This window comes from Crassostrea angulata, chromosome 6 (genome assembly GCF_025612915.1).
Source record: "Crassostrea angulata isolate pt1a10 chromosome 6, ASM2561291v2, whole genome shotgun sequence".
NCBI classification, from domain to species: domain Eukaryota; kingdom Metazoa; phylum Mollusca; class Bivalvia; order Ostreida; family Ostreidae; genus Magallana; species Magallana angulata.
In genome coordinates, this window is record NC_069116.1 from 21,843,861 (window position 1) to 22,132,218 (window position 288,358).

A 288,358-nucleotide genomic window follows, 5' to 3' on the forward strand; every position below is an offset into this window, starting at 1 on the left:
TCATTTTTTGTTGCCCACTGATCCCCTAAATAAAAAAAAATTCTGGAACCTGATCACACTTCAAAATGACACCCCCAATCATATTCAAGAAGATCATTTGGCTACTGCAAAAAAATGTTGACGTTTTTGAAACCAGTTTTTGAAATCAATTTTCAGCCATTAAATGACCATCAGGACAAAATTAAAATTTCCGAAACCTTATTGCGCATCTATAGGATATCCTTAAACATATTCCAAGAGATGATTTGTCTACTGTTAAAAATGAGGAGGAGTCGAGGAAGAATGTTTTTTGTGAAAAACGTCCTTTTTTTTACCAATTATTTGACCCCCAGGACTACCAGAGAATTTTTGAAACCTTTTTACAAAACAACATGACACCCCAAATCAAACTCCAAGAGTTCAGTTTGCTGGTTTATAAGATGTAAGAGCAGTATGAGAAAGTAAAACGTGACAGACGGACGGAACAGGGTAACAACAATATAACCGAACTGTCTTTAGAAAGTGCGGGTATTATAATTAGGAAAATAATAAGCATTGCCATATCTATCAATCTATTTGACTACCGCTGGTTCCCCTAAAAAGATTCAACACATCTTAACTGGGAAATGAATTGATCAGTCAATATTTGTGTTTGGTTCAATCGTCATCAGACATAGGACAGAAGGAAGATGGACGCGTGTCTCCTCTGCTGGAATCCATGGTCTCCGTCACTGGACCCCGCCCGCTGTCCGGCCAAACAGTAAGGAGAGAGCATGGAAGCAGACCTGTGACTCGCCTACCCTCTGGGATCGAGATCGGTGTAAATGACCCTATGACACTTTCTGGATTACGACTTTGGACCATACGTTTTCCTCTGTCTTAAACATCTCTACTACTGCGAAGGATTTTTCACAGTCTTGGATGATTGTAACGTCTTTGACCTTTTCCTTTGTAGTGATGCGAAGATCACGCTAATTATTGACGATTTATCTATAGCACTCACCCCCACCCCGATTTATCGATATAAAGCACTCACCCCCATCCCGATTTATCGATATATGGCACTCACCCCCACCCCGATTTATCGATAATCACCCTACCTTGGTATGTACTGTATATCCTTAGTTGAGACACATTAAAACTTTTACTCACTATTGCTGTTTAGAAAATGTTGGTGTACTTTGATGATTATTGGCATTTGTAAAAATTAATTTTTAAAGTTGTTTATTTCTCTGTGATATCTTAATGTTTTGATTCAAATATATCTGAAGGACATTTTACATATCTTGTTTCTCTGGCAGCAGCTTGTATTATGACATATTCATTGTTTTCCTCTACCATATACACCCTGTAGGGATTGAATGCTATTTCCTTCGCATTGGTCAGTGACATATCAGTATCTGAATAGGAATCAGTGTCATCAACAGTCACCATTAAGTTAACACTAATCCCAGCAGTATTCAACTCCTCGATCTTGTGTTTCAGTTCAGAATTCTCAGATGTCGGCCATTTCCCATTTGTAAATAAATAACAGATTTTTCTAGCTTCCGGTCTACCTCCGGATGATGGTGACGTAAAAAGTTCTTCCATTTTCAATAAACCTACACGTATTGAAGTGTTTCCTTGTCTATTATCGACGGTAGTGGTAAATATTTTGGCTTTCATATCTTGGTCTGAGATATGAGAAAAATTAAACTTAATTTGCGAATAACTGCTAAACGTAAGCATGGCTACTTTGATATCTGTGTGTGCCATATCAAAAGAATCGACAAGCTTATCGACAAATTTTAGAGAATGGAGAGAGCTTCCTTTCAGTGGACTTGAGTCCTCCGATGTGTCGAACAAAATAATGACATCAGTCAAAGAAGTACTGTTGCAATCTGAAAAATTGTAACAATATAATTTTTAATTTGTCTTAAAAACCGATTAATACTTTACAAGAACGCATATTCATCAAGAAACACTCAATAGTCTTTATAAAAGATTTTTAAAATCTTAACTCGTCGTATTAACTTAAAACAAGACGCCCATGGACCAGGAAAAGACCTATTTATTTTCTCTCCTAATGGTGAGCTCCCACTGACTTAGAGTTTGCACACATCACTTGAACTTGAAATGTTTCGAACCATTTCGTATGTATTTTGATTTTATCAATTTCTTTCTCGTTCCCTGTTTTTGATGAATTTTGTATGCATTGCAATTCCATTTCGAATCAGATCCTAGTATATGTGTAACCACTCAGTGGCCACAAAAATGCAGCTATAAAAATGTTGAAAAAATGTTTAAAACCTGCTTGGCTCTATATTCATTTCTTATAAAGTAGGCGCAATGGTTTTCGAATGCATTCTTTATATTTTATAAAACAAAATTTCACATCTTAACTCTGATGGTCATACATGCATTAGAACTTGACACAATTAATTTCGTATGAGCATAATTTAATCAGTATATCTTTCATTTTAGTTTGCTTTTTAAGTTGATTTAAAGTTTTCAAAAGATGTGCATCTTATCTATATTGGAAAACTATGTTAAAAAAATAATTGTTCTATTGTAGTTTTTTCTTTATATTCCTGCAGTAAAGTTTGCATCTCTTTAATCTATTGTTAAGGACAACTAGAATCCACACTATTATTGCATCAAGAAGTTTTGTTGTAAATTATTTAATTACTCCTAGTCAAGTGGTGAAAGAATATTCTTAAACTTTAAATATTGTACATTGTACGAGATATCCCATTTACAAGAACAAGGCGATTCCTGTGTATAATTTGATTTCCTTCACCACATAAAGATCGTTTGTACTAAGTTCGGTTTTGTAAATTATAAATTATTGTTTTTTTGAGAATTAAAATGTGACAAAGGGTCAGATATATAGAGAGAGGGTCAATAGACAGTCGATATAAGGCTATAGCCTAAATATGCAACACAGACGAGCCGATGAACGGAAGACAAAATGTGTTCAGAAATGCTCCCTGGCACCTTAATCCAGATGAACTAGAACTGGTTAAACATAACAAACTGGTGACTATATATACCTGTACATCCATAGTCAGCTGCATCCTTTAACATGGCCAACAGCAAATCGTTGTTGTCTGGAGAGAACGATAGAGATGTATCTGTAGGGAGTTGTACTAGTTCCTCGTGTGCAATGTCCTCGCCGATACCCACAGCGTAGATTTTGAAATGAGGATTTGTGTTTCTGAGAATCTGGGCAGTGTGGATTGCTTGATTACGATCTGTGGACAGTCCGTTTGTCACAAGTATGACGTAATGACTGATGTTTGAAAGCAGACGTGCGCCATTTGCTGGGTTCAGTATTTTCTAAAAGAGTTTCAAAATATTTGGAATCTTTTATCTTCTAAGGACAATGTCATGCTTATGTAAAATACATTTTTCATTTACTTATAAATAAAATCCCAAGTGACTTCATATGTATTTTATAAATTATTACATTTACACCTTAATAACATACTCTTAGGAAATTGAAAAATACGTAATATTAAAAGAGCCAAAGAAAAATATGAAAAAAATATATATATTCTTCTAAAAAATGCAAATACCAAGAGTACGATAACTATAGGTTAAGCATCTTTCAAAAGCTAGGATCATAGATAATTGTTTTCATCTACTTTTATTTTTGTACCCTCACCCTACCCCTGCTTTATGTCTAATATTTTTCTCTATTCCTTCCCTCCTCCCTATGGTTGAATTGAATTGAAATCAAATGCTGGTAACACACTTTGTTATGCATGTTTTATGTTTGTGTCTATGCAAATGAGCATGTTTCTACATGTATGTGTATGTATAAGAATATAAGAGCAAGATTATTTTATATTAAGCCTTTGAATTTCTTTTTTAATAGTATGGTCCAATCACGCAATTTCTAACCCCCCCCCCCCCCCTAATCCCCTCGCCCCCATTATATACCCCCAAAAATATCATTTTTCATTACAATGATAAAATTATAGTTCTGATAATGTTCACTTGTGTATATATGTATGTATCTTTATATGATACTAGAGATATGTATTGATCAAATTTGTTTTAAGTTTATAAGTCTTATATCAATTTTATCTGTTCTTTCTTTCGTGTTAGGTGTATTTAATTAAAAAAAAGAAAGCCAAAGACATATAAACTTGTTTCGACAAAAAATGTTCACCTCTTCGGGTTTTATTGTCACGGCTCAAACTCATGAAGACCAAAGATACCGGTATTTAAAGTCAGAAATTCATTAAGTTTTTTAAATACTTACAGAACAAATAGGAACTTGTGTTTGAAATGAAATACTATAGTAGTTGATTATGACAAAGTAAAATGCTTTGTATAAATTCTAATTTCAGCCAAACACTGCTCTCTAATCAAAGAGTCAGGTGTAAGGTAGGCTTTTAAAATATTTACTGACCTGTGACGCATATTGAAGAGCATCTGAAGTTTTGGTCGGACCACTTTCAGATTCTATCAAACTCAGAGCGTTTAGAAGACTTGAGTTACTTTGAAAGGTCGTGAAATTAAAAATCGTTTTGGGGCGTAGGGAAAATGAAACTAGAGAAACTTGGAAGTCATTCGGTCCAATTGGAATTTGTTTAACAAATTCCGTCATAAAGTCAACTGATTGGTTGATAGCTTCCTTTTGACTGAATGACGTATCAATCAAGAACATAACGTCAGCAGGACCAGGTCTACAATCTGAAGTAAATGAAACAATTCAATGTCAGTAAAGCATCATTGCAATACAATACATATACCAGTTAGTCGTGTCTAGAGTTACCATACTGAAGTGCGGCTATTACAAATTACAAATACAATTTGTTGTATCCGATAAATTTATAAAACGTCAAAGAAAAGGGGATGTGTAACTAACTTTACTGAAAGTGTAAAATCATTATTAGAGTGTTCACTGTTACAGTGTTTTACTGGAATGGAATGTAATGTCTATCCTATTTCAATTACAGATACTTTATGGAAATCATAACGGACACTGCAGTGTTCAGTTCATCATTATCATAAAATTATCAGTAATGTTCAATACGTTTTACTAAGTAGGATTCTATTTCTATTTCAGACAATAAATCATGGAGCCAACCTCTTTCACAGTGGACCCCTTCAAATCTCTCACTGCACACACAGATGTAGCTATTGATTCTGTCCTCGATACAGTCATTTCCGTACATACAAGGGGTGCTAGCACATTCATCGATATCTGAAAAATGTTGCAAACCGTACATACTAGATATATGAAAAATGTTGCAAATTATACGAATATACTTCAAAATATTTAGTTTCATTCCATTGTGATTTTAGCGCTTACTTTATTTCAATGAAAAAACTTTCGATTTTTATTTGACTCAATGTGATTGATAATTTCGCTGATTCATGCGGCCAATATTTTCAAATGACATTTCTAGTTGTCTCACCTATTTCACAATTGGTTCCTGTCCAACCATGTACTTCAAAATATTCAGTTTAATTCTAATGTGATTTTGTGCTAAAGTTAGCCTTATCCAAACCTCTCTATTGTTATCTGTCTAAATATGCCATTATCAGATTTCTTATTGAAATACGTTTACACGCATATAAAGAAACCCTTCCTTCAAAAAATTGCTTCAGTTGTTTGTCTTTACCAGAGTACCTTCTAGTTGTCTCACCTATTTCACAATTGGTTCCCGTCCAACCAGGTAAACAGGTACAGGTGTACTGATTGTTTCCATTGTGGCAAGTGCCTCCATTTTGACAGGGGTTGCTGTCACATTCATTTATGTCTAAAATATCAACACCAAATTTGATAATTTTTCTTCGCTCGAAGAAAAAGATTAAATAACAATTGTTAGATTATTACAGCAAAATAAATTTCACCGATAATTAAGATTTTCTCACCAACACAATTATGCCTAAAATGGGCGGGGCACGGGGTGGTCAACACACAGTGCTGGCCGGGGGAGCACGGTGTGGATAAAGTAGCACATCTGTGTTCCCTAGTAAACTCCTGCTGTTCCTATTTAAAAAGACATTCTTTAGAGATAACAGCAAATTTGCACTGAAAATAAATTCAAAGATACGAGTCAAGGTAAAATCCCAATAGTAATAGTCGATAATATTGCAGACCATTTAATAGATGCACGTGCACTGTTCTGTTTTGTTTCCTATATTTTTTTGTAAGTATAGTTTACTTTATGTTAATTTTTCTAAGAAGTTTCGAGATCAATCTCCTTTGCGGTGTCAGAGATTTGTACTGATTTATTTTGTAAGAGTTTACTCTGGCATATGTTTAATTTAGGAGATCTAGAAATTATTCAGATAGGTGCGAGAATTCATTTATAGCTTTTGTAATACAACAATCGATATCTGAAGTTTGATAAACTATCGCTATATTGACTTCTGTATGCATTCTAAAAAGTGCAATTCATGATTGACTTAATAAATTTATCATGTGTAGAAGTAGAAGTAAGAAAGTAAAGACCTTGGCCACAAATACGAATCAAGGAACCATAAGCCGTGCATGTAGGTTTGTTATAATGAAGGTAATCGAGGATTGATACACGGAAGCTTACAAATATCCAAAATCTATAAATAAGAAAAAGTGTTATAAGACCATTAAAAAATAGCTAGCCTGATGCGGTACATATATTAAGTAATTAAGATTCATGAGTGCTAAAATGCTTATTTATAAGTGTTGGTTAACATGTTCACCCCTCCCCAAACCAACGACTGTGTTCATCTGTGGCACGGGAGGGTCTGGACAGATCATCTGACCTTCAGATGACTAATATGGGAGTCGCATTCTACATATAGTATGACAGTGTGACTGACAACGCTAGTCTGACGAACCAAAAGGAATGTATCGCATTGATAGAGTTATGTTGATGCTTGTAGTCTAAGTAACTGGCCACCATTCACAGTCTCCATCAATGCTCCAAAATCCTCTTATCATTCTGTAGAAAATGTTGTCTATTTGCCTTTGCAAGTCTTTCTACACCTACCTGGCAATATGGAATGTGCTGTTCACACCAAGACTCGTAGCCGGGATGCAGGTACGTGCAATACTCAGGCTTGGGAGACGCGTTTATTTCCAAACTCCTTATGTGTCTATTATATAAGAAGGATTTTGCCTTGTTCTCGGATATTTCCGGAAGATACAGTGAATGTTGATGTCCTCCATGGCACGTTACTGTAAACCAAACAAATATATGTCGAGCTGAAAATCTCATTTAGTCTTTCTGCCAGATCGAGTTCATCCGAGCATTTTTTTGTTTCCTTTGCAATCAATGTTATTCTCAAATAGTTAAGGCATCATCGAATACTTGAAAACTTTGCAAAATTGTTTTTCTTTGGGAAAATTAAAAGACTCATAAATAGCTTGAACCTTAATGAATAAAAGAATTGGTTATTTGTATAATAGGTAGGTTAGATATTTATAAATCACTTGAATTTTTAGAAAAATGCGTACCTGAAAGAATGAAGCTTCCACATATAACCAAAACCAACATTTTTAAACCTTATCTGTAGCCACCTGTAAAAATTCCTTCCTTGCTTATCTTCTTAACCAGGAAGTTTTGGAGATTCGGAAATATACGGGTTGAAAGAAACCAATCACTTACTTTCAGATAAGACGGTGATCGATTTAATGCAATTCAACATGGCTATAAATATTTACACAGAGTTTTGTAAAATCACATTCAGTTATGATCCGAGCTGACAAAGATAAGTCAGTTTTGGCCCCGCCATTTCTTCCTTTTTTAAAAGGTAGTCAAGCATTGGCGGCGAATTAGACCAATTACAAAGAAAAATTTTATAAAACGTCTATCTTTGTCATTACTTGTGCTTCCATTTTTGGGAGTTGATTTTAATCAACTCTCCTATGCACTTACTCGGGCAAAGCGAAAGTGAAACAGTGTTTGGACCTTAGCACAAATCAATACCGCCGACAACACTTAGTTCTTGAAAATAATCGATAAATTCTGAAGCATTGTTTTTCAAGAAAATTTATTTATTAATACCATGAAAATAGTAAGATTTTAAATTGTACAGACAGTTTAGATATTTTTTAAAGTCGTATGTATTCCTACGCTAGAGTTCAATGTAGTCTCGTTCAACCAGACGCTTGGCTGTCTCCGTTAATATCCGACAAAACAGTCTCTCTTGCTTGTCGGAGATAAACGAGACAGCCGAGCGTTTGGTTGAACAAGACAAGAACTTGCATGGATCTTGCATGGATCCATACAATTTCTCAGAAATATTTCGATTACTTATACTACTTGCCATGCAAAATCACATATCGTTGATTTTGAATAAATGATAATCGATAAAATCAACTCCCGTCAGTATTTCAGTACTTTGATTTGTTATGATTTCATTCAAATTCATGTTCATTTTAATGAGCAACAAATTAATTTTAAGTATTGTTTTTAATTTTTAATGAATTATGTTAAATACTGAAATCTGATTGGTTTAGACGCAGTTGGTAATCCGTTCTATTACCCTCAGCGTTAGCAACACACTTGGCAACGGGTAACACTGTATAAATAGTGCATGTTTGGGAGGGTAACAGTTGAAATCGACACCCCGAGAAAACCATTGTTAACCGACGAGAAGCGGAGGTTGACAATGGTTTTCGAGAGGTGTCGATTTCAACTGTTATCCTCCCAAACAGGCACTATTTATTTTATTAATCTGTCGATTAGAGAGAACAAGCCTTTTAATTGCTAAGTAGTCAAGAACAATGTAAACATATAGAACCACTTTAACAAGACTTTCAGTAGGACGTAGCTATCTATTTCTTGCGTCAAAACAAGTAAAAGATGACGCTGTTTTCAAGCGAAATATACACCGATTGCGTAGTCTTTGCTCAAATGCCAGATAAATCTTGTTGATTTCAAAGAGCCATGGCTGAGTGGCGAGCAATGATAGAGACAGCCTACGTCACATTGCTGCCTGCTTAACACAACTACCCAAAGTTCAAGCTCTTGTTAAAATGTTTCTAATATCAAATCGCAAACACTCTTCCAAGTTACTTAGCACATCAAACACATTAACAAACTGACAAGGACAGATCTTCATGCTATGGTTTACAGATGTATAATACATGTATAGATTATCGTCGTTAACTATAGTTTTCTGCCCGTAAACTATTTTACAACCGTGAAACCTAGTATATCGACTGTGAAACTATTATTAACTCATTTTTTGTGAATTTGGTGTGCCATAAATAACATCAGTAATTACTTTCACTATTTTTCATATGTGTTAATTGAAATATTTTAAGTAGGCCGTCTTTAGTTTTCATTGAGCATGTTTTTGTGCATTCTATAGAATAATTCAGTGGATTAGGCTTGGGGCGAATTACATAGTAAAGTAATGCATTACATTACCATTACTTCTTGAATTTGGGCATTAAATTACCATTACTTTATTTTCTTGAAGTAATGCATTACATTACCATTACTTTTTTAAAAATTAAGTCAATAATAAGTTTTTAAAAAGTAAAGCTAAATAAAGAGTATATGCAAATATTTCAATTATAAAACAGAATTTAACATATCTACATGTTCATGGTCACCATCAGGTTTAATTTAATGACTAATTCAAGATTACTGTTACACTTTATGATCATCAAAGTTTCAAAGGTTTCAGCTTTTAACTGCATCCTGTACATTTGAAAATCTTTCTAACTGTCTTGAATAAACACTCTACAGGAGCAGTGGAAGCTGGAACTGAAGGTTACTGTTTGGCAATCTTTATCTTAGGATATATTAATTAAAGGGACTTGGACACGATTTGAGATCAAAATTTCTATTTTTATTTTTTATGTAGAAAATGGTGCATTTTAAATGATTGACCAAAATATTGAATGTTAAAATCAAGTTACAAGCAAGAAACAGAGGTAAGAATTGATTGTTACGTAAACAAAGCTGGAGTCTTATAGTTGTTTTAAAAAAATGTAATGTAGAGAATTGCCATTTCTTAGACAAAGTGACACGTAAAAAACAATTTAAACTAATTCAGTATCTTCATAAATACTATTATCACAAAAGAAAGTGAAATTTGATTGAAACTTACACCATTACAACACATATGTAAAAAATCATAATATTCGAGCTTTGTTTACAAAACAGAAATTATGAACTCCGTATCTTGCTTATAACTTGATATTTGACTTTCAAATTTGGACTTAGCATTATCATCCTCTATATTTATCATTATAAACATTGAAATTTAAAAAAATAAAATTTGAAAATTTTAAGTCAAATCGTGTCCAAGTCCCATTAAGTGTTCGGGCAATTATAAATAGAAAATCACGCGATTCTTGTATTTCATATCAGTCCAAACTAAAGAGAGATTATTTTCAAATGGGTTATAATATTAGAAGTGATTTTTATGCTTACAGAGACCATGGTTGGACAGTGCATTTATTTATTTTTTTAAAGATACATGTCTGTCCTCTGTTCTATTTGAACACATCCAAGAGAAGGGGGGGGGGGGTGTTTGGCACTTCTTAAAACAATAGGTTGTTTTGATACTTAGATTATATCATGAGGGCGTTGTGTGTTGTTGACACATTCTCAACAGTAAAGAATTGAATGCACAACTAATTGGAGTAAACTTTCCAAATGATTTCAAACTCTTTACAACAACACTCTTTAAAATGTCATTGAATTGTGTTGTTCTAGCTAGTAATAATGAAAATTTAAGAATGGATTTTAAAAAAATAATTATACAATTTAAGTATTTTTATCTCATTTTTTGTTTTTAAACGGTTTTTACCGTTGTGCGGTAGGGGAGCATTGCCATTGCGCTTTTATGACGTAATAATAAAATGAAGCTTTGTAGGAGTACGTTATAAGAAATAACATAAAAGAAAAAGTAAAAATTGTACACCGTTGAAATTTTATACAAAGAATTGAGCTATCCTTGGGGACATTTAATCTTATTTTTTTAATAAATCCATTTTACCAATCTTCATTCTTAATGCTTCAAATATATAGCAAAATTACGTGCATTTTAATATCTTGAAATTGCCCACACCTAAAACAAGAGGTTAGAATTTAGTATTTTTTACATATAAGGTAGGAAATGATATTATCAATCATATATAACATTTTGAGAAAAAAAGCTGTTGTAGTATTTTTTTAATCTGCTTCGAAGTGCGGAAAATGAGAGTTTCCTATATATTCTTATAGTAAATGTACCTCTATTTAGAGATGGTCCCTAAAAAGAACCAGACGGTCGATTTTCTTGAAACTTTGCAAAGTAACTAGAATTGGTTTAAATGACATATTGTTAAAAAATTGTAGTTTTTCCGCAAATAAACCAAAATCGGTCCCCTTAAATTGTAAATTTAAATACATTATAAACAATTAAACACCCAAGTTTTACTCTTGGGTGACAGTCAATTAAGTTTTTGTGATGTAAGCGAGTTACAGAGCTTACAATTCTTTGCTATGTAAACAAAGCTTTTGTTTGCATTCTATATGTTGAAGTGAAAAATCTAGTTTTAGACCTAAAATGGATGTGTTAAACTTAAGGGACTTTTTATTTAGGCTTAAAACGAATGACAAATTAGATTAAAAAAGATTTTTTTTTACTATTAAAACAATACAGTCATGTTTTTCAATCTTTTAATTTTTTTCTTCATTTTCAACCAAAATATTTCTAGACATGCAAACGAGATCATAATCCAAAATATTTTACAAATGTAATGGTAAAATTGAGACTTTAAAATTGTATTAGAACGAAAAAGTCGCTTTCTTAAATTCCACAATTTACAAATCTTAATTGAATTGCACAATTTATAATAAAAAAAACTATCACAAAAATATTGAAAAAGCGTAACAAAGCTAATGAAATGACAACATCTGAAGGTTGAGTAAGGACTTGTACATGCATTCTTTTACCTACAGTTTAACAATGGAGACACTACAATGTCTTTATAACACCACATGAAAAACCAGATACTAGTAACTAAACATGGCAACATATGATCTGAATCTAGGTAATAATCCAGAAATCTTGAACGCTGTGTGACATCTATTTCAAATAGAGTCATAGCATGCAAAGTAACCACAAAAGCTCTAAAGTAGCATATAATGTTCAACATAGAGCAATGGGCAGTGAATCTGAATGAAACTAAGAAGCTATGAATATCATCACAATAATAGCTAATCCTTAAACATAGTGAAAAAAGATGCTGGGCCCTGAAGCAGGTGTTGAGCTATTTGGAACATCGTCATCACTGGTGTCCTTGCAGAAGATTCAATGCTCTCCAAGCTGGGTAATAAATTGATCAGTCAACACTTGTGTTTGGTTCAATCGTCGTCAGACAGTGTCTCGTATTGTGCGGACAGAAGGAGGGTGGGCTCGTGCCCCCTCTGCTGGAACCCATGGTCTCCATCACTGGACCCCACCTGTTGCCCGGCCCCAGAGTATGGAGAAGGCATTGAGGCAGAGGAGGTGCTTGTAGGGATGTTAGATGCAGACGTTGGCATTTCGGAGCTAGAGTGTGGGTGTGTGGTGGTGTCTAGAAGAGGGAAGTGTGACTCGCCTACCCTCGGGGATCGAGATCGGTGTGTAAATGACCCTACGGCACTGTCTGGTGTACGACTTTGAGCCATGCGTTCTCCTCCGTCTTGAACATCCGTACTACTGCGAGGGCTGTTCTCACTGTCTTTGGATGACCTTGAAGATTTTGACCTGTCCCTTTGGGGTGATGCGGAGGTTACGTCAGCTACCGATGAACTATCTATAGCACCCCCTGATTCATCAATGATCATTCTGTCTGAGTGTGTACTGTCTATGCTTGGATGAGACACATTAGAACTTTCATCCACTTCTGATGTATCGTGTTTGGATGAGCGTCTCATGAAGCGACTGTCAATGTTTTGATCTGGTCGCATGTAAGACTGAGCTTCTGAGCTCTGGGCTTCGCTATGGTCCATTCCAAATCTTGAGTCTGAACTTTGGACTTGCGAGTCACCTCCTCGTTCTGTACGACTGTCAGAACTATCAACTATTCCACGGCGAGGGCTTCTGGTTGTACTTGACAGAGCCATGTAGCTTCCTTTCACCACAGGGTCATCATCCGGACTATCTGGGAAGTCGTATTCAGATCGTGGACCTTTCTTGTCTGTTGTGGTAGATGCCCTCTGAACTTCAGACATAGATGATGGTAACGATTTTGGCTGGGAGTATTTGCTCTGAGCATCATCAGGCCCATACTTGACTCTTCCACGTGCAAACATGCGTTTCTTAGCATGTGCCGCTGACATCTGAGATACAGGTTGGGAAGAAGTGCTGGAGCTATCACTCACTTCATCACTTGAACTAAGGTGTTTGTTGTTTGGGTCCTGATATTGCAGCTGCTCATTGGAGGAAGTACTTGAAGGAAAAGTCTCATGCTGGTGTTGCTGTAAAGACGCCATGCTGTCTCCATGTTGCTGTGAGTGCATCTCTCTCTGTTGATTATCCCAGCCCCTCTGCTGGGTGGACTCTGGCTCTGCCTGTTGGTGGTGACCCCCTGTCATTGGAGAGATGGAACGATTGATTCCTACACTGGAACTCTGTAGGTGACTGGGTCCTGATTGCTGTGCCATTTTCTGTTGAAGGCTTCTCTGATGCATGGCAGACGCACCAGATTGTGCCTTGGGATCGTACTCATCCCGGAGGACTTCAGCAATCTTGTTCTTGACGTAGTCCAGCGGGGACAGGCTGCCCAGCTGGCTGTTGTCAGGCTTGGAGCTGGAGGCCACTTCTGACACTTGTGGGGAGGAGACAGAACACTCCGCTTGGTGGCCACCTGCAGAGCAAAGAAGCAAGATGTGTCAGGAATGAATGAGATGACTGCCTCAGTAAAAATTCAATTATCTATGACAAATTACAAGATATCAAATATGAACCAATTTTGGTTTTTTAAATATAAATAACTTAAAATTTCAACAACAATTCCTCAAATGGTAGGACCAGATGTATGCTGTGAAGGGGAGCTGAATGAACACATATAAATCATTAGAAGCACCCAAACAACCAATAGTTCAAGCAGCGATGTCAATTTTAGTGAGAACATAAATCTTGAAGAATTAAAGAACTACAATAGAGGTACCATAAGGGTAGGTGTTTTTAAAAAAAGATCTTAAAGAATTTATAAAAATATTCTATTTACTTTGATGCTAATTTGGTTAAATAAAAAATTAATCATCAGATAAAAAGCCCATTCTCAATTTGTTTTGATTCAATGTTTTATCCAAACCATGGAGATTTCAGGAATTTTTATAAAATTTTACATACATGTATTTAGAACCACTCTAACAAGAGCTTGGACTTTCAGGATGTAATTACTGTAAAAACAGAAATATTCGTTGAGGATTAAATTTCGTTATTTTCGTTGGCAGTATCAATCAACGAAATTGAATCCATGACTAATTTTTAAACCAAGTATTAATGCATACAAAGATAATACGATATGACGAAATTAAATGCCAACGAAATCTTATTTTGTTTAAAAACAACGAAATTTTGACCCAACGAAAATATGTGTTTCTACAGTATCTATTTCTTACATCAAAACACATTAAAAATGACACAGGATTCAAGTAAAATATGCATAGATTGCATAGTCTTGGCTCAAATGCCAGATAAATCTTTTTGATTTCAAAGAGCCATGGCTGAGTGGCCAACAATAAAATAGACAGGTCTACGTCACATGGCTGACACAACAACACAATGTCCAAGCTCCTGTTAAAATGGTTGTAGCAAACACTATGATCAAAGGAAAAAAATTATAAACTGTCTTAAAAACAGTATACAAATCAGGAAATAGAGATATATGTTTCATTCCTGGAGATTTTTTTAATGATTAGTAAATAAACCCAAAGCAAATTCTTAACCTTATGGTACCTCATGTTCAGAAATTCTTAAAACATACCAGCAGTGTTGGGTCTAGACAAGAGACTGGAAATATGTTGGTGATTTGCGGCTACACTTGAGGAAATGTTCAGTGAACCAGATCGTGAGCGAGGCGAGGGAGGGGGAGAAGTCGTGGCAGGCAGTGCCTCGCTACTCTCTGGGGCTCCTAGGGGAGCAAAACGACACAAATACAAAATACAATCACAAGCATGCAAGACATTCAACAGTAGAAAGGACTGACAAATTTAACAATTGACATGCTTTAGAACAATATTGAACATTTCTAATTACAGGTAGATAAAATACAGATAAATTAAGTTTAGATCTAAGGTAAATGTGTAAACATGGATTTAAAAAGAAAAATGAAAAACACTTTTAAACAAAAATAAAGAAAGAGAGATTGCAAAAATGTTCCTCTAAAATTTCACAATAGCAAAGGTTTCGAAACCAGGTACATCACTGAAACAACAAGTGCATGCTACACTTTTTTTGGGGACTAGTACAGTTGTACATGTAATATGAAAACTTAATCCAATTATTTCCAAGCCCCAATATTTGACAGAAGATCTCTCACCTGCGGGGGACACTGGTTCAGTGCCACTACAGATGAGTGGGGAGCGGGATTGGTCCGGCTGTTGACCCCTATCCCCTTCTCCCGTGTGAGAGGTCATGCTGTCCGGGTACATTTCTCCAGATCCAGATGAACTTCTGGATCCCATATTACTGGTGTCCTGCTACAGAGAAAATTTTCTATTATTAAAGTGTTCGACACAATTTACAACTTTAATACACTCGAATATCTTTTGAAATATAGACCAAACATGTCCTATATTTTAATAACACAAAGATAGTAACATGACTATCAGGGTGTTAAAATAAAACCTTTCCTCTTAAATTAACAATGTTTAATCATGAGTATCAATTAAAACTAGAGGTACTGTGAGCAAACTCACAATTGATACCCCCGGCTAAGAGAAAAATCATAACGCGTGTATTTTTGCTATTATAGAAAATATTGGATGAATCTATTTCACTGACCATTTTCTATAAATAACAACTGCTCTATTTTTTAAAACTGTTTATGCTAATAGGAGTAAACAAACCAATTTCTATCCTTTAATTCCATTTTATTTTAAGTTAACTGTTAATGCATGAGGACATTTGCATCCTTCCTTTAACAACCATGACTCAAATCAAACTCGAATCAAACGAAATCCACATGTCAAGCAGACATTTAATATTTAAACATTTTGAGTTATTGGTATACTGAGCCCGATTTTTTCCGAATTTTTTTTTCACACATTTTTTTTCAAAATAAAAATTTCATCGGGGCAGGCAATTTTCAGAGAAACGGGGATGAAAATCTAAAAATAATTTTAAGTGGCCTGAGAAGAGCAAGCTTTGTGTCAAATTTTAGCTTCTAATATTTCCATTAATACAAGAAATGACACAGACAAAATTTAGCATTTTCGAAACATTAATCTTAAACTTCCTCAATTGACCTTGGGTCAAGGTCATGACACACCCTTACGTCATAAGCAATATTTGTGTGAAGTAAAAACATTCAATGCTTCTCCATAAGGAAGATATGGACCGGACACGAATTTTGCATTTTTTCTGCCAGTGACCTTGATCTTGCACAAATGACCTTGGGTCAAGGTCATGACACACCCTTAGGTCATAAGCAATCTTTGTGTGAAGTAAGAACTTCCAATGTCAATGTTTCTCTATCAGAAAGATATGGACCGGACACGAATTTTGCATTTTTTCAGCCAGTGACCTTGACCTTGCCCGAATGACCTTAGGTCATGGTCATGACACACCCTTAGGTCATAAGCAATCTTTGTGTGAAGTAAGAACTTCCAATGTTTCTCCATAAAAAAGATATGGACCGGACACAAATTTTGCATTTTTTTCTGCCAGTGACCTTGACCTTGCCCTAATGACCTTGGGTCAAGGTCATGACACACCCTTACGTCATAAGCAATCTTTGTGTGAAGTAAGAACTTCCAATGTTTCTCAATAAGAAAGATATGGACCGGACACAAATTTTACATTTTTTCTGCCAGTGACCTTGACCTTACCCGAATGACCTTGGGTCAAGGTCATGACACACCCTTAGGTCATAAGCAATCTTTGTGTGAAGTCAGAACTTCCAATGTTTCTCCATAAGAAAGATATGGACCGGACACGATTGCACAGACAGACGGACGGACGGACAGACGGACGGACGGACGGACAAGGTGATTCCTATATACCCCCCCAAACTTTGTTTGCGGGGGGTATAATAAAGAATTTTTTTTCTGTACATACATGCATGTGGGCTTTCTTCCATTTGTGGCCATGGACAGAGGGTACAAATCCTGCTCCTGTAGAGAAGCTTCGGGGGCGAGAGTCAGTGGACTGGGACACCCCATCAGTCTGACTCTGGGACATCAGGGGTTTCCCTGGGGACGACTGGTCAGGCACTGCAGTGACTGGGGTTCCCGAATTACTGACAGAGGCTAAAATAAAATAAATATAATGAGGTAAAGTCTTTTCATATGCTATCAGTTCGATGGGTTCTACACCCACGTTTTTCTTTTACTTAAGCTTTATTATTCATAAAACAGTTTATTGATCCCTTAAACCTATTTTTTGTACATATAATGGTTAAACAATTACAATTATTGATAACAATATCCTGCTGCATTACTCATTTTGTTTACAACCCCCATCAGACAGTCTTCAAACAACATGCAAGTTATAATTGAAGTGGAGGTGTGTGAAATCTATTTAAACTTTATTCATAATTATTCAAGCTAACATGCTGTAGGAGGTGTCAGACACTTATTGTGTAGGTTTTTATGAGTAATCAATGCCTTTTTATGTTTTATAATAGGATGAAATGAATTAAAACTTTAAACTATCAAAAACTTTCTTCCTACAAAATGCCTGAACTTACGAGAGTCTTCTGGGCTGCCATTAATCTGACTGAGAACGTTGTTTTTGAGGGAGGGCTTGCCGTTGCCATAATCCATCATTATGATGGAGGTGATGTGTTCCCCCAGGGTCATGTTATTCTTCTGTTCAGCACTTGATCCTTCAGATTTGGGAGTCTGGGCGTCCATGCTGGATGTTGTTGGACTATTGTCACTGTCTGATACCTGTCCTGATCCACTCTGTTCAAAATTACATGAAGTGCAATACTGCAATTACCAGTTTACTATATTTATCCCCGAATAGAATACTGCAAGGCATTTTAGAGGAACATCTATTTTGTTGAATACCAGTGTAAAAATTTAAAATCCTGGAATATCTAGTTTTTCCTTTGAAGATAACATTAATACAGAGCTTTGGTTCAGCTGCATAGGGTTACATCTTTAAAAAGGTTCTCTTTTATACCAATTTAAACATGAAATACGTGAACTATGCATTTCACATTACCTGAGGAGTGCTTGGCATAGGAGAAGACTGAGCAGGCCTCTGCTGAGATTCATGCACCCATCTCTTCTTCCCATGCATGGCTGGTGGTGACTTTTGGTCAGGCTGCAAAGAATGTGGTCCTGCTTGTGGAGCCGAGTCTGGTGGCTCCTGTTTGGGACGAGAAGCAGAGGAGACCATAGAGTTCATAGGAGATGTCTCTGTTTTGGAAGTCGCTGTCTCTTCTGTAGAACTATTTATCTGATGAATAATAATAGCATCAATCAGATTGGCAGCGGTTAAGGAAGACTGTCTCTCACTGCCTGAGCGGTTTGTTCCACTTTGATCTTGGGCAAAGACTTTGAAGAACTCTGCTGGAGTTGAGATGTTCTGTTGCCTGTATCCTGGGGAAGATCGGTTTGATGTGGATCTGCTGGAATCTGTTTCGGTTTTGTGAAGCCTCTCCTCTTGTTTGGGGGACTCCATTATCTCTCTTCTGATCTGCTCTTCCAAATTGAAAGCCTTGACTTTGTTTGCATTCTCCCTTTCTTGTTGTTCTTGTTTTTCTTGCATCTGTCTTCTGTTGTACTCCTGTTGCTGTGCTGCAAGTGTAGCAGCTGGTATGCTTGTTCTTTGCTGTTGTTGCTGCTGCTGTCTTTGTAACATTGAGTCATATCTTGGGGAGCTTGCACCCTGCCCACCTCTCATACCCTCGTTTGGGTACTCTGGGCGATCATTCACAGTGATGACACTGGGACGGCCTGTCCCATGGGTTATGCTTGGTCGATCATGAGGAACTTGACCAGGAACTGGTCCAGCCATTCCCTGTTTAGGCCATCCAATAGGTTTCTCCTCATGTGGTGGAGCATTATGTGATGGGTGTGGTGACAATCTCCTATCTTGTGGCATGGAAGGTTGAAGATACACCAACCCCTGGCTACTTTGAGGATAGCCTGGCATCATGGATCCTGGGTATGCTCCTGGCTTTCCCTCTTTTCCTCTAGGTGAGGATTGGCTCTCTTGTTTTCTGCTGTGAGGTCCTCCCATCTGCCTAGAAGTTTCAAAGTCACATCTGATTGTTTGTCTGGTGCTGTTCTCTGACTGGTAAGGATATGGCATTCCTGGCTGGGGATATTGCTGTGGTCTGGTCATGTGTTGCTCCATCATCATTCTCTGTTGCTCCCATTGTAACTGCTGCATCCTTGGCCCCTCCATTCCACCTGGAGGCCCTCGGTTCCCCATATCTCTATTGACAGGTGTGCCACTAGTTATTGAGCCACTAGGCATCCTTGGCTGTACAGGTCTGTGAATAGCCTCCTGACGCTGTGCCATACTTGCTACCTGATTTGGATTCAAACTCTGAGCCATAGTTCTCACAGGAGTACCCTGAGTTATTGATCCTGAAGGTGAATGCATAACTGAACCTGGAGGCATGAGCATGGAGGGATGGCCACTTGATGGAGGGGATTTTGTGTTCAGCTTGGGGGAAGGTCCCTTGTTATTGATTAATGGCGGGGGTGGAGGAATGGTTTGCCTAGGTTGTCCACGGCCATGGGGGTCCATTACTGTGGGCATTCCAGGGTATGGGGATGTACTTGGTGGGATGTGCCTATTAATGGCTGGTGATATTGCCTGTCTGTCATGCTGGAAGGAAGGCTGTGGGGACTTCTGCTCCACAGATGGAGGTCTGTTAGTTAGTGGCAGAGCCTCATTGTGATAATATCCACTTGGTTTTTGAGAGTGAGCAGGTGGAGGACCAGAAGACCTAGGCAACGGATCCTCTGCAGGTCTTCTATATTCAAACTGAGGCTGGCTTCCAAAATCCCTGGGATTTCCCCTGTAACCTTGGGGGGCTTTAGACAGGTCCTGAGGAAGATCTCTGTCCCTGCTGTCAGGTACCTCCCTCTCCATTCTGCCCACAGGCATGTGATAGGGAGAAACTGAGTGCCGCCCACCATACTCTGGCTTCTCTTTCCTTAGATCCTGAACATTGTACTGATTCATTCCAGGAATCATTGGTTGACCTCTATAAACTGGCTCTGAGGATGCAGGCCCTACAAATATGAAATATGTACAGATGAATGATACAAAAAAGAGATATTGTATTTGTGTCACATATCTTTGATAACAGTCTACTGGTATACATAAAAATATAATGCATGTATTTACGTTTTTCAGGGGGTCTCTCTGTAGGTCGATCCGACTGAACCAGATTCCTCTCTATCGCTGAATGAATGAGGTCACGGACACAGGACATTCTCTTGGCATCATTCTGACTGTTCTTGTTGCCTGGCACAATTGGTGACATGCTCCTACTCAGATGGCCTTGGTTGACAAATCCTGGCTCTGACATAGCACTAGAAGGTCTGTGTTGATTATTCTCTCCTTGATACATCATACTATATAAGGTGTTCCTGCCCTGCTGTTGGTTTTGTGACATCTGTCTACCTGAGAAATCCAGCACTGAGGAGTTTGCCTGTCCCATTCCTTGCTGTACCTCCCTAATGTCACGACTTGATGGACGAGATGGGCGATTGTGGTCCATCTCCAGGGCAGGACTTGAGCCCACCATACTGGGCACTGGGCTCTGCCTGATGGGTGATGGATGGGCATGTGGAGCACTCTTCATCTGTAAACCAGGGCTTGTGGAAGGCCGGGGTTGATTCGGTACACCTAACTGGGCACCTTGAATCACCTGCTGTACGTGAGTCTGACTTGCTTGAGGAGGTTGCAGTGGAAAGTTACCAAAACCTGGATGCTGCATCGGTAACTTAGAGGCAGGGATTCCAGATGTTCTAGGACTAAATGAGTCTCTTGGCTCACCTAATGAATGACAATGAATATTACATCATTGAATATAATCCAATAAAAATTATGAAGCGATATCTACACTGTAAAATCGTGCAGACAATTTGCTCAATAGAAATGAATTTCTTCATATCACAATAATCCATGACCTTTTTACATACAAACAAGAATAACAGTTGCAACAAATGACTTTTATGGTATGGACCATTGTTTATTTATTTTTTGGTTGATAAAATAAGTAGTTATCTAACAAGACAGCTTTCATGTACATTATCATTAAGTGTGAAATAAACTGAATACAGTAGAGACAGGACTCACTCTGCTGTTCCCTGTGGGTGTGGCTGTCTGAGGGATGGGCTTCATCAGCACTCATTGTGGCACTGCTGTCATTGTCCACACTGCGGAGGCTGCCCTGGGAGGCACTCAGAGGCTTGTTAGAGGTCAGGTTCTGGGGGAATCCCACTGGGGCAGTGCTCTGGTGATCCGGTAGTTCAGGCACGGTGTTCCCTTCTTGTTTGTCCTCTTTCATTGGACCTTTAAAAAACATTTTATTAGAAACCTATGCATTGTATTAAGAGAACTACTTGACTATACAAGTATAACATAGGACCAAACTGCAATTGTAAACTTTAACATTCCACTACAGCCAAGTGCACTTTAACATTCTGCTACAGCTATGTACACACATGTACCACATGCATGCTTGTTCCCTAAAACAGTATGTTATATTTCTGTATTATTTTAATACTTACAAGTACATTACAAATTTTTTTTTATCCCTTTTTAACCTATCTCATCTTTTGTGGAAAATGCCTATGAGCATAAGACACCATATCTCATTTGATGAGGTATTGCAGCTTTACATAAACAGAATCAAAACACTTTTCTTTAAAGTAAATACCTTCCTCCATCCTTTGAGCAGTGGGGCTAGGAGCACTGGTTGTGTCAGAGTCATTATCCTCATCATTGTCCTCCATTCCTGAGGACATGTCCTCCACATCTGAGGTCGCTGTAACCGTGGAAGCAATACTCTCACACACAGAGGTGGTCCTTTTGTCTACTTCTTGGGAATTTAAAACCTGTTGGGAATTTATCAAGAACTAAACACATGCATAACATATGAGAGAGAGAGAGAGAGAGATCGAGAGAGAGAGAGAGAGAGAGAGCGCACAAGAGTGTTACATTTGCACACATTATCTCATGGTTTATTAGAATCTTTAGTATTTAAAAAATTGCATAAAAGACTTGCAATTGTAATGCATATATTGGTAATATATCCTATAGTCAATACAAACAACGGAAACAACTCAATGTCGAACCTTTTCTTTGGCATGTTCCTGAACAATCTGCTCCAGATTCAGTTTCTTCTTGTAGTTAAAGTAGAAATTTTTGCACTGTGCCTCTGTCTTAGTAGGTACCATGCTTGCTATGGCTGCCCAGTCTCTGCCATGAAGCCTCAGTCCTAGGTCAGAGAAGGAGATTTATTGTAACTTAAGATTTTTTCAAAATGTTAATTTACACATTTAATCTCCTTTATAAAACTTTTTTATGCTGAGATATCACTTGTTAGATGCATTAATTAAAAATAATCATGTACAAACATATCATATTGAAAGAATACAGGAAAAAATTAAAATGGAATTGTCACAAAAAATCTTATTTCATTTCTTTTGTTTCCATGAATACCCAGTAATTTTAGCTCACCTTGTTTTGCTATCTCCATTTCCTCTTCAGTCCAACGAGATGTCTCTACACTCTCTGTAAAATAAATATTATTTCTTTTTATATGAAATTTGTAAAAAAAAAAAAAAAAAAATATATATATATTTAATTTGGCAACAAAAATTAAAAACAAACAATTTTTTTTTTTGGATCATTTTGTTTTCCATTCCATTAGCTTTTTCATGCGTGTCACAATGAGATTTATTTAATTTAAAATTATGCAAATTCTTTTAAAACTTTATAAACAAAGGGTTAACTTCACAACACAGGAATATTAGAGGAAGTGTGCCAGGTGCTCTATGACATACTTAGAATACCTGTGGTGTCTGTGGTCTCGGGGGCCATCGGTGCCACCTGGTCCCCGGCCCCAGATCCCGTCCCCAGTCTCCTCGCTATCCGGTTAAAACAGGCAGAGCAGCACTTTGTAATGTCATCAGTAAGCTCTGAAACAATCGTAATTTGGATAATTAATCTAAATGTCATATAAACAAACTGTTCATTGTCCTAAAATTCCATACAGCTCACAGATAATTTGTGGACATGACACAACAATTTAGATCGGTTCAGTATTGTCAACTTAAAATATTTTTCTCAATTTTCTTTCTTGTTTACTTTTGGCAAGACTAAATGAAACTATATGGCAATATTAGGACAATGTTACTGAGAAAAAGATGCTATAAATGATATTAAACAAGCTTAAGTAGGATGGGAATTGCATCCTTATCCACATTTTCTCTACTTTATCCTTTCTCCAATTCGAAGTGAAATATAAAGTGAATTGTTTACTTACGAAGTTCCTTGATGATTGGGTCTTTAGCCTCAGCTGATAACTCTGACCATTTAGGGGGCAGGGGTCGGAGTCGCTTGACCTTCCTCTTTGGAGTTTTACATAAAGGTACTGGGCATCTGTTAACACATTTACAAAAACATAACAATACCAGACATAATTACAGCATCTAAAGTCATCCCTTTTCATGTAAATGCATTGAATTTAAAGCAGCAAAGTCCATAAGAACTGTAATTAGCTCCATCTTACTGTGTGTATCTGCGCCTCACAGATTTACAGCGACAACTGCTGCACACTCTCATGTCAGGCTTCAGGTTTTCTTCCTTCATACCATACAGGTCACAATTACTTTGTGTCAAAGGTCGACTCAGACCATAGTGCTCTAGATGCACATCGCAGATCGCACAGTTATGGGCACCCCCTGAAAAATATGAATCAATTTTGTCAGGACATCTTTAAGGTATTCACAATCAAATTTAACACAGCAATCTGAATTGAAATTTTAATAAACACAATATCAGCACACCCTATGGGCGACCTTTCACAAAATCCTTCAATTCTAAGAAAAGAATGGACGAAAATTAAATAGTTTGAGTTATCACTCTTATCACACAGGTGTTGATCCTCAAGTACAATACTCTCTGACTCTCAACTTACCATCCCCTTCACTCCCTGCAGTGACTGCTGCCATTGCCTCGTTGTCATCTGATGAGAATTCTTCCTCTTTGATCTTGAGGTCTGCCTCACTTGAGGAGGAGGCTTGTGCACAGTTATCTGAGGTTTCCATTGCCTGCTCTGAGGTGGCTGAGGAGACTACCTCATCTTCACCACCAGCACCTCGCTCCTTGTTAGAGTCATCCTGAAGGCGTGAGGATGCTTGCTGCTACAATTCAAATCAAGCAATTATGACAAAAATGCATAGAACATTCATCTCTGTAAACATTAACTTTATACACTTAAAACACTAAAAAAGACTATTCAATCAAACAAATGGATAGTCTTTAGAATATATTCTAGAGATTTCTAAAACAACCTCTGTTTTTAATTGAGCACTTCAAAATTCCCTTGATAACATCATTATACTTTTAGTGGTTCTCTGGTAACTTTTATTAGATAGCATGTTAAAACCTAAATAGGTCCTACCTGAGGCTTCTTCCACTTCTGTTTTCGTACTGTCTGTTTACGTAGAAGCTGTTTGTAATTTTCTGTTTTCTTGGTTTGATAGTAGTACTGGACACAGTCTGCTACACTCTGTCAACACAAATTCCTTCATGAAATATCTTTTTAACCAAATTTAAAATAAAAAAGACAACAAAGAACCACCCACTTCAAAATATATTTAACTTTAAATTACCTTTCTCTCCAGAAACTGAGCAATGTAAGAGAAGTTTTTGGGATGCTGTAAATATTTCTCCTTGAAGATGTTCTTTTCCTGTGGTGTCCACACATTTATAAACTTTCTCTCCTCATCCTCAGCCATTGGATCTTCTACACGCCCATTATTGTTTGTGTATCGTAATTTACGTTGCCGAGCATCCAACATCATAGGGGGCACCACTGCATAGCTCCTCATCTTTTTGTCTTCCTCCTGAAAATACCATTTTCGGTGTGTTGTTACTGAATATATAAATATTGTTGCTAAATGTACAAATGATGTTACTGAATATACAGAACGTTGTTATTGAGTTCACATGTTTTTTCTGAATGTACAATTGCTGTACATTCTATGACTGTACAAATGCGGTTACCAAATACAGTATATTTATATTTTAACTATATATGTGCAAATCTTGTTGCTGAAAGTACAAATGTTTCTAATATGATTGTACAAATGATGTTAATGACTGTTTAAATGTTGTAACTGAATACGTACAAATGTTGTTACTGAATATGTTCACGTTGTCATTGATTATATGTATGTTGCCATTGAATGTACAAATATTGTTACTGGATATAAAAATGTTAGCGCTTAATATACAAATGTTGTCAATGAATATACATTCAAGAGTGTATCACTGAATACACAAATATACATGTACGGTCAAACTTTTTATTTCCAGGAAAACAAAAACACCCCTCAAATGACTCACACTAATATTGGTACCAATATACATGTACAATTGATCTCAAAGAGCATTGTTTTTAAGTTACCTGATTTGGTTTCATCATTAGTTTTGTGAAAACAATTTTTTTGCTGATTACTTTGTTGAATTGATCCATAAAATCAAATGATGAATCTTACTAATTCAAGAAAACTGATCCCCACAAATACTACTGAGACCCCAGCACTAACCTCTTGTTCATGAAGTCCATCCATAATCTGCTCCAGCTCGGCCTCACTCCTTGCATACACCCCATTGTTCCCAGCTCGAGTCCCAGCCCTGCAAGCATCAACACACTTATAGCATTCAAGCTTTGAAACCCAAAAGTTCTTGTTGAAACCAAGTCCTTGAAACAGGACATGGCTAGAACAAGTGACAACAAAATACAGGTGCTTGCTTTATTTATATGATTAACCTGGAAAACCTCTCTTTATCCTCCCTGTTCTTCTTGATCTCTGGGAATACCTTCTCAAAGTACTCCCTTGTTTTGGCATCTTTGGCTCTGTAAAATCAAGCAGTTCTATAGATTTTGACATTTTTATGACAAAAATTAAGATCAAATTTACAGAACTACACATTCTTAATGTCCCTCTTTTTTTTCTTTCTTGCTCAATATATTCACACTTACTTTCTTTTAGCATTGTTCTCGATTCTTTCGATCTTTTTCAACCAAACTTGCATCAACTGATCATATCTTTCAGTTAGATACCTCTCCTAAATGTGAATAAAACAATTGGTCTAAGTAAAATGGAAATGACATGTATAAGATACCATCCAATACACTTAATTGTATTATTTTGCAGCAGCATTTGATATTCATAGCAATCAAAGGACTTATTCAACTCAATTTATATGTTAATTTCAAATAATACAGTACAAGTTTTAATAGGAATCCTTATTTCATCTCATATTAATGTATTAATAAGCAAAATCTTTCCACCATCACAAAATCTATTTATCACTGTAAAATTAATTATCTTTAACTCCTCACCCTTATTCTCTTCTCCTGCTGTCTCTTTTTGAAATGCAGAAGGAGCCGAGGTTTGAACTCAGCATACCTTTAAAGAAAAAAAACAGACCTCATTAAATCTTTAGCTTATTCAGTTTTGGCATAATTATCATAAAAACATCATGGAAGAAACACTGTTCTCCTGTTCTCTTTCTCTTCAAGATTACTTGGAAATTCAAATTAAAAAGAAAAATCTTCCAGTTCACAAATCAAGAAACAGGAAGCCCAGCAGTGAGGCCTATTCATTATTTCTCCAATTACAACAGACCAGTGCCTTTGTCAAGTCTTACTTTCTTTTGTTCTCATGGTAAACAGTGGTGTCTGAGGGCTGGTTATACAGAGGCTACAAAATCAATATTGCATTCATTAGAGCAGCAAATGCAAGAAATGTGTTGCAAATTAGTATTTTTGTCACTACTAAACTGATGCACATATCGCCTTACCAATTTAACACATACCAGATCTATCTTCGGCCCTAGTTTAGCAAACATGTTGTGTGCTTCCTCAGCTTTTTTCTGCAATATATATGAATGATATTATAATACAACATATGATACGAATAAAATTGCTTTTTTAATTCCATTTCTGGACTCCCACAACACTTAATAACATACATGTAATTAAGATAAAAACTCTTTATTACATGTATTACAATCCTGGAAAGTCAAATATTAATCCAATCAACATTTTTTATTTTCATTTTACTTGAATAAATCTCATTTTTGTTTCTTTTTATCTCTAGTTGAAGGAAGGGAAGCAGTGTCCTTTTATTTCACTGTACAGGACATGAATTTCAATTGATTTTCCCCATTTGAGATGGTCTTATTTTTCATCCTCATTACTCTGGTTAAGTAGTTTCTATGGCAGTGTGTGGGTGATTATAGAATAGTGCCAGTATTTTACAAAGCTACAGAAAGCCTACAAGAATTGAATTTCTAACTGTCAGATCAACTTACGAATACAACCCCGTTTTTTAATCATCCCTTTACAACTTTGGACCTCTTTCTACTAAAGTCATCACATACACATGTAGCATGGTCAACAAAGATTAAATATACCTGATTTATAATGCATACCTGGGAAAACTATCATCAGAGAGGCAAAATAGCAGGTATTTCATGTCAATTAAGAGAAAAATACTGTTTTCAAAAGAATTTCTGTAGAGATGTATCCTGTTTGAGACATACCGTATGTAGGTAATTTGAGTTTTGCTTGGATTGAATTAAGTGAGAGGCATGCCCTGATTTAGTCAAGATGATATGAGGTATACTCTAGATCGAGTCAATGAAGAATCGTACCCTGTTCTCAGCATAAATGATTTGAGCTATGCTCTGATGTTTGGTCTCCGTGACAACAATATCCTTTACTTTCTGTTTCTCTTCTGGTGGTTTACATTTCTCTAACTCTAGCTGCTCCTGTAAACAAACAAGCTTGCTCAAAGCAAATAGTTATAATCAAAATACTGAACAATCACCTATACCTGTCAAACAAAATCAAAACTATTGCAAATAATATCTACAATACCCATACTGTAAGAAAAGAATATCAGAATTTTACTGAGCATTAGAGCGTAGCAGGCCAATTTGCACTGAACACTGAATGCATTTCTTTTACAGCATTCATAATGTGCGAGTGTAGCTTAACAACAGAAGTAAATAATTATTGTAAGTAAAGAAGAGCCTGAATTACCTGTTTCTTTTTGAGTTTCTGAATGTCTTTGTCCACCTTGCTGATCTCTCTATCCACTTTACTGATGGCCTGAAGAAGCTGATCCTTGGAGGAGGGACTGGTCTCATCGGGAGGGAGGGTGGGCGATATTGCCTCCACTTGCGGATTGTAGGTTGGTTCCTGACAGAAAGGTTAAGATCCACATTACAAAGTAACTTCATATGTGAACAACTGATCCAAAGGACTATATGCAGGTTTATGCAATATCTTGCCCACAAAATTAAAAGTTTTATTAAGAACTTTAAAAAATAAGGTGGAAGATAGTTGAAAAATACTGGTAAGTTGTAAGAGGTTATCAGCACAGTAACATCATAAAGTAGAAATGACGACATGAAGATTTGCTTATTTTGATAGATTGATGTATTATAGCAAAATATGGGCGTTTCCAATGGTTTTTCAACTGGAAAGTGATAGGCATGTTCTGTGTAATGATTTATAAAGGTTTATTTTTTACGATACAATTTAGAAATTGGTTAAATTCGATATTATGTTAGATATTCGACCATTCAAAATATAGTCCTATATTATCTTGTCATGACTGCCAACTTAATAAAGAAATATGGAAACAGTTTGCAAACCTTTTTTACGTCTATCTGCAGGGGCTGTAACTCTGGTCTTTCCATCCCCAGGCGGGGGCGTTTGGGGGTGTGAGGACCAGTGGAGGCTTGGTTGACCTGGCTTGTACTGGGACCTGGATCTCCACCCCCTTGGGATACCTGAATATTTCCCATTGTGTCCTGAGCGTATCCAGCATAAGCTTCCCTACTTCTGTAATCATATACATGTATCAATTAACAACATTTCTTGAGAGTTCTTGATTTTACTGATGATATATATTATATCATCAATATATTAATATGATTGATGAAATGAATAATTATAAATGTAATAAATCAATGCATACCGGTATGATATTAATAATAAACACAAGAAATTATAAGCCAAACTTTATTAAGGTTTGACATAAATTAATATTATGAAAATAGTTTGACAAGAAATTCATTCACATATATCTATACTCATCCCAAATTACAATACTGGTACCGGTACATGTATATGCTTCACTCATATCTATATTGAATTCATAATGAAAACTCCATGCAGACCTAACCGATTTTCTAAATGTCAGAATCATTATTCTCCAGTGATAAGGCTACATGAAAACAGGCCAGGAAAGGAATCTAGCAGATCTGACAAGTCAGGCCAATAAAGCTGACAACTGCATGTGCTATTTTATTTCCAGACACTCAGCTGCCCAGACCAGAAATTGTAAATATAAAAACCAGGGCCAAAAGATACAATTCAATCTAAACCAGTGACCTAGATCCTTGAAGAACAAGCATAGCCCATATTTTTTTTTTATCATAAGGCATCTATTTTTTTTCAAATTCAGGTATACACATGCAACACTCAAATATTCAAACTACAAAGATATCAAGATAATTAGAGGAAATACTGGGGTAAGAAAAAAACAAATATATAATTTAGATCAATTACCTCAGTAAATGGATCATGCACACTGAGAACACATGCAGTCTATACTTTATTTGAACTGAACCTGATAAATTCGTCACAGGTCAAACACTAGAGTACATGTTGTACACTATTCATACCCTAGAATATAAGTTAGTTGCCCGACATACCAACTTAAGGCAACTTTCAACTTAATCTTAATCTCCATGTTTTAGATTTAACATTTCATTCCTAATTTTGACCTCTACTATCACTTCCTTTTAATGTCCTGATCTGACCTACATTTGAAGTCTCCAGGTACTCCCATAAATTTAAAGAATTATAATGAAAAAATGAAAAATAGTATTTACATAAAATCAAATCAAGGAGTCAGCTTTCTTTGGAGCAATATCCAATTTCCAACTGGGAGATAAACCAAAGAGAAATTTGATAGTTAGTATAGCTTATCAGGTTCACAGAGAGTTCAATTCTTCCTTTTCTCTCCTCACCAATAATTATATCACAAATATTAAAGGTGAAATATGATATGCACCAAAATAAAACTGGAAAAGGATAATACTGCAATGATCCTACTCTTCATTCACGGACATTAGTATTACATGCATACTTAATTCACATTTAGGTACCAGTATTGTAAACCCACATATTAACATTTTTCAGTGTCATTGCCTGTGATAACACTACGTATCAATTTTGTACTATACAATCCGATAAATTCAAATGACGTATAATTGGGGTGCGAGCGGGGTTTGCTTATTTATATTCAATTAATTAATCACACAATTGCTGAAAATTATATATTAAATATAAGTAATAAGGAATCATTCTTTAAATATTATGAGGTGCTTTGGGCTTTATTAGATTTGTTCACACCAAACCAAAATAATTGCCTCATAATACTCAAAAAATGATTCCTTATTCCTTAAATAAAATATTTCTTTTCAAAGCTGATCACAAAACAGATTAAAAATGACAGGGGAAAAAAATCTGTAATGATTGACAAATGCAAGGACTTCAGTACAATACACATGTAGAAAGATATGAGATACCAAGAGCAAAACCTGACCAAAATCCCTCGCCAGGAAAAATTCCTTGACGTCAAAGGTTCTTGTTGACTTTCGCAGTCAAATAGGCTACCATGAAATGCAGTGTTACCTAAACATGCTTGTATCATATAATGAAGGTTTTACCTGTATCTGTCTATATTGGCTCTGTGTGCCTGGTAGTCATGGAGCAGGGTGGGGCGTCGGTGGGGAATCAGGTGGTACTCCTCTCTGTAGCGGTCCCTGCCCGCCTGGTCAGCCGATCCCTGTAAAATACAGAGACATCCAGCATATTACAACCAGGCAAAGAATAAGCAGATTACTGCTATAAGAGAATTCATGACTCAAACGTAGTCGAATTCATATCATTTTAAGATTGTTATTATTGTACATGTAATATGTTGATTTGATGTTCTGAAAGGGAAAGATTCATCAATAAAGCTACATATTTTTTTCCCCCCATCAATTCACTGCTTCACAATCTTCATAGTTCTACTTTGTAACATCAGAATGATAACAAACAATTTCAAATTTTATCATCAGACTCAGCAGCAAGGAAAATAAATAGTATTCATTTGCCAAGAAAATACCTTTCATACAAAGTTTGATATACCTGAAATAATCTAGCAAGCACTGATCATCTTATCTTGTACTTTATGAACTACTTAACCAAGACAAATCTAGGATCAAAGCATCAAAACTGGCATATTTTCAATTGATATTGTTTTGTGCATGTCTCGTATCAAAAATGAAAAAAAAAGTTTCTCCTGAAATAACAACACAGAAAGTTTGTAATATCATGTTTTTATGTTTGAAGTCTAAAATTTTGTTTGTTTGTTCTGATGCGCCCCTTGTGGAGACACAGTGCCTTGAACTTGAAGCATGTTTTCAAATCAATACACAGCACACTCAGTGAACTGTCAGATCTTTATTCAGAAATTGACCATACTAAGAATCTGCTTTTAATGACAAGCCACAAGTTATAAAAACAAATTAAGATCTCAGTGCTTAGGTACCATACTGTAACCCAATTCTTTTATACCGATATTCTTTTACCAAACAGTCTACACTATCACACCATGCCACATCAGTATTTTTCTTTGTTATAATATATCCCCTCTTTAAGCTACTTTTCATGACTGTCACAATATTACAAGACATCTGATCAAAACACAACGCGGTTCTTTCCTTAATGTTTCCTCTCCCTACATGCACTCCTATAATGTTGTGTATGCAGCCACAGCCATCATTTACATAATTTTCTCATTACCCCCCTGACCAAGTGGATCACACTGTGATAAGGGCCTCCCTTTCCTGACCTGTACATTCTTGTCTGACACACTTTCAGTACAAGAGTCCTATTTATTAAATGTCCTGCACTAAGTCTGTCCCACCTATTGCTTACATATTGACCATTTAATACCCAACTTGTTATCCAGTTCAAATTTTGCTGGTCATTGTTTTTAGTCACCTATTTTTTTCTCCATACCTCATTTATTTATTTGACCAAAAATAATAGAGATATCTCCTTTTATGACTGAGTGTTGATTTATACAATGCAACATTTGAATACTTCAAGACAAGTAAAACATCCACAATGAAGTCTTAATGAAAAAATCAACCCTTGACAGAAGGAAAGTAAAATAATGAATTCCTTAAATTTGACTAAGTCACCTATACAGCCTTCATGTACTGGTTTAATGACCAAATCATCACAATAAATGGGGGGGGGGGGGCACATATGATCTCAAAATCACAGGAACATATCATGCCTGAATGAACTATGAATCTGAAAACACAACAAGAAACAGTACAAATAGGTCACAGAGTGAAAACCTGCCCAGGTGACCTACATAATTCTGTTGCATAATAATTCAAACAAATAACTTGCTTATTACAAGAGACTGAAAATGAAAAGATCAAACATACACTGACCTGTGTGGTGGGAGATATGGGGCAGACTCTAGGAGTGACTTGTGTACACAAAATGAGACTGTGTGTTGTTTCTAAGTATAGTGTGTAACCTTCACCTTGCCTTTATGTAGTTTTGATTAGGGCAAGAGGTAGTGTGCCTGCTCTATATTTCTTCATGAGCAATGCATGACCTACATGGGTCAGTCTGTACAGAGAGGGTAAAGCCAGTCAATCAAACCAGGTCATAGATCACAAAGCATGATGAGTGGTCACTGGTTTATATGGCACATGTTTACAAGAAATCAGAATTAGATTTATTTTAACAGTATTTTTTAAAAAGTTCAAAGATTGAGCAAGAAAAGTTAGCACTGTTACAGGGTAAAAATGTAAACATTTCTCAGGGATTTTTTAAATGCATTATATTTGTTAAGTGTTATCAAAATGATACCTGAATCTTGTACATGTATATTATACAAAATTTAATGGTGTATTTAATATATATGTGTACTGAAAGACTCAATATCTCATTAATCTTTGACAAAATTATTTATACCCTAACTATAAGCATATAACCTTTTTTCCTTAAAGCACCCAAAATTTTCAAAACAAATATATTTGATACTTTTAAAATGCAGGAATATATGCAGCTTTTGATGGATCTTCCTCAACATCTTTTCCCCCTTTTAATATACATAACACCAAAAACTATGCCACAAATTGACTTGTAAAATTGGACATGAGGAAAAGGAAGTAAATAGGATAAATAATTTCCTTGTAATGGATCTAATTAAGGTTTTTTTTTTCCATCTTCGAACAAATATGTTCAGTAAATGACCAGTCTCTAGCGACAGTGAAAAGCAGATAAAGATTGAGTCCCTAACATGCAGTGTTTCCATAGCAAAGCTCTAGTTATTTCTCGTTAAAAGTTGGAGACAGCAAATTTCTCTGCCAGTTTGATTTATTAAGAAGCTAGGAATGCAATTATACCAACTTAATTAACAGCTGACCATAACAAAGCAACATATAGCTTATCCTTTTGCATGCCAGCTGACCAATTTTTAATGATATTGGACCTCAAACAAGAAATTTAACAATAAAAAAAAAAGAACTCCATCACACTGGATAGCTATTTGCTGCAATGTGGATGATATTTGAATAAAACAAATAGGATTTACTGAATTAAGATCTTAATTCTATATTTTTATACCAGGGTATTACATACTTGAATTTTCTCAAGGGACTGCACTCATCTCAGAAGTGACCACTTTGATAATCATATTTACAGAAATCTCAGTTTTAGTGGTATTACCATATCCCTGTAGGGAATAGATGAATCATGGAATCTGTATTTGGGGTACCATTTTATCCCTATCAAATGCTTTGGGAGCTTAGAAATTACAAAAGAGGGGCACTTTTATTTAGCATCCATGTAGTTTTATCTTGTGTGCCATTTTGTCTTAGAAGCATTTTTAAATAAAACATGCCCTTGAACATGCAAGGGCATGCAACAGTCATTGGAAAACTTTTCTATAAAGTAAAGCATCCTTCTCCGAGGATTGGAAACAACTGAAGGAAGTGGGCCAGTTTACTTGCTATAAACATCAATTCTTCAACACAAAGAGGTAACCTTGACCATAGTGGGGCATAAAACTCACTATCACAATTGTCTAGTAATGATGGGTTCGTCTATACAAAAACAACATTCAATCCTTGTTGCAAGCTTAATAAGCACATCACAAACATTCATTCTTATTATTGCAGTTCTTACAGGATTCACAAACCATGATCTAATGAAAATTTGATGTGTTGATTCACACCATCTGATTTTAATTAATTAAAGACTGGAAATAACAATTTGAAAATAAAAGCTGTTGCTCTTTTATGTATTTTCTACCCAATGTAACAAAGTATATTTATCATGTATGCCTATATAACATGCTATTATGCAACTCACAGGACTTATAGTATCATTGTAATACTATCATGTTCAAACTTTGCCAAAAGGGACATTGCAATTATTGTATATAATTCATGTATCAGTAAGTACATATATCAGCATATATATTTAACAAGATTGAATGTATTATGCATGAATGCCTGTTTCCCATAGATAATACCCAGTTACTGGCGGTAAGTATTCTACAGTCCTTACCTGGTATTCCTGCCTGTACATAGGATAAACAGAGGCAGTCACCGGGACCCCAGGGTAGGCCCTGTGGCTCTGGGGATCCTGGGCATATGGATATCCAGGTCTCTGCTGTACAGGGCTCTGGGGGCGAGGTCTCTTGTACGGGGAGGGCACATCATGGGGGTTTCCTGGTGGCCCTCTAAAATAATAAGAACATGCACATGTAACAAGGGAAATCTTGTAATTTAATGCATGGATTGTGCATACTGCATAATTCTACAAGTTTACATAATGTAGAATTAAAAGTACACTGAAGTAAAAAAAGTTTTCTTTTGGGAGCTATAGGTATAATACTACGTCCCCTCACCCCACCCCCGATTAGAAATCTGGGAATTAGGCTTTTTCTTTTTTTTTGCTTGTCAAGATTTCTGATTAGTGTAGGTCCCTCTCCGACTTTCAATTCAGACCTTCAAAATTCAGTGTTTAATAAACATACTTCTAATCCACACTTACTCTTAAACATACATGTTCTAATACTAAAACTCTCTATATAAATATATCAAAAGTCAATAAACAGGTGCTTACAAACCAGGGCAGCAATGTAATGATGCTGCGTAAAGTCTTATCTACCCAGTCAATCAAGCATTATTTCAGACCCTTTAATCATCCAATAGGTCTCTAAATATGTGATTTTAATATAATCACATTATATTTTTGGGATGATGATTTACAACAGTTTTGAGTGTTTATAGCACAACATTTCAATTTGCTAATATCAATTATCACCATATTCAGTTGACTTTAATAAAATGACTGATAATTACACATGCTATAAGACAGTAATGGTTAACCAGTTCCTTATCCGTGATCAGCATGCATTTTTTACAGAAAGGATCTCATATTTCATTCCAGAAATGACTCTAATATTTCACGATATCATTTCAGAATGCAATAGATGCCATTTTGTATGCCATTTCAAACTGAATACTTTTTAGGCAAAATCAAAAGTCCACTTTTTAATGCTCTCATTGGCAGCCTTGAATTTAATAAATTCAATTGTATACAAGTCAAACAAATGAAATATTAAAGGTTAAGAATTCAAAACAGATTACCATAAGGATTTGTGCATTCTATTTACATCCATGAAGTACTGTGGTTTCATCAATATTCGTTGAATACCAAATTTCGTGGATTTTGTTGTTAAGTTGATCCCCAAAATTTAATGTTTATTGAAGTGCACTATCTATTAACATTTTGTATTGATAGGTTCATTGGCCACAAATTTACATATCCTTGAAACTGTGTTATTTACTTTATCCACGAAAATTGATACCCTTGAATATTAATGAAACCACAGTATTTATTTTCCTTCATCAAATTGTGTTCAAGCTGCTACTGACAAAACGGAATCACAATTGAACCAGTTTGAACTTAGTTCACATATGTATGGATGTGCATTCCTGAATTTTTTTATAACTGCCAACAGACATTAATGTAAACCAATGTTATTGTGCATGTACTGTAGATTCCTAATTATAAGCAAGGAATTAATATCCGTGTAAAATCGCGGGAAGCACATCTCGCAAATTTTAAATCTAACTTGCTTATATTTTTTGGACTGATGTAAACTTAATAAAATTATGATAAAAATTCAGCATTCACGATTTTATATTCCCACGATTTGATGCAAAACGGTTGAAACGCGAAAATAAGTGTCGCATAAAATAAGGAATCTACAGTATTTTATTTCAAAATCCATCATGACTTTTAGCTACATTAAAAATAAAAATAGTTGTAGTAATTTTAATACATGCCTATAACGAAGTACCAGTGACTGGCGTGTTTGCTTCGTTATAAGCGTAATTCGTTATATCTGTCAAGTACATGTAATAAAGTCACAGGGAATGAAAATCACTTTACTGTAAGCGTCAATTCATTATAAGTGTGTTCATTACATCTGTGTTTTTCTGTAAGTATACATGTATAAGGAAAAACATTCTTCCTTCTTGGTATTGTACTGATAATGAGTGATTGACAAAAAAAATATATTTATTAATAGTACTTTACATAATATGACTTATTAAGGAGAGATTTAAAGGGAGATGTAATTTTTCTGCAATGCTTGCTGTCTTCATAGTCACATGAATCACCAAAGATTTTGTGTTTTTTGTGTCATGATTTTTTGACAGACCATGTCTGAAAAGTGTATTAAAAAATATACAATGTACTCAATTTTAATAGTAACATGGTATACTATTTTTTGAACCAGTACATGTATTTTAAATTTTCCTGATAATTGGAAAGTATATACCATATTTTACGAGCTCTGTAGTACATGTATTGTATTTGCAGTATCATAGAAAAAGCACTAACTTGTACTTTTAGGTAGATTATCAACAACTCTGTTCTGGACATGAATATGACAAGAAAGAATGACTTCCACAACAAAGCCATCAATTATTTCCCCCAATATATTCTCTACCATCAATATAATGCTTCACTGTGCATGGTTTCAGTGAAAAGTGACTAGATGTCAATGCCAAATAAGCAATAATATTAGAAATGTCAAAGCCAGGAAGTAATATGCAGCTCCAAACAGGACTGAATCCCTGCAAATTATAAGCTATCCATCAGATAAATTGATTATCTGTGTTACTATTTCAATGCCAGCCTATGCTATTAAATGTTCTTTCTCTGTAGATGTCCTTCACAATAATTACTCTGCTTGATTTATTTTAGAATGTTCATTTTTATTTTAAATCCACTAAAGATACAGAGTTTTTAAGACGGTTCTCCATATAATCTATGTACCAGTACATATGTGCAGCAATGTGTAAATTCCACATAGCTTAAAATAATACATGTACCAAGTATTTGTCATAACAATTCTTAATAGTTTAATAATGTGATATACTTAATTTATCAGTAAACTGTACCATAATTAAAATACAAAACTTCATAATAAAGCTAACCATTAATTTTTGTAAGAAAAATACAACATGAAGTTCTACAGACCTAAACCTTCTCCAAAATGCAGTGGCATGGAGAGCATTCTGAAAAACTTGAGCATTCCATTGTTGCTGCTGTGAAAGTTGCACATGAGCAGAGGCAGTGTTTAGTTGCTGCCCACCAGACTGTGCTGTCAAGGCAGGCGCAACGTGCAGTGATTGCACCATGTGCTGCTGCTGCTGCTGTACCTGAGGATGCTGCATTGGCTGCATGGGAAACTCGGAATTGTTGAACATGACCAAGTTTTATGTCCCCAATAAATGTCTCAATTTGTTCTAATCACAGAAATCTTGAGCGATTATTTTGGCAAACCAATTGGTAATAAAAGTACCATTTAAACTATAAAAGCCTAAAATCAAATTCATCTACTCACAGACTAGAAGGAGGCACCATTAGTCAGTGTCATAAAACATGCAACAAGAAAGAAGGAACAGTAATTAAAACACAGAGGTACTGTTGTTTCTCGATGTATCAATAATGGTCTTTTGGTTAGGATGGCACAGTTGAAATAAGGCACCTCACACTTTTGGCAAAACATGATCACAAAGCACCAAAGAAGATCCAACACTAGCGGCCTCTGGCCATATAAAACACATTTAGTAAGAGTTAAATGCCTTTGCACAAAGACCACAGAGCACAAGTACTATCGTATTGTCTGTTTGTCACTAAAGTACTCCTTCCTGTGACAATGCCAGAGTTGCCTGCAGCCCAAGATCATCCCTGCAGCCAGTGATTCCTATATGGAGAGATAGAGCCAAGAACAATGCTGCCCATGGCTTCAGTAAGTTCTTGTGGCAAAGCAGCATCAATATTTCTTTAGAAAAAAATATACAATTCAATGAGATGTGTGCTATTGAACTTTCCAGGCAAATAAACCCGCATTCACTACTGTCAACTCCAAGTCGATTAAATTTCAAAGAAACAACCTAAAAATCCTTTCATCTTTTTTTTCTTAATTCTGTCACATATTTTTTTTTAACTCAAAAAGAACTAGAAACCTAAGATATAAGAATCAGTCATTAGTGTTGTATCTCCAATATCAGATTGTATAACCACTGGTAATCCTGTTGAGAGTTATTGATTGCAATGACCATTCCAAATTAAAAACCTGACTGTCATTTGCAGACTTTACCAGTGCTGTACATGAATAAACGGCAGCTTCCTCATTTTATTCTGGAAATTTGATTATTTTTCTTCTTTTGCCTTGTTTTTTACAGCTTGTCTTTTACGGGTTTCTGCATTGGTTCCAAGAGCAGAACATTCAATCATGTACCACTTCTCTGCATCTCACATGACTCATATTCAGAGGCCAAAAACCTTTTCATGGATACACAATAGCACCATATTTAACATCCATCAGGTGAGAAAGTCTAATATTCTTGCTGTACATGAACTCTCTATTAGAACTCTGCTATTGTCACCAAAGCTTCAATTTCCATCTGCTCCTGACACATGATGTATTTTCACACAGATTTCAATGAAATTTCTTTACATAATTGAATTTTTTTTCATTACCCAGACTGTACATGCAACACATCTTGTACATAGATTTGATCACTTCACTACATGTGCTGTTTAAGTCTTGAATGTCACACAACACACTAATCAGGCGCTAGACAAAATGATGCCTTTTACAGTGTTATTGCTCATAAGAAGCATGATGATTAAAAACAAGCCTATATAGTAAAGCATGCTAAATGTGCCTAATTAGATTTGTCTATCCTGAGGTTTCAGTGAAAAAGTCAGCATCAGGAGTGGTATTGTCTGATCAATAGTTTTCATTAATGAGCAATTAACAGCCATGAAAAGTGGTAATAAACAGCTGCAGATGGGTGCTGACATTTAAACATCAGTGTGAAATAATAAACACTACTGAAATCAGAACCCAGTATTGGATATTATGTAAAAACATGTATTTATTGCTAAATGTCTTTTCTTGACATATTGAGATGATAAAGTTCAATACCAAGATCAATTTACACAAATGCGGTTAAGCCTTCCCAACTCAATGAGACTAAAAATATTTTTGATACATGTATATCCAAGAATTCAAAATGCAGAAATTAAAATGCACAGGTTTCAACACTAACCCTGGACTGACAACCATTATAAATGGATAGACCGTTGGTCATTAAATCAAATTCATAAAAAATTATTTTTTTTCACTTTTTTTTTTATTCACTTACCCAAAAGAACAATTTCAAATCCACATGCTGCATACTGCAGATCTTGCATTTAAACTTGATGCAGTTTTTTTTAGGAATGAAATGTGACCATTTCTTTAATTAACAAAGAGGCCCACGGGATTTAAACTTAAATCCATAACTTCTTTGACGGTTGACCTCACTTTTATTATTTGATGTTTGCAAACTTCAATTCATAAAGGAGACGGGGCAAGAGTTGGAGGAATACTTAAGGAACTCAAGTGACCAAAAAATACATGTCCACTATATGGCTATATTTGTCACACCCCCCCCCCCCCCCAAAAATAACCCCTGCCACATGGGCAGTGAATTTCACAATATTTAAGAAGAGGACATTATGGACATATTATAATAACAATGCATTTAGTTTAACTTTACCACCACTGCCTTTGAAAGCACAGAAGAAAATATTTTAAAATCAATATATTTTCACTACATGGCCATTTTGGACCTACCAAAGGTGCCTGAACCCCTGAATCAGGGATCATGATTTCACAATTTTAAGGTAGAGAGCTTCATGGACATCATCAAAATGCATGCATTTAGTTTTATTTCCCACTACTGTGGAAGTGGAGAAGAAGATTTACTAAGATTTCATATATTTTCACTATATGGCTATATCATCCTAACCTCAGGGCCTAAACCCCTGACCAAGAGGCCACAAATTTATAGTTTATGCAGAAAGTTTCATGGACATTATAATCATGCATTAAGTTTTTTCTCAAATATCTGTAGGATTAGAGATATTTTCGAAGTTTTAATACATTTTCACTATATAACCATATTGGCTCCACCCTAGGGTCTTGTTGTCTGATCCAGGGGCCATGAATTTCATGGTACAGGGCTTCATTGACATAATAACAATGCATTTCATTTTCTTTTTCACATGTGTGGGAAAAGAAAAGAAAAGAAATTTGCCTTTTTTGCATACTTGCCCCCCCCCCCCCATCCATGAGGCTCTGGGGCCACAAGGTCAAAAGTTTCACAATTAAGATTCCTTTTATCCTAATGATGCTTAAATCCAAAACATGGCAGCAACTGGCTTTGCAGTTTTCAAGAAGTTACAAATGTATAGGTAATTGTTAACAGACGTACAGCACAAAATGTCATTCATTACAATAAATAAATAAAAGTATGTGGAGACTAATAGATAAGCAAAGGGAGATAAACCAAACTATTCAAAGATATTTTTCTGATTGAGTAATTTTGATTGACTGTGCTACTAATAAAATCTAGAAAAAGTGTCTGTCTGATCAACAAGAGGCCCACAGGCCTTGACGGTCACCTGAGTACTATAGCCCTTACATTGACATTTCAGAGAGTTTCTTGTTTGTATTTTAAGCTTCATTTTTAAGTCTAAACCCTAAACTGAGACTCTTCTGACAATTAAAATTACCCTGCTTTTAAAAGTTGATGATTGAAAAACATTCATACATGAAAATGTGGAGGGGGGTTCAAGAGTCGAAGGAATGTCGGATTATCTACACCTTAGATCCAGGGGCCAAAAATAGTAAATTTTGGTAAAAATAGACGTTCACGCCTTTAATAGCTATTAATCTTAAATAAAATTCATACTTTTATTTATAATGCACACAAAATGCTTACAGCTTATTTCTACAAGTATACAATGCACAGGATATTCAAGTATTAATATTTCTTAAAATACAAGACGTATTTAATTCAACATTGCTAAATGACATGTAGTTTTCAAGATGAAGTTCAAATTGTAATTTAGAAAACATACAACAAATACAGTTAAAATTCGGTATCTCGAACTTGATTGAGTAAAAACTTCGAGATATCCGAGGGTTCGAGATATCGAAGTTAATGGAAGTTGGTCTTTAATGTTTCTAGACAAGCAAATGCACATATTTTTTCTATACATGTATACACACATGTATTTAGTCATTTATGTTATCGTAATTCATAGTGTATAATAAAACACTCAAAGATTTAATGTGTTTTATTTCATTTGTATAAACCTGAAATGTTCTTAAATTATCTTGAAAAGCAATACTTTTTAAAAGAAGACTTGCCGTTGTCTTTGTTTGTCTGCAATTCTTAAAACCGGATATACATTACTCTCGGTAAATTGATCAACCAATTACGGTAAAAAGAACAAAAACGGAAAACTAAAATCAACATTACTTATGCCTTCTCGACTTCTGTTATAGCCTTGAATTTTGTTTTAATGGTAAGCACCATTGCCAGATCATCTAACTGTCTCCCGGGATTAAGACCGGGTCCTTCGTTAGATTGTTTATCAGAGATGATGGGTACGGAGAACTGAGTCTCTAGTGTAAATTCATATAACTCAAGAAGTATTTAATTAATTTCTTGATTTCTTTTTCACTCTTATGTCTTTACAAAATAATCATTCCAAGTTATGTCTACCAGCAAGGCATGTGTGAATAGAAAATTCAGACTAGTTGCACATTCATTCAACAGATTTTTTTGGCGTCAGTAATTCGGACCAGTAATGCATTGTTTTAATCGTCCAAGTAGTTCCCTGTAATCATGGCAATTTTTATCACTCACACTCTCACGAGAACCAGCAAGACAATAAAAACAATAGCGATGTATACGACATACAATCAATGTTACCTCTAAAGTTCACCTCAGTACACTCAATCAAAAATAATCGAGTGACGTCACAAAGCTTTACACATTGATCCCATAGATTTTTTCGGCGTCAGTAAATTTTGACCCACAATTCATAGTACCAACGGTTTCCAACCTCACGTTCTCACGATAGTCAAAGTAAAACTTTTAAGAAGTAATTTTAAGAACATCATGCTTTTTAAATAAGTAAATGAAAAGTATACTTCGCGTGCTTTTATTTCTCAGGGGAGCTTTAAAGAGTCAGAAGACACTTAGCCAACGTGAACTTTGACGTCACAATAAGGGGAAATTACCCTAACTGAAGCTATTGTAAATCTGCTGAAAATCCTTTCAAAATCTTGCAAAGCTAAAGATTGAGGACATTTTTTCAGATAAACAGTTGTAACTTGCACTCATTTGAATGAATGCTAACATTTATATTATTCACTATAATTACGGTATGTTAATTTCCAGGAATGTACACGTCGCATCGTTTTTTTAAAGGGGGATGGGTGGGTGGATGGCAGCCTCATCCAAAAAATCTTTACAAGCAAAAAGAAAAAAAGGATAATTCTCAAAATCATGAAACTTCTAATCCTTCAGCTCTATGGTTTCTATATTTTCACTTCCATTTATCACATGCTCCCAATCCCAAGGTTGGGGTGGTGGGGGAACTCCATGTTCTTTGCATTTGTATAATATGACAAGCAAATTTTTTGTAAGCGTAAAAAAAAAAAAAAGAGGAGGGGGCAACTCCATGATAAGTCGATTTTCTATGTGTAAATTGAAAAAAAAATAGTTTAACAAGGTGGGGGGGGGGGGGGGGGGCTCTATGATAAGTCAATTTTTGTATGTAAGTTTAAGAAAAAATGTCTACTGCAAAAAGGGGGATGAACTGACCTACGTTACAATCACTATAAAAGAGGAAATAGTGCAATGAACATTTATATTAAAATCTTTATTATTCAACAACATTGTATCTGAGATTGAATTATTGTTCTGCTTATAAATAAATAAATAACAAATCTTAATTATAAACTAGGAATAATGTAGTAAATTTACTGAAAAAATAGGTTTATGCAATCAAATTTATTTACGTTGTTAATTTTATTTTTATTGATTTATCATAATTCATTGTTTGATCACATGCTGCGCTCGCCCCAACGGTCGCACCGTAAAACATATTATATTCCGAGTGCAGCAAGAGGCAGGCAAAGCAAACACATATATATATATATGTATATAAGAAAATCTGTGAAAAATAAAAGTTGTATCAGGGGTACTGAGGGCTTAAAAATTTTCTTCCACCTTATGGAGGCCGCCATATTGGCCACCATTTTGTTTGACAAAGTTAACTCATTCATTAAATGGCTGGCACTTTTCGACGTTTATTGTCCTTAACTCTGTTAAAAATTTTCCATGGTTTCAATTGAAAGTAATTCAAATGAAAATAATTGACTATGCAAACCAGATAAGTTTCAACAGTGGTTCAATCAGGAAATAAGACTAGTTTCATGCATGTCTTATCAAAATTATTACTGTAGATGGAAAATAAATATATTAACGTCAAGGAACCAATAATTTAATTACTGAGTAAAGTATTAAAAGAAAACATTATCAACTTATGAAATGGATAAGCATTGAAAAATGAAATAAAAAATTCTTGAAATGACTTTTCTTTGGCTATTTCCAAAGACAAAACTTTTATGTTTTTCGTATGAAACTTGACTTTATAGTTTAACTTTGGCTTATAATTTTGAGTAGGCAGGTGGTTCCTACTTTCTACATTTCAAACCATAAAAATCTGCACTCTGCCCAACGTTACATCGTTAACATATTATCTATAAACAGTGAAGTGAAATATCAAATAATTTCTTATAGCATTTTTATCTATAAATGAAGTTTTTAGTAAACAGACGTACTTAAAAAAGTCCTGCTCAAGCACGGACGTATATATTAACTGGATAGGCAATTCTCACAAGTCTTACCAAAATCATGCTGTGCGTGATTTCGTTGGTCATTTTTAACTTCATATATCTATGATGTCACCAGATATATTGTTATAAAATCTTTAAAAAAAACTATCTAAAAATTATTCTAGAATTATTTGTACTTTGTGACCCTAATCTTATCATGTTTACAACAGAATTTTTAAAACCCCAAGAACTGTTTTTGTCCCATTTCTGTCCATTAAGTAAAAATGTAAAATGCACTAGATACATCAACAGGCTTTGGTTTCTATCTTTACGTGTAAATTATAGCGAGCACAGCTCGCCGGCGCGCAGCGCCGGCGAGCGAAGCGAGCTCTAAGAACCAGTGTGCGCGGGAAAAAGAACGAGCTAAACCTACAGTTCATCAAACAAATTTTTTTGTCTACGTCCCATAATGCTCTCTAATGTTTTCACCCGTGGTGCTATGCCAAAAATGGCCGACTTTTAACTCGTAATTTACAGTGACTTAAAGTTTGAAGACACATTTTGAGTACCGCATATGCTTTGGCGAGACTCAAAAGATTTGTTACATGCTTCCATACCTCCGTAATGAGTCGAGAAACGTAAACAAAGACGAACAAAGTCATGGATGACGTCACAGTGCACTCGCGCTATATTTCCCGCGATAAATTTAGAGGTGGATCAAACATCTGTAATGCGTGTACTAGCTATTTCAGTACAGACTGCGATACCTGCCTCATTGACGTATGATTTGTTTTTAATTTTTTTTGATATAGAGATTTTATGTATATATATTAGCAAGAGCCATACTTTACTGTCATATCGATCCATTTTTAAGCTAATTGTGCATGAATGAGTAGGGAGGAAATAAACAATAGGGCATTTTGAAATAAATCAAAAAGGAATAAAATAAAAAATAAACAGTTAAAAAAATTATGTAGATATGGGATATAGTCAGACCATTAAATTTAAAAGTGGGAAATTACACACCTACAAACAGGTACCGGGCTCTCTCTCTCTCTCTCTCTCTCTCTCTCTCTCTCTCTCTCTCTCTCTCTCTCTCTCTCTGGGAAGTGGGTTGCGCTGTATGTATCGTAACCATTAAAATTAGTACCTTTGGCATACTTATTGTAGAGCAATATACTCTCTCAAAAATTCTTTGACGTTCGTTGATACCTAAATAAAACTATAAGTTGACAATGATGCAAGGTATGTGTATAATTCTTGCTGCGCTCGCCAGAACGGTAGCACCGTAAAACATATTACTAAACACATCAACATGCTTTGGTTTCTTTCATGGTCACAGAATTTGAATATTTATACATATGCACAATAACAAAATCCACGCGTTAAGAACTACAGAAATAATCTCAAAACTATTAAGTAACGAAACTCAATTGCCAGTATATCACTGAATATGAAATGTATATTTAAATATTCATTGAAATGAATGCACCTTTGTTAATGTTTTCTAAATATAATATTGCATATTTAATTTTCACACCTTCTAGATAATTTATGCAGTGTGAGAATTTTGATGATATTGCTTTTGTGCTGAATATTACCTCTCATTTGGAGGACGTCCTGACATTTTTTTTTCGATATTTTATGTCGCCATTTTTCTTTCCGGAAGTAGTATCTCTAAATGAAAAACCCGTAAGTAAATTATCAAAATCCGGATTACGAGAAAAGGGTAGCAGAGTGGATCGTCACCCTTGGCTAGCGAAGATGGTGACAATGGTGACTATGCATTTAAAAACTACAGCAACAAATGATACCAATGTTCATTGTATATTTTATTTTATTTCATTTAAGAATATCTATGAAAACCATTATTTATTATTTCCATAGGGTACGTTTTCTCTTGGAGAAAACGTACCCGGGTACGTTTTCTCCTGGAGAAAACGTACCCTATAAATTGGGTACGTTTTCTCCTGGGTACGTTTTCTCCTGGGTACGTTTTCTCCAGCATTCTTAAAAAATGCATGAAAATTTAATTCAAATAGATACATTTCATTCCACAGGTATTGTCAAATTACAAGTGGATTACACAAGTCCAAAGCAAGCTGTTGGTCTGAATATCAGGGTTTGGTTTGTCTATAACGGCTTCACTGTTACAGTAGATGCTTACAATTGATGACATGTATGTCTTTGTTCATTATCACATCCTGTGTGTGTGCCTGTGTGTGTGGACATGTATGCATTTATCGTCAGGTGCTCTAGCACTATAGAAAGTCTATATGGATTCGTCTATATGGCCCAACATGCAATTTTCTCCCTACAAGGCTACACTTAAGCATTCTTCCAGTATCGCCAATAAAAAGGAGTACACTTTGCATTTCTTGAACCACCATCATCATTGCAATTCCTACAAATCATAACTGTTGTGTTCATTTTTAAGCTCCCACCTTCCACTGTCAGTGATTGGCAAATTACTCTTAAGAACATTTTATTCCTTTCTGTTTTGAATAAAAATCCTTTTTGCCAAAGTTCATTTTTAAAGTTGCTTGGTCCTATTTTGTACGCCTTTAAATGATGGTTCTGCTATTTAGTATCTATTATATAATATCGGCAATAGATATTGCAATAGTTATCTCAGACAACTAAGCCATATTTTAATGAATATTAAATGATAAACAAATACTTTTTATAAAACAAACGACTTAAAAAGGTATCGCATTATATCGCCTTATATTGAAATTCGCCCAACGTTGGGGCAGGGATGATTGTATAACGATTTTGACATCACTTTAAACAGTCTCAATTTGAGTAATAATCTTGAATATCAAAAATAAACCTGTGAACATTTTGTTCACCATTTTTTCTGAAGTTCGTATTGTTTACAATTAGTGCATAACATGTGAGTTGAATAAATTCGAACATTCTAAGGACGAAATCAAATGGTTTTCTTTCCTAAACCTTCCCATGATGCATTTTGGTTTAGTTTTTTGTAAGACATAAAAGACATTATTTTTATTTAAGTTGAATATGTCCAACTTTGAAAGCAGACCGGTTCTGCAAGTGTAAATGGGCGAAAGTTTAAAACTTTTTCAGATAATTGGTTTGTATGAAACATTATTTGATACTGTTATACATGTAGCAAGAAAAAATCCTGACCATGCAGCTTTAAAAATTTCATAAACCCAGGAGCTTCCAGTCCCCCCCCCCGAGATTCATTTTTTCCTTTGAAACCACATGGAGATTTTTGCCTCACCTCCCTTCCTTGAAAATGAGAATTGTGCAATTTTTCATACTCAGTCTGGCAATTTAGTGTGAACCTTGTTTCAAAATCACAGTTTTATTTTCAATTAAAACACAAGAAAACTGTTTTTTCATCCAAATATTTAATGGCAGGGAAAAAAAATGATTTGTTCACTTTCAAAGGATTTCAGATTAAATTAATGTCTACAGAGATGATGAGGTTCTATGCTATCCTTTCAATGAGGTCATTCCTGCTCGCATAATTTCATCCACCAGTAAAAGATTTGTGGCAATAACAGTACTGTAAAACAAAAACAAACATGAAAATATTGTTGCAAAATGCAAATAAAGATTAATAATATATTTTCATTATACCAACCTTTTCCAAAGTCAATACAAAGATATTTAACTACCCACGGTAGAAATACATAAAATTTAATCAATTCAATGGGTATTTCATGTCATTCAATGATAAAGTAAGCAATGAAAAATTCAAAATTCTTTTGCATTGTATATTTTAAAGAGCTAACCAAGAGTGAAGAAGTTGTCTTTTGACCCGAAAGTTGTCTAGAATTCCTACATCCATTGGTAAAATAGCTTCCCCTGCAAAAAAAATACAATTGAATGGTTACAAAATACCAAAAACATACCCATAACATAAATGTCACCAATTGAAGACATCTACTGTAACAATATTTCTTTATGCTATATACATGTACTAATGTTTTCATACACTTAAAACTTATATAGTGAAGTCTTAAAAACAAACCTGTTTTGATATCCAGACCAACAGCTTGCTTTGGACTTGTGTATTCCTCTTGTAATTTGACAATAGATTCCTGGGCATCTAGACCTGAATTATGTGCCAAGGTCTTTATGATAACTAGCAGAGCATCAGCATATGCCTGGACACCTGAAATGAGAGAAAACATTACAATACGTTCATTGAAGTATAGATGCTTTCATTATCTAGTAAATTCAGTAGGTGTGCCTACCTAGTCTAGCTCTGCCCTTCACTTCATTTTTGTACTTCATCAGTTCCTGGTAGGCAGCTATCTCAAATGCTCCAGCGCCGGGCAGTACACAATCTATAAATTACATGGTGTGTTTTGCTAATATAATCATTTTTTGGGGAAGAAATATTTTGCTTGCATTTTAGCTATAAAGTATGGGCAAGGTAAAACTCGTTTTTTCCACTATTACTTACTGTCCTCAATGGCATTTTTGACAGCCCTAAGGCCATCCCTGATAGCATCCTTGATCTGGGTCACAGTGTGCTTGTTGGGGCCTTTCACCAACAGAGTGACTGACAATGGGTTCTTGCATTGCTCAATAAAAGTATACTTATCTTCTCCCTGTAAAACAAGAACAATTTATTTTCAATAGTTGCATAATTAACTCTATTTGTAGATTACGAACTATGAAAACAGGATTAAAATGGAAAAGAAAGAAGCTGCTTAAAATGTGATATCTTACCAGAACACTTTCATAGATGAGACCAGCATATCCCAGACACTCAGGGGTTAGGTCATCTACCGAGTTCATTGCTGTTCCTCCACAGGCTAGAGTTAATCTGTGTGATGATATAAAACTTAAATATTACCATCCCCTAGAAATCTCTTCTCCACATAACCTTTAACTTAAACTTTAGTCTTCACAGATGCTATGGTTTGAATTCTTCACAATACCGTAATATCATTATTTGTGGAGACTTTTCCATTCAAAACATACCTCTCCATATTTCTCCTCTTTGCTCTTCTAAGTCCAACAATTCCTTCTTTAGCCAACATGTCCAAAGACATAGGATCAATGCCCTGAAACAGAACATGTACATTACTGTCTGCTCTGTTTGACAGTAAAAATAATGTTTACTGATACTTCTTTTTCTCTATACAGAGAGAGAGAGAGAGAGAGAGAGAGAGAGATATTTTCCTACCTTCTGGTTGATAACATAGAAGCTCTTGTTGTTGCCTTCACAGACTTGCTTCTTCAGGGCTATGATTTTCCTCACACGTTCATCAATGAATTCTCTCTCAGCCTGAACCAGCTTCTCTCTTTCTGCAGCACTCTTATAGAAAAATCCAGAGTTGACTTCACTGAAAAAAATATACATTCATAATTTCCATGTCACTTTTTGAGAACATTGAATTCTAAAGAAAATATTTATAAAAGTCTGCATTGAGCTAAATGATAAACATACACATGTATTCAAGCTAGTGGCGCTACTCATAATCTTGAGCTAAGCATGACAGTTTTTAAATACCCTGTAACCAAATAAAAATGCTGAACCTTCACTCATTCCCTACGTACATTTAATGACAAGAAATTTAAGGTTTAGTTTCTTAGCACTGCTGTCACATTAATTATTTTATTGCCATATTGCAAAGGGATATAACTCATTTTGTTGGACGGTTAAAAAAATCCTATCATTTTCTTTTTCCTCTCTCTCTACTTAATATCCAAGATTGTTATTTGACCAGTCTCATCTTCTAACTGCAGTAAATTTCAATATCTCAAATTAAATCTGGCACTGCTATCATAGCATTCCACCAGCAGGTCCCTTATTATTATACTTACGTTTTCTCATACTCCAATGAGACATTACAAGTGAGAATGTAACAATTCTCGGATCTCTTCTTCATGTCAGGATGCCGGGCTCCATGATCCATCACAATTCCCTTCACCAATCTGTCAAATATTAATTCAAAAAATTTCTTAGTAAATCTGTGAAAGTGACTGAATTTAAATTATTTCAGCTGAATAGTTACTTTGTTGGCTTACACTGTGTCCATGTCAGTCTTGTGCATCATCTCCATGATTTCCACCATGTGCAGATCAACTGGGTCATTACCTCGTTTGATGGCCAATACTGCATCAACAACTTCCTTTAATATTCAAAGATGTACTTATCAGCAAATTTAGAAGCAAATAAATTATCATGCATGAACATTCAAAGGAACATTAAATGTCATCTGACTATAAAAAATGCATGTGTCCTGTTAGTAATTTGTATGCATGCACAAGATTAAATAAACATAATTTGTAGCCTTGCACTGCTTTGAAATATAGAAGGGTGCACATACTAACTTATTTTTATGCCCCTGCCTTTTCATGAAAGATTTTCCTTTTAACTACCATGTATTATCACTAGTGGATATATTTGTAGAGTTTCAATAACCTACCTCGGTCAGCAGATCAGCTAGTTCAGTGTGAACCTTCGTCCTGAGAGACGTCCTGGCCACCTGTATAAGGGTGTCTCTGTCTATCTCCCGAGACACTTTACACTCCTCCAAAACCTGTATGTACATCACAGACATCAGATTTCAATACAAACTCCCCATATAAAGGAAATAATAGTAACAGTCAACAAAACGTGAATGTGCAGTTAACATCTTACCTCTAGAGCCTTTGCCTTTGCCAAGTCAAACCCTTCTGTAATTAAGCGAGGATGAAGTCCCTGAAAAATACAAAACAAAATATATGAATCAAAACCAAATAATTTGGTACATGAGGAACATATACAATACATACAGAATAAAAATAAAGAAAAATCGTCAGAGTTATACATAGAGTCAGGAAAAAGATAGTAAAAATGGATGTATAACAGAATTCATACTTATATAACGCTTTGGTAAGAAGGATGCCTGAACTTTCAATCCTCCTTACAAAGTATTTAATATTTCAAACTTAAAATTCAAAATGGGCACTATTTTTTAATACCTCTGAGATATACAGATCTGCCTGCTTCAACAGCTCTCCAATAATCAAAACATTTGATGTTGTTCCATCTCCTGTGATATCGTCCTGTGCTGTGGCTACACGGGCAATCAGAGATGCTGTTGGATGCTGGATTTGCTGATAAACAACAGAATATCCATAAATTAAGTACATTAAACTCTAATCAATATAGTACCATAAGTTAGTTCATACTTGACAGTATATACCCATTACATAATGCTTGTAACTCTTTAACATATTTCCATATTTCAAATTTCAGGCACCAACAAATGTCACTCATGAGGCTCTCTGAAGTATACATACCATTTCATCAAGAAGAACATTCCCATCCTTTGTCAGTTTGATGTCACCTGATCCAGACACCAACCTATAACATATAATATTCTCAAAATAAGAAACATTAAAAAATAAGAGCATTAACAAGTCTATGCTCAAAAAAAGATTTTATAACAGGACACATTTAGTAAACCTACATGTTTAAGTGAGCCATAAAATGTAAGTTTTTTCTATGTGAAATGCTGTAGCTCTATGGCATTTCAACCAAAACTTCACCATAGAGTTACAAATTACCTCTGAGTTTTTGCCACAATGTTAAGAAAGAGATTTTTTGTCAGAAAAATGATACACAAAGGGAAAAAAGAATGACTCCTACTTGGTAGTTACCAAAAAGGAGTCAAACCATCAAATGGTGGGTTTAGATCGAGAGTCATCATTTTTACATATTTACATTCGTGTATATTTCCCATTATGTTTGCATTGGAAATCTGCGACATTCAATTTTCTATGAATACACTTTGCTTATTTATACGCCGAGAGCACAGATACAAACATCTTCATGTGTTTTGAGCATATTTATTTTTGCAAAATTAAATAAAACTTTCAATCTTACATGACCAATTTGATATGTACTTTTGAAAAACAATCATTAATATCTACTCCTTAATGAAAAAGATTTTTCCCCACAAAGTTTCTGGCACTACATTATTTGACACGGAAGCTAACTAAATAACATGTTAATATGGCTGTTCCATGTATGTTTCAAATCCCTGACTAAGAGCGCAAATAATGGCTATATAGCAGTCTTCACGACAATTTTTTTTCAGCACATGCCGTTTGGGCATGTAAACCCATCATTTTAACGCAGCCCATTCAAATTTTTACATCCTGAACTCAAAATTCTAATATTTACCGATACATGTATGGTGCAACCAAAATAAATAAAGAAATAAAGGTTTTATATCAATTTCATCATCGTTGGTCATCTCGTAATTTAGCAAACATATATACAATAGGTTTAACTAAGGCCTAACAAAAAAATATGTTTGTTTACGGTTTCCCGACCGACCCTATATTTAATCGCCGACCCTAATTGTTTTTATCCATCGTTAGAAATCCGGAAGTCACACGTGGGTACGTTTAACTTTTATATTCATCTTAATCTGTCAAGCGTTTGAAATCGAAATCGAAAGTGAAAAAAAAACATGGTGACAATATCTACGTCCACATGTTCTCTGCAGTTTGAAGAATGCGCACACATAAAGCAAATGCAGTTAATATCGGCATTTATCCAGGTGTTCGATCGATAACATGGGGGAAATGAAAAGGTTCCCGATTTTGAAGTACGAGGCAAACAACATGGAGGCAGGATAGTTTTGACCACAGGAGTCGGCGATTTTATCAATTTCTTGAAAATAAATGAGAAACTGGCAAAATCCTACCAGTGAGCTTCGTGAGCGTAGCAAGCGAAGCGACAGGATGGCAACGAGTTTTCTAGATTTTCTTTATTTCGATATCCAACCGATATTATACACCAGACATCCGTAGTGTTATTTTATCAATTTCTTGAATTTATTTCCCTAAAATTATCCTCAAAAATCATTTTAAATCCATTTTTGCACATCTCTATCATGGCCATGCTTGTGATGTGCAATATCATGTTTTTTAAAAAAAATAATGGGTGTCTGTTTTGTATAAAAACTTAGCATATCGAGACATTTTCAAGGAACATTCTGCATAAAAATATATAGTCTGTTGCTCTATTGATACTATTAGCAGGTCAGGCGCAAATCGAAAATTAATCTTCAGGGGAGATATCTACTTAGCATGTTAATTGTTGCAACAGCAGACATAAACTATTTTTTTGTATTGTCTTATTTATTTCTAGAACACATTTTATCCACCAATTAATGAAGATAAAGTTTAAAATCAATAAACCTCTAGATTTTATATTTGATTACAAGTACCTAGATTCTATAAAATAGACTATAAATACGAGGCACGATTTTTACTTCGAAACTGAAAGGGTCAAATAAAACCACGTGGTCAAAAATTTAAATGACAATAACATTCACAGGGGTGCATGTGGCAAACAAAAGTAAGCATGACACAATGGCAAAACAGTTTTGTATTATCAGTTTGCGAGGGTTGGTCGGAAATTATTGAGACATTTACTCTTATTCTTTTAGGAAAAGAGATTTACCTTTGAAATTTCACCAAAATGTAAACCAGAATAAAGTTTATCAATGTAAAAAGTTTCTTTTCCATGGCATGAATAGATCATTTTTGGTAAGTGGATCAACGTGCCTGCGTCCGGTGACCCAACACAACCGCAAACTTTTCGCAACGTCACTTTAACGCTTCTCATTGCTCCTGTGTTTAAACACCTTACAAACGACCGGAAATAAGAATTATTTTTTATTTCTCATCTTTTGTTTTGATTTCAAGATGTCATCATTTACATATTCTCTCATTCTTGATTTTTATTTTGTGTTCTGTTTACCCTAAAATCAAATTACTGTGAATGTCTCCTGCAGTCATTTTGTTTTTATTTTAGAACTGTTGACAACAGTTAGTGTGTAAACAGTACTGGATATTTAGTCTATTTGTCTTAATTCTAGTCAAACAATCAGTGAAAAAATATGATGAACTGAAGCTCTGTATCCCTGGTTATCGTATAGTTTTGGTTTAAGGAATTGCGTGGCCTTAAAGGTCTTCTTCTGAGATTTCCACAAGTTTGATGTATATTCGATGTGCCGTCTTGAGGTCAAAATTCAATGTAATGTCGTTGTCATATTTTCTATTGCTTGGTAAATATGTTTGTACCAAATCCATATTTTACCTCGAAAATTAGTGAAACTTAATCAAAAGTTAGTCGCAAAATATAGCAAAACATATTTAACATGAACATATTTAATTTGATTTCTTTTATCATTAACTGTAATTCTACGGACACTTTGAAATGGGATGTTTTTTAGTTTTTAGTTTTTTAGTTTTTTAGTCTCCGAGATTATGCCTGCGCCAGGTACCCCGTTTTTCTACCGTCGTAAACAAAATATTTAATTAACTTTCAATATTACTTTGTTTAATTATTTGTTTGGAATTACTCAATGTTTATGCTAATTTTCGTAAAACTTTGTCACTTAGAAAGGGATATATTCGAGTTGTCTCAAAAATTTCATGTATGTGACGTTTCTGAAGTTGTGTAAAAAAAAAATAAATAATAAAATAAAAAAATAATCCTACCTACCGACCCTATTTTTTTTCAGCATGTAACAGTAAACAAACATATTTTTTTGTTTGGCCTAAACACTTCAATGATTACGATTGACGCTTATTTGACAAGTCGTACCGAGAATGCACAAAGCAAGTTACGCGAATAACTTGGGTATGATGGAAGAAATGGCAAGTAAACATATTGTACATTGACAGAAAATTTACACATGCCCTCCGGGCATGTAATTTGGCAATTTTTCATGCCCGCCTGCAAATTTACCAGGCCCCGGGCATCGGACTCCTGGGTTATTTCGAAGACTGTATAGTGGCGATACACAATATTTCATACCAATAGACATCAGTTTGAAAATATAAATATAAGCATTGAATGCTAATTTTTGGATGTCATCAGTCGTATGACACACCAAGCGGTGCAGACAAATTATCATACTGCAGTATTCAATTTGTTTTCACCGCTTGGTGTGTCATAGGACCGACAACATCCAAAAATAAGCATTCAATGCTTACATTAAAACTAACTGCACCACTTCAATTTACATGACTGGTAATGGTGTAAATGAATATTAGATACAAGTTAAATTACAATATCTGTAGTAAATTGTCAAAGGAATATTTTGAAATAGAATATATTCACAGAACGTGTTCAGAAATATTAAGATTAATCAGTCCAAAACTTGATAAATCTTTTGCAGATTTATATTGCATTTTTCAATATATATTTGATCAGTGCTTACTATCTATCAAGATATATTAAGTAGTCTGGTATTCTTTACACAATTGCACTGAGAAATATAGTTTTAACTAGACACAATTTCGTTGCGAGCAACAAATAGGTCTTCAGTTTGATTATGAATAAATGATAGGGTTAAATCAAAATGTTGACATTTGGTACGAGTTACTATATCAACTTCCTTTTAAACTAATTTTTGGACCTACATTGCAATGTTAAGATTTTCGGGAAAAGGTCATTTTAAAACTGCAATATCTCTGCAATGTGTTGTCCGATTTTTTAGTCTTTAGTTTTGAATTCAGTACAAAAATGTCTACAAATTGAATATGCTTTAAAAATCAAAATATCAATCTTTTGTATAGGGTACTGTAAAACGATAAAATATGGCGCACTACAAATGTAAGCGCCTTTGGCGCAACTGCCTCTGAGCGCTAAAATTAATAGTGCGCCACCAATTTTCCAAATGTATTAAATTTCTTTAAGTTGCAAAACAATAACGTCAGTCCATTTTTAAGGCTATATATACAAGTGTTCATTTAACGTAGCTCGCGGGTTTGCTGACGTCACAATAGGAATCGACGTTAAGAGTTGACCGTCATAGTAAACTCATAATTTTATTTTAAAATGACAAATGAGATATTTAGAAGTATAAAAGAAAATATTTTAAAAAGCTTATATGCGGTTTATGACTGTTTATATAAAGATTTATAATATCAAGTGCTATAAATTTAAAGATGTCACATACATTGTCACATTTTGTTCTATAAAGATAAAGAATGAGTGTGCGTTAGAACTCTTCCATTTAAAGTCATGTTTTAAAATAAAATGTTTGCATTAACTTCGCTTTTTTTTTTTACAATTATAACTTCCGTAATCTGTACTACCAATTAAATTCTTAAATTTCTTTTGGCTTGAGATAACTGTTTTATTCGATTACTTACTTATAATGTCAGTAGTTGCCTGGCATTTTATTTTTGCATTGATTGACTCAGAGTTTCATTAAAACAAAAATAGCAATTTTCTGTATCTTTACAGCCTTACATTAATTGCATTTTTAAATAACATTCACAATAATGTCTAATAAGCATTAACATGTTCTAAAATGTGTTAAATAGCTAGTCTTGTCAATAAATGCATTTCAATTTTGGTGTTCTAAGAAGTAAGGAAATGATGACGTCAGGCTAACGTCGTAATGAAAATATAAGGTTTTGAGAAATCTTTTAAATCTTTATAGTTTTTTTGCCAAAAATTGGCCGAGAACACATACTGATATTTTTTTATGAATTGATTCATAATTATCTCCTCTGTTTTTGTGTTGAGTATGATTAATTTCGTCTGAATTGTTTAAAAGTTTGGAGCATAGTTTTGTAATGCGTTTCTCGGTTAAAATGTGCATTTTACTATATATTTCATTGAAATGGCGTTGCTTGATTTTATCAATGACACTGTATTTGAAACACGATAACATTATTACCGGGCAGACGAATCTTAAATAAATTTTAGAAATAAAACTATAAAACCTATGGATCGCGTGGACAAATTTTCAAGGTAGGTTTTCTCACAAGCAGGTAAACCCGCGAGCTACCTTAAATATCAGATGCTGTCGGTTCTGTTTGTTTAAACAATTACACAGGTAAACGGTATGGTTTATCGGGTATAAGTGCCTAAACATGGATTAATTAATTCAGTTTTAATTGCTTTTTAATATCTCTCATTAGCACCTTGAAAATTGGGCTTCTCCCGATGCCACAACCATTTAGCGCCTCGAGGTGAAAATGTGATTAAGAGTGGCGATCGTTAACGCTGACAATGCATGAATGATCATAATTTCTTTGATATCTGATTTGTGGATATAAAGATAACAAGACGATACCTATTTTTTGTGTTTTTTTAATGTAAATTACTGTGAAAAAGATTCTCTCATGGTGATCGACACTCATGGTAAATGTAGCTTTCGATTTAACTTTTAGTTTCGGGACTCTTCTAGTGTTATCCAAGTCGACACGTTAATTTCAAAGTCCGATAACTCAAATTTGTTTACCATCAAAAATTACACATCATCGCCAATAAATGTTTTCATATCTATCTACTGACGATTTACCAAAAAGTAAGTGTATTGTTCTCAATAACAGTTTACGAAATAGAAATCAAAGTCGTTGCGTTCAGGTGCTTGAGTGAACATAGAAATAAATTTTGGGCGTGATCGTTTATCAAACAACATTTTTTTGTATTCTTTTTTAAAGAAAAGATGCATGCGCTAAAATATAATTGCGCTAATGTACTGGCACTTGCGTTTGCGCTAAAATACGTATGCGCCAAATTTTCTCGTTTTACAGTAACCCATTTTATCTATTCTTGTTTACTGTGGGAGGCACTGTAGCTCTCTGGTCGTCCATCTGAATTTTCACAGACCAGTTACTGAGGGTTGAGCCCAGTCTGCTAGCAGTAAACTATACAATCTTGTATACCTCAATACAAAGATTAGTAAACTCTATTTAAATAAGAAGACGAAGATATTAAACAGTAAGCAATTGAGATGTTGTCATAAGACAAAAAGTCATAATTTAAGAAAAAGTATAACAGAAAAGTATGAAAGCTAAATAACATGATTAGTAACGGAAATAACAAATCACAACATGAGCAAACCACGTGTTCTGGAACGTTCGGTTTCCATTTGTATTTACAACACTTACATTTTAAGGGTCCCCTTTGGTCCAAGATTTGATTTTAAGACATCTTGAAGACCTTTAGCAGCGCTTATGTTCACAGCAAGCGCCTGCGAAGCCCTAGCAACTTCAGCTTTAGGATTGAGTGTCTTGATAGCCGACATGACTTTGCTTGTTTCCTGTACAGTAACTTCCCTTGCTAGATCGGAAGACGGCGCTGTATGCCATGGGAGAAGTTATTATTTGATAAAAATGACTTGCAGATTTGGCGTATTATAAAGCGATTTGCAAAAGACAATGGAATATGTTAAATATATCTCCACTAAGAATATTATTTTTTAACCACATCTTAACCTACCCCCTCCCACCGATGGTTTGACGTGCGATTTGGGTGCAATGACTACTCCCTACGGAGATGAACGAAATTAGTCGATTTTTACCGAACAATTTTCACATTCATTGGTGACGTCAACCACAGGGGCACCGTGTCTTTAATCAAGTGATAAATGATGATTGCAACAGATCGGTAGGGGATCGGAGACGGATTCAGAAACTAAAGAGTAAGGTAAAGGTTATGCTGCATCTTTAAAGGTTTTTTTTTTCGTAAGTCCATTGACGTTCACAGTTTAATTATAGTCTGTACTGTAGTGGTCAATGGTGTGGCCTTGGTTGTGTAATATACTGACCTGCGTACAGTGGTGTACTGTATGTACACTATTCACGCTGAAATACAGATGCCACCTAAGGGCCGTTGACCACTACACGGGGACGTTTTGCTTATTTGATATTGATACCGGTTACTTTCTGGTAAATTTATCCTGCATTCTAGTTATTGAACTTTGACACTGCCTGACCTTACATAAGTAAACAGGTAAAAGTGTTACCTTGATAAAGGAAATAAAGTTTATTCAGTCTTATTATATCATTGTTTTATATACAAGTTATAAACAAGCTCAGTTTGTGATATTAGAATGTATTGATCAGATGGTCTCATGCATGCACACATGATTGCATGATTTAAATTATTACGTCATATTTGATTTGATCAGAGACATAAATAACACAGAGATTGGCAACTGGTCGAAATCTCGAGAAATCCTGCGGTCCCTATTGTAAAGTGTTCCCAGTTTAAATCAGTATATCTTTCTTATAAACAATTATATCGAAATATAAACAGCTAAAACCTATTGCCAAAACATTCAAAATATTATATTTTCAAGAGTTTAAACAATATTAAAAGAGGAGTTTTAAGAGGCAGTTGGCTACCCGTGTTTTATAGCTGGAATATATATTTCTATATATTAATCTTATTTTTCAATTTTTTGTTTCAAAAATGTCTATAACATATGCACACTTTTCATTAAAACAAATTATACTTTTGGTTTAAGATCATTATTGCAGTTCACTAAAATGAAGTTCTCAAAGTAAGGTTGGTCCCGTACCATTTTTCAACAACAAAACACACTAATGCCGGAGTTGCCAATCTCTGTTATTTATGTCACTGATTTGATAAAATAATGAATTTATTTTGAAGTTACTTGTTACTTTAGGCTTTCTGATAAAATTCAAACCTTTCAGTTTTTTGTTTATATTTATATACTCAACACTAAATTTGAGTGTCTTAAAGAGCCAACTTACTATAAATATCTATATATATCATATCTTAAAGGCTAAAAAGGTGTATTGATTGAGTATTTTATCTTTGAGTTGATGGAAAATCATATGAACTTAAAATCAAAGGGTTGGGATTGATTTGAAGCAATATGAACTCTAGTTTATTACCACAAAATCACACTACAATCCTTGTCAGTACAAGGCAATATGACTCATTACAGCTAGGCTTTTAACTTTCTTTGACACACTTTTAATAAGGATATAACAAAAGACATTGTTTTGAAAAATACTAAAGATGACTGAAAGAAAAAGAGAGAAAGGTCATCATTGGGGATAAATTTCAAGAATGATGTTTTATGTCTAATGAATCTCAGAATTTTTGGGTTTTGCTATTTCTAAATTTATTGGATTTAAAAACAAAGAAATCACAAACAATACTAAATTGTTAAATAGATTATGTTCACAGGGTGTAATGCATAGCTGTGTTTGTGATGACCTGATAAACGGACAATTATCCTTTTATGATTGGTGGAATCAGATAAAATAAAGGGAGACATCTGGAACATTATCTGAAATTTCTGTTTAAAATGCAGTGAGTTAATCATTGCATTGGGCCAAAATAAAATTTATGTTTGGAATTGCCTCCTGCCTTGTTGAAATACTCTATGCTGATAAAATTTTATTAGCAAAAAATAAAGAACTTTCTTTTTGTCACCGTACAATGTTTACTATTAAAAAAAAAAATTTCTTACCTATGTTAATGAGCTCAATGGGTTTTTGTAATCTTTCACTATTTTTAATAAAGAGGCAGTTGAAAATTTAATTCAGTTGTTTCTGTAAGGAATTTACAGTAACTGAACTCTTCACATCAAATTCTAAGCATTGTGTAAATGGTATCACTATTAGCAATCCTTTCTAAACTGTTATTTACAGAATTTTAATTTTATGGGGTACTTTTTGTGTAAAACTTGTTCTATTTGTTATATATACGAAAGCTGGCTCTAATAAAAGTTTTTAGGTTAAACAATGCTCATAATCTTTGCAGTGTTTGATAACTCTAAAAAATACTATAAACAGAAAAAATAGATTGATCAACATTTAATTGATAATTTTGCTCCATAAATAACAAAATTAGGTCTTCAATTCCTGTTACTACTTGGAAGTTTAATATCATTTGATTTATTTTCTGGTAGTTTAATATCAATTTACTAGAATTTTAGATTAAGTTTAATAAACTTTATGCAATGTTATGATACGCTTTCAAGGAAACAACAAACTCAAGTGCAGGATTTCTGTATTTTCTCTAAATTTTTATAAAGATATATGTTGAGTCTGCAAAACAAGATTTTATTTTGTTAACAGTGTGGGTGGGGGAAATTGGTATTTTCATTTCAAACTTCAATTGTATTTTTCATATTGTGGGTGAAGGAATTTATCAGGTACTTTTTCAAGCACGTGTACATACTTTATACATCTTGAAATAAGTACATGTAGGATATTCAACACATGTTTTAGGGCGTTTTTTTTTTTAAATCTGGGGGATTTCAACAACGTAATAAACTATTTGTAATAAGCTGATGACGGATGAGGATATTTTATATAATATGTAATTGATACGAAAAATCGGCTAGAAATAAGTGACAAAAAAAATCTGTCGTAAGATAGTTAAGATGTGACCTAATAATCAAATCATCTACTAGTAATACCTTTATTGGCTATGTTATAAGATCAAAATTACCAGGAATGAGAGCCATGGAGCACTGGGTCCTTTTGATAAATGACATCACTGTATTGCAGTGATGTATACATAGAATGTACAGGAATCTGGGGGTTACAGAAGGAAGTTGCTGTGTTTACCCTATTGTCTAACTGAACTAAAGTAAAGCGATAAATGTCCGTGCTTTTCTGTGTACTGCTTTGTTAACCATAAAGTAATGTTTGTCTATTCAAAGAAGAAAAACACAGGATGTGAATTAAATCTCTGTATGAAAAAGCTGTTTCACTTACTTCTTCATTTTTTACAAGACAAAACTTATTTCCTGAATTTAAGTGGATTTACATAAGAACATATTTTAAAGTGGGAAAAAGAGATGGAAATTTCATTAAAATTCATTTAGTAAAAAAGCAGAGGGAATTGATTTGCTGAAGGCCCAATTGATATATCATTATCCAAAGACGGAAAACTCAGTAATTATTTTCTTACTAATTGTTTATTATAAACATCCTGTTAATTTCTGATATCCACTCTCTGAAATCAGAAATTTGCCTTTCTTTTTTTTAGAATACCCCAAACACCAAGGTATAGGTAATTGACTATCCTGGCTGCAGTTGAATAACTGACCACTGAGGACACCATACACCTGAGTCATGAGTTCTGACAATCCAGCCTCGGAGGTACCTGTGGAGGAGGAAGGTCTCTTCTCCGCCCTTGACTTCTTCATTCTGTCTATCCTGGCAGGCATGGCTGTCTACTGGTACTTTTTCAAGAACAAGAAGCAAGAACAGCCCACCTTTAAGAAGCTCACAGTTCAGTAAGTCATTTTGTCTTTTACCATGCTCTACCCCACACAAATATCTTTTTGTGCCTTGACGATGGGGGGGGGGGGTGGTCATTGATTTTTGTCACTCAGACTGTGTATATGTGGAGAATTTCCATATGTACCTTGGTCAATTATTTCTTAACTACGAATGTATACAAGAGTAAGAGTTAAGATGAAAAGTCAAGTTGTTTGATGTCATAGGATTTCTTGAGAATTGGGGGAGATAGTTTTTCGTTTGCTGAAAAATGGCTACAATTTGTACCTAAATCAATTTGTATCTCTTTTCAGTCAATTTGTTATTGCTAAGAGAAATCTGCGTAATAGCAAGTTCTTCCACATACTTGTAATCTTACTATGAAACTTTAATATCCATATGCCTGTGATCTTGTGGAGAAATGGTCTTTGAACTGAATGAACTCGCATTAGAAAATTGCCAGAGTTTCACTGAAGTGCATTAGAAAACTAGAGTGGGAGTTAATTGGAACCAGCGTGTACTTTTACCTAATACTTGAATGAGAAGTAAATCTAATAATACTCATTGTTCCTTAGCTGTCTGGCTATGAACTTTCTTTCAACACTGGTTCCCAATAAAAGCAAATAATTGAAGCAATTCAACAGTTTTTGTCCTGTAAAGAGGCTGAAATAGACACAGACCTATATGATTAATTTAAACATTTTTGGATGAAAAATGTATAGGTGATTCTAGGCAGAGAATTATGTCGATATTCTTGGTATTTTATGTTAGCATGCAATCTGAGAATTCAAATCCAATTGTTAATCAATAGAATTCCTGATTTACTGGGTGTTGATCTGATGGAGACTTCCCTGCAGATATGATCCAGTAAATGAACACATTCTGTCACAACTTCCTTTTCATAAAGTGCTTGTATGTGATACGATTCAGATTATGTGAAGGAAAAATCAATAGCCTATCATCATATTATTATGTTTAAGTCAAAAATAATATCTTCATTAGAGAGTTTTGTGCTATAGAAAACATTTTCTCTCTCTTATATTCTGGAGGGTTGGTTTTTTGGGGGAGGGGGGGGGTTAAATATTACTTATTAGGTTTGTTACTGACTGTGTACAGAAATTTGTGGGGTCTGTAAAGTCCATAGAAGGCGAGGCAGAGCCGAGTAACAAACCTAATAAGTGTTTTGTTTTGTTGAGGACCTAAGTTTGATATGTAAACAAACAAAAGATAATACATAACATTAAAATTCATAGCTTAATTCTCTAATTTTTTACCTTCCTCATCAGTCGTCTGTGCAAACCTGGATGCCATATTGTACGATCATAATATTACGTCACGGGCAAAGGGGGGTCACTCTAAATATTTTGGGGCTTAAAAATTAAAGGTATGGTTGAACGTTTGTGTACAAAATCAGCTCAAATAACGTTACATCTGCCATGTTGCTGTATAAATTTTGACGCTCGCCTTGTAAAGAAATTTATAAGGCTATCACGTGACACTATTCATTCAATGACGTCGAGACATTCTAGTCCGAGGCAAAACAAAATGAAATAAGGAGCTCTTAATGATTTATAATCACTATTGTTATACCCCTGTAAAACAGTTACTATATAACTCTATAGGAAAAAAAGTCCAGCATTTTGACTGTTGGACTGGAACTGTTAGATTGGAACTGTTAAAATTGACTGTTAAAAAAGACTGTTGACCGATGACGTCACATTCCGCGAAAACGTGTTATTGATTAGAAGGGGTATAACAAAACAGTTGTTGACTGTGTCTCGGGCAACAGTTGATCTGTCGGACCGGCTCGCAAACTGTTGCCCGCGGCCTTCGGCCTTGGGCAACAGTTTGCGAGCCGGTCCGACAGATCAACTGTTGCCCTCGACCCCAGTCAACAACTGTATACTGTGATCCAGATCAAAAGTGAAAAACCTGGAGGTTCAGAGAGCAAGATCTAAAAACGATAAGTGCATTCCTTGACTTGATACCAGTACATTAGCTCTCAAATCATTGTAGTATTCTGATGTATGAACTGGCTTTAATCTCCCATTAGTTATAAATCTGCTTTTGTTTGATTTTAGACCTGTTCAAGGGCGAATGAGTGATCCCAGTTTCATCAACAAAATGAAATCCTCTGTAAGTGTATGGCTGTAATAACGTGTTTGATTTTTGAGTACTCATAACTGCTACGTACATTTTTAGAGACCATTATGTTTATCATCATTATGATCATTATGGAATTGGTAAAACAATTTCTTTTCTTTCTTCAGGGGAGAAATGTTATTGTTTTTTACGGATCACAAACTGGAACAGCAGAAGAGTTTGCTGGTCGCTTAGCAAAAGATGCTCAGGGGTACGGAATGAAAGGCATGGTAGCCGACCCAGAGGAGTGTGAAATGGTAATGTCTACACTAATGCTGGGTTATTGTACATCATTCTAATTCAAAGTAGTAGTGTCTATGTTCACGCAGAGCAACTTTAATCCAATCTGAATTACAGTACTTAAAGAAGAGTTTAGTTCGTAAATGAACAAATCTTGTATTTTAATTCACTTGTTGAATTTATGTTGGTGATAGACTTATTAAATTCATCTCTTGCAATTTGAACTTTTTCTGCAGGATAATCTGAGTAATTTGCCAGAGATAGAGAATTCCCTGGCTATATTTTGTATGGCTACATATGGAGAGGGTGATCCCACTGACAATGCCCAGGAGTTTTATAACTGGCTGCAGAATGGAGAATCGGATCTAACAGGGGTTAAATTTGCTGTAAGTACAAGTAAAAGTATCCTAAACCAGATAAAGAGGATGGTATAACTGAGTATCAAAAGTAAGGAAGTTTTCAGTTCATCAATACCTTGAATACATAAACCATCACGATGACTTCTTGAAATGAATTGGAATTCCCAATCCCTCTATATCTGGAATTTTCTTTGACCAGTCAAAGTTGATATGATATTTGGCTGTATCTAGATTTTAGCACTTTTAGCATATTTGTAAGAAGGAAATTTTTGCTTTGGCAGGTGTTCGGTTTAGGAAACAAGACTTATGAACATTACAATGCTATGGGTATCTATGTAGACAAAAGACTAGAGGAACTGGGAGGAGAAAGGATCTTTGAGTTAGGACTAGGCGATGATGATGCAAAGTAAGTACCGGGGTATACTGATGTATATGCTTTGTTTGTCCCATTGTTGGTGTATTTTGCTAACGGTGCTTCCATTTCTTACGGGTTATTTATCATCAAGTAGTTGTAACTTCTTAGATTTTCAAGTCACATTATAAAACAGGTTTTCTGCTGTAATGACATAACATAAGCCATAATGTTTCTCACTGGTTGTTTATCATTAAGTAGTTCTAATATATATGATAAGTCAAGCCACATTTCATAACAGGTCTTTTCCTGTTATGACATTAAAGACCCTATTAGCCGCAAACTAGGAAAGGTAACTGGCCTTGGCTGTCAGAGCAGATTTATAATGGTGTGTCTTTAAGGCTCTATAAACCCACAGTTTATTCCAATTTTCAATAGAAGACCACAAAACATTAACTTTTCAAATATTAAAATGATGATAGGGGTACTATAGGTATTTTTACAGAATTTTTAAATGTTTTTTCGTGTTTTTGTAAAATAATTTTTAAAAAGTTAACTATTAACAAATTGAGAAAAAAGTGTTGTCATATGATGGATATTTCTTTCGGACACCTAAAAATAAATATAATACTTCTTAACATTCAAAAATGTTATTATTGCAATTTTTTTAGTATTTCCCCAAAACATAATATTTCATATTTTCTTACTCTTTTGACAAATCATCTAAAAAAGCTGCTTGATGTTATAAGAAATGTATTTTAATAACTGTGACATAAAAAATTTGAATAAAAATCATTGCAAATACACACAAAAAATATTTTAAATTTTATTTGGTATGAAAGTTCCTCAGGTAAGAGTTATCGTTCCTAAGTTCCAAGGCCCAAACATCTTGGGGACTTTTCATTTCTGAGTTGAAGAAAATTTCCTAAATATCATGATGAAATGATAAATACATACATATTTCATTATAGGCCTATATAAGTGAATTTATTCGCTTTAATGCAAAACTAAGTCAAATAAAAGGGAAAATTAACTAATAACTAATAGGGTTTATGTTTTCCAACCTGAGAGAAATTCAAAGCCACCCTTCCAGTTTCCTTATGGTGGTTAGGAATATCTGTCAATATTGATGTGGGTTAAAGTATATTATAATTGAAATACTTTCACTGGTTTAGAATTTTCTTTCACAGTATTCAACCAAAAAACATGTTTCAGAAAATTTTGGAAAGTTTTTATTGTCCTCAACGGGATTCGAACTCATGACCTACAGGTTTGAAGTGAACCCGCTAACCCAAAGCGCTAAGTTGTAAGATATCGAAAATCGAAAAGAAACTATTTAGAAAATTTTACTTGATTTTATTGTTTATTTCGGTAAATAATACGACACAACGTGAAGGTAACACATTGCTTGTAAGTTATGATTTTTCCAATTAACTAATTAAATCTAAGAAGGTAACACATTGCTTGTAAGTTATGATTTTTCCAATTAACTAATTAAATCTAAGACTATTCATTTAACAAATTATAAAAAGAGCGGTCCCCGTACAATTCGCCTCAGTTTAAATCAGCCAAAACCAGAATTGCATGCTTCCAGATTTACTTTTTTGCGTACTGCGTCATCAAAAAGTGGTGTATAGAGCCACCTTAAATAGGTCAGACACATGCTTGCAATGATTTTTGGCATCTTGATGTTATTTTCTCAAACTTTTCTTTTAGTATCAGTGTGAAGATTAACCTTGGTTTATATCCAATAGTATGTAATTTTTCAAAACCCTCAAAATTTTTGTCCCATAGATCCAGTCTTGTAGCCTTCAGTGAATAATAACAGGTTGTTTGTCATCATATTGTGATTATAATATTATTTGCAAGTATCTGGCCAGTGATTAAGTATGTCCAGTGATTGCCTTCTTAACCATACATTAACTAGATGGATTTTATTTACAGCATAGAGGAAGACTTTATAACTTGGAGAGAAAAGTTCTGGCCAACTATTTGCGAGCACTTTGGAGTGAAAGCGACTGGAGACCAAGTCAGGTATTTGAACTTGTTCACCTGATAAAGATTTGTATGTACATGTTAGTAAGACTTTCTCTCTACATGATACGTTTTGTTGGTTTCAGCATTCGCCAGTATAGCCTCACAGTACACGATGACCTGTTAGCAGAGAAATGCTACAAGGGAGAAATAGCCAGACTAGGATCATTTGGAAACCAGAAACCGTAAGTTTGGTTCTTGAATTCCTGTGACAACTGATGCTGTGTTCTACAAATTCTATATCATACTGGTTATTTTGATAATTTGTTTTCAGACCCTTTGATGCTAAAAATCCTTTCTTGGCTCCTGTGAATGTAAACAGAGAACTACACAAGGGTGGAGACAGATCATGTATGCATATTGAGTTTGACATCACTGGATCAAAGATCAGGTAATACCCAGTATTACAAATCCTTTCATCATGATGTACAGTATTAAAAGTCCATGTATCTATTTTATTAATGGATAAGCCATTTATTTTTCTTCTAATTTTGTCATGTTTTATATTCATATACATATACAATGTACTGGTTTATATGGAGACAACTTTGCAGATTTGTACTTTCTTTTCCACTGCAATACTATGCGGTGATTATAGGAAAAAAAATTTTGCATCAATAAATCAGGTCTTTGTTGCTGCAAAAATCTGGCATTGCTGAGAGTGCTTTGTTTGGTTCTGTAGGTATGAGGCAGGGGACCATGTGGCTGTGTACCCAGTCAATGACTCGGAACTGGTGGACCTGATCGGAAAGAGACTGGAAGTGGACCTGGATCAAATGTTTACCCTCACTAATCTGGATGGTGGGTGCAGATACCTGAATGTTATAACACTCACTTTAAAGGATTTCAAATCTCTCACTTTGATAAAGGATGCAATGTACCAATAATGGATAATACCTAGTGAAAGAATGTTACATGTACATTTTTTTGCAAGTTTCTTTTAGTGCAATAGCTTAACAGGGAGCAATAAGCAGGGGAAAAAATTTATACAGACCTACTTTTTATTTGATAAGTACACATATAGGTATATCAGCGGTGATAAGTAATGGACAAAATATTTGATAAACGTTTATGGTAATTTTACAGAGGAGGCCAGTAAGAAGCACCCCTTCCCATGCCCCACCACCTACCGCACTGCCTTCTCCCACTACCTCGATATCACAAGCACACCCAGGACCCACATTCTGAGGGAGCTTGCGGAGTACGCCCAGGACCAAAAAGATAAAGATTTCCTCCTCAAGCTGACCTCTTCAACTCCAGAGGGCAAGGTAACCAGTGCGAAATTTTTAACCAACGGTTTACTTAAAAAGTACTGTAACATTATTCTAGGAAAGAAATAGGATTGAATGAATGATACAGCCTTACTTTGTCCTCTCCCAACAATACCTACAGTGGTCTTGATTTGAACAATGAGACCCAATGGACATTTACTCTTTGACAAACATCACATGTTCTTCACTTTTCACGTAATTGTATATTCGGTGTACAAAAAGTGTTTGAAATATAGCAAATAAACTATTTAGATTTTGTATTCATGTACAATATCTCATTAACACAACTTGCTAAATATTAAAAATTTGTAAGAGAGCTTGAGATGCATTATACATGTAACTGTAAGATAATATGTGTGAAATATTTCTTGCAGACTCTGTATAGTGATTGGGTGGTTAAAGACAGAAGAAACATCACTGCTATCCTTGAGGATCTACCGTCAGTGAAACCGCCCATAGATCATTTGTGTGAACTGTTACCAAGGTTACAGGCTAGATACTATTCCATTTCTTCATCTCCAAAGGTACGTACATTGAAGGGTGATGCGATGTCATAGCTTTACCCTTTCTTCTTGTGCTTGATATACGTGAATTTAAAGTATTTTATGGAGTTTTTGTTATTGAACTTTTGATAACTCAGATTATTCACAAGAAGTCTGTTTACTAGTATATACACGTACATTGAATAAGTGTTTTAAAAAACCACTGAATTGTATTGTTCTTGATTTACTTAATGGAAAACAAAAAACTACAGTTAGTTGCTACAGATGAAGGCTTTTAACAAATCAATTAAATTTCTTTTTTGTCTGTATTGTTTCTTGCTATTTTGTTACTGTATTAAAAAATATCTTTTCTTCTTTATTTAGGTCAATCCTACGAGTATTCACATAACAGCTGTTGTTGTCAATTACAAAACAAAGACAAACCGTACCATGAAAGGTGTGGCCACCAATTGGTTAGCATTCAAAAGACCAACAAACGGACTGAAGCCAAAGGTGCCCATCTACGTTAGGAAATCTCAGTTCCGTCTTCCATTCAAAGCCAACACACCAGTCATAATGATCGGTCCAGGAACAGGGTTAGCTCCCTTCAGAGGATTTATACAAGAAAGGAACTTCTTGAAGAAAGAAGGTAACAATAAAAGACCTTTACAAGTAAAATTATTCATAAATGATTTTGACTTGTTTTTCAACAATAACTTGAACATTTTGGTTTTTCAGGCAAGCCAGTTGGAGACACAGTGCTGTACTTTGGATGTAGACACAAGAACCAAGACTACCTCTATGAGGATGAAATTGAGGAGTATGTCAAGGATGGCACCCTCACCCACCTCCACTTAGCCTTCTCCAGGGATGGACCAGAAAAGTTGTATGTGCAACATCTCCTCAGGCAGAATATGGAGGAGACGTGGAAAATGTTAGAAAAGGGTGGCCATATATACGTGTGTGGGTAAGGATCATTCAGTATATTTGTATGGACTGTTATAGTTGCTTTATCACAGGCAATAAGCTTTGCTTCATTTTGAGATAGTTACAGTTTTGGTTGTATGCCCTTTTTGGTGGCTTTAATTTTTAGTGTACAATATACATGTATGGTACATTTTCTCTAATAGAAGTAGGAAACAAAATGAGGCACCTACTTTAGGTAAATTTGTAGGTCTTATTTTTTGGGTTTTTTTTCTTTTACTAGGGATGCTCGCAATATGGCAAGAGATGTTCATGAGACATTAGAGAAAATTATCACCGAATGTGGGAATATGGACAAAGAGAAAGCAACTAATTATGTGAAACAGATGCAGAACAAGGGACGCTACTCTTGCGATGTGTGGAGCTGAAGAAGGTCTTTTTATGTATATCAAAAGATTTGGGCTATCATAATAATATATTTGTATTGGCTGTGTTCCCTTACTGAAAAATAGATTGTTATAATTCATGTTTGAGAGACAATAGTAAAAATTGGAGAGATTTTTTTCAAACAATCTGATTGGGGGGAGGGGGGGGGTGTTAAAAGTGAAAATAACTACCAAATCAAGGTTTGATTTTAAAAGGAGGGTGAAGACCTATTTAAAAAAATTGTGTGTTTAGGGTAACACTGATGAAAAAAATAGGTTAGGTAGGTAAGGATTTTTTTTTATTTTATCATATTTTTTTCTGCATGAATCCTAAGAATGTTTGTTTGTGTCATATTTAATAATGGGTTTTTAATAGAAATAATATAAAAATCACAATTGGATAAAAAAGACATCAAAAAATTGTAGGATTGGGGCATTTTTTAGGTTAGGTCGGGTTACCCTAAACACACAACTTTTTTTTTTAGGCCTGAGTGATACAATTAATATTCATGTGAATCGGTCATTAAATTTATCAATATGTCAATAATTGTATCAACAGTATTTTTCATATACATAAAATATATTGGAGCCTGTGTTTTGATGATGTTTATTAGAATTACATGAGCATGTGTTTTACCTGCCAGTCTAAAGGGCTTTCATCTTAATTAGTTTTCTTTAAAAAAGCAATTATCATACTCTTTAGATTGCATTTGTATACATGTATTAACTTTTGAAGAAAAACTTTTCTTTTTTCTTCCCCTTGTGATTTTTAAGGTCTTCATTAAGATCTTTACAGTCAATATCCAGCCATTCAATGAAATAATTGATTTGAATTTTTTTTTGAGATGAAGCAATTTATATCAAGACTTTATTTGTACCATCTACCAGAATTAACTGTTGTACCATCTACCAGAATTAACTTAGCGGTTGTGACATAGAAGATTTTCACCTGATTCACTATTGGCTGTACAAGTATTTTTTTTTTAAAAAAAGATGAATAAATATTCATGGCTTTTACATGCATTTGATTATGATGTTAAGTAACAAGTTTGTTTAATGTGCAAAGGTAATAATAAAATGATAAAAATTGATTGCTTCAGCTAAGTTCATTCTATGATATGTCCTCAATTAATTTGTACATATTTTGTACTTAAGAATGCATGAAAGATGAATGTAAATGGTATATATGAACATTAATAAGACATTTTTATACAAATCTATTGATTTTTATAAATACATCTTTTGCACTCTTGTTGCATACATGTATGTGTGTATTCTTAAGAAAAACTCTTGTAGATATAGATATAGAATTGCAATTAATGTTGTTTATTGATAGAATCTTGCATAGCTTTATTTACATATACAGCATGTTTTTTTTATAGGGAGAGCACCTATCATTAATCAAGATGTGATTTTTTTAATTGTTTACATTTCATTTGTCTGATGTTCGATTGTTATTTTATCTCTCTTTAGAGGTTTATCTATAGGGCACCAGCAATCTATATAAGTTTCACATATGGAGTTTGCTAATTCAAACATTGGTTTAATGAGGCAATTAATGGTGTCTACACATGTACAGTGTTCTGCCTTGGTACTATATGATCTTTTAATATAGACGTTGATGACAATGAAATACATGTATTTTGCTGGGTTAAAGATAGGCCATGTGAGTATTGCATCTGTACAAGTACACGTACTTGTAAACCAAAGTTATGAAATTGAATTAGAATTAGTATCAATATTTGTAGAACTTGTATTTATCTACTGGTAGTTATTTTCTATAATTGTCCAACTACAATGTAAGTTTAATGAAAACTGAAAAAATTTTATCATATGAAAACAAATTTTAACTTTTTATGAATATTCCTGTTATTTAAGTTTTTAATTCAGCTATATTGTATTTAAACTGATATGCTTTGAATTACATGTATAAATTGTCTATTTATGTATTTGATTGCGCTCTGTTCTGTTTTAGTAGTTTTTGGATAAGATCACTTATGGCATCAGTTTCGCTTATATAAAAGGAACCATTAAGGTATAGGAAACTGAGATTGTGATAAAAAAAAAAAGGGCAGATTAAAGTTTTTGAAAAAAAAAATACATGTAAGCAGATTATGTTAAATAATTGGATTGTGATCAGTAAGTTGTCACTATTTCAGCACAGACCATTCTAATTTAAGGCAACTGGTGAAGGCTTAGTGAAATTGGGTCATTTCTAAAATGAAAGTGGTGGAAGATGACGTTTAAACCGGAATACGAGTTTTTAACTCGCAGAAAGCAACTTTCTATATTGTTATTGCATTGAAACAGGAAATTCTTTATAAAATGCACTCTTCCTAAAAAATAAAAAAAGCATTCACTGTACAACTCATGTGTAAATACTGATTATCCTTATTTCTAAGATCACAAGAATACCACATTCTACGAATTTTCTTTTCTTATCTACATGTGTAGTAGTTTATCCCGCGTTTCAACCTCGAACCCCTGTTTCGTATAACGTGAAGACAATAGTGGATTTTTGTCATAGGCCTCAAAGACCATAAACTGAGATTACCAAATAACATTTCTGGCGGATATTGAAATTATTCAAATGATATATAAATTCAAGAATTTTACAAAAGTATACTCATAAAGAGCCGTTCTTGAATAAGTGAGTGATAGGCAATTGATATATACCTGTATTACTTTTTTGGGGTCTGTACAACTTTTGCAATATTGCAGGTCAAAAGGCCACCGTCCATGGGTCTTTTATTTATCGTGTGAAAACCCATAACTTTTAGATTAAAAAAAACACACAGTACAGTTGGATTTCGCGGGAGGTGTTGGGGAAGCTGTGAATATTTTGCTAATTTTTTAATAGCTTAATTAGTGTTCAACGGGGAAAATCAACAGCAAAATATTTAATATATCATCCCTGTAGCCATTAATTCTAAAAGACAAAAAAAATTTAAATCGCAAAACCTATTTTTGAAACCTCCTGCACTATTTATATGGTTTCTAGACAATACGCAGTAAAAGAAGTGAAAAATAAATTGGAAACAAAACGCCAAAATTTGCATCTGCACAAAAACCTAGCTATAGTGTAATTATTTGAAATTTTCATTAATTATTTAGATTTTAGAGCAAAGTGGTCGAATAAACACGATAAACAACATACGTTCTATAATTGATATCACAAAACAAATTGATTCACAACTTTTCGATTAAAAAAATATTATCCAGAACGAATTAACACGCGCAGTCATCATCTTATCTTGTCTAAACTGTCTGTACATGTACTGATAAAGTCTGGGACTGTACTAGTGACGGGGCTGACTGTGGGTGATTATCGTGATATACCAGTACTAAGGAATTGGAACAAGTCGACAGACCATGAAAGGCCTCCTTCTCTTGGCGATTTCCTGCTTTGTAGGAATTCAGTGGTAAGACCCGTTAAGGTTGTTTGGGACACCTCCATGTTGTGACGTACTATTTATCGAAATAAACAATTTAATCAAATGTAATTTTATAGTTTCTTCCCCGTAATTGTTACCTAACAGCGTAACGCAGTGGGTTCACTACTAATATGTTAGTCATGAGTTCAAATCCCGCTGGGTATTTTAAAATTTGAACCCTTCCCCAAAATTTTAAAACGTATTTTTTGGTGATATGTTGTAATATTTGAAAATTCTAAACTGGTGAAAGTTTTTAAATCATAATGAACTTTGATCAACGTCGATATTGACAGATGTCCCATACCACCTTGATTATAAGATACACAGAAATAAGAGCACAGTTCTTTTCGAAATGATTTTATTCACTATTTTCAATTTAAAAAAAAATACATTTGATTTTTCAGTTAGAAACAGTCTGTTTAACTTGGTTATTGAATGGAAAATACATAATGTCTATGTATTACTGAGTAACACATTTATAACTGTCATGTGAATAGCAACAGTCCACATGGTGGGAACCCCCACGGAGGTCAGCTGTTGATTTGGGAGCTGACCGATAAACTCTGGACCCTGGGGGACCTCGACCACAACGGATTCCTTACCCTTGCAGAGCTTGAGAAAGAATTCATCACCAACTTTGATCACGACGGTAAGGTCACTAAATAATAGACATCGGTTTCTGTAGGATAACAATATTTTACGGGTTTTTTTTTTTTAGGTCGGAAATGATTGATACATGCGCGGATCCAGAATTTTTTCCGGGGGGGGGGTTATTGTGTTTGCCCGGGGGGGGGGGGGGGGTTCCAATGCCTATTTTTGGTAATATAAATTTAAATTTTCAAGGGGGGGAATGTCCGGACCTTTTATCATAAGCTTTATGTATACTAGTTCTATAAATGGGTTATTTGTCTACAGAAAGCAGTACATCTCAGACCGATCATACACTTTTTTTTACGAAATACTATACAGGTATATAGTAGTGGAAACCTTGAATAATACAAGTAAAAACATATAACAAGCTGTCACTGGATAGTTTCGTTCTAATATTTGGGACGTTTTATTTTAAATTCTAAATTCTTTCTATTTCAAATGGTACATTTGTACGTATATTGTAGCTAGATATGCGCCATTGCCCGCTGAAATTTAGAGCATTTATTTGAATATAGAAATGGATACATTTCTTGATTAAATCTACTGACCTTTCCGATATATTTCATTTATCAAATAAAATATACAACATGACTAAAGTAGTTATGTTGTATATTTTATTTGATAAAATGAAATATATCAAAATAACATATACAATGAGACTAAAGTATTCATGTTGTACATATGTTTATTTGATTAAATGAAATATATCGGAATAACATATACAATATGACTGAAGTATTCATGCTGTACATATGTTTATTTGATAAAATGAAATGTATCGGAAAGGACACTACAATACTGAGTAACAAATTGAATTTCAAAATTAACATTCTGTATAACGTCTGACTTTCTTCCAGGGAGTGGTTGCGTCGTGAGTCACGAGTTCGTCCACCAATGGCAGCACAATTACCTGGACACCCATCAAGCCTCCGTGCACGTGTTCGAACATTTCGACATGAACAGAAATGGCGCCATCTGTCATGATGATATTGCAGCCCTCTTTACTGCTACAGACCATACCAGTAAGTTGATTTTCTTTAACAAGATGGTTGCTATTTAATTTGTTAAATGATATCACAGAATATCTGTCGCCAAAAAGGGAACGTTGGATTAAGATTTTAACAATGCATATTATGTACATTTAGTTTCCAATTACAGATATGGCATATCTCAAAATCTAAATCTTACAATCTGGCACTTTTTCATGGTTAATCTCATGTAAAAATTATTTCTATAAGATGTGGAATATTGAATCCAATATAGGGTTTTCAAGAATGATAATTTACAATTACCTCATTGCTGTTTATTTCAGAGGATAACCTCTTGGAGAAAGACGAATTTGATAATTTGTTGCTCTTTGTAAGTATAAATCATCTAGACTATAAATTAATATAGAACACAACAAAAAGATATAATGTATATATTATCAAATATTTATTTAATTGTTTCAGATATATGGACAAATGCCACTTCCATAGGAACATTTTATGACATTTTGTAATAAATAATCATTATGGCATAACATTGTATTAAACTATTTTAATCATTTATCGATAATTATTCATTTATGACTTCAAGTGCCAATTTGGTTACACCTACACATTATAACTGCAATATGTTATACTGTACTGTACACATCTTCCCTCACACGTGACAAATAACAGCCTGGTTAATTTGTTCTGTTTCACCTCAAAATAACTTAACAATAGATATGTTTTGAATTCAATTATTATACAGTAAACATAGGGTTAAATCCTATAACTTATACGTTTTTGTATACGATTATTGAAAAAATAATTGAAGAGCATTATCCTAAGTTACTTCAACTTCTATTCAATATAGAAACTGAACCGTATTCAACAGTGAATGTGTCACCGCGTATGTTGAGGCATGCATTGAAACATACTATTAAAGGATTTAAGGCTAGTAGGCTGGCGACCTAACGCAATTTTACTCAACTATGGTGATGCAAGATTCACAACTAGCCGAAACATCAATATCATTTTCACCATTTCCCGGAGATTTCTTATTGAAGTTCTTCCATTTTTCACAAAATTTCCGTGTCATTTCTTCAGCATATCTTTCCCGATTCACCGCTTGCTCCATGTAAACTTCAGAGGGTATCCTTGAAAATTGATTGTTCCCGACATGAACTGGTCGGGATCCCGGGATATCAGGAACAACCAATAGATGCTTGTCCTGTCGTCTGTGCATTGGTCGCTGCAGCCAAGTTTTCCTGCGGAAAGGCCCTTCCAGCACGATTGTCTCCCCTTTATCGGTGTCGGTTACTGTAATGGCGGGAACAGACGACTTGACGGCTTTTTCATAGATTTTAGAAACTGTGTACCATGTAGCATTTATGATGGACGCCACCAAAGCGCCGATTGTTGCAGTAAATTCATGTTCTTCGGCGCTTGTTTCTGAAACCACCATAGCGACGATGCCAAATGCAGTGAAGAAAACTAGATAAGCAAAGACAAACGCTAAGGAGTGCCAGGATAAAATTCCCATAATAACGGGACTATTCATTCGATAAATGATCATCATTAATTAATTAATTAATTAAAAATTTGATGCAAGCTGAACACTCTTGAGCACGAATCAATTTTTTATGAATACAAAACTAATTTGATATTAGAACACATAGAAATCACGTATGTTTTGTAATTCTACATGTAACAAACTATGTACACTAGAAACTGTCTAAAACATTAACTTTAGCTTCAATTTCCCAGAGGCAGATGTTATCTATAGATATATTGGTCTAGATGATAACCACGAAATATTGTACCGGTTTCTCGAATTGGTTTAAATTTTAAACTTGAAGAATATTTGCACTAAAATGTACTCACATCCCCCAAAATGCAGAAAGAGTTGAAGTCTATGCCATTCACTCATGCATTCATAAATAACACCCGTTGGGAAATCTTTGAGCAACAAAGTCAGTTGCATCGCTGTTGCCAAACCAAAGGCAACAATGATTAATTCAAAAGCATATTCTGAAAGAAAAGCACAACTATAGCTCTTCATCCGACAAAAATAGCTAAAACCTATTGACGTGTTTACCTATTCACTAAAAGTTTAATCTTACCGTGAGCAAAGTTATTTTGATTGAAAGTTTGGCGGTGAACAAGAATGACAATTTCCATAGACAAGAAGTACATGGCAAAGGCTTCCATAATAACCCGGAAATTACGCCTTGATTCTACCGTTGTTGTGACGTAAAAATGAGTGAAATGATGTCCATGGTGCTTATGTTCCATGTTAGACATAAAATTTAATTGTTTCTTTTAACTGACCGGGTGTGCACATCCGGTAAACGCTTGATAAGGGATTGAAATAACATATGTACATTTAATAACTACTTTTCCTATTACCGGAAGTTAGCAGTGTATTTTTGCCACAAAACATGTTAAAGGAGAAGTTAGAAGTACACGTGTCATTTATCATTGAACGAAACTGAAAAGATGTTGCAATCAAGAGAACCGAGACAGCATGCCAATAGGTCTAGATACGTTGTTTATGCACATAAAAAACACCGTTACCTACTAGAGACAACATAAAGCGAACATATTCACACTCTTCACATTTATTTCTCGCTTGCAACAAGTTTTCAACATGAAAACTATACAAAAATCATTTTTACTCTTTGTCAATTTGAAAGTAAAAGTGGGATGTATCACAGTTAACGCTGTTCATTTCCGGTCTGCTATGATGTTTTGCACGTTCCCATTGGTTCTCCCATCCGAACCTTCTGGTCGTTGTTGACGTTGAATTTAAAGTTCTCGGGGGCCTCAAATATCAGTACAACGGTAGACCCGAGATTGAATTCGCCAAACATTTCACCCTTCTCCACGTGAATGGGGTTTTCTCGGAAGTCCTTATCGAAGTACACACCAGGGGTATAGCGGGTGTCAGGGTGGTGTTTCACGTTTGTCATCACTTCCTGCAGCATAAAAAAAACAACAGTAATAAAGACAATTTCATGAAAACTTTCCTTGATTTTTGATGTTTATATCCACAATAACTTATCAACTATCGAACTTGAAGCGAAAAAACACACGCTAAACTGCATAGGTATGCCCGGAGTAAAACGGCACAGATCATATGTAGGTATAAATGATATTGAAATAGTCAAAGATTCAAAGATTAGGACATTTTTACCTGGTCGCAGTAGATTTTGATTGAGCCCACGTTAGTGGCACCTACAGCTGTATAAGAGAAGAAGCCGTGTTCCCAGTTGCCCATGTACGCCACGCGTTCGTTCAGAACAAAGAGTCCGTGGATCCAGCGCGCTATTCCTGGACTCACGCTCAACAGTTCACCTGTAAAGCATCAAAACAAGACCATGACTTGCAAAGTCACACATGTGGATGTAACCTACTCATAGATGCGATTGAACATAAGAGCTTCGATGTATGGAACTAATTTATAACAGATTGCGTTATATACTTTCACAAATCCACGAAACAAGTTTATGGTGAAGGTTAAAAAGATTTAGACATTGTGGTGGATAAGTTAAAAAGAAGTATCTACTTATTTGATTGAAGTGCTAACCTGGAAAATGGCGTCTGTAGTTAATAGTCCATTTGGCGGCAGAATGAAATCGATGGTAGTCCCCGGGGGCAAGGTACACAACACAGTGATACAGTTTGTTGCCGGGTTTAACCTTTAGTCCACGAAAGTACTCCTCATCTGTCTGTTTGGCGAAACGCTTGGACTTCTTAGAGTTTGAATTCCATGTTTGGGGACCCAGGAAATGCTTAACCGAGTAATTGATGCCTTTAACCTGCTCCAAGATACCGTCTGTCACTTCACCAAAATGAAGGATCTTGCCGTCTGCAGGGTTTGTCTAAAGGCGGGAAAAGAATATTAATACATGTGTATCAAAAAGTACAGCTTGCCAAGGACAAGAATAATATCGCAAAATCTACTTTGAAGGACACGCATGATATAGCATCATGTAAATCTTAAACATTTTTTTTTTCATCTTAAATATTTTCCTCCTCCTTACCAGTTCCTCCTTTTGTGAGATCAGTCGAATGTCTGGTTTCAGGACACGACGGAAGAATTCTCCCAGGTTTTTGTAGTTCTGTAGTTCTGTTTCCATGGCTTCGTCCACCTTACAGTCGAACATCCAGACGTAGAGTCCCAGCAGGGGGCGCCTCAACACCACTGGCAATTCTAATTGGTTGAATTTCCCCCATGCCCTGGAAATTGCCTTTAGTGGCATTATGCGGTACATTTCAATCTGTAAAAGATTTGCGAGTTTTGTAGAAAAAAAAATCAGAAGCGTAAAACTTAATTTTAATAATCTTAAAATGAGTGCATTTATTCTCTTTCTTCAATCATCTGACTACAAATTGAATGTATTAGTAAGTCCTTCTTAGTCAAAGTCTAAGTGTCGTACGGTCATAATAACACGACTACGCCCTTTATTTGTTTTAGATCTGCAATTTTAATGTTTATTTTTAAATTAGGTGATAAAGATGGTTGACTATAATTTGGGGCCACTTTGGGTCACCTTTCCGCACGGAAAAGCTGTTAGTTGAATTCTCTAAGCCCCTGAAGTTCGGAAGACCCGCGCTTACAACCTGTGTAGAAAATTAAAACAATTCCAGCCAAAAAACACGACATCATGCCATTTTTTCCGTTTTTCAACTTTTCAAGAATACAAGAGCAACGTCAATAACCTTAAATCGTAAGATCTCGCTTCTTACCGTTCGGTTTACATGTTTATGTCCTCGTTTCTTTCGAATGCTGGATCTTTTGCGCACCACATTGCGAACCGAAAGGAGCTTTTTAATCTGAGTCAAAGGTATCCCCCAACCAAGCCCCTGAAACATGAGCTGTCGTCTGTTAATGGTAGTAATTCTGGACCAAGCTTGCCATCCCGCCATTTCCCATAACGTAGCCAGAAATTTTCCGGTTCGTTTTTTTCCCGTTAGCAATATCGCCAGTATGATTGTACTGTACAATATACTTTGGTCAAAGTCCACTTCAGCGAGTGGGAGAGAAAACAAAACAATCATATTGCCTGTCACCTTTTAGTCGCGTGACTCTTTGTGTTTTCTGATTTGATACAAATCAACTACTGCAGTCAAAAAAGTGCAAATTGCAAATACCGGTACAAGTTCTTCTCTAACCAAGTTTTAATAATAATTCAAAAATTTTGAGTTCCGTCGGGTAATTTATCCAAAAACTTCCAACATGCGTCGCAAATCTTCTCCGATGAAACATTGAGTACTTAATGAAGACCAGAAAACTGTTACATTAAGAAAATTGGATGGTCACCGAAGACCAAAATGCGTTCTCCGCCAGGGAGATTCCGCGCAGTGAATCCGCGCACGGTCAAGTGGGGGTTTATATAGGGAGAGACAGAGGGATGATAAAGTACACGGTACTTATTTATAGATGCACCAGTTATATCACCTACGTGTATAAGTACTGCCTTTGTGGTCGTTTGACACCCATTTTGATCCGGTGGTTTAAAGGTACTGTACCTCGTCAGCCGAGTTTACTCTAACCTGTATCAACGTGCCCCTGTACCTACGTCACTCCATTTCTCGCCTTTTTAATTTAATATCTCAAAAGTCTATAATACAGTGTAATAATTTTTACTGAAAAAATCTCCCCATCATAGGCAAAAGTAGTTTCATAAAAAGATTTTCTAAAGCTAGATTAAAGCTCACAAATCGCGTTTTACGACAGGTTGCCAGATGTCTTAAGATTTCTTTGCGCAAATTTACATGTTACATAATGAAAAATTCACTAAACTATTCCATAACTATCTTTTTGTCATTACTTTTTTGTGTACAGTAGAGAAATTAGTATAAGTTTTATTATTTTATTTATATTATTTTTATATTTATTTATATTATTTAGAAACTATTTTTCTGCAGGTCACTTAACAGTGAAAATATGTAACGTGAACGCAATTATTAATGTTAATTGCCGTTAGGCTAAAACGCAGAAAAATATATTAAACTGTGTTCTCATTATTGTGCAATGTGATCAAAGTTGATACCAGGAATATGCAGTGTGCCCATCCAGAAGGAACATGACCAGAATTTTCCCCTGCTATCTGTGGCTGTTATCTAGGGATAGGATCATGTACCCAGGGCCAATACGACAGCCTCCGTGAATCATGATGACCTTGTAAGGACCAATCAAAGCATAACTGACCAGTCACATATAGCCTACTTTATGTGAGTGAGAAACTCTATACCTAAAGGTTACATCACTTTAAATAATTAATATTTTTCCTCTTATAAAAAGATTTATGTATTTAACATGTATTTAATGTATTTAACAATTTTGCAATAACATGTAAATTCTAATAACATTAAACAGAAAAAAACAATTTAAATTTAAGAGTTGTTTCTTGATAAATGTAGTTTTAATAAAATCATGCAATTTACACTAATTTTCTTGTTGGTATTTTATTTATCAACAATATTTTACGCAGATTTTTTTTTTTACTTCTCTACAGCTTCAAGTTTGACCACCTTTTTTTTAAAATCATTTTTTTTTGGGGGGGGGGGGTAAGTATTTTAAAAAAAATTCCTACTGTTAATTCATAGATTGATTTAGATATGATTAGATGAAGTAATCTTTAAAGTTATATAAACTACTTAGTTCAAATATTTTTTTTATCCAATTACTAAACTTTATCAGGAACAAATATTTATTTTTTTCCCTTTGAAAATGTATTTATTTTCTTTAAAATTTTGTCTTTCAAAATCACTTATAATCTAAATACATGCAAGTACCAATCTTTAAATTAAATAATAAAAACCAATAGAAAAAGAATGGAAAAGATATTTAGTTTCAATGTTGATTTATTACATAAAACCTGGTGAAATTTTGTGATTGATGAAACACGCAAAATACTGCAAGGACTGATATATCTTTGAATTCTTTATCAGATGACTAGCATGGACAGGGACTCTTCTACCCGAAGTCAAGGCTACACCACCAGTTTCGGGGCTAGCGGAAGATTTTCACAGTTTTTATCTTGTTTGGCGTTTATCACCATAAAACAAAGAGGATAAACTCTTGACAGTTGACACATTAAAAAAACCCACTACATGTGTACATTCACAAACACGTCTTACATAACCTTATTTTATATATAAATGATATATTTCACTATAATTATAATTATATATAAACTGCGTTCATTTCATAGTTTAATATGTAACTTTTCTTTTTGCTTTTAAATGTACTGATATGCATCAAACCCTGTGCCAACTGATATGAAGCCACCTTGGAAAATTGTTATAATAGTCATTTCAAGAGCGAAATATTTATTTTTGAATCAAATTGTTAGCAGATTTATTTTGTTTTTATTTTTACACACTGATTTACCTTACCTACATGCCCAAAGAATAAAGGCTGAGTCAGCAGAGGGCAAGCAAACAAATTTTTAAAGGTGGGCTTACATTGCAGATTGAGACCTATAATTACACATGCCACAAAATGTGAGTTTTCCTCTGTCATTTCTATTTTTACCCCATGCAGTTGGTGTGAAGTCTAACATCGTCATGTCATCATCACACCAAGGCCGGACATTACAACGTTCGCAACCCACTCTCTGATCATACCCTGTTATTAGTCGTGTGTCCATCCTTTGTTCGCTGTTCGGAGTTCCTTCTGCCAATGAAATGGAAGCAGACGAAGGCTGTCCCGCTTAACCACAGAGTACCTCCCAAAATTTTCACATATGTCTTTGTCTTTTCAGGACCTGTGAAAAGACTTCACAGCTATGAAATCTGTACACACAAGTGAATAAGCCAGCTAGTACATGTACCGCATAAAGTAGAAACCACCTTCCTCATATATCAAATGCATAATAAATCTGTTGGAAATGACACCTATTTAATTTATATTAAAGTAAGAATGGTATAATGTAGATTCCTAATTAAACATGAAGAATTAATTTTCACATATAATCGCAAGAGGCAATCCTACCAGATTTTAAAATCTTGCTTTCATTTTTCAGACAGTTTAGAACTATAGGAAATTATAACAAAAAATTGGAGATCGCAATTATATATTCTAACAATTCTAACAACAGTACAATCATGGAATGAGTACTCACATAAAATAAGGAATTTAAAGTACCAGGTAACTTATAAAAGTTTATTTGAATCTTTGATCCAAAGGCTCATGTGAGCATTTCTAATCAAAATTTGTCAGTTGTCTGTCGTTGGCATTGTTGTGTCAACGTTGTTGTTATAAACTTGTCATATTTTCATCTTCTTCTCCAAAACCACTGGGCCAGTTTCTATCAAACTTCAGTGAATTTTTTACACACAAATATTTAGAGAGAAATCTTTAAAATTCTTATTCTCAAAAACCATCTAATCAGAAAAGCTGTATCTTTAGCAGAAGCATAATTGGGGCTTTAATTTGGGAGGGGGTCAAGTTTTAACATAGGAATATACATGTTTAAAGAAAAGTCTTTAAAATATCTTCTTTTCAAACACCAATAGGCCAAAATGTTGTTACTTGTCTGTAAGCATCCTCAGATAGTGTAAATTTAAGTTTGTTCGAATCATGATCCTCTGGGGTAAGGGTCACAATATTGGGGTGATTTTTTTCAAAACTGAAAAACAAAAGAAGCTCAATTTTTAACTTAAAAATATGCTGAGAAAATTTCTTTAAAATCTTTGAAAATCAAGATATATACTCCACTAAGTTTTCTAGATATTTTGTATTTGATACTCTAAATATGGTCTAAAATTTTTGTTGGCTATTGTTGCTCCGGTGTGCGATGTGGCCTTTGGGCCTCTTGGTTTTTTTTCTTTCCAGGATTGACACCAGAATTGATATATGTTGACATCATAACTACTATACAGTATGTAACTTAAGTTAAAAATAGATATGAATGGAGATCAATGTTATAAAATAAAACTAATTAAATATTGAGTTAATTCAGACTGCATATGGACAGGAATGTGAAATGTATTATACAACCAATTGCAAACAAGATATACCCTGGTATGATAACTTTAACAAGGACCTTAGCCAACTATTCGATTCCCAAATCCATGTTCTTTTGATACATTGAAAATTTTAAAGACACCTCACAGAAGTCATGCTATAAATGTAGAACTAATTGTATGAACTTTCATCAAAGACTTTAAATTAATCCCAAAGTAATATACAAGTATACACATATGTATGTACTGTATAACACAATACATATATTACCTACAGTGAATATGCCTATACATGATTTTTTTTAAGTTCAAGATGTACTTTGTATTAATAAAAACACAACTACATGTGATGCAAACATGTCTATAAATAGATATATTGAGAATAATGTCTTTAAAAATTAAATTCATGCTACCGTAGTTGTCTAACTTGTTGAAACATCAACTTTTGTCAAGTAGCATGCCTGCTTAATACTATGTATAATGCAACTTAACCGAAAGTCGGAATCAATATCGTCATTTTCACTTCTCATATTATAGTACTGCTTCCTGTTTCTAGATCCCCAAGTATCATGTGACACAGTGTATATAAGCAGAGTTTCTGCACTCTTAGTCAGAGTTCTGAACTCACAGCTGAGGGTGAGAAGAAGCTGTTAAACAGCAAATAGGCTGAAACCAAAATAAATAATGTGCCTGCATAAGGCTTTCAAGGAATCTTATGTATGTGTTGTGTCGGCAGGTAAAACAAGATATCAGTGAGCCAAAGCTCACTAGTGATACCCCTGCTCTGATGTGAATATGCAAATTAAGCAAAGTTAACATTAAACAGAAAGTTGGCATCCAGTTGGTACAAAAATATATCCTACAATACGGCATGCCTGAACAAATATTGTGTTAAAATTTCAAGCATCTGTGATATATAGTTGCTGAGAAATCTTTGACGAAAATTTGTTTGAAACTTTTGGCTAAAAATAAACAAAGTTGACGTCCGATCGGTACAAAAATATATCCGACAATATGTCGTGCATGAATAAATAGTGTGGTAAAATTTAAAGCATCTGTAATATATAGTTGCTGAAAAATCTTTAATGAAAATTTGTTTGAAAATTTTGGCTAAAAATAAACCAAGTCGTCATTTAACAGGAATTTGACGTCTGATTGGTACAAAAATATATCCCACGATATGGCATGCCTAAACAAATACACATGTATTGTGGTAAAATTTCAAGCATCTGCAATAAATAGTTGCTGAGTAATCTTTGACGAAAATTTGTTTGTAAATTTAAGCTAAAAATAAACAAAGTCATCATTTAACAGGAAGTTGACGTCCGATTGGTACAAAAGTATATCCCACAATATGGCATGTCTAAACAAATAGTGTGTTAAAATTTCTAGCATCTGCAATAAATTGTTGCTGAGAAAAATGTGACAAAATTTTTGTTACGGACGGACAGACAGACACACAAGGGTAAAACAGTTTACCCACTTTTTCGGAGCAGGTATAAATATAATTTCTGTTGAGGAAGCGTGTGCTCTACGATGGAGTGGATGATTGTAAATATTGCTGGTATATATCTTTGATTGGGAAATTAAATTTTTATCATTATTCCTCTAACAGAGCAACCGAATCTTTGAACCCGGAAAAATGTTACACAATTAAAAATAAAGTATTATATGTGTGTAACTGTATTCACAGTCACTTCTAGCTACTGCTAGTACATTTACATATACATTTTCATGTACTTACGCTTTTTTTCGGGAAAAAGAACAATTCCTTTGGCAGTTCGTCTCACAGTAATCTGATATCTGCAACATTGGGAGAAATTTTCTTTTAACAAAATGTTGTAGAAAACATGGTAACAGGTGGCCAAGGGGCAACATTGCACCCCTGAGCATCAAAGGACAACTGATTTAGTACTGGTGATAACTCTGTCCAAAGCAGCTTTATGGAGACAAAATACCAAAATGCAATCAGACTGGTAAAATGCACAATGTCAAGAACTAACAAACTTCGTACTCTTGTACAAGAAATGTGCTATATATGGCAGCCTGCCCTGTCTTTAAAGTGATCGACTCATTTGTCATTTCTGATCTGAGGGGGAACACATTAGATGCATATCATATCATTAGATACATATCATATCATTAGATACAGATACAAATCATATCATTAGATACATATCATTAGACACATATCATTCTATATCATTATGAACATTTTTAATCAGATTAAATTCATTGACAGATTACTTTCAAATCACTCACTTATTATGTTTGCAAAATTAATGAATAAACCACCAAGAAAGTCCTTTTTATCGTATTTACAAATTGTCTTTTCTTACAAATTACATGTAAACAAATCATCCTAAAAATTCTTTAAGAAATTTCCTTAGTTCAGTTTAAACAAATTTCTTTTATTACATATTACTGGTAAGCGATTTGTTTGTGAATCATCTGAAAATTTTTACTTGCATGGGCATATTTTCAAATCTTACTAGGATGGCATCAGGAAAATAAATCACACAACAACTAATTATACAACAGAAACAGCTAAATCTAATGGTTTGAGTCACATTATACCGTTATTTTCTATTATAAAACAGTTATTGTCAAAAAAAATAAACAAAAATTCACCAAACATTTTTATGGCATATTTTTCTCATAAGATTTTCATATGTCACACAAAACACACATTGTGGTTGTGACTTCATATTTTCATTTGTACTCCATCACATTGATTTCACTCAATGTAAGTGGGTATAACTTCAGTTTTGCCTCCTGTTAATGAGAATTTTGGTTATTCATACATTTATCTTCTTTTATAAGAAGGACTGTGAATGACAGCATCGTCCAGCCGCCGAACTAAAAGTCATTTTTTGAAAATTGTCTAATTAAAGTTTTTTTTTTTAAATAATGTGAACATTTATTATGACATAAGTCTACAGACTAAAATACATTTCAAAAAAAAAATTTTGCTTTGTAAATTTTCAAAAAATAATTAACAGATATGAATTAAAATGAAATTTTACTTTAATATCTAATGTATACATATGATTATTAAGTTTTGATGCACATATCGGCCGCTAAATAATATTTTCCTCACTCATAGAGACCGATTTTAATGAAAGTAATCTACCAATGTCATTATGATAACTTAACAAAACTATATGATGTGTAGGGCTGGGACGATACTGTACTGAGCCGATTCGGTACATATCACGATACATGAGATGCGATACGATACATATCACGATACATTTCAATTAAATGAAAACATGAATAAAAGTTTAAATTTATTCAACCTGCCGAGGTATTACCGCATGTCCAAAGTTATTTTGTAATATTCATAATGAGCGTTGCACAATTTACAAATTACTTTAGTCTCGCGTACACTAGTTTTTCATAAACAAGTACTCCAAAAGTTTTCCACACTCCATATTTAGCTTCCTAACAGTTTTGACAACTTCACGAGGTTTTCCGCCATCTTTGTACTTTCATATTAGGCGCGCGGACTAAAAATAGCCGATATATGAAGCTCGGATATTTTTGAAAAATAAAAAAAGTTCGGTAAGGTATCGTTGTATTAATGGTAAATGTATCGATCCAAATATCGTCAAAATAAATACCGCGATGCACCGGTATACAACTGATGCACCTGACTTAGACTTAGGGGCCTGGGTTCGAATCCTGATCTTGTCTGTCATTAGTTCTCCCATCCTGTTACAATGAATTTGCTGTGCAAAGAAACTACCACAGTTATCAAGAAAGAGTTTATTAACTTATGTAAATAAGGTCTTCCGTTTCCAATGGAAGACCTTAATATAGTGATTGTAGTGTTTCTTCTTATTTTTTTTTCATTTTTTTTTGTCCACAAGATTTCTCTGAGATGGCTGGATAGATTTTCTGGAAATTTTGAGGAGTGATGGAAATTGATAATATCTCAAGGAGTTTTTTTCAAAATTCATTTCTGGTCGTCCGTTTCCTGTCCCGTGTCAAAAAACCTTGTTCCCTCGAGATCTCAGAATCGGCAAACACTTGAACATCTAAACTTTGTGGGATGATAGACCCATATTTGTAGATGTGCTTAAACTATTTTGTTTTGTTCATCGTAACTTCCGGTCATCACCGGAAGAACTTCAAAAATAAATATTTTTACGCATTAAATTTTTTTTCCTTAGAATAAATATATAAGAATAAATCTATACATAGGTTATCTATGCCGATGTTTTATCAATAAAAAAATTCTACTTCCGGTGAGATATCTCAATTATCCCAGGAAGCTTTTTTAAAACACATTTTGTACCCACAAGATCTCAGAAACTATATTAAGTGATCAAAGCACAAAACTTTCATGGATGATAGACATTTAATTGAAGATGTGTTTAACTGGTTTCATTTTGTCTTCCGTCACTTCCGGTCCAAATAGGAAGAGTTCAAGCAAATCGAGCTGTTTATCAGTTAAACTTTTTCCTTTTGCTATTTGTAGTTACATGTAGCTCGGTGAAGAATAAATGTACAAAAAGCAAGTATACAAGAAATATTTCACATTGAGCACTTCCGTTTGTCTGTTACCTGTCCCGAGACAAAAAAACTTATTTCGACGAGATCTCTAAAACGGTAATGACTTGAACAACCAAACTTTGTGGGATGATAGAACTATGTATGTATGTACATGTGTTAACACTATTTTGTTTAATCCGGTGTAACTTCCAGTCGTCACAGGAAGTACACCCAATTTTCATTCTTTAAAAATAATTTGGTTATTTAGCATGAAAGTAACCTTTTAGCCATAGAATTACAAAAGATCATCTACACATGGTAAAAAAAAAAACCCAAAAAAGTTCTACTTCCGGTGAGACATCTCAAATAACTCAGGTAGCCTTCTTTTTTAAAAACAAAGTACCCACAAGATCTCAGAAACTGTGAGATATCAAGACACAAAACTTATATGGATAATGGACATTTGATTGAGCATGTGTTAAACGGGCTTCATTTGGTTGTCCGTCACTTCCGGTTCTCACTCGAAGTGCTCAAGCAATAGAATTTTTTTTTAACTTTAGATTTTTTTAAACATTTGATCAACGTGATGAACAGTACCGTACCGTAGGTAAATGTACTAAAATATATTCTTTCCATTTCTTAAATCACTTCCGTTTGTTCGTTTCTGGTCCCGAGACAAGAACCTTTTCTCAAAGAGATTTTATAACTAACAAAACCTTGAACATCCTAACTTTGAGGAAAGACAAAACAATGTATGAAGTTATGTTTACTATGTTCTGTATGATCCCGCGTAACTTCCGGTCGTCACAGAAAGTACTCAAAAATTGACATTTTGTCTTTTTGTTTTGTTTAACTTAGAAATAATTTCTTGGAAATTCCTTTACAGTATATATTATATCCCTTTTCTTTTCACAAGTTAGAGAATTAAATGGATTTTTATGTGCAGATTGATACATGAGGAACGAAAGACCTTTTTGTTGCGATAGCAACAAGAGTCTAGTTATTTTTATTGTTGTAGCTTAACATAAAATTATTTCAATTTTACCCATTCAAAAAAATAAACAATGGTTTAACAAACAAAATTAAATAAATGATTTTATATTAGTCTGAATTTTACAGTAAAAATAAGAAACTAAAAATTTTTATCAAGTGAAAATATCCATTATAAATAGTTAAGACGAAAAGAAATTCATATCATAAAATCGATTAATATTAGCATCAAAACGTCCATGTGTAACATAACTAAAAACAGCACAAAAGTCGCTCAGACCGAAACGCATCATCGTAAACCAACGGATGATTACGCGTCATTCCTCTCTCCATCATGGGTGATGAAGAGAGGAACAACGCGTAATCAACCATTGGTTTCCGACAACGATATGTCATATATACTTCTTTAAGAGCGAAACGTCTAGATACCTACCTTTCTACAGCTCTTGAACTTGCTTAAAACTCAGCACCGCTCGTAGATGGGCTCGGTCACACAGGTACCTGGTATGTAAACCCTTCGATTTCGTTACACCCAATTGCACACCTGAAACTCTTGGCCAACTTGTAGTATTCCCTTTGTGGTCTTTGGAATTCATGCATTTTATTCTTATTTCATGTGCATATTCTGTTTGTAAATTATATTTTGACCAGTTTAATTGATGTTTTATAGTATTTTTCTGGTTTGAAAAAGTGCGTAAAACTTGATAAGTTCACTGCGAACCGAGTAACACGTACGTCCACACAGGTGAGACCTCTACAGAAAAATACTTTAAACTGCTAAGAGGTCTGCAGTAGGGATAACGGTGGTGAGAGAAATATGGCGGACAGTGCCTATTTACGAGCGGTGTTCAGCTTTAAGAAGAAATATCTCATCAAATATATAATATACTTAGCAGCGTGTGTCTTTAATGTTATTTAAATAAAATGTTTTGAATTTAAAAAAAATGAAAAATAAGGTTTGACCTACATTTGACTGGCTTTCTGAAGCACCCAGTAAAAAGGCTTATCCATTTTAGGAACTCTTTTCTAAAGGAGGTAAAAAAATTGTAAAACGAATTGAAAGCGCACAAATGGCGGAAAGCATGGAAAAAGCAGAAGCCGATAAAACAATTGAGGAGGAGTGCGATGAAAAAGAGGATACTGAGGATGCAGAAATGCAGTCTGATTCCAGCGAATCAGAAGTTGATAATGATGAGGAGGACGAGGAAGCAAACAAAAAGAGACTTGAAGAACTTCAGAAACAGGTCCCTCTAATATAATATTTGGTTTTTATCTAGTTTTACGTCGCGTCTCTTCCAGCGTTTAAACTTAATCTTGGAGGCAGTTGGAGGTTGGAAGATGATTATCAATGAAAATTTCTGTTTATTTTAATTATATTGTAAATACTGAATTAGTAACAACACGTCGTATTTTTGTTACAGTTTATTTTAAAAGAAACATGTCCAGTAAAATGTCTATATAGCTGTATTTACCTACCTAAAGTAACTTTAATATGAAAATGGTTGGACAATTGAACTGAGTGCAGTTAACATGGTGCAGTTTGATTTTTGTAGAACAATTTATCAGTTTATATGAAACACACAGGTGATACTTTTGTACCTGAGGATACACTTCCTACAGTGGGGTCGCCTTTAACAAATCACTAAGTAAATTCGCGTTGATAGTATGTAACCAAGCCCGAGTTAAATTCATAATACAACATTGTTTTATTGTACCATACTTGACTCATAACATCATATATATCTTTCCCAACAACCAATAATTGAACAAAAATTATTGCTGTACTTTGATGAACGATGTTTTCTCCTTTAGCGGATCATTTTCTCCATTACCGAATCATGTGATATACAGCTGATTTTTTTTGGTTAGGGACAGTGTCGAAATAAGTTTTAATATGCTTTAAAGCATAAATAAGAAAAATGGAAGGCTAATATTTTTTTTCATTTTGAGTGAAGTGTTCATTCTATTGAATCTGACAATTCATGAAAAAATAGCTATGAATTCAATGGTAAAAAAAATGACTGCATGATTTGTAAACTTTGATCCACCAATTTATTAGAAATCATTTAGTTTTTAGTCATTGTAAGTCATCAATATTGTTAATTTTATGAGATACGTGTACATATGAACATCTTTTCATGAAATTACAAAGAAATATACAATGGATCGAGAAAAAAATGACATACGAGGGTTTTCCAAAAATTGCGTAGACAAGTGACGTTTTTCAGTTCATAGAACTCACAGAATGATGAAGTTTGTGTCGCAACGGGTTTAAGTAATTTGCATTGAAATTAGTGTCGATATTAATTAAATACTGTACCAGATTGGGTTTTTATAACATATGTGTACTACATCATAGATTTAAAATAAAATAAAATACATAAAATTGCCTAGAAATGTGTTTAGCGATTGTATAGTTAAGCAACCAAAAAACAAAAACAGGACCAAGTATTGACATCCAGCAAAGAAAAAAAAAAAAGAAACCTCCACTGATAGAAATGGAAGAACAAATATGGGGAAGACAGACGTTTTGAATCGGCGATCATTTGTACTATGAAATATTTTAAAATAAATCTAAAAATGTATAGTGAATGACTGAATGTGCAAACTGGATAGGTGTTCAAGGAAAATAAATATTTTCCATGACCTGTACATGTATGGAATCAGTGATCATTTGTACTTATGAAATATTTTTAAAACAAAATTAAAAAAGTATAGTGAATCTGCAAACTGGATCCATGTTCAAGGAAAATTATATTTTTAGGAAATAATCTACTGAATGTCATCGAATATGAATAACTATAATTTGTAAAGCATGGGTTTTTAAATCAATAAATATTTGTATTAATACAGGGAATTGGGGAAACCAAAATATGGTTGAAATCATAATCGAATGGAAAAATGTTCTAGAAAATGGGAATGAGATGTGTTTTTAAAATCTTTTATTGTTGTTTCTGGGTTTTTTTTTTATTGAAGCAGATGTGCAAATAATCTTAGCGGTATCAATAAATTTTGACATAATCCCTCCATGATCCCCGCATCTCGATGATTCGTTATTGGTACCCTGACTACCCACAATATTATAGCTAATATTATTATTCTCTGATTAAGAAAATGTTGGACGCTTTCAGTGCTTGTAGACAGATAATTTTTTTAAACATCTGAACCAAATATGCTTACATACAATGAGCCGTTCACATCAGAGCTCGATCAACCGAAAAGTGAAAGTAGTCAGCTGCACGCATGCTTTTTGTCTGCGTCTTCAAAAAGCTTGTTCATGTTTGTTTAGAAATTACGGCATAAAACAAGATAAAATTTAATAATTTCATGATAAGTAATTAAAACAAGAATAACTCTACATAACAGGATATGTTAATTTAAGTAATAAGTATTGAACCTAGAAAATAGAAAAATACAGAATTGTTTATCTGAAAGTGATTCGTTAACGGAGACGATTCGTTAAAGGCAACCTCACTGTATATCTTTAAGGAGAAAAGGGTTACAAAAAGGGTACAGTTTAAAAGCATTTGAAAATAAAATAGCAAATTACCCAAGATACTTGTAGGTCACTATGTTACAAAGGGTACAATGGTAACGCTCATTCAATCTTTATTTTATCTTAACAGTTTTTCATATTGATATTTTTCGCTCAAAGTACTCCTGTCTCAACTCTCATTTTCACTGATTTTCATATATATGTGTTACCAACAATCCTTGCTTTGCGTGCGGCTTTGCCCGCGGTGCCTCTAGCTGCGCTCAGTATTAAGCTATTTTTATGAAATTTTAATTTCTATGCGAAACAGATAAAAAAAATTGCAAGGAATTTACAACCAATGTTTGCACTGGGTAGTTTTTAAAAAGCAACTTAGGGCAAAGATAATTAAAACATCACTTCTTTTGAGCAGTGTTATTGCAAATCTAGCATGAAAGTTTATGCTACGACTGATGTTTCAATGAGTGATGAGTCAGATGACACTGTCTAGTCAGTGTGTATTACAGTTGTGATTCGCAACAAAGATTCTGATTGTCGCATTTATATAGACCTGCCCATTTATCAAATGCATGTTGAGAACATGATGCTAACACATTGAAACAAATGTTGCAGAAAGAAAACTCATAATAATGTTGTACTCACAAGTTAAAAATTACAGTCGAGAGTTATTTGAGAACAAACTGGGCGATGTTTAGTACATGTGTAAATGATGTTGGTGAAAAAAAACAAAGAAAAAGTTCTCTAAAAGCAAGGATAGGGGCATACAGATTAAAGTCACAGATAGTACTTTGCTCGTCGAATAATGTTATTCAGTTTATTGTGAGGATCGAGATTCGTCAGAAACTCTTTAGTGAACAAATATATTTCATGTTACCATTCAAAATGTACACGTACAATATCTGGAATATCGCATAAGTTGGAACAGAATATTTTTCCTCACAAAAAGCTTGCTGCAAAATGTAGATCCATAAATTGTTTTCTGATCAGTGTAAAGTTAAAAATTATCGCTTCACGTAAGTACAACTTTTTGTACAAATGCTCATTGAAGAAAAAAGTATGATTGGATAGCTAAATATACCTACTCAAGGTAGGAAAATAAAGCTATGTATGTAATTCAAGCTATGTTGCTAAATCTAATCAACTGTGTTGTGCAGATTAATGTGTAACATTACATCACTACGGGACAGAAAGAAATGTTTAGTAATGAAGATTTTTCATCAAAATATCTGTTTGTTTAGTATGATGCTTCATTTGATATTATTTACCAGTGAACAGGCTCTGGGCTGGGTTTTGTTTGTTATTTTTGTTTTGTTTTTTTAATGTTGGAGATGTCTTTTTAAATCTTTACCTGTAAATGTATTTATGGTGTTGCACTAGTTGACTAAATAAATTAACATACTATGAAATGCAGTGATGATTGAATAGTGCTCTCAATAATCAATAGTAGTCAGGTTAAGCTAAATATGGAGTTAAAATATCAAGTAAAGACTTCATTTTCAGACCCATTTTAATATTATTAAAGAAACTTGATGAAATGGAGCCATTTGAACAAGAACTTGAGCTTTGGGTAATTGTGCCCTGAAAACAGAAACCTGACATATATGTAGACTGTCTATTTCATTGTCAGCCATTTGGGCATGGCTCTTTGAAATCAACAAGATTTGTCCAAATCAAGTGCTGTTCCTACCAAACTGTGAATATTTCACTTAAAGCCCACCAGCATGATTTTCAACTTGTTCATGTTATTTGGATGCAAAATGTTGATAGCTACTTCCTACCAAAAGTCTAAGGTCTTGTCAAGCTGGCTCTAGCTTTTTTTTTCATCTTTATGTATTTATTGAACTGTGTTTTTGATATCTGACAGATAGAAGAAAATACCTACTTTTACGATGGCCATACAGAGATGATCAAAATACTGCGTAATACAGGGGAGCTAGAAAAGCTGAGGGAGGCCCGAGAGAAAATGAGCCAGTACTTTCCATTGACGCAAGGTACATTTCATACTTACAAACCACAAACCAGTATCTTCTCCTATTTCCTAACACCGAGGTTTTAAAAATGGAAAAAGAAAAGCCATAACTGCCTATCTGTATACAAAATATTTAACAGTTGCTACAAGGTAACCCATTGAAGTTATATTTTTACCCAGCTACTGGTACACAGTATCATACACTTGATCGGTTGCACACAGCTATCACTTAGAGTTATCAAGAGTTAAAAATGAAATATGTATAATGGGACCCAGGTTTTACTTCGAAAGATCAAGAACTTTGAGAGGTTGGAGTTAGAGAGATCAAGAGTAAATAAATTTGCTGAATTATATAGAGACAAGACTGCTGCTTGGACTATCTTAGATCTGAAGTTGATTGGAGAAAATTTTTAATGTTAATGTTTTTTGGTGCAAAAATAAGAAGCTCTTGACTTTTTCCTAGCATCATAAGATTCCCTTTAAGTCCATGAAAAAGTCTGAGAGTGAAAGAAGAATTATTGTGGCATCCTTCCAATAGTCTGGCAACAAGGAGTATTTGATTTTCTGATGTATTTACTAATAAATCATTTTTAATAAAGTGTATAGATAATTGACAGATTTTGCTTCAAGTAAGGGGTAATGAAACTTGTCTCTGTCTTGTATCTGTATGTTTTGAAAGAGCATGGTATATCTGTGATATAAAAGGATAACCTTGAAGCAGCCTTTTCATGCCTTGTGAAGAGATGGGTAATCATGATGTTTGATCATGCATGTGTACAGAAGTGATGAACAGGATCCTGTCTGGTCTTGGTTTATATACAAACAAAGAAACATGCATATTCCTCGTGTGTATGTAACACTCTTAAAGTGCTTGCTCTTGCTCTCATTCGAAGTAAATTTAAATTGAAGAGATGTGTAGATTCTTTGTTATTTCATTGATTATTTTGATATTTTACTTTCAGAATTATGGTTGGAATGGCTCAGAGATGAAATTCCTTTGGCAACTGATGAGAAAGAAAGAAAACATGTTTATGACTTGTTTGAAAGAGCTGTAAAAGATTATCTATGTAAGTACATATGTATATGTTGAATTCATACAGAGGAAATGATTTTTCTTTTTCTCACATCCTTTGATATACTGGTATGTCTTCTAGATGTCTTCTCAATATAAAGCTTTATTTTGTAATTTTCAGCTGTAGATGTTTGGTTGGAGTACGTACAGTTTTGTATTGGAGGAATGGGACAGATTGATGGGATATCCCACATTCGTGATGTTTTTGAGCGGGCTTTGGCGACTGCTGGACTCCATGTGGCAGCGGGTTCCAGTTTATGGGAGGCATACAGAGAATTTGAAAATGCTCTGATGAGTGGATATATGGTAAGTCAGGATAGAATTTGTCTTGATTATTTGAGGTCCTTTTGGTTGAATATGGTAAGAAATAATTGAGAAACAGTCAGGAAATAAGTGGAACAGGCAACCAAAGTTTGAAATGTATGTGATGTTTTTTTTTTTAGCCTCAGCCAGGACAAGTAGCAACCCCAGAACAGGAGGAGAAATTCAACTCTCAGCAGGATAGAGTAGTCTCCCTTTTCAAAAGGCAGCTGTCTATTCCTCTGATGGGCAAGTTTCTTTCCTTACTATAGCTTTTAGTTATTCTAAATGCCAAGTGATGCTGAGATTTGACTGAGTAATTATAAGAGGTGATTGAAAGGTGAATCATTAAGCTTGAAATGAAGTTTTTTGTACCTGAATTGTTTTATAGATATGCATGAGACCATGAGTGAATTTAAGGAATACTATGAGGATGAAATAGACGATGGAACCAAAGAGGCCTACAATAAAGCTCTTGAGAAACTTGAAAAATTGATGCCATATGAGGAAGCTTTAGTAAGTGTGTTGTAATACCCTTACATGAATTGGGTGACTGTCGAATTCACTAAATTGAATGGGGACATACAATCTTGTGAAATATCAATTGCGTAATGTCATTATTCTTGGGAATAAGAAGTACCTCTGAACTTAAATTCTGACCTTAATAGTATACAGTGACTAAATGAAATTCTAAAATCTTATTCTGAAGTATGAATTGTATACTGTAAAATTCTAATTAGATGCGAGGAATTAATTTTTGCGTAAAATGGTGAATTCCACATCTCGTGGATTTTAAAATCTTGCTTTAATTTTTCAGACTGATGTAAGCTATTTAAAAGTAAAATTAAAAAAATTGGCTATGTGATTTTTTACTCTCGCAATTTGATGCAAAGACATTAAATTGTGGAATTTTATAAAAGTACTTGCATAAAAAAAGGAATCTACAGTAGATTAAAAGCTTTTATTTCACTCTGTTACTATTACAGACAGCAGCTGAACCTCCCAGGTTGGATGCCTATTTGTCCTACATTGATTATGAGATGACCCATGATGATCCAGCCAGAATTCAAAACATCTTTGAGAGAGCCCTGCAAGAAAACTGTTTAAATTCAGAATTGTGGTTGAAATATGCAAAGTATCTGGTGAGTAGTAAATTCAATTTTAAAAGTGAGGGACACTCTCTTACTATGAACTACTGTCACGTTTTATAATTACATTATATTATGAATATGTTTTACGTTGTTTTGTTTTTGTAATATTTTTGAAAGGATCACAAGAGACTACAGGTTGAGACTTTAGTCTTAGGGATGTACGAGAGATCTGTCAGGAATTGTCCTTGGTGTTCCCAGTTGTGGCAGAGATATGTACTGGCTATGGAGAGATTTCACAAACCTCAGAAAGAAATCAAAGGTAGACTTATCAGTTTAAATGTTTCTTCTACTACTGTAGTATCTCTTGTGCCCAGTACATTTTCACTTCACTCAGAGACTGAATATTTTCTTTTAAAAAGGATATCGTGTTAATGCTAGGTAAATCTGTGTACTCAAAGAATATTTTTATTTACAAATGCTAAATTAGTCGTTGTGTAAATCTGTTTCCTCAGAGTTGGTGGACAGAGCCCTACAGTGTGGTTTTAACTCGGGGGCTGATTACCTGGTTGTGTGGAGTACTTACTGTGATTATCTACGTCGAAGAATCAAATGGAACCAAGGTGAACCATACATGCCAACTATCCCGATTTTTGCGGGATTCTCCCGATTTCACGTCGTCAAAAATACAAATCCCGATATCCCGATCGGGATTGTCAAAATACCCCGAAATCCCGATTCTCAAAAAATCCAACCCGTTTTACGACAATAAGTCCCAATTTTCATCTAAAATTTCAAATCCCGCGCTGCTTTTCTACGCTAACCAATCAAAAAGCGGGATTATGACCGCCTGTATCGCGTGTGTGTGAATTGATGTAATTACCTGTACGCTACCTGTGTCTAGGTGTTTGCAAACCTAATGAGGAGCATGTTTTGATAGCAATTAATCGGGAAGCATCGGGATTAACAGCAAATGCCACACTTTAAGTTTTTACACAAACTTCGACAAGAATGGGGTTACACCACCAAAGAAAACGAAACTTTTATCCCAATATCGGGAGGCAGATTCCCGATTTTCGGGATGACTATCGGGATCGTAATTGGATGACAACCATGTACCTTGCCGTGTAATAGGTATGTTTAACTTATATATAGTACAACTGAATTATTGTCTGAATATATTTATTGACAGGGTACATTCTATTGTGTACACATGACACTAGGAGAGATTGACAGCTAATACATTATCAACAAGAAGAATAGATATGTTAACTTTATGAGTAACAATTTTTTATTTCATTTTGAGGGATTTAAGGGTAGACCATGGTGGAATGAATGATGTTACAAAGAACACGAAAACAGCCATCCATCAAGCCACCTGCTGCTACCAACTTCTTTGTGAAATCAAAATTGGAGCAAGATTAAGGTAACTAAATTTTTTAATAAGCTAATATATAATAACTATAAAGAATTTTAAGTCAGGAAACAATTACAAATACTTTCTTTCACTTTTTATAGCAACCTGACCCATAAATGCTTTTTAATATTTAATTTAATTAATTATTCATTTTATTTTATAGATGTCACAAGAGCAGAGATCCTGTTTGCCAACTGCGTTGCAGAACTTAGTGCTTTTTGAACTGCTATACCATACTATTTATTGTTTGTTGAGATTTTGAAGATTGATTTAATAAAGATTGATTTAATATATGAAAATAAAGTTATGTACTTTATTTATGATTTCATTTGAAAGAGGAGATTGTTTAATAAAGACATTAGGATAATGTTAAATAGATAAAGAAACAGATGAATTTCTAAGAGTTCAATTGTTTATACAAAGCAATTACACGACTAAATGCCGCGAAATTTCCTTCTAGGATAATGTCGTCGCGCGTAAAATCCCCCATGGAGATTTTCAAAAGTTGGCATGTATGGTGAACATCTTGAAACTACTGTACTGTCTCTTGTATAGTACACACTCATGTATGATATGCACCCCAAAAGTTACTATAGTACAAGATTTACTATACCAGGTACATATATTTTGAAATCTGGAGCCTTTTACCACACTCTGAATTAAAGTACATGCTAAAATAAGATAAAAATTTGGTATGTCTAATTTTTTAGCTGGTATGTTGCTTTAAGAGAGTATTCATAAGTTGTTGTTTCTCATTAAAATGGTTTATTCTCTGTGTGTTTTTATAGACCATGAGGAAGAACTCGATTTATTCAGGATAACCATTGAGAGCGCTGTCAACTTCCTAGCATGTAAGGTTTCTAGTTCCATTTATGACAGTGTTTTTCTGCAGTGCTTCTTTTTATCATCTAAAATCTGATGATTGGAATTTTTTTAATTGACAGATTATGGTGTAGAAGCTGACCCCAAAGGAAGCTTACAACAGTTCTGGGCAGTGATAGAGGTAATGTTAGGGATGAATTGTTCTATAGATCAACTAATTATGAATGAAACACAAATTTTGACACACTTGATTTTCTTTATCTACCTGTACATTTAATAGGTGTTATAAAAAGACTTGTTTTTCTGTTACAGGGCAAGTTTTGTGGAAATATGACTAGGGCAAGAGAAATCTGGACTGAAATCATGTCAGCAGGCAGGAATCATGAAGCAGCTCTATGGCTAGATTATCTCAGATTGGAAAGGTACATTGTCTGCATACACAGCTTACCGTATTTTTCCGACGATTAGTCGGTATTTTTTTCCTCTGAAGCAGAGCACCCGACTTATCGTCTTGTTCGACTTGTCGTAGGCTCGTAGTCAGAAATTTTTTAAAAATAGCATTAAAAATCTTGGTTTTAATCATCTTGAGTTGGCTGTGTGATTGAAAATTACGTTGTTGAATTCACTGTTCATCTTTAATAATTATCATTTTCACTCATCTGTCAACACTTAAATACAAAATAATAACAACAGTTATTAAAAAATGTTACATTGTCTTTAATCAATTAAAAGTTTTACCGTTCCGTTTTTATAAACACATCGTCACATGATTCTATGTATAACTAGTAGGAAGATAACATTGCGCAGTAAAATTGAAACCAAGTTTGAATGGAAGAAAATATTGCAGTAGGTCCGGGGGATGTTTTTTTAATTTTAATTATTTTATTTGTAAAGAGTTGTTAGTGGAAAGTATAAATCAGAAATATTTAATGGTCAAATTCAATCTTAAATTACGTAATCGGCAATTATCACTACTACTGTTTATACAATAGGCTGACACCGGTTGTGTTAATAATCTTGCCCTAAGGCTGAGATCTTTACGGCAATTTCACTCCCTGTGTATATAAAGAGTACCGTTGTAAGAGTGATTATAGTTCATTGATTAATTATTGTCCAATTCGTTGATTATTGTTAGATAATTTTTTTAGGAAACGTATGTATGTCATATATCGTCATTATCAAGTCGTACAAATGACTGATTTATTTCTAACAGTGTCTATCTAAAACAATAGCGTGTAACTGCATTACTGGATACAAAATAAACAAGTTTCATCAAATCATAGTAATTGCTAAGCTTTCTGCACTTGAGATCCCCCTTTGAAGTCCGACAGGAGACAGGTGCATGCCTATGACACCGGAAATTGTTAAACAAACATTGACCACGCGCCAAGTCAACAGGTGGCTGGTTACATAATGGCGAATATATTGGCGATAGTCAGAGTGGATACTTATTTTAATGCTTGGGAATAAAATATTTCTGACAAAGTAAGTTTAGTTTTGCATAACACGCGATATCGGGAATTGTTTACAATGCAAGCAACTTTGTAGAAGTTGCCGGTATTTGAAAATTTGATGCATAAGTATAAAGCGTAATTGTTTAAATGTTAATCATTAATAATGATTGGTAGCAATATCGGTGACATCGTGGCATCACACACTGATAATGTTACTGCAGTTTTATAGGCCATTTTGAAGTGATAAGATCGACGTATGGTCTGCGATCGTCGTATCGTAGGATTTTGTTAATATTTTGGCTAAAAATGGGCAATTCGACGAGTCGTCCGCATCGACGAGTCGTCGGGAAAATACGGTATATGCACTGTATATTATAACTGTATTCGGATTCAGTCAATGAAATGACAAACATGTAGCAATGCAGTAATTTGCTAATGTAAATCTTGTACAAAAAGGTATATAGTGCATTAGATTTGAGTTTTTTAGTCAGTGCATGTTATTAACAGGGCATATGGTGACAACAAACACTGTCGTAAGCTGCTGAATCGAGCTCTCAATGTAGTGACAGATTGGCCAGAAGCTATTGTGGAGGCAATGATCAACTTTGAAAGGGAGGAGGGTATGAATGCAATATATTCAAAGTACCTGTATATTCCTTTAGATTAATATTTATGTAAGTTTTATAAGCTTATAATAATTTTTTGGATGATGTACATGTGGAATATGTTAATTACAGGAGATCTGGAGCAGTATGATGCAGCAGTTACTAAATGTGAAGTGCACATGGATGCAGTCAACAAGGAAAGACAGGTGATGAAAATGAAGTTGAACTGAATTAGAAAATCGACAAGGGGTGTTTTACATGTGTAATAAATGAATTTACAATTCCTTTTCTTGTACAGTGATTTTTCAAGTTTCTTATTTTGATTATTGAATATTTTACAGGAAGCTGAACAAGAGGAAAAAAGACAAAATAGAAGGATAGAAAAGAAACAAAAAAGGTTTGATGCCAAGCAGAAAGGGAAAAAGGGTCCAGGACAGAAAAATGACACAGAGAAATCCCCAAAGAAAGTCTCTGAAGGAAAGGCAGGGAAGAATGAGAACAGGAAAAGAAAGGTGGTGAGAATCTCATTGATAAATCCTCTCATTTTTGTGTTTATTGCAGAACAATTTGTTTATCTTGATGTGTGTGGAATCTATAACTGTTACAGAAGAATTTGTTCATCGCATTGTACATCAAGTATTTCATACATTATAAGTAATAATACAATTTTTTACAGTCACAGGAAGAGCCGAATGATTTTAAAGTACCTGAGGTACCAAATTCTAAAGGACCACCCCCTCCTGGATTTAAGGAACCACCTCCTCCTACAGGGCAGAAGGGACCTCCACCCCCAGGTTTTAAAGGACCACCACCCCCAGGGTATAAAGGAGCAGAACCTGCAACCAAAAAGCCCAAAATAGGTACATAATCTGCTTTTAGTAAAATAGTGAAATATATTTTTTCCTGTTTTTTTCTTGGGCCAAAAAAAATTAATGATTTGTTTCTCAGGCACCGCCGCATCAGAAAAAATCATCGCCGCATCAAACTTTTTTATTGTTATTTTTCTGGATTTTTTATATCTTATCATTATCGGTTTTCTCTATTATGGAATCTATGTAAACAAACGCTCAGAACAAATGCTTGTCTCTGTCAGTGAAAAACGTTATTTTATCTGAAACATCTACCCAGTGACCAAGGGCTACCTGGGCTAAATACAACTTTATGTAAATATAATTACTCGCTTTGTGGTCAGTAACTTCGCCAGAATTTCCTCAGAAAGAGAGGTTGAAGTTGCCCTGTATTCTGAGTTCACGATCGTGAAAGTTAACTCCAAATGCAATAAAATGATAATCATCTTATTCAAAAGACATTTTCATAGCCTAAGTTAACCCCTGTTGTGATTAATAACTAGCGACTGTCTTATCTTCAGAGGTTATAAATACTGTGCACTGAAAATTACAACCGATGTTTATCACTTTAGGTGCTGATATTAGAATTAGTTGGTAACTTGTAATTAATTAATAACACTGCCAAGTTAGTGCTAAAATAATCATGAAACCGTTATCTTTAACTAAAAAATTCTGTACAACCAACTATATGACGGTTGTAATTGGGTTAAAGGGTTGGACTAATACCTCCAAAATACACTTAAACACATAGACTGATTTTGTTTGTCATTTAGCCAACACAATTACGAAACATTTCAGCTACAAATGTATGAATACACATGATAAATTAAATTTAAAAATATTGGATAAAATTTTAAATTTTTTAGGAGTTGTTTTATTTTTAATTGACTTGCTTCTAATCAAATTCAAATTAAGGTTGAATCTGTGTATATAAATGTATTATCATTAGCATTATGCCATTGTCAAAGAATGGAAGTCTACCTGATTTCTCAAATTTCTCCCTATTTTTCTGTGAGGGAGAACTTCAGAAGTGAAGTCTCCCTAAGCTAAGTTTGCTCTGGGTTGGTCCCTGTTAACACAACCACTGAAATTTCTTTGTTATCTTCAGAAATTGAAGCCTCTGTGATATTGCATAGAAACAGGAATAAAGGACACTTGTATTGTTTGAGAATTTTATGATGACTTATTTACCTTTCCTTGATTTCTGTCCTAAAGGCACTGAAGATTGATAAGAAAGCACCCCAAATGAATGCTTTATTTGATAAATTCTTATATGGCAAATTCAACTTGTAAAATGCCATAAGAAGTCCCCTATTTCAGTTTAGACTTCTGTGGAGGGGAAAGATGGGCCGCAAAATGAAGCGGGGCATAAACCATTTGTCTTGTTTGTTTATATGCAAAAACTCAACCTTATAAAAGGAAACAGAACAGTTTAAACTAAAAAGAACAAATTAAAACAAATGTTTAAACTTTGCCAATATATGAGCTTGATGAATATCTGCTGATGAGTACACAAATAAATCATATAATATGGGTTACCATCATTGTAAATTTTGTCTTAAAAAAAAAAAAAAAAAAAAAAAACCTGCCTGCCTTATCAAAATTTCAAAACTTTGGCCCGAGAAACTAATGATTAATTTTTTTTGGCCTTACAAGGAAGGTTTTTTGAAGACTATTTTTGTCAAAGGTTCGTATATGATAAAGACCTTAAATGGCCATTGAAATGAGCAATATAATTTGTTATCTTTACTGATCTAAACTTATATTGAATAGATATACCGGTATTTGTTAAGGTTATACATAATTTCTAACTTGCTCCAATTGCCTTCAGTTTAAAATATAACATCATAAAGTTAACCCTTTTTTGTAAATATCATTTTTCGCATAGAATTGCTTATTTTCAATCAATTTTTCTTCCAAGAAACATTTAGCAACTATTTGATGAAAAAAAAATTTCATCAAAACATATCTGGCCAAGACTAACTACTGCAAGTACATGAAAAATAAAAATTTGGTTGTTCAGAGCTTTGCTATGTTGAATTACCAGAGATGAAATTTCAGAAAAATGAAATTTTTTGTCTTATTTTGACTGAATTGCATGATAATGCCATTTCATTTCTGATGTCATTAACGAAGCAGTAGTTCATATTATAGCTGAACACCACTCGTAAATAGGCACTATCACACAGGTACATGGTATGTAAACCCTTTGATTTCGTTACATGCGATTGCACACCTGAAACTCTTGGCTGACGTGTAGTATTCCCTTTGTGGTCTTTGGATTTTATGCATTTAATTCTTATTCTATGTGCATATTCTGTTTATAATTATATTTTGACCAGTTTATTTGATGTTAGTATTTTTCTGGCTTGAAAAAAGTGCTTAAAACTTGATAATTTTATCTCAAACAAGTAACGCAGAGAGGCAAGATGTATGTCCACATAGGTGAGACCTCTACTGCAAAATACTTTAAACTGCTAGGAGGTCTGCAGCTTATATAGGATTGTAGGGATGACGGTGGTGAGAGAGAAATATGGTGGACAGTGCCTATTTACGAGCGGTGTTCGGCTTTAATGAGACAAGAGGATGAAACTGTTCTGTGAAAAGAAACAATCTGACAGTAGCATACATGTTCATGAAATGCTTCGATCTACTGTAGATGAAACCCCCAACAATGGAGCTGGAGGGGACGGTCCAACCACGCACTCAGATTTTGTGGAAAAAGCAGAACAGGATCCAGACAAATCCAGACGCACGTCCTTTGTCAGCAATCTGGATTACTCCATAGATGAAGACAGGATTGGTCAGATATTTGCTAAGGTAGAGAACAGAACAAATAACAAGACAAAGAACAGCACATCTTTGTTTACAATAATACAAATGTATGGTGTGAAGTCACATTTTGATGAGAATTTAAGGATCACTTAGGATTTTCAAGGCATACAAGTTAAAAATTACACTAAGATTTATTTTAAATCTCTGAAATGTTTAACAACATGTATGAAAAGTACATTTAAAAGATACTAGATAGCAGAATCTAATCTGAATCCTTTTATTCAAAAGTTTTTGAATTGCAGATTTTGTTAAATATAGCAGACATATATGTCATACCTTACAGTGTGGTGAGATGACAGATATTCGATTAGTGAAAACAATCAAGGGAAAGTCAAAGGGATATGCTTATGTGGAATTTAAAGACGAGGTAAGCATTGAATTGTAATATTACTTTTCTTGAAATCATAAAACAAGAACCTTGCAAGTGGCCTTCCTCAAAAAGTGTATTTCTTTACTAATGTTTCCCTCAGTTTACTATTTGACTCCTTGACATCTCTGCGATTCTGTCTGTTGTCTGTACGTTGTTTTTTTTTGATGCTTTGTTTAGTTGTGTGTGCTTATACATTATAATAAATAACTTGCTTCAGTTGGGTGTGCTGGAAGCTCTGAAACTGGACAGGACGCCGATCGAAGGCCGCCCAATGTTTGTGTCCAAGTGTGAAGACAGAAGCCAGAAAAAGGCTCAGTTCAAGGTAGGGAAATGTGTCATGACTCGTGCATTTATTATGATGATCAAATGAACTCTGAGAAAGGTGTTATTGAATTACAGGGAATTTATGTTAAAGGATTACATGCATTAAATCTGTGAGAAGTTATAAGTTTCTTATATTATTGACTCATACTCTGAACTTGAGCCAATTTGAAATTTTGCATGACACAGGAATCCAGCAATATCTCACACAGAATGGCTTCTATCATGAATTCTTGTAATTTTTCATTATCAGAGGGTACTGTTATCGTTGTGTGTTCTGTTAAAGAATATAAATGAACATGTATGTGGAAGACAAAAGTTGATTTTTGGGGTCAATAGATTAATGGTATATGAACAAATTCATTGTAGTTTATTCATATGTATATATACATATTGTAATTTCATGTTCCTTAGTTTTCCACTGCAATGGAAAAGAACAAGTTGTTTATTAAGAACCTTCCATTCACGTGCTCAAAGGATGCTCTCATCCAAATCTTTAGCGAGGTATTGTATAGATAATTTACTTATTTCAAGCTTTACCTACATATTGCAATTTTTACATATATGCTGCAGTGTGTCAGCGTTTAAAACTTTGAAGTGTTTATTTACAGCATGGACCAGTGAAGGAGGTTAGAATGGTCACCTACAGAAGTGGAGCTCCCAAAGGGTTAGCTTATGTTGAGTTTGAAGATGAGGTATGCTTTTCTTTGATTGTTCATTTTAGATTTGAGATTTATATAGCGTGTAAAAATATTAATTTATGCCAGGTGATTTTTGAAAGGTTTTACTGTTTTTATAAAAATTCTTCATTCATGAAATGAATTATTCCTATTTTCTACATAAAAATAAGAATTAAGTTCTGACTAGAAAATGCTGAAGATCACATATATATCTAGCATACATAAAAAAATCTTAAGATTTTACATGGAATCTCTTTTGGTTATAGCAAGATGCAGCAAAAGCTGTGATGAAGACAGATGGACTAAAGATTGGTGACCATGAGATTGAGGTTGCAATCAGTAACCCCCCACAGAGGGGCACACCCGTAAATGTCCGGGAGGAAACGTCATTTACTCCAACACTAGGAGGAGGGAAAAAGGAAACAGAAACGTAAGGCCTTTTTTTTTATTAGTTGTTTTACAGATTTTTTGGGGGGGGGGAAAAAGTCCATTGGGTGGCTACAAAAAAAAAAAAGAAAAAAAAGAAGAAGGTTCAAGGTTCAAAGCTTTTAATATGCAGCCATTTAACAAATGAGTCTTGGAACAGAATTATTTTTTCATTTTTTTGTACCAAAACTCTGAAGAATAGACAAGGGAGTGTCGGACGGAGTGTAGGTTCTGAGATCAGCTTCATTGGTTTTTAGCTAAGATTTCATCAACCGCAACGTTCTATTCGCTGATGACACCATATATCGCATCGCCAACAGTCTATCCATCTTTACATTTCGTAATCAAAGTACTGAAGTACTGAAAGCCGGGCTCTTTTGGTGTGTCTTTATGCATATTGTGTAGTAAAGACTGAAAATCTCTCTCTCTCTCTCTCTCTCTCTCTCTCTCTCTCTCTCTCTCATGCTTTTAATGTCGGCAAAGTGTCAGAGAGTGACCAAATTTTGTAAGCGGCTATAAACAAAAAATATGTCTGTCTAGTAGAAGTTAAAAAGTTCAACAGTTGCTGCCTTGAATTTTGCAACTCATTATATATTCAATCCCCATTTCTTCATCGCGCAGCAAAGTAGTTCATGGAAATTCATTTGCATTGTATGTGTCCAAAATGCATAGTAATGTTTTAAAAACATGTTATTAATAAGAAAACTAAAAAAGATAGACAATTCATTCGAAATTTAAAAAAAAGAAACAAAATGCCAACACTTTTGACAAAACATGGCTCTTTGTGTAACTATTTGGTATAGCGGAAGCTTTACATTGACGCTGTTTGGTTTTTTGTTTACTTTTGAAGTTGTGCTATTTATAGTAACATTGGCGATTTGCCTGTCTATAGCCAGGACTCTGCTTTCAGCAGAGCCCGGCTAAAAACCGTCCTACATTAACTATTATCCTTAAAACATTTAAATTCTGTTTTAAAATAAAACGCGTGGAACGCTTCACATGCCTTGTTTTTATTTCCTCGGTTTACAAAACGCTTGAATCAAATCTACTTAAAAACTTGGTGCTTTAAGCGTTTTAGGATTTTGATCCGGAGTATGTAAAATCAAAATAATGTACGTCCATTTCCAGATTTTTTATAATGATTGAAGTGGAATTCGGTCAGCGGGGAAAAAAAATTGGTTGATTTGAATTTTTTTTTTTTTTTCAAAACTGCAAAAAAGGGGGTAAGCGGATACATAAAACAACTTATTAAAAAAAATGTCCTAAGGATAGATTTGAAATTTTGAGAGAGAAATGATATTGTAAAATATGCCTGCAGAAAAACGTGAGAGACAAACTAATATGACTTGATTTAATAGTTTTCATTGTAATTGTCATTCCAGATTTTTCATTCATTTTCACATGGCATCACCCTGAGACAATATCTAGATAGAGGAATTTTTGTTAGAGTAAATAATATTTAGTTTACAATACTATTGGTTGACTGATTTTAAAATACACATGAAATCTGAATGGCAGTTTAAGTATATATGATATAGAATTTAGATAACCATTTTTATAGTCATGTTAGTTGTAAAACTGATAGAGTAGCTGTGATAAACGATTATGAGTAATAAGAGGCCCATCGGCCACATTGCTCACCGGAGTAACAATTTTCAACTCTGCCCCCAAAAGGTAATTTTCTATAGTTAAAACAGTCCAGTACAAATGGCCCCTACTCACCTCTATTAACCTTTTAACCTAAGGAGTAATTTTGATTTGAATATTCTTCAAACTATCTGTCTTCCAATTACCTTTTCATACACTTCTTTTCTTCAAAGTAATTTTTTGCTTTTTATTTCCATGTATATTTTACACCCCCCCCCCCCCCCCCCCCCCCACTTGTGGCTCATTTTACACTTAAAGGATCATAGTGAAAATAAATTTGAAATACCATTCAGTCTTAGATTTTATGGCATTAGTGGAGCTGACATCCATAATTAAAACTATGAATTTGCTTGCGACCTCCATGTTCTTGAAAGTAAAGTTCATTTTTAAAGGTTTTAATAATCATTTCTAATACATGTATTAACTTTGACCCCTCATTGAATCCCCCTTCCGACCCCTAGGAATTCATAGCTTAACAAGCTTCAATCGTCCGTAGTTAAGGAAGTTCATGATATTGGTTTTTATATTACTTGATATTTGGCTCTAAAGAAGTTTCTGCGAGATATTTCATGAAGTTTTAAGTAATTTTAGTATATGTACATTTGCCCCCTTGCTCTCCTTAATTTGAAAAAAGTATATTGTGAAGACCTTCACAGAAGGATTTCTCATACTATTTTTGATTGAAATTGGCTCTGTAGTTCTAAAGAAATGATAAAAATATAAAATGTCTAAAGTAGTGACTGCGACTTCATCAACAGACTTGATGATTAAAAAAAAATCTCCAGAACTTTTGGCTCAGGTGAGCAAAATCGTTTGTTAATTCTTTTGCTAAAAAAATTTTGATTTCAAACTTCAGGAGAGGAAAGGCACGTACTCAGCTGTCTCTGGTACCAAGGTCAATACAGCGAACTCCAGCCCCCTCCAAGGGAGCTAACCCCAAGAGTAGCCCCATGCCATCCTCGGAAGCAAACGGACAAGCGGCAGCTAGTGCTACAGCCACCAAGATGAGCAATGACGATTTCAGAAAAATGTTGCTGAAGAAATAACTTTATATGAAGGATTCAAACATTGTTAATTATTTGTTAATGTCTCTGAATAAAGTGCTTAGTGTTATGACTTTTTATGCGTCTGAACATTTTGATGTCTGACGTAATTGACATTCCCGCTGATAAGGAATAGTACATGTCCCCAATCTTCGTTTAAATATTGGGAAAATGAGTGGTTACTACTATAACAAAAACAACCCGTTTGCTTTGATTATTGATAATATTTTCGACAAGGGAAATGGTATGCTTGTGTGTGCGCGCTCTCTCTCTCTCTCTCTCTCTCTCTCTCTCTCTCTCTCTCTCTCTCCACTGCAGTGTAAGTACATAGATTTTCTCTGTTTAGATTGTCAAAATGAACAAAAATACTTTTTTTTTTCGAAATGACATTAAAGTCTTCTAACTTTATAAAACACGCAATACAAAAAGCTATTTTTCATAGATCGGTATGTAATTCACTAATTGTAGTTTTTGATAAATGATATTGTTTTCATTTATCTGTTATGAACATGAAAAAATGATATCAACCTCATGAATTAAAGTTAAGGATAATTCCTACAGCGTTTGAATCAGTCCATGTCATTCATAGTTCTATAATAAACAGCGCTGACGTAATGCCGGACGATCATGATTAAGGAGCGACCAGGGACCTTCAGGTCACCAGGTGGTTTCAACGATAAGACAATATGTACAACAACTTGCACAATTCTATTCTAGATGATTCTTGTGATAGCACTGTGGACTCTCTTGTTGGCAAACTCAGCGGCAGGGGGTTTCCTCTGGAAATGTGCTCTTATCGGGGAATCTTACGATATTAGGCACACGAGATGCACGTGCATGGAAACCGGCTACTTTGAATGTCATAAAATCTACAAGGCTGAATTTACTTCTCGAAAAGGTAGAATTGATAAACGCTTGTCATTTCTTTACAGTTCTGACTAGCCGAGTTGCGCTTTCCGTCTTGGGAATGAATCAATGTTTGCATTTTTTTTAGAAGCCATATTACCGAGTTTGGCAAAGATATTGCGGAGGAGATACAATACACCGCCCCCATTGACCACCTCAACTAAAGGTACCACCAACTCGCCACCACCGTACACCACCCAGACCCCTCCCAACCCACACACGACGGACGCCCCCACCTCGCCCGTCACACACGGAGCCGCCACGGTCAACCATCACACCCGATCCCCACCCCCACCCAAAGCTGTCCTCGGATAATGTCAAGTTGACGTCAAAATGAATAAATATTTCATGAACAAGAATAATGTGTCTGTTGTATTATATGGAAATAAATATAAACAATGCCGAGTGAACAGTATTCACTGATCTTTGATGTATCCTAGAACATTTTGCTTATATCTTTTATTGCGAACTTGTATGTGTTACTAACTTGAAACAATGCCGATGTCCCTATCAACCCTATCCCTTTCTCTTGCGGGGAATTAACATCTACGACAATTGCTGTTTACCAGAAGTTTTCTGAATTTAAAAAAAAGTCAAGGGTCTATTCACATCAAAGTTGGTGAAGATTATATCTATGTCATTATTTTGGGGGGGGGGGGGGGTTAGAGCAATGCCCATTCTGTTTATTCGTAATTAAAATACATTTGTTTTTCCCAATCAAATCTATAAAAATATATTATAATACAAGTTTGTAAAAGCACAATTTCAGTTTTTGATATATTTAACAAACAATAATAAAAAAAACCAATATCGCGTTAATTTTCGGTGCATCGAAATCACAACATAAAAGCCCAAGTAATATAGGGTTAGCTTATCTAGATAACCATTTTAAAAAAATTGCTTAAGCCATTCCAGTGACATCAAAGTACGCTATTTAAATGTGACTGGCCAAGAATGTACGGACTTGTATTATTTTTTTCTAAAACGGTCAATTGTTGGAATACAAAATAATATTTTTAATGTATAGTGGGTCATCTCTCCACGTTTTTTGCTGTTTGAAATCGGTTTGTTTTCCATTAGAACTTATTTGGGCTTGAAAAAAAAATATGGAGCACAGACCCACTCTGAAAGAAGACATTGAGGTTCTAAAAAATGACAGTATACGTATACGCCAGTTTGAATCAACACATTTCAAGTTCATTAAATCGAACATAAAAAAGCATGTCATGTTAGCGGCCGTATACATTGATCTGAGTTCTTTTTTGTCCTTGTTAAAAACTATCATGCCTCCTGAGATTGTAGTTTTAGCATTTCTATCTTGTATACATTGGAACCGGAAGTAAATTCAAAGATGCCTGTTGGTCGGGGAGTAAGGGGAGGGTGGTTTTACAATATCCAACGTTACAAACTTAAAGGTTGAAAAAAAAAATTGGATTCTTGACACCCCTTTCTTTGGTCGCCTGTAAATTCAGTGGCGCAGTTACACTGAACCGAAATCTGTTGTATACATTTATATGTATGTGTTATATAAAACGTTCCATTATTTCACCCACATTTATTGTGTTGTTTATTGTGGAAAAAAAAACTAGTTTAAATATGTCTCAAAATTCTTTTTCTTTAAAATTTTGTGTTAAGGTCAAGATCTAGTAAGAGAAAGGTGTCCACAGGTTTATGAAATTTAAGATATTAATTCTTTCAATGGTAGATTTGTTTGATAGGGTGAACCGGGGCTTAAATGTTTGGTAAACACAATGAAAAATAATGGTTTAAACTGTCATTCTGAATGAAATATGAATAAAAATAAGTCACAAGTATCTGAGTTTTGTCTATTTTTGACTAATGAGATATATCTACAATGTCGACAGCCTTAACAAAAAAAAAATCCGGAGTGAAACAAGCTCTTGGCATCTTCTTTAAAATGATGTCAAATTGAATATAGATATAGGCTTTTCCCACATTTTAATGCAGAATTAATGTCAAGAATTCGTTTCATTTTCTACGCAATTCCTTTAAAGCCGTAAAGTACTGGAAATTAATTAATCAAATCAATTATGACGCACCAAATAAAAGACACTGGAATAATTTAATAGATCATGACTTTATGGTATGTTAAGATTTCTGAGATAGGTTAAAAATTCTCAAATATTATTCTTTTTTTGTAGAGAAGTACATGTACTCATAGTATGCACGCACGCTGTAGCTCTAGATCTCTGACAAATTTCAAAGTCAAGGCCATCTCAATACCCTGGGTATCTCGGTCTGTATTGACACACAGTTTCAGCTCCAAGTTATAATGGAATTTAAGATTGGAAAACTATAAATTCGTATAATGTCATCTCTGTTCCTCAATTTCTTTGGACGGTGTCCCAAAACAACAAGGTAAATGTAACGCCTTTCTTTATAAATTCTATTAAAAAACTTAGTTTGAGCTATTAGTTTTTTGTTCAATTGAAAAAATGAAAGTTGCAACGATAAGACTAAACATGAAATGATGAACATGCCCTGAAGTTGAAATATTAATTGATTAAAAGATGTATAGTGCACTTGATATACGATTTTGCCTACAATATAGCACTTTGCAAACATCAGACATTTTTAATATTATACAATATTTTAGTTGAAACGCAAATAACACAATTACCATGCTGAAAGAGTCTTTAATAATTATCTTACTTGACATCATTGAAAATATTCATATTTTGTTATATAGGATATATATGAATTTTGTTATATAGGGATATATAGGAAAATAGTATATGATAAAAATTGGATATTTGACTATTTGAACCACACATAACCAAAGAAATTTGATTGAAATTATGTTTACATTGAATTAGTTTAAGTATAGCGTGGTCTTCGTATTGAAAATTAGACAAACATTTCATTTACCTGGTGTTTTTTAAAAAAAACAAGTTGTGTTACATTCATCTCATTTGGATATTTATAGATCAAAGTTTGAAGATTAAAGGATATCACTAGGGCCCATTCAGTATAATGACAAGTCCGTGCGGTACCAATTGTAATAAGTACATGTTTGATTGCAGATGAGTGCGTTGGGTGTGTTAGCATTAGTCCTAGTTGTGACACGGACTGTGTTGTCCATACAACCCGCCATTGTGGAGCAGTACAACGGTCATGGGGTCAAGTTCACCATCCCAGGTCAGGGTCATTCTTGTTATGAACGTCATTCTTATAAGATTCCTATAAGATAGAAAACTGTCAATTAGATATTTGAATAAGCTTCATATATTTGCCATAATTTTAACACACAAAAAATATTATATGAATAAAAACTTCAAAATTTCAACATCAGATGATGGTAACTACGACTTTGTTGCCGTCCATTACTCCATTAACCAGCCAATCGCAGGCGTAGGCGCCGGTCAGTGGGCGTTTGATGTCCACACTAAACAAGGTATTTAAAATATTTTTCGTTTTACGTATAATTAATAACGAAAATTTTAAAGATCTGTGTAACCTCTGCAAATACATTTACTTTAGCATGAAATTAAGAAACGAAATCTGTATTTAACTTTAGATGTCGTTCTTTTGATTCTTTTCCCCTTTACGTTTGTCATTTTTCATATTTATGTATGTACTAGGGTCTCCTGTAAAATACCCACTTCTGTACTTAACTATGTTTAATTTGTATTATCTGATGAGCTGAAAAGCTTAAAGAAATAAAAGAATGTATGTTTATTTATCAACAAAAACCGAAATATGGACAATTTAACACTTTCTCTCTTAAACGCTATCGCCAAGTTCATAAAAGTGTTTATTTCATAGACTATCAAATGAATTTTGAACAAGGTGTATTACCTATAAAAATAGAAAGTACAGTAAAAATAAAACACAATATACTTCCCTCTGTTTATAAGTGAATTTCTTTTTGAGGATCTTCGTTCGTCCACACCAATGATTTGCCAGCCATTCAGGTCCACAAAGGGGACACAGTATACTACTGGCTGCACGCCCAGAAAGGAGGGACGCCGAGTGAACTGTTGGGACAGTCCGCTGTTATTGGAGGTATACTGTATAGACTCCGTGCAGTGTGATCTTACTGTAGGAAACACATTGTTTTATTTGCAGATTCAACTCCTTGTGTGCATTGATGGGATTTCACACATTAAAGAAACTCAAAAAATAAGATAGAGTTATTGGTCTTTTGATATCATATGTAGACGTGTATCATTGCATTGACCTTTATTTACACTATGAAGCATTTCAAATTTTGCAATGTTGTGATTAAAGGGAGTTTTTCACACGGAAGATAAAGAATTTTTTTCTTCAAAATTTTGAAAGCTGCTGGGTGAATTTGCTTAAGTTTTGGTCTTCCTCTCCAACAGATCTAACAACAACTCCAAAACCAACAACAACAACGACAACAACAACAGTGAGACCCGTGGTGACCTCCAAAACTACGTCAGCGCCGTCTGGCGGGAGTCACAGCTCCGGCCACTCCTCAGGGGGTGGGATCCTGACCCAGACGATGATAGAGACCCAGTCTGCCGGGACGTCAGGCGGACAGAGTCCGGGAGGGAGCTCCGTGGGCTCATCAGGGGGAACTCAGCAAGGTAGATAGTTACTATAGTTACTAATCATAGTTAATGGGGTTTCATCAATATTCGTGGGCATCAATTTTCGTGGATTTATTAATCGAAAGTGACTGTTTCAAGGATACGTGAATTCGTGGTGAATGATCCTGTGGATACAAAAACAAAATTAGAAATTGCACTTAAAATTCAATGAACATTTTATCTATAGTGGATCAACTCGATAACGAAATTTACGAAAATAGGTATTCATAATATTGATGAAACCACAGTATATGAATATATGTACAAAAAAAATTTTTTTAATTGAATTCATCAGTTACTCTTTCTTTAATTTTTCCCATTTGTAGTATATTCTGGAACGGGATATGTACAACATGGAACATCTCAGCAGTCTTGCACCTCATATCCATGTCTTATATTCGAGGATAATTTCGATTTCTTGAACTTCGAAACGTGGACACATGACCTCACAGCCGGTGGAGGCGGGGTATGTACATTCATATACATTTACATCTACCAAGTATTATTTCCTCTATTTCTTACGGAAACTAAATTATAGTTATTTCATAGTATTATTGAAACAGCCAAACTAAAATTTACACGCCCCATTTATCGATTGTTTGAAATCTACAGCGGCTGAAACTGACAAGATGTTGACAGGACTTTTAAAAATTGACACGCCCTGTTTATCAATTGGTCGAAAGCTACAGCGACCTAAGAAAAATCATGGACTGCACGAAATAATCATGATGATGTCAGAGGAGACGATTTGGCTGTTTCATTTAGATAACTTACTTATGTACATTAACAGTAATTTAGTGAATTTTACTAGCTTTTCATAATCTATTTATCAATTAGTTAAAAGAAAGATGTTGATATAAACAACAGAATGCTTTCTTTGACGATTCGTGCGGGTTATAAAGGTAGCGATCATTGCAGAAAAAAAAACCACATAACCCGCTAGTTTGTAACGCGGGTTATTTTTTTTTCTTTCTGCAATGTCGCTACCTTCATATCCCGAAGGAATCACCAAAGAAAGCATTCTGTTGTTTGATTGAACTCCAAGTTTTAGTTAATTCAGATTGTAGATTGCAAGTAAAGTGAATTAATTACATTTTCCGCAATCCTCATTTTCATACATCTGGATATACATGTATAAAAAATAGTGTGTATATGAACTAGACAACTTACATACTATTTCAAATGTGAAACAAATGACGAGGCAATAACAAGTACAGCCGAAAAAAAAGAAAGAAAATAATACATTGGGAATGTGTCGTTTATATTACATTTACTTTGCACAATTCTGTTTATTTGTATTTTTTTAGAATTGGGAGTTTGAGTACTACACAAATAACAGGACCAACAGCTACACAAAGGACGGGAAACTGTTTATCAAACCCGTGAGTAGAACATTCTTCTGTCAGAATTACCCATTCTGAAATCACCGAGCTATGCTGAATTATATCTACAATATATTAATATACATTGTACTGTCTTCACAGACCTTGACAGCTGATAACTACGGGGAACACTTCCTGTCATCAGGCACTTTAGATCTTTGGGGTAAGGCCATCTGAATCAAGAGTTCACACAACAAAGTACCGTATACATTTTCTTCATTTATACACAAACACTGTCTAAATAAGTCTAACAAAAGACCCATAGGCCACAGTATTGCTCACACGTACAATAGTCCATGTACATGTATGTTGATGGTTTTCAGGTGGGGAGCCAAACTCATTATGCACAAGTAACCAGTTCTGGGGGTGTAGCCGACAGGGCTCCCCTGAACACATCATCAACCCCATACAGTCCGCCAGGCTCAGGAGTGACAAAGCCTTCAACTTCAAGTACGGCAAAATGGAGGTCAGGGCCAAAATGCCCAAAGGAGACTGGATCTGGCCAGGTGATTTCCTGTCTGTCTTTTTAAACACAAACTATATAGGGCACTTCACGTTATTACATGTATTTAATTCTATTCTAATAACTAAACAGCTATCTGGCTGCTGCCTCATAGAAATGCGTATGGAGGCTGGCCCGCTTCTGGCGAAATTGACGTTGTGGAATCTAGAGGTAAGTGTTATATCTAGACAAAACAACACTACACTTTGATTATTTTTGTTAAAAATCAAAGTACAAAGCAAAGTCGAAAACTTGTGGACATGTAAATCTATTTGTGATCATTCTGTTTATTGCCTGTGTCTACTAATCTTAAGACATTATCTACTCATGAAACTATTTCTAATTATGAACTTCACCATGTATTAATTGCTTGAAAATCGCTTAAATACCACAGAGCTTGGTTTTTACGATTGGATCTATTCAATTCTATTTATCTATTCTCTCAAAACCATGTAAATGGTATAAGAGGTACATTATATATATATGACATATATGTACATATATATACAAACAGTCTGGATGAGATGAGCTGGCTCATTTTGCATATGGAGACAAGATCTCATAAATATTCGTAATGAATTTACATAATTTTTTTTTTAATAAAGAGTTGGTATTCGGCAATAGATCACTGAACTTGATAATATTTGGTAGAACATAGTAGGCTATTTTCTTTCTAAAAAATCTTTTCTAATTGAAGCTAATGCTTTGCACTCAAAGAGATAATGAAATTTGTCCTCAATTTGGTTATTATTACACAGATTGCAGATTCTTACGTGACATTGTAAATTATTCCAGCGACCAACGTCTATCGGAAAACGATGGTTACTTGTTAAATTTCACAAGATTATTTCAAAATTTTCTAGATAGTGTATTAAATATTTTTCACAAACAAACGTCTAGATAAAGCTGAAAGACACGGAATGATATTCCTTTAACTTCAGTTTAAAATTATCATTAAAAGGCAACACAGACTACCATGATGAGAATGGTAGAAGTCAGGGAGTGGACAGTTTTGGGAGCACTCTTCATTTTGGACCAGTATATGGCTATGACCCTTACGAGAAAGCTCATGGAGAAATGCAAGTGTTTTACCACAGTGTTTGTAGTATCTAAAGTATTCACTCAAGGCACAGTATATAAATTTATCTTCCATAAATATAACTACTGTTCAAATTTAATAACTCAAAAACTGATATGTTGAATACAATTGATATGTCGAAGTTATTTGATCTACCCACTTATTTTCTAAGTATTTTACCCTTGATATCCCAGATACCCGGATATCTCAAAGTTTTTAAACAGTCCCATCTAGTTAGAGATAACGATGTTTAACTGCATTTTTAAAGATAAAAGTTCTACTCTTTAATACCTAAAAGTATGAAATTTTTTTCTGGAAGTAAAAGAATATTGATAGGTTGGCAATGTCCTGTGCTCAAACCAAAGTACAATTACAAGTATTTATCAAATGGCATAATGATTGCAACAAGTTGGCATAACTGTACTTACACATGTATCAACATCATTCTCTTAATGATATAGGACAATTCCAAGTGGAACTCTGAATGACGATTTCCATATCTGGACACTGGAATGGGATGAAGAACATATCAAGTAGGTATCCACCTATCTCAAGCTGTAGCCTAGTAACCTCATCAAGATGATGCTTTTTAGTACAAAGGCTTTAGTCTCGACAAATCTCCTGAGAATAGTAATCAAGCTTTACAACTCCGAGCAGCCAAAAACGGGTTGTCCACCTCACTTTAAAATCAAGGAATTCACTGCAAGTGACCTCTCTCTGTACCTAGATCCTTAAAATTAAAGATAGAAATGTCTCTCTGGAAGACTGTTCTCATAATGAGATCAAATTATAAAGTATTGATATTACCAGGTTACTATTACCTGGTAAAAGATTAAGGGATTTTATCTATCTACAAAGATTGTTTTCTGGTGAATCTTTGACAGGGTGTCGTTTGAGGGACAGGAAGTCATGAACGTGTCTCCTCCCCCCGAGGGATTCTGGAAGCTGGGAGAACTGGACAAAACCAACATCAACAACCCATACAAGTACACCAACAACAAAATGGCACCGTTTGATCAGGAGGTACTTTATTAGTTTGAGAATTTTGAATATAGGGAATAAGTGATCTTTTGAAATTTGGATTGAAAAAATTTCATACTGGTAGTTATTATTAATAAAACTGGAACTCTAACACAGTTAGTCTATCAGCTTTGTGTCTTTGGTATGAAATTTAAAGAATAATAATTTCTATAATGCCTATTACATTTGTCATCTTTTTAATTCTAATGTATCTTATCAACATTGTTGAAATGTACACAACGGTTTTCAATGCCTCTGACCACTCACAATTTCCAAACAACCTCTACACCGTGCCTTATAATGCAAGCAAATTTCATTTCGACTGAGTAAAAATTTCATCATTGCCTACATTTGCTCTGTTTTTTCTCTCCAGTTTTTCATCATACTGAATGTAGCTGTGGGAGGTGTGGGCTTCTTCCCGGACAAGTTCAGGAACTCTCCCTACCCCAAACCCTGGAATGACAAGTCAGAGTTCACCGCGCGGGACTTCTGGAACCACAAGAGTCAGTGGTACCCCACCTGGAACCCAGACCAGAACGACGGAGAGCAGGCCGCCATGCAGGTGGACTACATCAGAGTGTGGAAGATGAAGCCATAATAGACAGTTTTATAGGGGAAATAAAATCATAATAGACAATTTTATAGTGAAATAAAATTTTGTTATAAACTGAGTTGATTTTGTACCTTATTTGTTTTCATATATACATACCTCGAACTGTATTCATATATAACATTTTTGAAACACTCTGTATACTAAACATACATTTACCATGTTTTGTGAATAAGGAAATTAGGCCTCTTCAGGAAATTGCTTTATTGACCCTTTAAAGTGCAGGATTTCTGACATTGATAACAACACTTAAAATTCATTAGGATACATTAATTGATAAAAATCACTAAAACACTTGAAACAATTAATACCAATGTATGAATAATGTATCTTCATTTCATTAATATTCCTGCAACAGATCAATTTAGCTTGCACTGTTTCAAACATTACAATTCATTTCATGTAACTGTAATACTTACAAAATACAAATGTACATATATAGAATAAATGTATCCATCTACATATATATGGCACACAAGTCTACATTTTTTCAATATGATGGGGTCATGCCCTAACTTTACATATTGCCCTCTGTCTGCACTTTAAGTGACAGGTTCTGGACAGTAGAGAAACTCCACACTTGTAATAAACATCTTTTAAAATCTCTCATAATTCTTCAATGTTTACGTCATTTTCTCCTCTTGTTCCTGGAAAGACCAATTAAATTTTTCTTAATTGCATTCAAATTCTATGATTATTTTGATTTTTTAATAACTTCCTGCAATGACTTCTGAATCCAATTGCTATAAAATTTGTTTGCTCTCGCTATTTCAATGCATGTGGCTTTACAATTTGAGAATATTTTTTTTATGTTCTGGTCAGAGAAATGTAAAGCAAAATCATGAAATTAATGATCCAAAATTTATAGAAATTGACAATACCTTGTCCCCATAGTACATATCCAGGATATGGTTGGCTGCTGTTCTAATGGCCTCATTACTATGATACTCCAACGCCTCAAGCTTAGCCATTCCCTCACACTCTTTCTCAAATATGTTTTTTCCCTGTAAAATATGAAAGAATATCAATAACAGTTACATGTACAATGTATATATGAAAATTGCAAGGGCAATTTGAACTACCAAGAATACCAATCTAGTTGAATTTTTGAACCCTTACATTTGGGGTCATTCTGATTGCCATTTCACACAGTGCCAGAGCTAGATTTAAGACTTCGACGTCATGAGTCTTCAGCACGGGGACCACAACCTGCAACATCTTGGATTCTACCAGATGAGTACAGATGTCCTCGCCATGACAGGCCAGATTGCATAGAAGGTAAAGTGCCTGCAAAAGTATAGATAAACATATACATATACATACATGTTCTGTGTAATAAAATATCTGATCACTTTGTTTTCATCTTGAAATCAGGTGATAATCAATATGTAGAAATGTCAGACTGCAGTAGCTTATGTCATATTACATAGAAATGATTACTAGTGAAATGCTACAGTATCTTGTGCAGTTAGAACTGAAATACACAATACTGTGGAACTATTTAGTAATCATCAAAAGAGCCCTTTTACCTCTGACTTGATGTCAAATGCAGCAGGCACCTGCTCCAGAACATGGGATAGAATAGGACCAAAAGTTACTTCCTTGCATACATTGATATCACCTGAATTTAGTAAGAATCAATTTTTTTTTAAATACTGGGTATCATGGAAATTACGGTACTTGTATATTTTCAGAGCACTAAATCAATGTATCAGTACTGTATCAATTTTTACTTTAAAAGTAAACTTTTTGGCTTAGTTTATAATAAACACATTGACAACTTTGTGAAGGGCTACCTGTCATGTTTGAGAGAACCCACAGTGTTTCTTTGCGGGCATGTCGTAGGTCAGAGGTCAAAAATTTACAAAGACTGGGTAGTAACTCGGCATTCTGTTTTGCTTCCAGTGTGTATTTGTCTGGTCCACTGCAGATGTTTCCAAGACAACGAAGCAATGGGGTAACAACCTGATGATCAAACTTTTAAAACTGTATCTTGCATCTTTCGAAATCTATGACACGTTTTAATTTGTATAATATTAGCTTTCAATATTTTTGAAATGCAGAGGAGAAAAACTCATTTAAAAATGCTTTATTTAGGTGCTTTAGAGAATTATTTCCAATAGTTTATTTTGCTATACATGTAATCGAAGTGGTTAAATTTGATCAATTGAAATGGTGAAAGATCGCCTCCCACCTCCCATTATAGTGAAATCCCTGAGTGAATGCTTCTGATCTTACATCATTGAGTCATACCTGTGGTTCATGAGGCTGTATGTCTGATAGAGACACCAACAGACTGACAATCTTGGTTATCACCCCTTGAGTTGACAGCTCTTCCAAGAATAGTCCACTTTGAACATCAATTGCACATTAAAACCATTTCAATTGTAAGTTGATTGTGAATAAGAAAGACCAACATGTGGTTATTCAGTATATTTTAACAAGAGCAACACAAGATGGAGATCCATTTAATATACAGAAAATACTTTCAAATGTATTGCAATATTTTAAATTTAGGCATGCAAAGTAACCTAGCCTTTAACAACCAGTATAAATTGTTTGTTCTAGTTTCTCTTAAACAATATCAATGAATTAATGCAAAACCCATTTGTTTATTTTGTTGTTTTGAATATTTAACTTGAGTTGTACATGTTTATACATGTACTTGATCATAAAGGATAGCTTGAAAAATAATAGGCTAATAAAATTGAAAATAAAAGGAGTATGACATATAACAATGCTTTAAAATCGTGCTCACATGCTTTTGTACATTTACACATCCACATCCATGTTCAGGTTGTTAGCAATCCTATTTATCACCGCCACAAGATCATTATTATACATGGCAGCTTACTATAAAGAGGTCTTAGAGAACCCCCCCCCCCCCCCCCCTCATAAAAAAAAAAAAAGAAGTGATAAAAGGGAGAAATATGACTAGAATGATTGGATCTCAAAGTAAAGCTCACCTGGTAGCAAGGTATGTTAACACCCAGGAGACCTCTGCTAAAACACTGACATTTTCTGATGAGAATGAGAGGTGAGGAAGTAGATGTGGGATGACTGAAGCCTTTATCATCTCACTGTTGAAAAGATGTACCATGATATATACAACATACTCTTAACATAGACTACTAGAATAGTACACATACAGTACCGGTACATGTATATACCAGTGATGTGTCTGATATGTTCATATCAATGTACTAGGCATGTTATCAAGTAAATATTAAATATCTTTTTTCTTTTCAAGGATCGATCAGAAAATATTTACCTGCAAATGTCTGTTGATTCTTTGGCCAGATTTGACAAAGCAAACGCAGCAGATTGAACGACTGATTTATTAGAACTCTGTGGAAGAAAAATATTTATATCTAAACACACATTAAAAAAAAAGAATTCTTTGAAATTTACCCGTAATATTTATTAATCATAAGGACACTAACTCATACATGTACTTGTTTTCTAAAAAAAATAATGACTTGCCTGCAAGAGTTGCACCAGAGGGGGGATGATTCCCTGAGCCTGGAGCAGTTGTCTACATTCTGCACTGTCTCCTGCTAAATTCCCCAGAGTCCAGGCACTCTGATCCTACAGACAAAATTAATGTACATGAAATCAAGTTGATGCCCAAAAAAGTATTGACACAATATCTGCCTTTTTTACAATAAACAGGACACAGGGAGTAACAGTGTACTGTTTGTGGACATTTTCTATAGGGTTTTTACTATTGTAATCCCTTATTGAACCCAAAGAATTAACATGAGAAGTGGTCTTCGCAGATTTAAAAATCTCGTTTTTATTTTTCAGAATTCAGAGAATAATTAAGCTATACAAAATTATAACAAAACATGGGTGATTGCATTTTTATATTTCTCTTGCAAAATAAGGAATTAACAGCATTAAAATTTGATTCAGTTGATACAAAGATTTCTTTTTAGATATTAACTTAAAGCATAACTAAAACTTAATACAAAAGAAGGAAAAAGTACATTATTTTTTAAGTGTCATCAAATTTATAATAGTGAATAATGGAATAGAAACATCTTAAATTTTAAAAACTTGCAGCAAACAAACTTCAAATATTAGTACTATTAAGTTTATTTTCATATATATACATGTAAATTGCCTGTTCTATCTGTCCTAATTAAGAAAAACAATTAACACTCTATGTCCACTAGACTCGGTAGACAAGGCAGCCATTTACCTGTAACTGAGGAATTCCACTACTCAGGTAAGTGACCAGGTAAGGAGCTACCTGTTTACAGATAGCCAGTGAGTGGTCAGTAGTTCCTGCTGAGATGTTTGTTATGCACCAGGCAGCCTCAAGTTGTTGGGCCGAGTCATTCCCAGTGTAAATGCCGACCAGCAGGTTCAAGGCGTTGTCAACCCTAGTTCAAAATCACCATGCTATCTTATCTTTACTATGTGTTGAGATTAAAATCTTGTATTCTGTTTATTTAATCAAAGAACTACACTGAACTTCAAAAACATAATTCATACTACATGTGTACATATAGTATAGGGTTGAACCATATGTTTCAAGAAGAAAAAAAATCCTAATTTGCCTAGTATAAAACCCAGATGTGCCTTATGTGTATAACAGTTATTTTTTTAGTGCAATTTATGCAGATGCTTGCAATTTTAAATGATTTTTTTTCTTTTCAAGATACAATAACCCCTGTATAAACAGATCTGTTAGTTATGTATAAATACATGTACTAGCAATTTGATTTGCTCAAAATTTAAATAAAAATGATAAATTAGTCATTAATTTAGTGAATACACATGTACTAGTATTTTATTTACAGGATAACAGTTTTGAAACAAATAAGTATCGTTATTAAAGAGTACTTTAACATTATTTGATAAAAAATCATTTTCTTTTCAATATCCCATAAGGCCACACCAATATAATTTCTTGTTTGTCAGACATCCATTGAAAAAAGATACGAGTGGGCGAGGGATTAAATAATAAAATTATTATTTCTTGTAGCCAAAGTTTTTAGGTGGTACATGAATAAATTGGTGCAGAGGCCGGGTTATATTGTTTTCTACTTGTTTCTGATTTATATATTAAAACTATTTAAAATACAAAAAAAGAGCGGAAAGAGAACAGAAAACAGGGCAGAATTTCCTGGATGCAGGAAATTAATAATGATAATATTAGTAGTATAGTTTAAATCAAATACAAGAGTGCAGGGTCCGACAAATTAGAAAGTATATTGGTGTGGCCTATAGCCTACTTAATTTTTCATAATTTACCAAACAAGGAAATAAATAGAAATAAGAAAGAAAAAGAATCTAATAAATTAAGAGCATACTTGAAGAAAGTGTCAATGTAAGCTGTTCCTTGAGAGAATGCCTGTCGAAGGGTCCTCAAGTTCTCTTGTCTATGTGGTCCTGGTTTCTGAAGACTTCTTGCTGCACTCAGAACCTTGAAAAAAGTAACTTCCATTGAAAATTCACAAAATTCTCTCACATATATAAATCCATAAACTATTTTATATCCACTACCCCTCCTCAATTCAAAATGCTTCAATATGTCTAAATGTAAAGCAGTCAACAAACTTTTCCCCCTAGTTTTTGAGTCAATTAATTAAAAAAGAAATTAAGTGATTACTTAAGAGAGAATTTGAAACATTTGAGTGTTGAATTACTATACAAAACCCAGTTTTGTTTGCTAGCAGTAAAAAGCACATTCTATTGATATAAACTATCCCAACTTACATGTAGTAGAAAGTATGTATTTAAGGTGCAAACGATTGCAATACCAGCCTTTCCAGGCAACATGAATGACACAAAATGTTGAATTTTACTTGTTATTAGGGCTTTTCGACTTTCGGTCGAAAAGACCTATTGTTTTTGTCTTTTTTTATTATTATTATTATTTTAAGACAAATTTCTGTCAGCGATTTTTTGAAAACTGGAAAGAATATTGATACAGCTATACATTGGTCTTACAGTAATTGTATCAATCTATGAAATGTCCTATTTTGAGTTTCCGGTTCCGGTACTTCCGGTTTTTACAAGGAAAATTGCAAAAATTGTTTGAAACTCAATTCTTTCTTTATTTTTTAATGTAGAGCATTCAAATTTTAGAATTACCTTTATCATAAATAGTTGTTTAAAATTGTATGGGTAAACAACTTTCTATCTCTTACTGTTTTTGAGATATGAAGTCCTAAACTTTAGAAAAGGGGGGATTAAAAAAACAAAAAAATTCAAATGACCTTTAAAAATTTATTTGACGCCTGGATATTATTATGATAGAAGTAATTTATTAACATATATTTAAAGTTTCATTGAAAAGTATTGAGTACTTCCGGTTTTATGAGCCGATGAAAATTGTCTATGGGAGTTTCTATGTTAAATTGAATTCACGCGTGTAACGTTTTCTCAAACAGTTTTCAAGCAAATATTTTTATATTTGATATTTGCAATAAGGGACCCAATACACAGACCGGAAAAGGTCCTGGAGAAGAACTTCCAAAAAATAAGGGATCTGTAGGGGTCAGTACATGTATTAAAAACAACCCTTTAGCTGTATCTTTTTTATTATTCATCTGATTTTCAAAATTATTTCGGTTAATAGTTAAGAATAAAAAGTACAATTTAAAAATTATGGTCCGAGGGGCCACTTTTGGACTCCTTATAGGGGTTTGAAGGACCTAAAGATCACAACTTGTTTAAATTTCAAAATTATTTCTTGGAAGAGTTATCTCGCTTTGCTCTAAGAATGTATACCACAAATACTCTTAACATACCAAGTTTTGCGTCCAAGGAATGAATACTTACTTTGGAATGATTTTTTGAAAATATTCTTCTGAAAATTACAGGTGTAGCGTTAAATTCTGGAGTTATCTTTCTTTTCACACTGCAGTACTCATCAATTCCTATCTAAGCAACTGGTTATACCGAGTCGTTTAGAAAATTTGCAAATAGCTTAGAGATATTTTTTTTTGACACTTTAAATAAAAAAGGGAAACTGGGGCTGTTGAAAAGCCCTTACTTTTTGTTGAAGACAAAAAAAGTTCTAGTTAAAAATATGTTTGGTCAAAACATAAAATAAGATTGACTGAGTAACACCGGTTTTGTTTGGCCTTCAATATCATGGAAACTTTATATATAAACTTGCCCTGAAAAACATAACTTTAAAATTAATTTAAATGTTTAAAAAACAAAAGAGAGAAGTCATGATAATGATTTAAAGGAATTTAAAGCACACTAAGAATCTGTAATCATTATGGAATATGGATCCTTGGTATCAAAGGACTCATAAAAGGGACCATATTCCTAATTACCTGGTATAGAGTGTTGAAGTATGCAAACTTACCAAAGTCACTGAAGTGATACACCAGTAAATGACTAAATGTTGGTACAGACATATGTATGAGATGATATATCAGTCATTAATAGTTAAATAATTTTTTTTAACATAACCATAGAACTTACTTCATCATGGGATATTTCATCAGAAAGCTCCTCACCATCAATAAAGCGAAATCGCTTGGAACTGAGGAGTTTTTCTTTTCTATCTTTTCGAATGGCTATCAACAGGAAAAAAAAATAACACCATTGGTTAAGAGGTTATTTTTCTTTGCAGCCTTGTGATGGATATGTCATGACTGAACATCAGAATATATCACATGTTGTGTATCAGTGATCAAACATGTATTTCTATGGCACAGTTATTCACTGGTATTCATTGATTAAACTGCAAACAAAGCTATCAGTATTCACAAATACCATTATATCAAAATCATGAGTAACCATGGGATCAACTGTTATTGACCAATTTCAATAAGTGACACTCATTGTCTTGTACATCTATGTACATATGGTTACATACGTATATTATATCTTATTATTTCATTTGCAAGTGTTACATCACCTATTGAAAATTACAATTTTTATAAATCTAATATGAATACTATGTAAAAAATCAAAATTGGTGATTTCACCTTCCTAAATAAGGAATATCACTTAGTAGACATGTTGGTAGAGATACCGGTATACAAATACTGAATAGATGATATGGCGAAGATATCAATCATTCAACTATGTGATATCACTAAATCAAGTAGGTGATGATGACAGCATCAAAGTTACAACAAGGAGATATCAAACACACAGGTTATGTCTTACGAATACGTAATATTACTTTTTGAAGTGCATTGTTATCATATATAGTATATACTATCTATGTATCAGCAGCATATCACCGTGATACATGTACTGATGTATACCCGTACTTAGCACAAAACAAGTGCGTTTAATGAACATGTCATCACTTGGATATAAGTACTTTTTGCTACTGTTATCTAAATTTATCTTACCCAATTCTTCTTCTTTATGTCGCTGCCTTATTTTCGCCACATTTTTGGCTCTATGCTTGTATTGCGACTTTCTTTCCATCCCGCTTTCTTTCCTTCCAAATAGAAGTGATAACGAGCCCGATGGTTTTTTTTTTTATCTTCTTGCGACATCGAATTTGCCATGTTTACTATATGTAAGCCGCTTTCGTTATGTAATGATGAAAATTATCCATATAATATATAAAACCAATTAACCTTAATATGTCTTATGCCGTCTAAATTTGATCGTTTAGATACATGACCATTGCTAATCGGAATCGACGTTCAAGAGATTTGAAAATGAAAGTAGGAAAATGGCGCTAAATTTAATCGTTTGATTGGATTCGAATGCCATTGCTGATAAAATGGTATGTATCACATCATAATGATCATTTACTGCAATAAAAATTAGCAAACAGTTTTTCTTGATTATTATTTGCGATATGTTTTTGATTTTAGTCGAAAAAGCGGGGATTAAGTGTGGAAGAAAAAAGAAGCAGAATGATGGATTTCTTTTTAGAGAAGGTACGCAGAACTTTGTTTAAATAAATGAAATGTAATAATTAAGTCAGTAAGATAACATTAATTTTTAATTTGAGCTAAAAAAATATCGAGATTACAGGACGAAGAGCAACAGTTTTTAGCTCACCGAGACGAAGTCAGGGGGAGCTTATGCTATACCGTCGGCGTCGGCGTCCGGACCTGGTTAAAGTTTTTGTTGCAGGTCCTGTATCTAATCTATTTCTTGTCCTATCTTCACCAAACTTGCATGGATGATGCATCTGGACCTACTTATGGACTTGAAAGACTTGGATGCTGAATCTGAGTCCTAAATTTCAGATGCTGGAGGAGGTTAAGGTTGTTGGACCAGGTTAAAGTTTTTGTTGCAGGTGCCCTTTGATAGCAATATCTAAGTTACTGCAGGTCCGTACTTCACCAAACTTGCATGGATGGTGTGTCTTATGATACTGATGCACCAGACAGGCTTGAGTGCTGAATCTGAGCTATAGGTTTCAGATGCTGGAGGAGGTTAAGGTTTTTGGAGCAGGTTAAAGTTTTTGTTGCAGGTGCCCTTTGATAGCAATATCTAAGTTACTGCTGGTCTGTACTTCACCAAACTTGCATGGATGGTGTGTATTATGATACTGATGCACCAGACAGGCTTGGGTGCTGAATCTGAGCTATAGGTTACAAATGCTGAAGGAGGTTAAGGTTTTTAGAGCTGGTTAAAATTTTTTGTTGCAGGTGCCCTTTGATAGCAATATCTAAGTTACTGCTGGTCTGTACTTCACCAAACTTGCATGGATGGTGTGTATTATGATACTGATGCACCAGACAGGCTTGGGTGCTGAATCTGAGCTATAGGTTACAGATGCTGAAGGAGGTTAAGGTTTTTAGAGCTGGTTAAAGTTTTTGTTGCAGGTGCCCTGTGATGATTATATCTAAGTTACTAATTCACCAGACTTCCATGGATGGTGCTTCTTATGATACTGATGCACCAGACAGGCTTGAATGCTGAATCTGAGCCATAGGTTTCGGATGCTGGAGGAGGTTAAGGTTTTTAGAGCTGGTTAAAGTTTTTGAAACAGGTGCCCTCTGATGATTATATCTTAGTTATTACTTGTCCTAACTTCACCAGACTTCCATGGATGGTGCGCTTATGATACTGATGCACCTGACAGGCTTGAATGCTGAGTCTGAGCCATAGGTTTCAGATGCTGGATATGGTTAAGTTTTTTGGAACAGGTCACATGTTTAATAGATAATAGTACTATTTCAAACTTGCATAGTTGATTAAACTGTAATATGAATGAATCACAGAGGAAGCTTCAGATGTAGAGCTTGGTCTCCATTATCAAGGATGCTAAAAAATATATCTTAGTTATTACAGGTCCTAACTTCACCAAACTTGAATGGATGGTGTGTCTTATGATACAGATGCACCTGACAGGCATGGATGTTGAATCTGAGCCATAGGTTGCGGATGCTGGAGCAGGTTAAGGTTTTAATTGCTAGTGCCCTCTGATGATGATATCTTAGTTATTACTGGTCTGAACTTCACCAAACTTGCATGGAGATGCGTCTTATGTATACTGATGCACCTGACAGGCTTGAATGCTGAATCTGAGTCATAGGTTTCAGATGCTGGATGAGGTTTAGTTTTTTTGGAACAGGTCACATGTTTTATAGATGATAGCTTGCATAGTTGATTTAACTATATTATAAATGAAACGCAGAGGTTGCTTCAGATGCAGAGCCTGATCTCCATTATCAAGGATGCTAAAGAAATCTCCTACCTCACTCAAACCTGCTCGATAGATAGATGTGTTTGTTGATAAATGATATAACATGATTCCTATGATATAGTTTTGTATGGTATGAAACAATATTGTTTAATATGATACAATATATTATCATATGTAATATTATAAAAAGTTATATGATATGATATTGTATCAATTTTTTTTTATATTTTATGTTATGATATTGTATCATGATATCGTTATGTATAGTATTGTATATTATGATACAATTTTATATTGTCAGGTGCATCATATTATGTATCAAAAATAATACAGAATCATACAATATCATACTATATTATACAATATAATATCATATGTTTTAATGTTATGATGTATTATGTAATATGATATTGTAATATAATACTATATTGTTTTATATATTATGATATTGTATTATGTGATCAAATACAATAACGTATAACACAATACAATGTCATATCATATGTTACAATGTCATATCTCATCATTGTTTATTATGGTATTTTATTGTATTATATGATATATATTGTAAATATGATAGGATGCAATATTTAATTTTATATTATTGTATTGATTAACATATGAACATATGATTATCATACAATTTTTTAACAGATGATATACGATATTGTGTCAGAACAGAATCCATGAATATCCAAGATCATAAAGTATGATTTTCATTTAATATGATAAAGGTGGTCTCATAAGGGTGATGTCTCATCTCGGTGAGCTTTGTAATCTGTGATTACCTATGTTTTTTTTGTTGTTGTTTGGTTGGTTTTGGGGGTTTTTTGTTTGTTTTTTGCAATAAACTTGTGTAATTTTTTCTTTGTAGAAGGACTTTTTTCAACTGAAAGAATTAGAAAGACAGTGTCAAAAAGAAAAGGGAATCACTTCAATGTCTGTAAAGGAAATTCTTACTAGTTTAGTGGACGACGGAATGGTTGATACTGATAAGATAGGAACTTCTGTTTACTTTTGGGCTTTTCCAAGTAAAGCTAGTCAGAATGTAAGAAAATGCTGTTAATATCTTTTGTTTTATGATAAACATCTGGTTTAGTTTTTCTTTGATATTAGATCTTTATAAATCAAAATTTTAGAGAAAACGAAAACTAGATGATTTAACAAACAGGATCAATGATTTGGATGAAAAAAGAAGAATATTGGCAGACAATGTAAAGAAAGCTAAAATAGGAAAGGAAAATTCAGTAAGTTTTCTTTTTGCATTATAACTTGTTATTGAAATTAAAATTGATATTCAATTTGATGCTTGTAAACTAGGATAAAAAATATCTTTAAGAAAACTACTTTAATATTCTTTTTAAATCGCAAAATGTCTTGTTGGATTTCAAAGGAAGAGAGATCTCAATTACTGAAAGACTTGGAGGAGAAGAAGCAAGAGAAAACTTCATTGTTGAAAGAAATTGAAAAGTATCGAGAATGTGATCCTGAAGTTTTAGAGTCAGTGAGAAAGCAGACTGGAGAAGCCAAAGAAGCAGCTAACCGCTGGACAGGTAGTTTCATCCAAAACAGATGATCATGGTACATATGTAGTACTTTGTGTGAGAAAACTACTCTATCTTAGAATGAAAATTCTGCAGATAAAGTATCTTTCTTGATAAGCAACTCTATCTATTGCCAAATGTTTTAAACATAATAGTTTACATTTTTCTATTAATTTTTAGTGCATGTTGAGTCACAATTTAAGAAGACCCTTACTATTTTGATACTGTACATGCTGTACCAAAAATAATAGTTGTAGTTGCTAAAAACATGTACATTTTTTTCTGAAATTTTGACTAAATGATATCAAATTAAGATATACATATTCGTCACAAGCCACAGGTTCTGTATCTATTGTTTTGGGGGTTTTTTTTGTGTGGAAGTAATACTTCCACAAACACATGCTGCATTTATTGCATATATATTATTTCATTACTTGAACTTTCATTTCAGATAATGTTTTCTCCACCAAGTCATGGATTAAAAATAAATTCCAGTTTGAGGAAAGTGTTATTGACAAGCAGTTTGGAATACCTGAAGATTTTGACTATATTGAATGAAAATGCTGACCTAGTCTATTTGATTTTCATTTATGTTATTGCAAAACAGTTTCCTTATATACTAGAATACTGGCAATGTTGTTCATAGGTTTTGTATGACCTCAAATACATGTATATTATCCTGTTGATACATGTATGTTGCCATCTTATTTGATTAAAGATGTTATTTTCTTTACTTGTGAATCGTAATACACATGTCAGAAATGTTACTTGAAATCATTCAAACTTTTTTGTTTCTATACTGTTAATTGAATTATACTGATTACATTCATTTTTGTTTTTTTTTATTACTTATACCTAAAAAAAAACATTTGTGAAAAGTATACTAGGCCTAAAAAAACATATCAAACAAAGTGTAAATAATGGTTCTGCCAATTTATTCAATCCATTACCTCTGAAAGGAATTGAGTCTTTGTGCCGTACGCCCCCCCCCCCCCCCCCCCCAGTTCAAAAAATGACGGTGCAAACAAATGTGACCCAAGAAACAAACCCATGAGTTATGTCAAATATACACTATATATAGAGAAAAAAAATTACAGTCGTTAAACATTTCTCTTACTTTATATACGATTATTACTAAAAGTGCCCCTAACCATGCTAACACCCCATAAACAATTAAAATTTAATGTTATCCAGAATTTCATGACATATTTTTTACTCAAGTTTACCCTATCCAAAAATAATGCGTTGTATACTTGACAATGAACAAATCTAATTTATACAAACATATCTAAAGTATACTTTTATTGGACTGTATCCGATTATTTCATAGCTATTGGCACCTAAATATCTAGTTCTGTCGAACGACGGCATGTAAAACAGTACTAGTGGGAATATAATTTGTTAAGTTTAAAACATATTTTCGAATATTTATATGATATATTTGGATAAACATGATTTACCAACGATTCACGGAAATATTTTCAAAATATTGATGCGAGACGGTGCAAATATAGTACATAATATACGATATACGCCTATTATTTCCGTCATATAAAAATTGCAATGTAGTTCAATAACTGGTTTACCATTAACAAGGAAACTGAGTTCGAACAGTTTTGGCTCAACGACTTTTCACACGGTGTTGGACCTTTAGAAATTATTCGTTGTTTTACATTCAAATCAAGTAAATAAATTCTGATGTTTCATACAAGAAGACCACAGAAGACAGAGACGCAGTATGGTAAAAATGAACCCAGAGTGGCGGCGATCTTGCTTTTGGGATTTTGTGTTTTACCAGGCCCTTCGATTCAATCGACTACTATTTCGCCAGCTTCGCACGTGTGTCCGCTACCAGAGTAAGTTGTTTGTTAGTCAATTATAATGAACATCAGTTATAGGTTTCACATGCTTACACAACTGATATATTCTTCCAAATGCCTAGAATATAATATACATCCGATTTTAAAACGAAAATGATATTAAGCGATGCGATTGACATTTTCTATTTTTTTTTTCGGGGGGGGGGGGGGGGGGGGGGGCAGTCAATTGATTTTGATAAATACGTTGCTTGTTAACTTTAACGTCACCCATGCTGGAATTCTAAAGAATATCATAAAAAGACTACAATAAAGATTTTTCAAAGGAACTTACTAGTATCTAAATGCCCCATTCCACAGAGAAACACTTGTATGATAAAGTATCATAGTAGATCGACATAATTCAGCATGGCCGTTATTGCTGAACGACTTCTATAGCAATATTTCTTCAGAAAAACGGACTATTTTTCATCGCAGTAACAGCAAGGACAGATTTGTATAACTCATTCTGTGTAATATATAAAGAATAAGGAATCATTCTTTGAGTATTATAAGGTGATAATTTCGGTTGGGGCGTGATCAAATCCAATAAAGCCTGAAGGGCTTTATGATAGATTTGATCACGCCCCGACCGAAATTATCACCTCATAATATTCAAAGAATGATTCCTTATTACTTATATTTATATAATTTTAAGCCATCGTACGATTAAATATATAAATATAAATAAGCAAACCCCGCTGACGCCTCAATTTGGCGTCATTTGTATTATGGGTTATATAGTACAAAATCGATACGTAGTGTTATCACAGGCAAAGACACTGGAAAATGTAAATATAAATATATATGTGTAGAAATTAAGACAAAACCGACAGTTTTTAACATAGCAAACTCACAACAACAACAAACCAACCCCCCCCCCCCCAATTTTTAAAATAAAGCTTGGTTTTGAGATTTGACGGAGGTACACTTTTCTTTGTAGCGGGTCGATGAGGTGTTGCACTGATTACTATCAGACACCAGACGGTTGTCAAGGTAAGCAATGAAACAGCTAAAATTGAATCACATGTATCAGAATAGATATCGAAAAAGAGTATTGACTTAAAAGTGTTTCATATTAACCATATAAACCGTATGGAGAAAAAATTTGTTTGATTTAATAAAGGTTGTACATAATTTCCTTTTTTAGAATGCGTTGGTTCATTTGGTTTGAACTGTTCTATGCCATGTCCCCCAAACTATTTTGGACCAAGCTGTGCTTCTATGTGTCAGTGTGGGAAAGATGAGTGTGATGCCAAACTTGGATGCCCTAAGGGTACAGTAGGACTTCTAATAGATGTTGTTACATACATTTTTTTTTAAATTTTCTAATTGGTTTTCGGAATTATCTAATAATTTATGGTTTTGCCATTGTATGTAATTTTCAAATTTTGTAGATATAAATTCAACAATGAAATCCTTCAAGACATCAGACTCGTCACAAGCAGTTTTCCCAAACAGCACACCTGAAAGTTTGTTCCAAAAGCTGTCTCTAACAAATTGGGTGCTTATTTTTACTTCTGCATTTGTTGTGGTTTCCGTAGCCATAGGATGCGTCATCTTTGTCAGAAACAAAGCAAAGAAGTAAGGTTGAAGACTTCATGGTTTGCTTTTTAATCTACATACTTTTTTGACGGGGTAGATTCAGTGGATACATTTATGTAATTGTGCTGTCAAATGCCGGTATGTTCGTAAGAATTACATTTAACAAAGTGGCCCTTTTACGCTTCCAAACATCAGTGAAATCGTTTTTTGACATACAATGTAAAATAGAATTTTTTTTTTCAGAGAACAGAGACGTAACCAAAATGATTTTAGCTCGGAAATGGAATTTAGGGATGACTTCGATAATGCAACAAAAATCCCGAATTCAGGATATATCTAAAGGAAGTGATCATTAAACGGATTAAAAACAGAAATAGCATTCCTGTGCCGTCATTATTTTTTTATATTTACCAATACATGCATAAACACCGATGTCTGTAGCCATGTCGTTTGTATTTTAAACTTCAACGCACGTGCTTGAACAGATCTTTCTGAGGAAAAATAGTGTTTCTGTTACAGCGATAGCATAATTAATCAGATTATGATGTAAGCCTTCCGTCTTACGGATCCAATTGAGGGTCAGCTCAAACTTAGTGATGACAAGTCCAGTATTTCTTTCTCAAGCGGTTTTATTAAGCGTGATCGTATAGTTACAATTACATCAGCTAATAGCAGCCCAAATCAAGAGTCTGCTCAATCTCATTTCAATAAGCGGAATCTATCTAAATCTCAATCTCTCTTAATCTGTTCAACATCATTTTACATGGGTATATATAACATTTTACTTATGATGGACAGTTCTGACTAGTTCGGCCCATTTACGACGATCATGAGTGAACATTTAGTGTTCAAAATTAAGATTAATATTTTATTTCTAAATAAAGTAACAAAACCGTCAAAACTGCCAATCAAAGAGTCTGGATGCAGGATTTGAGTCTCCGAATCCTGGGTCTCGGAGTCCCCCACCTAGTATGAGGCATCATTTACTCATAATACGTTCATTCATACATAGCATAAAAGGTTACAAAAGGTTAATATATAGAATACACAATACATGAGTCAATATAGAGTACTTCAGCTATTGTTGCAGACACAGAATCGCCAAATATGACACTTGTTTTTAAACTATCAATTTGGATATTATTATGCCCGTATTATTCGCCTGGTTTTATAACATCATTTAGGAATACTACGCAGTGCTACAAGATTCACAGAGTTCATTCTATTAATTATCATTAGCACCATTCAGTGCGCAGTATCTAGGTACACATAAATATCATAGTGACCATTATGTAATACTAGCAATTCAAGGTCATAGCATGGCTATCTGTTTACAATGACGTTATGTCATATATTGGAGAAACTAAGAAAAAAACACCACGTGATCGTTACCTCACTAAAGCAAGCTGTGTAAGAATGCCAATTGTGATGAATTACATGCAAGTAGGAGTAAGGACCACAATTTTACCACGCAACAGTGCCTACATGTACTTAAAATCAGGCGTGATCGTTTGGTTCGTAGGATCACATTTTGTTGATACATGTACATATAAATAGGAAAATGAAATTTCGTACACCTTTGAACTATCCAGTCTGTATTAAAGCGGGATCCACATCTCTATGTCATGCTTAGGTGATTTTGTTATAACATTGAAAGTATGCTCAGTTTTTACACTTCTATGGATAAAAAAATTCCATTTACTTTTGTAAAAGCAGTTTGGAAAATAAATGCATTTTTCGATTACAGTGACGTTTTCATTGCTTGTCAATTTGCTTGTCACAATTTCTTAAACATTAAATTGAACAAGCAATGCGCAAATGAATTTATAAGAACAATTTAGAAGGAGGTACCTTTTGTTATACAAATGTAAGTCCCCTGAAAGGGGCATGGTCACGATTTTGGTCAAAAATATTTTTCCGATTTTGATATTTACAATGCTTCAGTAAGACATTTTTAAAAGGCATCCGAAATTTGTGTACCATTTGTTGAGTTATAAGCGAGTTACAGAGCTTGGAATTCTTTGCTATGTAAACAAAGCGTTTGTTTACATTTTGAACGTTGAAGTGAAAATTCCAGTTTTATACCTAAAATGAATGTGTTAAACGTTAGGAACTGTTTATCAATGCTTAAAAAGAATAAAAGATTGAAAAATAAGCTGGAAAAGGATATTTAACTGGTATATTGAACATATGTAAACAAAAACAGGGCACGAGCCTTGTTTACATGACAAGAATTGTGAGCCCTGTATCTTGCTTATAAATCGACGAATGACTCTAAAATTTTATTTAAACATTAGAAATGCATTTCTAAAGCATTGTTAATAATAAAAACAGAAAAATAGAATTTGACCAAAATTGTGACCAGCAGGCATGTTCACAAAGCTATCTTAGGACTATGATGTGTCTTAAGTACATCTTAGGATACGTCTTAGTCTTAAGTCTGTTTCTCGAAGCTCTCATAAATTTAGGAACCGCCGTAACTTTGTCCTAACTTTAGGACATCAATTACCTTGTCCTAAGACCGTCCTAAGGCTGTAAAATCACGTTTTTTGGGATATTGGGACTCTTGTGAAGATTTTTCTTAAGACCGGTAGAATAAAGCAATATTTTCTACAGTTCCCGCATTTCCGACAAACCTCAAACTCCCGATCCGGGAGGAGGGGGGGGGGCATAGTCATTTATTCTATCATATATATGTTCATCTTCACAAAATTATGTGGAGAGAGACCCAAAACTGTCACCCCCTCCCCCCTTCCCCGTTGCTACATGCCCGTGCCTTTAAGGATTTTTTTAACGCAAATACTGTTTCCGGCGAATGAAAATTATTCACTTATATTTAATTTTTACAATGTACACTACGTGAGAAACAATTTTTAGTTTAAATTTTTTTGTAAATTCAAACATCCTTGGCTAAAAAGTAAATTTACATCGGCTATGCGTAATTTTTATCACTTCAAGGTGAAAAAAAATCTTGAAATAATTCGTTATGTTGAATACTAATACACTGTATTTATGTTTTTTCGAGATATATTATGACTTATTTCTTATTTAATATGTTCGTGTATTGTATATTTTGTAGATTAAATGGAAAATGGTTGTGTTTGTACGTGTGTTTATTCTACATGTAACGTTAAATTCTAAGACAAGCGCGTGTTTGTGTATTACATGAACTTGAATGACAAGATTATCAAATGTTAATTTACACTCAAAGAATGCAAACGTGTTGTTTAAATATTTATTTGCTTTGTAATCCAGTTCTGTCCTGATACATATTTTCTTTATAAACAAAGCAGTCATTTGGATTTCGGGCGGGAGTAGGCCTTTTTTCTTTTGTTTTTGTTTTTTGTTTTTTGGTTTTGTTTTGTTTCTTTTTAAACTAAATTGTTATTGGAACTGTTATATATTTAAGTAAATTGTTAAAAATGAATATATATAAGGCATAATGTGTAAACTACCAATACGTACACTTTTCTCTGGCAAACTGTTTAATGATTTATCACCACAAAAGTCTATCAAAATCGATCTGTATGAATAAATATGAAAACTATGGATAGTTGTAGAAGGTTAGGATATCCTAACTTAAGATGTTCCTAAGTTACCGTCGAGCTACATCTTAAGACGTGTCCTAAGTTGATCTTAGGATGTTCCTAACCTTTTTCCTAAGTTATATCTTAGGAACACACTTAGGTCATATCTTAGGAAAGTTTCGTGAACATGCCTGCAGGTTTGCAACGACCGCCGGAAGAAATAAGTGCAAGAAGAGCGAGAATTTAAGATGATGCAGGTACACATTGCTTTATTTGGAAACTAATTGATAATATAACTTAGCTGATAGACTATCCTCGTTAATTTACCGTCAATAAGGAAACAATTGAAAAACAATTTTACCCAGTCTTCTTTTTTGTTTCAATGTCCGTTTACACTTAAACGTGTAATTGTTAGGGTTTTTTTCGTTCAAGCATTTTAATCCTGATGTTTTATAGATATTAAAATAAATGAAAAAGCAAGCGACATGACTTGTATATATAAACCAAGTACATCGGCGATCTTGCTACACGTTTTTGGAATTCTTTTTTTACTCAGCTCTTCGATTCTTTCAGCTACCATTAGGCCAAACTTGTGCAGACAATCAGAGTAAGTTGTATGTTTTTTATAACTTAGTATTCTGTTCTCAGAATAAGTTGTATGTTTTTTTTATAAGTATTCTGTTCTCTTTAATACAGACACGTAGTATCGTTTTGAAAGCGCGCGTATGTTTTGGGTGGGGGCAAACTTATCCAAAATCTTGACAAGCAAACACAAAGACAAGAAAACCCTAGTCCGCCAGTCTTGTAGAGTTCTTGTAAACTTCCAAGTTGTAGCGCAGAACATCGAGCCTACCAAACTTCTACTATACCGTGAATTTACATTCAATTTATCTATTGCTCCCAGAAAAGTGGAATATTAGATGGAGGGACTCTTTCAAACTTCATTTTTCTATTTGAAATATAAGAAAAATGTTTTCTGCGATAAATAGCGGGAAGTTGGGGTATGGAAAATGCTTCCCTCACTCGGTCTCCCCTGATACTATGTGCCTGTAAAAGATTTTGAAATTATATAATATGTTGGGTCTTTTATGGTTTACGGATACAACGGTTGCGAACAATTTAGCATAAATGATCACATACTATTAAAAAATGTGTTGCTTAATGGACCAAGCATAAACGTTTCTTTCATATTGTATTTTTACTTTACTTTGATAGAATTTCTTTTTATCATATTCAATGTTTGTTTAGCAAGCGTAGATCTATATGTCAAATATATAGTCCACAAAGAACTAGAACATTGATGCGCAAAATGCCAATCGTACATTAGTAACTGCTTATGTTATTTGGTTAGCTTGTTTAACGTTTGTCAGAACAAATACATGTACGTGTACTGTAAAATACATAATGCGACTTTCTAGAAATTGCCTGCTCTACATTAACCAAATTTGCATTGACTAACATATTTTATATCTGACGATGTATTTTATTTTCAGATGGACAAAAGAAAACAAACATAAAGCCTCCCTCAATCTTAGCTTTTAAATAAGAGGAATATAAGGAAGATACTAAGAATATAATATTTAAAATGTGAACTTTAAACTCCTTACTTTCGGCAGAAATGAACCGATACTTACTATTTAGAATCAGCTTATATAACCAAGAGTCAACAGGAAACAAAATATCAATTTTATCGATCATGAATACGACTTTTATTTAGTCTGGCATTTAACTTCAGAACAAGCCACTTACATACTTATCTTCAAATTTGATTTAGCACAGATACTGTGTAACCTTATGAGACTTCTTAGACGTTTAGAGTAAATAAAATTTGAATATGTGTTACGCTAATATTGATTTTCTCATAAATTTCATCCAAATATATTAGCAATCAAACTACATGAAATCTAAAGTCTACTTCACTACTGTAATTTAAATTTTTATATTAACCCCCCCCCCCCCCCCAAAAAAAAACAAAAAAAAACAAAGAAACATAAAACAAACAAAAAAACAAAAAGAACTAAAAAAGACAGACACGCTCTGATGATTTGATCTCTTTATTGTACTTTTCAGTGGATCAATGTACTGTTGCACTGGTTACTATCTGACCAAAAATGGTTGTCAAGGTAATCATTTGATAGTAAGTCCATGACGATGAAGTAGGTAATTTTGGGAGAAAAAACATTGAGCATTCATTTAAGCTAATTGCCTTTAACCCATAGAGTAAAAAAAAATGAATCAAATCAATTCAAACAAAATGCTTTATAAGCTATGTTTATGGTATAACAAGACACATTCATTTTCAGAATGCGTCGGTTCAGTTGGTTTAAACTGTTCTTTGCCATGTCCTCCTGAATATTTTGGACCAAAATGTGCTTCGCATTGCCAATGTACGAAAGATGAATGTGATGCAAAATTTGGCTGCCCTAAAGGTAAAATAATACTAGGATTTGCTTTAAATAAATAAATAATAAATTTGCAGATAACAAGAAAACATCTTTTGAAAATTGAGTGGTAGTAGAATTACTAATTTACTTTTGCTCTTGCATGAATATTTTTTGTAGATATGAAAACAACAATGAACATTTTCAAAATATCAGCCATGTCACAAACAGTTCCCCCAAACATCATATCTGAAAATTTCTTCCAAAAGCTGTCTTTAGCAAATTGGGTGCTAATATTCAGTACTGCCATCGTAATAGTTTCTGTAGCCATCGGATGCATCATCTTTGTCGGAATCAAAGTAAAGAAGTAAGGTTTAAAACTTTATTATCTGCTACTCAATCTAAATACTTTTTCAAAGGATGTGGGAGGGGTGAATTTAGTGGATATGTGCAATTGTATTGTCAAATTTAAGAATTACATTTTTACAAAGTTTCAATAATACTTTTCCATACAAAACCATAAAATCGTGTTTTGAAATAATGTTTGATTTTTTTTTTCAGAAAAGAGAGACGTAACCAAAATGAATTTAGCCCGGAAACTGAATTGAAGGAGGTAAGCTTCTAAATCTAATTTTTCTGAAAGGGAGGGGGGTGGATTTAGCGGAGGGTATGTAAGGTGTCAAATGTTTGAAAAACAGTGATATCATGTTTAACATGATTTATTATTTTTTTTCACTAGAAAATTGAAACGTAACCAAAACGACTTCATCTTGGAAATGGAATTTAAGAAGGACTTCAATAATTCAACATGGATCCCGAGTTCATGGACATCATAAAAGGAAAAGGCCATTGAAATACTCTGATGTTTATAACTATCCTATTGGAATTTTAAACTTTAACGTGCTTAAGGTACTTCACGACACCGAGACTTATACTTTTTAAGACACTACGTCACAAGATGGCGATTTAAATGTTTTGTTAAACTGTTTATATCAATCGATTCTGATGTATATCGTCATAGCTCAGTGATTAAAGTATCAGGCTTGTGAAACGCAGGTCATGAGTCCCAATCCCCCTGGGGCTTTTGTTTATGTATACTGAATGAAATTTTTGAAAATGTAATTTTTTATCTAAAATTGCACATTTTTTCGCCTATTTGACATATATGCTTCTTATCCATTATGCTTTCTATCATAATCAAGTAATTTTCTGCTGATTTGAGAAACTATTTCAAGGTGTAGTGAGGCACCTTAACACAGATCCTTCTATCATAACGGAAATATTACATTTACCTATAAGGGTCGGAAATTTGAGGTACATACGTACCATGTCCGTGCGTACAAAAAGGAGGTGTTGGAAAAGACAGACTGGAGAGCTGCTTTTCTCACGCCTCCTTTTTATACGCACGGACACTGTACCTCAAATCTCCGAACCTTACAAGTACATGTGTGCAAGTGCATACCTATGATCTGACGCCCCGTGGTCAACAGAAGCATTTTATCTATATTTCCGACCCGGTGTCGACAGGTTCATCACTGGACTAACTTAGTAATTACCCATTTTTTCCATAAACGCAACCAATAATGCACTATTTTTATAGCGAATGTACTTATAACTCTGTAGAATTTCCGTTATGATACTTCTAACAAACATAATGCTCTTTAAAAGGAATATTAAAGCAATAGTACAATTGATAAGATAAAAACGTACATGTATTTTAAGGTCAGACGACACGTTCCTCGAGAATCTTTTTTGTATCTCCTCATAATAAAGAGTTCCAATAAAAAATATTAATTTTATAATTACTTTAAAAATGATCAAAATTTACTTCGATTTTGTTATATGTCTAGATGGTCGAGTGGATAGAACCGTGGCCACTCACTGCAAGAAGCGTACAGGTTCTAAAGGTCGTGAGTTCAAAGCCCCACCTCGGCGGAGATATAGTTCTAATGTATTGAATTTCGCTGTGCTGTAGATGTTTTTATTTTAATATCAGCAATTCAAGAGTATTTTTAGGGAGACTCTATAGGAAATTGCATACTCTAGTATTTTGCAGAAATGCCTGGTAAGGTACCCTAATTTTTTGCAAGAAAGCTTGTCAAAGTAGTAGTAAACCACCAACAAATTCCTGGAAAAAGTTATAAAATTGAGGAACGTGTCGTCTGACCTTAAATACATCATGTACTTGAGAAACTCATTAGAGGCTACGTGATCGTGACCACATATTTTTTAACCATATACAGGCTAATTTAGGTGTACCAGTATGCCAATTGTGATGAATTTAGAAGGAGTAACGCCCAAATTTTTACCAATCAGCAGTATCTTCTTCAAATCAGACTCTCTAATTGATTTCATTCTGTAACAAAGATGAGTTCATGTCTCTCTATCTTGTTTGCGTGATTTTGTTACCGACTGAATGTATGCACAGTTGTTATGCTTGTATTGATGTGTTATCACATTAATTATTGTAAATCCATTTCAAAAATGAACGGGTCTCTTTCGACTACAGTGACGTTTTTGTAAATTCAAACCAGGTTTGGGGTAATGCTAAATGTAATTGTAATGCATTGCAATGCATTACAGGTTTTTAAAGTAATGCTAGTAATGTGTAATGCCACAAATTTAGCATTACAAGTAATGGTAATGTAATTGGACTAAGATAAAATACAAGATTCATGTATTGTATTTTTCTCTTATTGTCTGAACACATAATAATGATAAAAATTGCCAAACAGTATCTTTGATTCCATATTCCACTGTTTCTGTAGGATGTTTATTTAATATAGCTAGGAAGATTTTCAAACCTGACAGGATGCAGTTAAAAGATAAAACCTTTAAAACTTTGATGATCTTAGAGTGCAACAGCAATCTTGTATAAGTTAATTAAACCTGATAGTGAACATAAACCTGTGGACAGGCTTGGGGTAATGCTAAATGTAATGGTAATGCATTACAATGCATTACATGTTTTCAAAGTAATGCTAGTAATGTGTAATGCCACAAAATTAGCATTACAAGTAATGGTAATGTAATTCATTACTTTCCAAAATCTAGTGTAATGCTGGCATTACATGGCATTACTTTGCATTATTATGCTTATTTATGCATGTGATGAATAAATGAAAAGTGAAAATAGAATTTGATTAAATGTATTTTTAAAGAAGAAAGAAATAATTATTGAGATAAAAATGTTTTAATTGTATTATTAATCGATAAATTGAGTGTTGTTATTAAGAGTTTTAATCATTTAAACAATTTAATCTAATTAGTCTACACTTCAATAAGAAATGTGTCAACAACACACTATTCTCCCAGGATAATCTAAGTATCAAAACAATCTATTGTTATAAGAAGTGCTAAACACCCTAATCCCCTTCCCTTCACTATGTCCCAATAGAATAGGAGACCGACATGCACATTTAAAAGCAAAATGAATGCACTGTCCATCCATGATGAAAATCAATATCACTTCCAGTATTATAACCCATTTGAAAATATTTTTACTTACTTATTCTCTCTCTCTCTCTCTCTCTCTCTCTCTCTCTCTCTCTCTCTCTCTCTCTCTCTCTATTTAGCTTTTGATAACCGCAACATTATTCCATAAATTGTTTTTTGTTATGCATGTAATTCTGTGTCTATATTTTGTATCCTACATTGTATCATGCCAAATGTCTATAAATATCATTTTACTTATGTAATATGTTGTTCATAATGCACAAGATGATAATATATTGAGCAAATAAAGAATGACTCTTATATAGTCATTGAATTTGAACCTGATACTGAACATGAACCTGTAGATATGTTAAAGAGTGTTTTATATTTGAAACATTTGCAAAAACTGTTTATTAGCTTTACTTTTTAAAACAAAGTAATGGTAATGGTAATGCATTACTTTACTCATGTAATGGTAATGTAATGCATTACTTCAAGAACATCAAGTAATGGTAATGGTGATTTAATGCCCAAATTCATGAAGTAATGGTAATGTAATGCATTACTTTACAATGTAATTCGCCCCAAGCCTGCCTGTGGATATGCTAAACTGTTTCATATTTGAAAGATTTGCAAAAACTCTTTACTTTAATTTTCAAAACTTATTATTGACTTTTCATAAGTAATGGTAATGCATTACTTTACTTAAGTAATGGTTATGTAATGCATTACTTCAAAAAATTAAGTGAAGTAGTTGTAATGATAATTTAATGCCCAAATTCAGGAAGTAATATTAATGGTAATGTAATTCATTACTTTACAATGTAATTCGCCCCCTAGGCCTGATTCACACACATTATATTTACAAGTAATTCGCATACTAGTATAATTAAGATAAATGTTTATGGAGGTACCGTTTGTTGTACAAATGTAAGTCTGCTAAAGTTCATTCAGCAATAACCACCGATGAAAATAAGTGCAAGAAAAGCAAGAACAGGATAAAGCGAAATAGTGGAGATATGTCGTGTTTTAAGCTCAGATACATGTACTAAAAACTAGTACTATAAAAATTTTTCATAAAAGATAATTTCCCCATGCGGCATTCCGGTTTCATTCATGATTTGAAACGCATATAACATAATCTTTTCCGTATTAAAAAATTTTTGTTTGTTGTTTATTTTTTTAAAGGATTATATTTCCACAGCTTACACTGAGAGAGAGAGAGAGAGAGAGAGAGAGAGAGAGAGAGAGAGAGAGAGAGAGAGTATTGCTATATTAGGATACAAATTGATGATGTACATGTATCTCTGTTAATGCACTAACCTTGTTAATAAACCAACAAAAAGGAAACTGTTAAATAATAATTCTACTCAGTTTTCTTTTTTTTTAAATGTCCGTTTACACTTGAACATGTAATTTTAATAGCTTTTTGAATTTAAATAGTTCCGATGTTTTCTACATAATTATTAATATAAATCAAAAAGCAGGCGACATGGCTTGTATATATAAACCAACTTTATCGGCGGTCTTGCTACAAGTTTTTGAAGTTCCTTTTTTACTCAGCACTTGGATTCAATCAACTACCGTTTTGCCAGACTTAAATTTGTGCAGGCAACCAGAGTAAGTTTTATGTTCTTTTAGACATTCTGGTTTTTTTAATAGATTTTAAAACTAAATAATTACGCTATTTGGTTTGTTCATGATTTACGAATACAGCAGTTAAGGTTCATATACTACATGTAGTATCATTATTTGACAATGATAGAATTCTTTCTAATCACTTTCATTGTTTGCTTAGCAAGCGTACCAATCAGTCACAGATATACTAAGTGTACCCCCTAAGGAAATTGTATGATTAAATAATTATAGTATATAATGATATAAAATTCTCTACATTTCATAATCGGTATGTCTTCAAAGCTAAAATGAAACAATATTGATTACAATTATTTACCCTTGACGAAACCTCAAAAACTAGAAGTTAGTGTTTTTCAGCATGTGCTTCATATTAATGGCAACTGTTTTGCAATTGACGTTACGTTACGTCGACTCGATGTATCCCAGTGAACTTGAAATAAAAGATACCACAGAGTCTGCTTCATCCGTTTCATATTTGGATATTTTACTGGAGATGGACATTGATGGTTAACTAACACCAAACTGTATGATGAACGCGATGACTTCAATTTTTCTATTGTCAACTTTCCTTACTTATGTAGCAATATACCTTCATCGCCTGCATATGGTGTTTTTGTCTCTCAGTTGATTCGATACGCAAGGGCATGCTCTTTGTATGAACAGTTTCTAAGACGAAGCAAGCCACTGACAAACAAGTTAAAATTTATAAAACAGGACTATCAACAGTCTCGCTTGAAGTCATCTTCTCGTAAGTTCTATGGTCGATACAACGAACTTGTCATCAAATACAATCTTCCATTGGGTAGCATGCTGCCTGACGTTTTTTATACTAATTCTTAAACCATAATTAATCACCTAATTGTCTAAGGACTTTTCCGATTTTTTCCCCCCGATTACGACAAAGAGCAAACGGCGGGTGTGACCGGTCATCAGAGTGTGCTCACTCCTCCAAATGCACCTGATCATACCTCTATCTATTTGGAGGTCAGTGTTGCTCTGCTTTGAAATTGTATTTCGTTTTATGGATTTTTGAGATGGTTCACGGTTTGTTATTGTCATTTTTTCATTTAGTAATATTCACAAATGAAAAATACTTCAAATCGGCCAATCAACCGTTGAAGAAAATACTAGAGCCGTTGGAATGTTGGTGTCTGAATTGCATTGTTTATTTCTTCCTCGATATTGTTTTAAATAGTTGGCTATATATATATATATATATATATATATATATATATATATATATATATATATATATATATATATATATATATATATACTGTATATATATAAAGTTAACTAGCATAATTTTTCGATGCTATAACTGTATCGTCATTTCCATCGACAACCAACAATAATCCGCAAGCTCTGGGGAGATTTAACCAGACCGGATGTTTTCTGGATATCTTGCAAACGTCCGTATTTTTTGGTCAAAACCAGATGTCAAGATCGCTACAACATTCTTAACCAATTGAGAGTTAGATGAAAATCAGCCACCCAAAGGCAAGACAAACGAATGTGTTTATTTCATATAATCAAAACTTTACCTTTGATGAACACTTAGAACCAGGGTTTAGTGGTTACCTATAATGTTTTGTAACTGCTAGTGTGATTTACAGTTGATAGACTGATGAGCATGTTTAACGTTTGTCAGTACCAATGTATGCAGTGTAAAATATAAAATGCCAGCTAGAAATTGCCTGCTCTTTATCAACCTAAATTGCACTGATTGATAGATATTTTTATTTGAAGATGTATTTTATCAAAAAGGACATGCAAAACAAAAACAGAACTCCTTCCCCCCACACTCGTCCATTAAATATAAAAAACATATGATGCATATAAGTAATATATATTTATTTTTTTTTAAAATGTGAAACTTTCCCTCATTACTTCCGGTAAAATTATACCGATACTTACTATTTAGAATCGGTTTATATATATAATCAAGAGTCAACAGAAAACACGTTATCCATTTTATCGACCACACGACTTTTATTTCGTCAGGTATTAAATGCTTCAGAACAAGCCACTTACATACTTATTTTCGAATTGATTTACCACAAATATCACCTCCTATGAGTTCTATACTCTGCCGAAAGTTTCTTCTTCCAACATTTTTGCTTAATATTTCGATAATCATAAACATCTTTGTATCCAAAGTTCTTTCATCTACTATGATGATCAAAGTAAAGATTTTTCAGATTTTAAACGCCCCCTCTACCGCGTTAGGTTTCAATACACAATCAAAAATGGAAAGTCTAAGGGATTTGCTGTGCAAACGACATGAAAAGAATCCGGATGAGAACGATGAAAAATTGTGCGATATGTCCCGAGTTTTCCCGAATGCAGAAAAGATATAAAGAATTCCCACTATAAATCTCCATAAAAATTTGAATTGTTCAGGTTAATTTCCCCGAGTGAAAATAGATGAAATGTCTGTGAGGAAATCGCTTCCCCCTTACATCGATTTCAATTGTACTTCTTTGACAAGTATGTGTATTATCGTTAATATTCGTCAGGTAACAGTAACCTTGAACAGACTAAAGACGTTCAGCATATAAAAAAATAAAATGATGATAAATATAACCTCACTCCCTCCTGTTTATTCATACATGATATATTCAATCTGATAATGTGTTACGCTAATTTACTTTTTTGGTAACTTTCACGCAAATCTACGGTCAACGTAGTCAAGGTAAAGTAAAAATTTTAAAGATTAAAAAAACCAATAAAACAAACAACTAATAATAATAACTCTCAACAGACACGCTCTGATGATTTGATCTTTTTATTGTACTTTTCAGTGGATCAATGTACTGTTGCACTGGTTACTATCTGACCGAAAATGGTTGTCAAGGTAATATTTTGAAGTCGGTGACGATGTAGATAAAAAATTTTGAAAAAAAAACCCATTATGCATTCATTTAAGCTAATTGCCTTAAACAATTAGTGAAAAGAATGAATATTTGATATTCAAACAAAATCCTGTTTAGCTATGATTATGGTATTTCAAAACCCTTTCATTTTCAGAATGCATTGGTTCATTTGGTTTAAACTGTTCTTCGCTTTGTCTTTCTGGCTATTTTGGACCAAGATGCACTCTCCATTGCCAATGTGTGGAAGATAAGTGTGATGCTCAATTCGGCTGCCCAAAAGGTTAATTCATATTATAATTTTCTATAAATACCAAAACACTTTTTTTTCTGACCAAATTTTAATTTCATTTTTTTGTATATTCATGTATTTTTAGTTTTGACATATAAGGATAAAACATCTATGGAGATTTCAACGGGTACAGTAGGGCTTCTTTAAGATGTTGTTCATCTATAGCTCTTAACTTTCAAATTAATTTTTGGCATTACTACCTAGTTTGTTTTTGCACTTGCTTGAATATTTATTGTAGGTATAAAGACAACAATGAAAATTTTCAAGATAACAGCCTCATCACAATCAGTTTCCCTAAACAGCACATCTGAAAATTTCTTTCAAAAGCTGTCTTTAAAATATTGGGTGCTTATCTGTAGTACTGCATTTGCAGTGGTTTCTGTAGCTATAGGCTGCGTCATATTTGTTAAAATCAAAACAAAGAGGTAAGCTTTTCAGTCTATTTTTGGGGGGTGGGGTGGGATGAGGGATCTGATTTGGCGGAGGGTTTGTTATATGTCAAAGGTAAGCAAAAACGTAAAGTCGTGTTTAACATGATATATGAATTTTTACCCTAGAAAACGGAGACGTAGTCAAAATGATTTCAAATCGGAAATGGAATTAAAGGAGTTCTTCGATAATGCAACGAAAATCCCGAGCGCAGGATATGTTTAGAGGAAGTTACCATAAAAGGGATTTGAAGCAGAGACAACTTTTCTCCGCTCCCAATGTTCGATATTATTGATATATTTTAACATTACAGTGCTAAAGGCAGACCTCTCTAAGTCAAATTGCAGTTTACTAAAAGAAATTTACAGTATACTTGAACAGACTGCTACGTAATTTGAATATCTCATGCTGGAAAAACTCAAAAGTGGCTACGTGATCGTTGCCACATTATATTATTTCAGTCTTCTGGCAAAGATATAATTCAAAGAAAAACAAGTTAATTTTGTGTCAGATATGCCAATTGTGATCAGTTAAGTGAAAGTAAGGGCCAACATTTTCACCAAGCGGTAGTATCTAGTTCTTATAAAGCGTCGATTGTTTACCCAGGGTCACGTTTTGTCTATACATTTAAATAACAAAAAAGATATTAATTTTGTAGCATCTTTAAACAGTTTAATCTGTAATGAAGTTGAATCTACATCTCTATATGTTTGGGTGATTATGATATTAAACACTGAAAGTATCCAAAAATTTTATGTAATTACGTTAATGTATTGTTACATTTATTTTTAGCCCGGCCCACTGCATAAGCATATATTTATATATGGTAGATGGTATAACATTCCTTTGAATGAGAGGTTAGGTCTTTTGTGTAATAAAGGTCTCATTGGTGATGAATTTCATTATATTTTAGAATGTTCGGCACTACATGAAATAAGGAAAAAATACCTAAGCACAAAATATTGGAAAAGACCAAATCTTTTTAAGTTTTCTGAACTCATGACTAATTGCAATAGTAAATCGCTAATAAAATTATGTGTTTTTATTTCAAATATTTTTGATGCTGTCTGCTTCTCTTAGTTGTTTTCCTATTATGATCCTTTATACCATGATTCTATAGTCTGTCCTTTTTTATTTATATTTTTTCCCGGTATGAAAATGTACCTCTGACGATTTGTATTTGTGTGTATTATATATATGTTCCTCTTGTACCAAATTATTTGTTTTGAGCGAATACACTGAACTTGAACTATATTATAATTAGGGATGTGGAGTCATCTTGTACATTTGAGTAAAAAAAGATTAAAGAGCAATAAATATGAGGTTCTTCATGTTGTTTTTCTATGCAAATTATGCATACAAGAACAGAGCAATGCCTTTTTAATTACTCAAAAGAGCTGCAGACTCATTTTAAACATTTAAAAATCCGAAAGAATATGAAGAGGGTTCAATTTTAGAACATGAAAAATCCTGTGTCTATGGAGACACCTTGACGTTATAGTTTCATGGAAAACAAATAAACGACAATTCAAAACAAAATTTGTTGCATGTTACTTTCATCACCCAAGTTTGTTTTGTTTTGTTTTTTATTTATACAAGGGTAATTTGTGTAAATTTTTTAAATAAGTGGGGTAGGGGACCAAAAAGGTTATTGTTTTAAATAAAACACACCAGTTCGTGATAAACGTATCGTAACGTATTAGAACGTATCTGCATGTACAAAAGAGTTCCAGATCGGGGACTTGGGTCATGATGTTCGGATCAGATCGAGATTAAATCAGGAATTCTATCTAAACAATCTAATCGGAACGTACGTTATCGATTCTAAACGGGCAATGTGATTCTGACAGACTGCATCACCTGAAATATGACTGTAGTGGCCTTACAGTTTTAAAGCTTAACGAATCGCTTAAAGTCGTATCGACTTGCATCACCTCTTATTTAAGCCTAAATACCTGAAAATGTCCCTGATCAGCTTCGATCGTAGTGTTCCTGACAAATCGCACTACAGTGGGAGGCAAGTATTAATAAACCCCAACCCTTCCTATACATTCCTGAATATGATATACAATTTTAATTTATGTTATAATAATTGACACGTTTGCCATCAAACCACATTAAATCAACATTCTATTTAACCGTCCCTCATCTAAATTTTTAAACACTTTTTTTTATTTACTAGTAATTTACTTTCCAGCGGACAAATCTGCTGTCTTGTTTTTATTTTTTGGCATTTAGATGGATAAAGTTAATGAATTTTTACTTTCTGCATATCATTCTGAATTCTGGATGTCCGATGAGGATTATTCTGAATATTATTCCATAATTTCAATGTAGACGGAATAAAGCTATCGCAATAAGAGATTGTCAGTCATAGCGACAGACAGTTAAATAGCCGTTAGACCTAAGATTAAATGTATTGTCAGTTAGAAAATCTTGTTTAATTAAATCTAACAAGTATTGTTGTGCTAAACCATTTTTAAAATTATTTTGTAGTAAAATACATTTTTATCATAACAAGATTTAAGTCGTGGGAAAAATGGGATTCCACTGGAAAAATTATCTCTTTCCTGTGGATCATTGAAGTGTTGCACTGATTACTTATGGACACAAACTGGTTGTCAAAGCAAAATAAAGAACATGTTACTGCTATATGAACTATATAAGCATTAAATGAAAACGAAATCATGAAAATAATTTAACCCTTTCTAGTACTATGTAAGTGAAAAATGAATATCAAATTGTACAGACATGGAATATCCCTTTCAAGTATGCGGTGGCTCCCACGGTAACAACTGTTCTTTGCCTTGTCTTGCCTTGGGTGGTTTGGACCAAGCTGTACAACACAGTGTCATTGTGTTGAAATTGAGTGAGATACCAAGTTTCGATGCCCAGTGAGCAAAGCAGAATTTTCCTAATATTTAGATACGCTTCTTTTGATTATGTTAGAAATTAATGTGTGTCGTCATTAACATTTATTTTTGTCAGCAATCGAGACAATATCGAAAATTGTCAAAGAAACAGCCGCATCGGAAAGGGTTTTCCAGAAAGCACACTCAGTAATAATATCTTTTGTATGTCCCTGACAAATTAGGTGCTGACATTTATCTTTGCCGTTGCAATGGTTACTGTTGTCATAGATTTGCCTCTTTGTCATAAGCGCAGCAAAGAGGCAGGTTTACCAATGCAATTAATGAATTACATGTTATTTTTATAGGTGCCCCCCGGGGGGGGGGGGGTTATCTTGTATGCATTAGAAATAATTGCAGAAAACTGAAACTCAACAAAGGTACTTAAGCTCGGATATAGGTATCTAGCAAGAAATTTGATGATGCTCTATTCTTTTTGTCTGATGAACTAACTTAACGCCACTTTCAGAAATTCACAGATTGACTGTGCCATTTGTGTATGAACACCAATTATTTACTTTTTGAAGCTGGGAACGAATTTCCTTTCATTGGCCGACTTATTCGTTTGTTTTTTCATCGTTATATGAGTTTTTTTAATGTGTCCAGATTGGATTAAAGTAACTTCACAGTACATGATGTGATAATTGTGACGTTTCTATATGTTACTGATAAGCTCATAGTAAGCAAATTAAAAGTTTACGTTAAGTTGTCCCATAAAAAAGTTTTTGTAATAGTTCTATAAAACAAAAAGCAAAATATAAGATATGAGATAACACTATTTGCAAAAATTGATATATCTGCAATCGAATAACAATGATTTTCAGAGCACTTGATCTGTGGAATATAATGTATTCGCCTCCACTCTCATTTCCTTTGAAACTCTTAAAAATCAAATCAAACAAAAAATCTATGTTACATTTAAATTTTTCTTTAAAACTGAAACGTATCCAAAACGATCTGAACTCGGAAGTAGAACATAAGGAAGACTTTGTCGTCAGATGATGAACGTGTAATTGTTTCCTTTCGAAATCTATTACTCGAAATAGATGTCAAAAATAAAAACGAATCGAAATTGCATCGCATTTCTGACGGTCGGTGCTCACAGCGAAGCTGTTTGACCTCGAGGGCAATAAAGGCCCGTTATATCTGATATCCCTGAAGTAAACTTTACCAGATCATTTTGGGATATGACTGTATTGCCATTTTTATGTATCATTCAACATTTTTGATGGAAAACATTTAGAGTTTAATATTAAAAGATCGTTGTATATATGCACTTGCGTAGTTGAATCGACCAAATTAAAAATGTAATTATCCATTTGCTGGTCTTTTCTAGACCTTTAACTCAATTCAAAGTTTACAGTGTATTTATAATTTTTCGACCAAAGTTTAAAGTTGACCATTGGTTCTCTGCTGGTTGCTTCGTTTGACTCCCGGGGAACCGAAATCAATTCTAAAAATTGGGTGTTAAACTCAATGTAAACAATCACCAACTAAAATTGTGTATAATTTGATAGAGGGACATACTATTTTTATTATTTCACTTTTATTCGTAATTTTTTGAAGGAGAAAGAGATCGTGTGGTTCATGTGATCAACGCAATTAAATTGGATTCAATGCTTCATAACACTTATTTCTTTATTAACCAAATATTGAAAACCTTTTTTTTTTATAAGATTTGCAGGTAAAGGGGTTATCTTATTAAAGGATGAGGTTTTTTTCTTGGTTGTATCGCATATTATGAAGTTAAATTACATCACATGCGCATGCTTAAAAATTTCTTAATGATACATGTACTTCCAAGTATGTCATCATTTGTCATATATGAAAGATAAAGAATATGATCCTTCTTACATGCGCGGATCAAGGGGTCCAGACACCCCCTGCAAAATTATAATTCCTTAAATTTACATTATAAAATTACCCAAAATATGCCTCAGACCTCCCCGGCAAACTCAAATAACTGTCGACCCCCGAAGAATTTTCTGGTGCATTCTTAGAGACTCCCATTTTTACTTGCCAATAATACCTTTTCTTGCATTACCAATGTGTCATGTTGTAAATTTTGAATTTACCGGGTGGTAGTAAATACAAAATTTACAACATTTGGGTGGATTTCAAAATAAAATAAATTGAATTAACGATTACAAACCGCACACTTACTAATATATTGTTCTTTCCGATATATTTCATTTTTATATCGGAAAGGACAATATTATTCAAATCTACACTTGCCAATAAAAACGTTCTATTGTCCTTCTTTTCAGCCTTATGAAATAGCTTTGAACAAGGCTACCTATTTTGATGCTATGCACAAGCCTATACTGTTGAGATCTCTTATGCTATATAGACGACTTAAAAAAATAAATGCTAAATCGGAATTGGTTTGAATACATTGTATATGCTAAATTGCTTATTATTCAAAAATAACACCGGAAATAAATGTATAAATATGGGGGGGGGGCGCAACAAAGCATATTGCTGCAACAGCAGGAAAACACCCCATGTTTTCCTATTGTCACATTTATTTCTTGAACTCAGTTTACCCACCAATTAATGAAAATAAATTTTAAAATCAGTAAAGGTCCAGATTTTATAATTGACTACAAGTATACACAGATTCAAGGAAATAGACTATAACCACTAGGCACAATTTTTACTGCGAAACTGAAAGGGTCAAATAAAACCTTGTGGTCTAAATTTGTATGACAATAACATTCGCAGAGGTGCATCAGTTTGTGCCTCAGATTTCTACCTAAGACAGCGTACCGTGATGCATATCAGATATGGATTCAGGGATTTAGGTATGTATTTGAAAAGAATACCATTAAAGGATGTAATGTTCATGTCACTATCTGAGTCGATTGCTTTTGAGATCTCGTACAATACACACAGATAACCCTCGTATATCTTTCTACAAAGGGTTATCGAGGCATATACATGTAATGATATAAACATAAAAAGCATATCCGTTCCATATGGCGACATTCCCAACAGCAAACTAAAGGCGGGTTCTTTTACCAAAGTCAATGCAGATTATGCTATTCAAATACGGAAATATCAATTTCCAATAGACAGATTTACTCTTTTAGAATACTATTAGTCAGAACTACGTCACGTACGAATCATTTTATCGTGTCATTATTAATAAATTTGATATTGCAATATACTGAAAAAGCCAGAAACATGGAGATACAGTTTACCTTGACGGTATTATGTTTGCTGGAGTTAAACTTGCAAACGCGATCGGATAACAATAAATGTGTAAACAAGTAAGTGTAATGACTTATTTTTATTTTGACCATAAAAAAAGACATTTCCATTATTAAAAGTGAGAGAGAGAGAGAGAGAGAGAGAGAGAGAGAGAGAGAGAGATGTAAAAGATAAAATAAACATAAATGTATCTAAGCTATATTATTTATTTGTATTCATCGTTAATGTAAAAAAAGTCTGCCCAATGCACTCTTCGAACACACTTAAACACTTTTAAATTGGTATAGACACAAAGTTGTCTACCAGTTGGTTTTATCAGGCATCATAACAATAGTTACAAGTATTTTTGATATGAATGAAAGTGTTTTCTTAGTTGAAATATTTCTTTTAGATAAATATTTTCTTGATATAATGTTGTACAATATGCACACTTTGATTTGAATGTATGTCGACAGAAACATGTACTAAATTGATGTCAGATTATCAATGGGTATTTTTTTTTCACGCGGTGAATTTATTTCCAAAAGGTGCATTACATTACGAGGAATAGCTCTTACTGTAGTAGGAATTCCTTTTTATGCAATTCCGGCTCCATGAGCGCACTGCAATAAAAGAGACAATGTCCTATGTACATTGAACTATTGTAAGGAATTTATTGTTGGGCGATAAAAATTTATTTTTAAATTATGAACAAATTCCTGTTGTACCGACTGTCTGTTTTCCTGTTGATAAGCAGCTTATATATATGTACATGTATATCAATAACAGTACATTTCATTTCAATTGTTTTGTGTGTTTTGCATTTACTTTAATGGATATATACATGTAAAGTAAGGAAATGGGGGGAGGGGGTTAAAATTAGGATGGCTGTCACTGTAACAAAAAATGTTCATCAAAGGAAGGCATGCAATTGAGTTCACAAAATTCTCCAATCATTATACCATATTACGATACATGTTCAAATTATCATTTGTCAATTTGAAGCCCTTTTTTGTTTTGTGACAACTTGACATAAGCAAATGTCTTGATAAATAATATTCTAAATAGGGAAAAAAGCTTTTCAAATAAAAATTCATGTAATTAAAGATTACTTTACAAAAAAATCTAGCCAAAGAGCACACAACGAAAGTGTTGATTTTTCTAGGTGTTTTTTTAAAACTAATTGAAGATAACTTTTGCAAGTGCTTTCTTTATCAGGTATTTTCAATTTCAGTAAAGAGGTTAGTTGCTGTACGGGATATTATATGTATGAGGAAAATATGACCTGTCTAGGTAAGAATAAAAACTTTCTAAAGCCATTCACATGACTGCTATGCATGTCGATTTATTATCATGCAGTGTTGCATTGAGTTAAGCAGTCATACATAGGAAATATAGAAGTTTTTTCTTAAGAAATTATGAATTAGAAATGTTTATTTTTAAACCTTATATATACAGCCTGTATTGGTGCATTGGGACAAAATTGTTCTATACCATGTTCCTCTGGCTTTTACGGAAGACTGTGTAAATCAAGGTGCCTGTGTCCCGAGAATCAATGTGATAAACTAACTGGCTGTGTCAAAGGTAAACTAGTTTATAGTTGTCTTGATCATTCTAAATAAAATTAAAATAAAATAGGAAAAATGATACAGAATATAACAACAAATGTTACACAATACTTTGTAAGTAATCTGATTAATGATAAATTCAAAATAATAATTTCTTGATTTAAAATTAATTAATTTTAACAAAGTATGTAGATGTTTCCTTTCAATGTTAACAGCATGATCACATTTAAACTGCTAAATAAGATTTTTTTTCATTGTATGTTGGTATTTAAGTTTTATTGTGTGTTGTTACTGATGTCCGAAACCTTTCAACAGGTTTTACATGTACTACGTTTTCAGACAATGGAAGGACAAAGAAGCCTAAATTATTAGACCATATCAAAAAATTTATACGACGTCACTGGTCAATTATCCCTATACTGGTTTTGCTGCTGTTGTTTGTGATCATTTGTAGTCTTCTGGTGTACATAACAAGGAAAAAGAACAGGTAAGACTAAGATCCGTAAACTTTCACACCACATTTTAAAAAAAAGATCAAAACAAAGAGAAAAAACTTTAAGCGTAAACTACGTTTTGAACTTTTATAATTGAATTTCATGCAGTTTTGTCAAATGCGATTAATATATGTTAAATGTTATTTGAAGTTTACAAAATTGCAAAATTATAACAGATAAAACGAAATACATTTCTTTAAAGATAAAAAAATACCCCGTTATTTGAAGAAATTTGAAGCCCTACATACAGTGCCCATATATAATTAGCAATGATATGAGTAAATAAGTATATCTCTTCTTAGAATCAGGAGATCAGTTCGAAGCAGACGTAGATCGACTGATTACACACATACTCTTCCATTGGATCCTCTCAGTGATTACCAACATATGATCTCCTGTACCCCGCACATATCTACAGAATACATCAATACATTCTCGGAATACATCAATGCATCTACAGAATGCCTCAATGCTTCTTTTCAGTTGAAACCTGTGGATGATATATCAGGAGCTGGATACATATGAAAAGATACTAGAAATTTGTCGATGTGATTTATTTTGTATTGAAGTATAGAAGATGAGAGAGAGAGAGAGAGAGAGAGAGAGAGAGAGAGAGAGAGAGAGAGAGAGATTGTTAAAAGTAAATTTAGATATTTGTACTCTGATTTTTCATTAATGAATGGTTAACGTCGACTTTGCCAAGAGTCCCTTGCTTTTAGTCAAGTGGATACCTAACATTTCCACACATCATTCGTTTCGTCAAGGACAGTATATGAACTGAGAGTCTCGACAGGTGTGGAATATTTGGTCATCAAACTAATTAACTTTAAGCATTTGAACATTTCCTGGAATATTCGAAAGTGTTCACTTTAGAACAAGAAATGCTTAGTGATCACATTTTAACACCAAACTAATTATAGCAACTTTCATTTCTGTTTGGCACCACGGGCTTTTCCAGTGTCAAGAAGAACGATGATCCTCAAAAAATTATGATCAGGGATAATTTTTTCGATGTTGACCTTTTGATGTAGAAAAATGGCTATTTTAGTGCCTGATGTCATGCCATTAGGCAAATCTAAGGTTTGAAAGTTGCCTTCTCCGAAACAATGCAGACTATGGGAGCAAGCAATACCAAGATTTTTCATAAAAAAGATTAACCGATCATTGTTTAATGTGGCAACATTTACATTCACAATTAATGAAAATGTTATATGGGATGTAATTAGGAACAGTAATCAAAAGGGGTGTTCACCATGCATGTGTGTAATCCTGATTTAAAAATAGATTAGCCATATTTGAACGGTGGAAAGGGAGGGGGGGGGTTATCGCAACAAGTTATTACATATTGTCTATTACGGTACAAAGTAGGTAATGATTGGTGTTGGATTATCATCATTACCAAAGAATCATCAGTTTGGATTAAAACAAATATATTTTCATATAACTGAAATATTTGCATTACTGTAGGAACTTAATCGCCAAAGCGGGGTGTGACCCAATTTTCGATCAATTGGGCACGTGATTTCATTCATCTCGAAAAGGGTACATAACTTGCGTGCCTGTACAGTAAGGTGGTATGGGGCACTTCTATGTTGTGGCGTACAATTTATCGAAATAAAAAATAAAATCAAGTATAATTTTATAAATATTTTCTTTCCAAAATTGTTATCAAACAGCGTAGCGCAGTGGGGTGGAGAGTTCGCTACAGACCTGTAAGTCATGAGTTCAAATCCCGGAAGGGATTATAAAATTTTTACCCTTCAAACAATTCTTAAAACGTATTTTTTGGGGGGTTTTATAATGTCAAATTTGCAAATTCGAAACCGGTGAAAGTACTTAGTTTTTTTATAATCATAATGTACGTTTAAGGTATATGTGGCGTTTATTTTAGTAATTAACAATAATAAGATCTGATTATTTGCTTCATTTCTTTACTTTACAAATTACGCTTTATAAGTCAATCGCATAACAAAGACACAAGAAATAAAAAAAATAATTTTTAAAGGCACGGTAAAAAACACAAAAGATTTGAGTAACCCGTCGTAAATGGGTCACGTGACATCACGTGACATCCATCTCGGTCTATCATCAACAATGGCGACGACGAGAAAGATAGGTAAACCGTTAAGTTTGACAGTTTAAAAAAGAGACAGACTGACAAAGATAGGAACAAATTTTTAAACAAACTGTTCTTACATCGTGTTTTCATATCTAGGTTTTCCAGCACTCATGTGCAGTGGCGTCATAAATGGCGGATGACATTAATATTCATTAGACGAGTTGCAAAGATTAGAGACATACAAGTAATAGCTTTCCAAAAAGCTTGCCTGACTAAACAAAATTATTCAATGGAAGCATGCATGTATCAATTAGGCTAACTTATCAGAAATGAATTTTAATTTTCGCTGCAGATCATAAATTTATAAATGGAACGTGCAAATTTCAGACGAAATGTTAGTCTTTTCTTCGATCTAGAACATGTACATATATATCACTTGAAATTCATTTATTTTATTAATTCAATTTTTTAGGAATGCACACATATCATATAGGTGCATGTAAGCTTGAAAGCTGGAGATTAAATAGTCGTTTTTTTTTCAAATTGTATTTGTTATATTAATTGCAAAATCAACTGAAAGGTATTTTTTAAAACTTCCAACATTATGAAATATGAGAGGGTATACAAACACGTATTGTTTTTGAATGTGTGTGGGCAGCTTCATCAAAATCATCTTGACAAGCAATTAAAAAAAGGGTGAATTCTCAAATTCACGAAAAAACCCTAACTGTAACTTTAATTCAATTAGAACTCCTTATTTGCAGTTTCATTATTGCATGCTCCTACAAAAGTGGAGGGGGGGGGCAAATCCATGATATTTCCATTTATCCTTTAAAGTTAAGAAAAGTGCCAGCTGTCAAAAAGAGGGGAGGGGGAAACAGCCTCCCTCACCACAACCCCCGATGCTACGTGCCTGTGATGTAAACACACTGTGTGCTCTGGGGTATTTGCATGATCCCAACGGACTCGTTAACTTATCGGCGCGCAAAAACTATGAATGGGACATTTAGGCGCGAAATCCTGCTTGACCGTTCACGCAACGAATGAACTCATCCATTGGCAGAGATCCAATGTGGGGGGGGGGGGGGGGGTTAGATGCATTTTTTGACATTTGTTTTGTAACAGCTATATACATGTATATTATACTTTGGATCGGATGTTTTGGTAGAAATCTATCGAATTAATATTAATGAAATCGCCCAGCTGAACGAAAATCGGGTCACACCCCGTTTTGGCGATTTAGTTCCTCCAGTAAACATTCCAGCTGTATAAATATATATTTGTTTTTATCCAAACTGATGACTCTCTTGTAATAATGATAATCCAACACCAATTATTACTTACATTGTACCGTATAAGACAATATGTTACAACTTGTTGCGATGACCCCTCCCCCTTTTTCACCGTTCAAATATGGTGGAATGCTGATCTATTTTTAAATCAGGATTACACACGTGCTCTGCATGGTGACCGTCATTTTTACTTGAAAACTCTTGCTCGCTGTTGTTATTACATGCCATAAAACATTTTCATCAATTATGAACGTAAATGCTGACTTCTTAAACATGCATCGGTTAATCTTTTTTGTGAAATACCATGATATTGCTTGTCCCATTGTCTGCACTGTTTCGTAGATTGCAACTTTTAAACCTTAGATATGCCTGACGTCATGACGTCAGGCAATAACTAAAGACAGAACATATTTTATGGGCCTAGAGTTTGTGTAACGTCTAATTATGAGAAGCATGGTGTATATTTTTATTCAAACTCATGTCAAAAATTCTATTCCAAATACGCCACATATACCTTTAATCCACATTAATATCGACAGATGTCCAAAACCACCTTAAACAATTACTGGGTAAGTGTGTGTGGTGATTTGATAGCTTTTGAGCATTTACCCTTTTAATTGCTTGTTAAGATGTTTTGGATGTAGCTGCCCCCACACACTCTCAAAAGCAATGCTTTAATATCCTTTTCTAATTCCTATGGTTCGAAATAAAATAATGCATTTCAGATGATTTGCATCTTAATATAACAAATACAATTTTAAAATATGACTGTTTTATCTTCCGCTTTCAAGCTTACATGCAATTATTTGATAAATGTACATTCCTAAAATAATTTGAATTAATGATATAATTTATTTTCAAGTGATATACATGTACATGCACTAGAAAAGACTGATCTTTCTGCTTAAATTTTCACGTTCCATTTATGAATTTTTTATCAGCAGCGAAAATTAAAATTTATTTCTAATAAGATACCCAGTAGTCTAATTGATACATGCATGCCTCCACTGAATAAATTTTTTTAGTCAGGCAAGTTTTTTGGAAAACTATTACTTGTTGAAGAAAAAAGTGTTACAACTATCAACAAGAGGCCTCCATGGATGTGCTACATTGTTTACCCTTACAATAGTTTTGTATATTGCTTTCTTCTAAAACAATTGTTATACTATCAGAAATTCTCATACATTCCAAGATTTGCCTATGCATCAAAGCAATACATGAAATACATGAAAAACTACTTTTGTGACCTCATATACTGAGATTTGTTTTATTTAATGTAAGGTACCCCAACTATTAAAGTTTGATGATATCGTATTCAAAGTAATGAATACTATCAGTACTTCTAAACCACCAAATGTAGATCAAAGGGACTGGGATGTACATGTAAGACCGTGAAGATGCTTGCATAATTATATCACAAATTGTAATATAGTATTTTCAAGAGTAAAAAATTTTGAAACATTTTCCCTTCGGCCTATTTATTTTGTGTTAAACTCTGAACACCTCCTGTGCCCCCAGTATTGGTCCAGGGGTCACGGTTTGATTAATTTATCATATGAGGATGATTGGACTGTTAAAAAGGGATTGTTGCATGCATTGTAGTTCTTGGAGTTAGTATTTCTATGTTAAACTTAAAACCCTAGTATTAGTCTTGGGATCCCGTTTTAACAACGAAAATTTTCATTTTACATAGCAGTTTTACTTTTAATTTTGGCATGTCCGATGCCGTGGTTCTTAATAATAAGATTATAAAAGACACACATTTTTGTTTTTTACAATTTCGTGAATATCTCCCATTTCAAAAGGATTTTACCCTTTTTTAAACAATTTAGAGTCTTCTTACCATTAGGATGCTTTGAACCAGGTTTGTTTAAATTTGGCTTAGTTCATGGTTTTAGAGAAAAAGGCAATACTATAAAGATTTTACAGACGAACAGACAGACGGATGAACGATCAGTACAACTGATGTTTAATTGAGTTTAACAGATAATAGAGTTTAATCATTTTTATTTGAGTTTCTTTAAAAGAGGGCTGTCACTGACGCCTGCAAAACTGGAAGTTGTTCCTCCGATTACTAGCATTGGAAAGGCTCGAGAAGTCGCGGTAACCTTACTTGGCCGCTTTGTGAAAGAAATAATATACCTCCTACAGTATACGTAGCTATTTTCGACATTGTAAAAATTATACATTTGATATTTAACAGTAAAAAAAAGATGTGATCTGCCAGTCGAAAAGTGTACTTTTTAATCAGATTATTTTCACCAGTTTAAAATTCTTTTTTAAAAATTCTAAACCGCGGTGATTAAAAAAAATGTTGATTAAAAAGTCACTATAAAATGTAATGCACATTTATAGAATATATTCACATTCAAAATAGTGTCAGTTTAAGATTTTTTATTTCAAAAAATTAAAAGTGAAGCACTGTCAATGCTCAATGTGCCTTCATATCACTTATCTCCCCATTCAAATACCAGAAAGCAGGTTGGTTAGATTCTTTGATAAGAGAGATAACTCTATCTTGGATACAAAGTTAGTATGAGTAAACGAGAGTGTCAAGATGAATGGTAAAGTCAGTCAGATTTGCCACGCAATGATTAATGGTTTTTGTACCAATTCAATTTATTTCTTTTGGGGAAAATTGTTACTATAAAGCGAAATCATCATACATTTCGTGTGTTAAGAGATATGTTTCCAGTATATGTGCAACAACCTGGCAAATTTAATGCATTCACATGTTGAAGGGAAGTATCTCATACACATTTTTGAATTTCTTTGCAGACCAGCTAAATCGTCTTCTATGGGTATTTGAGTCTGAAATCATTATGATTATTACGTGCAGTCAGTGAATTTTATTTTGGTCGCTGTGCATGTAAATTTCGACCAATAGATAAAGGTCGTGAATATTTCAGTCTACAGAGATTTGAATTACATCAAGTTTCCATAAGAAAACTTGATACTCGGTAGATGTCAATTATATGTTATAAAGGAACAAACTAAGCTTTACATAATACCTAGCAAAATTGATATTTCATATTATATAACAATAAAAAAATAATTATATTTGCAAACGCTATTTTTAGTATGATACTTCGATGTACGAATGATACTTTTACATATATTTTTCTTTATCCGATAAGGAAGTGAGATAAAAATACTCTAAGATTAAATTTAATTCTTTTGTATTTACATTTCGTTTGGGTTTTCCATTGTAGAATTTGAAGTGTTATACAGTATATTCACATCATGTTGGTGGTTTTGTGAAATGTATGGTCCGCGCAGTGCTTTTAATGAATTTTCTTTAACAAGCCCAATAGTTAGTTAATCAATCCAGAGGCACAGAAAATATATTAAGAGTCTGATTAAATCAGCTGTACAACATTAATATTTTACCTCCCTTCTTTGCGATACGTCCAAGACAAAATAAAGGAACATTAGAATAATTTTATGATAAAAGTAAACAAGAATTTATATAAAGCAGGACCAGGTGAATGTTATTCCAACAGTTGTCTCTGACATTATGTAGAATTGTGATTTGTCTTAGAAAGCATTGTTCACGGGCATTGCTGCACTATTAAACCTTATATGACATAGAGAATTGATAAATGAATAAATTTATCATGAAAACTTTTACAATACTAGAGTCACAGTGACTATCTATTATACTCATACCTATGAGCTGTTGCTTTTTATATGAATTTAAGCTTAAAAAACCAACACAAAGGCATTAATGTTCCCTCTGGTACCTTAAAAGGCAATATTCTTATCCCTCTGAGCTAAGTAGGGAATGGTTTCTAAAATAGCAAAAATGTGATAAAATCTTATTTCATTTTCGATATTGATTTGTAACAGTAATCAATGTCCCATTCATGAAGAGCATGAAAGATGTTCTTTATTGTTAATTATAACGTGTGACGTATGTTATGATCAAGAAGTTTCTAGAAGCAAACACTTTACGCCATAATGCCAAATTCGTATGCCATTTTTCCTACCTGGACGGAAAAGTTCTTGGCCTTCAAGTATTGAACAAGATACTATATTAAAAAAGAAATGTAATTGCCAATCTACAAATAACCACGAAAAAAAATATAATCGCTCTTCATTTTTCTTTTTTCTTTTTCACAAACCAACTGTGATAAATGTGTTTTATATCTCAAAATTGGCAATTAGATATAAAAAAAAAAAAAACCCAACTCTAAAAATAATATGTGAAACAATCATTTTATATTACTATGGTCATTCAAAATGTTCACTTATATTGAAACGAAAATACATGCTGGAAAATGAACCACTCTTGATCTCAAGGTCTATATTAACAAATTTTCTCTGCGGAACTTCCCGACAGATTTTTTGGCTTTGAATAAATCCATGTTTCATTGCACGAATATAAAAACACGGAAGTTCCTCTTTTTCAGTTTTAATATTGTATATAATATCCTTGACAAAGCAATTGAAAAGTTATGACAAAATTTCATTGAGACAATCACTCAATGAAATAAAAAAAAAATGATTATGCATTTGTTTGTGATGTTTTTCACCATTTCTCAGTGTTCTTATTCAGCTTTTTCGATGATCGCTCCTGGAACAATAAATGGATGTAAATTCGGAAAGTAAGTTTTAATAAAAATCATTCTTAAGTAAAACTTTGGGGATCCAGGACACGAGGTGCATGGTTTACCCTCAATTTAAATTTAGTGTATTGATTACATTATATTCTATAAATAACTGAGCCGAAACTGCCCCGATGAACATTGGCTGACTAGGATGTTTCAACACAAAGTTTGGCATAGATTTTTTTAACGTTTACTATAAGAACATGTTTAGTGTTCACCAGAATCACCGTGGTTTTTTTTTTTTAAAAACGCAATAAAATCAGCCACTTTTGAGTAACAATATTTTTACAAAGAAATACAGTTTTTAAAAGGATAACGAATGGGTTAAGATTGTTAGTGACTCCCGGTATAAAACCAATGAATATTTCCCCCAAAAAATCTAAAATCGGCTACAGTTATATAAATTTTAATATTCCTTTAAATAATTTTCTGGGGAAAAGAGTTTTGAGGTTTTTTAAAAGGGTTTTTGATTTGATCATTTGTCCAGAAAAATTCCTAAAACATGATAGCTTGATTTAATATGCTGTTAATTGATCTAAAATGAACTGAAAATTTCTCAAAATCTGAAATAAGAAAAGTTTCAATTTATTATATTTGTAATAATTTTTAATGATATATTCTCATAACGGAAGAAGACTAGTAGTATCTTATCAAAATTTGAATTATATAATGTTTAATAAGAGTTTTAAATTAATTTTCAGTTTAATTAAAATTATATCATGTAGAACTCTTTCATTTTGTATTCTATAAGACAATTTCAAACTTGCAAAGAACATATAAAAAGGGAAGCATTAAGACGGAATATATCGTTAAGTTGACTTTGACCAATTTTTTTCCTTATGAATCGTCAATCAAATTAAATAATTACATGTAAAAAAAAAAAAATAAAATAAAAAATTCATAGAATCTCTTGACTGCATCATCAAAACAGACTAAGCAAAAAAAATCCCATATTTTTAAGAATTTCAATCTAGTTCATTAGCTACGCATCTTTTTTTCGTCGTATAATGAACTCGAACAAATAATTAACTGGTTGTTTCACTTAATTGTTATCTCATTTTAAGTGGAACCAGGTACTGCTGCAGTGGATTTTATGAAGTGAATAATGAATGTCATGGTAGGTAATATTTTGGAAAATGGAATGCAGAATATCAGTAAAAATTATGTACTAAAATGGTGATAACCTCTTTTCTTTTAATGTTCAATTTACGACGTAACCCGTGTAAAAACTAGGCAATGCCTACAAAACAAGTCGTGTATTGAAACTTGCCTGTTTTATCATTTGTCTGAAATTCATGTCTTTTTTAATCATTTTTCTGTATTCATTTAATCACTAAAAAAGGTAATACATGCTGTTCTTTATCGTTAAATCGGGTAAAACTTCTGCATGCTTCACAAATAAATAAATACGTGCGCGTGTGTATTTACAACTGTTGCATATGATAATTGATCATTTGTGGTTTGTACATCTCATTACATTTTATTTCATAGTGCATACAAGTGATTAAAGCACGTAAAATTATCGTAATGCTTCAAAGGAAATTTTATATAGTGTAAACAGTAGTAATCAATAAAGATTGGAAATTGCACACATTTAAAAATTTAATCATTAAGAAAAGTGATTCTTAACAAAGACATCCCTTCAACATCACTGCTTTGTTGTACTGATATTTCAATGAGGTATTTCATTTAAGAATGCAACGGATCCTATGGACTTAATTGCACCGACCCCTGTCCAGAAGGGTGGTATGGACTAGTTTGTACGAATAAGTGCACGTGTTCGGCCAACGACAAGTGTGATCCAAAGGAAGGCTGTATAAACGGTAAAATTTTCCGTAGAACAACACATTACAATGTATATATGTTTGTACAATAAATGAATTAGTTTTGATTTTAAAAACATTTTTAAAATATAATTGCTTATATATAGTTTAGCACATGCATATAATTTTGTTTGGGTTTTTTTAGCAGCCTATTTAGCACACCCAATAGCATTATCCATTAATCCCGAGTTAACAAAAGACACAAAGTCAAGTATTCTACTGAACAAAAGCAGTGGAAGTTCACGAGAGCTGTCTTTCGACCTTTCAACAAGTAATCCCCTTGACACCAATGCCAGTATTATACAAGGCCCATATTCGCCAGGAAATGCCACTGATACAAGTTTATGGGGAAATATCAAAGAAATGGTCGAAACAGCAGGGATTCGGGACTGGATCATAACGTCGCTTACCGGTGTATTGCTCATCATCTTCGTTGTGATTGGAGTTAAAAAGTGCAGGAAAAAGAAGTATGTTAACCAAATAGTTAATTTTTTGAAACAGTATTTGACATGGAAACATCATTTTTACGAAGAAAAGTATATGTTTTCTTATTTAAATGTTTATTTTTTTTCTATCAGAGTAATGGAGAAATATGGAGACCAGCATGAAGATCAGCATGATTATTGTAAGTCTACACAACGATATTCCGGCGACTATTCCTGCATCAATGAAAATGAATACACGGAGATATCAACGGTAAAGGCGGCGTCGACTGGCTGCAAGAATTGAAGCATCAAAGAGTACTAAAACCAAATACAATGTAGTTTCATTCGTGTTGTGTTTTGCTACAAGAATGGTAGTGTTCTATTGTACATAGCAAAAGCATCATGGCATCCACATATTCCTAAACGAATGCCGTTTTTGAAGTTTAAAAATAATTTCGCTTCATATTAACCAAAATGTTAAACATATGGTACAAAGTTGGTTCCCATCAAATAAAGAACAGCGGTTCAAAAACAAGAATCAGTTATATTTATATAAATTTGTATATAACATGGTTAATATTGATTAAAACATGTAATGTATTTTTTTTTTACTTTTTATCTATAACGATACACAGTGTCAGTGTGGATGATTTGACTATAAGGAAATGTTACCCTAATGACTACATCACATGTACATATTCAAGTTACTGATTTAGAAGCACTCGACAGGCATCACCTAAGTTGCAGATTCGCATTATTTAGAGTCTTTGGGAAATCGACATAATCTTGACTGAAGGTGCAACAATTCATTCATGCATTCATGATTTGTATCATATTTCAAAAGAACAAGTAATTGTTAAATTTTTTTGTATGTGTGTTTATGACAGACATGTTACTATACCAATGAATCTGTTTGTGAATATTCTCTTCAAAGCTGTGTGATTTCTTCCATATGTTTGTTTTTGTAATATGAATTTGATTTTTCAATCATTTTGCTTTGCATTTCTTTAAATTTGAATTTTAGTACTGAACATATCCAATACTTCAATGGGACGATTTATTAAAATGGTAAATCTGAAGGTTAAGTGTTATAATGTTAATACTTTGGCCTTTAATCGAGCATTATAAGTTGTTTGAAATCCAAAAGAATACACCATTTGTCAATAAAATATTCAGTCAAATATAAAATTAATTGTTTGATTGAAAGATTTATTTTGTTTATGGTTAAGTAAATACTTCTATACATTATACATCGTATGAATAAGATTAAACTCGACTATTTGTTCTGAATGTTTCGGGTTTTTCGTATACTAGTATATTGAATTGATTCATAGTATGACCCCTCACTGGTGTTCTGTCTACTGCCTGGGTTACACAATTACACAAGACAGAGTCGTTGTCAAACTTTCACATGGGTAATTTCCCCGTCGCTATATTTAGATATTAAGATTATCATAACAGATTATCATAACATATTGTTTTATCATTTCATTTACATATTTCATATATTGGATATAATCAATATTGTCATCGCTCGATGTATCGGTACAATTATATAATATCCAGAGTGTCAACTGTTTTTGAGCAATGTTGCAATATTCCCATAATTATTCTCATACAATGAATCAGTTTCCATTGAAGTTCTAATAAGTTATTCAACCATTTTTGAGGAAACGCTATATATTTGTTCCTCCTTGAATCATACTCCAATTTATTCAATGCGTTAAACCTACTGCATGTGGTGCCAACCTATCGTGATGGTTTGAGGGATTTATATTGATTTCCTCTTTGTTTCTATTCTGCTGTTTCATTCACTTTTTGATTTGGTAATCTTGATATAAGCTGTTGATTAAAACTTAACAAAAAGTCGATTTTATTTGTAATATCGTTTAAGAGTACGATATGAAATTGTTCATATGGGTACATCTGTGCTATAAAACGTTAGAATGTCTCATTTCAGAGTCCTAATGATACCAAAACCTCAAGGAAAGTTATAATGTAACATTTCATTTCTGTTAGGTATTAATTATGTTCACATTTACATGTTAAAAATATATTTTGTTTTCAATTTTATACTACAGTAAATAAGTTACCGTGTACAATTTTTTAACACAAATAGATTGAAAAACATAATTCAGCGTGTGTTTCAAGATGGTTAAATTCTTTCAACATCTAATTATGCACATAACGGCTACCAGCGTTTTTTAAAGGCATATATACTACACATGTAGCATTCGAAGGTACTCAAACGTTTGATTTTTACGAGATCTTCTTTGCCTCTCAATAATTATTCCTAAAGAAACCACAGTTCAAATGTTCACCTTAACCTGTAAAAGCCTTTAGGTTTTAATGTATTTGGCAAAACGTGTAAGAAAGAGTTGTGACGCTGCAGGACCATGATTAGACACCAGTGCCAGCTGCTTTTATGTTGCAAATCATTTTATTCATGTACGGGAAAAAAATATTCATGTATGAAAAAATAAAATCACAAAAAGTATGTTTTCTTCTTTTAAGTGCCAATGATTTCCCCCTTTTTAATAGAAACATGCCTGTTGCAAAAATATTTTGTTAATTTTGATTGTCTGTTTAAATCATTTTGAGAGAAACCAATATATAGATAAGCATGAATATTGTGAAAGTTTATCCAACGATTAATCGGGAACATTGCTACAAATTAATATTTAATTTTGAAATTAGGTTATGTTTACAATTATTCTGCAGAATATTTTAAACTTTTTTAGAATATTTTGACGGGATATACATTGCGTTTCATTCACAACAGGGAAATACATCGTAAAACACTTAAACATAACTTATTTCAATATATTGAAGCTACAATTTAAAAAAAACTAGAACTGGTCTGTCTTCCACCTGTTAAAAGTTCTCGTTTTGGCACAAGGCAGAGTTATAGTACACGATAACCGGTTCAGATTGTTTTTAACTTAGTATTGCACATTCACTCAAAATCTTTCAAGTGGTTTTTAGGTATTAAAAATAAAAATTCTAGCACCGGAACGCTGTTTTACAAAACTTTGACTTTCCCAAGTGGGAAGTGGTTTTTTTTTAATTTAAATACAGTTTTATGATAAACAGGATATGTTAAAATTAATGTGTCGTATAATAATATTTCCTCCCTTGGGTCATATATTGTTCACGAAAACACCATAAGTTTTTGGCATGTAACAGTATATGTATCTGATATCATATGTTTTTAATGCTGGTTACTAAAATGAAAATATTTATTGTTCAACTTTACACTCTTTCAATTGGTAAAAAAGGGCCTTGATGTCATACTTCTGTTGACATATGATACCGATTTTAAAACAAATATTTTTAATTGACCTTAAATTAAACAGACACTAACACAAACTCTCATTTCAAGGATTGACTAGACCATCCTAAATATTATTGTCGAACACAATTATACGGATAGACATGCGAGTAGAAAAATTTACAGGATAAAATATTGCTTCTCTTAATACTTTTCTTACTAACTTTGTTTTTACATGTTTATTCTTTAAAATTATGGCCTACAATACACTGACCAAGTGATATTATTAGCAAATGTGAATGATATAGAAATAATTTATAATCATAAATCTTCGAGGAAAAGATTTCTTAATCTTTTATGCTGCATGGTCAAGATTTTGTTCAAATTCTATTTTTCTGTTTTATTATTTACAATGCTAAAGAAATGTATTTCTAATGATCAAATGAAATTTGAGAGTCAGTCGTAGAGTTATATGCAAGATACAGGGCTCACAATTCGTTGTGAGCAAAAAACCAGGCTCATGCCTTGTTTTTCTTTACATAGGTTCAATATACATGTAAAAAATATTTTTCAAGCTATTTTTCTATCTTCTTATTCATTTTAAGCATACTTAAACAGTTCCTATTGTTTAACACATACTTTTTGAGGGTAAAACAGGAATTTGCGCCTCAACGTTCAATTTGTAAACAAGAGCTTTGTTTATCTAGCAAAGAATTGTAGGCTCTGTAACTCGCTTATAACTCAACGAATGACACTCAAATTTTAGTTTCCTATTAAAAATGCCATACAGAAGCATTGGTAACATTAAAAATAACTCTTTTGACCGAAATCGTGACCATGCACCTTTAAAATTTTTTAAGATAAATGTCAAGCGATAGATTCTGATTTGTGTTCGTGCCGATTGCATTAAAAGAAATAAGGACATTCGGAGTCATTTTTTGAATTACAATCTCACGATATATCGCTTATTTAGACATGCTTTATCTAAAATCTGCGACCTTGACTCGGGATATACTACTCTATTTACTGTATAAATTTTATTATTAAAGGGACATGGTCACGATTTAAGTCAAATTTTATTTTTTCAGTTTTGTGTCTTTCAGTGCTTAAGTAATGCATTTCTAATGACCTGAACGGTTCAATATTTTACTTGAAGTCAAGTCTTACAACATTTCGACGTTAACAAGCTATGTTTATCAGTTACTAATCGCAAAGATGCTTTATAATCGTAACTTATTGAATCCAGATAGGGCCCTGTAGTTCACTATCGCATCATCGCACGTTTGCATCAATAGTGCGATGATTCGATGACGATCAAGCGATGGTGTGATGACGATGAAATGATGATGCGATAACGCAATGACGATGATGCGACGGTGCGACAATGCGATGACGATGATGTGATGGTGTTATCGCGTCAATGTCATCGTGTCATCGCATCATCGCTCTATCGACTTTTTTAAAAATAGGATTTAAGATGAAATAAATTTATTACGGACAAAGTAACGTGTAGATGGTTGGTTTTGTATGTATAGATATAAACCCTGGAAATATTTCCTAAGAAAAATAACTATAATGTAATTAACTTGTACATCATTTTCATCTTAATTTAAATGAAAGTACAATGTATAAAACTATTGCAATATCATAATTTATATTATGTACACAAAGCATTTTTATGAAAGATTCAATTGAAGGTAACTCCAACAGTTACAATGAATATATATGTAGAATATGTACTTCTCCCTAAAGAGCTTTAACAATAAGTACTGATTTAAAATATTAAAAGACACATTATTTATCCAATCTGATAGCTGACTGTTATACTAGAATTAAAAAAATCTTATTTTGCTCAATATATGAAACGTATGTGTTTGTTTTTCTTTGGGTTTTTTTTTTACCTATAATTTAATTCTTTTATATTTTTTTATATCTAGCATCAAGGACAGGGTTAATTTGTTATACCTAATTATTATAAGAGATTAGTGATATTAGTTTCTCTTATAAAATCCGTTCGTTCATTCAATGACTGGCGCGTATTCTAATTTCAATGGCGCATGCGCAAAACAGTCAATATTGCGATGGTGCGATAACACGAAGACGCGATAAAGAACTAACCATGACACGTTAGAGCATCGCATCATTGCTACTGCACCATCGCGTTATTGCTATCGTATCATCGCGTAATCGCTTCATCGTGCACCATCGCAATCGCATTGTCATGCCATCGCATCATCGTTATCGCGCTATCGCTTCATCGTCGTCGCATCATCGCTTCATTGTCATCGCATTACCGTACCATTGCTCTATCGACGCAAACTTCGATGGTGCGATGATGCGATAGTGAACTACATGACACTATTCGGATTCCACAGAATCTATGCTAAATGATTTGCTTTTAAGGGAAGGGTAGTTTTAAGCAAAGACTCATAAAAAAAGGAAAAAGTGACGTTTCAAAGGAGTTTTCATTTAGAAAACACAAAATCAGATTAGGAAATCTTGATAACCTTATCGTATCATTTTTATAGCGAGCGCAGCGAGGCGGCGCGAAGCGTGCTCTACCGGTAAGGCATGTGTGAATAGAACACTCGGACTATAGTTGCACATTCATTCAACGGATTTTTTTGGCGTCCGTAAATCGGACCAGTAATGCATTGTTTTAATCGTCCCAGTAGTTCCCTGTAATCATGGCAATTTTTATCACTTCACACTCTCACGAGAATCAGCAAGACAATATAAAAACAATAACAATATATTTGCATTTCCATTGTTCTTTCCCACTGTAAGCCCATACGGAGGAGCTGCAATTATTTCTCTATAATCGCAATTGCTCTGTCAGTATACTATGACGTCATAAAGGTGTAACGTTATATATACTTTTCCATGACGTTATAGATTTAAACCACTATACGATACATCATGTGTTTTTCTCCAACTCCATTAAAATTGACGTATTTACATGTAATATTTAAACATGTTTTTGATAACATTTTAAAGGAATTACTGTTATAACATATCATTGATTCTGTTAACAAATCTATGTGAATTAAAAAGATACATTACAGTCTGAATGTTTACTTTTGATGTAATAGCTAAATGTCAAGGTCTAGGCTAATACATGGTATTTGCGAGTGGTAAAATGCAAATATAAGTAATAAACAACGATTATTTAGTGAACATGGCGTTATGAATAGCAACTGCTCTGCTGGCATATTTTCCATGATGCGCTAGGTTAACACATTGATCCGATAGATTTTTTCGGCGTCAGTAAATTTTGACCCACAATTCATAGTACCAATGGTTTCCAACTTCACGTTCTCGCTAGAATCAAAGTACAACTTTTGAGAAGCATGTCTGTAATGTGTAATTTTAAGTACGTCATGTTTTTTAAGTAAATAAAACAGTATACTTCGCGTACTTTTACTTCTCAGGGAGTTTTAAAGAGTCAGGCGACACTTAACCAACGTCAGCTTTGACGTCACAATAAGCACTGATAAGGGGAAATTAATCTTATTGAAGTTATTGTAAATCTGCTGAAATGACCAACATCCTCTCAAAATCTTACAAAGGGTAAGCTAAAGAACAGCTGAAGAATAAGGACATTTCTTCAGACACAGGAAACAGTCGTAAATTGCACTCATTTGGATGAATGCTCACATTTATTTTATTTACTAAAATTACGGTAAATTCCTGGAACGTACACGTAGCATGGCCTTTTTTAAAAAGGGGGTGGGTGGGTGGATGGGTAGATGGCAGCCTCATCCAAAAAATCTTTGCAAGCAAATAGAAAAAAAATCATGAAAATTCTAATCCTTCATCTCTTTAGCAGTTCAATGGTCTCTTTATTTTCACTTCCATTTATTACATGCGGGGGTGGGGTGGGGGAGGGGACACCATGTTCTTTTAATATGATAAGCAAATATTTTTAAGCGTAAATTAAAAAAAAAAAATAAACATTAATTTTTTTTTATAAGTGGAGAGGGCAACTCCATGATTAGTCGATTTTCTATGTGTAAATTGAAAATTTTATTTTTTTTAACATGGGGGGGGGGGGTTATGATAACTCAATTTTTGAATGTAAGTTTAAGAAAAAAAAGTCTACTGCAAAAAAGGGGATGAACTGACATACGTTACAATCACTTTAAAAGAGGACATGGAGTGCAATGAACATTATTAAAATCTTTATTATTCAACAACATTGTATCTGAGATTGAACTATTGTTCTATTTATAAATAAATAAATAACAAATCTTATAAACTATGAATAATGTAAATTTACTGAAAAAATAGGTATGTTTTATTTAATTTTGCAATCAAATTTATGTACGTTGTTAATTTTATTTTCATTGATTTATCATAATTCATTGTTTGATCACATGCTGCGCTCGCCCCAACGGTCGCATCGTAAAACATATTAAAGATTGCCAATAAAGAGCGTTTCATTAATAGTTGTTTTTGGATGTCGCGTCTGATCCGTTGTTTTCGTTATGTCATTTTTCTAAGAAATGAAAAAGGAAAATACAGAAATTATTATTTTTAATTCTTGAAAATGTTTTACCAAAGTCAAATAGGTGTCTTTAGTCATAGATGGACTTTTGGTAGCTATAAAGTCATCACGCAATCCCGTAATTTACTTTGAATTTGTTTGTCGATTTTTTTCATTCAAAACAAGTAACAATTTTACTCAAACAAGATTCGTTTAGAACATATTAATCATCATGTGAAGTATAGCTTTTCATTACCTTAAACAATGCTGATACAACGGACACTTAAGCTTCATCAGTGCAAAAATTCATCAATTAGAGTGCATTTACAATATATTTTATCTTGTTTATCGTGAATTATCTAAGTAAATTTTTAGATTGTTCATGTACGGTTATTCAGAGTATACTTTCACATGTGTTTCATGAAGTACTCATTCTATGTTACTCGTAAAACATCTTAGATTTATATTGCTATTGATATATGCTTATGAATGAATTTATAAATTTTCATTGATTCTTTTATTATATAATAATGGAAATAAATTGTTAGGTATTGTACTATAATGAAATGGAATGGATAGATTGTATGATTATAGAATCAACTCAACCTACAAATGAAAAGTAGATTTCTAAGATTAATCAAAGTACTGAAGTACTGACGGGAGTTGATTCAATCGATTATTATTTATTTTAAAATCAACTTATCTTGCATGGCAATTAGTTTCTAGTCTGTATTTGAATGACGCACTTTTTTATTATATGAAATTTAGACTTTTCAAACAAGAATTTCGAGAAACCCCATATGAATCATGTTGTGTAATATTTAAAGATAGATTTTAAACTATGTATAATTCTACTACAGTTATTGCCGAGATCAAAGAGATGCCGCGGACATTATTCTCCAATATACCACGAACGTCATCAGTAAATTATCAGATCAGAAATACCTATTTGTCTCGCACTGATCATGAAAGTACGACTTCAAACCGTAATTTTTTTTAAAATCATGTCAATTTCACGTGTTAGTTCCAGTCAAAACGATGTGTATTGCTTCAAATGTTTATTTTTAAGAGATCAATGCGGCTGTTCCTAGGACCTCCCTACCACATTTTCACTGCGTGTTTTTACATAAAATATATCACGTGTAGTAGTAATAATCGTATTAAATTGCCCTTAAAATATTAAGAACATGAGTCAAAGATATTTTATAAATAAGTGAAGAGTATTAAAAATCCAAAGAAAAATTCTGTCGTCTGCATGTGATTCCTTTGATCGATACACATGTAAACATTACTAACAAAACCGTTGGGGTTACACGGAACAGCCGTCAAAATGACCTAGATCGTCTCTCTATAGGAGAAACGATCTGTAGAAATACTGGGCTGTTAGTAGAATAGAAATAAAGTTCTTGTTATCGTGAATGTTGCAGGATAACCTCCTCGGTCTCGAAATGTTGTTTGAAATATTTTAAAACAACATTTCTCGACCTCGGAGGTTATTCTGCAACATTCACGAAAACTTGTACTTTATTTCTTAAGTAATGGAAGCAATTCTAAAAAATTTATGGATCCAAGCACTATTCATTGATATCGAACTCTAGTCTCGTTCAACCAGACGCTCGGTTGTCTCCGTTCATCTCCGACAAGCAAGAAAGCCTTTCTGCTTGTCGGAGATTTACGGAGACAGCCGAGCGTTTGGTTGAACGAGGCTATATTAAACTCTGGCGTAGGAATACATGAGACTATAAAAATATCTTAGTTGTTCGTATTATATAAAATCGGACTATTTTCAAAGTGTTTATTGATAAGTTTCCTTGAAAAACAATGCTTCAGCATACATCACTTTAAATTTTTCTATTATTTTCAAGAACTAAGTCGATCTTGTAAGCGATGATGATTTGTGCTTAGGTCCAAACACTGTTTCACTTTCGGTTTGCCAGAGTAACTGCATAGGAGAGTTAATTAAAATCAACTCCCAAAAATTATGTGTCTATATTATTCAAACTCAATTATTGTTTGATATCAAAATAAAGATACGTTCAATATCTAAAGAATAGTTTCTTAATGTTGAAAAATACCACATACATTTAAATGATATGTTCAGTGTTTCGAATAATCATTAAAATTTTGCATTTTCTTGAAAATAACATTAATATTTATAAAGAGTCAACTTACACGAAATTTCAAATGGCATTCAATCAGCTAGTGGATTACATAGCCGATTAAATGAGGGAAACTCTTTATTTATTTGATTTACGTATAAATAATATCAAACATTTGTGGATTTAGTCTGTCAGTCAGAAAGTGCTGTCGTTATGTTGATGTTGCTAGTTATGCATGAATTTCTAATGAACGTCTTCAAAAGTAAGTTAATGACTGGCCAGTATTAATACATGGTGTTGTGGTAAAGATCTAGCTCAGAAAATGGGCATTTCAGTTGTTTTTTAATAAATGAAGTGTTAAAATTATATGAAACATTTTCTGAATATACCATTTAATGAAGTTTTGAACAACAGATACAGACAAATATAGGATTCTTCATTTATCTTCATTATACCTTAATCAATTTCAGAGTGTGTTGGGTCCCATGGATTAAATTGCTCCAGTCCCTGCCCTTTCTCTTGGTTTGGACGACTTTGTAAATTGAAGTGCTATTGTCCGGACGATTCATGTGACCCCATTAATGGTTGTAGACAAGGTCAAGCGTACTTTTCAAGGCGCAATTAATCATGCATTACACTAAATGCTTTGTCTTATCTGTTGAATTTAAATTATGTATTTCTAGTTCATCTATTAATAAGAATTAATGTAAAAACATTATTATTAATCTTTTTCTTTTATGCAGCAACAGAATCTGATTCACATTTCGTCCCACAATATGCAAAAGTTGATACAAATACCTCATCTTCACTAGATACAAATACAAATGTTCGAGAAAATGCCTCTAAGGGTGACACTTTAAAAGGTACTGTAAATTCTTAATTAAACGCGAGAAGTTCATATCTGCTGAAAATCGCGAGAGGCCCATCTCCCAAATTTCAAAATCTCGCTTTTAATTTTTGGACACATGTAAACTACTCGAAACCATGAGATAATTTCGGGATTCGCGATTTTATGTTCTCGAGATTTAATGGATCGAAAACCGTTGAATCGCAGAATAAAGTACTCGCGTAAAATAAGGAATCTACAGTAGATGGCAAAACATCCTAGACTTCCTGGCTATATTAAGTTCCTGGGATCGGATTGTTATCGTTATTGCCATCGTGTTCCTCATAATCATCACTGTGACTGGAGCATGGTACAAATGGCGGTAAATAAATCTGATACCTCTATAATTATATACGTTATATTTAGCCAGTAATTCATTCTTTTAATAGTTTTATGTATATTTATGTTTTTTTCAAGGCGAGAGAACAGATATTACTCAAATCTTGGGACACGCAGGCAACAAGCTGAAGAAGACTATACTTTCATCAGAGAGAACTATTATATCAATAAACACTTTTGTGTTGACTACATGTAATTATCTCGATAAGAGTTGACTATGTCATATATTTGTATATAAATTTATGAGTTCTATGATTATTTTTTATGATTTTCAAATCAATATTGATAGACTTGCAAAGGTCTCTATGTTGTTTTAATGTTTTCATATTTCTTGCAAATACTGTGTTTCAGGATTTCTATTCCGGCTCTCTACTAATCTTAAAAGTTATCAAACATGCTTTGCATAATTTAAATATATTTAAAAGCACTTAAATTATTAGACAAGTTTACCAAAAAAGTAAAATTTCTGACGGATTTGGAATTTTTCCTGTTTCATTTGGTAATGATATCGTTTTGTGATTATTTTTTAAGCATTTTAATGCATTGCTACATCTGGTGACTTTTTGACTGTCGAAATAACAAAAGGTCTCGCCTACGATCTATTGATCACTTTTGCATGAAGTTTAGTGTGTAAGAATAGCTTATAATAATAATTCAAAATGTTTGACACTATTATGTTACATCGCCCACCTAACATTGGACAGACCAAACTTGCATGCTAAATGTTGTAATCACCCGAGTATTCTGAGGTTTAGCTTCGGCCTAGATAAAGTATTCATATCTTTATTTGGATGCATATCCCCCCTGCTTGATATATAAATTCAATTTTCTACATTTGTGTTTTCAGAGACGTTTTTAAAAATTTAAATACCACGGTCTTTATGTTTAAATTGACTTTTTTATAAGCTAAAAATACACTCTTTTCTGCGATATAATTTTTTTCATTGGTATTAATAAATTTTTAAGATATACTGTAACCTTCAACACTTTTGAATTTAATGATTAAGTAAAAATCATAACAGTATATCAAATGATTTTCAAAGATAGTTTTGTGTTTGTATAAGAGCAATCTTTATGCATGTATATTTCATTAACGTTGCCTACGAATAATGAATATATGGATAACTTTGAAGTAAGTGTGGTTTAATTGTTTCATTGTCATTAACATTCTTGTATGTTCTACTTACTGGAATATCTCCATTGTTCGATTGTACATATATTTATTATATGAATAATGTTTTTTATAGTGCTATTTTCTGTTAAGAATATATTAAAATAAAAACTTCAATCTCGGTTTTTAACTGTGTGGTGTAGTATAGGTAAAACAATTGTAGATAACATGATTTGGCAGAATGATCCTAATTATGAAAAAAAAATATGTATGCCAAATAAATTGAGATGGTTTACGAAATTTGAATCTCTTTGTGCCTTGAGGTTTTTTCCTAAAAAAAATCCAACGTAACAGTTTTATTTATAAGAAATCCAGACAGCATCGACAGCACAAAGGGTAAAGTAAACTAGGTCTTATGGGACCATGTCGAGGGAGAAAAAATGAACAATTTGGACCTGAAAGGTTACTAATACATGTATTTAAAACTTAACGGATGTTGACATTAATCTTGTGTAGATCTGACTGATCCTTAAATTGATTTAATTGATTTTTTGATTGATATGATCTCGCCCAAAAATAACAAATAAATAAGGAAATAATATTTCATTTTAATTACATAGTAAAGGTCACGTTTGTATTCATACGTATGAGGATGAAAATTAAAGTCATGGTATCGAACAAATATTTGTTTTTTGTAATCATCGTTCTATGTTTTTATTCTTGTAGCTCGTCCATCTTGCCCGGAACTCGCAATGGATGCAAAATTCAAAAGTAAGTTTCTTGGGAGGGTGGAAGAAAAATATTATATTCATTATGCAACATTTTCCTCTTGGCAAGAAAAAAAAATGATTTACCATATTCTGAGTTTTATTTGAAGGTTAACATTTTCACGATCAGGGTGATAGTATGATTGACTGTTTTATCGTTTAAGTTAAGACTAACGAAAAATCATAAGCACTGGCAACTTTGAAATCCTTTGCGGATTTCTTTTTAAGTTAAAGGCATGCCATATTCAAGCTAGTTTTGTTATCATAAATTGATGCAATGTACATTTTTTTCAGTGGAAAAAATGATACCAGATACTGTTGCAGTGGTTATTTTGAACAGAATAAATCATGTCATGGTAGGTAATATGAAAATAAAGGCATACATTACATCAATATAGAGATATTTTGAAGTTCTTACAAAAATGATTTATTTTGAAGTGAAGTGCTAAAATCTTTAATAAAAGCAACATGTATGTAAGGTAGTGCAAATTTCAGTAACATCTTTTTAAGAGTGTGTTGGGTCCCATGGATTTAACTGTACCAGCCCCTGCCCTCATTCTTGGTACGGAGCCCTTTGTAGGTTCCGGTGTTCGTGTCCAGACGACGAGTGTGACCGAGTTAATGGTTGTAACAAAGGCCCAGGTTACTTCATTTGTTGTTACTTTTGAAATTTAGGTGTGTTTTTATATATGTCAGTGTGATGAATCAAATTGCATTTTCTATTCTTACCTCTTTCCAGACAAATCGAATGTTCAGTCTCCGCCAGTTGACTCCAATACAAATCCAAAAGCATATGCGTTAAAAGCGGTTGATACCTATTCTCCACCGAAAACAACGCATGTGGTTACAAAATACGTAAATACAAGTTTTCTGCATGGCACGAAATACGTCAATACAAGTTTTCCGCATAGCACGAAATACGTCAATACAAGTTTTCGACACAGAATTCCACAAAAGTTTTCATTGCAAGATAACAGTACCGAGGCAAGTTTAAGGAGTAACATCCAAGAAGTGATTTGGAAATTACAAATCAGAGACTGGGTTGTCATTTTCCTTATTGTATTGTTCGCAATATCAGCCACTGTCATTGGAGTGAAGATGTGCCAGAGAAAGAGGTATTTTAACTTTCTACCAATTCACTTGTCGCTTATAATATAATGGTATATTGTTCCTATTCTAAAAAGTATATTTCGTAGTGAAACAAAGTAATGTAAAATCTGTCAAATTCCCCCTGCAAGTTATGTTAAGGTGGCTCAATACACCACTTTTTGATGACGCAGTACGCAAAAAAAGTAAACCTGGAAGCATAAAATTCCGGTACTGACTGATTTTAACTGAGGCGAATTGTATGGGGACCGCTCTTTTGAAAAATTGGTTAAATGAATAGATTTTATTTGATAATTGGAAATTCATTACTTACAAGTAATGTGGTATGTGACACCTTCACGTTGTGTGGTATTATATATCGAAATAAACAATAAAATCAAGTATAATTTTTTAAATAGTTTCTTTCCCATCATCGATATCTCACACCGTAGCGCAGTGGGTTGGTGGGTTCACTACAAACCTGTAGGTCATGAGTTCGATTCCCGTTGAGAACAATTAATTTTTTAACTTTCCAAAATTTTCTAAAACGTATTTTTTGATTATTTTATTTTTTATATAAAGCCACCTTAAAGACTGGAGTCGTGTTGTAGTATTTCAATTTAAAGTGATAAGATAGGTTTGTCGTTGTAGGGAAAAATAGCATTAGTCAGTTTGTTTCTTGTAGGGAAAGAAACAGTCAGTTCAATTACAAGAGACTTGCGGCAGAAAAACAACTGAACAGCGAGGACTTTTTCTTTGAGAATGACTACTCGGACGTTTCAATGAAAACCCCTGTGTTGACCGACTGCAAAGTTTGACTCTTCTGACAAAGAATAAATTAATTGTTGAAAGTAATGCCAGTGATACTGGCCGTTTATGTTGCGACAAGATTGATGCCTATACATTTTTTACAAGTTAAAAAATGTTTGCTTTGAAATAAAGCGCAGCATCGTCAATATTTGAAGACGTCAAATTAGTGTACTTCCGGCGAATAACTGTCTTGCCGATAGACGTCTCTTTGGATGTGCAGATTTAAATAAGGGAGATAACTCCTCAGTTGAACTAACCACTATGAATGTGAATGACAATGATGTAAAAAAAACCACTGTACCATCTCTTTATCATCATCATTTATTAGAAATACTTGTTTATTGCAGGGTTTTTTTTCAATCATGGAAACGACAAAAAACTTTGTAGTTTTTTGTAGAATAATTTGCTCCATACCACATGGTTTGTCTTTTTGTTTCCCTATTACTATCTCGATTTGTAACTTTGCATGAACGCTTAAAACACTCATAAACTTATAAAATTCTTTAAATATAAATTAAAAGAGCGATTAGTTTCGAGAAATAAAAAACTACTTAATTGTTGGCAAGAATTAAAATTACTTTTGTGATCATCTTTCCATTTTCCGGACAAATATTGCATTTTTCTTTTATGGGAATTGAGCATGATATTTAGATGTACGACATAGGATACACACTGACATTTGTTATGAATTTTTAAACGCACGTCCTTTAAACGATGTTTATTTTCAGATATAATTTAATGATTCCGGAAATTTATTTAAGATAAACATATTCAATTTCCCTCTTTAATTACATTGAGTTCAAGTGTTAGTTTGCATAAGTAGATACGTATCAACTATCTCGATAGAGGAGTGTATGATTATTATTTCAAATATATAATGTCTACATAAACTTGTTCTAAATTATGAGTTTGTATTACGTAAAACTTTGTTTCACATTGACAGTACATGTAGTTTTTCACGTAATTTATCGTTTTGGCATATCAATGATAGTATATTTGTTGTGTATTAACACCTACTTCAAAACAGACAGCTTATATATAACTTAACGATATTCTTAATAAATTAGTGAATATAATCTTGAATTTTTTTAAGCAAAACAGGCAAATTATTTTTTTAAAGCAACATATACCAGTGTTGTGTTTAAGATTGAGGTTTCATTAACATGTAATTTCTGATTATAAAGAAATAGTATATCAGTCTGTCTATTTCCAAGTCATAATTTACTCTCATTTTATCATGAGAAAAGGAATTTAAACTTTATATTACTAGTGTCTCAAGAAACAATTTAGGCAGTAAGAAATCGTTTTATGTTGTTTTATTCTCATCAATAGCACATTTGACATTTGGTAGATCATTGTTTCGGTTTCGCTCTGTTAAAGATGTAACGACCGACCGCCCGTCCGATCTGTTCGCTGCTGAGCTCGCTGAAGTTCTTCAGTTTGTAGGAATGCTTTCCTTCCTTTGCAGAAATGGTGACGTCAGCTTCGTCAGAGCTTAAGTAGTGATGGTGCAAGATCTAAACGAGATAGAAAAAGAGGTTTAAAAAATTGAAACGAGAATTGATGGGAAGAATTAACGATTGGCGTTTTTCCTTTTTCTCAAGAACCCAACATAAACAAAAATATGCTAAAATTTCAATGATGATTTCCTCTTTGAATAGGCTTTAATCAACATACTAGTATAGGGAAGTTATTTCCATCATACAGAAAAATAATATATTGCAGCTTTGATGTATTTAAGTATACATGTATATTTTTGATAAGTAAAAAACCGGTCGGAGTGCCGATTTCTTAACCAATAAAACATATATTTTTTTGAAAACCTTTTTATTTCGACATGCAAAATGGTAATCACATTCAAAATTGGCCGTTTTTCGAAAAGATAAGCTGTGCATCTTCTTGCTACAATTTTTTGTGTGATAAGCTTTTAAGAAATTATTTTCTTTAAGAAACAAGCATTAATCAGATAACATTTTACGGTTGTTTTCTTCTTAACCTATCAATATAGACTTTACGGTACCTTTTCAAGCTTTGGAAAACCGCTCTCTACTTCGGACACAATTGCATTTAGGAATCCGTCCGTCTGTAGGCTCTTCTTGTTCACACTTAACAAGAAAGGACACACTGCAAGAATTGACCAAACCCCTTTCAGTGTACTACAGATCTCAGAGAAAAACCAGTAAAATGATAAAAAGTAATTGGTTTAAACCTTACATGAATTAAGTTGATCATCTTCACTCATTTTTGACATTCTCTCACAATCACTGCAGGAGGATCTCTTCTTCTTTCCCCATCTCCTTCTTCCGAACCTGACCCTTACACGTGGCAGCCTCACTCTTGGGAGTCTGACCCGAGGCAATCGGACACGAACCCTCGGTAAGCGGACCCTTACTCTCACCACTCTCCTAAGTCTCCTTGTAATTCTTCTTACAGTTCGTCGTACCTTGCTGCCAACCTTGCGCCAAACTTTTCCAATTTTTTTCCCGAGTCCTTTGATATCCTTGCCAATATTCTTCACAATTCTACGAACACGTATACGCTTCAAACCTTTCAGTATTTTCTTTCCAATTTGTATTTTCCAGTATAGGGGATGAAGCTTCAGTAGTTCCTTGGCTTTATTTAATACGACGGCGATCAAATTCGGTTTCCTTCAAAGTACGATATTAATAAATGTTAAGAAATATTTTAAAATACTTTCAATGAACATAAAAGTAAACATAGTTATCAAACAGGTGCTTACGCTATACGATCTCGTCTAAAAAAAAACCAACTTTTTCATATTTTTTTCATGTTTCCTCTTTTTCTATCTTTTTGTTTTCTCTTTAAAACATTTCTATTGTTATATTATCTATTTATTAAAATCTTTTCTTTAATCTTAATTCAAAAAACCTTCATCCAAATTGTTATTTCATGGAAGAAAACGAATAGGAGCTAGAGAGAGAAATCAAAAGGTATCCAAATTGACTTACGCCTGACATTTATCGCACTTTTCCTCAAAGATTGCCCCAAGTTTAACGCATTTTTCACTGGCATCATCCATGTTTTTGCTCATTATCCTATTTTCTCTTTTTATTAATCTAATAACTATCTGCTGGGTTATGTTCTCGATTTCTGCAAAGATACAAACAATAACGTTAGGGCGATATTATCTGATCGTAAGAATATTTGATCACCATCATCATCACTGAACGAAAAATCTTCTTGAAAATGTAGACTGCTAATACATTTATTAAATAACTATCAACTCTTCCTTTCTTTTATTCAAATACTCGTTGTAAACTAAATTTTACAGTATTGCGATCTTTATTTATTGTCATTTATTTCTAAACTTACCCGAGAGTTTCTGACTGGAAATTAGCGTCGGTTCCTCCGGCTCCGGGTACTCTTGGTAGTAAAAGTCATCTCCATAGTAATCGTCGCCGTCTTCATCGGCATGACTTTCCTTTGGCAATCCATACAAACCAAGAATCACAAGAACCGCAAACAAAGGTACCCGCAACATGTTGTACTAAAGGTGAGCTGATAGGTCAACACATAGAAGTTTACTTTTTAATAAAGTCAATGGAATAAAAAGAAAATCTTAGTCGAGATTTTGGAAAGAAATAATATTAACGTTTAAAAATATACGCAAAATATTTCTTCATGAAATATGATTCTATGAAAAAATGTATATTTCTAAGAATTTACAAAAAAGTACTAACACACACTGTCAACCATGCAGGGAAAATAGTAAATTATTGATTTTCAAGATCAGTGTATATGTACATATATTATTGGAACCTAATACCCAACAAGTTTGTTATGCGAATTTTCAGACACGCCACTCAGTAATTATGGGGATAGGCTGCAACATTGTTTGCTAAAGTATCTTCCGACTTAAGTGCAAAAGAATTGATTGGTTCGTACAATTGTCGGCATAATGTAGATTTAAAGAGTATATTTTCTATGAAAAGATAGTTTTAGAAAAATTCGAATAAAATGCAGTAACCGGAATTTATTTTTAAATACATCTTTTAAATTTCAAACCATGGTGATTCGATCGGTGCCAAAATTCAAACGTATCAGTGTATATCACATGTCTTCCCTGTAAATGAATTGACCCCATGTACAGAACGGTCATTAAACTTTCAAAAAATATTTTTAATACTGGTAAATTGTGCATGGATTGATTTGGTTTCGTAAACAACGATTTTTAATTTTTCTAAAAATATTTATCATCTTGTCATTTTTTTTTTGGTTCAGCTTTTGTTTTAGGCTTTTTTTAAGTTAAGGACACACTTGACGTTCCTCAATTTTATATAATTTTCCTTGATATATTATTCCTCATTTATTAACATTTAAACCTGTTAATTTCCAAAATTCTGGGTACATTACCAGGCTCTTTTCGGAGCTAGAATATCTAGAATTTTCCATAAAATAGCATGCAAAATGCATTTGAATGCATATAAATAAAGTCATATTATATATTTTCAATTAAACAACTTATATCTAAAATGAAAAAGTATCATATAACATGAAAATATTATTATGGAATTACTTAGTGGAAATCTTCACATTGTGGAGATAGGAAAAAATGGAAGACAGGTCGCGTCTGACCTTAAAGGAAGGGGAAGAGTTTAACAAGTTTTAATGTATATCATTAAACAATATCTGTTTGGGCTTTTAGCATTTGTTCAAATTTACATTGTACCTTATTTTAATCTTAGTATCAGTGATGAAGATTAACAACAAAATTATCGAATTACCTCAATATTACATGTAAAAACGGGGTTGAATTTTCCTTTGAATTAGAATTAAGCTTTTGAACATTCGCAATTATTCCATCAATGCTTGAAAGAAAAGAATACATTGTATATTACTGATTGTTGATAAATGGACCCACATCAGATTGCCAACAAAAAATAATTGTTTTCCGGAAAAAATATGTAACCTCAAAATAAAACAACGTTGTTTAGAAAAGTGATAATCTATGTTCTCTTTTACTACAACTGTTCAAGTTGGTATCAGTAATCTAAATTCCCTAATTGATTTCTAAATATTTATTTCAAATATACGAAATTTTTAGATTTTGCAAATAAAGCCCGGAAAAGCATTTCTGCAAACTCAACAGCAGCCTTTGTGTTTAGATTTATGGCAGACATAAGCGTCTCTGTGACAATGTTGTATCTCTAATATCATTTTAACAGTTTAAATACACTTTTTTATGTTCTTTTACATATATTTTTTCTCTTTTGCATAATAACCAAGAATTGATTCCTGTACATGTAGACTTTTTAAAATGTTTTTATATCTTTCATTATATGTAGTTTATTTTTTTGTAACTTAAGGAAATGTTCTCCCATCTTGTACATATCTGAACCAAAATTGTACACATTTCCTGAACTGACTTGTTTATGTCAAAAAAAACACAAAAACTATTGTCAAAAGGTAAAATAAAACCCAATAAATATATGGATTTACACGTTGTTTTGTACGTTTGTGCACAGAGATGAAATTTAGACTCTACGTCATACAAGGAAGTTGAGATAAGTACGACCACTACCAAACCAGCTCTAGAGTACTTTGGTCCGACATCTGTGACGGGCTGGACCGTACCATCCCGTGCGGCCCATATCCTGTGCGGCTCTGTCATTGGTTCGGACTGAGCTATACACGTTTCTGTCAGACAGGCGCGGCAGCTGGCGTCTGCATCCTACACCGTGTACACGACAGGTGTACGTTACACTGTAAAGTCCATTCACTGACACGAAAGGTCCATTGAAAGTAGTTCACTGATTAAAGTACGTTTAACTATAGTTGTGAAAATTGGTAACATTGCTTTTGAATCACATCGCATTTGCCTTAATTGAAGCTGAAATTAATAGTAAAATAAATTAATGTTAAAAGTCAATGTCAGATAATTATTTTGACATAGTTGAATATAGCTCTCGACTATCGGATTTTTTTTATGAAGTTTGATAAAAGATCATTAGTAGTTTTATAAAAATGGGAAAACAAGAAAAGAATTAAAATTGAAGTCAGGGCCATAGATAGACAATGATAGAAAGTTATGACATTTATGGAATGTGCTCCCAAATATCAAACCCTTTGAAATTGGGCAAACCGCAAAACAAGGATTTGTCATCTGTAATAACAGTATATAACCCTCACTTAAACAATAACATGATTTCTATGGTGATTCATGCGGAATATGAAGGTGGCGACATTGCAGAAAAAATGCATAACCCGCGTTAGCGAGTTATCTAAAATTTTCTGCAACGATCGTTTCCTGCATGAGCCGCATGAATCGTCAACGAAAGCATTTTAATGTCTGTATTTACATCTTTCTTTTGACAAATTAATAAATTGATTGTAAAAAAAAGTAAGCAAAATTCACTAAATTAAAATAACTGTTAATGTTCATCAGTACGTTAGCTAACAGAAACAGTGAAATGGTTTCCTATGGGGATTTGAGTCTGACATCATTATGATTATTTGGTGCAGTCCGTGATTTTTCTTGGGTTGCTGTAGGTTTCGACCAATCGACAAAAGGGACATGTAGATTCCAGTTTTGTTAGTTTCCTCTCAGTTTCAGTCGCTGTAGGTTTCGACCAATCGATAAACAGGGCGTGTAGATTTTAGTCTGGCTGTTTCTATAGAGCTATAAATTAACTATGAGTTTCCGTTAGAAATAGAAGTAATTATACTCGATAGATATAAATATATGAAAGTAACACGCCGTCACGCTAACGCGTGTCCACATATATTGAAAACTCAATTTCTATTGCACCACTGTACACAAAATAAGGAATCAAAATATAGTTGAATACTACATTGTTAACAGTCTTGTATCATCAAATGAATTTAATACTTTGTTGAAAATACCATGCTTTAAAATTTCCCTGCTATGTACAAATGATGTGCATCACACCCAAGTTAGATGTCAGGAATATATGCCATTTACCTATCAATTACTTCATGTCTTCCTTTTAGAAACCTTGTTAGATGTACAAAATTTGACCCTATTATATTCTACCATTTTTGGCACGGAATCTTGTTCACGAATTCAAACTCACCATAGATTACCGATGAAAGTGACACAGTAACTTGAAAAAAGATGTTTTACTTTTTAATTATGAAAAAGGAAATAAAAAAAAATGTACAAAATTTCATTAAATAGAAAGTTATCACGTATTATAAGCCATCACATAGACTTAAACTCATCCGGAAATTTCATACATGTTTGAGTGTCACGTGATTACGATTGCTGTCTAAAATAGATTTTGATGTCTGATGGCAAGAAATATGCATTCACAAAGCATTTAAATAACTATATAATTCTTGAAGATATCAGGTTTTACGGAAAGGCTGCTTGCTCATGATATTTGCCACACTGCAGTATTTACATTCCCCTTGCATGGCTATTAAACACGAGGAAACTCAATATTTATGTGTTGGCTTCAAGCTTAATTCCATTTTTCTCTTTTTAATTTGATTTTTCTTGTTTTGCTTTTGAACACCGCAATTTTACAAAAGTTCATCTTTTCACATAAAATATGTGGAAAACATGTGAAAGTGTTTGGTAAAATATGCGTTTATGTGTCACCATGTCTCTTTAAAAACATTCATTAAAAAAAACAGGAAAAAAATTGAAACCTTTATTAAATTATCAAATAGTTTTGTCAAGCACTATCAATACTATAATTTGTTTCCTAAACTTGTGGAGACAGCATTCTATTGTCCATGACTGACACTTTCCCCTTCTATTCCCATTCCGTGGTTCCCGGTGGCTTGGAAGTGAGGTCATACAAAACCCGGGATATTCCTGGAACAGTCGAGATTCTTTCTACCATCTGGTTCAAAACCTACAAAGGAGATAAAAATAACAGAATTAGCTGGACAGACACTCGTTTAATTGTTACATGCATGTAGAGATACTTCTTTGTAATCAAAATCTAAACAAGAATCTTAACAAACTGTTTAACACATTGTATTAATAGAATCTTCAGTTATCATATTATTTATATTTTTTATTATTAAAGAATTCAAAGATCTTTACCACAAGTAAAACAGTCTTCAAAACAAATTTTGATCATTTTCATAAGATTACATTTGATTCATCAAAATTTAATTAAAATGAGTTTCAATCACTTGATATTAAACACAAGTGTCACACTTTGATACTACTTTAATATGTCTACCTACTTAAAATCTCTTTAAAAGAAAAAATGCAAACACCAATTAAAAATCTATAAAAGTAATTAAAACCCTTAAATAAAAATTCTCCAATTACCAATAATAACATGTGCATGACTTATCACAAGTTTTAAAAGATTAATTAACAATCATTTGAAATTGAAAATAATATACAGGACATATACAGGGCACATCAGTATGACTTTGAAAATTTTAAACCTTTCTCTGCCCATAAATAATTGCTATTTTTCAACTTTTCAGGAAATAAATTAACAATAAAACCAAGTACTGTATGAAAATGCTGTTGACATTTTGATCTCTGAAAACAAAATATATAGTTTACATGAATTATGTATTGTGACTAATGACTAGTGATGTAACAAGTTTATCTGCTACATGTATAACTTGGTACACCGAGTACTATATCACGAACTTGGTTTAAAATCACCTTATTTTCTTTTTTAAAGACTTTTGTTTACTTAGTTATTTCTTAAATCATATATTTTAGGAATTATTAAACTACCTGGTTATAACATTTGACCTATTTCAATGCTAAAGAAGTTTGCTAATAAAAGTTTAACAATGCTAGGTACAGAGGCTATCTTTCAATTTCACAACCACATACAGACACTTAGTGATGCCATATCCCCTCTGCAACAAGTTTCTCAAGGGGATAATAAAGGGGATAGGTTCCCTAAATCATAAATGCACAGTGTTCATTTAATTGAGATCAATTATACCTGAGCAGGAAATTGTTTGTTTGGTGTCGCTGCGATTCCAGTCATAAAATCATTGGTGATGAAGGTCCTTATCACGATGGAGCGCTGGCACGATGGACTGTTTTTGACGGGGTCCCTGTCGAAGTGGACAGGTATGATAATGACCGGCATCTGACTGAGGCTGGAGGTCGTGTTGGTTGCGTGTAACACCTCCGTGGCCAGGTAGTCGGCCTGTCTGAGCGTGCTCAGTACTCCATTGGTTAGGTAGGTGGGGGTGATGTCCTCCACAGGGAACCGCACGGAACCACCAAATATATAAACTACCCTACAATGTTAAACAATATGGGTTCGTTTAAATCATTACTGATACATCTCTAGTACAATTTGTATGTAGATGAAATTTTTTAAGCTATTATCAGCCAAAGATATCTTTCCTTTTAAAATCTTTTTTGGTTTGAAGGATCACTACTGTAACAGTATCGTTCAATGATAAAATCTTAACTTGAAGAAAATGTGCCTCTCATTTATGCCAAAAAGAAAACTTCTATGTGTGGGAAATCATTGAATGATTAAGTCAAAGAACTATAACCCTGCCAAAACTAAAACATTTTGTGTGAATTTGATTCACAAGTTGTCAATGCAAATACTCAATGCATAATTGTCTGAATGTGAATAAGTAAATGCATTATTTAACCACTGAAAGTAAGTCAATAAATGATACATGTATCAATTTAATCATATATGAGATCCTCATTAGTTTCTTTAAATCAATCTTAGAGCTTTTTATTTTCTATCTTTCACAATGTCTAGTAAACTGTATGTAGCTTAATTAGTTACATCATCTTCTAGTGATTTTCACTAATTGAAATTTTAACATTTTTTAGCTTTTTTTTACCTACAAAAGAATTTCAAAATGCACTTTATGGTCATAAGTTCTAAAGCATTGATTATACTTTAGACATGCTATACTTTCATTCATGTCAATATCTCAAAGTGTCTCATACTGCTTTAAAATAAAAACTCACTTCTAATTACCTCATATTAGAGCAAAGGAAAAATATTAACAATGTCATAACAAAATAACAAAATTATTGAAGTTTAAAGTCACATTAAACATGTATTTGCACTGATGCATTAAAGTTGGTCTATAGATCAAAGATAAAATTCAAACAAATATTTCAAACAATTGATTGTTGGTTTGGTTTGAACATATTTTATTGTATATATGATATACAAAGGGTTTGAACACAAGTTCTTGCAACTTACTAGGTTCTCACCCATTGGTTGATTGTTGAATCCTGTTCACCAAGTTTTCTTTAAATCTGTTTAAAATGTGATCTAATATGGTTGCTTTAAAAATCTGAACTTCCTTTAAGAGTGAATATGTATATGGTTCTCACCTATTTATATTATGGCATATTCGTGGAATAAGTTTGGCAAGTATCATCAAGTTCTCCCAGTTTGGTTCACTGTCACTAGATATTCCTACCACGTAACTATAGGTCCTGCAATCTCCCTGCAATAGCAACACAAACACCTTCAGTTCAATAAGTAGTTCTTTGCCTCAAATGTTTGAAAGAGAGATAGGACAGATAAAAGAAAAGAAAGGATATGATATGATAAAGAAAAGAGAGGGTATGAAATATAAAGAAACTGAAGAGAGTGGGTATGGCTTATTTCCATACTAGTCTTAATCACAGAGAAGGATAGAGAGAGAAAAGATTGAATATGAAAGGGATAAAGAAAAAAGAGATGCACAGAAAGCTTCTGTATTTTTGGGCAGCTGGGAGCTGTGATTGTGCAGAGCTGGCGGGGAGGTTTACCTGAACCCCAACGGTTTTGATTGGTAACAGTGTAGAGAAGAGCTGAGCCTCTTCACTGATTTGCTTCAGTTGCTGCTGCTCCTCCTCTGAAGTACTGTTCTTCAGTCTGGTAATTAGTGTGTGTGGCTACAAACAGCACAAAAATCAAGTTCACCTAGCATGGCTGTATTTTCTGTGAATACATGTGTACAAAACCCATTTTTTTATATATCAATATCAGCCACAATTGCATTGCGAGTTTATTAAATGATATATTTTATGAAATTGAAGAAGAACCATATATCATTAGAGTGAAAAAAGTTAGCTGACTTCTCTTTTGATCTCTAATTCATTTCTTTCCTTATATATATAGATCAAATGAAACTGTCTAACTTAAATAGATGCACATCCTTGTTAATACGTACTGTTTTGACTGAATTTGAGAAGTCCATAAGGAATTTGAGCAGAATGCTAGTCTCAGCAAAATCCTTACACATGTATGCTTCCTCTGCACATATCACACGGATAGCAAGTCCTGGCCCTGCAAATAAAAACACATCAATTGAACGTACACATCATACAAAGAGTCACCCAATTTCATCACATTCCTTTGCTAAAGATAAGAATCAGTTTTATATCACTCTTTTACAAGAAATGAGTAAAACGAAATGAAATAAATAAACTTTCACAGACCTGGAAATGGGTGTCTATGAACAAGTTCTGGAGGAAGCCCTAGGTCTTTGCCTATGGTGCGGACTTCGTCCTTGTGGAAGTCTTTGAGCGGTTCTACCACTCTGCCCTGTCTGCGTAGTTCTCTCACCAGTTCTGTGTCATTGTGGTGAGTCTTTATGGCATCAGCTTTACCACTGGCAAGCTCTGAAGCACTCTCAATCAAATCCGGCCTCAATGTGCCTTAAAATGAAAGAAACTGGGTTGTTTTTTTTCACAAGTATGACTTGACTCAAATCCTTGAAATTTGCTTACTGAAAAGCATATCCTTATGGAAGAAGCAAATAAAATACATGTATTAGATAATTCATTGAAGATTAATTCATATGAAAGAATGTAGGCAACAAATTCATTGAAGATTAATTCATATGAAAGAATATAGGCAACGTACCTTGGCCTAAATACACATCCTCTGGTTTTAAATTCAATTCCTCTAAAACTTCATTTGCTACCTAAAATAAATATCCAAATATGGTAATGTTGATGTAAATCCCCAATATGCAATGTAGAATCATTGCACAGAAAAAAGCATTTCATACCCTCATAAATGTATCCCCAATAATTTTTCTCTTCTCCTCCGGACATACGACTGTATTAAGCCTTTCTGTTTTGCGTTTACGTGGTGTGGAATCTCCAGTCTTCACTGATATGGATGTTGATCCATTGTAAAATGTATGAGCTGCTTTCACAACTACAATGAATTAGCACTATTATATTGTGACACTTTGTAAAAATACCTTATTAATTATTATTTAATGTATACAGATTTTGAATATTGCCATTACATGTACATATACATGTATATTTGTCCTTTTTAATGTGTGCTCTTTATATAATATCTACTGAACTGTAATCAAATTGGAAAATCCAGACTCACACATTTTGTATGTAGATGTACAAATGTACAGATCAAATTTTACTCACATATGTACATTAATACATGTATCTTGCACTTGTCTGATAAATATAATTACCTTTCACATTTAGCCCTATTTTGTTAAGAGACTGTACAACATTCTGACTTTCATTTTTCCGCATGAAGCCATTGTCTATATGGACAGCAATGACCTGCTCCTTGGATAAAGCTTTGTGTAATAGTGCTGCACAAACTGTTGAATCCACTCCTCCACTCAACAACATCTTTGTTAAAGAAATTATTATAAAATAGTAAAAAAGCAGTATAAACAACCATGGTTCTGAATTAAGAAATATGAATAATATCTCATCTCATGTTTCTCTGACACCTTTTGCCAATAGTTTCTAAACCCATGTTCATTCCCAACCCCACAAATAACTTAACCAGCAAAAGAATTTCTGACATTGTTTTGACTAAATTTAGCTTCACTACTTGTGATTATAATGATGTCCGGCTATATTAAGCTCTAGCACACACCAAGACTTTGTGGTTTCCTGTGACTTCTGTGATATACTTCAGACACTCCGCCTCACGTCCCTGCATTGTAAACATTCCTTTACACTTGGCGACGTCAAACAGGAAGTGACTCATCATCTCTTTGCCCTGGTCCGTCAAATCAACTTCAGGATGGAACTGAAGACCAAATAATTTCTTTTCCTCATTGGCAATACCTAGAGGTGTAAAAACAATTCAGGATATACATGTAGAAGTTTCCTTAATATTTCACAAATGTCAACTTTAATAAACATGCATGTCTTGAATGTACTTTTATTCAATGCAGTTTTTAAACAAAGATTTTAGCTTACTTTTTTCTTACATAAGATATCTATGTCTGACATTGTAAACATTTGCAATTCATGGATATTATGTTATATGAATTCACCAACCAGCTATAATCTTTCCTGAGTGAGCTATGGCAGTGAAGCCATTAGCCACCGTGTCAATACTGTCTCCATGTGTCAGCAATACATTCTGCTCTTTCTTTAAGGACCTTTAAGGAATATTTTAAAGGATTTGTACATATATGTATCATTTTTACAGAAAAGAAACACTGGGTTTTTATCACTGTAACAGTTATCATACCTGAATAAAGAACAATTTGTGTCTATAGTTATTGTGAATTGACCATCTTCTCTTGCTTCTTTAGGATGCACACTTCCACCAAATTCTTTATTTAGCATCTAGGTTTAAAAAATAAATCCAAACTGTAAGCTTTTCTATAATCAAAACCAAAATTTATTCCCAATAACATACTGCTGAACTTTTCACTTCCAAGTTTAAATGTAAAAAAAAAAAACCCTGTTATTTCAACTTTATTTTTAAAAGGTAGTCCTTAAAACAATAGCAAAAAGTTTCTTAACTCAAATTCTTTTAAAATATAGCGATAATGCAGCTGGTTCATTAATCATTATTTTTAATACTATTAGACTAGAAAAGCGTAATAATGCAATTAGGTGTCTTGTAAATGTATAAAATTTGACTTTTTAAAATGGCAACAAGCAGCAATTGACAACATGCAGCACGGTATATAAAACTTATCATTAATATTTTTGCCTAATTTTCAAATTAAATCTGTTGTTTTACTAATAATAACAGTGTACCTACCTGCATGCCATAGCAGATTCCCAACACTGGCAGTCCACAAGCAAATATTTCTGGGTCATATCTGGGAGCATTTTCAGCATAGACAGAGTTGGGTCCTCCTGATATGATAATTGCCCTACAATATCAAATAGAAGCGTTATTACAGGGCATCAGTATTCTTATTTCAAGCATTTTTATATGTTATTTCTGTTCTATTGTGTCAATATGATATATAAATGATTGCTACAAATAATACACATCTGAAATTAACAAAATGTTTTAATGTAAAACAGAATCCTAATCAATATTATGAAAACTTTCCTTTCATTCAACCCCTGTGCTAATATCTTGTTTCATATTGTATAATCTTTTTATCTAACAGACAGCTATAGCCTTCCCATATTCAAATTCTTGAAGCATAAAAATATATTTTAACAAGGTTTTGCAGTTAAAAATCTTTCCTCTTTCCATTATACATTTAAAGACTTTGTACTTACCTGTAACCTTCCTCTTTCAGGGTAAATGCAGGTGTATCTAATGGCAAAATCTGAGATTCCACAAAAAGTTCTCGAACTTTTCTATCAATAACCTGGATTGGTTTTGAAAAAGATGAAAATTCATAACAAGTTGTTATTTTTTCAGAAGATAAAACATTGTGCATTTTTGGACACATAAATGGCTCCAACATATAATGAATTCCTTTAATACAGTGTAGCATCCCCTTACCTTGCCATACTGGGCACCAGCATCCAATATGGCCACCCTTTCTCTGTTGTCACCACTGCCATTGATGAACCCCCCATTGTCTGTTCCATTCATTCCTTTCTCTACTCATTCACCGCCAGATCCCTACAGTGCAGTAAACAAATACTAGTATCTGCCAGTAAACATTGATATCTGAGATATCTAATATTGTACTTATTATAACTTTTCTCCTAATGGTGGTCAGTGTAAAATGATTTATCACTCCATCCCATCACTAGCACTATTACACATAATGGCATCTACTTTGGGTATGAGAAATGACCTCCTATTTGCTGTAATAGTTTGCAATTACTTAAGAGTACATTAACAGGTAAATGTATCAAACCATGCACACAATGTTAAAAACCCAAAACTTCACCATTATCTTTAAAAGATATTTATTATCTGTTTATCACAAAAAGACACACTATAAATTATAATCTTAACAAGAGGCCCATGGGCCACATCGCTCACCTGAACAGCAGTTCCTTGTAACATTACATTTCGTAGCATATGCTTTTTCTATTTCAAACATTGAACCCCTTTCTGGGGACCCAGTTATGGTCCGAGGTTTATGGTTGGCTTGAACAACATAAATAGTAACATAAGAATTAAAATGTGTAGCACTGCGGTGGGACCGCACGTACACAACCTGAAAAAGAAGAGAAGAGTTCCACTTCAAGAGGAATAACTCTCAGACTATACAGAACATCAAGAAAGATAACTCTTGGTTCCACTACATTAGAGTTTACACAATTTGAGGATCCTTGCAAAGTAATCTCACAAACTGTAGCATTATAGTTCTCGAGAAAAACTTTTTAAAAACATTTTCAATATATCTTTCTATGTTAAACTTTGAACCCCTCTTGGGGCCACAGTATTAGTCCAGTGCTAAAGTTTTAATTATTTGGAATCTACATTATTTAAGGATGCTTGCATAGTTATCTCACAAGCTGAAGCATTATAGTTCCCTAGAAAAAGATTTTTCAACATTTTCCCTCTATATTTCTATGCTAATTTAAACTTTGAACACCTCTTGGGGCCCCAGTATTAGATTGAGGTCACGGCTTTTTTAATTTCGAATCTACACTATTTGAGGGTGCTTACGTAGTTGTCTGACAAATTGATGCATTGTAGTTCTCGAAAAGAAGATTTTTAAACATTTTCCATATATACCGGTACTTCTACATTTAACTTTAAACCCATCTTGGGTCCCTAGTATTAGTCCAAGGGTCACTATTTTAAAACTGTCGAACCTTCATTATCCAAGGTTGTATGCATGATAGTAATCTCACAAATTGAAGCATTGTAGTTCTCGAGAAGAAGATTTTTTAACATGTTACCTTTATATTTCTATAATAAACTTTGACCCCATCTTGGGGCCCCAGTATTGGTCTGGGGTCACGATTTTACCAATTAGGAATCTACATAAGCGAAGGATGCATGCATAGAAATTCCACAAACTAAAACATTGTAGTTCTTGAGAAGAAAATTTTGAAACTTTTCCTTTATGCTTTTTAAAATGTTTAAATTTTGAACCCCTCTTAGTGCCCATCAATTGTCCGGGAGTTACAATTTTTTGAATCTACATTATTTAAGGATGTACATGTATGCATAGTAATATCCAAAACAGTTGCACTATAGTTCTTGAGAAGACGATTTTAAAACATTTTCCTATATATGTTAAAATCTAAACCCCTACTGGGGCCCCAATTTTTGTTCGGGATTCACGATTTTTACAATCTTCACTATATATACAACCTTTTGTGTATGTATTGGCATTTTTGGTGAAGTGGTTCTTGAGAAGAAAATTTTTAAACATTTTTCATATGTAGTTCTATGTTAAACTTTGAACCCCGCCTGGGGCCCCAGTTTTGGTCCGAGGGTCGCGATTTTTACAATTTAGAATCTTCATTATACATTCAAGCTTTTGTGTAAATATTGGCATTTCTGGAGCAGTGGTTCTTGAGAAGAAGATTTTTTAAACATTTTCCTATGTATTTCTATGTTAAACTATGAACCCCACCTGGGGCCCCAGTTTTGGTCCGAGGGTCACGATTTTTACAATTTAGAATCTTCACTATATATACAAGCTTTTGTGTAAATATTGGCATTTCTGGTGAACTGGTTCTTGAGAAGAAGATTTTTTAAACATTTTCCTATGTATTTCTATGTTAAACTTTGAACCCCGCCTGGGGCCCCAGTTTTGGTCCGAGGGTCACGATTTTTACAATTTAGAATCTTCACTATATATACAAGCTTTTTGTGTAAATATTGGCATTTCTGGTGAACTGGTTCTTGAGAAGAAGATTTTTTAAACATTTTCCTATGCATTTCTATGTTAAACTTTGAACCCCGCCTGGGGCCCCAGTTTTGGTCCGAGGGTCACGATTCTTACAATTTAGAATCTTCACTATATATACAAGTTTTTGTGTAAATATTGGCATTTCTGGTGCAGTGGTTCTTGAGAAGAAGATTTTTTAAACATTTTCCATATGTAGTTCTATGTTAAACTTTGAACCCCGCCTGGGGCCCCAGTTTTGGTCCGAGGGTCACGATTTTAACAATTTAGAATCTTCACTATATATACAAGCTTTTGTGTAAATATTGGCATTTCTGGTGCAGTGGTTCTTGAGAAGAAGATTTTTTAAACATTTTCTATATGTAGTTCTATGTTAAACTTTGAACCCCGCCTGGGGCCCCAGTTTTGGTCCGAGGGTCACGATTTTAACAATTTAGAATCTTCACTATATATACAAGCTTTTGTGTAAATATTGGCATTTCTGGTGCAGTGGTTCTTGAGAAGAAGATTTTTTTAAACATTTTCCTATGCATTTCTATGTTAATCTTGGAACCCCGCCTGGGGCCCCAGTTTTGGTCCGAGGGTCACGATTTTTACAATTTAGAATCTTCACTATATATACAATCTTTTGTGTATGTATTGGCATTTTTGGTGAAGTGGTTCTTGAGAAGAAAATTTTTAAACATTTTTCATATGTAGTTCTATGTTAAACTTTGAACCCCGCCTGGGGCCCCAGTTTTGGTCCGAGGGTCACGATTTTTACAATTTAGAATCTTCACTATATATACAAGCTTTTGTGTAAATATTGGCATTTCTGGAGCAGTGGTTCTTGAGAAGAAGATTTTTTAAACATTTTCCTATGTATTTCTATGTTAAACTTTGAACCCCGCCTGGGGCCCCAGTTTTGGTCCGAGGGTCACGATTTTTACAATTTAGAATCTTCACTATATATACAAGCTTTTGTGTAAATATTGGCATTTCTGGTGAACTGGTTCTTGAGAAGAAGATTTTTTAAACATTTTCCTATGTATTTCTATGTTAAACTTTGAACCTGCCTGGGGCCCCAGTTTTGGTCCGAGGGTCACGATTTTTACAATTTAGAATCTTCACTATATATACAAGCTTTTGGTGTAAATATTGGCATTTCTGGTGAACTGGTTCTTGAGAAGAAGATTTTTAAAACATTTTCCTATGTATTTCTATGTTAAACTTTGAACCCCGCCTGGGGCCCCAGTTTTGGTCCGAGGGTCACGATTTTTACAATTTAGAATCTTCACTATATATACAAGCTTTTGTGTAAATATTGGCATTTCTGGTGCAGTGGTTCTTGAGAAGAAGATTTTTTAAACATTTTCCTATGCATTTCTATGTTAAACTTTGAACCCCGCCTGGGGCCCCAGTTTTGGTCCGAGGGTCGCGATTCTTACAATTTAGAATCTTCACTATATATACAAGTTTTTGTGTAAATATTGGCATTTCTGGTGCAGTGGTTCTTGAGAAGAAGATTTTTTAAACATTTTCCATATGTAGTTCTATGTTAAACTTTGAACCCCGCCTGGGGCCCCAGTTTTGGTCCGAGGGTCACGATTTTAACAATTTAGAATCTTCACTATATATACAAGCTTTTGTGTAAATATTGGCATTTCTGGTGCAGTGGTTCTTGAGAAGAAGATTTTTTAAACATTTTCCATATGTAGTTCTATGTTAAACTTTGAACCCCGCCTGGGGCCCCAGTTTTGGTCCGAGGGTCACGATTTTAACAATTTAGAATCTTCACTATCTATACAAGCTTTTGTGTAAATATTGGCATTTCTGGTGAACTGGTTCTTGAGAAGAAGATTTTTTAAACATTTTCCTATGTATTTCTATGTTAAACTTTGAACCCCGCCTGGGGCCCCAGTTTTAGTCTGAGGGTCACAATTTTTACAATTTAGAATCTTCACTATATATACAAGCTTTTGTGTAAATATTGGCATTTCTGGTGCAGTGGTTCTTGAGAAGAAGATTTTTAAAGACATGCACCCTATACTTACTGTTTCGCAATTATCTCCCTTTTGAAAAGGGCTGTGCCCTTTATTTTAACAATTTATAATCCCCTTTCCATAAGGATGCTTTGTACCAAATTTGGTTAAATTTGGCCCAGTGGTTTTTGAGAAGAAGTTGAAAATGTGAAAAGTTTACAGACGGACGGACAGACAGACAGACGGACGGACGGACGGACGGACGGACGACGGACAACGGGTGATCAGAAAAGCTCACTTGAACCTTCGGTTCAGGTGAGCTAAAAATCAGAATTCAAACTTCCAATGTTAAAGATTCCTTACTTTGACAAAAGTACAGTTATTTCTGGGGTTTCCTCACATGAAAACAAGTAAATGACCTTTCCCTTCATAACAAAAAAAAAAACATTTCATGCTTAAAAACATTCAATTCAACATTAAAACACCATAAGCCCCAGTGATATGGTAAACACAATAGGATTAGGTTGAATTAGGTTCAAGGACAAAGACCTCGAAAGTCACTGGGTGATAATGAAATGTGTCTTTCTGTTATAATTATGAATCCACTACCCAGTAAATGGATCAGTTATTTCAGTTAATAATATAAAGGTTTCAAGTCAATGAAGAATTTTCTGCCATTTCTTCAAGTGGCATTTTTTGCTCTGCTTCCCATAAACTTTAGGAGTGAACCAAAACCCTTGCCTAGCAAATATGTTATACAATATACACAATCATGAATAATTGTTTAAATAAATGCCATCAATTATATGGGCATTTTAGCTTCCATAATACCGGTACATGCATTAAATAATATGAAATTTTCATTAACAGTGCCTATGAATAATATAACAATTGAAATGCTGTCAATGTGACAGCAAACCGGGTTTTCTCTTTTGTGAGCTGTATCCATAATCCATGTCAACCCTGAATTGATAAACACTACCTACCATATCCAGTGAAATAGAGTACCATATATGCAATATTTCAAAAGCTTGTATTTTTTCATAAATTATCAGAAATAAAAATCCTAGCAATATGCACACCTCAGATATTGGTACAACTGATCTGCAAAAGAACAACTTCCTATCTTGAAAACTGTAGGAGAAGTTATCCATAATGAGGGTACCCTTTATGCAATATTCTGCCAAAAAATGTCAAAGTTAGTTCAAAAGCTGGTATTTTTTTCAGAAATTATCAGAAATTAAAATTCTTACAATATGCACACCTCTGATCATATATGTTCAATTGATCTGCAAAAGAACAACTTCCTATCTTGAAAACTGTAGGAGGAGTTATCCATACAATGAGGGTACCCTTTTGGCAGCCGCCTGCCCCCCATTTTCATCATTTAAATAACCAGATTTTTCTGTTGGAAAACCCGGTTAAAAATTGACATCTTTTGGAATCAGAACTTGTACCCAAAACATGTACACCACAGCATAGAACTTTTTTCCCTAATGAAGACAATTACAATATAAAACATCAAAGACCAGTCTACCAATTCTTGTTGCATTTTGTCACAAATACCGTTAGTGTGTCCGTTGCAACCATGTCATTGTGAAGATGTGTATGTTTAATGACTGTCGAGCAAACATTTCTCAAAGCTAAACAAATATGAGAGGTACAGTTGCATACATGCCAACTTTTGAAAATCTTCATGGGGGATTTTTCGCGAACAACATTTTTCATGTCTACAAATTCGCGACATTTAGTCGTAAAAATATAATTTGTCTTTTTTTTGTATGTTTTTAAGAATTTATTCCATATATCCAAACAAGCTAACAAATATAAAACAAAAAGGTTTATTCTTTAACAACAAATGTAAAACTTTCAACAATTAAGTGTGCTTAAAATTCAGGTCCATGGTAAAAGAATCTGCAGCCAGGAAACATATGCTCTCTTTCTTTAGACAATAGCCTACAAAAAATATGATACATATATATTATTAAATGCAGTGTTTGTCATAATGTTAATGTTATTATACAAATGGTTTACAATAAACTTAACAATTTATTGTACTAACCTTCATCTTGGTCCACGCTGTAGCCATCGTAGCCACCATGGTTAACGCTAGAAAAATAGTTACGCTGAGCTTAATTTAATTCTTTAAACAGTTTAAAGACTAACAAATTTAAAGGAATTTTTAATCATAGTAAACTTTAAAGTGAAAATGTTTTTACATACCATCACTCGGAAACATTTAGTGATTTACAAGCGATCGGTGCTGTCAGCATGGTCAGTTGCTTCATTCGTTCTTTATCTATAAAACAATTACCGGTAACTTCGATCGCCTAGGTCGAACACATGTTCACACATCCCAAATCACGACATGTGCCACAGGTAAACAGTAATGGCAACCCTAAATCCCGATTTCTGATTGGCTGGCCAAACAGAAGCCGTGCGAGATGTAAAATTCATGTCGGAAATCGGGGTATTTTGTCATAATATTTACGAAATCGGGATTTCTGTACAATTTACAAATCCCGATCGGGAAATCGGGATTGATGCTTCAAATCTGGAAAATCCCGACTAGATCGGGAAGGTTGGCATGTATGCAGTTGTAACTTCTCAGTTGACTGAATCTTTATATACATGTACATACCAGTATAATGTTTAACAATGTTATATCCTCTCCCCTTCCCAGAATTACTTCACTCCATTTGTCATTCATTATATATACACTGTATATTACAAACTTGTATATTTCATATAAGAAATAAAGCAAGTTTGCAGTATGATAAATGTTCCATCCTCATTGCTACCACATGTGCATGTGCATAATTATATTGAGGCATAATATAGATAAACCTGTTTTTGAACCTATAATTATAAAAAATTTTAAAATTGAAGTGTTTAAGTGATAAAAAATTCTTCCAAACATTTAAGTCAGTTGATATTGATAACTTTTTAAACTACATACAATTTGTTCTTAAAGATTTTAATTGCATTATTTTTTCACCTGTAAAATGCAATATCAATCATTTTGATATTTGAATTTTGCAAGGGAAACCACAAACTTTGCTATATCTTAGTATGTACTAAATTAAGTTTTACTCTACATTTATGTACTGTAGGAGTAGCCCATTGTTAAATTGGAAGAAAATTAGAAATTACAAAAGTTTTAAAGAATTGTAATTCATTATTGAATATGTCCATAAAATGTAGTTAATATTAAAGGGTGGTATACCTAACAGGCTTACAATTAGAATAAGGACTGCACATTGGAATTGACAAGTTTATCTAGAATTTCACACTCAATATAATTATCAATTTAAACTCATAATACTTTTAACCTTGTCTAAAACACTGCAATGCAACATTTAAAGCAACAGATCTTTTAAATTGGTATGAGCAATCATTTTTCTGTAAATGTAATCAAATCAAATCAAATCTTCTATATAAAAATTAGAACAGTTAACATGAAACTGTTGCATCAAACAAAAGTATCATATTCACATAGCCTGCCATCTGGGTGCAGTCAAAAATTGTAAGTTAAGCATACAAACAACCACGTGCTTGTTTAGTAGACCGAAATGTGCAATCATTCAATCATTCAATGTCAATATTTTATTGTACCATTTGTAGAAATTATTCTTCATGTCAGACACAAATTCATTTTTTAAGATGAAGATACATAGCTGAATTTTCAAGGCATATTTTTTTATTACCAATTTTTACAGTTTTAAGCAGCAGTTTAATATTTATAATGTTTTTTTCATATGTATTGTGCATCTGTAGCCGATATTAGCCACTTATAATAGCGAGCGCAGCTCGCCGGCGCGCAGCGCCGGCGCGAAGCGAGCTCTACCGGCAAGGCGTGTGTGAATAGAAAATTCGGACTAGTTGCACATTCATTCAACGGATTTTTTTGGCGTCAGTAAATCGGACCAGTAATGCATCGTTTTAATCGTCCCAGTAGTTCCCTGTAATCATGGCAATTTTTATCACTTCACACACTCACGAGAATCAGCAAGACAAATTTAGACAGTAAAAACAATAACGATGTAAGCGACATACAGTCAATGTTACCTCTAAAGTTCACCTCAGTACACTTTCAATCAAAAATAATCGTGTGACGTCACAAACGTTTACACATTGATCCGATATATTTTTTCGGAGTCAGTAAATTTTGACCCACAATTCATAGTTCCAATGGTTTCCAGCCTCACGTTCCAACATCACGTTCTCCCGAGAATCAAAGTAAAACCTTTGAAAAGCTTATAAGATGTGTAATTTTAAGAACATCATGCTTTTTAAGTAAATAAAACAGTATATTTCGCATACTTTTATTTCTCAGGGGAGTTTTAAAGAGTAAGACGACACTTAACCAACGTCAGCTTTGACGTCACAATAAGCACTGATAAGGGGAAATTACTCTAATTGAAGTTATTGTAAATCTGCTGAAATGACCAAAATCCTCTTCAAATCTTGCAAAGGCTAAGATAAAGAACAGCTGACGAATAAGGACATTTCTTCAGATACAGGAAACAGTTGTAAATTGCTCACAAATATTTTATTCACTATAATTACGGTAATTTCCTGAAACGTAACGTTATACGTAGCAGCGCCTTTTTTTAAAGGGGGTGGGTGGGTGGATGGCAGCCTCATCCAAAAAATCTTTGCAAGCAAAAAGAAAAATAAATCATGAAAATTCTAATCCTTCAGCTCTTTAGCAGTTCAATGGTTTCTTTATTTTCACTTCCATTATTACATGCGGGGGGGGGGGGGGGGGGGGGGGGGGGGGGGCAACACCATGTTCTTTTAACATGATAAGCAAATATTTTTAAGCGTAAATTAAAAATAAAATTAAACATTAATTTTTTTTTTTTAAGTGGAGGGGCAAATCCATGGTAAGTCGATTTTCTATGTATAAATTGACAAAAATGAAAAAAAAATTAGCATGGGGGGAGCTCTACGATGAGTCAAGTTTTATATGTAAGTTTAAGAAAAAATGTCTACTGCAAAAAAAAGGGGGAAATCAATCAATCAATCACAATCACTTTAAAAGAGGAGATGCAGTGCAATGAATATTTATATATTAAAATCTTTATTATTTAACAACATTGTATCTGAGATTAAACTATTGTTCTACATATAAATAAATAAATTATAACAAATCTTATAAACTATGAATAATGAAAATTTACTGAAAAATAGGTATGTTTGTTTTTTTGGCATTCAAATTTCACGTTGTTAATTTTATTTTATTAATTTATTATAATTCATTGTTTGATCACATGCTGTGCTCGCCCCAACGGTCGCACCGTAAAACATATTATTAAATGAAATAAATTACAATGCGCTGATACATCCTTGACTGACAAGTAACTGAAAACAAAGCCAATTCTTTTTAGATCGATGAAATAAATGATTAAAATTACCTATATTTAAGCCAAACGTCTGGCAACCTTCAACAAGCCGAATTTTCGCGGAAGATTTCTATTTTCTCATTATCACGCATGCGTGTCCTTTCTTGGGTGAACATCGAACCCGATTACTAATTGACTATTTTAGTTGGATGATCCAGTTACTTAATTTTCAATCTTTAAAAAAAATCCAAATTAACCACAAACATTTTTCCAAGTTTAACCGCACATATTTTAAAATCATTTTATCTAGTCATAGTAAGACTGATTAAAATGCATAAGGCCTAACGTTAATGTTAATCACCATTATATTCTCAACCGAAACAGTGGATTGAATAAAAAATACAAATAACGCTGGACATTCAGTAAATGGAAAGTGATGAAAAATTCAGGGCTTGTTTTCATTGTCAAGTTGGATGTAATGCACTAAGTCTGTATTGTTAAAAATGTTCGCCTAACGTGGTTGTCAAGAATGGCCGTCAGTTCGTTGTAGCAACAAACTACTTCCGCTGTCAACATAGTGCCAAGCAAGGCTATAATAGCCTTGATAACGACAAACAGGTAAGCTATCAATGTTAAATGTCTCGATAATTTATGCATATTTAATATCAAATATTTACGGATATAAAAACAATAATACATGTATACACACTTTTATCGATGTTATGATCGAGCACCTGTTATGTCAAGTTCATACATTCTCTATATATATAGAAATGTGTTTATTCAGAGTTTGAAGTTGTATCATAAATTTCGTATATGTATGAATACAATATTGTACAAATTATATGAATGATATTTTGCTTTATGAACGGTATCAGGTACCTTATATATATACATAAACATATGTATACATATATTTTTTAAAATAATAAAAACTACATGTAAAAAAAAAGTAGATACACGTAGTCAACGTTTTCTGATGCACGCGCATGATTAAATAAAACATACACCCCTCCATCCATCGAACAAGTCAAATGGGATTTTCCCCATCAAATTAACCCACAATCCTATTAATTTGACTATAATTACGGAATCAACACAATAAGGTATACATTTAACTTCCATATCACTGTTTATTTTCTTATTTTCAATTTTTTACATTTTCCCATAAAAAATTTGTGTATGTAAATTTCATAAAAATCTTCGCTGCGCAAAAAAGCGTTTATTATGTGTGTGTGTGGGGGGGGGGGGGGGGTGGGGGGGGGGGCAGGAGGGCTCCCCCCCCCCCCCCCCGATGCTACACCTGGGTATAATAATATGTTTCTTTCTCTACCAACTTTTTTCTACAGAAGCCATGGCTTCACTAGGAATAGATATGATTACCAAGAAGCCGAGAACGGCTAGGGATCCCTATACAACACTAACAGACACACAGATCAAGAACATCCCAAGGGTAAGGTTTAATAATCAGTGTAGAAACAAGTATCTCAATCAAAATAGTCATGTTAACAGTTCTTAGATGCTGTGTCTATACTATGTCTGAACCTTTTAAATAAAATTCTAAATGAACTTGACCTGTTGATGAATATCTTTTTTGTAATTTTATCTTTATCATAGGATACGGGTGCTTTTTTCATGACACGGACGAAGAAACCTTACCCAGAGACAGGATGGTACCGAGACAGGTATGCCACTAACACAAACCAGCACCTGTTCCGTGGTCACAATCAGAAGGAGCCCTACTGTTGGGTTGACACCCAGTGGCAGCGGGATCCGCCCCAGCTCCACAACACATGCCGGATTGGCGCCTCTGAGAGATGGGGACCCGATAAAGTCGGTAAGAAATCATCTACCGTGCATATGTTATATAAAAAAAATTAAGAAAAATTAAACTTCTTTATACTATGCATAAATAATAGACAAGAGAATATACCAAACTAAAGCTTGTGTAATCCGTTGCACTCTCTATTATGACTGCACATGACCTTTTGTTGTTGCTACGATTGTTTGACAACGTATATAAGTTCATTATGTGACTATATAGATCTTATTTTTGACATCACGTCTAGGTATATTACAGTAAAACATGGTGTGTTTTTTTAATGGACGAACAATTCAGTAGCTCTTTTCCTTTTCTTATTTTCTGCAAATCAAAGGGAACAGAACAATGCAACATTTCAACAAGCCCGAAGACCCAAACAGATTCCTTACGACCGAACTCTACCGAAGACAACCCACAAACTTGCCGGGACAACTCAACATGTCCTATGGCCGACCGGCGGAGGGGTACTATGCTCTCCGAAATCCCAGTAAGCATCTTGTTCAATCTTAAATTAACATTAAGCATTAACTATATGATTAAATTATTGATTTTACCCTTTTTCGGATTTCAGACTCAACCACGTGGTTCGGCTCCTCAGTACCACTAAACAGAACTCAGATATTACAGGACATTAATCCGAAAACAGCGGCCGAATATGAACAAATCAGTCAGTTCAATGAAGATAGAACTCTAGATAAAAAGAACAAATACCCCCATTACTCTGAATATACGGACAGATTTACTGCCCATTCCAAAGTCGTGCCAATTCTCACAACGTAAGTAGATTACATGTTCAACGTGGTTTTGTTTTATAAATACTTTTAATTAATTTGATTGATACGTATACTAGTACATGTATTCATTTCCTCTTGAGTTTACTTTCAAGTAAAGGGTACATTTGATTAAATATTATAATAAATTGAAATTATTGTTTTATATTCTAAAAGCGTCAATTGTCCTTTCATCTCAGATGATAAAAATTAAGGGATAAAAAATGCTACATACGCAATAAACTCACAATTCTTAATTTTGAAATGGCTGCAAATGTATTCATAAAGCATGTATACTAGTATATATGCAGATACATTATAATTAGGCTGAGTAAATATTTTGATAACATTTCATTTTCATATCGATATAAATATATCTATATATTTTCCATAAACTGATGTTTTATATTTTTTTTTTACTATTGAATTTCTCATACGTTTGATGTGTTAATTAACTCATTATTGAAATCATTGCACAGGGATTATTTTACTCCAGAACTTTACGTCAGGTATAAATTATACACAAATTATATGGTTGTTGTCAAGCACTTGGTGTTAAAAATCTGAAAACCTCTATATCTTCATACTGAAAGTCACAATGTAGAAAAAACGGAGGGCGGAAAATTATTGTTCACAATTAAAAATACAATGTACATTATATTACGATGTATAGCTTCATTAATCATGACTATTGGCTAATATTCCGAACTTTTCCTTTTTCGTAACTTCAATTTGCTTTTTAATGTTGTCTCATTGTAGTCACCAATTTTAGCGCCATTTTGCACAGCTAATATATAAAGCTTTGTTTTCTTATATATGTATATACATGTATTATTAACAGTGAGATAAACATCCAGATATCTAATTTACAACCATAGGTTTACTCTTTCGTAAGTTTGTATAAAAATATTGAAATGTATTTGTTTATTTTAGGTTACAACGACGAAAGATGTATCTGGAAGAAGCGTGATTAATACAAACAATTTAAATCAGCATTACCCGGCACTGTGATACATATATTGTATATATGGAAGAAATCAAAATATGTGCATATTCATACAATAACTTTTGTACTTAATAAAACACTGTACATTGTTTACTCTTAATGTGAATGCCTGTTGAAGATTATATCTCTTTATATTTGTTTTGTTTCAAAGTTCAAAGTTTATATATGTAAATTCTAATAAATAATTGAATGTATAACAATCTATTGAATTCATTTTTTTAACAATGTGCATAGTATAAGCTCGATTTTTTCTCAAATTCGCCACCGTGTTTCATTATTTCACAACGCAAAGAGAGAGGGTACAACTCGATTTTGTGACATGCTCTCTTTTGAAATGAATGATCGATGAAAACAATTTTAGGGGGGCGGGGGGGGGGGGGGGTGCTGCCATCTTGTACATAAAAACATTTCTTGAACTGGCTTGTTTCTGCCCAAAACTGTAACGAGGTTTTAAATGTTGTTTTGTATGCAAATAACCGTATATAAGATTTATACATATTTCCTTAAATAGAAAGGGAGTACATTTGTAGCAGTGCTAAAAAACATGTTACCGAATGTTACATGGGCGGAAGTTTAAAAAAAGAATGTTAGTTCGAGTCAGTTATTTATTTTTTAAATTTTTTTGCAAAGTTCGCTACCAAAATATCACGCAAGAACCACCAAAAATTTGTATTGTTTAAGTAGCCCCTTCGAATTTTTAAAACAAATCATACAATCTGCCTTGTCTTTCGCACTGTCTCATGCACATATTGAAGTGGGGGTCCTCCCCTGGAGTTTCAAAGCTATTAAGTTTACAAAGTCAACGGATTGAACCCCTCTCCCGGAAAATTGTTACGTCATTCTGCCTATAGAGGGCAGGCTAAGGGTATACATAAGATTGGAACTCGCATCCAACCCCTGTAAAACAATCCCAGAAAACAGTCCCGGATCTGACCCGGTGTTTTGTTTCCCTGTCTCGACGTCCTCTATAACCCGGATGTCTCCATCATATCTACATGTATATAGGATGTAAATAGCTTTGTAAGTGTATTGTAAAATTGATTTAAGTTAATGAGAATATAAGACACATAACCTCTATCACCGTCGATGACATTCCCTCCTGATTGTTAATTGTATCTTCAACAGCAATATGTGAATTCACATACATGTGTAAACATACATGTAATTGCAAGTCAAGAGTCTTCTATGCATGCTCAATCGATTCCGATGGATAATATGCATAATAATTTTTTAAAAATTAATTTTGCTATGTCAATTCAATAAATTTGAATTTTCTAGGGGTTCCTAGCTGAACCCACACCCCACCTTAGACCCGCGAATAAATGACAGTATCAAGGTTAATTAATTGGTCGAACAATTTATTTCAAACGAGAATACTTTGTTTCTGCCGGATGAGGCCAATGCAATCAACAGTAACTTCTTTAAACCAGAGATTTCAACTAAAACACTTCCTTCTGTTAAGTAGAAATTCAAATAAGTGTATGTGTGTACATCACGGTCTCCTAAGGGGATAATATAAAGATATTGCAGCATAAAACTGACAGACAATTAACATAAGAGAAGGATTCTAATTAAGTTGCTTTAGTGTTTGTTTGCTTTATTTATTAAAATATTGTACATACAGTAACTTAATTTAGGGTAAATACAAATATAGTCAACTTATTCTTACATTCCATGAAAAATTGTTTCTTGGTTTAACATATAATTAAATATATATATATATATAGAGAGAGAGAGAGAGAGAGAGAGAGAGAGAGAGAGAGAGAGAGAGAGAGAGAGAGAACACAATCCATTTACATGTATCATTATAAGATACCAGTTCGATACCCTTTCTCGGACGAGCAAAAGCAGGGTCTGTATTTTCTGGATCCGATGGATAAAAGACTATGACACATCAAGCCCCTACTCCTAATATTTAAGGACCCGGCCCTCCACACACACACATGTACACTTTTACCTGCATGGGGAAATGGTATGTTTGTGCCCTAGCTGTGTCCTAGCTCTTACATTTAGGCATGTGATAGACCCTCCTTTAAGATTTGTGATTAATCTGCTATAATATATTCTGACAGCAGAAATTGGATTCTTTGAAATGAAACCTGAACAGAAACACTGAAATATATCCAATATAAACATATATATTGTATATTTACTATGGTTATGTACCAGTAAAATCATTTCACGAGTATGTCTTCACTTCAATGATTCAAGGTAAGCTAAACTATAATGATATGTTTGTTACAAAACATTTCTTTATTAATATATATTCATAATATACTCGACCCTTTCAAGAACAGATGACAGATGATTTGGGGGGGGGGGGGGGGGTGCAAAAAAGAACTAGGATCCACCCTCAATATTTTTTGCATCTTAAAGGGATTTTGATATGTTTGTTAGTTGTCTGTAACAACCGATTGAAACATATCGGTTTTATAGATATCCACGGAAGAGCATCGTTGCTTATCCAAATAAATGTCAGTCTTGTTCTTAAATGACCATTTTAGGATATTTCTTTGAATCACTGCTACTCATGGTTTAGGCGCATGCGTGCACACTATTTCCTGTCAAGAAGAAGGAAGCGAGGAGGAGGGCGTCAAATTCAGTGTGTCCCACCCTTTCAATTTAGTGTTTTAACTTACTTATTGTATGTTATCTTCTAGGATTCTACAAGGTGAATATTCAATACCATTTGATCAATTGTTGTTCATATTTTCTATTGTTAGTGGCTTGTATTACTCATGTCGGCGTGTGTTACACACAACAAAACGCCGGTACGTTAAGCTGATTTCCTAGTTCTACTAGGCTACTTGATTTTGTGCCCTGGAACTGATCTTATCGGGTGTAATGTCCTTGTATTTTTTTAGATGGCATTTATGAGAAAGAGTAAGTTCCGCCACGTGTTTGGCAAGCCTCTTAAGAAGGATGATGGATATGACAATATACGAGTCACCAAAAATAGCTGGGATTCTCCCTTTTGCTCTGTTAATCCAAAATACATTGCAATCATCACAGAGTCAGCTGGCGGTGGGTCATTTCTTGTCCTGCCAATCAAGCAGGTAAAACCAATATGAATCATTTACATGTATGCATGTAGAAAAACAGTTCTATACATCTGTATCTTTTACATAGCCATACTACTGATAGAGCTAATATATTGGGAATTTCAGTTGCCAAGATGAATTGATATCTTGAGTTGCTTGATTGAATACAAGACACTCTCTGATAACTGCATGATTCCTTCAAAAGAAGGGTTCCTCCTACAAAACTTGAAAAGCATTCAATTTTTTTCTACCACATATTCACACACTTATTAATGCAAGGGAAATTAAATTCAAATAACAAAAAGATGTGCTCAAGTTGGGTAATCATTCAGTTTGAAAGAAAAAAACCCACAAAAAAACTGAAGGGTATACAAATCTACTTGTTAAGTGATTGACTTGCAAGTTGCAGGAAGTATTTTACTAGAGTAGTTATTATCTTTATACTTTAAGATTAGAATGTAATGATAGATTTGATCAGCATACATTAGATGAAATGAATACATGTATGTGCAGAGAAACTACAATTATGTTATAATTAAAAACTTTTGTTGCTAAGGTTTCTTGGTCTGCACAGTTGATATTTTATTTACTATACACTTTTGATGAATGTGTTTGTCACAACTTTTATGAAACAACGTTTTGAAATTTTTTCATAAATTTTACAAAATTAAACTAAGTTCAAATTTAAAATAATCAAATAAAATGCTAAGTCTTGTTAGTATGCACTTACATAAATGTTTTGGATGTTGATATTTCCTGAATTTCCTGAAGTACTTATCGTATCTACTTAAACATTATCATTTGTTTGGAATCGGATAGGCTCTTTCAAAAGTCCTATACAATGTATTGGAACATAAATGATGTACACATCTTCAACAAGACAAGACTTCAACAATTTAGATAGATACAAGCTATAAATTATATACATTCTATTAATAGTGGCAAATGCAATCTACATTTCTAGCCTTTGGAGATTTAATGTTAGTTATTCTTAAGTAGTAGGTTGATTCTTCATCAGCGTGTGTATAAAAACACCTTTTTTGTTTGGCATTTTCTATAGACCACCTTTAAATCCATTAAGATTGAATTCTTTTGAATAATACACCATACATGAGTGTTTGTGTATTGGGGTTCTATATGATACTTTAACTAGGGACTGTAATTATATCAGGGGCCATTCTCTTCACTTGAGGCCAACAATCGCATATGATACAGTGGCTTTATATTCTTGACTGTTCAGGCAGAATCAGCAATTTTTATTTATGCTGTATCATACACATCACTCTTAGCATACAAAACAAATCAACTTTGCATAAAAAGTTAATTTGCCTTTTAAAGTTTCTGAAATATCAATTTCATTTTTCTATTGTTTTCATACATAAATGAATCCTTTGTGTCATGGGGAAAAGGAGCTTCTTTTTTATGTGTAGTGACAGTGAGCAATAAATGAGTCAACAAAAGTTTTGCTCTGTAAAAATGACACAATTTTCAAAAGATATACAGATTGTGGGTCATGTGTGATTGAGCTTGTGTGCTACAGAGATTTTCTGATGTCTACACTTATCTCTTTTGTCCCTCACTTCCTGCCTTTATTTCCTCAACGACAGTTTCACCTTCCGCTTTCAAATTTAGTATCTTAAGTGGTGTTACAGTTCATATTGCAAGGAGTCCTTGATGTCATAACACTGGTATAATATATGGACCTTGACACCACAGGAAGTTGTGTAGCTTTCTGTAAACCCTACAAATTAATAACATACATATGAAATGTTAATATTGGATAAATGCTTACATGTTGATGATAACTATATGAGTCAAGTTATATTCATTATTCAAATTTTCCCCTCTCCCTCCCCCATTTTAATCATGTCTCTATATGGAGATGGTCAACAGTGCAGTTGAAAAAAGGGCACATTTAAGTTTTTACATAAGTATTAAGTCAATGAATTTTTGGAAGTATACAATGCAATAAAATTAGATTACATATTTGAAATTATCAAAAGCAAAACTTTAATATCGCAAGATTTCCTGCTAGACCTGTGGTTGTAAAGTACATGTTTGCATAAGTTGATAATCATAGAAATATCTTGTTCAATGTTTGTTCTCACCTTGGGTGGATACTTTTTATTTTAAATAAAAGGAAATTTAGATTAATAATTGTTTTGCGTTGAATATGTGGCATCAACTAGTAATATATGGGAGTGAAAGAGAATGACATTTTTGTTCACATTTATTTCCTGGTCTAATATAAAAGCATGGGTCTTTACTGATCCACTCCCTTAGTGGAAAATCAAGGAGATGGGTCATTATTATAATAAACAATAATTTACATTGATGAAAAATAGGTTTTGCATTTTGTATAGATGAAAATTTGCATGAAATACAGTAAGGATTTATTCATTAGCAAATGAATTAAGGTTAAAGGTGTGAATTTCAAGATCATCCCACACAAATTCTTAATTAGATCTTCGTACTTCATAGTGCAGAGTGTTAGTTTGAAGTCCACATTGAACAGATAATGATGTACATGAGGCTTGAAGTGCCTGTGATAAAGAGGTTTCAAATGCAAACATTACACGCACACCTTTAGCATGAAGGTTTTAAAAATCACCCTGGATCAGCATATTAAGGGGTTTCAACTGTTTGTGTAAATAGGTTTAAAAGTAACTCAACATGTAATGGCACATCTTATCAAACATTTCAACTATTTGAAAGTTTTCCAAGAGGTCATTGTGATTAAGGAAAGGTTAACTTGATCGTAAGAGCAAAAACAGTTGAACATGATATGCATGTATATATACTAGTGTAGTGTATCAATACTCCCTTTAGAGAGTGAGAGAGGGAGGGATAAAGGGAGAGAGTACTAAGTACACAAATAAATTACACTCTATTATTGGCACTTTATTCCCTTAACAATAAAATCAATGTTTATAACTGATGACTGGGTGTAGGGGGAGAGGGAGTTTTGTTGTCCTTGGGTGTAAGGTTACACTAGTCTGGTCAGTTTATCCCTTGCCTGCAGGTTGTCAAGCACCGTACATCTGTCTTGTAGCCTTGTACACATCTGAAGCCAATGAGGGGGAATTGTTTATGAGTCATTTTGACAGGGAGTGATGATTAGTGCTTGGCTAGGGGCGCTGTGTGTGTACTTGTAGCGATATAATGATACTACTAAACACTAGTTCAGATGTCTGTTTAGAAAATGATTGGTAACCCAACCCTATGCAATAATTACAAGAGAAGGAATTTGGGCTATTTTCTGATTCTTTTATTAGATTATAAATGTGCATAGCTAATACACATGCATTGTTATAGCGGTAGACTTATTCACTGAGTAAATTATTTCATCACAGGTGTATGATCATGTGTTAAACAATTTTAAATGGTAGTTTTGATAATTTTATGAGTAAACATCACCTCATAACACATTGACACTTGCCTACACAGAGCATTAATTTATGCATTTTATTGCACAGAAATGCGATACAATAGGCATTTAATGCATGGGTGTTGCTTTACTTGCTCATTCAGGTGTGATAGAATAAAAACAAAAGATGTGAACCATTGGGTCAACACCTGAGAGAGAGAAGAGAAAGAGAGAGAGAGAGATCCATTTATTATTATGAATTATCTAGTCCAATGCCCCGTCTCGGACAGACAAAGGCCTGGGTCTGTCCTTTTTGGATCCAATGGATGAAAAAAAACAAGCTCTGCTTATGATATACTATATAATTAAGGACTCGGCCCTCACCACCCAGAGAGAGAGAGAGAGAGAGAGAGAGAGGGAGGATTTTATTACTAATAATTTAAGTATCTGCTAGTGCATTAATACCAGAAAGTTAGTGGAAAAGTAAATCAATTTTTTTTATGGAAAATATTTCAGACTGGCCGTGTGGAAATGAATCAGCCAGTGGTGGATGGACACAAGGGCCCAGTACTGGATATTGCTTTCTGTCCCCACAATGATGATGTCATAGCCAGCTGTTCGGAGGACTGTACAGTCAAGGTGTGGCAGATCCCAGAGGGGGGACTGACCCGGAATCTGACAGAGCCCGTCGTAGAACTGGTCTCCCACATCAAGCGTGCCTGCATCGTCACTTGGCATCCCTCTGCTCAAAACATTCTTCTCAGTGCTGGTATGGTGAATACCTCGGAAAAGTTTTATTTTTAACTTTCAGCATGTTGGGGGTTAGAAAATAAATTAACATTAAAAGTACATTTTCATGATGTAGAATAAACATATGCACATGTTTTATGCTGGAGCACTTGTGAAATTAATGAGTTTTGAAATGTAGTGGCAAAGATAAGTAAAACTAACAAGTGTTTTGGAAGAGGAGAAAGGAAATTGATCAAGGGTCTAATTGGTTTAGTGAAGAAAATGCCTGTTCTTTCCAAAGTTAGCTTAAATTAAAGCATCTTCAATATGCTAAAGTTAAACCTGGAGAAAAATAATTGACAATACATGTTATTTCCTGTACACACAGAGTGGGACACAGCTAGTTTTAGTTCTTTGTTTTAACAGGTGCTGATTCCAAGATTTGTATATGGAATGTAGGAACAGGAGAGCTCTATGTTGAAATCAACCTTCCAGACCTTATTTATTCAGCCAGCTTTAGCTACAATGGCAACAGATTCGTCTGTACCTGCAAGGACAAAATTCTTCGTGTTATTGATTCACGAACAGGAAAAGTTATTAAGGTAATCATAAAGTGCATACAACAGTTAGATTTATACTTCAGTAGGTATAGAAAAATTATTTAATGTGCATTTAGAGTACAGAATAAAGTGTATAATTAAATTCAAAGTCTGAAACTAGCTATAGATTAAACTATATAGCTATAGATTACTTGACATCATGAGGATTGTTAAGGAGTTTTAACTGCAATTAACAAGCTACAATGTAAACATTTTTTCTATAACTCTGCACTAAGAATTTCAAGCAATTCGAAAAAAAATAACCTTGATAGGGTCTTCTCCATTGTATTTGCCAGAATTTTTCCAAGTTAAGTTCTTCAAGCTTGTCTGGAGTTGATCAAGCTTCTGATACTTCCTCACTTTTGGTATTGAAACTTGAAAACACTGCATAGCAAACAATTGATATTGTGATCTTCATATTACCTTGGTTTCAAGGTCAATATGATGTGTTGCTTTCTAGACTTTTAACTTTTACTCTGTGAATAAAGATGATAAACAGGTAGAATACTACACCTTTATTCACAATTGTATGTTCCATTAATGGCTTGAACATCTTCCTGCATTTAAAATAAGTACCCTTTCACCTTGATTGAATAAAAAAAAGTCTTATGACTGCAATAATCTTTTTTACTCAATCCTGATAGCTCATATGAAAATGAAAAATTATTAGGAAACAGGGAAATAAATGTATTTGTTAATCTTAAAGATGTTATTTGATTGTGCAGCAGTTTATTGTATGAAATGCATATTCTGTATTGTGACCCTTTTATTCCAGGAAACAAAGGAACCTTGCCATCAGGGATCTAAGCCCGCCCAGGCTTTATACCTCAAACATGACAAGGTCTTCACCACAGGATTTTCAAGGATGAGTGAAAGACAATATGCATTGTGGGATGCGGTATGTTATTTTAGTAATTTTACTTGAAATTTCTAAGATTTTTGTCTAGAGATAAGTAAAAATGAAGCTTATTTTTGAAATAGGATAGCTAAAGCAGAGAGTCCTTTTTGATCATTATTATATATTTTTACATGGAAAATCTTTAATGATTTTGGGCACTTGCAATGTGTAATGCCTGCAGACAAGGGTAGGGGTCATGGTTAGACTACACCTGAATAAAAAAAAATCCATATACATGTACTAATATTCTGTCTATAACTCTCTTATGATAATATCCAAAAATATTGTTCATACCTGATGATTGTTTCATCAACAATGTATACTATTTGATTATAGTTTTTTTTTTCATAAAAAATGCTGACTATGGCATCATGATAGGAATAAATGTGATTTTGAAAAAAAGTCCCATAGGATTTGTTAATTCCTTTGTAAGCTATTGTTTCAGTAACTCAGTTTGCTTCCATCTTTGGCACAGACAGTTAATTCCATTCAATCTTTGTTACAGACAATCTATGTTACAGACAGTTTGTCAATGCCATATTCTGCAGTTGTTCTGAAGTATTAGAGTGTGTGATTTTGTTTTTTCAGAATACTCTGGAGCAGATGAGTTTGGATGAGATTGACCAGGCTAATGGAGTGTTAATGCCGGTGTATGATGGGGATGTGGAGATGATTTATCTCATTGGGAAGGTAAAGCTATTACAACAGACATACACAAAACTAATCAAAGTACTTCTACAGATGGGATCCAAGATTGCACCTTCTTTGGCATGATTTTAAGTTTTCTCAACTTATATACTTCCAAGAAATGTCATTATTCACTTATACTGCAAAGCTGAGAGCCATAACATTTTTGTTTATTAGCATCATACGGCACGTCTTTTAACCCCAAGGAACCCCAAGGAACCCCAAGGAAACCCCAAGGAACCCCAAGGAAGCCCCAAGGATACCCCAATGACAGAAATGAATAACTATTGATACCCAAGGGGGTCTCATTAGAGTGCAAGGGTCACCCCTTACCCTTGGTACCCCAATTATACCCCAAGGAACCCCAAAGATAACCTAATAATACAGATTTATAACTCCTGATACACCATAGAACCCCAAGGAACTTCAAGGATACCCTAATAACACAAATTTTAAACTCTTGGTACCCATGGGGACTCATTGGTATTCCAGACACACCTCTAAGAACCACAGGGAACCCCAGGGATATCCCAAGGAACTCCAAGAATACCCTAATAATACAGAATCATAACTCTTAATACTCCATAGAACCCCAAGGATACCCTAATACATTGTAATACAAATGTAAAACTCTTGATAACCCTGGGGACTCATTGGTATTCCAGATACACCTTTAAGAATCCCAGGGAACCCCATGGATATCCCAAGGAACTCCAAGAATACCCTAATAATACAGAATCATAAATCTTGATACTCCATCAAACCCCAAGGATACCGTAATACGTTGTAATACAAATTTAAAACTCTTGATAACCCTGGGGACTCATTGGTATTCCAGATACACCTCTAGGAATCCCAGAAAACCCCAGGGATATCCCAAGGAACTCCAAGAATACCCTAATAATACAGAATCATAAATCTGGATACTCCATAGAACCCCAAGGATACCGTAATACGTTGTAATACAAATTTAAAACTCTTGATAACCCTGGGGACTCATTGGTATTCCAGATACACCTCTAAGAATCCCAGGGAACCCCAGGGATATCCCAAGGAACTCCAAGAATACCCTAATAATGCAGAATCATAACTCTTGATACTCCATAGAACCCCAAGGATACCGTAATACGTTGTAATACAAATTTAAAACTCTTGATAACCCTGGGGACTCATTGGTATTCCAGATACACCTCTAAGAATCCCAGGGAACCCCAGGGATATCCCAAGGAACTCCAAGAATACCCTAATAATACAGAATCATAACTCTTGATACACCACAGAACCCAAAGGATACCTCAAGGAACTTAAAGGATAACTTAATAATACAAATTTAAATTCTTGATACCCGTAGGGACTCATTGGTATCTCAGACAAAACCCACAGATACCCCAAGGAACTCTAAGGATACTCTTATACATGTATTGGTTATATAAATTTTATATCTGTTGATATCCTATGGAACTCCAAGGATACACTATATCTCTTGATACTTTTTGGGTCTATTTGATATCCTAGACAAATCACAAGGTATCCCAGGGAACCCCATGGGTACCCCAAGAAACCTAAAGGATACCCTAATAGTACTCTAATAGTAATAATACAGATACCCGATTGTTATCCCTGACACACCCTATGGATACCTCAAGGAACTCCAAGGATACCCAGTAATATAACTTTTGATACCCAAATGAACCCCAAGGATACCCTAATAACACAATTTTATATCTCTGGATACACCCTCGGGGCTTTTTGATATCCCAGACACCATTAGGTATCCCACGGAACCCCATGGATACCCCAAGGAACTTAAAGGATACCCTTATAATACAGATTCATAAAACTTGATACCCCATAGAACCAATGGAACCCCAAGGATATAGCCTTATACTTCAAATTAAAAATTCTTGATTCCACTGGGGACTCATTGGTATCCCAGACACGCCTCTAAAAACCTCTATAAACCCTAGGGAACCCCACAGAAATCCCAAGGAACTCCAAAAGATACCCTAATCATACAGATTTATAACTCTTGATACACCATACAACCCCAAGGATACCCTAATATGTAATACTTTAAAACACATTTGGTCTAGCCGAAAAATTTTTGTCTATAAAATTGTTTCTGACTTGTGATATTGCATCACATTCTAAAATATAATGAAATTCATCGACTATACGTTTTTTGTAACAGAGAGGACAAGATCTTTCATTTAATGGGATACCTTCCCATCTTCCCACTTCAACTGGTAGATGGTGATTTGAAGTACGAAAGAACTATATATATGATATGAGTTAGATTTGGCCCCAATTATTCGCAATTTTTTAAAGTGTTTCAGGTGCAATAATATGTTATGTTATATTTTAGAAGAGTTGATTTTAATTTATTTTTCACCTATTTTTTTTTATTTTTTTGAACTCACTGGCAGAAAATGACGTCATAAGTGACGCTATTTCTATATTTCAATCAAAATCAGTCAAAAATTTACATTTTTCTTATCTTTTTATGAATGGGAAATATAGAGGGCATGCTTGAACATGGAAAAAATTTTTGTCACTTATTAGCCTTGGCTAGATACATCTCTGATTAAAATATTTTGTATGTTCAAGCATGCTCTCTATTTTTTCTGAAAGAAAAACTGCTTGAAAACAAGCTGTTTTATGCTAAAAATGCAAAAATGGCAGGAAAAGGTTGTCTTTACGATGTCATATTTCTAAATTCTGGGCAGTTGAATCAAAATGAACATTATGTAAAAACATCACATATATATCTGTACAAAGAAAAATGATGATGTTCATTTTAGAGGGCCATTTTAGGCCCATATCATATATATAGTCCTTTTACAAGAATTTTTCTGAATTTCAGGGGTAAAATATTGAAATAGTTCCATCAGTCTGAAAATGTAGTCCTAAATGTACATGCATGTTGTTGAGCATTTAATTCTTTATATCATAACCCCTATAGCCAAATTTGTATGATGTATGTGATAATTCCTCTGCATTTCTGATAAAATTAACATTTATAGTTTTTTTCATTATTAAAATCAACAGCCCAAAACTTGAACCATATAATGTTTATTTTTTCAAGGTTCTTGATAAGGGACATAGAAGGGGTAGTAATGTCATAGTTTTCCTTCTCCTCAAAAGAATGAATATTAAGTAATTTTACATGAAATAAAAATTAGCTTGTACGATCAATCATGATAGAACAAACCCTTTTTAATTATCAAAATTTACTTCTATTACAAGTATCTAATTAATTTTTTTAACTTTATTTTAAACATAATCTCAAAAAACTGCCTGTTATTTTTTTTATTAAAAATTTGCTTAAGGTCAATAATTGAACAGACTATAATTTACCTGTAATTAATTTCCTTTGTTCTTTGAAACCCTTACCTGAGCACCATTCCCACTTAGCTAAAATCAGTCACCCATAAAAATTTCAGAATTATAGCAAAGTGGGAAGACACCAAAAATTCACAAGGGTTGTCTACCAATAAACAAGGAGATGTAGGTGTAGGTAAATATATTGCAACAGTGATGGTGAAGCCATTGTGTATACATGTAAAGGGTTATGTTGGCCCTTTAATCCCTGTCCAAGAGCTACCACCAATATACAACGGGTGTCTACCTGCAATTAACAGGTATTTTGGTGCCTCTCAGGTGAACATTCTGCATGCGTAATGGATCAATCCATTGTGTTGTACCCACGAAGGGGAGATAGCCCCACTCTACACTTCCATGATCACTTCTTGTCTTTTCTCAAAAGTACTCCAATAAGGGTAACACCCCCATGTCAATAGTAAAACAAGTTTGGGTCTTTGTAACTGAACAATATCTTTCTCCACTTCATTTGAAAATTTCACCGAAGAAACATTGTCATATTAAGTGTTCATATGAATGGTTCACCGGAAGAATTGCAGACATCCTTGTGGTGACATAAAATTTAGTGCCCTATTTTCATGAATTTGATATAATTTGTTACTGATTCAATATTGGCTGATCATCAGTTGGTAAGAGACAACAAATTCTGCTGATTAACGGTACTCGATTATGATTTTCAACTGATTTGACAACACTAATTGTTAAATTCATCCAAAGTGAACAGATATTTTAAGTCAGGAGAAACATTATTTTTATCATACCAGTATGTATTGAGGTATCACAAGTGTTCCTTGGGTTGCCCAGATGTTTTTATGATATTCCATTGAGTAATTGGGTATTAATTAGTAATATGTTTTACAGTACAACCATTGGGGTGGTTATTAAATTCTATCAATTGGGTACCTTGCAATTGGGGTTCCTACAGGTATCCTTGGGGTACCAATAGTTGACCTTTGGACTCCAATGAGTATCCTGGGGTATCAATAGTTATCAATTTTTATAATTGGGGTATCCTTGGGGTATCAGGAGTGACCCTTTGATTTTTAATGAGACCGGCCTTGGTCATCAAATTTACTTTCCACCATGGACGTATCTATGGGGTTCTCAAGGGTATCCTTTGGGTTCTCATTGGTATACTTGGGATTCATTTAGGTTCTTTGGGGTACTTATCACTTTAAATACATATGTATAACAGTAATATATTTACAAATTAATGTATCTGATGATATTCTTTTTTATTTAATTGTTTTAATGAAAAACCAACAAAATGACAATAATCCCACCCTTTGCAGTAAATGGAAATACCGGTAGCCAAGCAATGCTCTTCTGTTGATAAAAATTTGAATATCTTTCTAATAAGAGTCTTAACAGATGCAGTTAGTTGTTTCAAATTTTCCTCACTTTCTGCTATGGTACAATGGAACTCCATATCAGAAAATTGATCCCATAGGACTTTATATATGATTTTCTTTGACAGGCTTGTTAAATTTTATAAACTCCCAAAACATTACCATAATTACCATACTATGTAAAAATATGTAAAAAAGAAAATTTAATATTACAAACAATTTTAAAATTGCGGAAACACTACAATCATATCAGTAATTTTAAATCTATAATTTAAATCAAATTCCCTATAGGGTCACTTCATCAATTTACTTGCATGACTAATAAATTTAAACAACTTCTAAAAAAAGTTCACTTCTTTATTTTAATAATGTTATTATTTATTTCCTTTTAAATTAGCCCAAAAGCCACTGCCCATTTTACAGATTATCAATTTTCCATACACACATGCTCCATCTAAACCATGGCTCAGATAATGGCCTCCTTGGGACAAATGAATTCAGCCAGCTCCTAAGAATTTATCATTGACAAACAAAAATTCTGCATTGTCAGTTGATAGAATACTTATAAAAGATAAATTTAGTTAACACATAAAGACAAAAAACCTCCATTTGAATGTATTTATATAAATATATTTTAGGGTATTTTAATGCTATAAATTAATTAATAAAATCTGTAAGGATTACCTCCCTTACTTTTCAACATCAGTGAACAATATATAGAATGAGGAAAATGAAAACTGCCATAAAATCATTAAATCTTGTCTGATCCTAAAAAAATTACAGGTGCACATCTTCAGATGGTGATCAACATATGTACAAATTTTCAGACTGTTCCATGCAGTAGTAAAAAATTCTATAGGGGGGACAAAGTTGCATCTACAGAGAGACGGACAGACGGACGGACAGGGTGAAACCAATATACCCCCTTAAACTTCATTTGTGGGGGTATAGGGGTATAATGAGACCCCTGGGGTATCATTAGTTACTAATTTCTATTATTGGGGTTACTTGGGGTTCTAATGAGTATACTTGGGGTTCATTGGGGTATCCTTGGGGTACTACGAGGTGACCCTTGGATTCAAATGAGACCCCTTGGGTATAAATAGTTATTAATTTCTATCACTGGAGTACCTTGGGGTGAGCCTTTGATTCGAATGAGACCCCTGGGGTATCACTGGTTAATAACTTTATCATTTGGGTTCCATGGGGTTCTTACGGGTTTCCTTGGGGTTCCTTGGGGTACCCTTGGGGTACTAAGAGGTGACCCTTGAAGTCCAATAGGACCCCTTGGGTATTAAAATTTATTAATTTTTGTCATTGGGGTTCCTTGGGGTATCCTTGAGGTTCCTTGGGGTTTCCTTGGGGTTCCTTGGGGTTCCTTGGGGTTAAAAGACGCACCCGCATCATATATAATTTTTGATCTGTCGCAAAAGAAGGTATCTGAATGACAATGGAGTTGATAATATGTATAATGCATTTGGTGATGTTCCATGTGTTGTAGGGTGACAGTATTATCAGGTACTATGAGATCACAGATGAGGCCCCCTATGTCCACTATTTGTCCCTGTACCAGTCCAGAGACCCCACCCGAGGCTTTGGGGTCATGTGCAAGAGAGGGCTGAACATCAACAACTGTGAAATCATGAGGTACTGTGTTTGGGGTATTTTCTTAAGCTGAAATATTTTGTATGAATGATGTTATCGCATTCATGGTGACATGTTCATTAAAAACATTTCTCTATCTTGATGCAAAAGGTTTATTTTAACCATTTGATGCTTAAAATTGGATGGAAGTTTTAGTGCTAAAAGTTTTATTAAGAAATAACCGTGTTACAATTTATTCAACATTGGTGAACATTAAATGTATTATTGAATTAATATGACCTATATATTTCAATAGAATATACAAATTGCTGAACACCGGCACAGTTGAAGTTATTCCATTTACAGTGCCTAGAAAAGTAAGTAAAAATCCCCTATAAGCAATGAAGCTAGAATGAGAGCTTGATTTTGTCTGCCTGTGAGTTATGATGGTGTGGTTATCTGGGACTGCTTTCTTTGAACAGTCTGAGCTCTTCCAAGACGACATTTACCCAGACACAGCCAGTGACCAGCCAGCTATCAGCGGAGAGGACTGGTTCCGAGGGGTAGATGCTGACCCAGTTCTGGTAGGCTGCTAAATATTGACCAATTAATGATTAGTTTGTATCCATCTGCCAGGATATTATTTTTACAAGCAAAATACTGGTTTAAGCACAAAGATATTTTTTTTATAGACATTATATTACTGTTGAGTTTCTTTTCCCCATGATTTATAGGTAAATAATGAAATTTAAAAACCTCAAAAACTGAAATGTATTGTTTCTCAAAACCCACAATTTTGCAGTAGTTCTATAAGAAGCAACTGAGAAACATGGTCTGCATTATAATATTCAAATGACTGATTCATTACTGATGAGCAGATTTTTCATGTAGTTTTGTTTTAAAAATATATAATTGAAGTTTATATACCTTGTAACAGGTTTCTTTGAAAGACATGTTTGCCTCTGAAATGAAGGAACCAGCAAAAGTGGTCATCAAATCAAATATTTTGGACAAAAAAGTACCAGCCACCCCCTCCAGGCGGTCTGAAGAAGTGGCCTCCACCCCCCAAGCAAAGACTGCTCATTCTGTCGTCCGCCCAGCATCAGAGGCAGCCCCTGCAGCATCAGGAGCTGGGGCTGAACTTCCCCCTGTAAGTAGACCGGTAAAGCATGCCCAAAAAGAATGACCTCTATATACAAGATTTGTATCTCTCATTACACGATATATGGAGAAAGGAATGTTTCATTCAGACTTGTAAATACCTTATCTGACACATAGGAAAATGAAACTACTCCTCCTCCTCCTAAACCTTCGATTGGCCCCAAACCAGGATCTAAATCAGAACCAGAGGTAAAGATCACACACCCTTAGCCAGGAAAAAGTACCTCTCATTAATCCCCATACCTATCCAAGATTCCAAATGCACATGTTTACTAAGTTAGGATGTTAGGGATGTTTGCAATATGTTTAAAATCACATTATGAAAATTGAAAAAAATCATACTTAGTATATTTTGTTCAATAAACACTATTAAAAAGGTTAAAGAATAGTGGAACAGGTGGTCATTAGGCTGAAGTACTTTGAGGTTTCTGTGTATGATAGTACCCAGATTCCATGCATTTACAACAACAAAATCCAGCACCCAGTGCATGTTTGTAAGCAGGAAAAAAAATGAGTTTATTAAGTACATTCTTGGAGCAATTTTAAGGTACAGGTAAGAATTTTCACATGAACACATGCCTGAGTGAATAGGCAGATCAAATACTTTACAAAGACTGAATCTATTCAATGTTCATGCAAGGTATACAACTGTTTAAAACATGTTGCTTATTATACATGTATATGATATATAAAACTGTATAAGTAAGGTTTAAAATCAAGCAAGAACTAATCAATGAGCGTCAAGTAATTTGGTTTGATAAAATGTACATGTACTAGCTGTTTGTTGCTACATTTAGAATTCTGATTGAGCTTTGAGAAGTGATAAATGCCATTATATGATACACACAGAGATCGCAATGATAAACCTACATCTACCTTCTTTTTCACTAGTAGGTCAAATACTGTAGTCAAAGTCCATACATGATATGACCCTCCCACTCTTACCATATACACTACAGTAAAGTTATCATAGTTCATAGAATGACCTCTGTATATATACACCTTTTGTTTCTTTAATTATATATTATTGAGAAAGGAAAAATATTGATGCATTCAGAATATGTTAAATTTGCCTTATCATGTAGGAAAATGTTACTTCTCCTCCTAAACCTTCGATTGGCTCCAAACCAGGATCTAAATCAGAACCAGAGGTAAAGATCACGTGCCCTTAGCCAGAAAAAGTACCTCCGATTTCCTATTCCGTTTAAATCCTCAAACCAATCCAAGATTTCAAATGCACATTATTTTTACAAGTGTTATAACAGAGGCAACACAAGATTTTTAGACTATAGTTGTGATAGTTTTAAAACCTCATATCTAATTTTGAAGTGAAAATAAGAAATAGAAATGCATATGTACAATATTACTCAATTAAAACATCATTTAGAATGTGATAGTTTAGGGAATAGGAGATCAGCTGCTAATATAACCTACATGTAAGTACTTTGAGATTTCTATGCATAATAATACCCAGACTCAATGCATTTAAAACAAGAATCCCAAAAAGTACTTGTTTAAAAACAGGAATTAAGGAATTAATAAAGTTCATTTTTCAAGTAATTCACATAGCCAGGAGTGTGTGGTTGGAAAAGGTACTAAATCTCTCTTTACAAATGAACATTTAACTTAGTGGATAGACCAATATATTTCTTTGTGAAGACTGGCTCTTCAGTGTCCATGCAAGGTTTCAGAAATGTTGATGTGAAAGTTCCTTATAAATTAACAATGAACTAGAATCAACATGACATGAATGTTCCAATATTTCAATTACATGAAACAAGATTTTCAATTAACATGTACTGGTAATAGTCACAATTTGGATTTGTGTTGAGTTTTCAGGTGATACAGATGCAATTCTTGGATATTATATTCATGTTGATAAAGCTTCCTCGACCTTAAATTTTTTCACTGTTAGATCTAGTGCTATAGTTAAACTCCATACATACATGTATATATGACACCCAACCCCACCCCTCTTTCCCATTTTCACTAAATTATTATAAAAACTAGTTTAACTCGGACGTACATGTATGATGTAATATCATATGTAGGTAATATATTCTAAGTAGAACACGTATATATGTCAATTAATCCATCATACTATTGTAAACCACAAACCCACGTGGAATGCATAGCGGTCAGTGATGATATGTCTCGGTAGCAAACCACAATTGAATTGATACATGTATCTATATCAAAGTGTTTCACCCATTTTTCACCCTTTAGGGCTTTGATCCACAAGGAATTTTAGAAGATATTAGAAAACTGAAACTTATAGTAAAAGCCCATGAGCGACGAATAAAAACACTGGAGGAAAGAGTGGCCCAATACGAGGCTCCGTCGACAGATGAGGACGGCCTGGGAGAGACCTGCTAAGATGTATAGTGCCTGGTTGTTTCCCCCCGTTTGATAGCTTGCTGTTGTAGAGGCACCCTCTCGCCAGTAGTCTGGTTTTCTCACAATCCTGCTTCACCCAACTAACTCTTATCTTCCATCCTCACTGCCGAACCCATCACATGTACATGTATGTCACCATGAATGCAGTGTCCTTGAAATAAGCAAAAATGTTTATGATGTGCAAGTTTATATTGTCTTATTATGCTACTTTACAAGATGAACAAGGATTTTTGGTTTCATGCAGTGAGGATTTAAGATCTCGTTATTTATACAGGTTAAATGGAAATGGTGTGGCAGTAGAGTAGAGAACTATACTATAGAGTCTAGAGAACTAATTGTTATTTTGAAATATGCTCAACCACAAAGTTTCAGCCTCCTTTTCCTATGATCCACATTCAACCTGTTGTATGATTCATTTTTGTAACACTTACCCACTGGACCTTAGACATGCAGATAATGTACTGTTACATATTGTGTATAACTCAGATCCTTGCACGTTATGCACCATACCATGCTGTAATATTGTGGTTGAAAGTATCTCAAAATTTTGTATTGACTCACAATGTTTAATTCTTTCAGGTGAATTGATAACAGTTTACGTTTTGTGATTCCTAACCATGTTGATACATGTAACATCACTGATTGTGCACAACTTTCTAGTGTTGGGTATTTTGGGAAAGTACACGCTGATATATTTTGCTTAAGCATTCATATGTGTGGTATCAGGACTAAACAAGCATTGGTTCGGTGTCTTTTTAATGTTTATCAAATGGGGACTTGGTATCAAGTTAATAAAACATTAGTTTGCTACAAGATCATATTACACTAATTCATGTATTAGATGTGACTGCCTTACAGAGAGAGTTCATTATCCATATGTGTTTTTCTATTCTTATGAATAGGAAAGCTTGCACAGCATAATCATTTACTTATAATTTGCACACTTTCTTTGATTTTACCAGGTTCTTTAGTTACTATTTTTTGTTGATTTTCAAATAATTTTAAGATTTCGTCTTCTTTTCATTCATTGTATGTTATTTTCATTTTTTGTAAAGTTTCTGGTTTTTAATAAATAAAAGTTTTATAAAATATATCTACCATATTAATTTGCTTTGAATGTAAAGCTGACAATCTGTACTATGAAAATTATCACTGTGATTCATTGTTTTTCTAATAGGGTGTGAATATTAAAGACATATTGGAGGATGTAAAACAACTGAAGAAAACTGTCAAAGATCAAGACAAGAAAATCAGACAGTATGAGGAGAGGTTATCTGCCCTTGAATCAAGTAATCCAGAGGATGCCGATAAATAAATCCGAAGGGCCGCAGGACTCAGTATCTTGATTTTAAGAAGTAGTCCAATCATGAAGCAATAAATAGGCAGTGATTTTGATTGAAAGTTGCCATAAAATATATAAAATTGTCATCACCAATACTCATTTCATTTAACTTATGTAGTCTGTCACGGATGTGTTCTCGCAAACGACCAGCTCGAATATTAATACCCCACCCACAGAAAACGTTGAAGAAAAATTTTAAAATATTTCCTTATAACATGTATCACTATGAAACCAAATTCTCAATTATTTTTCTGCCCAATCGTGAAGATTCAGGGGTGTTTATTTGCATATTTTTAGTTTTTTGTGTTCTGTAGGTTTTTTTTAAAGCTCACTTTTATAAGTACACTGTAACTTACCATTCTCTCAGAAATCCACATGAGCTCCCTTAACTTCTGCAGTTACTTTGAAATGTACTTGCATAAAGTTCTGATCTTGTACATGTATTTACAATGGAGGAATTATTCAGAAATATATATATTGTGTAGTAAGAGTGGGCTACACATGACAAGGCACTAAAAGTGACTCAATTATGGAAATATACAGCAGATAAAGCAGGTACCTTGTAGCTGAAATTTGTATAGGCAGCAAGTACTTTTTATACTGAGGATATTGTAATTAAAAAGAGGTAACCTAGACAGGATGTTGGGTGTATGTACATGTATATATATCTACATGCTAGATAGATAGATAGATATGGATAGTGTGTTTGTGCAAAAATTTTAAAAAAAAAATTTGAAAGGTGCATAAGTTTTTTTGTATTTAGAGCTGAAATTGTCATATTTATATTGTTTAGCCATAAGATTAAACTTTGTTTCTCAAGTGATTGTTGTCAAGTGCTGGACATGACTGCTTTATTTAGGTAAATGTCAAAATAAGCTTATTTTCTTTTCTATTTATTTTTTTTAGTGCTGCATTCAAAGTGACTTGTATCAAGTTAGACCGTTCCTTATTACCCCTCTTTGATTCGAAATGGTTTTGTGATGAATTTTTTTTCCACATTCCACTTCAGATTCATTATGGGGGTGTAGTTACTGAAGGAAAAAGTCAGGGACAGAGAAAGCAAAAAAATTTTCCTCCCTTTCTGGAGAGAAGCTCTACCAGTCTGTAGCATCCAAATAATGAAAGCAAAGAATTATTTTGCATGTTTGGTCATTTGTGTGTTGCTTGATATTACTACATTTTGCATGGTGTATTTTTTTCACTGGGGCAGATAGGAAAGGTATGATACAAGGAGAGAAGTTTTTACTGAAAACAGTAGCTACATTTAGTTGACATGGGTCCCATTCTCTTGCATTCCACTGTTTATCTGTGTGCTTTCAGTGTAGTTTTTCATCCTATATTCATTGCTACATCTTGTTTTTAAGAAAAAAAAATTATAGTTAAAAATGCATTCAATTTTTAAAACTTTTTTTCTAGTCTCAAGGTTAGGGAATCAAAAGTTTCCCTTTTTCCCCTTCTAAAAAGTGCCAATTTGTAGCATTGTAGAACAAAATTCAACTGTAGGGCCTCAATAAAGACTAAATTATTACATGCATTATGTGTTGCACATTTTGGAACAGAAAAAAGAATTTGGTTTGTTCCACGGAAATTCTAATTAAAAAACCAGTAGTACTGCTGATGTGTAGAAGTGTTGGTTGTTGTGGTTCACTATCATGCCAGTCCACAGCTGTTGTACTGTCGTGTACTTTGTTAGATGCATCATCCAGGAGCGCACGCTCAAACTGCCAAAGACAATTACTATATATATTATCTGTGATTGCTAGCAACAGATCAACAGCTTACCTTCAATACTCAAGGAACAGTAAGCCAGACCCCCTCCCCATCTCCACCCAAACCTACCCCCCCCCCCCCCAATCCAATTAGGCACATAGACTGCCCCCTCTCCTACCTTCGATAAGTGACTTAATATAAATCAAATATAATGTGCTCTGTGGAAAGCTGCATACTCTTAAAATGCAGAATGATATTTCTTTGATTTTTATTTCTATTAAATTGTTAATTATATTTCAAAATAGGTGGTTTACTGTTCCTTGAGTACTGGTACCCTTCTTTTTATTTTTATTTACATGTAAAAGTTATATCTGCTTTTCTATGCTATCTTTGACGGTTCAAAGCAGAGTTACTATAAGATGTGGATTTGTGACCGATTGAACATTCCTCGTAGTAGTACACATGTATCGACACAGCTATTATTATCTTAAGTATCTGTTATTGTTAACGACTGTAGAAGCAGATGAGGTATTTGTTTTTGTGCATTCATTTATATACGTGTATTGTGCTGACTTTACCAGTATGTTCTTTGTTATTATCTTTTTTTGTCTAATGTTTAGTGTCATTAAAGTATTGGGAAAAAGAAAGTATTTGTGCTAAAGTCTGCTGTAGTATTAGTCACAAAGAATTCAAAATGTTGGGTTTTTTTTATTTAAACAAAGCAAACTTACACTTGGTTCCTATGTGACAATGTCTCTTTTTTAATACTAATTATTAGCTCAGATAATAAAAAAAAATGAAAAAAAGAACAAGATGATACCATTTTTATATATTAACTTGTAATGTGCAATTCAAGTATTTAATAAACTATTTCATATTCTCACTCGACCTGTGTTGTCTATGTAGAGAAGTTCTGCCTATTGATCGTGTAGATGCAGAGTAACGGGTGAGATCTGTGAACTAAGTGCGTTAATGATACGACTCTGAGTGGAGACGGGTAATATTGTTCATCCATCTACAGTGACCTTGGTCCAAAATGATGGACACTTGGGCATCGTTACTTTATCAGGTGATATACCCAAAATATCATATCAAAAACTGCAAACTTCTGGTTTTTCCTAACATTCCACATCCAGATCCGCGCCATTCCAAACTGTCGATACCTCCATATTTCTTAGGAATAGCTCTAATATTATGCTTTGTTGCTTATAGAGCTGTCGAAAGTTAATTCTATGTTTAACGTAACCCGCGCGAAGGTTTGGGAGAAATTTTGTTTTAGAAAGAAAAAAAAAACCCTCTTGATTTGATCCTTCCATTTTGATTTATAATGCAATCTGTAGAAAGTCGAAATGTTTAGAGCATATTATGGACTATTGAAATCAGATGATCAATGGGATTGTCAGAAAAGATCATATTACAGAGGTAGCTTTAATACTCACTGTATTTGTATTGATATAAATGGATAATATTCATTTGTTTGAGAAATGTTTGTTTTAATTTCGTCCCTCTTTCTCATTGATTCGGTATTCTGAAGTGACGTTAAACGTAACATTGAGTTTGGATGGCCTAGATTTTGAACATTAGCGAAAATTGGTCAAGGCGTCAGATACGAACAGCGTGTCAATGTGCTTCATCGGGGTGCCAAAATTTTACTCATCAATTGGCTATCGATTTGAATGAAATAAGGCCTACTTTACATATCAAGCTGACCACTCCCCCTCCCCTAATAAAAATTACCAAAGTAACAATTATTAAACCCTATACATGATGCGGTATTTGTCAAAATAGTAACACGAAATAATTCATCATCATATTGCTTGCGAATTTCAAAAGCAGCTATGTATATTTTAAACTTGCTTCAGAACTATACAGATACTAGTAATATCGGCGAATATGCGATAAAATGTTGGTGCAAGAAGTAAATCAAAAGGAATAAATGTTTCTCTTTTTGAAAATAAACACGTGCACATGTTATTTTGATAATACCTTAAAATTACGGAAACATAGGCATCGATTTTGACCATCTTTGTCCCAGCATTTTTAAACATATTTGCCAATTAGCTCCTCGGCAGCTTAAATTACTATTATTTATTTAAGGGTTGTGGAGAAATTTAATATTTGTTTGCTTTAAATATCATTTATTTATCTATTATATCATATTTTATGGGGTTTTCATTTATCGAATGTGAAAATGTATCTGGATTAAATGCAGAACTGTAGCTATATCTGGATTTCAAAAATGTGTTGTTCTTTGTTATTCATATTGTAAGACATTTACAATTGTAGATAATTATTAATTAAGTTTTCTCCAAACAATTAAAGACGGTTAAAGGAGGCAATGAAGAAAAAAAAAGTCGCCTAATGCAAAACAAAAGACGTTCGTGACGTCGCGACGTTTTCGACGAGCTACGTCAAAAAAAACCCCTGCAAATTACGGCGCACAAAAATGCGCTAGTTTTGGACTAAATAACTTTATTTACACACAAATTCTGCGGGAAACATTAGTACTAATAAACTCTTCAGTCAATTTACTACTGGTATCGGTACCTTACTTGCCTAAAACTTTCTCTTAAACCACGCTAACCGACCTCTGAAACTGAAGTATGTTAAATTCACGTCGAGATCGAGAGTCGCCATTTTTACATGTAAACAAACTGCATATATAGTAAAATGTCCGAGAATTTTTTTGGAATCAAATATTTGTATAAAATTTGTTCGAAAATAAAGTTAATCAGTTCAAAACTAGCGCAGTTTTCTGTGCGCCGTAAATTGCAGATTTTTACAATGGGAGGCACTGTAGCTCCCAGGTCTCCATCCGAATTTCAAGATCTTGGAAATCTTTGTATAATTGTATTGAAAAGGAGTTGACTTATCGGAATTGACAAAAAAGTGAGTTTGCGAAATTTTGACCTTAACGGCCCTTTTCTCGTGACGGCAGTCTCTCTCTCTCTCTCTCTCTCTCTCTCTCTCTCTCTCTCATATATATATATATATATATATGCAGAAGTCTATTCTTAAGGAGATTTGTTTAGTCTAAAAATGTCCACGATCAACCACCCATCCTAAGAAGTCAATCGAATGAAATAGTAGAGATCGATTGCTTTAGTTTGATTACTAAGTTGTCGGACAATTTCCAAGTTGTAACACATTCAGTCTTTTAAGAGGCATTATCCTTTGAAAATACTACAGACCAAATGAGAAGTTGAATCCGCTTGTGGCCTTTTGACTTGGTCCAAATCCTCTTGAACCTGAAACAAAATAGAGCAGAACTCTTCGAAAGTTTATTTGTACTTTAAATAAAATTGATCTTGTACGTTACAGATGATCAGATTCACATATAACTATATCATTAAACTAGTTAATATATATATATATATATATATATATATATATATATATATATATATATATATATATATATATATATATATATATATATACATACATACAAGTTTTTTATTGGGAGGGGGGAGGGTGCGTCTAGGATACTGCCTCTTGTTAAATCCACATAGAATATTACTATTTTAAAATAGCAAATAGCAAGAATAGGAGTTTAATAGCCTGTAGTCATCCGTACTTGATTTTTTCTGAAGTAATTGTCAATTTAAAACATCATATGGAAAGATTGAATAGGGCAAATGGAACCAATCAAGCACAACCGGCAATTGAATGTGCGCTCCAACACAAAAACATTCAACTTCGCACGAAAACGTAATGTAATTATTCCGAGTATTCTCTCAGGGTAGGAATGGCCGGCGACTGTTGTGTGGTCTTTGGTAGCACGGGATTTTTACCAACAGTCCAAGACTCGTTTCCATTTAAATGGACGCACTTAATGTAATGTCTACAATGTACGTGTTCTTGACAACATAAAAACTTGTCAAGCGTACAACTGCAGGTGGATCTATCAGCTGTTTAATTTGCTATTGGGGAATTACACATTTCGAAACCTCTAAGCCTGGTGACATTACACGCAAAGGTTTCCATAATTGTTTACTTTATTCCAATATTTTGCCTTGCGGATTGATCGTGGGCTGACTTGAGTGTGTTGAACACTGGCGAGGATTCCCTTGTTCTGACGGAATTTAAAACCGGGTAGGTTCACGTTTCCTTTATTAGATTCCTCAATCGATATTTATCATGTCTATATTATTTCTTATTTACCTGTGTTAACATCATGCCAAAAGCAAGCCAACTCTTCTTTCATGTTTTTAAGTGATACAGTTCAGCAGCATGACTTGTTTGACTTGTATGACTTGCCCAGCATGATTTATACGGACGAGAGGGGGCAGTGTTAAGTCAACATGGGAAGTTCTGCGGGGAAATCATCGTCATCTGGAATCAGGTTCGTTTATGCAACTTTCATTTTTGCTCCTCATATGTTTTAGCATGAATGAATATACATGTATGTACTAGTATGTACTTTTTTGCTTTCCATTGCCAGTGATTCCAAGAAGAGTATCGCCCAAGACAAAAAGGATACTCAACATCCAGCATCTCACCCTATATCGAACGGAAACACTGAGAGAAAATCGCCGTCGGAGGATGTTACAGTGTCCAAGAAAACAGAGAATGGGGATAGTATTACGAACACTAGACATGATCGACCAAAGACCAGCAGGGAGAGGGTTAACATGGGGAGGGAGAAAACGATAGTGCCGAAAGAGAAGCCTCCTAAACTTCGCCACGAAAAGACCGGGATGATGAAGAGAGAGAAGACAATGGGGCTGACGAGACAGAAGACGATGATAAACGACAAAGTGTTCAAGGGCAAGAAAAAGCTGACCAAAACTGTCTCCAACGCTGATCTGGCATCTGGGTCGCAGAAATCTAGCGTGAATGCGATTCTGATGGGCAGTCTGACGGGTGATCTGCCGTCAACGTCTAAAATCGTTCGAATATTTACCAGTAGTACATTTAAAGGCAAGAATAGTAGAGAGAGAGAGAGAGAGAGAGAGAGAGAGAGATTTATTTCATGCAACTGAAAAGGTACACTGACCAGGTAGATTTGATGGCGGTGCTTATTTTCTCGGTCTTTAAAATAGTTACTCAAACATGCATCTTTCATCCAATTGCGACACAAACTCAACACCATATTATATTTAGTTATTTGAATGGTTATCCAATTTTTGAGAAATGAACAGCTTCATATAACACAAATTTAAATTTAATTGGTTTGACTGTTTATAAATTACCCTCCAGAGAGGTATATTGATGCCTAGGGCTATTCTTATATGTGAATTTAATATGAAATTAATCTGTGTCGTCTTTTAAATATACTGGAAAGGAAATATTAAGTCAATCACGTGATAAGTTTCAGTCGATTTTATAGATCAGATTGGAATTATAGATGAACGGCAAGAATTTAAGCTATTCCTATTAAGTGAGAAAGCCGAAAGAAAGAATCTGTGACTTACTCTTGTTTGTAAATCTAACAGAACACACCATCCGCAAATAGAAAAAACCCAGCAAACGACGAAGGAATATCGCATTCATAACTTTAACAAACAAATATCTCGAAAGGTACTCATGCGATCGCAGTAAAGTCTTTAGAATGTTACCCATTAAGATAGATCTTCAAACTATCAATTTCTGCATGACATTGCAGGTACCCTTTCATAAATTTCGTTATGATATACATGTAATTATAACCCGAATTTATAGTGAAGCTAAGATATAATATTGATATCAAATATTTTTATATAGACACAGAGAAGGAGAGAAACATGTGGATGACGGACGCCTACCCTAAAATCAAACTGTTCTGTCAGGAGCTGGGGTACGAGTTCCAGGTGGTGGACATGCGCTGGGGGGTGAGAAACGAGAGCGTGGACGAGCACAACGGCACGGAGATGTGTTTGCGGGAGGTGCAGCAGTGTCAGAGGCTCTCCACCGGGCCTAACTTCATAGTCAGTACCTATACATAGTCCATAACTTGAATGCTCTTACATAACTCATCACAGGGCCAAGCCCGTTTTGACATTAATTTCAATGTAACTATAAATCTTTATATACGGTTAATTGAAATTAATGTCAAAACGGGCTTGGACCCTGTGGAACCAGGGACGTATACTGATAGATTTTGATACGATACATTGATCATAAAAGGAGGAAGCGCTCGTGTACACCTTAAGGGCTTAAAATACACCGGTAGGTGAGGTGCTATTTTACGGAGATATTACAAAAGGTGTATCCCTACCACGAATAAAACGAGTGGTATAAATCTTCTCTGTAATTGTGGTTTTTTGTAAAAATAAAAACCGTTAAAGGTACGAATTTTCAATGAGGGTAGTAGGGTGCATATATCAAAGATTAAGTACATACTAAATAAAAAAAAGAGAAATTACGACTTTTTTTTGCCAACTTGATATTGGGGCTGTATTTCATATTGCCCTTTTAATGAGCGTAAACTAAAAAATAATTTATTGCCTTGTTTTCAAGTGATAGTTCATTGGTAAAATTGACATTCCCCCATTTTCTTTCAGTCAATGCTGTCACACAGATATGGGTACAGAAATTTGCCGAGGGTTGTAGAAGCCTCAGAGTTTGAGAAACTAGTTGAAGTTGTTGATTCGGACTCTAAAAAGGTCTTGCTGAAGTAAGAACAATCAGTTTTAAAATATATGAACGTGCCTCTGCGTTGTTTTGGGAAAATTAGCAGTTTTTAATACTGAAAAAAGGAAGTCCAAATGAATTTTTTAAAAAATAATGCAATATGCTAATTCCCTTCCAATTGGCTATGGAATTATTTTTTCTGAAATGCACTAATTTTGTACATGTATGTCTAATCAATAGTTCAATTTAAAGGTGGTACAAACGCGACGAGAATGCAGTACCCCCAGTTTATGCTCTTACACAAATAAGCAAGTTCCTACCAGATTTCCTTTCAACGGATGCCAAAAAGATGCGAGCAGCCAGCAATCAGTTTTGGGAGGAGAATGACATCATGCAGAATGCTTTAGAGACGGCAGCTAGTCAGGTTTTGGGGCCTGAGCAAGCCAGAAAATATGTCATATCAGGTACACCCCATAACCATCTGTAGTTAATTGTGTGACCATCAATAACATATTATAAAGATGATATTAGATCAAAATTTAAAAAAAATATTTATCAAATACACATACTTTACTCAAGATAACAGGGGCCACAAGAGCCGATATGACATGTCTTATAATATACAGCAGATTTAAGTTAGTGATAAACTTTACATTCATGAACCATCAGCATTCCACTCATCACACATAAATCTGAAATCAATATTAGAAATTATGGAATTGAATTCAAAACACCAGGTTTTGATTTGAGTTTTTATATGCATTAAGTAGTACAAGAGGGACTAATTTCATTCTCATTTTCCTTAAGTCACTGAAAAGGAGACAGAGATGGGCATATTGGAAGCTGCCGATCCAGAGGCTCACTGTCTGTGGTTTAGAAGAAGAATTAAAGGCATTGAAGATTTGGAGCCAGCACCTATTGTATCCCACTATATAGGTACATGAACATACAATAGATGTTAGGAAATGATTTACTGTATCATGTGTATTATAAATTGGGCAACATACAGTGTGTGCTCACTGCTGGACATTATGTACAAAAAACTTGGTACAAAATTAAATGCCTCTGTTTTAACTGTTCGTGACAACTATTTTGCCCACTCATTCCAGCATAAAGCAGAAAACATTCTTTCTTGTTGCAAAAGCAACATTTACAAAAGAGTTGAAGTATGAGTACAATATCTATCACCAATCATTTCCTTTTTTTGAAAATTTTAGACAGTAATGGCCCTGAAGAAAAATGGAGGAAAAATAGAAGTTTGTTGAAGGAGTTGTGTGACGAAAAGATTCCCAAGGTTCTTCCTGCCAAAAATATTTGTCAGTATGATGTTGAATGGAAACAAGGTAATTCTATTTACTTATAAACGTCTATCTCCATATAATCTTTCTCTTCTTTAAAAAAATAAAATACTTTCAAATCAAAACGCAAGATTAGAAGAATTTTACAAATAAGAATAAGGTTTATTAAGATCAATATTAAACATTTTTAGACAATACTGGTTGATTACTTTAACATAATTCATTTCATTATGGGGTTCATCCGCACAATATTTTCTGGGAAATTGTCACTCAAAATGATTCCCTTTTCTCTGTCTGTGTCCAGCTCTTCAATAAATCCAAACCAGTAAATGACCATACCAGGACCAAACCTATTCCAGTAACTCCAGAACTGATCCTTCAAATAACCCCTGTGACTATACTCATCCCCAAACGAGGCTTTGCTTTCTATCCAATTAATTACATGACCATCAACACTAAATGGAACTTCTAATTTAACATCAGGAGTTTTATCAAAACCTCTAGTTCTCATCTGATCTTCTCCGATGTACGCCAAATTGAGTGAATCCAATATTCTGTTTAGTTTACATTCATGCTCATGTCCAATGGATTGTTTTATGTTGTCCACGTGTGGGCCGTAATGATCATCACTAACTAAACACCCATGAATTTCTGAAGCCAGCATTGGGTCATTAATAAGCGTATTGTCTTTCATTAACTTTGTAACATAGCTCCTGGGTGGATTTTCTCCGCCATATTTGGTTGATGACAAATATCTTTCAAGAATCATTCTTGCTAACAACGCCGGAGACAGTTCTATCCCATTAGCTATTTTTAATAATATATGTCTCTCTTTATTTTGAACTCCTTCTAAGTATTGTTCATAGTACATCTCCATTTTCATAGGATTGTAATGGATATGATGTGTTTTCCTCATTTTCTTTTGATAATCTTGAGCGTATATACTTCCAATCGTAGATATAGAAAAGTCGGGAAATTCCTTCACAATGAGCGGTAAGCAATCCCGAGAATTGTGCTTGTGCATAATTTCAATAATCGTGTTGTACACGGAGAGTTTCATCCTCACTAATTTTACACGCTTAAACACTCGTTTGATTACCCGCCACCGTGTACTTTCGTTTTCAAACTGATCTTTGTCACAGGAGTGCTTGATTTGAAAAAAATTTAGTAATTTGTACATAATGTTATTCGAAAAAAGGCATAACATTCCGAGTCTCATTCTTAAAAAGGATTGTCTTACTTCAAACTTTTTAGCGTGTTATAAATAGAAATAACAATTAAATTAGCTCTCCTTTAATCTTTATCTGTAACTTATTGGAGAGAGAAATTTATTAGAATTTATAGTGTTTCTTCATTATGACTTTTGAAGGAATCGACGCAAACGACCCAGGACATAAGAACTATTTATCAAAGATGACCTCAGATTTCACGAACAGAATGATCACAATGATCCATGATGCGGTAGAGGAGAGAAGGAGGTCAGAGACCGGGGATAATTTAACCCACGAAGTCGTAAATCACACCATTTTCTGCAAAAACAAGCTTGAAAATTTTTACGGAAGGGAAAAAGCACAAGAGGTTCAATATCATTATGAACTTTTTACACCATTTAAAGTTTTACTTTTAGTGTATCATATCACGATTCAAACATGAAAACAGAAAAATACTAGAAAAAAATCAAAATGCTTCTGTTACCTGTGTGTCACATGCAGAAGTACATGTATAATCTGCCCCCCCCCCCCCCCCCCCCCCCAGGAAAATTCAGATTTCATAAATTTAGCCTACATAGAAGAATTGCCGAATATAGACCTCGGATCCCCCCCCCCCACCCGGGGAAAATTTTCTGGATCCGGGCAAGTATAGCCGAAGAACGCGAGCACTCCATAGTTCTTTAGATACTGGAGTGGAGGGGTTATTTTCTTTTAATTTTATTACCAAAAAACCGCATGTGCATAGTTTCAAGTAGACCTTTTTATAATAGCTCTGTCTGCTACAACTGTAACATACTGTTTGAAAGGTATATTTTTCAAAATGAAATGTTAAAAAAAATCACATTTGACATATAACATTGTTACTTTTAATCGTCGTTGCATAAGTGCTCACTTTTAAATTGATGATAATTTCAAACCACAGAGAATCCGTGAGTACCTCAATAACGACAGCTCCGATATTCTAGCGATTCACGGGCCTTCTGGAAGTGGGAAGACAACTCTAATGGCGAAGGCAGTGGAAATCGCCACAACAATGAAATCCACGGCCTCTGTCTTCAGGTACAGACTTTTCAGAGAAACGTTGAATAAAGGATTGAATAAAAGGGAGTTTTATTTCTTTTTTTTTTCTTTTTCAAAGATTTGTTGGAACAACTCCCGGAAGTTCGAACATAACCGCGCTTTTAGAGAGTCTCACAAGGCAGATAACTCTTATTTACCAAGAGGACCTTAAAGTATCCGAAGTGAGATATTTTCATCAACTACTTAGAAACACCTTAAATGCAAATTGATAACGTATTTTTTAATTCATTTTATATGATTTTTTTTTTTGGATTAAATTTTAATTTTGTTGCTGTATTATTAAACTTTTTATTCCTATACAGCAGTAGTGTAGCTTGTATTATAACAGATTCACTGACCGCGTTCTGTTAAAATTAAATTTACAATAAGCAGAATAGTAAAGCATTACCGAATGTAATTCTGATTTCAGGAATTACGGGAACTTGTTGAGCAGTTCGAACACGTCCTTGACTACGCGCGCGCTGAGCGCCCTCTGGTGGTGTTGATAGATTCGCTTGACCAGCTGGATCCAGCTAACAATGCGCGGAATCTCTTCTGGCTGCCTACACATCTTCCATCTTACGTAAAAATTATTGTGTCTACATTAGAAGAAGATATGTACGAGTGCTTCCCTATGCTTAAGGTAAGTTTTGACATATACTTAGTCTAATGATTTTGAATAATTATTCACCCAATAACGTATTTACATGTATACGGATATATAAATACAGAACCAATAACAAATTTACTTTAGACGATGTTAAAACAAGCAAAATGTCAACTTGAAACTAGTAAGAAAATCTGAAAAAAAGTCAAAAGGGGAAAACATAAAATGTTGATTGATATGCTAATAATTGCAATTAGTAAGTAAAATGATATAACTTAAGGCTTTTTAAGTAGTTATACGCAAGATACAAAACGTTGCAAACACAGTTGTGCAATGTTAATTTTAAAATCTGCATTTAAACCTTAAATAAATAACTTTATCAGGGCTTCCTACCTCCAGAGAGTCTTTTCTCCATACCAAAGTTACCAAAAAGCGATGCTAGAGGCATTGTGGATCACTGGCTGAAAAGGAAAGAACGGTGTCTGACACAAAAGCAGATGGACATAGTACTGAAGGCGTTTGAGAAATGCCCTCTGCCACTCTATCTGAAAATGTCTCTAGATGAAGCTTGTCGCTGGAATTCATTTTCTCCGGAATCAGAAACGGTTCTGGAAACTACAATTCGCAAGAGCATCGACGCCCTTTTCCAACGTCTCGAAAAGTCTCACGGATATTTAATGATGTCTCGATCTATGGGATATCTTACGACTGGTCAGTAGATCGCTTTATTTCAGTTGGTCTTGCTGACTTGTTGGTTTGACATGTTCAATAAAAGTATTGTTTTTAAATGTACAGCAAGAAATGGGCTATCTGAGTCAGAGTTAGAAGACATCTTGTCATGTGATGATGACGTACTAAATGACGTGTACCAATTTTGGAAACCACCGCTTCGTCGTCTACCGCCTCTATTGATGGCGAGACTTAGAACTGATCTTCAACAATATCTTGGTATATTTTTGTACTCTTTATTTTTTTTTTATTTCAATCACGTTGTGCCATAAAGTGAACTGAACTGAAATATCAGGCATCCAAAGTTAAAAAGGCAGTAAACTTACCCCAAAATCCACAAAAGAATTCCTTAATAATTTGCTGCCTCACCAGAGGAAGAAGGGTTAGGCAGATCAGGTGTAAAAATTATTGAAGGAACATATTAACTTAAAACTATTGTGATAGATATAAAAAAAATATATATATCAAAACAAATTTATACTACAGATATTAACAATTAACTATGAAAATATAGTATTACATTGAACAAAAAAGTATTGGCTATTTGAGTATGTTGTTTACTATGGTATCTGATGGTCTGTGCAGTGGAGAGAGGTGCAGACAATGTGACAGTTACAAGCTGGTACCACAGACAGTTTGTAGAGGCTGCCGAATCCAGATATTGTACCAAAGACACGGTCAAATTCCTACACAGTCAGCTGGCGGATTTCTTTGACGGAAAATGGGCCAATGGTATGAACAGCCTACACGTTAATTTATATCATTTAATGCCACTGCATTAATTCAGCGGCTCATATGATATCTCTAATATTTTAGGAAAGAAAAAACCGTATAAAGACAAAGATGGGAATGTCAATGAGGAGGAGCGCTGCGTAATGTCGCAGCCATTAATGTACGGAGATGCATACAATCTGCGCAAATTGAACAATCTTCCTTATCATCTGATTCATGCGGGTGACGTTGAAGCACTTAAAGAAAAATGTTTAAGCAATTACGAATTTCTGCAGCACAAACTGTTGGCAACCTCATGCAGGTACTGATTATCTTTATCTCCGATCACCAATTGTTCTAATCAGATTTTTTTCCTGTAATATGTCCTTATACAAGTATTTGGGATAACACTTTTATTGCTAATTTTCTTCCGCCATTTGTAGAGAAGTTATTGACGATTTTGACCTGGCAAGACGTAAGTTTCCAAAAGAAAAGGTCCTGGACCTGATTGGAGGAGCCTGTCAGTTGTCAGAAGATGACGTCATATATGACCCGCTTATGTTCCCTTCTCAAATGATAGACCGTCTTACAAATGAACAGGTACGTAATGGACTTTATTGAATTCATTTATAAACTTTATAAGAACAATTCAAATTAAATATTCTCTCTGCTTGCATAACAGATTGAAAAAAATTTATTTTCATTTTAAAAACTGAAATAAATATTTCAATAAAATTAAAAAAAACAAAACTTAATTATAATAATAGATTGTTGAGGACTTCGTAAAGCAATGTATGGCCTGCAATCATCCACATATCCGCCCCAATCAAGAAGTTTTAATCAAGCCAGGAGGGCAGATGCGACACGCTATGGCTGGGCATAGAGGGGCGCTAAAGTCTCTGGACCTGAAAAAGGATGGGAAAGTCGCAGTCACTTGTAAGTTTACTTGAATAGTATCTTCACGGATAATCGAACGAATTAAGAATTTTCAAAACCACATGATGTATAATGTAGAGGTTTTAATCATATTTTTATCGTTTTAGGTTGTCAGTTTGGAGATGAAATTCGAACTTGGGATGTCGCGCGTGGAAAACTAATACGCACATATGATGGACCGGACCATAATCCGTTCTCTGTTCATTATGTAAACAATGATACAATGATCCTCATTAATTACATATCAAGCATTAAAGCTATAAAAGAATCGGGAGATGTAATATATACCATTCAACCCAAATCTGATAAATCTATAATGGTTGTGGGAGGAGCCGGAAACACGTGGTTAGGGGTTTTTCATGACCAATCGGTGGACTTGTATGATGCAAAAACTGGTGAATTAAAGCACGAAATCGTCAACAAAAGCATGGGGGATCTAAATTTTGGAACAGATGGACTTGTGAAAGGTATTGTATAGTTAAGGGTTATTTGTATACAATTTATAGTACCGGTATCTTACTAGGTTTATGCCTTCGTAAACAACATTAAATATGAAGTTATTATACTTCATGATATCTTTACCGAATACTGTGGTTTCATTAATATTCAAGGGTATCGATTTTCGTTGTTAAAGTGAAAAACACAGTTTCAAGGAAACGTAAATTCGTGCCCCATGATCCTATCAATACAAAATGTTAGTAGAAATTGCACACCAATAAACATTTATTTTCACTGATAAACTTAACAGCGATATCCACGAAAATTAGTATTCAACAAATATTGACGAAACTACGGTATTTAATCAATCAGTAATTAAAATTAAATTGCAATTCTAACATAGTTCATTTTCTTGCCACTTGTCTTTGACGCAGCCACAAAATGCTGCATTTGAATTGTTGCCTGAAGCAAACAGTCAATGAAACATTAGCTTTGGGACAATTCCATATCACTTGCAATCTGCATGTATAATTATTTTTTCTGATATTATCAGTATTTACTGTTCTGATTTGGTATTTTACAGTCACTGTAAGACCTAGTTACTACTATAATGGTAAGAGGTATAAGTTGTACTTCAACAGCTTTTTGATATTGCTTTGATGTTGTTAATTTTTGTAAAAGTTAATCACTTATAATTTTGCTACACTTTAAACAATTTTCGATGGTTAGCTTGAGCGTCCACATTTATAATGATTTTATGATAAACGTTTGGATAACCAACAAAGACTGCAAAGCAACACACTGATTCTTGAACTAATTTGGTCAGGTGAAATGTAAATTTATCAATTATCACGAAATAAATTTCAACTGCATCGCCCCTGAATTAATTTTTTCGATGTAACACTAAATAAGCAGCAACTGCTTGATAAATATTCAATCAAATATTTGAATGCTATCGTTGATAACCCTTGCCAAGAGCTCTCCTTAAAGAGTTTAATTATTTAATATTTTGTATCATACCAGTTTAGATTCTGACAAGATTTTTGTAGCTTAATTAGCGAAGAATAATGCTTTTTAAAACGTAAAATGTGATTTTTGCTATATTGCTTAAAATATTTTAGAATGTTTTTTTTCTCTCTTACATACACATAAGTAATAAGTACTGATTTATTTATGAATGAGTTTCAAATATACTACTATAATTTACAGAAGCATAAAGAAAGGCTTTTAAAATACTATATTTTTAGGTGCTGTTTGACGATTTCTCTTTTAAAATTAATGAGATATATTTATGTATAGCATTGTATTTTTGGTACAAACCAAGTTTAGGATTAGTAAGTATTGTCTCGTTTTACTGGATTATCTAGTATATATATGTTTAGCTGATAGAATCGGTTTTGTGTAATTATTACCTTAATAATTGGAATTAATGTACCTTTTGTATTGGAAAGATACAACTAACATACGACTCTTTTTACTTTATTTTTGTATTTAACAGGATCCGATAATTACATGGTAGTAACCGATTCCACGCAACAACACATATCGGTGTTTAGCCTGAAACAGAAAACGTTCGTCTGCACCCGCCAAGTGTTCACTGATGACGCCAAAGGTGACCCCCTAACGGTGGACGCCATGGCGATTTCTGCTGACGAGCGTCAAGTGTTTTACTGCGATTGCTACACGAACGACCTTCACATTGCTGACATCAATACTCTGAAGGATGTGAAAGTGCATAAAGGTCAGCGGGGTTCATACTAAAAGAACATGCTGTAGTAAACATGTATCTGAACTTTGATAATTCTTCGAGAATCGCTTGATAATTCGATTATTTTGATTTATCCATGGATAAAATGTATTCAGAAATTGGCAAACATTTTAACAAAACAATATCTAAATTTCCACGTATTTTGAATGTGACTGTTTTATTCATACTAAAATAACATGCCAAAGTATGCATACATGTATATCTGAAACTTGGTAATTTTTCGAGAACCGCTTGCAATTGATAATTAGATTGTTCTAATTCACCCATTGATAAAATGTCCGTATCTAGAAATTGGCAACCATTTTAACTAAAATAGAACTAAGGTTCAACGTATTTGGAAGTGATTCTGTTAAGGTATAATAGCCCTAGAGCGACACACTTCTATTTGTCTGGATTTAATTTTCTTTTACAAACGATTTACCATGTTTTCGAATAGAATTTAGGTTAACCAAAAATGAAATTGTATATGAACTTCAAAATTATTTTTTATAGGTAAAAACGATGATTACACCCTTAACTACCATGCTTTCAAAGACGGAAAGTCATTGTACTGTATGTCCAATAGAGATATCTTAATATGGGACCTAAAAACGGGAGCACGGAAGTATATATTGGAGCATTCTTGTAATATTACGGATGCGAAGACTGTTGATTTTAAGACAATGGTTACCATCACTGAAGACAAAGTTGTTTATTTATGGGACATGACTCGTCCAGAGAAGAGGGGACACAAGGAAAAATTCAACATAGGGAACAATGTTTGGTATATTTTCTTGCTATACAGAACATTGCGTTGCTATAAGAATCGATAATCCATATTCATGAACACGTCTGTTCTTCATCGTAAGAAAAAGGAAAATTTATTTTAGATCTACTTAAATTATCAGGCCGCATTATAAAGTATCCAAGTTTTGTTCTTGTTGTAATATAGAACGTTAATGTTTTCTGAATTTGGCACATGTCCGAAAAATTATTTATTAGAAAGAACATTACAAAAAATCATTTAATTCTAATTCCAAATTAACTTTATTTATTCTCAGGAACATCATTACGCTGCCGAATAGTAGATACGTGGCGGCATTGTTCAAACAAACGAGTAATCACACAAACGACTTTGGTTTGATAGTCTATGACCTTGTTGACATGAAAATCGTGCGGCAAGCAAACCTCGTAAGTAACCATAAAAACTTTCAGCCTCATACGTATTCCTACAGTTTAACATTTACCATTACCAAACTTAGCAAACCTACGGAGTTCAATGGTTAGAAATGGGACCATTACTTTTTTTAGATGGAGACACCGGGGGTGTTCGAATTGATCGATGACGAACACGTGCTTTTAAACATGGGGAGCAACAAGATTAAAATAGTCAATTTGAACACAATGACCGTGGTGCACACATTCCAAGGAAAGATCCCAAGATCCAGCGAACCCCAGGTCAATGTCATCACTGATCACAACAGTAAGTAAAGCAATTTATTTCATTGGTCAATTGTTTTGTATTCTAATTGTATGTGGTGCAATTGCTGATTTTTATGGCGTTTGTTAACTTGATAATTTAAAGATTATGTAACATGAATTATCACTTATTTTGAAATGAATTTGATATTTCTGATGATTTGAACGATTTCAAATTGTTCAAATTTATTCTTATTTAATCATTTTAGATTTGCTCGAATTCTCCAGAATATCTAATCATAAATTAGTTGAATCTTCGTAACTTAAAGACCAACTTTAAAGTTGTAAATAAAATAAACAGAAGGGCTTACATGTTGATGCAAAAAAGTTATTATATATAATAGTTTGCGGAAAGACTACAGACATTCTTGCCTATAATATATCTATCATGGAATCACATAGTCAATATTCAATGCCAAACATACCTCCAAAAACTTGCAGTCTTAAATAAATGATCTCTTTAGCTAATTACACATCGTTCTTATTTATGAAAATGACGTTGAGTGAAACTTGAAAATGTCAGCAGAGTCATTGCAGTTTTTAATGCCTTTTTACTCATATGTTTGAATTTGATATAATGATTGTTCTGAATAGAAATTGTTACGACAACGAAAGGATCGAGTCATTTGAAAGTTTATGACGTGAACCAAGAGGACACGGAGTGTATCATTCGGAACCCCTCATCCGACGAAAGCATACTCAAAATATTTGTAAGTCCATCCAGGTTTATAGCTAGATTGGTTTTTTGGCATTAACCAGATCTCAGGATATATATTGAAGACAAATGTTCTCTTTTTCTTCGTACAGACAAACAATAAAAGTTTGAAAGTTGCGGCAATGACAGACTTTAATAAAGTTATCGTTTTTGACATCAAAGATAAAACGACATCGGTTGTCATGGCATCTGATATCAAGGTCAGTGAACTAGGGGAAGTCGTTGCTGTATCGCCCTCTGGTGACAATATTGTTGTAACAGGGACCAAATCTTTCAAAATTTATGACGAGATCACTGAAGAAACCCTGGCATATATATGGGACACAAAGAAAGGTTTGAAATCGGTTTTGTCATTCACATCAATGAAATTTTTTATGTTGTGAAAATGTTTGAATAATTGTGATATTAAAAGACTTCTATTTTTGGATTTTGTTGCAAGTTTTCATAAATTTTTAGTACCACTAGCAGTAAAATGAACAGATATGAGTTTACAATATTACGATATATATCTGTTTTTATACCATAAAATACTAGTAATGAAAGAAAATATCAAAATGAAAACTTTAATCACTTTACCTACTTCGAAATAAATCATTTTAAAAGATTACAGAAACCCCATACATGTATTCATGATAGTATACATCTGTATGTCTGTGTTTTCAGGAAAACTTGTTGCACAACTACATGATAGGGAATACCAAGAAAACTATGTGTTGAAGGATAACCAGAGAGGGTTGTCAATATCAGTTGATGACGTCATGTTCATAACTGACACGTGGTTTCTGACGTCTGATGATGATTACATTATGCGAGTGTGGGACATAAATACAGGTTCGGAAGAAAATATTTACGAAAGGAAAAATAAATCTTTGAATTTTTAAGTTGTTAGTTAAGACTTTAGAAAAGCGAGTATGAATGATGTTCATTAGTACATAAACTTCAAATTGCATTAAACAAGATTCTAATCACTACAATTCATACAATAGGGTTTCCTTAATTAAATTCTTTCCAGGTGCTCTGGTCAAGCGATTGAAAGGTCACGAGTCCAACATTGAGATGTTTTCTACAACTGATGGACCTATATTTGTATCGTATGGTTGTTGGGAGGAAGAGAACGCAATTAAACTCTGGTCAATAGAGAGTTTGGAATGCATTGCTTCATTTAAACTAGACTGCACGGCAAGTATCATTTTCATGTTTTCGGGTTTAACAATTATCCATCAGAACTACAACATAACTCAAAATTTTAAAAATGATCCTTAAGCAATTAAAGTTGTAAAGTAAAGTAAAACATCCATATATTTAAGGTTGATTTTTTTTTTCATGAAGATGAAATTATTATATAGATTTGCATGTTACATATTTATATAATTTTCAATATAATCTAAAATGGCCAAGAACATCCAGCCCTTCCAAACCACCAAAAACTAAGAAGAAGCCTCAACATTTATAAAATATTTCTTGTTGAGATACATACATCTATATACACGGAAATAAATAACTGCATACTCCCTTTATCAGTTTGGAAAACTGCGGTTATGCAAGGATGGGTTAACCTTTGTGACAACAGAGGTCAATCCAGCGCGGATCATCCACTGGAAGTTGCATGGCGTAGAGGAAGTTGTGGACTTGTCTAAACAACCCGTCACATTTGGGGGGAAAGGTGAAATTAATTACCACATTTTATAAAGTTTAATTCGCATTCATAAGTTTTCATTTTATCTTGGAAAAACAATTTAAATTAAACTTTAATGGTATAAGCGTTATCAATTTTAGTTCTGGAGGTTAACCTTGACCTTCAAGCAGTCGAAGATTATGAAGGTGATCCCAATGACCCTGACTCAGATATAGACTTAAATGATGTTGACGATGATGATGAAGAGGATGAAGATGAAGACTTATGAAACATGTTACGTTTCATTAATTCAGTTTAGATGTAACTTGCGTTTATCATGCATGTATACATTTCTAACTAACAATTTTTTACAATAATTGAAAATGTGTTACTAAGCTGCAGCTGTGATACTGTTTATTACGTAATCAGGGATATTATAGTCACAAGAAAATAAACTAGAAAAGTCTGATGGTGTAAATCATCAGGCCACAGTTGCTATCAGCTTAAAATACTCTTGATTGTCGGGACGTAGTGCATCAAGATTGATATGTCCTTTATACAATTGTGATACATTTCATATTCAACTCATCTTTGTATGCTTACATATACTTAGTATGATCTCTTCATTTCTGTTCTAAATAAATTACACAGAAGATGTTTTAAAAATTCATTCATACAGCTATTTGCAAAACCGAATGTAGAATGTTTTGTATGCGTACAAGATTACACTTTCTTGATTAACATTTAAGTAAAGTGGTTGATCAACGAATTACGTACATATTACCCCCAAAAAATCAGGTATAGATTAACAATACTATACCCTTTTCTTATATTGTTTATTCCAATAACCTCTATATTTCCTTTCAAAGTATATGGCAATACGTGTATTTTGTTAGAAAAGCAGTGTTAAATGTTTATTTACTTTGAGAGAAAACATATGTATGCAGATTGCCTGCTGTTAGGTCTCTCAATGTATTCACTCAAGTAAAATACATAAGTTTGATCAGTGACCTTTGACTTGGTGACATGAAACCACTTCATTTATTTATTTAAGCAAGATTTGATTTAAATCACAAGCATCAGAAAATGTTATCTCATGGAATAAAATAATATTATAAATGCTATATTTAAGTCTCATTTCATTTGAAAAACATAAATGGGGTAAAAAAGCTGGATGATACATACTGAATTCATAATCCAACAATTTGCATACATCAACGTTAAATATAGTAAAGATCTAGTAATCAACAGGTTCATGTACAAGTGCCGGTCGTTTAGCGAACAGGAAATAAACTATTGTCATTTTGATTTTTTCAGTGTTGTTGTCTAAATACAAACAAGTTAAGGAATGGAAAAATACAAAATCATATTTTCGTTGAACGATACATTAACGTTCCATAAAGTTCATAATATGTAACTTGTTTCTAAAAAGGTGTTGCAGTCAACTAAGCAACCACTTTACACTAAAGGGATCAAAGTTTAAAACACTCAAAGAAACCCTCTCTTCCCTTCCTTGTATAACACTGTAACCTATGGTATATATGTGATACTATTGGTATCAGGAGGAGTAAACACCATGATGTCAACTGAATGGTATAAATGCAACGATCCGATCTGTGAGAAATCTATAAATACGCGCTCTCTTTGAAACTATGCGTTGTTCAATATGGTTAAGAATCAACTAACTGATGGAATGTACGGACATTATCTTCTCGCCTCTGGACTTTTGGGTGGACTCTTCCCATCCATTTTTTTATTCAATTTTGAGTGGAATTCATCACTCATCTGCATTGTCGGAAATGTTCCCTCTTCAACCAAGTTCTTGGGATCCATAGCAATTGTGGCCACCAGTCTGGCTATCTGCAAGAATAAGAACTCGTGGATTTGCAGAACGCAAGGTTCAGTGGTGGCTAAGGTGAAAATATTTGTTTTGTGGATTCTAGGAATTGTTGTTTGCACTGTTCATCAGACTGGGACCGATATCCACATCCAACTTTTTCCTGAACTAACCAAGACAATGTCCATTGTGTTCATTATTTTGCAGACGCTCTTTTTAACTGCCTGCAGTCGTTGCATTTTTTATGAAAGCCGAAAAATCAAATACATCATGTCTTTTTTCGCTGTGGTCAACATGGTAAATTGGCTAGACACGACCGTTCGCAGTAGTATATTACTGACAGAATCTAATTTGACTCAACTAACAGAGAATTCGAATTGTCCTTGCTTAATTCTGATGCATGGAAGCCCCAAGACATGTTATTTTCATGGGGAATTATATGTATTACCTTTCCACATGGAGTTTAGTATTCTAGCAGTAACCATCCTGATAGGTATTCCACAAACAAAGAAAAGAGAAAATCCACGTGATACAACATTGAACCATTTTGATACAACGTGTCGACATTTATCCCTCTCCGGAAAACAAAAGTTGTTGGTGATCATTGCAGCAACTGTTTTAAATACCCCTTTCCTTTTCTATGTAAGTGTTTATCCCACATCTTTAGCGGATGTTTTCAGTATCAATAAGATACATGTGTGGCTTGTCAGTGTTATAGGAGTCAAAATTATAATATTTGTTATGATAACAATTGCGTATCATAACTTGTACAAAATCAGTAACATTAAATATCAACCGATATATCTTAATTTCAACGATACAGCCCTAATCTTAGGTTCAGCTGCAGTAAATGCTTCCGGGGTTTTGAACTTGTTTCAAATGGACTCGAATCCTTTCACTATTACATTCCATTCTTGGTTTAATATTATTTATACTCTTTACCAAACATTTTTTATTTTATTTTTAAAATGCATTGTCATCCGGGACAAATATTCACCATTGTTGATAAGAGTAAGAATGATAGTGCTGATTCTCATTAGTTATAATATTATATATTGGGCCAAGGACTCGCTTCTTTTTCTTTCCTTTTTAAAAGACGATGTACATAACAAATTCATCAGAAGTATATTTTTCCTTTTGTACCCATCAGTATCTTTTTATCGATTTCAGTCAGCAATGGGAATGATACCATTTATATTCTAAGTATTTGCTGTGAAAGTCAAAAGATTTGAAAAGTTTTAGTCCACGCTGTCACTTGATATTAGCCATCTAAAATAAAATGTGAAAACTTTCAAAATTTAATTATCTTGTTAGTATTTTCTGTATTTAGTTATGATAACAAGAATATAACATCATGAGTATTTTAGAGAAATTATTCATTTAAGTACCGGTTAATGTCCATTTCCTTGAAACTTCGTGTGAAAACTAGAAAAGCACACGTCTCATTCAAATCTAAAGCATGATTCCGTGATATAATGACGTACAATCATGTACATCCGGTATTACAGACGCGGACTATGATACCGTTATGATCGAACAATTAATGATTGCCTTCAGATGAAATAAATAAAAACAGGATAAGACCATACCCATAGATTAAAGAAATAGAGAAAGAGTGCTCAATGAAATATTATTTGACGTTTAGAAGTTTATTTTATAGGTATTTTATTATAATAAAATATCAGCATGCATGTACAGCGGAGAGTTAGAATAAAAAGGGTAATGGGACATGTTTTCGATATTAAAATGGACATCATATTCAAATTATAAATATCGTTTTAAAATTTTCAGTTGTCTAATATATGACCATAAAATGCATATAAAACTATAGAAAGAAGAAAAAAATATGTGTTATAGCAGGATTGTTGCAACCACTATTGAAATAAAACCACTATTGAAATAAATTATTTCAATAGTGGTTGGGAATGTATTTCATTAGAAAAATCATCTTGCAACCACTATTGAAATAAAACCACTTTTGAAATAAATTATTTCAATAGTGGTTGGGAACGTTTTTCATTAGAAAAATCACTTTGCAACCACTATTGAAATACAACCAAGTAATGATTTTAATAGAGGTTGGGGCTGTATTTCATGATAAAAAACACTACTTTACAGACACCATTAAAGTTCAACTACTATTAAATTTATTTTTCTTAATCGTAGATGGGAATGAATTACTAATAAATATAACTATTTAATCACTATTATGTAACACATTTGGAAAGAAAGAAGTTTTATATCATATTTGCAAACTATTTTGAAATGCACGAAATCTAACGAATAATATCAAATACACAATTATGTTACAATTTTCACTGCTGTGTAGAAGTAAATAACCAATTATCGCAGACATGCATATTCATTTCTTTTTATCTAAAAACAATTCAAATACACAATTAAGGTACTAAAGACTTGCATATGTTACGGTAATAATAATGAAAACTGTGTATAAATGTAATTATTTTAGGATTTTCACTGTTGTGCAGAAAAAAACCAATCCTCGCAGATTAACATATAGAATTGTTTTCATATTTTTTTTTCACCTTTCTCTTTTTATAGATATATCATGTTTTATGGAAATTGTAAATTATTTCTACTAAAAGACAACGTTGTAAATTGCCAGAACCAGGATTCGAATTTATAACGAGCAGCTCAGCTGCTGACGCTTAACCCTTTTGCACTATACCTAAAGACAGAAATATAATGACAGGAAGAAAATCAATTGATAGTTCTTTTTTTTTGGGGGGGGGGGGGGGGTTGATTTGGAGAATAATTATCTAACATTATAGAGATGTTTACCTCCTTAATACGTCTACTAAGAAATGTTTGCCCTTATAGCAGATGAACAACGTCTGCATAGAATGATTTCAATATTTTTTTTTAAACTTTGAAATGTTTGGGGTACAAAAATTGAGATTTTCCATACATTAGAAAGAGACATAGCTTTCAAAGTAGTGTAACACTTTATTTCGTGTCTGCAAAGCGACACAATTTTTTTTTTTTAGATATCTTCTATTTTGTTAAAGTTTGAAAATCAAGCCACAGCCGAAAACGAAATTTTATATCATGTTGAAAATCATGAAAAATGTAAGTATTCAATTTGAAAAAAAAATAATGCATTGAAGGAGATAGTTGCGGATACATGTATACATTTTTCTGTTGAAAAATACTCTAAATTGGTGTTTTCTGCCTAATTGGTTTTAAGGAAAATAGGAAGAATTAAATTTTTATGACGTCACATTTATCCTTGTAAATATCATATCCTTTTTATTCAATTATGTATGTAATCTTTTCTTCTCTAGCTAGTTTGGGCACTTGGAACACAAATAAATACAAAAATAAAAATTGTTTTTTTAACAATCAAATTGGTTTGAATCTTTGTATTTTTGTATTTAGCATTTGGTTTGTACATAAAAGCATGGTCTGGGCTTTGTTTACCCAACAGAGTTGTGGGCTTTGAATCTTGCTTATGACTAAACGAATGACTCTCAAATTTTGGTTGATTCTTTTAAATACACCAATAAAGCATCTTTAACATCAAAACTAAAAATAAATTAATAATACTTGAAATTTTCAGTCCATATCGTGACCGTGCCGCTTTAGTACATAACTATGAAAATGAAATTTAAGGTAATTCAATATTTCAAAATGATTTTCTGACGCTTATTGAGATAATCTAAACCACTCCCATCTATAGGAGGAGAATTGTTTGTAGTATACCCCTAGATGAGGAAGTGATTGGAAGCAAAGGTCCAAAGTTGGACGTTATGTGTTCCAAATGTGTCAGAAAGTTACGAGTTTCTTATTCTTTGGAGGATGTTTGAACTTTCAACTTAATGTGGTTGTAAGATATTTCGAAAGTCATTGTATTGAAGTTATATTTTTTACTTGAAACTATCATCATTTTGTTTAAAGGTACTTCAGGAATTTGATTTAAATAGGGTATGTTATTCTATTCAACTTTTGATTTTTGAAACGGAAAAACGGTCTGTAAATACTGGTAAGTTGCTGTAATTTATTTATTATATATGCCCTAATCACATCTGATCTTACGCTGAAGGGCGCCCATAAGAAATTGACGCCGGTAGGCAATTTACGCAAGTTATTAGTTTATAAAAGTTGTCCCTGTCACTATACTGAAGGTGCTATTTTTTTTTTTTTAGAGAATCTGATTATTATATGGGTAAATACGAACGAACGTCAGAATCTGACATCATGCATGCAAGAAGCATAATTATGTTAACATGCAAATCATTTGTCTCAAAAGCCGAATCATAGAAGAACTGAAGGATCCAAGATTCTTAAAGATTCTGTCAATGAAAAATATGCCAATACTGATGTTAAAATTTCAAGTTTTGTTCATTTCATAATGCACAATTTGTACGTAATGCCAATTTTGCAAACCTCTGATATCGAGTACTCAACCCGTGTGAAGACCAAAGCTACATCATTTAAATCCCATTTCATTTAGGTAAAATAGTTACTGACTTGATGGACGGGACATGCATACTGTACAAAAAACAAAAAGCTACTAGTATCACAAGCACAGAAATGAAAGTTTTTGCATTTTGGGGCTAAAAATCACTCAATTTAAAGTACAAGCATCTCTCAAAAAGTAAGTAGGCAGTGTCGCTTTGTTCTCTGTCGTATGTTTTTTTTTATAAAAATCATAATTACTATATTATATTATGCACAACATTTATTTTAATGGTATGAACATTTTCGTTTAAATTAACGCAAAGCTAGTTTTGTTACTCGATTTTAAAAGCAGTATGTTTTGTCACCGCGAAGCACGATAGCGTCAAAGTGATGATGTCAAGACAAAGCATGCACAGTTATCAAATTACCCATTTATATTTCACAATTGGTCTATCGTACCTTCCCCAGCTTCCTAAAACGATTTTATACCATTTGACATCTCATTTGCCCACAATTGAGAGACAGCTGTTAGCTTTTCGATATTTTTATTTTATTTACCCGCGTATACATAGAAATAAAAAATTAATATACGTTTTATTTAAAAAAAAAAACAATAGTAGAAACAAAAAAAAAATAATCGAATACTATCCAATGACAAAGGACAATGAACCAAAATTTGAGATTTGAGAAAAATCAATGTATAGAGGAAAAACATAAGTGTTTTGTTTTAAAACATCGTTACAATTTATTGTCTATATTGAATATTTGATTTTCTGTACATTTCCCTTGAAATGCTCACAAACAAACAGATTGTCATTTTTGTCTACACATAAACCAAAAGGATAATTCAGATCACAGTTATCAATGTATCGGAGAAACTGTCCTTTCTTATCCAGAATGTGGATACAATGGTTGTCGGAATCCGTTGTCAGAATACGACTTTGACTGTCTGTTGTGATACCACGGGGTAAAAATGGATTTTTCTTGGTAAAAGAGGGATGACCAACATAACGAAATTGGAGTTTACCGACCTGATTCACAACAACTACTGCTCTAGCCTCACTATCAGCTACACAGATGTCATGGTTTCTGTTTTCAGTGATGTATTTAGGATAACTATTCCCTGAATACAGAGGTTTACCTTTGTCATCATATTGAATTGTTTGTTTCTCTGTAGCAAATGAGTAACAGATAACTTTGGATTGAGTTTCATTAATACTGGTCATGGAAACAAGGATATCACCAAAATTGGAAATACACAATTTACTTGGCCTCCATCCCTGTAATATGATCAACTCTTCTATACGTCCATTCTTTACTCTACACACTGTCCTATTTCCCCAGTCACAATACAGTAAATCCCCATTACTATCTACAGCTATATCCCTTAGCCATTCTCCAGATCTTGTTTTGATTGTTTTGAGTAGTGTACCCTCAACGTCGAAGCATTTGATATCACTGGTCTCTCTACTCGTCCATATACTGTTTTCATTTAGACAGGTTACACTGCGTAGATACCCATACCCAGTCTGTATTGTGGCAACAAGCTCCGGTTCATCCAGTAGTTCTCTGATTGAAGCGATTGACTGGTTTAGTGACAAGACGTTCTCCTCTTTGGTAGTAGATAAAGGAGTAATCACTCCAAACATACTAAATAACTTGGTTCTGTCGATTGGTTTTGGAATGAATGTTGGCATAGTAATGCAAATCTTGTCTAGATGTTTGCTCAACATTTCGACATTTGAGCGGTATTCAATGGTTGGGGATATTTCAGTGGATTTCTCCATTTCCCTTAAAGCCACTAACGTTTGCTTGATGAAAGACTGTGTCTGTAATACTTCATCCAAATGTTTTTTCAAAATGTCTTCGTGTTTAGTCTTTATCTCATCGATTTCAGTTTTCATTTTGTTAATAACGATGTCGATTTCTCTATGCCATTCGTCCTTCAACCTAGACATTTCCTTTGTCAGTTTCTCATATCCTCCATCCAGGTTAGCAAGCTGATTTTCCAAGTCGAGAGCAATTTCTTTGTACTGAGGAGTAATTAGATTTTCTAACTTCTCTCTATCCTTTTCAATAGACTCTTTCTTTATCTTGTAAATATTTGTAATTTCTTCAAATATATGGCCCCTGTGTTGTTCAGATGCAATACAAGAGGAACAAACATATGTGTTCTTACAATCTTTGCATTGATATTTGCATGTTTCCTGTTAATGTGCTTCACATTTCGGATAAATGAGTGTTGACCTTCGTTGTTTGAATGGTACAATTTTATGTTTGTCATATTCATCCAAGATGTGATCTAGTATACAAGGCTTACAGAGGTTGACATGACAAAGTCACAGTAGCTATGTACAATGGCAGTCTCACAAAGGTCACATCGATGCAAATCCTGGGCACTAGAATGAGGATCCATTGTTCTACAAAATATAAATTCTAGACTTTGCCTTAAATTGTCGATGATATAAAACATATGTATTTTAAATGATACTAAAACAGCCTTCATAGGACTTATGCACATTTTAATTTTAGCATTTTAAACATTTACATGTAAATTTTTTTGGCTTTAAGGAAAATGTTGGGAGGAATGTAAACTGAAATAATGTATTTTATTCCTCTGCAACTTTTCAAATGTTTTGAGTGAAGGTGCAATGTTAAGTTTATGTATAATAAGTATACACATATGTATTTATTATACTTTCATGTTAAATACTGAAATCTGATTGGTTAAGATGCAGTTTATAATCCGTTCTATTACCCTCAGCGTTAGCAACACCCTTGGCAACGGTTATCACAACGAATTGTTACATGCGCGTAAATTATGCGCATACGGTTCGCCATAAAATTCACGTCATTTCTATATAAAAACAGAAAGTTTTCTTTGTACTTAAGACATTCAGTATAATAAAATAAATAGACTAAGTGCCTGTTTGGGAGGGTAAGAGTTGAAATTAACACCCCTCGAAAACCATTGTCAACCTCCGCTTCGCGTCGGTTGACAATGGTTTAATCGGGGTGTCAATTTCAACTCTTACCCTCCCAAACAGGCACTATTTATATAATGTGTATTAAATGAGCTTGTTCGTACAAGTGAGTATAACCATTTGTGAGCAGTACGTGTAATATTTTTCAAAATAGCAATGCAACACAGCTTGATTTCTCAGATCGAAACGCCCCTGTTAGCTTATCAGGTTCCAATACAATGCGTCTACGAGGATTTTGTATTGCACAAGCCCGGATGATAACGTTGAAAATTTGCGCGATGTATTCCGAATGGAGAAAAGATGTAAACATTCCCCACTATAAATCTCCGTAAGAAATCAGTTTTCGTTCCTGTTAATTTTTCCGAGTGAAAGATGATAATGTGTCAATGAAATTTTCTTGGAAATTATCCCTTTCAACTATTTCAATTACACTTCTTTGACAGGTATGTGTATTTATCGTCCAAATGTGCTGCATAAATATCTTTGGACAGACTACAGCTATATTCTTCATCAATACCAAAACGAACTATAAAATATTCTCATTTAATGCAATTGCGACTAGATAGAAGAGGATCTCCCATATGTAATACTGGCTGTGGTTGGCGACATCAAAAGCGAAAGTACATAAAATTTATAAATGAATGTAATTGTTGAAAATATATTTAAAAAATCTTCAATACAAAATATTGAGGAAATTCAGTGAACAGAAAGGGGAGTACATACCGTGCTTATAAGACTTAAATAAAACTATTTTTTCTTCTTACTACCTGTCAAACATGGTTGTAAATGGAATGTGATCACCTGACAGCTTCAAGATAAATAGAATTACTTCCCTTAAAACACACCTTGAGATAAGTCCATGTTGTTTGAACACTTTTTTCAATACAACGAAAGCTGGAGCTGAATTTTTGTACAGAGTGCGAAATATATTGTTAGAACGTTAAACTAGTTAAAATAGTTAAACTATTCTTCTGTGAAATGTTTGCGTTTTATTAGGTTTGGTTTTATGATAAAAATCAATACCGTGCTTTCAATTTGATATTGAAAAAATGTTTGTTGATTTAATTCCATGTCTTATCGTATGATATATTATCATATAATATTATATAAATAGTGCCTGTTTGGGAGGGTAACAGTTTGTTGTGTTACCCGTTGCCAAGTGTGTTGCTAACGCTGAGGGTAATAGAACGGATTATCAACTGCGTATAAACCAATCAGATTTCAGCATTTAACATGAAAGTATTAAATAATAAAAAACAATGTTGTACTTTAATATATGATATGATATTAAAATCAACATATAACATTAAAATCATATAATATGGTATCTTTTAATTCCATATAATTTTAAGTAAGTTATTGAATAACAGATATGCAACTTTTTTACTTAAGGTAAAATTGAATCATTTCGTACATAACAATGCCTATATCATGTATATTATGTGTTTTGTGATATATTTTATCATCATTAATTCAGGTAGTATGATATTGATATTGAATTATATGATCAACATTAATTATATTTATTCGAAATAGATTTGAAACATCGTATTCAAACTTTAATACTGTGTAAATTCTTATATACTGTTAATGTATACTATTTAGCAGTGTATTCATTTTACCCTTTTATTGTTTTCTTTAATTTTTTTTGGTGAAGAGCAGCTTCCACTCGAATTTTCAGTAAATTGAGAGTCCTGTATCTCACTACTGATATTCGATATTTTGTTGTAAAACATACTATACAATTAACTGGAAAAAGAAACTTCGTTACCATTTTTCTTTAAATCCAAAGACTTAAATCAGTTAGTTTGGTAAAAATTAACCATAAAATTTTTATAAGAGGAACATGATTTATTTCATGTACATATTTTCAAACATCCTGAATTAGAGTAGAGCTTTGTCAGTCATTACATATATGTGTTTGGAGAAAAAACAGTCTCAAAAATTTTGTTAACAATGAATTCAAAGTTTTTTCAACTTTATATACCAAATTGTTATTTGTTATCGAATTCCACGTTCAAACTGATTCGGAAAAAGATACAGTGTCACACAAATCACCACTTTTGACGACTTTTAAGCTGATAAAAGATTAGTCATAATGTCTCATACAGTTGTCGGTCGTCATTACTAATAGTAAAATACCCTTTTATGAACCACTATGTCACTTCAGAGTATTTGCATTTTAATGAAAATGATATTTTCTTGCTAAAATATCATATCGAATTGATGATAATGATTTACACTCTAACAAGTGTATGAATGGCATCCAAAATTTGACAAAAAACTTTTATTTCGTTCCATGCAATTCCATTAACGACATTCTATAGTTAGAAGGCGGTTTCTTGTTCTACATTTAATAAAAAAAAATTTTAATTTTTTCTTGCAACCCATTTACATTTTGGTAACCTAATTTTCGCTTTAAATTTTTGATCTTTTCAACGTTTTCATGTTTTCTGTTGTGTTAATAAAATTTATCATGCATACATGATATCCATGGATTGGTGGTCACGTGCTCACAGTACAAATTAGAAAGTGTTCACATTATTGCATAAAAATTCATTATGTCTTCTTAAATTAACTGTATGTGTCTCTTGGCATCATGAACTGTATAAAAATACAAGAGTTCAATAACCTGCAATACTCAAGGAATCGAATGTTTCAAAATTATTTTATTTCTTCTGTAATGTGGTACACCCGAGCACAACAAATTTAGCATAAACAATGTACGTTTTTTTTTTTCAAAAATCCGACACTATTGATTCTACGTACACATATACAATGTTATAAAGTTTATTTTGTTGACAATGAAAACGATTGATATTTAAAGAGAAATAATGGTTTACATGCATGGCACATGTATGTAATTACAGGTGCATGTTCGTGTAATTCAGAAATACATACGCGGTTTATAAAAGAATTGTAATAATGTTTCAGAGTTTGAGAAACAACAAGCCTCACACGTGGAACTAATTAGTTTTGAGCTATCGCAGCTGATGGGAACACTTCAATAAGATTAAGCTTCCAAAGTTGTCGGAATTAGCTATTGTTTTTATGAGACTTCATAATTATGTGAAGCAGAACTTTGTTTTGTTTTGGGAATTCCATCAGATAACGAAAACAGCAAATAACAAAACAGCTATAGCACGGAGTATATTGTGGAATTCGACATTTGCACGGCATCTTTTTCTATAACAAAAAACAAATACATGTATGATTGGCATCCGGTACACTGCATCAGATAGTATTCAATCGTTCGCCATTTTTGCTTTGAACATGTATCTTCTTGATGTAATGAATGATCGAAATAATAAAAATCTTACTCAACAGTATCACAAAATGCTAAGAATGAGGTATGTTTGCTTGTCTGTGTCGCTGCCCTATTGTTCTGTTAATTCGTAGTTCATACCGCTCCAAATCTTGTCCAAGTAGGCTGGGGTACAGCGTAAAGTTTGTGACGTCACGCTCGGGCCTCTTGAACCGCCCTGTTAAATTCTCAATTACACACGACAATTCTTTCTGTGATATGTTTATGCGTAAAAATTTGAGTAAACTTTTGATTTCATTTATTGGGTCCGATTTCAGATCTTCATATCTCAGTATATGTAAATCACCAGGAAAATCAAGCCAAGATTTGTTCAGTTCAAACCAGCTCTTTGCTTTAATAGTCACAAAACCTTTCCATTCTGAAAAAAGATAATTACAAAGAAATTAAGCAAACAGTAGTAAGCAATATCTAATCATCTAAAACAGTACAGTATATCTCTACATATCATACGACACGTGTTTGGTTGTCATGATATTGGAATTATCAGGCTACATCTAATGGGTGTATACCATGATATACGTAAATCTCTCTCTCTCTCTCTCTCTCTCTCTCTCTCTCTCTCTCTCTATCTCTCTCTCTCTCCAATGCAAATTGAGTATAAGTGCTTGTATATGCATTATCTTTTCTTCAACAAGGATCACATAGATCCAACATACACAACTACTTTCAATTTGTATACGTGCATAACAGCACTGCAGTGTGCATCTGAAACTAAGAAACCATATCTTACAACTCCGTTTTAAGGTTTAAACGACAACTGTATATAATTCTCTTTTCCGAAATTGTCGTTGCCGACAAACTTTAGATTTATAAAATCCTCTAAAAAAGATCAAATATTTAAGTAAATCCGTGTGCAACCAAGCAAATCTGACCCTTTACTATAACAATAGCTTTTGATTTATTACTCCAGGTATCTCAGAGATACAAGTCTGTGCTTCTTTTCTAAGTATTCACAACAATGCCTGTCCGCTGTCATTTTTAAAGACATCATATCACTTACATTTAAATATATCGAAAATGACTGCTTGTAAAATGAGAAATTTATGTAGTGTTTTTCGTATTTAATTAAATGCACTCTGACTTGAATATACTATGTACGTATACACAGAAATCAAAACTCAACAAAAACTCCCAACCACACACATGCACGACCACAATTTTCGTATGTATATGAATGTCCAATGCATGATTATTTGAAATATATCCCATTTTACTTAAGACGTCGTCATGAAGCAGTCAGGTTACAATTCAATCATTTTTTACAGACCAATACTGTGAAGTTACAAAATGTTGTAAATTTTATTATAAACTGCAAGTAAATTCAAAAGTTGAAAACACATGTAATGCGTCACCTTTTTTGTTTCCATAATATTTACATGTACCAAGTAAGATTTCCTCTTTCTTACCGAAATTGTTTGTAATTCATAGCCCTGTAGAAACTGACAGCACTAAAATCTACACGCTTCTTTAATCGATTGGTCGAAACCTCTACCAACGTAAGAAAAATCACGGCCTGCACGAAATCATCATGATGAATTCAGACTCAAATTCCAATAGAAGACAATATGGCTGTTTCATTTATCTAACGTACGGATCTACATTAACAATAATTTAGGTATTTTTCTGACTTTCCCGACCAATTTATTAATTTCTTAACAAAGAGATGTAAATAAACACAATAAAATGCTTTTTTGATTATTCTTGCGAGTTATGAAGGTAGCGGTCATTGCAGAAAAAAAAATACATAACGCGCTAACACGGGTAATATATTTTTAGCTCACCTGAGCTGAAAGCTCAAGTGAGCTATTCTGATCACATTTTGTCTGTCGTCCGTCTGTCCGTCCGTCCGTCTGTCCGTAAACTTTTCACATTTTCAACATCTTCTCAAGAACTACTGGGCCAATTTCAACCAAACTTGGCACAAATCATCCTTAGGCAAAGGGGATTCAAAGTTGTGAAAATTAAGGGCCACACCCGTTTTCAAGGGGAGATAATTAGAAATTAATGAAAAATTTTAAGAATTTTTCAAAAATATTCTCCTCAAGAACCAGAAAGCCAGGAAAGCTGAAACTTGTGTGGAAGCATCCTCAGGTAGTGTAGATTCAAAGTTGTGAAATTCATGACCCCCGGGGGTAGGGTGGGGCCACAATGGGGGGTCGAAGTTTTACATAGGAATATATAGAGTAAATCTTTAAAAATCTTCTTCTCAGAAACTAATCAGCCAGGAAAGCTGAAACTTGTGTGGAAGCATCCTCAGGTAGTGTAGATTCAAAGTTGTGAAAATCATGACCCCTGGGTGTAGGGTGGGGCCACAATGGGGGGTCAAAATTTTACATAGGAATATATAGAGTAAATCTTTAAAAATCTTCTTTTCAGAAACTAATCAGCCAGGAAAGCTGAAACTTGTGTGGAAGTATCCTCAGGTAGTGTAGATTCCAAGTTGTGAAAATCATGATCCCTGGGGGTAGGGTGAGGCCACATTGGGGGGGGGGGTGTTAAAGTTTTACATAGGAATATATAGAGTAAATCTTTAAAAATCTTCTTTTCAGAAACTAATCAGCCAGATGATTCTTTATAATTGTTAAGACTTTGGCTCCAGGACAATTCTTCGGCCTCACAAGAAGGTTCAGAGCTTGATGTAACTTTATATCCCATATATAAACAATTCTTAAGGATCTTTTTGAGATCTGCAATACTCAACATGTGATATGACTATAAAATCATCCTGTTAGAAAAGGGACTAATGATTATAAACATAAGAATATGCAGGGGGAAAAATGGATTTTATTTATACAGGATCTACATGTATTATTGTACATTGTCCAGATTGTTTGTATTATGAGTCCATTAAGCTGATTTTATCATACCTATTGTTCCTCAGGTGAGCGATGTGGCCCATGGGCCTCTTGTTTCTGCAATGTAGCCACCTTCATATTCCGCATGAACCACCAAAGAAAGCATGTTATTGCTTAAGTAATTCGATTTTGTATATATAAATTTCTGTAAGTTGTATTTTTTACGGACTACTTCTTTTAGCGCAGTTATACAAGTAGTTGTTTGGTTGTAGTATATACAGAACCGATCAGGTATAGACAGGTCATCGAAGAGCAATCAACCCTTTCGAACACGATTTTTTTGTTTTTGTTTATAGGTACATGTGGAAATGATGAAGTATTCTTGATATGTATTTATATATGAAATTTACATTGTATTTTGTAGATATATTTGGAAATATACAATTATTGGGCCTAATTCCAGTTCATCGCTATTAAACGTCGCGTGCTGATTGTATATTACGGCGAATAAACTGGTTGGATAGCTCACTCACTCTAACACCTGTGTTGTTGTTATTTATAAAATACTTAGAATAGATATACTTTATGTTCGGATGAGTGAAACGAAGGAGAACATAATTAGGTTTATGCATATTTGTCCCTGGGATACCCTTTTTGTTTTATACTTGTTGATTTAGTTTTTTCTTGCAAACAGATTGTAGGTTTTCCAGCCAATTTTGTGTAGTTAATGACGTTTCTACATTTTGCGCCACTTTAAATAAATGACAATGTGTTTACAACTTATTATGCTTTACGGTTATAATTTCATTTTAAAAACAAACAAATTTTAATGTTGCCTTTACAAATAGAGAGGTTTTAACTACTAGTATATGTATGTACATGTATATATAATTGAGCATTTTATGAATAATTGAAATTATGACTGAACACTCTGCTTAACGATCTTGGAGCCAACTTGCAAGCACTTGTTACAAATCGGATTTAAATCTCATCAATATAAAACAACTTGATTGAAACATACGTTTAGTACGCAATAAAAATTTAACCAGCGATTTTCATCGCAAAATATTCCCGCTGCCTGCATGAGGTCTCTAATTCTTAAGAGTATGCCAAAGTTTAGGGGTAAATTACCTGCACTTTTCTTATTAGTGCACTGATGTGGTCTCCGTTTTATCAGCATTCTGTTTCGATAAGTACAGAAGAATTGCACTCCCTTCCCCCTTTCACACAAACCCTTTAAAAACACCTACTTTTAGTAAAATCCTCCTTTCTAGCAAAACCAATATGGCCGCCCCTTAATCTATTGAATTCCGCGAGCAGGGCGTCTTTGGGATTTCGGAGAATAAGAATTGCCCTTTGGTATTTTTGGGTCTCATTTCTGCCATAATCGTGGGTCTTGACGACGAGAACAGAAGAGTTCTGAATATTCTCTCCCGGAAATCCCATAATTTTCAGTACTTTGTCGTTATATATACTTCCGGTGAGAATTCCTGGATAAAAATGAAAAAAAAAATTCAAAAGATCAGCTATTGTGACGTATAATTTCATTTCAATTTCAAATTTTATAATTCCGTTTACCAATTATATCATGATATATAAATCTTTTATTAATGTATGTTTTTATCTTTAATTTGTTATAAAATTGTATTACTTAATAAATGTACCTTTATATCAAACAAAACAATATATACATGTATTTATAGATTTACGCCTTTTTTAGTTTCGAACACAGTTGCAAATGTCTAAACTCTTATCCGGTGGCAAAATGGATTTCTCATCTGAGCATGGCCTTGGACTTTTTGTAGTGTGTGTCAAAGTAGGCCTGTACATGTGAAGTCTATTTCATTGTCGGCCACACAGACAAATCACCAATATTCGTATATTAACACTACGCTGTTCCCATCTTTCTTTAATAAATGTATATTTTTTAGCCTTATGTTAATTCTAACTTGTGATGCGTCATACTGCATCATACCTTAAATTCAGTCTAAGTTAAAGCTACATGTATAGTACCTTCAATGACCTAATTTTTGGATTATTACTAAAATTACAAATACTTTGCTGTTAAACTTGGCAATAAACTAAAAGGAAATGGTATGGTGTAAATGACCCCGCTCGGGCGTAGCTAAAACTAAATGTATTCATATATAGATTTTTTAATGAAATTGCAATTTCTAAAGGAGGAAGGGAGAGCCAATTGGAAATATATGAAATATGTAAATACTATATTTTGTGAAAGTCTTAATATAGTCGTTTGTCGTTCAAAAATACCAAATTGAATAAATTAAGCTGGTTTAAAACAAACCGTATTGGGTGTCGCTAGCTGCCCATTTGAACGTTATTGAGTGTCCAATGACATTTACAGGTATATAGGTAATTAAACATCTTACCTGTGGCTTGTTGTAGAATATGTCGGACCCATGTATTTCCGGATCCGGGGAAACTAGCTAAAGCAGTGAGAGGTAGTGGAGTTTGCGACAGATGTGGCTTTTTGCACTTCCATAGAGCCCTGTCATATTTCATGTAGGCAAAATACAGACGGTCCCTATTGACCGGAAGTGACACGGGGGTGTAGGTAGATTTGATCAGGCCGTACAGGGATAGACCATTAAAGACCACGATGTAAAACAGAGCGAGGCAGACGACAGCCGACGACGAAAACCTGAAGCGGTAACATGTAGACCAGCTCATTCGTGGACCTCTATGTTATCCAAGATTCTGAAATGATGAGACATTCTATAATATAATTTCCAACGTTCGTTGAGCCGTTCCGTGAATTCTGACAATATTGGTTCTATATATAAAACGTTATTTGGCTCAAACAGCGCTGTAATGAAGTTCATTCTTATCTTATCTGACGATTCCATTAAATGCTTACTCCATCAAGTTAAATTGATTACAGAGCAAATAAAATATCTAAAAATTCGATCTTCAGCACTCTTTCTTTCCTCGTTGTCTGCATTCTCTCGGTGAACTGTATCTTTCATGAAAACATGCGCACGAAATAAACAAGCACTGTAATAATTAGGTGAAGAAAACGGAAGTTGAAACTCACAAGACGGAACACTCGGCAACCAATCTAACTTAACATGCTTTTCTTTTCATTGTCATGTTTACATAATTAAACAAGACGCTTGCTTCTTTTTTATGGCATTGTAGATTTAGGAAAGGGGCAAAATATATCAAGCGTGAGAATTTCCAGGGTGGTCTCCGAAATCAGCAATACAGCAATAAAAACATAAAATATTTGACTTGTTTCATAATTTGATTAAAAAATAGTGAACTCTCGAATTAGAGACTGTTATTTTTTAAAAAGAAACAATAAGAGCGCTCTTCGGATCAAGGTAGGCCTGCTGTTAAACTTTTACGTTTCAGAAGTCATACTAAACTAAAGCAATGCCAATATTCGATAAAAACTACACCACCTAATGATTCAAACATGAGGGATAATGAAGTTTTTTCTGATATTTTTTTGTATGATCTCAAAGGTTTATAAATGCAATTATAGATATGGTTGCCATCGCTTTTCGAGTTAATGCCGATTCGAAGACAATTTCATTTTCTCCGTTCTTAAAAAGCATCATATCTAAAGAGACCATTTCAAGTTTATCTAACTTCATGTTTGCGAATCATTAAAAAACCTTCAAAGACACTGATGGTATATTATTGATTCGCAATGGTATTTAATCAGTCCATCATTTTCTCCCTGTACATATACCATCCCTTATCGACAGATCCAAAGAGTGAATGGCAGTTAACGAGATGCTATAGGGAGGTCGGCCATTGATGACGTATCGTTCGTTGATTAGATTTAGTCCGGCGGAGCGGGATATACCGGGTGATGACAGACTACTATAATCACATTTTCTTCTTGTTACTGACACACTCAGATCGATGTTTAACAAAGACAACATAACAGAATATGACAGGGCATAAATCCACGACATCTATCTTCATCCAGATATAATTATCTTGAATTCAACAACTTATTTCTCAGAAAAAATAGTTCATCCAAGGCAGTTATCTACATCTAACATGTACATTCAAATAGAGAGTATTAAAAAATGCTCAATAGGTTAGTGTTTTGGGGTTTTTTTTTCAATCAAAACAGTATTTACTTACAAGTACTCAAAATTAAGATAGAAAATATCATTTTATTTTTATTCATTTTTTTTTTTGAGAATATTCTTTCCATTATCCTGTTTACTATTATATTTATCATTTCCATTTTATCATTAAGGTCTTCCGTTTCCAACGGAAGACCTTTCTATTATTGTGCGGGTTAAGATTATTCTTATTTTTCTTTTTAGGGTCTTCCGTTTCCAACGGAAGACCCTCTTGTTATTCTACGGTTTCTTTTTCTTTATTATTATACTTTTTTTTCTTTTTCTGACTTTTTTGGAGCGTTATTTCTCAGAAACTATTCAACCGATTTACACCAAATTTTTAGGATTTATAAAGCATCAATGTCGCTACTGATTATAAAAATTTCAAATGATTACGTCACTTCCGGTTTCAGATATGGACGATTTTGTAAATTTTTAAGGGTCATATTGTCCACGCTTCTCCTCTGAAACTAATCATGATAAAAACTTGAAATTTGCAGGGATTGTAGATGAATGTCTGTAGATTTCCCTCCATGCTTCCAATTGCGAAAAATGCGCAAGGCCTAGAAGCTCGCCTGAACCTGAAAATTAGCACCAAATTTTTTCACAAAATTTTCGCACATTTTCCGTAATATCTTTTGACGTATAAATATTTTGTTAAAACATGTAATGCAAAAGCTTTTTCAATTTGCACGGGCTTTTATTTGTAATCAAGAAAAAGGGGCTGGCCCCTCAAATTAGGGGCCAAGAGGGCTTTAAAGTCTATTTGCAATAACTTTTTAGTGAACAATCATTTGTTATCATTTATAGAAGCAAAAATGTTCATTGTACAGCTGTTTATCTATACAGTACCATACTTAAGTCATATATTACGTAATTAGGGGTTTCAAGGGGCCAGAAGTTCAAAACTTTGATCATTAATATCTGAAAAAGGAGAAATATTTTGAAAAGCAATGTAGAACAAAAGTTGTTCAAAATAATGTTTTGTACAATAGGCTACCTTCGATGTTTTTGTTTATGACCCCATTTAGGAGTTAAAGGGTCGGCCCCTAAAACACATTTGTACAGATATCTCAAGAACGGTAAACATTTTGTGAACACTTGTTAAAAAAAATATGTTTATATTTACAAGACCTTTTATTTGATGTCAAGAAAAAGGGGCTGGCCCCTCAAATTAGGGGTCAAGAGGGCTCTAATGTCTTCTTACAATACCTCTTTACTGAACAATATTTTGTCATTAATTATAGAAGCAAAAATGTTCATTGTACAGCTGTTCATATATACATTACCATACCTAAGTCATATATTACGTAATATATTACGTATAATAAGGGGTTTCAAGGGGCCAGAACTCAAAACTCTGATCATTAATATCTGAAAAAGGAGAAATATTTTTAAAAGCAATGTAGAACAAAAGTTCTTCAAAATAATGTTCTAACAATATGATACCAGCCATTTTGTTGTTAGTGGCCCCGGTAAGGGGTTAAAGGGTCGGCCCCTAAAACGCATTTGTACAGATATCTCGAGAACGGTTTACAATTCATGAACACTTGTAAAACAAAATATGTTTATATTAGCGAGACCTTTTATTTGATATCAAGAAAAAGGGGCTGACCCCTCAAACTAGGGGCCAGAAGGGCTACTAAATCTTTTCATAATAACTCTTTTCTGACCAATAATTTGATATTAATCATAAAGTAGCAAAGAAGCTTTTATCTAGCTTAATTTAAAACCGAAACCCGTTTTAAAATCGGACGATGCATTACAGAGATATCGGGGTTTCAAAATTGATAAATCCGGAAATTTTGATTCCGCGTCCTTGGTTTAAAAAATAGCGTAATGTTTAAAGTGAAATTAACTCGTTCCAAAAATATTGTTAAGTCGTACTTAAACACATTCGGATTTTTTTGGTTAAGTCGTTCTTGAAATCGGAAAGATGTTTGTTAAGTCGTACTTAAAATCATTCGTATTTTGTTAAGTCGTACCATGAATAACTCGATTTTTTTTATCTTTTATATTTTAGTTACTCTTGTAATTGGTTTAAGAGCTCTGCTTCTTACAGTAACTTCCAGCTTTACTTCCAACATTAACGGAAGACCCACTCGTTGCTTTGCAACGAGCTTTGCTCTAGTTTTTTTTTTTCTTCCTAGACGCGAACTTTGAGGCTTCATATCGTTCTCATTTCTGAACGGATTTTGCTCAAATTTTCAGGGCTAATGGACTTTACAAAACACTATCTTCATCAATTCATAAAAGTTAGAATTCCCTTTCCGTTAACGAGTTATTCCCCTTTTAAAAATTTTTAGGGCCTTTGGTTTCCAGACAAAGGCTCCGAGACTATGATAGCAGGGAATGGGAATCCAACGAATTTGAATAACAAAGACATTGAAGTTGTATACATCGGTTTTTGTTTTTGGATTACGTTCCTTATTTAGGAAAAGGTAGGGGGTCAAAAAACAGGATTCCAAAAAGTGCAAAAATTTAGACATATTTTCCTTTATATCTTTTTAACAAAAAATATTTTGTTAAGACATGTAGAATAAAAGTTGTGCAGAATAGCAAGGGCTTTCATTTGACACCAATAAAAAAGGGCTGGCCCCTTAAATTAAGGGCCAATAGCCCCTAAAAGTTTTTGCTTAATAACTCAAAAACGGTTTGGATTTTGAGATGGATGTCGCTGGAAAAGTTGTTTGTTGGGATCTCATAAAGGTCGTAACAATATTATTTTGTAAGTGATTTGTGTAGTATGAGTGTAAAAAGCTTTACATGTTGACATGTACCTGTTTTCATTTGACAAGTTAACGAAAGTCTTTGTGCGTACAACTGGCATAAAGTTGCCGCAGAAAGTATGCTGGTTTATACAGGAGGCATTAATTTATAAGAATTTTTTTGTTGTTGGAGTACATGCTTTTTTTTTTAGGAGATTAAGTCATTGTTGTTTAGTTCTTATAGTGCACAATCATTAAAAACGGCAATTGGAAAACAAAACATTCTTTTTCTTTTCTTTTTAACCACAAAATATGGAATTAAAAAACTCTATGCATTACATTTTATTTATTAATTCCATGCATTTAAAATCTACCTTGAATCAGAGCTGTGTGTGTGTGTACCATTACGTAAGCTCTCCCTCGCCCGCGGCCGAGAAAATCGGTCACCGTGCTCGCGGCTGGACTACCTAGCGGTCAGCTGTTATCTAATACACGAGAGTTGCGTCTCTCATATATGAGTTTATTTAGCCGCGAACTCAAGAATTGTTTTAGTTTTGATTACACAAAATCTTTTTATGAATTAAACGATTGGATGTCAAGTAAGAAATAGTTCATTTAATTAATAAAAGCAATGTCATTCTCTAAAGCAGTAATAGACATAGATCAATTGTGGGGTTTAAGTTTAAAATATATAACTTCTATCTGATAGAGTAAGGTCATTATATTGCAAACTTTTCAAATCTTCCTTGGTTGTGAGCTGTGCGTTTCTGTGCGTTGTACCTTTACGAAATATATTCTTTGCCCACGGCCGAGGAGATCAGCGACGGCTGCATTACCTAGCGGTAAGCGGTTATTTAATACACAAGATTCGCACACCGCGACTTACACTTACATGCATATGAACGTGTTTGAGTTAATATAGCCGTATATACAAGAACTGTTTTAATTTTATGTTATAAAAGTTTGTCCTACTTGTATATATAAAATTAAATATTTGAGTGTAAATGAATATTAATGAACGATATTACTTCAAATCGGAAAAATCGTTAGACATAAACTAATGGTTGGTTTGTTTATGTAAACTACTTTAAAAACTGTACAATTAATGTTATAAATCAACACCCACCCCCCCCCCCCCTCCAATATTAAACATTTAAATGATGATCATCCCTCGCACATGGCTGAGGAGATCCGGCGCGAGTGGATAAGTGATCCGCGGTCGGTTCGTGTTCTTCTACATGTACCTTATGACGCGTTTATGTTTCATATTTTGCACGGACACAACTATATTTTATTATGTTTTCAACTATTATATTGGTTTAAGATGAAAAGATAAATTTATTTTACTTGTACAGTTGATTAAGCATTGATTTATACGATAGCGTGTAAGGTAGTTTAAAAATCAAATCAAATTATAATCAAAGTTCCATGTTACATGTTTGCGGTAGGTGCTAGCACGATAAAGGTATGCCCTGAATTGAGGCATTCGATGATTATTTTAAAAAATATTCACATGAGTTTAAACAACTTTAGATTAGATTCTATCGGTCACATATTAATCACTACTGTAGTTTCATTGTGGAAGCGAACTCATTGCTGCCCCCCCCCCCTCCTCCCGCCCCGCTGACAGGTGCTCGCGCTGTTTTTTTTTTAATTGGAGAAAAGATAGCAAGATCTGTCGAAAATCATTTTTGGTGGTTTCTTATGTGTAACATTTTGTTTCACTTTCCCACCCCTTTGTTTATTCGGCCAGTCTGTGTTAATTCAATTGCCGCATGCGACCGAGAATCTTGTGTCGCTTCAGCGCACACAGCTCAGAACATTTATAGCCCCAGGTCATCAATTGTTATGTAATTGAGTAACTGTTGGAAGGGTGATTTTACTACATAAAATAATAAAATCATGATATAATCTATTTGAATTGAGTACCATGCGTATAGATTCCCATAATAATTAATTTTTTATTACCTTTCTATGTTTACATTTAATTTTGTTCAAATAATTAATAAATTTTCTATCATTTAAATTGTGTGCTTCATCAAATACGTATTCCGATTACCTTGAAGTCATTAATTTTCCATTGGCTTTTGACAAAAGAGAGACGCCTGACCATCCAATGAAAACAAATACACAGAGTTTGATTGACAGGTTTAGCCAGGTGCAGGTCTCACCCGATGTCCGAGGTTATGTGTGCTGCTTGTACACAGCGGAATGGTCTCAGTAAGAGTTATCGATGTAAATAAATAATAAAAATACATGCTTATCAAATCATGATCGTGCAAGTTAAAGTTGATTTAGGTTTGTTCCAATAGAAATCATGTTTCGCTAACTGTATGTTTAATATTTTTTATGTATAGCGAATTTTATTATTGTTTCAGTACTGAAACATCGCATGAAAACGTTAAATATACATGTAATTATCTGTTACTAGTCGTCTTTTAATATATATACCTTTCTTTTGTTTGTTAAAAATTCGCTCAATTTTGTTAAAGTAATGTAAAACACGGGCGCCATTTTGAAACAATTAACTTGTCAGAGAGTTCCGAATGAAATCTGATGAACGTTTCACCCGGTTCTCGCACGCTTTGCTCCAAACGATTTACACGCTTTGCCCGAAACGCTAAACGGTTTACATGAAACTCTAAAAGGTTTACACGAAACGTTTCTCGCACGTAGGCCGCACGCTTTTTTGGTGTAGTAGTACGTTTTAGGGTCTGTAAATTTTGTCAGCACGCAATTCTAAACTTGCACATAGTCTTCAAAAATTTAGAAATATTTTAATATAGAAGTTATCTTTGAGAAAGGTTTACGTGTTTTGTAGGCGGGTTCAGTTTAAAAAAGAAATACAATTCCTGACATGAATCATGAGTACATACTGTTTATAACAATGCTTGCTACCCTTGAAAATTTAACTCGCCATTAAACATCTCACTTTTTAAAGAATGTTTGAAACGATTACATAAACTCTGCTCGACAAATAGTTTTCCTAAAATATTTTCTTCCTTTCTTTGTTTCAAAACACGTTTTATATACAGGCTTTCAATCACAACACGTTTTTATAACAAAAGCAGAACTGAAAGTATAGTCATTATAATCGTTTGACACCATATAACATATATTTTCAACTCGCAGCAACAACGTACTCGGGGCTTTGCCACGAGCTCTGCTCTAGTTGTCATTATAATAAAACTTGCATAAGTAACGAAGTATAATTTTCAGAGCTTTCATTTGTTATTGAGAAAAACAATTTTACCACAAATAATGCAAAGAAAGTTAATTGTTTTGTTACTTATTTATCGTTCAGTTAGAACCTGGAATTTCAATTTAAATGGAATTTGCAACAAGGCTTATGGAATTAACTAGCGGTCTTACGGTTATATGCATTGCAAACCACGTTTTTTTTTCAATAAAGAGTTGGTTTTGTTTGTTTTTTTAAATTTGCTTTTTTTAGGGGGGGGGGGTCATTTCTTTCTTTCTCTCTTTATTTTGGTTGTTTATTTTTTTTTTTTCGTTTTTTTTTTCAAACAGATCAACCAAAACCTATGATGCCAATTTATTTGGCCGAAGTATTTTAACAGTGTTGCCTGCAATTCAGAATATTATAATGAAGTATGGGTATTTATCAAAAAGACCATTCATTTTAAATCATTTATGCATGTTGTTATTTTTACCCCTAAAATCAATATGAAATTGGATTGTAATAGTCTGCCATAAGAATATCTGATTCATTCTTCATGAAAACACGATTCCTGAATCCAATCCAATTTTTTTTTTTAAAAATCTGTAAAGTTTAAGCTACTTTTCCTTATACCCTAAAATTAAAATAGAAAGCAATTTTGAGCCATGACAGAAAAGTCGATATGAATTATTATTTTAAAAAAAACCATGGCGTTTTATCAAGCTGGGAACTCCAGCAAAATGTGTTATCTAATAATTTTGAAAATAATCCATCAAGCATTTTGTGGAATATGGGGAGAGACTTGCGTCGCCTTTGGTTCACGTGCACTGAGAAATTCTATTAATATTAATTCGGTGAAAAATTTTATCTATATTTTTGATTTGCTGAAAAAACACAGCTCAGCGGATTATGTTTCACTTTGTGCCGTGAAATCTAATAGGCTATCTGGGTTTGAAAGATTATTCCAGCTAAATTAATATTGGAAAGGAATACAACGCCGCCATTGTTCTTCTACTCAATTTTTCGATAACACAATTTTTAATACATAAATCTTTTCCAGTAATGGAGTTTTTTTAGTATAGAAAAATTATTATTTGTATAAAAGTACACTCCTTAAAATCATCTACATTTTAAATAAATTGTATGTACGTTATTTGACTGATACATATTCTAGTTTTCACAAAGTATCGGAGAGTATCTCCAGACTGCATGGTCGCTTACTCTCCCGACTTAGAACGGACAAGGGCTGAGGTTTTTTAATAGAGAAATTGCGAGAATGCTAGTTTGAAACTGAAAAAAAAATATTTTTACTACGGAACAGAGAGCATTGGTTAACCATACACAACTTAGATTTATCATCGTCTCCAAACCGAAATCTTTTTAACAGATGTATAGAGAAGATGAGAAAGAGGAGAAGGTACAATATGTACAGTAGATCACGTCATCAAAGGGTCGTAGCATAGAATAAGCCTGCAAAGTAACCCCCCCCCCCCCCCCAATCCACACATACACAATTATTCATAAACAATATATTGTATAAGTAACAAGAGGCCCTGGGACCACATCGCTCACCTGAGCCACAATAGCTATAACTATAAGAATACATAAGTATAAAGGTATCAGATTCAAAATGTCTTGACAATTAAGTACAATACAAAAACATGTTTTAAAAACTGCTGATTTTTATTTACATATTACCAAACCCCTTTTGTTGTTTTAGATATTCCTCTATTCTTATTAAAAATCCATCTTCTGTGTGGTCCCATTTTTCTCCAGGGAATCATGATTCTTCAATCTGCACAACTTGTGCTTTAACAAAAGTTTCAGCTTTTTAAAAAGAAATTCCTCTTTATCTTCCCATGTAAAACTTGAGCCCCCCCCCCCCCAATTGTGGCCCAAACATACCCCCTGGGAACCATGATTTGAACGAACTTGAATCTACACTACCTGAGGATGTTCTACACAAATTTGATCAATACTCGCCTAATAGTTATTGGAAAAAAGATTTTTAAAGATTTTCTCTAAAACAAAATTTGTAAAATTTGATCCCCCATCGTGGCCCCACCCTTCTCCTGTGGACCACAATTTGAACAAAATTGAATCTGCACTACCTTCATGAGGATGCTTCCACGCAAATTTCAGCTTTTCTGGCCAAACTGTTTTTAAAATGAAGATTTTTGAATAATACAAAAAAAATTTCAGTCATAATTTTAAATCATCTCCCCTGATTTGAACTAACTTGAATCCCCTTTACCAAGTTGTAGCTTTGTGCCAAGTAAGGGTGAAGTCGCTCTTGTGGTCCCGGAGAAGAAGATGAAATTGTTAGAAGTTTACAACGCCAACAACGACAGACAATGAACAAATCTTGATCAGAAAAGCTCACGCGAGCCTTCGGCCCTGATGAGCTAAAACGAGCTAAATATTTGAACCATCAAAAAGCTGTTTATTAAGTATTTGTACATGTGTCAGATCAAAGTTCTTATTAACCGGTGATTAGCCTTACCCTAAGCGTTATCTTCCGGACAAAGTTGATACCCTCTCGAAACTTGTCAAACAGCAGCCGAGTGCCTTAACCACATAAGTGTCATCTCTTTGAAAATAATGACTCTTCAGTTTAATTTTAATTCAAACTTCCTATCAACTGCTAGAGTCCGTGTTAGCAGTTAGTGTACTACACGTAAGTGTACTGTAGAGGCAGTTGACATTCCACACCCTTTATATATATAGTGTGAAGTTGTTTCTCTCCAATACAGTTCATCAATAAAAACCAGGAGACGATAAAAGACACGCCTATCGGAGTAAGTTTTGTCTCAACAAGCTGTGTTTTCTTTTAAAATTCCTCACTTTTTAACATGTTCATTTAAACTTTTTTCAACAAAAGGTTTTACAGACGACGCATTTAGCTGTTATTGAAATGAAAGAATTACCTGTGTAACATCCATATCTGAATGCGTCTACATTTACCAATTCTTAAAAGCTGGTTTATTATATAAAAAAAAGAAAAGAAAAAAGACATGCCCCTATGACACATGAACAAAAAAGACACTTACAAAACAAAACAGGAAAAAGCCTCAAACTTAAAACATGTATGTAAATACGATTACCTACTTTCGTCAACTCCCAGCCGAAAAGCCCGTGGTCATAATGGTGAATCAGCAACGCGCTGATCTCGTTATCTCCTGTAGGAAGCTGAAGAAAATCAACCTTTCATCACAAAACCGTACTGTTGTGAAAACTTCCACCAGCCTGAAAGAAAATACAATACCTCTTCAGTAGATGGCGCAGTGTAGCCAGGCCTCGTGTGAGGGTCTGGACTAGCGGGGGAAATACCGGTGAAATGGATACCTATCGTTTTCGTCCATGATTCAACACGAGAGCCCCTTACCTTCAGTTTATATTTGTAACAAATATTTATGTTACAACACAATCGTGGTTATCAGTGGTCGAGAAGTGCTCTCCAATCGATTCATTCATTTGTGTCTCTTTTTTTTTCGTCAAATTACATAATCATATTGATATTGTAACAGATTATATGTTGGTTGCGTGCTATGACACATCCAGCTGCCAACTCAAAACTAACGAGCGTGGTGATCAATTCATTTACAATAATGTAAACATTTCAGGTAATATGATACAATCATGAATACATGTACAGGTTCTCTATTTTTTCTCATTTAGTTCAAGTGCCTCATGAAAAATTTATCATTAGCTTTGCATGCTTTTTAAAAATGCTTTTGACAATAAACAATATTCATTAATTAGCACCTCACACGTAAACAAAAAAAAAATATCTTATGTCACATTTTAAAAATCCATTCTTGTATTTTTTTAAAGCGATAGGTTCAGCGAACATTCAATATTAATATTCAAGTGAAACACATAAAATACAGATACGAATCTATATATGACCCCACTGTTAAATGTGATATCAAATGGTTGTTATAACAGTCAATTGTTTGCATTACGCTAATTCTATTTGTTTGTACTATTTCCAAAGGCGTATAAAGGTGTCTCTTCTTGATCCACGTATATTTGATGTTCTAACATTCATAATTGAAATTTATAAATAGCGTCGATTTCATCTCATTGCTTTGAAATTTCAGGAAAAGAACTTTTTAAACTAGATTAATGTTCTTCTATATTGATTATTAAAAGATGAAAAAAAATAAGCAAAATCTTTCTACGAAGAATTGAATTTTTTTTTCACTTCAGCATGTTGTTTTATTCAGCTTCGCTAAAATGTTGCTGCAATGCCTCCTCTGAAAGCTTAGTGTAATACGCCAATAAACTGTCAGGATTATTTAATGACAGGTGATGCGATTAAGGTAATCATTTGACATATCGGACATTCAGAGAGAGAAAAAAATCCTTAACGCGGCGAGAATGGCGGCAAAAGCACTGGGCTGTTCGATGTTCAACACAGATCGGTGTATTATGGAAGGCGTTTTATTTTTCATCATCCCTTCCTCATATAACGCGTATGATTCAACATTAATAGTGGTGCTTTATTTATACTTCTTGAACACATCTCATTTTGTGCACTTTATAAATCAGCCATAAAATTACGTCACTGAAAAACAAGACAGCGGGGCTTCTTAGAAACGCATATCTTTTCTTACCGAGGAAGAGGTTAATTCGGTAAACAAACACTACATAACTGTTTACATATTTGCTTCAAGCATTCAAATTACAGTCAACTACCGTTTAAAAATACTTACAGTTGAAAATCACATCAAAAGAAAAGGTCCTGTACAGTTTTCACATAAATACGATTTTCGTTCCTCGTCTCCAGCGCATATTAAAAATCAATCATACGTTGTTGTTTTGTGTTTTTCTTTCTTTCCTCCTAGCGGCAGACTACAGGTGACGTGCCGTCCAAGAATTGACCACTGGTAGTTCCTATTGGTTTATACATGTATAGCTTGCATACACGTCAAACATCAGATTAGCTGACAGGTCAGTAATCCCAGTTTATATAGACAGCGATATTTTTTCTTCTCTCTCTCTCTCTCTTCTCTCTCTACATTTTATCAGTGTTAACGTTGAGACTATTCTCGTCATTTCATTATTCAACAGTTTTTTGGATTAATAGCAACAATATGATTCCTCATACAAAATAAAAATGTGTTTACTTTTTATTTCTAGCATTGATATGACACAATTTTTTATACACGGCAGTGGCTATCAAAATAACTGCCAGATGTGAATTTTTTTACTGCAATTGTCGGCTATATATATCGGGTTTGAAACTGTATATCTTTTAATCTATCATATGTTTATATATACCCTATGTCGCTGCACGAATAATTTCACGAATAATGTAGTTCATTGAATGATGTAATTTCACACAATATAATACTAAAGTGTTATCAATTATTTTAAAGCTCTGTTCATAACAAGAGAAGAAAACAACCTTGTTGTAGTACAGTGGTTCCTTATTTATTAGGATATTTTTGTTATCAGCAAATGTACGCAAATACATATACAATAGCTCGATTATTTAAAGATATCACACATGATATTATTTTACGGCCGACCATAAAACAACCAAAAACAAAACAAAACAAAAAGCTTATGAATACAATCGATGAACAGAGTCTTTTCACTTTTTTTTCACAATATTGATTTTAATGCAATTTTAGCAGATTTTGCAAAGGTTTGCGTAAAGCAGCAGATTGTATTTTACATGTAACAAAAGGCGAAACTCATAGTTACAGCCGTAGTTGATTTATGCTTATTCAATTTTTTATTGTTTCGCTTTTTAAGAACTTACTCTTATTTCACCAAAAATTGATATGCTCGGATTATTGAAAGAGCTCATTTTTTTATTTATAGAAACCGATATTGTTTAAAAGTTTTAGATAATATCTTCGTTCAAAGTGCATACTTTAAAGGTGTTCTAATCCATTTAAATCTCCGTTTTATTAAATCATATAGTTTTGAACCAAAAAAATCTTATTGCAGCTTAAACATCATTTTAATGAGGGGGGGGGGGGGGGGGGTTACTGTGTGATTAAACGCTCACTATTTGAACTTCCACAGTGCAAGTAGAAGAATAGTTCACTGGACAACAATTTCTAGAAAGCACTGTTTGAGCCAATATATTTTAAAAATGAACATTTTTGTACACACATGTCTTACTGATCAAGACATTTATGTACTGAGCAAAATGATACGTTTGATGTCATACAAGTTCAATTTTATTTAAAATTTCAAAAATGTATGATGATTATTGTATTTTAAATCCAACCAACCAGTAAAACGGTACAAAAGTCGCAAAAATTATCTCCAAAACAAAATGTTCATCCCCACAATATGCGCAATGAGATAAACAGAGTCATTTTCACATGTTTTCAATAATAACAATATCATTGCATTGTTATAGAAAATTTTATAATTGTTTGCATGGGGCAACGATTTCAAAGTTGTTTTGACCATTGGACTAAAAGTGCATTTGGTTTACTAACAGATAGATAAAGCTGTAACATGCTAAGCACAAAACTCCAAATTAAGGTCCTAATTGAAAAAGTTTAAGACATGCATGTTCAAAAGTTTTTTTTAATCAAGTAAGTATCAAATAAAAAAATGCACCATTGAAGTTTTGCTTCATCAGTTTATAATTTTATTTCACTTAGAAAGATAATCGGCTCAGATTTGTGAAAGATTTTTTTAAATTATTTTTCCTATATTGTTCAAAAGTTTCATATAGTATCTCCCCTTAAGGTACATATATTTAGTTAAAAGTCGTCTTATTAGTCTTAATATGAATTTCATTAACATTAATTCTTTAGCTTCAAACGTACAGCTTAACAATTGTCGAAAAATAATCTCCAAAGAAAATAAACAAAGTCAATATCATTCTTTTTTAAATAATATTGTTGCAATACTTTAGCAGATTCTGGAAAGGTTTGCGTCAAGCATCCTATTTCAAAAGTTGCTTGACTACGGGCCAAAAGACTTACTAACAGAACATGTCTTCTAACACAATTTCTTTTTGTTCTGTAATTTTTTTATTCGTCAATTTTCTAACGTTTGCTATTAGTGTTATGTTGTTTTATTTGATCATACTTAGGGATCTAAATAGACAAGAACTCCCGGAATTTACTTAAGCTATCAATGATTCAGAGCGCGGTCATTTCCCCACAGAGACCTTCAACTGTTTCTATCAGGGTATGTCAATACAGATATGTAGCAAAAGGCCGACTATCGGTCATTTTGTGAACATCTTTTGAGGCTCATCGGTGAACCAATAAAATGAAAGGAAGAAAAGACATTCATGGAGGCTTAAAGAGCACAGCAATCTACGGCATTGTGATGATGATTACACTTATTTATATCAAAATGATAGAACTTTCAAAGCAGTCGAGCTAATCAATCCGAAATTACGAAGACGTTACTATAGGTTTTACCGGTTGCTTGAAATAAAGCATACTGTACAGTCTATAGAAAACAAAACAAAAGAGCATCCAAGGTTTCAGGAATAATGTTTTTGACAATGGTAATGGTAATCGATCTAAAGCATGTATCGGGTATGATATATTTTAGTTAACCAAAAAACGTTAATAATGCATGTAATGCAATGGAACGCACGCACAGGTAGATGTGCAAACTATAAAAGCTCTCTTATATTGAAACTAAGTATGTATCGTCTCTTGCAATTGCTCGTCCATTCCTGTGCATTTTTATCTTCCAAATTGTCATTGTTCTAATCATGTCTCTGTTTCTCTCATTTATTTTTATGTGATCTTCAAGATTTAAGGTTAATGACACTGCATGCAATTATTTTTTCAACAGTGGGAAAATGCCGTGTTCTCGGAATATAATTCGTACCTTTGTTTGTAATCTGAATGCATGCTATTTGGGTGTTCAATTACGAGTCAAAACATATATATAATTCAGCCTTTCTCCTGATAAATAATTACATTTTCTACTGTTTATTACGCGGCCTCAAAACGTGTACACAAGATATTGGTTATTAACACTATCCATGGACACCTGTTTCACTAGTAGAGCCTGCTGTATCTATAATAGTTGATTATACACGTACATATATGAGAAACGCTAGAGTGTCTATGAGAACGGTACAAAACAACTGTTTTTAATTGGAATTTTCAGTTAAAAACATATTGGAATCTTCACACCTGGGAAGCAATTACATTAATTATACAGCTTGTAATTCACATTCTGCGGAGGAAAAGATGCATACAGCGTTCAGAACCACTTGTTTCAACGTGCCAAAACCTTGAACATGCATATTTTTTAATTATTTACCCAGTGAAAAAAGCATAGCACTTAAAAGAACTTCCAACTGTTGTTTTTTTTCCCTTCAATTTAACCTTGAGAATCTGGATTTGCGGAATCGTGTCTCTTCAGATAGAGACGGGGCTATTCCAAAAGAGCAATCGAGGACAGGGGCTGTAATTTATTAAAAATAAACACATCGAAAAATAAGCATGAAACTGACACAGAAAAAAAACAATTTTGATTCACACTACTCCTTCGTTGATGGACTGGATTTATTGTTAGTTCCAATCAAATTAAAATGTTGATAGTTTAGTTCAAATCAAATTAAAATGTTGATAGTTTTTAAATCGTTGACATTAAGTGCGACTTTCTACACCAAACTACAAACCAAAATCTAATTATCTTAATTTGATGAAAAGCAGTTTGGATAAAGCGAACTTATTTTAACTACTGCATATCATTTCACATCGTCATGTAATTATATTCAAACTTAATTGATATCTACAGGTCTTTTGGACCGGGTGTAGACATTTATTTTGTCTAGTATGCAATATGCTTTTGATTTTACAAGCATTCTGAATGTATCTGCTGACTTATAGTGTGAGTACAATGGTACCACTTACCGATATTTACCCTTATGGAATTCCGTAACTAATTTCTATTTTATTTAAAAAAATGAAATAAAACTAGTTACATTGTAATTTATATTGAATATAGACTTCAACAAACTACATGTACATTATTCATTATAGAATCTGCTGACAGATTGACTTATGATCAGCAAGCCATTTTCATGATATTGTTTTCTTTCTTTTTTTCTTTAAAATAACACGGTTACAATTAAAAGTAGATATATACAGGAATTTCAATTACTTTTTTCCTTTTTTAATATTACTCAGATTAAAATCACTGTTGAAAGTTTATGATATTGTTAAATTAAGCTTTGTCTTGAATGGCGGTTATCAATTACAGTTTCAGTATGTTTGGGTTTGCTGAATCATTATGTTTTTCAGATCGCATCGTATAAAATGGTTAAAATACACAGAGAATAAGACAATGTATTACAAAAGTAGTTTATTCAAGTTCAAGTTCAGTTTATTCGCTCAAACCAAATAATTTGGTACAAGAGGAATTATTAGAATATTGCTTATTTAAAAATCGCTTAATTTTACAACAAGAATTTAATGAGCTATAACAATGAATCTCTAATTGTTGCACTACTCGTATACAACGTGTAAAAATATTTCATC

The 288,358-nt window shown here is 33.7% G+C and overlaps 25 protein-coding genes, 1 long non-coding RNA gene and 1 pseudogene across 50 annotated transcripts; 16 read left to right on the forward strand and 11 right to left on the reverse strand.

The window, feature by feature from the left end:
* Positions 1-1,186: 1,186 nt before the first annotated feature.
* On the reverse strand, positions 1,187-7,571 carry LOC128190742 (collagen alpha-5(VI) chain-like). Its single transcript, XM_052862918.1, has 8 exons — positions 7,421-7,571; positions 6,954-7,141; positions 5,851-5,968; positions 5,622-5,735; positions 5,060-5,176; positions 4,379-4,662; positions 3,012-3,297; positions 1,187-1,859 (listed from the first exon to the last, which is right to left on the reverse strand). The coding sequence occupies exons 1-8, from the start codon at positions 7,458-7,460 to the stop codon at positions 1,222-1,224; spliced, it is 1,785 nt and encodes a 594-aa protein (XP_052718878.1). The 5' UTR covers positions 7,461-7,571; the 3' UTR covers positions 1,187-1,221.
* Positions 7,572-11,571: 4,000 nt separating this feature from the next.
* Positions 11,572-46,385, reverse strand: LOC128187109 (nuclear receptor corepressor 1-like). Of its 11 annotated transcripts, none has more exons than XM_052857301.1 (29): positions 46,316-46,385; positions 35,009-35,183; positions 31,090-31,208; positions 29,005-29,194; positions 28,388-28,546; positions 27,997-28,113; positions 27,157-27,213; positions 26,989-27,041; positions 26,681-26,747; positions 26,318-26,403; positions 26,105-26,191; positions 25,881-25,968; positions 24,942-25,175; positions 24,731-24,838; positions 24,245-24,470; positions 23,837-24,008; positions 23,591-23,706; positions 23,118-23,243; positions 22,783-22,836; positions 22,398-22,540; positions 21,980-22,157; positions 21,397-21,612; positions 20,440-21,093; positions 18,295-20,324; positions 17,813-18,029; positions 17,182-17,372; positions 15,443-15,602; positions 14,888-15,034; positions 11,572-13,762 (listed from the first exon to the last, which is right to left on the reverse strand). In XM_052857301.1, the coding sequence occupies exons 1-29, from the start codon at positions 46,339-46,341 to the stop codon at positions 12,276-12,278; spliced, it is 7,683 nt and encodes a 2,560-aa protein (XP_052713261.1). In that variant the 5' UTR covers positions 46,342-46,385; the 3' UTR covers positions 11,572-12,275. The 11 variants fall into 11 exon arrangements, with proteins under 11 accessions (XP_052713261.1, XP_052713260.1, XP_052713259.1 ...); XM_052857300.1 differs by having other exon boundaries at positions 23,109-23,243; XM_052857299.1 differs by having other exon boundaries at positions 23,109-23,243; positions 27,142-27,213.
* Positions 46,386-48,072: 1,687 nt separating this feature from the next.
* Positions 48,073-58,804, reverse strand: LOC128189403 (T-complex protein 1 subunit zeta-like). The gene is made up of 15 exons (XM_052861001.1): positions 58,626-58,804; positions 51,993-52,056; positions 51,672-51,806; positions 51,349-51,408; positions 51,134-51,247; positions 50,733-50,836; positions 50,529-50,639; positions 49,888-50,047; positions 49,683-49,765; positions 49,428-49,524; positions 49,159-49,306; positions 48,947-49,039; positions 48,721-48,864; positions 48,482-48,554; positions 48,073-48,252 (listed from the first exon to the last, which is right to left on the reverse strand). Exons 1-15 carry the CDS (start codon positions 58,760-58,762, stop codon positions 48,180-48,182), a joined length of 1,596 nt encoding a protein of 531 aa, XP_052716961.1. The 5' UTR covers positions 58,763-58,804; the 3' UTR covers positions 48,073-48,179.
* Positions 58,805-59,025: 221 nt separating this feature from the next.
* On the forward strand, positions 59,026-72,894 carry LOC128189402 (NADPH--cytochrome P450 reductase-like). Of its 2 annotated transcripts, none has more exons than XM_052860998.1 (15): positions 59,026-59,163; positions 62,494-62,743; positions 64,808-64,862; positions 64,997-65,125; positions 65,345-65,494; positions 65,749-65,873; positions 67,764-67,853; positions 67,940-68,038; positions 68,128-68,244; positions 68,536-68,654; positions 68,940-69,121; positions 69,499-69,648; positions 69,991-70,255; positions 70,345-70,573; positions 70,814-72,894. In XM_052860998.1, the coding sequence occupies exons 2-15, from the start codon at positions 62,580-62,582 to the stop codon at positions 70,956-70,958; spliced, it is 2,019 nt and encodes a 672-aa protein (XP_052716958.1). In that variant the 5' UTR covers positions 59,026-59,163; positions 62,494-62,579; the 3' UTR covers positions 70,959-72,894. The 2 variants fall into 2 exon arrangements, with proteins under 2 accessions (XP_052716958.1, XP_052716959.1); XM_052860999.1 differs by having other exon boundaries at positions 59,026-59,158.
* A 1,322-nt stretch (positions 72,895-74,216) lies between these two features.
* Positions 74,217-76,588, forward strand: LOC128189407 (uncharacterized). Its single transcript, XM_052861005.1, has 5 exons — positions 74,217-74,377; positions 74,887-75,038; positions 75,898-76,062; positions 76,353-76,399; positions 76,492-76,588. The coding sequence occupies exons 1-5, from the start codon at positions 74,328-74,330 to the stop codon at positions 76,516-76,518; spliced, it is 441 nt and encodes a 146-aa protein (XP_052716965.1). The 5' UTR covers positions 74,217-74,327; the 3' UTR covers positions 76,519-76,588.
* Positions 76,589-76,717: 129 nt separating this feature from the next.
* LOC128189405 (uncharacterized) lies at positions 76,718-78,467 on the reverse strand. Its single transcript, XM_052861004.1, has 3 exons — positions 78,132-78,467; positions 77,893-78,039; positions 76,718-77,502 (listed from the first exon to the last, which is right to left on the reverse strand). Exons 1-3 carry the CDS (start codon positions 78,310-78,312, stop codon positions 76,991-76,993), a joined length of 840 nt encoding a protein of 279 aa, XP_052716964.1. The 5' UTR covers positions 78,313-78,467; the 3' UTR covers positions 76,718-76,990.
* A 146-nt stretch (positions 78,468-78,613) lies between these two features.
* LOC128189404 (phosphatidylserine decarboxylase proenzyme, mitochondrial-like) lies at positions 78,614-91,523 on the reverse strand. Of its 2 annotated transcripts, XM_052861003.1 has the most exons (7): positions 91,442-91,523; positions 86,732-86,790; positions 83,647-83,786; positions 80,055-80,291; positions 79,598-79,892; positions 79,205-79,365; positions 78,614-78,986 (listed from the first exon to the last, which is right to left on the reverse strand). In XM_052861003.1, exons 1-7 carry the CDS (start codon positions 91,483-91,485, stop codon positions 78,750-78,752), a joined length of 1,173 nt encoding a protein of 390 aa, XP_052716963.1. In that variant the 5' UTR covers positions 91,486-91,523; the 3' UTR covers positions 78,614-78,749. The 2 variants fall into 2 exon arrangements, with proteins under 2 accessions (XP_052716963.1, XP_052716962.1); XM_052861002.1 differs by lacking the exons at positions 83,647-83,786; positions 86,732-86,790; positions 91,442-91,523 and adding an exon at positions 80,761-81,257.
* LOC128189401 (squamous cell carcinoma antigen recognized by T-cells 3-like) lies at positions 91,514-110,938 on the forward strand. Of its 2 annotated transcripts, none has more exons than XM_052860996.1 (23): positions 91,514-91,718; positions 95,832-95,958; positions 96,899-97,003; positions 97,130-97,314; positions 97,452-97,557; positions 97,700-97,824; positions 98,295-98,450; positions 98,577-98,718; positions 98,912-99,019; positions 100,602-100,664; positions 100,758-100,816; positions 100,948-101,057; positions 102,597-102,709; positions 102,827-102,900; positions 103,036-103,209; positions 103,371-103,554; positions 106,202-106,362; positions 106,661-106,744; positions 106,965-107,069; positions 107,483-107,572; positions 107,680-107,763; positions 108,015-108,178; positions 110,678-110,938. In XM_052860996.1, exons 1-23 carry the CDS (start codon positions 91,545-91,547, stop codon positions 110,865-110,867), a joined length of 2,883 nt encoding a protein of 960 aa, XP_052716956.1. In that variant the 5' UTR covers positions 91,514-91,544; the 3' UTR covers positions 110,868-110,938. The 2 variants fall into 2 exon arrangements, with proteins under 2 accessions (XP_052716956.1, XP_052716957.1); XM_052860997.1 differs by having other exon boundaries at positions 103,036-103,206.
* On the forward strand, positions 99,265-100,279 carry LOC128189409 (uncharacterized). The gene is made up of 3 exons (XR_008244235.1): positions 99,265-99,530; positions 99,703-99,822; positions 99,977-100,279. It is a non-coding gene; the product is annotated as an uncharacterized LOC128189409 (long non-coding RNA).
* A 41-nt stretch (positions 110,939-110,979) lies between the features above and the next one.
* Positions 110,980-112,132, forward strand: LOC128189408 (uncharacterized). Its single transcript, XM_052861006.1, has 3 exons — positions 110,980-111,108; positions 111,582-111,762; positions 111,859-112,132. Exons 1-3 carry the CDS (start codon positions 111,106-111,108, stop codon positions 112,083-112,085), a joined length of 411 nt encoding a protein of 136 aa, XP_052716966.1. The 5' UTR covers positions 110,980-111,105; the 3' UTR covers positions 112,086-112,132.
* A 1,913-nt stretch (positions 112,133-114,045) lies between these two features.
* LOC128188738 (beta-1,3-glucan-binding protein-like) lies at positions 114,046-121,000 on the forward strand. The gene is made up of 14 exons (XM_052859976.1): positions 114,046-114,149; positions 114,815-114,929; positions 115,084-115,185; positions 115,665-115,796; positions 116,117-116,344; positions 116,674-116,813; positions 117,655-117,729; positions 117,832-117,892; positions 118,053-118,235; positions 118,325-118,402; positions 119,193-119,310; positions 119,771-119,842; positions 120,194-120,332; positions 120,703-121,000. The coding sequence occupies exons 2-14, from the start codon at positions 114,815-114,817 to the stop codon at positions 120,925-120,927; spliced, it is 1,668 nt and encodes a 555-aa protein (XP_052715936.1). The 5' UTR covers positions 114,046-114,149; the 3' UTR covers positions 120,928-121,000.
* A 151-nt stretch (positions 121,001-121,151) lies between these two features.
* LOC128188739 (uncharacterized) lies at positions 121,152-129,452 on the reverse strand. Its single transcript, XM_052859977.1, is given in 14 exon segments — positions 121,152-121,586; positions 121,821-121,943; positions 122,059-122,226; positions 122,469-122,560; positions 122,736-122,904; positions 123,193-123,289; positions 123,906-124,019; positions 124,211-124,287; positions 124,423-124,527; positions 125,144-125,327; positions 126,261-126,373; positions 128,392-128,486; positions 129,276-129,405; positions 129,408-129,452. Coding segments are annotated over 14 exon segments (1,521 nt in total). The 5' UTR covers positions 129,438-129,452; the 3' UTR covers positions 121,152-121,562.
* A 95-nt stretch (positions 129,453-129,547) lies between these two features.
* On the forward strand, positions 129,548-133,904 carry LOC128188740 (meiotic nuclear division protein 1 homolog). The gene is made up of 6 exons (XM_052859978.1): positions 129,548-129,661; positions 129,753-129,818; positions 132,414-132,587; positions 132,679-132,786; positions 132,933-133,092; positions 133,535-133,904. Exons 1-6 carry the CDS (start codon positions 129,659-129,661, stop codon positions 133,639-133,641), a joined length of 618 nt encoding a protein of 205 aa, XP_052715938.1. The 5' UTR covers positions 129,548-129,658; the 3' UTR covers positions 133,642-133,904.
* Positions 133,905-134,432: 528 nt separating this feature from the next.
* Positions 134,433-138,398, forward strand: LOC128189047 (N-acetylglucosamine-1-phosphodiester alpha-N-acetylglucosaminidase-like). Its single transcript, XM_052860461.1, has 5 exons — positions 134,433-134,939; positions 135,883-135,935; positions 136,090-136,215; positions 136,337-136,523; positions 136,728-138,398. The coding sequence occupies exons 1-5, from the start codon at positions 134,782-134,784 to the stop codon at positions 136,822-136,824; spliced, it is 621 nt and encodes a 206-aa protein (XP_052716421.1). The 5' UTR covers positions 134,433-134,781; the 3' UTR covers positions 136,825-138,398.
* Positions 138,399-140,255: 1,857 nt separating this feature from the next.
* Positions 140,256-146,026, forward strand: LOC128190747 (N-acetylglucosamine-1-phosphodiester alpha-N-acetylglucosaminidase-like). Its single transcript, XM_052862925.1, has 6 exons — positions 140,256-140,618; positions 142,082-142,134; positions 142,315-142,440; positions 142,573-142,759; positions 142,954-143,005; positions 143,132-146,026. The coding sequence occupies exons 1-6, from the start codon at positions 140,497-140,499 to the stop codon at positions 143,144-143,146; spliced, it is 555 nt and encodes a 184-aa protein (XP_052718885.1). The 5' UTR covers positions 140,256-140,496; the 3' UTR covers positions 143,147-146,026.
* A 1,269-nt stretch (positions 146,027-147,295) lies between these two features.
* LOC128187405 (uncharacterized) lies at positions 147,296-151,299 on the forward strand (annotated as a pseudogene).
* Positions 151,300-157,081: 5,782 nt separating this feature from the next.
* Positions 157,082-160,455, forward strand: LOC128190327 (protein draper-like). Of its 2 annotated transcripts, none has more exons than XM_052862347.1 (5): positions 157,082-157,240; positions 158,395-158,453; positions 158,619-158,744; positions 159,068-159,215; positions 159,525-160,455. In XM_052862347.1, the coding sequence occupies exons 1-5, from the start codon at positions 157,155-157,157 to the stop codon at positions 159,745-159,747; spliced, it is 642 nt and encodes a 213-aa protein (XP_052718307.1). In that variant the 5' UTR covers positions 157,082-157,154; the 3' UTR covers positions 159,748-160,455. The 2 variants fall into 2 exon arrangements, with proteins under 2 accessions (XP_052718307.1, XP_052718309.1); XM_052862349.1 differs by having other exon boundaries at positions 157,138-157,240; positions 158,379-158,453; positions 159,044-159,215.
* A 6,559-nt stretch (positions 160,456-167,014) lies between these two features.
* Positions 167,015-171,462, forward strand: LOC128188850 (uncharacterized). Its single transcript, XM_052860139.1, has 5 exons — positions 167,015-167,180; positions 168,248-168,300; positions 168,878-169,006; positions 169,152-169,473; positions 169,585-171,462. Exons 1-5 carry the CDS (start codon positions 167,077-167,079, stop codon positions 169,733-169,735), a joined length of 759 nt encoding a protein of 252 aa, XP_052716099.1. The 5' UTR covers positions 167,015-167,076; the 3' UTR covers positions 169,736-171,462.
* A 10,794-nt stretch (positions 171,463-182,256) lies between these two features.
* Positions 182,257-185,362, forward strand: LOC128188021 (uncharacterized). Its single transcript, XM_052858780.1, has 5 exons — positions 182,257-182,394; positions 182,685-182,746; positions 182,901-183,032; positions 183,130-183,505; positions 184,162-185,362. Exons 1-5 carry the CDS (start codon positions 182,270-182,272, stop codon positions 184,292-184,294), a joined length of 828 nt encoding a protein of 275 aa, XP_052714740.1. The 5' UTR covers positions 182,257-182,269; the 3' UTR covers positions 184,295-185,362.
* A 223-nt stretch (positions 185,363-185,585) lies between these two features.
* On the reverse strand, positions 185,586-187,974 carry LOC128188020 (uncharacterized). The gene is made up of 5 exons (XM_052858779.1): positions 187,620-187,974; positions 187,256-187,397; positions 186,501-186,934; positions 186,307-186,410; positions 185,586-185,803 (listed from the first exon to the last, which is right to left on the reverse strand). Exons 1-5 carry the CDS (start codon positions 187,786-187,788, stop codon positions 185,639-185,641), a joined length of 1,014 nt encoding a protein of 337 aa, XP_052714739.1. The 5' UTR covers positions 187,789-187,974; the 3' UTR covers positions 185,586-185,638.
* Positions 187,975-191,909: 3,935 nt separating this feature from the next.
* On the reverse strand, positions 191,910-208,775 carry LOC128188019 (GMP synthase [glutamine-hydrolyzing]-like). Its single transcript, XM_052858778.1, has 16 exons — positions 208,639-208,775; positions 198,938-199,060; positions 198,709-198,800; positions 198,233-198,347; positions 197,711-197,808; positions 197,515-197,618; positions 197,105-197,298; positions 196,686-196,851; positions 196,251-196,402; positions 196,103-196,163; positions 195,676-195,894; positions 195,408-195,523; positions 195,004-195,129; positions 194,581-194,696; positions 193,202-193,505; positions 191,910-192,130 (listed from the first exon to the last, which is right to left on the reverse strand). Exons 2-16 carry the CDS (start codon positions 199,028-199,030, stop codon positions 192,029-192,031), a joined length of 2,058 nt encoding a protein of 685 aa, XP_052714738.1. The 5' UTR covers positions 199,031-199,060; positions 208,639-208,775; the 3' UTR covers positions 191,910-192,028.
* Positions 208,776-209,055: 280 nt separating this feature from the next.
* LOC128188022 (uncharacterized) lies at positions 209,056-212,364 on the forward strand. Of its 2 annotated transcripts, XM_052858782.1 has the most exons (7): positions 209,056-209,184; positions 209,916-210,019; positions 210,184-210,403; positions 210,723-210,875; positions 210,960-211,164; positions 211,638-211,667; positions 212,092-212,364. In XM_052858782.1, exons 2-7 carry the CDS (start codon positions 209,921-209,923, stop codon positions 212,126-212,128), a joined length of 744 nt encoding a protein of 247 aa, XP_052714742.1. In that variant the 5' UTR covers positions 209,056-209,184; positions 209,916-209,920; the 3' UTR covers positions 212,129-212,364. The 2 variants fall into 2 exon arrangements, with proteins under 2 accessions (XP_052714742.1, XP_052714743.1); XM_052858783.1 differs by lacking the exon at positions 211,638-211,667 and having other exon boundaries at positions 209,058-209,184.
* Positions 212,365-214,713: 2,349 nt separating this feature from the next.
* Positions 214,714-235,292, forward strand: LOC128187716 (coronin-1C-A-like). Of its 4 annotated transcripts, XM_052858203.1 has the most exons (14): positions 214,714-214,835; positions 215,029-215,220; positions 219,089-219,341; positions 219,728-219,903; positions 220,676-220,798; positions 221,387-221,488; positions 227,717-227,862; positions 228,116-228,176; positions 228,282-228,383; positions 228,737-228,949; positions 229,078-229,149; positions 230,046-230,111; positions 231,187-231,339; positions 232,535-232,676. In XM_052858203.1, exons 2-13 carry the CDS (start codon positions 215,029-215,031, stop codon positions 231,334-231,336), a joined length of 1,656 nt encoding a protein of 551 aa, XP_052714163.1. In that variant the 5' UTR covers positions 214,714-214,835; the 3' UTR covers positions 231,337-231,339; positions 232,535-232,676. The 4 variants fall into 4 exon arrangements, with proteins under 4 accessions (XP_052714163.1, XP_052714164.1, XP_052714165.1 ...); XM_052858204.1 differs by lacking the exon at positions 230,046-230,111; XM_052858205.1 differs by lacking the exons at positions 229,078-229,149; positions 230,046-230,111.
* A 2,757-nt stretch (positions 235,293-238,049) lies between these two features.
* On the forward strand, positions 238,050-254,167 carry LOC128188736 (NACHT domain- and WD repeat-containing protein 1-like). Of its 2 annotated transcripts, XM_052859972.1 has the most exons (29): positions 238,050-238,754; positions 238,854-239,332; positions 240,116-240,318; positions 240,895-241,007; positions 241,217-241,428; positions 241,772-241,900; positions 242,182-242,307; positions 243,632-243,840; positions 244,396-244,532; positions 244,612-244,714; positions 244,963-245,175; positions 245,523-245,850; positions 245,935-246,087; positions 246,454-246,600; positions 246,685-246,901; positions 247,023-247,179; positions 247,347-247,515; positions 247,623-247,982; positions 248,537-248,566; positions 249,452-249,694; positions 250,214-250,484; positions 250,762-250,891; positions 251,012-251,183; positions 251,774-251,889; positions 251,987-252,227; positions 252,558-252,725; positions 252,907-253,073; positions 253,416-253,557; positions 253,671-254,167. In XM_052859972.1, the coding sequence occupies exons 1-29, from the start codon at positions 238,714-238,716 to the stop codon at positions 253,796-253,798; spliced, it is 5,304 nt and encodes a 1,767-aa protein (XP_052715932.1). In that variant the 5' UTR covers positions 238,050-238,713; the 3' UTR covers positions 253,799-254,167. The 2 variants fall into 2 exon arrangements, with proteins under 2 accessions (XP_052715932.1, XP_052715934.1); XM_052859974.1 differs by lacking the exon at positions 248,537-248,566.
* Positions 242,404-243,401, reverse strand: LOC128188737 (CDAN1-interacting nuclease 1-like). The gene has a single exon (XM_052859975.1). The coding sequence runs from the start codon at positions 243,320-243,322 to the stop codon at positions 242,483-242,485; it is 840 nt and encodes a 279-aa protein (XP_052715935.1). The 5' UTR covers positions 243,323-243,401; the 3' UTR covers positions 242,404-242,482.
* Positions 254,168-260,370: 6,203 nt separating the features above from the next.
* Positions 260,371-263,575, reverse strand: LOC128186546 (uncharacterized). Of its 2 annotated transcripts, none has more exons than XM_052856365.1 (2): positions 263,476-263,575; positions 260,371-262,188 (listed from the first exon to the last, which is right to left on the reverse strand). In XM_052856365.1, exon 2 carries the CDS (start codon positions 261,724-261,726, stop codon positions 260,521-260,523), a length of 1,206 nt encoding a protein of 401 aa, XP_052712325.1. In that variant the 5' UTR covers positions 261,727-262,188; positions 263,476-263,575; the 3' UTR covers positions 260,371-260,520. The 2 variants fall into 2 exon arrangements, with proteins under 2 accessions (XP_052712325.1, XP_052712326.1); XM_052856366.1 differs by having other exon boundaries at positions 263,520-263,567.
* Positions 263,576-265,403: 1,828 nt separating this feature from the next.
* On the reverse strand, positions 265,404-283,902 carry LOC128189334 (WSCD family member CG9164-like). 5 transcript variants are annotated; one of them, XM_052860900.1, is made up of 5 exons: positions 283,583-283,902; positions 281,969-282,110; positions 271,263-271,590; positions 270,123-270,362; positions 265,404-266,435 (listed from the first exon to the last, which is right to left on the reverse strand). In XM_052860900.1, exons 3-5 carry the CDS (start codon positions 271,561-271,563, stop codon positions 266,092-266,094), a joined length of 885 nt encoding a protein of 294 aa, XP_052716860.1. In that variant the 5' UTR covers positions 271,564-271,590; positions 281,969-282,110; positions 283,583-283,902; the 3' UTR covers positions 265,404-266,091. The 5 variants fall into 5 exon arrangements, with proteins under 5 accessions (XP_052716860.1, XP_052716858.1, XP_052716859.1 ...); XM_052860898.1 differs by having other exon boundaries at positions 281,973-282,110; positions 283,583-283,901; XM_052860899.1 differs by lacking the exon at positions 283,583-283,902 and adding an exon at positions 282,250-282,388 and having other exon boundaries at positions 281,973-282,110.
* Between the last annotated feature and the right edge of the window lie 4,456 nt (positions 283,903-288,358).

What these genes read in the sequence shown, in the direction of transcription:
- LOC128190742 (XM_052862918.1), bottom strand. Translation starts at nt 7,460, where the DNA reads ATGTTGGTTTTGGTTATATGTGGAAGCTTCATTCTTTCAG. An exon ending in TGGAAGCTTCATTCTTTCAG is followed by an intron (nt 7,142 to 7,420) that starts GTACGCATTTTT and finishes TTTGGTTTACAG; the next exon opens with TAACGTGCCATGGAGGACAT. An exon ending in TTTTAGGCATAATTGTGTTG is followed by an intron (nt 5,736 to 5,850) that starts GTGAGAAAATCT and finishes TTGATATTTTAG; the next exon opens with ACATAAATGAATGTGACAGC.
- LOC128187109 (XM_052857293.1), bottom strand. Translation starts at nt 46,341, where the DNA reads ATGTCAGGACGTCCTCCAAATGAGAG. An exon ending in TCATTTATGCTGAGAACAGG is followed by an intron (nt 27,214 to 27,996) that starts GTACGATTCTTC and finishes TATATATTGCAG; the next exon opens with AAAAAAGCTGAGGAAGCACA. An exon ending in AATGGAGATAGCAAAACAAG is followed by an intron (nt 22,541 to 22,782) that starts GTGAGCTAAAAT and finishes TCTCTGACCTAG; the next exon opens with GACTGAGGCTTCATGGCAGA.
- LOC128189403 (XM_052861001.1), bottom strand. Translation starts at nt 58,762, where the DNA reads ATGTCGGCTATCAAGACACTCAATCCTAAAGCTGAAGTTGCTAGGGCT. An exon ending in TCTATGTTATCAACCAGAAG is followed by an intron (nt 49,766 to 49,887) that starts GTAGGAAAATAT and finishes GTTCTGTTTCAG; the next exon opens with GGCATTGATCCTATGTCTTT. An exon ending in CAAAAATGCCATTGAGGACA is followed by an intron (nt 49,040 to 49,158) that starts GTAAGTAATAGT and finishes TGTAATTTATAG; the next exon opens with ATTGTGTACTGCCCGGCGCT.
- LOC128189402 (XM_052860998.1), top strand. Translation starts at nt 62,580, where the DNA reads ATGAGTTCTGACAATCCAGCCTCGGAGGTACCTGTGGAGGAGGAAGGT. An exon ending in TTTAAGAAGCTCACAGTTCA is followed by an intron (nt 62,744 to 64,807) that starts GTAAGTCATTTT and finishes GTTTGATTTTAG; the next exon opens with ACCTGTTCAAGGGCGAATGA. An exon ending in TCAACAAAATGAAATCCTCT is followed by an intron (nt 64,863 to 64,996) that starts GTAAGTGTATGG and finishes TTCTTTCTTCAG; the next exon opens with GGGAGAAATGTTATTGTTTT.
- LOC128189407 (XM_052861005.1), top strand. Translation starts at nt 74,328, where the DNA reads ATGAAAGGCCTCCTTCTCTTGGCGATTTCCTGCTTTGTAGGAATTCAG. An exon ending in CACCAACTTTGATCACGACG is followed by an intron (nt 75,039 to 75,897) that starts GTAAGGTCACTA and finishes ACTTTCTTCCAG; the next exon opens with GGAGTGGTTGCGTCGTGAGT. An exon ending in TTGATAATTTGTTGCTCTTT is followed by an intron (nt 76,400 to 76,491) that starts GTAAGTATAAAT and finishes TAATTGTTTCAG; the next exon opens with ATATATGGACAAATGCCACT.
- LOC128189405 (XM_052861004.1), bottom strand. Translation starts at nt 78,312, where the DNA reads ATGTCTAACATGGAACATAAGCACCATGGACATCATTTCACTCATTTT. An exon ending in TCAAAATAACTTTGCTCACG is followed by an intron (nt 78,040 to 78,131) that starts GTAAGATTAAAC and finishes CTTTTCTTTCAG; the next exon opens with AATATGCTTTTGAATTAATC. An exon ending in CTTTCTGCATTTTGGGGGAT is followed by an intron (nt 77,503 to 77,892) that starts GTGAGTACATTT and finishes TTGCTTATCTAG; the next exon opens with TTTTCTTCACTGCATTTGGC.
- LOC128189404 (XM_052861002.1), bottom strand. Translation starts at nt 81,072, where the DNA reads ATGATTGTTTTGTTTTCTCTCCCACTCGCTGAAGTGGACTTTGACCAA. An exon ending in CTACAGACGCCATTTTCCAG is followed by an intron (nt 79,366 to 79,597) that starts GTTAGCACTTCA and finishes GATGCTTTACAG; the next exon opens with GTGAACTGTTGAGCGTGAGT. An exon ending in TCAAAATCTACTGCGACCAG is followed by an intron (nt 78,987 to 79,204) that starts GTAAAAATGTCC and finishes TTTATGCTGCAG; the next exon opens with GAAGTGATGACAAACGTGAA.
- LOC128189401 (XM_052860996.1), top strand. Translation starts at nt 91,545, where the DNA reads ATGGCGGAAAGCATGGAAAAAGCAGAAGCCGATAAAACAATTGAGGAG. An exon ending in CGCTGTCAACTTCCTAGCAT is followed by an intron (nt 100,665 to 100,757) that starts GTAAGGTTTCTA and finishes TTTAATTGACAG; the next exon opens with ATTATGGTGTAGAAGCTGAC. An exon ending in AGAACAGGAAAAGAAAGGTG is followed by an intron (nt 103,210 to 103,370) that starts GTGAGAATCTCA and finishes AATTTTTTACAG; the next exon opens with TCACAGGAAGAGCCGAATGA.
- LOC128189408 (XM_052861006.1), top strand. An exon ending in TGAATTTACTTCTCGAAAAG is followed by an intron (nt 111,763 to 111,858) that starts GTAGAATTGATA and finishes CATTTTTTTTAG; the next exon opens with AAGCCATATTACCGAGTTTG.
- LOC128188738 (XM_052859976.1), top strand. Translation starts at nt 114,815, where the DNA reads ATGAGTGCGTTGGGTGTGTTAGCATTAGTCCTAGTTGTGACACGGACT. An exon ending in GGTCAAGTTCACCATCCCAG is followed by an intron (nt 114,930 to 115,083) that starts GTCAGGGTCATT and finishes TTTCAACATCAG; the next exon opens with ATGATGGTAACTACGACTTT. An exon ending in AGGAGACTGGATCTGGCCAG is followed by an intron (nt 118,236 to 118,324) that starts GTGATTTCCTGT and finishes ATAACTAAACAG; the next exon opens with CTATCTGGCTGCTGCCTCAT.
- LOC128188740 (XM_052859978.1), top strand. An exon ending in CAAGTAAAGCTAGTCAGAAT is followed by an intron (nt 132,588 to 132,678) that starts GTAAGAAAATGC and finishes TCAAAATTTTAG; the next exon opens with AGAAAACGAAAACTAGATGA. An exon ending in AAATAGGAAAGGAAAATTCA is followed by an intron (nt 132,787 to 132,932) that starts GTAAGTTTTCTT and finishes TGGATTTCAAAG; the next exon opens with GAAGAGAGATCTCAATTACT.
- LOC128189047 (XM_052860461.1), top strand. Translation starts at nt 134,782, where the DNA reads ATGTTTCATACAAGAAGACCACAGAAGACAGAGACGCAGTATGGTAAA. An exon ending in CAAACTTGGATGCCCTAAGG is followed by an intron (nt 136,216 to 136,336) that starts GTACAGTAGGAC and finishes CAAATTTTGTAG; the next exon opens with ATATAAATTCAACAATGAAA. An exon ending in GTCAGAAACAAAGCAAAGAA is followed by an intron (nt 136,524 to 136,727) that starts GTAAGGTTGAAG and finishes TTTTTTTTTCAG; the next exon opens with AGAACAGAGACGTAACCAAA.
- LOC128190747 (XM_052862925.1), top strand. Translation starts at nt 140,497, where the DNA reads ATGACTTGTATATATAAACCAAGTACATCGGCGATCTTGCTACACGTT. An exon ending in GACCAAAAATGGTTGTCAAG is followed by an intron (nt 142,135 to 142,314) that starts GTAATCATTTGA and finishes ATTCATTTTCAG; the next exon opens with AATGCGTCGGTTCAGTTGGT. An exon ending in GTCGGAATCAAAGTAAAGAA is followed by an intron (nt 142,760 to 142,953) that starts GTAAGGTTTAAA and finishes TTTTTTTTTCAG; the next exon opens with AAAAGAGAGACGTAACCAAA.
- LOC128190327 (XM_052862347.1), top strand. Translation starts at nt 157,155, where the DNA reads ATGGAGATACAGTTTACCTTGACGGTATTATGTTTGCTGGAGTTAAAC. An exon ending in AACAATAAATGTGTAAACAA is followed by an intron (nt 157,241 to 158,394) that starts GTAAGTGTAATG and finishes TTTCAATTTCAG; the next exon opens with TAAAGAGGTTAGTTGCTGTA. An exon ending in ACTAACTGGCTGTGTCAAAG is followed by an intron (nt 158,745 to 159,067) that starts GTAAACTAGTTT and finishes CTACGTTTTCAG; the next exon opens with ACAATGGAAGGACAAAGAAG.
- LOC128188850 (XM_052860139.1), top strand. Translation starts at nt 167,077, where the DNA reads ATGATTATGCATTTGTTTGTGATGTTTTTCACCATTTCTCAGTGTTCT. An exon ending in AGTGAATAATGAATGTCATG is followed by an intron (nt 168,301 to 168,877) that starts GTAGGTAATATT and finishes ATTTCATTTAAG; the next exon opens with AATGCAACGGATCCTATGGA. An exon ending in AAAGGAAGGCTGTATAAACG is followed by an intron (nt 169,007 to 169,151) that starts GTAAAATTTTCC and finishes GGGTTTTTTTAG; the next exon opens with CAGCCTATTTAGCACACCCA.
- LOC128188021 (XM_052858780.1), top strand. Translation starts at nt 182,270, where the DNA reads ATGAGGATGAAAATTAAAGTCATGGTATCGAACAAATATTTGTTTTTT. An exon ending in ACAGAATAAATCATGTCATG is followed by an intron (nt 182,747 to 182,900) that starts GTAGGTAATATG and finishes CATCTTTTTAAG; the next exon opens with AGTGTGTTGGGTCCCATGGA. An exon ending in AAGATGTGCCAGAGAAAGAG is followed by an intron (nt 183,506 to 184,161) that starts GTATTTTAACTT and finishes TGTTTCTTGTAG; the next exon opens with GGAAAGAAACAGTCAGTTCA.
- LOC128188020 (XM_052858779.1), bottom strand. Translation starts at nt 187,788, where the DNA reads ATGTTGCGGGTACCTTTGTTTGCGGTTCTTGTGATTCTTGGTTTGTAT. An exon ending in TTCCAGTCAGAAACTCTCGG is followed by an intron (nt 187,398 to 187,619) that starts GTAAGTTTAGAA and finishes GTATCTTTGCAG; the next exon opens with AAATCGAGAACATAACCCAG. An exon ending in AGATGATCAACTTAATTCAT is followed by an intron (nt 186,411 to 186,500) that starts GTAAGGTTTAAA and finishes CAATTCTTGCAG; the next exon opens with TGTGTCCTTTCTTGTTAAGT.
- LOC128188019 (XM_052858778.1), bottom strand. Translation starts at nt 199,030, where the DNA reads ATGAATGGAACAGACAATGGGGGGTTCATCAATGGCAGTGGTGACAAC. An exon ending in GAATCTGCTATGGCATGCAG is followed by an intron (nt 197,809 to 198,232) that starts GTAGGTACACTG and finishes TTTTAAACCTAG; the next exon opens with ATGCTAAATAAAGAATTTGG. An exon ending in TCATAGACACCCATTTCCAG is followed by an intron (nt 195,524 to 195,675) that starts GTCTGTGAAAGT and finishes TTTTATTTGCAG; the next exon opens with GGCCAGGACTTGCTATCCGT.
- LOC128188022 (XM_052858782.1), top strand. Translation starts at nt 209,921, where the DNA reads ATGGCTTCACTAGGAATAGATATGATTACCAAGAAGCCGAGAACGGCT. An exon ending in AGATCAAGAACATCCCAAGG is followed by an intron (nt 210,020 to 210,183) that starts GTAAGGTTTAAT and finishes TCTTTATCATAG; the next exon opens with GATACGGGTGCTTTTTTCAT. An exon ending in GTCGTGCCAATTCTCACAAC is followed by an intron (nt 211,165 to 211,637) that starts GTAAGTAGATTA and finishes ATCATTGCACAG; the next exon opens with GGATTATTTTACTCCAGAAC.
- LOC128187716 (XM_052858203.1), top strand. Translation starts at nt 215,029, where the DNA reads ATGGCATTTATGAGAAAGAGTAAGTTCCGCCACGTGTTTGGCAAGCCT. An exon ending in TTGTCCTGCCAATCAAGCAG is followed by an intron (nt 215,221 to 219,088) that starts GTAAAACCAATA and finishes AAAATATTTCAG; the next exon opens with ACTGGCCGTGTGGAAATGAA. An exon ending in AATATGCATTGTGGGATGCG is followed by an intron (nt 220,799 to 221,386) that starts GTATGTTATTTT and finishes TTGTTTTTTCAG; the next exon opens with AATACTCTGGAGCAGATGAG.
- LOC128188736 (XM_052859972.1), top strand. Translation starts at nt 238,714, where the DNA reads ATGGGAAGTTCTGCGGGGAAATCATCGTCATCTGGAATCAG. An exon ending in TGATCTTCAACAATATCTTG is followed by an intron (nt 246,088 to 246,453) that starts GTATATTTTTGT and finishes TGGTCTGTGCAG; the next exon opens with TGGAGAGAGGTGCAGACAAT. An exon ending in TCGTGCGGCAAGCAAACCTC is followed by an intron (nt 250,892 to 251,011) that starts GTAAGTAACCAT and finishes TACTTTTTTTAG; the next exon opens with ATGGAGACACCGGGGGTGTT.
- LOC128188737 (XM_052859975.1), bottom strand. Translation starts at nt 243,322, where the DNA reads ATGAAACTCTCCGTGTACAACACGATTATTGAAATTATGCACAAGCAC.
- LOC128186546 (XM_052856365.1), bottom strand. Translation starts at nt 261,726, where the DNA reads ATGTCTAGGTTGAAGGACGAATGGCATAGAGAAATCGACATCGTTATT.
- LOC128189334 (XM_052860900.1), bottom strand. Translation starts at nt 271,563, where the DNA reads ATGAGCTGGTCTACATGTTACCGCTTCAGGTTTTCGTCGTCGGCTGTC. An exon ending in TATTCTACAACAAGCCACAG is followed by an intron (nt 270,363 to 271,262) that starts GTAAGATGTTTA and finishes ATTTTTATCCAG; the next exon opens with GAATTCTCACCGGAAGTATA. An exon ending in AAAGGAGGATTTTACTAAAA is followed by an intron (nt 266,436 to 270,122) that starts GTAGGTGTTTTT and finishes ATCTTTTTTCAG; the next exon opens with AATGGAAAGGTTTTGTGACT.